Source organism: Mesoplodon bidens (assembly GCF_964165515.1).
Source record: "Mesoplodon bidens genome assembly, chromosome: 4".
Taxonomy (NCBI): Eukaryota; Metazoa; Chordata; class Mammalia; order Artiodactyla; family Ziphiidae; genus Mesoplodon; species Mesoplodon bidens.
In genome coordinates this window covers 64,260,552-64,544,764 of record NC_138160.1, presented here as the reverse complement: position 1 = coordinate 64,544,764, position 284,213 = coordinate 64,260,552, and the positions used below count along the sequence as shown (strand labels likewise).

Here is a 284,213-nt window from a genome sequence, read left to right as displayed (position 1 = left end):
CCTTTATTGTCCTTTTTAATTCCTGAAATTGGTAACTTGTGTCTTTTTTCTTTTTTCCTGATCGACCTGGCAAGAGGCAATATTAATCTCACTGATTTCAAATCTCATAGTCAACTTTTGGTTTCATAGATTTTCTTTATTTTTCTTTTCTCTTTCATTGATTTCTGCTGTTATGTTTATTTCCTTTATTCTTTTTTTTTGAAGTTTTAAAATTAATTTTCCAGTTTCTTGGAAACTGAGGTCTTTGATTTGAGATGTTTCTTCCTTTGTAATATAGGCATTTAGTAGTAGGAGTTTTCTTCAAAGTACTGTGTTAGCTGTATCCCACACATTTTGATATATTGTGTTTTAATTTTACTTCATTTCAAAATACTTTCTAATTTCCCTACATGGGTTTTTTCTTTCATCCTCGGATTACTTATGTTATTTAGTCTCCAAGTATCAGACTTTCTGGATACCTTTCTGTTATTGATTTCTAATTGAATCCCATTATCATCAAAGAACATACTTCATATAATTCAAATCATTTTAAGTTTATTGAGACTTGTTCTGTGGCCCAGAATATGGTTGGTCTGTCTTGGTAAGTGTTCAGTGTACATTTAAAATAAATGTGTATTCTGTAGCTGTTGGGTGAAATGCTCTACAAATGTGAATCACATCAAGTTGCCTGATATTATTGTTCAACTCTAAATCCTGGGGGGGGATTTAGAACATACTGATTTTCTGTCTACTTATTTTATTAATTATTAGGGGAAGAGCCCTGAAATCCCTCACTATAATTATGGATTTTTCTAGTTTTCCTTGCTGTTCTATCAGTTTTTGCTTTATGTGTTGTGAAGCTCTGCTGTTAGTTGCATAAACATTTAGAATTGTTCTATTATTTAGGTGAATTTATCTTTAATGAAATGAATATGAAAATTATTATGTCATTATGAAATGATTCACTTTCTAAATGACCCTCTTTTTTTCCTAGTAATATTCTTTGCTCTAACTGTACTCTGTCTGATGGTAATACAATCACTACAGCTTTCTTTCTTATAGCGTTAACATGGTTTATTTTTAAGAGAAAAAGTTATTCCAGTTCTACAAAAGTCTTCCAGGAAATTGAAGGGAAAATACTTCCCAGATCATTCTATAAAGACAGCATTACTCTGATACCCAAACTCAAGATGTTCCAAGAAAAGAAAACAATGGGCCAATAGCCTCATAAACATAGATGCAAAAATTCTTAATAAAATTCTACCTATTTTTGTTCCACAATATATAAAAAATATTATACATTATGACCAAATGAGGGCTTATCCCAGGAATGCTAGGCTGAATTAACATTGGAAAATCAAACAACATAATTCACCATTAGCTAAGACTAAGAAAGAAAAATTGTATGACCATTTCAATAGGTGCAACGAAAGCATTGGAAAAATTCAATACCCATTCCTAGGAATATAAGAGAAAACAACAACTTGATAGAAAGCATCAATAAAAAGCAGCACACTTAATGGGAAAGAACTGAATATTTTCTTCCTAAGATCGGGAATAAGGCAAGAATTTCTGCACTCACCACCTCTTCAACATTGTACTTGGGGGAGTTCTAGCCTGCACAATAAGGCAAGAAAAGTAAATAAAAGGCATCCAAATTGGAAAGGAAGAAATAAAACTGGCTTTATTTACAGGTGACATGATATATGGTCAAAATTCTATAGGACCTAAAAAAAGCTACTGGAACTCAAATGAGATCATCAAGACTACGTTATATAAAAATCAATATACAAAAGTAAATTGATTTGTATTATACTAGCAACAAACAATCTGAAATTGAAATTAAAAATACCAAATGCTTAGAGATGAGTTGATAAATAAATATACATTCATTTATTTATACAAATTGTACACTGAAAAGTACAAAATACACTGAGAGAAATTTAAGAAGACACAGATAAACAGAAAGATATATATCATGGGTTAGAAGACTCAATACTGTAAAAATGTCAATTTCCCCTCACATTGATCTATAGATTCAGTACAACCCAAATCAAAATCCCAGCAGGCTTGCTTAAGTAATTGACAAAGTGATTCTAAAATTTATATGGAAATGCAAAGGACCTAGAATAACTGAAACAACTTTAAAAGAGAAGAACAAAGTTGGAAAATTTACACTACGCTACCTGATTCCAATGTTTATTATAAAGCTACATTAACCCAGATAGTATAGAACTGATATAAATAGAGACAAACAGATCAATGAAACTGAATAGTGAGGTTTTTAAAAGTCACATGTGTCTCTATGGCCAAATGATCTTCAACAAAGACCAAGAGCAATTCAATGGGGAAAAGACTTTTCAGCTAATAATGCTGGAACATTTGGATATCCATATGTAAAAATCAATCAATCTATCTATCTCATACTGTATGTGAAAACACAAAACGGATCATATATCTAGCTATAAAACTTTAAACTTCTGGAAGAAAATAAGAAAAAATTATTTGCAACCTTAGGCTAGGCAAAGATTTCTTAGGTATGTTATTAAAGCACTATCCTTAAAAGAAAAAAAGTGATAAACTGGACCTTATCAAAATTAAGTACTTCTTTTCAAGACACTGTTAAGAAAGTGAAAACACTAGGCAAAAACAGAAGATGCACCCAAGCCCCAGCTTTGGGGCAGAGTCAGGGAAGAAGGGACTTGGGGTGTTTTGATGATGTGCTTTTTGTGATTGTTAATTTTATATTTGGCATGTGATTGGCAACATGGCTCTTCTGTGATGTGGAGTCATCTACAACTTCTAGGTTTGGATGTAGCAATGTGGAATAGAATGGATGTAGCAATGTGGAATAGAATGGATACAAATAAGGACTACTATTGTATTTTGGACCTATTATATGCCATCTCATCTGGGGCTTCTTGGGGATGGAGTAGTAAACAAAATTAACCCAGTCTGTTCTCTCCTGTAGTTTACAGTTCAGAGAGAATAAACTTTACAAACTTAGAAAACAAAAATCTAATTTTATTTTTTTTAAACTGGTGCTTCTGAAAGGAATGCCCTTTATATTTATTTATTTATTTATTTGGTTGTGCCAGGTCTTAGTTGCAGCAAGCAGGTTCCTTAGTTGTGGGAGGCAGTCTCCTAGTTGCGACTCGTGGGCTCCTTAGTTGTGGCATGCGAACTCTTAGTTGTGGCAGGCATGTGGGATCTAGTTCCCCAAGCAGGGATTGAACCTGGGCCCCGTGCATTAAGCGTGCAGAGCCTTAACCACTGCACCACCAGGGAAGTCCCCAAAAATCTAATTTTAATGGTAGTAACCAAGAAAAGGAAACCCAAATAACTGGGGGATCTAACTGATCATGAAGAGCACGATGGCTAAGAATGTGCGCTACTCAGATCTCCTGTGTGCAGAGCATAATTGACTGACAACCCCAGCTGCTGCCTCTCTGGATCTACCACCACATTTGGAACCGAGGTCATGTCCCTGCTGAACTGCAGCTAGCCAGTGACTGAGCACTGCAGAGATGCTAGAGCCAGCCTTCCTGCAGGACAAAGGACCTTTCTAATGGGCAATTCTGACTTGGGAACTCCCCATTTGCCTAGCCAAAACTTTCTTAGAAGAGTGCTGCAGTCTTTTTCTACCCAATTCTCCTTCCTTCTCCTCCTTCAATAGATGTCAGACGTGCATTGGAACCTGAGGCTTTCCCTGCTTACTCTTGCTTCCTCCTTTTTATCTTCCACAGGGATATCCTTTAATAAATCTCTTGCATGTCTAATCCTGTCTTGGCATCTGCTTCTTGGAGGACTCGAACTAACACAGAAGGTTTCCCTGTGAAAGTGCCATTTAAGCCAAGACCTAAGGGAGTAGAAGTTAGATGAAAATTTGAAGGAAGAAAGAGAACAGCCCTGAGTTAGACAGGAGCTTGGCACAGTGCCTGGCACATGGTTAGTAGTCGATAAACATCGCTTGACTAAATGGAATACAAGTGCTTTATGTAGGGCCAGTAATTATTCCTCATAAACAGTTTTACAAAGGGAGTTCTATTATTATCCCTATTATGACAAATGACAAAACTGTGGATAAGAACTGTAAAGTACCTAGCGCAAGGTCAGGCAGTCGCTGAAAAGCACAAACTAGGATACAAACTTACGTTTGTTTATTTCCAAGCCCGTTATTCTTAACTGCTTAAATATCAACTTATACTGGCTCCCCTCAGAGGATTTGAAAGTGGGCTTTGAAAAGAAAATGAATATAATATAATTTTTTAAAATTCGTAATCCGTCTAAAGGCCACTACCTCTTCTAAAAACAGGGCAAGAGACATCTTGAATGGAAAAAGATATTCCATGCAAATGGAAATCAAAAGAAAGCTGAAGGGCTTTCCTGGTGGACCAGTGGTTGAGAGTCTGCCTGCCGATGCAGGGGACATGGGTTCCTGCCCTGCTCTGGGAGGATCCCACATGCCGCAGAGCGGCTGGGCCCGTGAGCCATGGCTGCTGAGCCTGCGCGTCCAAAGCCTGTGTTCCGCAATGGGAGAGGCCACAACAGTGAGAGGCCCGCGTACCTCAAAACAAACAAACAAACAAACAAAAAACAAAACCTAGAAACAAATGACAATGAAAACACAATGACCCCAAACCTATGGGGTACAGCAAAAGCAGTTCTAAGAGGGAATTTTATAGCAATACAATCCTACCTTAAGAAACAAGAAACATCTCAAATAAACGACCTAATCTTACACCTAAAGCAATTAGAGAAAGAAGAACAAAAAACCCTAAAGTTAGCAGAAGGAAAGGAATCATAAAGATCAGATCAGAAATAAATGAAAAAGAAATGAAGGAAGCAATAGCAAAGATCAATAAAACTAAAAGCTGGTTCTTTGAGAAGATAAACAAAATAGGTAAACCATTAGCCTGACTCATCAATAAAAAAACGAAGAAGACTCAAATCAATAGAATTAGAAATGAAAGAGGAGAAGTAACTACTGACACTGCAGAAATACAAAGGATCATGAGAGATTACTAAAAGCAACTATATGCCAATAAAATGGACAACCTGGAAGAAATGGACAAATTCTTAGAAATGCACTTCCTTCTAAGACTGAACCAGGAAGAAATAGAAAATATGAACAGACCAATCACAAGCACTGAAATTGAAACTGATTAAAATCTTCCAATAAACAAAAGCCCAGGACCAGATGGTTTCACAGGTGAATTCTATCAAACATTTAGAGAAGAGCTATCACCTATCCTTCTCAAACTCTTCCAAAATATATCAGAGGGAGGAACACTCCCAAACTCATTCTATGAGGCCACCATCACCCTGATACCAAAACCAGACAAAGATGTCACAAAGAAAGGAAACTACAGGCCTATATCACTGATGAAAATGGATGCAGAAATCCTCAACAAAATACTAGCAAACAGAATCCAACAGCACATTAAAAGGATCATACACCATGACTAAGTGGGGTTTATCCCAGGAATGCAAGGCTTCTTCAATATATGCAAATCAATCAATGTGATACACCATAGTAACAGATTGAAGTAGAAAAACCATATGATCATCTCAATAGATGCAGAGAAAGCTTTCGACAAAATCCAACACCCATTTATGATAAAAAATCCCCCAGAAAGTAGGCATAGAGGGAACTTTCCTCAACATAATAAAGGCCATATATGAGAAACCCACAGCAAACATCATCCTCAATGGTGAAAAACTGAAAATATTTCCTCTAAGATCAGGAACAAGACAAGGTTGCCCACTCTCACCACTATTATTCAACATAACTTTGGAAGTTTTAGCCACAGCAATCAGAGAAGAAAAAGAAATAAAAGGAATCCAAATTGGAAAAGAAGAAGTAAAGCTGTCACTGTTTGCATATGACATGATACTATACATAGCAAATCCTAAACATGCTACCAGAAAACTACTAGAGCTAATCAATGAATTTGGTAAAATAGCAGGATACAAAATTAATGCACAGAAATCTCTTGCATTCCTATACACTAATGATTAAAAATCTGAAAGTGAAATTAAGAAAACACTCCCATTTACCATTGCAACAAAAAGAATAAAATATCTAGGAATAAACCTACCTAAGGAGACAAAAGACCTGTATGCAGAAAATTATAAGACACTGATGAAAGAAATTAAAGATGATGCAAACAGATGGAGAGATATAGCATGTTCTTGGATTGGAAGAATCAACATTGTGAAAATGACTCTACTACCCAAAGCAATCTACAGCTTCAATGCAATCCGTATCTAACTACCACTGGCATTTTTCACAGAACTAGAAAAAAAAAGTCACAATTTGTATGGAAACACAAAAGACCCCAAATAGCCAAAGCAATCTTGAGAACGAAAACCGAAGCTGGAGGAATCAGGCTCCCTGACTTCAGACTATACTACAAAGCTACAGTAATCAAGACAGTATGGTACTGGCACAAAAACAGAAATACAGATCAATGGAACAGGAAAAAAATCCCAGAGACAAACCCAAGCACATATGGTCACCTTATCTTTGATAAAGGAGGCAAGAATATACAGTGGAGAAAAGATAGCCTCTTCAATAAGTGGTGCTGGGAAAACTGGACAGGTACATGTAAAAGTATGAAATTAGAACACTCCCTAACACCATACACAAAAAGAAACTCAAAATGGATTAAAGACCTAAATGTAAGGCTAGACACCATCAAACTCTTAGAGGAAAACATAGGCAGAACACTCTATGACATCAATCACAGCAAGATCCTTTTGGACCCACCTCCTAGAGAAATGGAAATAAAAACAAAAATAAACAAATGGGACCTAATGAAACTTAAAATCTTTTGCACAGCAAAGGAAACCATAAACAAGACCAAAAGACAACCCTCAGAATGGGAGAAAATATTTGCAAATGAGGCAATTGACAAAGGATTAATCTTCAAAATTTATAAGCAGTTCATGCAGCTCAATATTAAAAAAACAAACAACCCAATCCAAAAATGGGCAGAAGACCTAAACAGACATTTCTCCAAAGAAGATATACAGATTGCCAACAGACACATGAAAGAATGTTCAACATCATTAATCATTAGAGAAATGTAAATCAAAACTACAATGAGATATCATCTCACACCGGTCAGAATGGCCATCATCAAAAAATCTAGAAACAATAAATGCTGGAGAGGGTGTGTAGAAAAGGGAACCCTCTTGCATTGTTGGTGGGAATGTAAATTGATACAGCCACTATGGAGAACAGTATGGAGGTTCCTTAAAAATCTAAAAATAGAACTACCATATGACCCAGCAATCCCACTACTGGGCATATACCCTGAAAAAACCTTAATTCAAGAAGGGACATGTACCAAAATGTTCATGGCAGCTCTATTTACAATAGCCAGGACATGGAAGCAACCTAAATGTCCATCAACAGATGAATGGATAAAGAAGATGTGGCACATATATACAATGGAATATTACTCAGCTATAAAAAGAAATGAAATTGAGTTATTTGTAGTGAGGTGGATGGACCTAGAGTCTGTCATACAGAGTGAAGAAAGTCAGAAAGAGAAAAACAAATACCATATGCTAACACATATATATGGAATCTAAAAAAAATAAAATAAAAAGGTCATGAAGAACCTAGGGGCATGATGGGAATAAAGATGCAGACCTGCTAGAGAATGGACTTGAGGATACAGGGAGGGCGAAGGGTAAGCTGGGACAAAGTGAGAGAGTGGCATGGACATGTATACACTACGAAACATAAAATAGATAGCTAGTGGCAAGCAGCAGCATAGCACAGGGAGATCAGCTCGGTGCTTTGTGACCACCTAGAGGGGTGGGATAGGGAGGGTGGGACGGAGGGAGTTGCAAGAGGGAAGAGATATGGGGACATACGTATATGTATAACTGATTCACTTTGTTATAAAGCAGAAACTAACACACCATTGTAAAGCAATTATACTCCAATATAGATGTTAAAAAAAAAAGAGAGACATCCTGAATTACCCTGGTGATGTGTATGAAAGTCATGAAGTAACTGGATAGGATTTCACTAATGGAGTCCATGTTGCACGCAGGGTTCAATAGTCAGAGAAACAGAAGTTTGAAAGAAATCCTAGGCAGTTCCTCTTAAAGTAATGCTACTTGGAGATACACAGATGTCTTTCTAATTAGGAAGGAGTGACTGAAACTAGAGGTACAGGATAGAGTTAGATGATTGTCATAGTTTTAAAACTCTTCAAACTTACCAACTTCTCACTAGCCAGTGTGATCTTCTACATGTCATGGGGACACTTTCAAAGTGGATTCTTTTGGGTGCAACTTGAGAACAAATACTGACTGTTGAATTTAATAGTATTCTTGGGAATTCAAAATACACTATTCCATCATTCTATCTTTAATGAATTTATTGTAGAACAATCTCAGCAAATGAGTATTAGAACTAAAATGAAGTTTAGCAATTATCCCTGCTCCTCATTTTATATGAGCTAATTAGAACCCCCCAAGCCCTTATTTTTTTCATTGACTCCACAGTCATTTTTAAAATAGCATCTGATTCTTCTAACCTGAGTCCTGAAATTATATGGATATATAGATTTTTCAACGTTATGTAAAGGTTAACAAATTCTAGGGACATGTAAAGGAGTAAAATCAGTATCACAAACACTTCTTTACATAATTCATCACTAAGGATTTGTTTCACATTTACTCCTTGATCTTGTTTCTTTCCCTCCTAGGAAGGTTTCACTCACTAACTCATTTGTTCATCCATTTAATCAGTCATTCAGTCAATCAACAAATATTTATTGAGTACCCATTATCTTCTGGATAAATAGTTACAATAAGAATGTCACTATTTGGGAGGTGGAGGGTAGTAGTAATGAAAAGCTGAATAGAAGAAACAGCTAATTAGAGAAGGAGCCACACTTCAAGACCAAACATGTAATATGTGAACAAGATTAAACCACAACAAGAGCTAGAAAAGTGTTATTAAGAAACAGGGTTTAATTCAAAAGAATCTTTCCTCAAAAGGAAAAGTAAAGACAAGGACTGGAAGAAAAGTGAGCTTATTGTCCAAAAAGGTAATTCTCATAAGTATCAGGATGTAATGCTTCAGTTTCTAAATTTTTCTATTTGCATTCCACCTAGCTTTATACCACACTCTCTTCTCTTGCAATTTCTTCTTAAGGAGCTCTAGTCAGAGAAGAATTTTTCAGGGAAATGTTAACCAGATGGCTTTTTCTAATCTTCCTTGGAAAAAAAATCAAAGTAGGGTTTGAAAGTAACACTGCCACCTACAAGTAAGTACTTTGAAAAGAAAAATGACTGAAATCCCAGTCATCTGGGTAGATGTCCAAGCTGCCAGAAATCTAAGAATAAAGCTTTGGAGTGGGGCTTCTGGTTTACAGAAAATAGAAATGTGATTAAAATAAAATAAGAAAAGAAAAATAACTTAAAAGTCTTGGCATCTTTCAAAAACAAAAAGTCTATTTGCCTATGTTTTTTGTCTCCATATTAGCTACATCTTTCAAGTCACGTGAGATCTTTGGCCAAGTAACTTTAAACATCTCCGCATCTCAGTTTCCTTATCTGCCTGGGGATATTATAAGAGCATCTGCGTCTTGGCTGTGAGGATTAGATTCTTAGTAATTACTAAGAATTGTTAAATTTCAACTCAGATACTTGTCCATTTCAGCTTTTCCTGAGTATCATCATGGTAGCCTTAACTACTACTAATGGCCGGGACTCCTTCCCTCCCACCACCACCTGCCCCAAAACAAAGTTACCAGACCCTTTTTTTTTTAGGTGAAACTGAGAATATGCATAGGATTGCTGAGTAAGAAGTACTTTCTGAGTCACCCTGCAACTTGAACACCTGGTTGCTACCGTAAAGAGAGAACCCTAAGCTGAACTTCAGCATTAATAAAATAAAGTAGGTCTATAAAAAATATCTAATGAATTGAAATTTTAGATTGTAGTTTTAGCAGTCACTGAATTCAGCAGGTAGCTCCAAATTCCAAACACATACCAGAGGTATGTGTCTTGACATTAAAATTACACTTACGAACTTTAGAAGCCAGCTTCTTTTAGGTATTGCAGTGTCAAAATCAGGGGAGCTTGATTCCCACAGACCACGACTTGATGTTTTTGAGGGATGCGTAGGTGGAAGTGAGGGAAAGGGGATAAAAAGGATGCCGAATACACCAAATTGTACCAACACACTACCCAGATGGTACCACTCTGATAAATAATCGATATTATTCATTAAATCAATCTGAATATCATCCAGCTCTTTATGTAGCCTCTAGAAAGTAGATGTATTTTAAAAGATAGATAAGAAATATAAGTGATGAAAGGAAGGAAAAGATACCTTCCAACTAAGGTTAAATTTAACTCAAAAATGAAATATATGAAGATAAAAATACAAAGATATGTTCAGCCATCTGTAGAATGACTTCCCCGGAAAAATTTTTGAAATATGCCAATACCAAGTGTTGATAAGGATGTCAAACAATGAGAAATCTTAAATACTTCTGGTATTTAACACCACTTTGTTTAAAACCACTTTGGAAAACACTGGCATTTCAAATAAGTTTGAATAAGTATATATTTTGAAATCCAGCAATTCCTCTCCTAAGTATATACTCTAAAGAAATTCTTATCCAGGAGACATGTACAATTATGTTAATACCAGCATTGTTTCAAATAGAAAAAAAAACCAACAACTGGTAACTCAAATATCTATTGACAAGAAACTGAGTGAATAAGTTGTAGTTTATTCATAAAATGAATACAGCAGTGAAAATAAATTGCAACTACATATGTCAACACGGATGAACTTCACAAATCTGAATGCTGAAGAAAAATAAAAAGAGCAAGTTGCAAGAGAAAAGAACTATATGATTCCATTTATACAAAGTTCAAAAACATGCAAAACTAAACAATTTGTTATTTAGTGATACATTCATATGTGGTAAAACTATAAAGAAAAGCAAGGGAATGATAAATACAAAATTCAGGGTACCAGATAACCATGGGGAAAGGGAGGAAAGAAGAGGGATGAAATAGTTGAAGGACAGAGCACAGGACATAGAATGGTAATATTCTATTTCTTAAACTAGGTGGTGGGTACCTGGGTGTTCACTTATTGTTATTAATAATAATACTTTATGTATTTGTTATATGTAATGACAAAATAAAATTCTTAAGTCAGAAATTATACATCATAAGAGATATTCGATTAATGTGAGATTTAAGTTTTACAAACATCCAAAATCCAGCCAAAGTAATCTGAACATAACCTCAGGGAGGTCTGATTGGATTGAAATATTATAAATATAATCAATTGTTCAGTAGACCTTTGGTCTTTTAATGATTTGTAATTCTTCTGTGGTAAGAACTTGAATTCTATATACATAAATTCTAGTTCCACAGAATTTCTGGCTACCGAATGAGTCTACCTAGGATGGCTTGGAATACACCTAAAAAATTAAGTTTATTGTTTTCTTCTTACCTTTATATTCATGGGGACACGTGAACTAATTTTTTTAAATTATTTTTTCTTTGTGGAAATGATCTCCACATAAAAGCCAACTTTTAGTGCTGGTTTGGAACTGTAGAAAAAGAGAAACAGCTTAATTAAAAAGTGGTTCCTGGGCTTCCCTGGTGGCGCAGTGGTTGAGAGTCCACCTGCCGATGCAGGGGACATGGGTTCGTGCCCTGGTCCAGGAAGATCCCACATGCTGAGGAGCGGCCGGGCCGTGAGCCATGGCCACTGAACCTGCGTGTCCAGAGCCTGTGCTCCGCAATGGGAGAGGCCACAACAGTGAGAGGCCCATGTACTACAAATAAAAAAAATAATAAAATAAAAATAAAATAAAATAAAAAGTGGTTCCTGGGACTTCCCTGGCAGTTCAGTGGTTAGTGCTCTGCACTTCCACTGCAGCGGGCACGGGTTCGATTTCTGGTCAGGGAACTAAGATCCCGCATGCCACGACATGGCCAAAAACTAAGAAGTTGTTCCTAACTAGAAAGTTTATCTTTTAAAAAAAGGATATGCTATTGAGAAATTTGTAATTTGAAGATTTCTGAAGGTGCCAAGATACGTACCCCAAGAATGAAGAGGGAAGAAATTATAGAAAGGAGATTATTGCATGACTGTATTTACACAGCAGTAACGCTCTTGACATACCAACTCAAACTCCCAGCAAGATCACTAATCTCAAGAATGTATTTATTAGGCCATCAGACAATGATATTAGCCAACTAATTTTCCTTGCTGTGATTTCATACTCTTTGTGGTTATAATTCGACTTCCTGTACTGCTTCCCTACAAAGAGAGGGTGGACATATCTACCAGCACTGTGCTGGATATTTTCCATTTGGCCTGCATATCTAGCCCACCCATCCCACCCTGCTTTCTGCCTGAAAGACTGACCTGTATGGACTCTACCACCGGGTTTCCTTGCCCACCAAGCTTCCTGTTGAGTTAGATCAACCCAGAGCCTCAGGAGATCAGAGGGAGGGAGAAAAGACAGGTTGGGTTTTTATTCCGCAGGCTTCTTCCTGTGGTGTCATTGTAGGTTGGCCATGTTCATAACTGAAGGTTTCCAGTAGCTTTTTTCACACAGCCTCCTCTGTCTCCAGGTTCCAATCATTGCTTCTTTCCCTCACTTCCTCAGGCTGTCAAAAAAGTCTGACCCCGTGGCGCTGCTTTTGCTCTCAGAATGCCTGGAAGAGTAATCATATACAGTCTACCCCCAGAAACAACAATCCTCCAACTAACCAGTCATGAGCACAGTGTCATGGTATGAGGATGGTGTGAAACATTTTTTTATTTTTTCCATTAAATAATCTCCATGCAGAGACAGCATCAGATGGGTTCCAGGGTCCCTTTTTGCTCTCATCTCATCTCGTCTTCCTTTTTTTTCCCTCTGCCATATCCCCAGGATCCTCTCCATCAGTCAACGCTCTCTGTGGTCAAGTCCATGGAAATTCCTGTCTCTAGTACAGTTCTAGGAGGGCAATTGGGAGACCTCTCAAACCTTCATTTTAATTGACTAAGGCCTTTTAGGGTCTTTAGAGTGTAGCATCTACAAAATAAACCACAAACACATTTTAAAAACAAGACTTTTGGGGGCTTCCCTGGTGGCACAGTGGTTGAGAGTCCGCCTGCCAATGCAGGGGACACGGGTTCGTGCTCCGGTCCGGGCAGATCCCACATGCCGCGGAGCGGATAGGCCCGTGAGCCATGGCCGCTGAGCCTGTGCGTCCGGAGCCTGTGCTCCGCAATGGGAGAGGCTACAACAGTGAGAGGCCCGCATACCGCAGAAAAAAAACAAGACTTTTTCCTGCAAATATTGCTCTCCTCTTATAGTACAACATGGGTATATTATTTTACTACAGACCTTCTGCTCACCTGTGTGAGAAAGCGAAAGATTCGGGGGAGAGGGCAGGGAAGATGAAGAAAGAATGGAGTGGTAGCTGGAGATGCAAGTCATGTCCAGAGAGCATTTCAGGAAATGAAAATAGCATGTTGAAGGCCCCAAAGCTGGGAAGCTGGAACATTTGTGGAACTAAAATAAGGCCAGTGTAACTGAAGCTTTGTTAGCAAGAGAGAGAATGGTTTGTGAGATAGAGCTGCGAATCAGAGAAAGCAGAACATCGTGGGTCACATTAAGGAGCTTGACCTTTATCCTAAGTAAAGAAAGTGTGGATGGTTTGCGGGAAACCTGAGGGAAGGCAAGTGAAGTAAATATTGTAAAAGTTTGGTTAAGAAAGATTGAGAAGCTGACCCATGTGATCTATTGTATATCACTCTATTTCTTGGCTTTCTTGCACTTAAAATTTTTTTTTAATTGAAGTATAGTTGATTTGCAATGTTGTGTTAGTTTCAAGTGTACAGCAACATGATTCAGTTGTGTATATATACTTATATATGTATATATACATATATATGTATAAATACACATATATATACACACATATATATATTCTTTTCCAGATTCTTTTCCCTTATAGGTTATTACAAAACACTGAGTATAGTTTGCTGTGCTATACAGTAGGTTTTTTTTTTTTTTTTTTTTGACTGCATTGGGTCTTCGTTGCTGTGCACGGGCTTTCTCTAGTTGTGGTGAGTGGGGGCTACACTTTGTTGCGGTGCATGTGCTTCTCATTGCAGTGGCTTCTCTTGTTGCAGATTGCGGGCTCTAGGCACATGGGCTTCAGTAGTTGTGGCATACGGGCTCAGTAGTTGTGACACACGGGCTTAGTTGCTCCGTGTTATGTGGGATCTTCCTGGACCAGGGCTCAAACCCCTGTCCCCTGTATTGGCAGGTGGATTCTTAACCACTGCACCACCAGGGAGGCCCTATTCAGTATGTTCTTGTTGTGTATCTATTTTATATGTAGTAGTGTGTATATGTTAATCCCAAACTCCTAATTTATCCCTCCCCCACTTTCACCTTAGGTAACCATAAGTTTGTTTTCTCTGTCTGTAGGTCTATTTCTGTTTTGTATTTAAGTTCATTTGTATCATTTTTTTTTAGATTCCACATATAAGCAATATCATATGATATTTTCTTTCTCTGTCTGGTTTACTTCATTTAATATGATAATGTCTAGGTCCATCCATGTTGCTGCAAATGGCATGATTTCATTCTTTTTATGGCTGAGTAGTATTCCATTGTGTGTATGTACCACGTCTTCTTTATCCATCCCTCTGTCAATGGACATTTAGGTTGGTTCTAAGTCTTAGCTATTGTAAATAGACTTGCACTTAAATTTCTAAAAATTTAAATTATCCATATAATACATAAATATGTTCTTTTTAATAAATTTATTTATTTTATTTATTTATTTTGTTTATTTTTTTGTGTGTGTGTGGTACGCAGGCCTCTCACTGTTGTGGCCTCTCCTGTTGCGGAGCACAGGCTCCGGACGCGCAGGCTCAGTGGCCATGGCTCACGGGCCCAGCTGTTCTGCGGCATATGGGATCTTCCCAGACTGGGGCACAAACCCGTGTCCCCTGCATCGGCAGGCAGACTCTCAACCACTGCGCCACCAGGGAAGCCCCATAAATATGTTCTTAAAGTAAAAATTTTCAACAATTTTATTTTTGGCTGCATTTGGTCTTTGTTGCTGCACACAGGCTTTCTTTAGTTGCGGTGAGCAGGGGCTACTCTTCGTTGTGGTGCGCAGGCTTCTCATTGCATTGGCTTCTCTTGTTGCAGAGCACGGGCTCTAGGCATGCGGGCTTCAGTAGTTGTGGCATGTGGGCTCAGCAGTTGTGGCTCGCAGGCTCTAGGGCGCAGGCTCAGTAGTTGTGGCACATAGGCTTATTTGTTCCACAGTATGTGGGATCTTCTCAGACCAGGGCTTGAACCTGTGTCCCTTGCATTGGCAGTCAGATTCTTAACCACTGCGCCACCAGGGAAGCCCCATAAATATGTTCTTAAAGTAAAAATTTTCAACAATACAGACTGAAAAGTTCCCCTGACTTATCATCCTTAATAATTCTTGAAACTTCCTCTCAGTTAACTATTATGTACTAGGAATGTTTACATCTACAACTAACAAGAAAAGCTGGCTATCAATGACCTAAGCTAATTGGAGTTTGTTTGATAGGCAGCTGTTAGCATTGGTTCAGTGATGTCAAGATGGCTGCCATAGCTCCAAGCATGGTATCTATAATTCACGAATCAGTGTGTGGCTATAGATAATTAATTTTCACCATTGTGTGGAATTCCATTGTACAAATATACTACACTGTATCCATTCTTCTGTTAACGGACGCTTGGGTTATTTCCAGTTTAGGGGGTTTTGTTTCATTTGTATTTTCTGGTTTTGCTATTAAAAACATGTGCTATTAATCATCTTATACAAGTCTTCTGGTGTACAAATTGCACAAATTTCTCTAGGCTATACCTAGGAGTAGAACTTCTGAGTAACAGAGTTTTCACATTTCAATTTTATTTTATTATGCCCTTTATATAAACGGTATCATGTAGTACATATTGTTCTGTATCTTTAATTTATTGCATAAGCTCAAAGATTTTGTCTATTTTTCTCACTACTCTATCCCCAGCACCATTCATTCATTTAATAAATATTTATTAAATACCTACTCTGTACCAGGCTCAAGTTGGAAAGATTTACTTGAGTTTTCCTCTGAAGTCCCTTCCCTCCCTATCTTCCATAAAGGCCCTCAGTTCTGATCCTTCAGTTTACAAGTTTACAAGTCGGTATTATCACAAGAATAGGACCACTGCTAGTCCACGGGGTGTTTTTATGCTAGTTGAAAAAAAGGCATATCCCTCCCACGGCACCCAATCACATGCCAGGGTTACCCACAGCCAGCACTGCGCGATGTTTGGTGAGCAGAGCTCAGCCTGAATTTCAGCCCCCTCACTCCCTCAGCAGATGCTCTTATGCAGGTACAACCTGTTCAACTGTACAGCACAGCCCTGCCCCAGAAAGCTAGCTAATAGATGCAAACTTCTCTTTAACTCTCTCTCAACCTGGCTATACTCAAAGATGTTCTTCCTTTACCTCTGTTATTCTCTCCTTTACCTATTGCACTAAACAGACTGGAGGAAGAGTCCATAATATTTGCCATGAAGAAAATATTTGCCATGAAGAAAAGCAGCACCAATCAGTTCTTTTAAATATAAGTTTTGTGGCTCAAAAAGCATTCTTTGTCGGTGAAACCAACCCAGATACCCAAGCCATAATGATTTGGCTTGGCTTGGATGGAGAACTGGTATATGAGCCAGAAATGATCTCTGTGGGCTAGGAATAAAATATACCAGGTTCCTCTGAAGTGGCTTCACCCAATTTCTGTCTAGTGGCCCAATTTCTGTGGATACAAAGTGACAGCAGACAAGCCAATCAAATTCTGTCTTTGAGAACTACACATGATAAATGAATAAAGAAAGGACAGATTATTCCAGTTTAATGAGCCCAAGAAATAATGAGAGATTTATGATTTTTAGTGATACTCAGAGTTGCACTAGGATGAAGGGAAATTTGGAGCCTGAGGCAACTTCCCTTGTATAAAACTTTCAACAGAGAATGAAATCTGTGTGACTCTTCCTAACACTAATTGGTCATTTCCCCCACAGTTAAGTATAAAATGTCTTATATCATTTTCTAAGTTCTGCTTTTCTCTCCAACCAGATGCTAACTTCCCCAAGACGACTTCCTTGTGAGTTCTTTAACCCCTGGCAGAATGCTGAACATGCACATAAGAAGAATTCAATAAATATTTGAGAGGCTGAATTACTTTTTAAAAAATTGTTAATAATTTAACCTAAAACATTTAAGTATCAAATAACATATAACCATTATAAAAAATGTAAACAGTGTAAGTTGGAGTTCATGTACTTTTTTTCTCCTTCATTCTCAACTATCTCTGCTTATCACTGTTAACAGTTTTTTATGTGTATTCCCAGACCTTTTTACATGCACAGACATATTCATTTGTAAGGTTTTTCCTTACATAAAAATGGAATCATATATTGTTCTGCAACTTGCTTTTTTAAATTAAACAATTTTTTGGTCTGTTCTTCATGTCACTGTGTGTGGTGTGTACCTCACTGTTTTGGATGGCCGCTTCCATGATGTCCCTTTCATAGGATGGATATGTTAATTTTTTAAATAACCATCTATAACTGAATATTTAGGTAGTCTCCAAGCACTCACTATTACGAATAATACTACAATGAACACCCTTGTACATATATTCTTGCACACTTTGGTGGTATTTTTGTAGGCTATAGACCCAGATGTGGAATTACAGGGGAAACTTATAGTGATGTTTTGAAAAGGACATTTAGTTAGGAAAGTCTAAATTCTAGGCTTGACTCTGCCACTTCTAATCTGTGTTACTCTGAGCAAGTCACTTCAACTCCCTGAGATTCTTTTATTTCATCTGTAAGAGAAGGAAAAACCTCAGTATGTTTCATAGGATTGCTGTGAAAATCAAATGACCAAACTAAAGCATCATGGTTGACTAATATTAGATTTCAGTTTAGTATTGGCAGACTAGGAGTATTTCTTCAGCCTTTTTGTAATCTGCTGAATCTCATTAGATGACTTGCCAATTTCTAGTAGTCGGCTGAAATGTTCCTCTTTTGAATATAGTATAGGGAACCAAGTAGAAGAGTAGTATTGAAATCAAATAGACAAATCATTGCATCCTGTGGAAATAGGTCTTGTTCTTTGAAAAGATGAATTCAGATCTCAGTTTTGATCATCCTTAGAAACGCATGAAAGTGACCCATAATAAACTCCAAAAACAGAAATACAAAGAAAGTGTCTTCTCTAGAATCCTATAAGGCAGCGGTCGCCAGCCTTTTTGGCACCAGGGACCAGTTTCATGGAAGACAGTTTTTCCACGGGGTGGGGAGGGAATGGTTCAGGCATTAATGCGAGTGACGGGGAGCCATGGGAGCGTAAATGAAGCTTTGCTCACTGGCCTGCCACTCACCTTCTGCTGTGCGGTCTGGTTCCTAACAGGGGGTTGGGGACCACTGCTACAAGGTCATAGGCAGAGAAGTCTTTGTAATCAAAAAATTCCATTATAAAATACCCTTACTGGCTAAAAAGTACTTATGCCACTCATTTTGTTATCAAAAACCTGAGCTTCAGTTCTGGTTTTACCATTAAGTTGTCTGTGAGTAAGAACCTACATTTTCCTCACTTGCAAAATGAAGGGGTTGGATTAGATCATCTTTAAGTTCCCTTTTACTGAAACAATAGTAAAAATTATAATAGTTACATGTATAAAGTGTTTACTGTATTAGAACCAGCACTGTTCTAATTGCTTTATATATGTTGATTCATTTAATCTTCACAGCAAACCTATGAGCCAGGTACTACTATTATCATTTCCATTTTACAGATGAGGAAACTGAGGGACAGAGAGGTTAGGTGACTTGCCTAAGGTTACACAGCTAGTGAGGGACAGAGGCAGGGCTTTGGGTCTAGGTTGTCAGGCCCCAGGGTTCATGCTCTGAACCTTTCATCCTGTGATTCTCTGATCTCCTCAAACCCTTGAATTCTTTGCTTTGTGTTGATATTTGAAAGAAACTTCTTTTCTAGGAGTTTCTTTCCACTTTGTTTTGTTTCAAAGCTTTATTGACATAAATTTATTTGGAGGTCCTTTTTCCTTTTTTGAGAAAAACTTAAAAATGAGTAACTTATATTAGTTTTCTACTGCTACATAACAAATTACCCCAAGATTTTGCAGCTTAAACAATAAACATTTATTATCTTACCTAATTTCTGCTTAGCGGTGTGATTCTGGGTCAGGGTCTCCCATGAGCTCATAGTCATGTCATTGGCAAGGGCTGCAGTCACATGAAGGGGCTGACAATCTGCTTCCAAGTTTGCTCATGGCTGTTGGTAGGAGATTTCAGTTTCTTTCCACATGGGCCTCTTCATCAGGCTGTTCATACAACTTGGTAGCCGGTTCCTTAGAGTGAGAAATCTGAGAGTGACAGAGACAGAGACAGACAGAGACAGAGAACCCAAGACAGAAGCTGAAGTCTTCTGTCCCAGCCACTGTCCTAATCTTAGAGGTGACATTCCATCACTTCTGCCATATCCATTTGCTGGAAGCAAGTCACCAAGTCCAACCCAAACTCAAGGGGAGGGAAAATAAGCTTCATCTCTTAAGGGGAAGAATATCAAAATATGTATAAATATATCTTTAAAACCACACTGAGTACAACAAAAACAAACGAACAGTGGTATACTCACTGCCCCAAACTGGGAATTATTACCTTATCAAAACATTTCCAACAAGAAAACATTAGAAATAAAATCTTTTTTGTTCCCATGCCCAGTCCCAATCCTTTTCCTATTCTCCAGATTCTAATCTCCAACAATTCTAAGATGATATGGTGTATCATTCCAGTCTTTTTATTCTTTTATATATATATATATATATATATAGGTCATGCTCCAAGAGGTCAGGGACCTTGTCCTGCTAGCACCTGACATAGAATAGGCACTCAGGGCATATTTGTTGACTAAATCAATGATTTCTAGCCCACAGCCTCAGTCTTCTACTCTCCACTCCTATACTTGACAGATATTTTGAAATGAAAAGCCTGTCACACTCCTCCCCAGCTTGAAAAATGCCATTGGCTCCTCCGTCTGTGGAATCAAGTCCACTCTTCTTAACACGCCTTAAAAGTTTCTGTGAAAACAACTTTCCCCTCCCCCTCAAAGCAAAACAAACACCACTTCTTCTAATAGAGGAAGCAGAAGAAGAAAAAGGCAAATCAGCTAATACTATTATAAGCTGATGGCCCTGGTAAAAGAAGTCCCAGAGGAAGAGTTCAGAATCCATAGATAAAGGAGGCTATGTAATTATTTATAGATTTCATCTTCGTTGTTGTTGGGTTTTTTTCTTCATGCTCTTTCTCTTTCATGAGAAAAGTTTTACCTATTGTTTAAAGGGAAGGGAATCTAACATTTCATTGAGCACTTAATGATATGCCAGGCATTTGGCTAAATGCTATATTTACTTTATCCCATCTAATAGAATTTTCTTCAAAAACCTAGAGTAGGTGTCACCTCTTCTTTCAAAAATAAAATGACTGAGGTCAAAAATGTCAAATACAGGGCTTCCCTGGTGGTGCAGTGGTTGAGAATCTGCTTGCCAATGCAGAGGACATGGGTTCGAGCCCTGGTCTGGGAAGATCCCACATGCCGCGGAGCAACTAGGCCTGTGAGCCACAAATACTGAGCCTGCATGTCTGGAGCCTTGCTCCGCAACAAGAGAGGCTGCGACAGTGAGAGGCCCGCCCACCGCGATGAAGAGTGGCCCCTGCTCGCCGCAACTAGAGAAAGCCCTCACACAGAAACGAAGACCCAACACACCCAAAAATAAATAAATAAATTTATTTTAAAAAAAATGTCAAATACACCAAGGAAAATTAAATGTGCTGGTGATTTCTACATTACAAGAAAGTACAAAAGACTTGTACAATACATATACTTCTTATCAGTTAATAATAGGTCGTGGGCCATCTGTGGTCACACATCTCATGTGTGATACTCTTGATGTGTCTTCCTCATAAACTCCTCTCCCATCTCTCTCTCTCTCTTCTTTCCCTCTCTTTCTCTTCTCTTCCTCTGGGCTTGCCTCTCTTTCCCTTGCGCTCTCTTAATCCCATTACCTTCTGGGTTTTTTGTTTTTCATTTTTCTCTCTGCCTACCTCTTAAGCCCATCAACAGCTTTATGGTTGCCTTCTAGGCCAAAAAGTTTACTGAAGGCTTGTCTAAGCTGAAGTGAAAGTAAACAGAAGGAAAGGCTTCCTTTAATTCCTGAGCTAGAATTGCAACAAAGTATAATGTTGTTTCAATACAATATGTGACCCAAAGAGATAAAGTTATATACTCTAGCCAGGCTTTCAACTTCCAATATGCAAGGGACAGTTGCCCACTGAGTTCTTGATGAGGTTCTCAATCATTACCGGTAATGCGAAGGTTCTCATGTTTCCATTTTGAAAAAAAAAAGAACCTGTAACCAGGAGATGTTAGCATTTAATCAATATGTAGAAGTTGTAGAGGGAAGTTTCCCTGAGATTTGAAAAGTAAGAATGGAAGCAGAAGAAAAATTTTCTTTAAAGGACAGACAGGATGCGGAAATCTGAAAATATCATCATGTGGAAAATTCAAGATGAGTCTGGTGGTCCTCAAATTCCACCCATTCATTAGGTCCTGAGAGTGTGGAGGCTGCTTTGGAAAACCAAAACTAGAGTATTAATAATGCAGGAGTTGTTATACTCCGTTCGAGTGTTTAAGTTGAGTTTGCCCTCCATTTTTATGCTTTCTGATTCTCCACTTTTAGGCAAACGAGAAGAAACCAAGAGGATCATTCCTTTGGCTCGATTTCAAGAAAAAGATATTCATTTACTTGCAAAACTTTTCAAGTGCTCTATGAATATCAGACTCCATATTTAAACAAATCAAATCTTAGTGAGCAAGCAGATGCTATAAATCATCAAAACAGCTCCCTCTTCCCCCACCTCCCAGGCAAACAAACAGGCATTAAAAGAAAATTAGCGTTGAAGAACGGAGGTAGTGGGTATGTGGTTTATAGCTTGTGGGTTGATGATCTGACAACATTTTAGCAGAGAACTTTGCTGACTGGCAAAAAGCAGTGAGTTGCTAAACACTGAGAGATTGTTATGAAGACTTAAGGGCGAAGATATTGTTTCCTGGAAAAGGGGGCAGTGTTTGAAGACTATTGCCCTAACACTTTCATGATTTGCATCTCATGTGGAGGTGTCTTTCCTTAAAAAAAAGCAATTAGATTCCGTCCAGGTACCACCCCCTCCTCTTCAACAGACTCTTACCACCCTGAATTAATAACATACCTTGTTGACTCGTTAAGTCTTGGTGTCATTTTGATGCACATATTATTACAGCAATACATACAAAGCTACAATATTCAATCTGCTTAAACGATGTTAAGGCTATACTTTGGAGATGAGAAACTTTGAATTATTCAGTTGATTCAGGAAATGAGTTTACTGGCCTATTGTACATTCATTGGAAGAATGAAAGAGAAAGAGAGAGAATCCCCTGAGGCTTAAATCTGAAGGGAACTCAGCTTTTCACTGTACTTTTAGAAGTAAAATAGTAATGGTACTCATAAGGGAGTTTTATAAATTGGCATGCCCAAAATTTCTTTTTTAGCTATGTGCACGTAACTGCGTAAGTGAATGCGCTGGACTGCATCAGGGACTAAAGAAAGCCACTTTGCTCTTTTTCTCCACTGCTCTTTCAAACCTCCTCTGTCAAATTATTCTTCTCCAACCTTGGATGAAATCTGAGGCAGAGATCCTAGTTTTTCTGGTCATGTTCATGTATTAAAAAGCTCAATATCATCTAATATTAAAATGTTATGGTCTCATTTGGTTCAAAGTTTTTATTTATGCCCCCATCCCCCATTCCCTCCATCCTCAGGCCTGAATCAAGCTTGCAAGCCCCAAATGGGAAAGGTCAGGGTGGGCTTGTGTGGAATGGGGGCAGGGGGGAGGGGGGAGGGGTGTTCTTTCTTCCTAGACCCACTGACTTCTACGCTTTCTAGGCTGCTCTTTGTGGCTTTTCTATGGTGTGATCAGTGGAGGAGGTGGATTCATGGACAAAGGCAATGTTCTCTGCCTGGTGCGGTGGACTTTCTGAGTTCTCACTACTGAGGACCTCCAACCTCCAGTTTCCTTTCACAGAAAATGATTTCAGACTGACGATTGCTTTCTCCACCACTTCCCACTCCAATCACCACATCTCAGCTTGAAGCTTTAGATGGCTCACGACCACCCTTTAGAAAGATTGTTTTGATGGAGTCTCTCTTTTTTTTCTGAATTACATTTTATTCATTTTTTTATACAGCCGGTTCTTATTACTTATCTATTTTATACATATTAGTGTATGTATGTCAATCCCAGTCTCCCAGTTCATCCCACCTCCCCACCCTCCACTTTCCCTCCTTGGTGTCCATACATTTGTTCTCTGGTGGAGTCTCTTTTAAGATGACCCAAATCCAGTTCTTTTTAATGTAATACACATGCAGCCCACAGGAAACCTGTAGATTAGCCTCCTCAGATCCTTATTTCTAATTGCATTAATCAGGGTTCTCCAGAGAAACAGAAACAGTATGCGATAGAGATAGAGATAGATGCAGATAAAGAAAATTTTTTACATTTTATAAAAACTTTATTATAAATGTTTAAAAACATACATGAAAGAAGAGGGAATAATAAAAAATGAACTGATGTATACATCTCCCAGTTTCCACAATCATCAACAAACTGTCAATTCTATCTTATCTATGCCCACAGCCACCAGCATCCCTGGCCTTCTACCCCAGAACTATTTTGAAGCAAATCCCAGATATCATATCATTTATCTGTAAATATTTCATTATATATCTCAAGAAGATACAGATTTTTTATAAAAAAACACGATCACAATTATTACACTTAAAAATTAACAAAAAAAGTTCTTGGGCTTCCCTGGTGGTACAGTGGCTGAGAATCTGCCTGCCAATGCAGGGGACATGGGTTTGAGCCCTGGTCTGGGAAGATCCCACACGCCAAGGAGCAACTAAGCCCGTGCATCACAACTACTGAGGCCTGTGCTCTAGAGCCCACAAGCCACAACTACTGAGCCCTAATGCTGCAACTACTGAAGCCCACGTGCTGCAACTACTGAAGCCCGCGCACCTAGAGCCCGTGCTCCACAACAAGAGAAGCCACCACAATGAGAGGCCCGTGCACCACAGCAAAGATCCAACGCAGCCAAAAATAAATGAATAAAATAAATAAATTTTTTTTAAAAGTTCTTAATACCACCAAATGCTGAGTCAGTATTCACATTTTCTCAATTTTCATGTATATTTTAAAATATCTTATTTGTTTATCTATTTATTTATTTATTTGGCTGCATTGGGTCTTAGTTGCTGCGCATGGGCTTTCTCTAGTTGTGGCGAGTGGGGGCTACTCCTCGTTGCGGTGCGCGGGCTTCTCATCGTGGTGGCTTCTCTTGTTGTGGAGCACGGGCTCTAGGTGTGCGGGCTTCAGTAGTTGCAGCACGTGGGCTTCAGTAGTTGCACAACTTGGAAGGCTACTTTAAGAAAATGAATATAAAAAATTAGGCCTTTAAGTTTTACAAAATCATGAGACCGTGTGAGCACATTGCCAGGGCCCTTTCTGGGAGTGAGGGGCTTCACATAAATCTGACTCAAGACTCAGTCTATTTATGAAAGTGTTAAATCTTTAAGGACTATTCTAGATTGTACAATGGTGAATTGGGTTCTACAATCAGATCGGCAGACCTATATTAGATCAATTCAGCTATCTACCAGATACTTCCTGCGTATTTTGGGAAAAGTTATTTAAATTCTCTAAGCCTCGATTTCCTATATTAGTAAACCCACTGCATACGATAGTTGCAAAGATGAAAATATGTAAGCGTGTAAGACATTTTAGCATAGCTCATAATTAGTGCTTAATAAGTGTTAGCTATTACTAGCTATTAGTATTAAAATCTGAAGTATCTGAACTCTGCCTTGTATTTGCCTTTTCAAAACTCACAGATCCTTAGTTCCTCACAACAAAATTCAAGGGATCATCTGTAAGGAAATAAAATCCAGAATATCCAAGTCTGAAGTTTCCTGCTGAGAAAGAGCAGCTGGACCCCTACTCTCCCCTGTGAAGTTCCCCTCCCGGTGGATCATCTTGTCACCATCCTACCTGGATGATAAGGAGCTGCTCCTCTTTGAACACACTGAGACCAGACTGGGTTGTGAAAAAGAATCGACTAAAATCTAAGGGATAGTTTAAAAAAAGAATAAATAAAAATAAAGTATATCCAAGGTAGACTCTGCTTTCTCACAGCTATCTCCCCATTCCACATGAGGCCTTAGAAAAAGAAATTTTGCTTGGATTCCTCCTAGCTTCCAATCTTCCTCATCATGGTAAATACCATACACGAGTACCCACCACATAGGTGTACAATCCCAGACACAGAACTAACATACAGTTAGGCAGGTTGCGCACTGCACAAAGATATCGCATCTTAGAAGGCACCATTCGCATTGTAGACATCACAGATTTCTATGTTTACCAAAATAATTTTCTGGTGAATGGCAGCTAAGTATCTTGTTACATAGTCAGTACATTGTGATACTTTTTATAATCATTGAAACTAGAATGCCTTGAGGAAGACTTGGGGAGGGGGTGCCTTTTCCACTTTGTACACATGTATGATGTGGGTGTGGAGGCCTTGACTGGGCATCTAGAATGTTTAAAGTCTAGAAAGAGGAAGAGAGATCCAGCTCCCAGGCTGTTACCCCAAACCTAGAGCCTGCTCTCTCAGTTCCCATTTCCTGTCTAAGGTCTTACCTCTTTCTCTAGCAGTTGACATAGAGAATTGCTCCACCCTTCAGCCAAGAGGTCTTTACTTTTGCAGAGCTTAATGAAATAACTAGATTCATATAATACAATAATCTACAACAATAAATACTCACATGGCAATAGAAAATGATTTCCTTATAAAGTTTCTAAGATACACACATGTAGAGTTGTTTATTTTAAGGCCATGTTAATTTCAGGAAGAACAAATTTCTGTTACCCAAATGGCTGAGGATGTACTAAATTGAATAATAGATTATATCTGCTGTTCCCTTTGACAGCTTCAGCTTTTATAATATCACATCTAAAACATGAGGAAAATATTACTAAGTTGATTTGGTTTTCAATGTAACACTCACGAGATATGATGTCATATTTCCTGAAACATCAATGAAAAGAGAACGTTTAGTTCTTCAAATGTGTTGGCCCAGTATAAATACAGCTATTTCCAACAACATCAGACCTAGCCATTTTTAGCCTTCCCACCCTTAGTATAAGTGTATTTCTTAAAACATGGTCCTTATTGCAATATTTTGTACTATGTTTAATTCTCAATATGTTCTGAGATTTAAGCTAAAACCAAGCTTTAATTCTAAATAAAAAAGAAAACAGTTTTTAAGGTGTATCTTTGTAACTGCAATATAGAATTTCCAAGTTAATTAAAAAATATTAGCTTGTTATTGTTTAAACTTTCTTAGTGTAAAATATATCATACCTTCACAATAGTGTATATGTGTTTATGTGCTGTTTAAAGAAGAATAATAAAAGAAGAGCTATGTACCTACTATCCATCTTAAGAAATAGAACATAACCAGTACCTTAGAAGTTTCCTTTCTACCTCTCCCTGGTAATGCTCCTTTCCCTGTCCACTGTAAGTAACCATATGTTGAAACTTTGTTAATCATTCCATGCTTCTATTAATTGTTTTATCATATACATGTATCCTTAAGCAATATATTGTCTAATTTTGCCTTATTTTACAATTGATGTAAATGAAATCATACATATATAGGCTTGTATGATTTGTTTTTCTGTTCAACATGTTTTTGAGTTTTATCATCTATTGATACACAAAGCTGCATTTCATTGAGTTTTGCTACTCTGTTAGTTATTCCTTTGTTATGAGTGGACCACAATTTAGTTATCAATTCTACTACTGATGGGTGTTTGGGCTGTTTCCCATTTTATTTTATTTTATTTTATTTTTGTCTTTTTATGAACAATGCTGCTGTGAGTTTTTTTTAATTCACATCTCCAATGTACATGTGCACGAGTTTCTTTAGAATATAAACCTAGAAGTGGAGAGTTTTAGTATTCATCAAAATAGATTAAGAAATCAAAGCAATGTCAAACCACAGTATTCAGAGAACATATGTTTGATGACGATGATGATAATCTCCTTGCTGAATAGTGACAAAATAGGAGAGCTCATGCTTTGCTTACTAGCTCTGGCTTCAGAACATTACTAAATATCACCAATCTCACAGAAAGAAATTCCAAGAAACTTAACTCAAGTCCCCAGGTTTTTCCTGATAGGAGACAAGAGCTAAGAGTATGGAAGTCTTAATGAAGGGGTTTATCAATTGATGGTAAAGGTTTGCCAAGTGATTCAGAACGAAGAACTGACTGCTATGGGGAAAAATATGGGCTGGATAGCAACAAGAAAGCCTGACTTCTAAGCTGCTTCTATCTATAGATGGCTGTGTGGTTTTTGAGCAAATCAGGTAATATCACTGATTCTCCGTTTTCATGTCCATAAAATATGAAGTTTAGATTCAATGACCTTTGGGTCACTTCCTGCTCTAATTCTGATTCAGTGATTTTAAGTTCTTTTGGAAACGACAGCTTTGCTCGCCCCCTAGTGGTGTCCTCTGGCCTTGCAACTGGAGAAACCGGTTTAAAATGGTGGTTATTGTCCCTCAAAAACTTCCTTGTACAGTGTATTTTAGGCATTATAATTAAAAGGCATGAAAATGAAAGGAAGCTTTTTGTGAAGTTATTAAACTTTTTGAAAACACACATTTAAATAAAAGGATTTTTTCATTGACAAGAATTAATATTTGGTTTTAACAATAATGTCCTTGAGCTGCACACTTATAATTTTTGCATTTATTTTAATAACTTTAAATACAAAATGAGAAAAAAAAGGTTCTGCCTTCTTCGTCCAAGATGTAAAAAGAAATTAATTAATACATTTCCCTTCTACTAAATTAATGCCATTAATCATTATTTAAGTACTGTAGATAAAAGACCAGAGAGTTCCTGAGGATTAAAGAAAAAAACTTACATAGTACCCTGCCCATAATAGGCATTCAATACAGGTTAAATGAGTGTGAATCTTCATCTGAAAAAAACCAACAACAACACTTTTTTTTCAGCTGGAGCCTGAGTTGTCTAGTGGATTGAAAGTAAAAGAGAATGGCATTGATCTACTTTGTAAAGCTCTTGGGAACAGACTGCTTAACCACTTTAAGAATGAGTTTCTCTATTTGCAAGGAGGAAATTAAATTCCTGATGCTTGTTGAAATGACAGGGACATCATAAAGATTAGTGAGTCGAATGTTGGTAAAGAATATCATATTCCTTATAGAGCAGTGTTGTGTAAAGACTCAGGTCAGTATCATCAGAAATTGGCTACAAGGGCACTATGAAATGCATTACCTGTCATTTTTGAAATAGAGTATAAAATCCCAACAAGAAAAATAGCCCTGCTCACAAAACTATAAAATGTCATTTTTCTTCAAAGAGAGGAAAATTAGAAAAACGAAGACTCTTACCTTTGAATTTAAACACCAAATCGATACATAAAAGAAAAGAATCAGGTTCTGAGTCCTGAATGTTTTTTGTTCTTTCAGCATTTTAATGAATAAATGAAAAATAAGTTTAATTATATAAAAATACTTTGACAGAAGTTTAGCTTTGTCTTTCTGTTGTTGTCTTTTCAACAGTGGCGCTGCCTTGGGAAATCTTTTCCTATGCTCTCTTACCTGTTCACCTGACTCATAGAGACAGCCCAACTGAGTGGGGGAAAAATGAGCTTCAAATCAGGGGAACTAAACTGTAGCTCTGGCTCTGCCTCTTAAAGTATAAGTGACCTTGGGCAAGCCCCTTGAGCTCTCTGAGATTTACTCTTTTCTATAAAATGGAGGTTTTGATAATAGCAGTAGCTCTGCCCCAGTGCCGTTCTGAGGATTAATTAAGAGTGTGTAAATTCTCTTTAGCGACTGCAAAATTATTTCCAAATGTTAATGACTGTTTTTCATATCTTTATTTATTATTATTATTATTATTATTATTATTATTATTGTCTATACAAACTTACCCATCTTGTCTTTATCAAGTCTTGATGATTTTACCCTCAAAACTCCAGCTCTTCCTCTATATTCCCACCTCTTCTGCCCTGGATTCCACTAGGACCTTTCTATTCACGGCCCCACCTCTCCCTAAACCCCGCCCTGGACTCTCCCCCAGCTCCAGTCAAACCAATCCACCACCAGGGTGAAATTTCTCACCTGAAAATATAGGCACACCGGGCTTCCCGGGTGGCGCAGTGGTTGAGAGTCTGCCTGCCGCAGGGGACACGGGTTCGTGCCCCGGTCCGGGAGGATCCCACATGCCGCGGAGCAGCTGGGCCCGTGAGCCATGGCCGCTGAGCCTGCGCGTCCGGATCACCCTTCTAGTGATCGGTATTCTTTCTGGCTCCTAATCCCCCTGCAGAATAAAATCTCAGTTCCTTCACCATCTAGGCCTGCCTACCTGTTCCTTGCATCTTCCTCTCGTCCTTTCCTGTACTTCACAGACTCATAATTCCATAATTGTCTCTTTTTCCTGTCTGCATGCATTTGCACATTTATTTCTCCTGCCTGAAACGTCCTCCTCCTCCCACTCAGCAACTCCAGTACAATTTTTCTGGGGAATCTTCTCACTGATTGCTAGCAAAATTCTACTTACTCTTCACACCTTAGTTCATACTCTCTCCCTTTCACATGCTCCCTTTGCACTATGTTGAGATCTTCAGAGTTTTAACTGGATTGCTGTCCCTCTTTCAGAATGTGGATTCTTAACAAAGGTCGATCATGTCTTTTCATGTTGCACAAAGCCTGCTCCTAGCAAACATTTAACTTTTTTTGTTGCATGAATGACTATTTTCTAGTATGCTTAGCCCTGGACTGATTTCATTTTATACATCTTATTTTTCTATTTTTACAAGTTTTAATCATTTCTGTATACCAGTTTGGCCTCCTTCCTTCACTCTCATGTAAGTATCAAAAGTTGTAACAACGTTATCTTGGGACAGCATTACTGTATCAAATACAACATTCTTGCTTAATTAGGGTATTTATAATTAGAAGGAACAGAGAATTACTCAAGCTAACTCAAGGGAATGGGTGAGGGTGAGGTTGTTTTTAAGACTCTGCAGGGAATCGTGGGGAATCCTAGGGGAGGCCTCAAGGGAAATGTGGTGTGTACAGAGCAGTTTCTCCCTCTCTTGTCACATCTTCAGGTCATTCTATACATGTTCTCTAGGCCTTCTTTCCCAGCTCCATCTGTTTTCAATTTCCTAATAGCTTGCCTCTGAATTTTGGCTACAGTTCAAGTCCCCGACATCCTTTCACCCTTTGCCCCACACTTCCTCTGTTTTCTCAAATTTCACATCCACAAGAGAGGACTGGAATTGACACAGCTCATCTCCTTGGGCCAAGCCACATTCATTCATTAAATATTTATGGAACACCTGATATATGCTAGGCACTCTTTTAGGTGCTGGGGTAAAAGTAGTGGAAGAGACAAATAAAAATGTCTGCTGCCACAGAGTTTACATTCTACTGGCCGCAGACAAGACCCTAAACTGGCTATCCCTAGACCAGATGCTACTTTTCAGCACCATCATGTGTGGTTGGCAGTGGAGAGAGGCAGGGTCATGTGGTAGAAAATGTGGTCACCTGGTCACCCAAAGTTGAGCAGGACAGAGTCCCTAAAAGGAGGTGTGTGCAGGCACAGAGACTTTGGTGCAATTTTAGTTTGAATCTTCTCTTTATTACTCATATTCCCTTACTTTATTTTCCTTCACATCTTAAATATCTCATATATGGTTTTAAAAGCATTCTTTTGATCCATTCAAGACCACCATGATATCTGAATACATTCTTACATATCCTAAATATGTGTAATACTGGAAGGGTTTGTAATGTTTTTTAACGCCTGAAGAGTGTAGCCCGAGAGAGGATGGGTAACTTTTTACTCTTGATTTAACTGTATCAGCTCACTTTGCAATTACTAGATGTTGTTATTCCCATTTATATCTATAGTTGGGGAAAAAAGAAACAACTTTAGAAGCCTTTAGGACCAAGCCCTAAACTCCATTAAAGTTCATCTTTCTTTGTGAGTCTACCTGTCTCTCTGGGACCACTATGTGCATGTGCACAGGTGTGTATGTGTGTGCACAAAAGTTTATGTGGCATAATATTCTCACTGCCTCTTGCTAGCACCATCTCTATCTCTTTGCTGTTCATCTCTTTCTCTCTCTCTCACACCTCTTTATCTTGTTCTCCTCCCTCTTCCCACGGACCCTGAGTCTGTTGTTTCTCTCAACTTAGGTAAAACAGAACTAAAGGCAATGTTTTCTGCTGGTGCCACCACTTCATTGGGCTGGGATTGGAGATGAGTACCTCAGGACTGGATTACCACTTGGTAGCAGCCATCAACAGGTGAGAAGTAATGACCCAGCCAAGGGCCTAAATTGGAAGACTTTTTACAGGAGTGAATAACTGCCACTAAGAGATGCCTTTTCACTCAAAACTTAGTTACTGAAATGCATAATGCATTATGTAAAATTCATAATGACAATAGACAAGAATTTTTTTTATTAGAAAGAGATCCCAATGTGTAAAAATGTCAAGGAAATCTAACATCCTTCAACAGGCAAGAACATTTCTTATTAACCTTTAACATAATTATAGCTAAGTACCCTGCTCTACAGTCCATTGCTTAAACTAACCCAGGTTCACTTAGGCCCATGCAGATTAAATTTGCCATAAATCTTCTTTTAGAATCAGAAGTCTGCAGGGATGTCCTGGTTCCAGAACTATAGACTGCAGAGCTACTTTTCATGAACAAATTCTCATAGGTAGTTTCCACCCTGCTTTTAAACCCTAAGTGGATCCGTAACTATTTGCTTACAATGTATAGAAAGAAAACATTCATTTAATTTTTCTTATTCTTATTCTTGTTTCAGGCTTTTTGTACGCGGGCCTCTCACTGTTGTGGCCTCTCCCGTTGCAGAGCACAGGCTCCAGATGCGCAGGCTCAGCGGCCATGGATCACAGGCCTAGCCGCTCCACGGCATGTGGGATCTTCCCAGACCGGAGCACAAACCCGTGTCCCTTGCATCGGCAGGCAGACTCTCAACCACTACGCCACCAGGGAATCCCCCCTGTTTCTGTCTTTGATCTCATCTTTTGAGCCTCATAGCAAGAGAGAGAGAGAGGGATGGAGGAAGGGAGAGAGAGGGAGGGAGGGGAGGGGGGAGGGAGGGAGGGGGAGAGAGGGAGAGAGAGAGAGAGAGAGAGAGAGAGAGAGAGAGAGAGAACAATGTTTAGCATAATCCAGACCTGAACGAAAATCCTAGGATTCCCTTTGTCAACAGCCAATTCTACAACTATTGACTAACTTCATCTGATTTCTCTCAGCCTCGTAATTGACTTTTTTACCTCCACTTAACATCTATGTATTATTAACTTGTTTCAAACAGCTTTAGTACAATTCCAAATTCTCTTTTAAAACTTGCTTCTTAGAGAAAGTGGTATCAGGCCTTCCCTCTCTTATTCTAAAACAGTTTTCAATATGTTAAAATAACCAGAGTTTTTAAACAATTAATTTGATTTTTCAACAAACATTTAGTGAGCCCCTACTGGGCTGGGTACTGGGAATAAAACAGACAACAATCCTTGCCCTCTTGGAGTTTACCTCCTACTGATGATAGGGGAGACAAACAAAGTAGCTAGCAATTATGTACTATCTTAAAAGGTGAAGCGCAGGTAAAAAAAATAAAGGAAGGCAGGGGGGGATAGGGAGTGAGAGTTGCAATAGTAAATAAAGCGGCCAGGTAGGCTGAGTCTTTTGAAACAGTTTCATGTTTTCTATTCTTAACTTTAAAAGCAAAGATATATCCATTTATAATCCTCCCACTATAAAAAGGTGAAATACTATTTTTAATTGCTTTTGAACTTATACACCGTTGGTTAAGTATTTTTATGTGGCTCTATCATCTGCCAGGAAAAACAAAATCCTACACCAGAGTTCATGGTTTGCTGGTTGTGTGCAGCTGCTTTAATTGATCGCTTTATAGCAGCATTCCACTTTCTGAAGTGAATAGCAATCTTGGGCATCAGAAAACCTGTCTCCAAGAGTTGAAGATCCTGTGAATAGAGAGTGCAGTACTCTAGAATATCTGGAACCAAAAGCCTCTGGCGAAGCCACCTGATTTTAGTCATTTCAGACGAATGCAGAAGAAGCTTATATGCATACACTTCAAATAACAGTACTAACCAACTATAAATATTTGGGGATTAGTATGGCATGCAATTGTCATTGTTTTCCCACAAATGAAGATGGGTTTAGATTCTCTGTCTTGCTTTGCCTGGATTCTCTTGAGCATCATTCTTACTGGCCAAATAGTCACACGGCATCAGTTCAGCTTACAGTCAGCCAAACCAGTGGGTCTTAACCTTGGCTGTGACTGGAATCGTCTTTTAAAATTACTAATGCATGGGCCCCTGAGTCCAATTAAATCAGGATCTCTGGTGGGTAAATATATGTATTTAATTCCAATTATACAAGAGATTCTAATGCATAATCTGGGCCAAGAACCTTTGCACCTAGACTATCAGTCCCTAGCAGCCTCCTACTCAGCACCTCTGAGGGTCTCCTAAGGTCATTAGAGATTTATTACCTCCATAGAGACCTCAGCTCTCACCCTCACTTGCTTTTTCTTTCAACTACTTTCCTCCCTTTCCTTTACTTCTTGTCCCCATTATTTCTGCTTCTGCCTCAGGCCTGCCAACAGTACCTGGTAAGGTTGTTTGGCCCTATTGGTGGCCAGAGGTGAGCTAGGTTTTCAGCTCTCTGATGCAAAACATACCGATCTAATTACCTGCAGATTGCCCACTCATCACTTCTGCAGCTGCTTCTGTGGTTCTCCAGGGCCTTTCCATCCCCTGCCAGCCTGGCTGCCCTCCATATCTGGTGCTCCACTCAGGGCTGGCCCCCAATGTGGAAAGTTTGGCGCTCAGGGTTCCCGTTGAATATGTACTATCACAGTGTCTTTGTATGCTCTCAGTGTGGCATAGAAGGCAGTTCATCATCTGGGCTGTGGCCTCTTTCCCACCTCACTCCCCTCCACTACCACCAGCACCTCTCCCACCCCTGCCCCACACACTTCCCCTTACATTATCACGTTTCCCTAGATATACCTGTTTGTTTGCTTGTTTGTTTAATCTAGAAACGCCCTTCCTCATTCTTCAGGCCCCTAACTCAATTGTTGCTTCCCTAAGAAGCCTTGTCTAACCACCTTGATTATAGTGTTGTTCACACTGTATCGTGACGGCTTATGTGTTTATGCTCCTGACTGCCCCTCTAGACTTGAGGCAGAGGCTGGATCTTTATCTTCCATATTTTAAAATACAGACTAGCTTCTTGGGAAATGTTGGGTAGAAGAAAGACTGAATAGACTCATAGACTGTGGATGGCAAACTATAGTGAGCCTGTGGGCCACATCTGGTCCATCGCCTGTTTTTGTAATTGCAGTTTTATTGAAAAACAGCCACATCTTTTGGTGTATGTATTGTATAAATATACCCATTTGTATGTATGTATAAAGTTTTATTGAAACATAGCCAAGCTCATACGTATTGTCTGTGGTTGCTTTAGTGCTGCAAGGGTGGACTTGAGCAGTTGCAAAAGAGACCATATGGTCCCCAGAGCCTAAAATATTTACTATCGGGCCTTTCACCAAAAAAAAAAAAAAAAAAATTTTGCTGACTCCTGATCTAAAAAACACCTGAGGGATCTCCTATTGCAGTGTTCCAAGTAAAAAGATAATGCAAACCATATAGGTAATTTAAATTTTCCTAGTAGCTACATTTAAAAAAGGAAAAGAAACAAGATAAAAATAATTTTAGTAATATGTTTTATTTAACCCCAAATACCAAAAATGTTATCATTTCAACATGTAATTAATATCAAAGTGATATAATGAGATATTTTACATTTTTATAGTACTAAGTCTTTGAAATCATAAAGATACTTTATATTTACAGACCATCTTAATTTGAAGTTGTGCTCAATAGCCACATCTATAGCTAATGACCAAATTATTGGACAATTCTAGGCCAAATCCATCAGTTTATAATTGAAGAAATTGGTCCAGAGAGGTTAAGGGTTTAAAGTCACATAGTGGAAGAATCAGGCACTAAACCTAGCTCTCGTTATTCCTAGGCAAGTGGTCCTTCCACAGCTTACTGCCTTTGGTCTTATTGTTTGTTTACTAGAAGAGCTATGATAAGGAGACCTGGTTTCTAATTCTGTACAAGCATCAATAAGTTGTGTGACTTTGGGATAGTTCTTAGCTTCCAGGATTTTCATTTCCTCATCTCTAAAAGCATAGGACTGAGTGATCTTTAAGTTCTAATGTTATGTGACAATCAAACATGTTGGTTTGAAAACCAGAATACACCACAGTCATTTTGCCCAAGAATTCTGTTCCTAAGAAGCTGTGTGTAGATATGAATTCAAGACCATGTAGGTTGTCACCATAACTTAAAGCTTTTAGGGGCCAGAATTTTAGATAATTCACCCATTCGAATTTACATGTCAGTAATCAGGAACAAGCCTAAAGCCTGATACCTTTGTCACAGAAGCTCTCACAGCATCAGTGTTATGTTCTCAAGAGATTTTGGAGATGATCCAAGAAGGCCACTGCTGAGCAGTGAAAAAGCAAAGAAGGGACTGGTGTTAGGGCCCATTCAGGGCAGCAGAAGGGTTTCCTTTCTCTGCTAACCAGCATCAGGGACTGTCACAAATGACAGGAGGGTAGGACAGTGAGGAAATTGATCTGGCATAATACCTATGGGAAATTAGGGGATAGAGAACTGTGACCATGATTAGATAATGAAATTTTAGTTTGCAATACCAAATTTTATAACAGAATCAGTAGTATTAAATTTGTAATCCAAATCACAGAAGAAACATACCAGTGTAGGAGAAAGGTTCAGAAATGGAAGTGGACAGGCACCAAAGAGAGCTGCATCTTATTTACAAGTTTGCCTAAGACCAATTGTGTTCACTTTTAAACTTATTCATATCTTGCCCCTCCTCCACGACAGAAAAACCTTTCTTTCCTTCCAGATACTGGAGAAGATTGCAGTAGAGGGCAAAAGCTATGTGCTTTGGAGTTGGTATGAACCCCAGATCCTCCTTTTAAAAATGATATGGCCTTGGCACAAGTTTGTGCCTTAGTTTCCTTCTCTGTAAAATGGGCATAATAGTACTTACCACATCAGACTGAATATTAAATGAGGCAATATGGAAAAAAGTTTTTAAAACAATGAGTATCACATATTAAGTACTCAATTAATCTTAGCTAGTATTCTCATTCTGAAAACAGCATTCAAGAAGCAGGAGAGGAACTACCAGTGTGTTATACCTGCAAGTGACTGTCGGTGATTCACAGATGCTGTACCACGTTTATGAGAATATTGGTGGTATATATTAAATTGTGTGCATGGAAAGCAGTGGAATCTGACTGTGTCATAGAATCCTCCATTATTAATGCTTCAAGATCAGTGACTGGGCAGCTGGACATGATGGTGTGGAGTTCCCCAGTGAATCTCACTTGGCATTTTGCTTTTATTACCTGCTAGGTAAGTTCTTCAGAATTCTAAAGCTGAGTTTTGCTTCTTTATGACAGTATTTCATTTTCATAAGCTTGTGCATTGCTAGCTGACTCTAGTTTGCTTTGGTTAATCTGCCTTCTTTCTGGGAAAAACAACATGAGAGTAGCTTCAAGTTTGCATCCTGGGTTGGGAAACTTGCCCTTCAGGACCAAGAGACTTTATAAAACAGTCCTTCAGCAGTTGTTCAGCCAGTGAAGAAGAGGTGGGTTCCCTTCCATGCTGACTCATTGATCACGTTCCCTGCAGAATGGATTCAACTCAGCATATTTGGAATTACTGGCCAGAGACCAAGGTGACAGCCCTGGGTGTTCTTTCCTGGGACATTTGTCAAGGAAAACTCAGTCCCTTAGATAGAATAGCAGGTTGGTTTTGAACCAATCATCAGCTACAGTAATTATCATCCCTATTTTACGAAACTGAAGGACAGTGAGGTTGAGTAATTTGCCCAAGATCACACAGCAAGTAAGAAGCAGAGCCTGAGATCAACCCGAGGCAGTCTGGCACTAGAGTCTGTGCCTTTATTTCCCTCTTCCCCCATCTACAACTTAGGAGGTGCCTTTTTATTTTTGACCAGTTTTTTCAATGGAACTGCAAAAATGTAGATTTTTTAAATTTTTTATTTATTTTACGTGTTGTTTTTTTGGCTGCGTTGGGTCTTCGTTGCTACACACGGGCTTTCTCTAGTTGCAGTGAGTGCAGGCTACTCTTCGTTGTGGTGTGTGGGCTTCTCATTGTGGTGGATTCTCTTGTTGTGGAGCATGGGCTCTAGGCTCACAGGCTTCAGTAGTTGTGGCACATGGGCTCAGTAGTTATGGCTCATGGGCTCTAGAGCACAAGCTCAGTTGTTGTGGTGTACGGGCTAGGTTGCTCCTCGGCATGTGGGATCTTCTGGGATCTTCCCGGACCAGGACTTGAACCCATGTCCCCTGCATTGGCAGGCGGATTCTTAACCATTGCGCCACCAGGGAAGTCCAAAATATGTAGATTTAAAAGTCTATTTTGTTTAATCGAAATGATTTACAGTAATTGATTTTGATACTAAGGCAATTTGCACTCTTTTAAGAACTTTTAATTTATTATTAGTTCCTTGCAAAAATTATTATAGAATTATAATATGTTTTATTTTGTGGCTAAACAATGAGACAGATGATAGGAAGTACACTCCTTCCGCCTCTTATCTTCATGTTGTCTTCCTATACATTCCTCAAAACCCAGGAGTTCATTACTTCCTCCTCTGCTACTCCTACAACTATACACATATCTATAATTGCACTCATCACATTGCATTGTAATTATTTGTGTTTCTCATTTATGGCCCCTGCTCAACTGGACAGGATCTATATTTTTCTTCATGTCTGAATTTGTGTAATAAAGTCAACCAAGAACAAATGTTCATTGAACTGTATCTGAGGAAAATGCTTATATTCAAATAGATTTCTTTTATGTGAAATGTCTTTTTCAGCTGATCAGGCAGATTTAATATAAGAGAAAGTTCTGGAGTTACATGATCACTGATACTCTTTTTTTAATTTTTAAAATAAATTTATTGATTTATTTTATTTATTTTTGGCTGCGTTGGGTCTTCATTGCTGCACACAGGCTTTCTCTAGTTGCAGTGAGCAGGGGCTACTCTTCGTTGCGGTGCGCAGGCTTCTCATTGCGGTGCTTCTCTTGTTGCGGAGCTTGGGCTCTAGGCATGCGGGCTTCAGTAGTTGTAGCACACGGGCTCAGTAGTTGTGGCTTAGTTGCTCTGTGGGATATGGGATCCTCCTGGACCAGGGATCGAACCCGTGTGCCCTGCACTGGCAGACAGTCTCCTAACCACTGTGCCACCAGGGAAGTCCATCACTGATACTCTTATAAAAAATTCTCTTATTTGAAATACTGAGTGTGAAAAAATATGGAATAACTTATCTGCATTCATTCTAGAGAACTGTAGTCTTCACATCATGGAATATTTGTAATCCATTCTTCCAACATTAATAACTCTGTGGCTATTCATGTTTATCTACCATTTATTCTAAAATCTTTTGGACTCAAAGTTTTTAAAAGTTACATGAAATCATTGTGATCTGATTTTTTTCTTATTATTTCCCTATTGTGTCTTAGGTATTATAATTAGAAAATGTATCCTTGCTTTTTAATTTTGTTTTCTACACGCTGTCATTTCTCGTTATTATTCTATGAAGCAAATGTCATTGTACACAGGATAAAATGTTTAGCAAATATACAAACACCAGATTTTAGCTGAAGAAACAAAGAGCACAGTGTTGCAGCTCAGTTATACATGTAGAAGCAAATACATTTATGTTACAGCTTAAATTTTCACTGTTTTTTTTACAAGAATAAAAGCAAAGTAATTATGTTGCATAATCTTTGATTAAAGTTAGTTGAAAACCAATATAACTCTAACATGTTATGTTGTAACTCACCTAGCAGTGAATTTTTTCAGCTTTTCAAACCCCCCCAATTTATGTAATTCCTGATGTTAAACATATTAGTTTAGCTTGAATTAAAGCAAAATTTAAGCTTATGCTGTCTACTGACTTAAGTTTATTATATTTTAAATTAAAATTTGGAGTGAGTTTATGCCATAATTAACTGTGATTTCATATGTTTAAATTATAAACATACTGGTGTTTATAATATTTTTATTACAAGCCGGATGGATCTTGGACCTCAGATTTCCTAAGGGGCTTTTAGGAACTTGTGGTAAATATTTATTAGAGGATATGAGCTTTCTTTTCTTACTTTAATCTTTCTTTTTAATTTCATTTAATGTTATTTTTTTGGCCATTCCATGTGGCCTGTGGGATTTTAGTTCCCAACCAGAGATTGAACCCAGGCTCTTGGCAGTGAGAGTGCTGAGTCCTAACCACCGGACCACCAGGGAATTCCCAATCTTTATTTTTTTAAAAAGAGATATTATTTAATTCATCTATATTTATTCTATATTTTCATATGATAATGCAGAGGGGACAGCGTGAATTTATGGAACTTAACTTCCAAATTCCAAAAGGCTTTTTATATTGTGAATGTTTGCCTATAATGAAAGTCTGTTGAACAAACTGAAACAATTAGAGAATCACAGGATACCAAAAGAACAATTTCCCCTCTTATACTACACTTACAACTAGTCTTGAAGATTTCTAAGAGTCAATCTAGAATCAAACTCTTTTTGCAAACATAGTACTGAATGACTTTTTCCTTCATGTGCACCATTTGATGTGTAAAAGGAAGCCGTAATTTTTGTGAAATCATCTTGCTTTTTAAAAATGTTTGTTTTTAAGTTTGTGGCTTGCCCAATTTTAAAACCATGAAGGGAAAACATTTTAATGGCCTACAACCTCACCAGCTTCACAAATTGAGATTTTATTACTTTGTGTGTCTGCATAAGGTTTGTTTTGTGTATTGCTAACTAGCCTGTAACATGAGAATTTTAATAACATCATAGTTTTCTCTATATTCAGCCAGTAACTAGGCATTTTAACTAGTATGGGGATGGACAAATGAAGGAAAAGTAATCATTAATCTCTGAAATGGCTGAATCTTTTAAATATCTCCCTTCACGAACAGTTTACACTCTTGCTGCTTTGCTCCTGATGGCAAAAAGCAATGCTAACTTTGCTCATTACCAGTATTTCCTTTTGTGCAAGTCCAAGTTGACTTTATTCAACTTATATTCAAGCCATTTTTGTTGATTTCTCTCTGGGGCTTAGAGTGCATTCAACAGACATGTGGACCTTTGATTTATTGGTCACAAATAAAACCTAAAAATCTTCCAAGAGGATAAAACTCATCTTTGTTTCAGCTTATGTTAGCAGGAAAAGTTGTTTTAACCCCACAGAGACTCTGAACCTTATTTTGAACTTATTGCCTGGTGCCTTTGAGCAGTGGGATCAATATTTTGAGGCATTTGTTCCAAGCCCCACAGTTCCAAATCAGTCTCAGCACATTGAACTAAACTCTATTTGACTTTAGCAATTCAAACCTCCAATATTTCTTTCAATACATGATTGAAAGTCAATCATATCTGCTCATAAATGTGTTTAGGTTTTGTTTAAGCACAGGTGTTTTATTCATTTTTAAAAGCCTTGAATTTTTAGGCTTATGAAAAGAGGATAAGCTCATTATAAAAAAATGTCCAAACATTACAAAATTACTGTAGAAAGTCAAGCTCTTGTGATATGGTGAGCCATTATTCACAGAGGAGTAGCAGTATTCCACAAGAATGTTTTCCTGTTTACTAGCATGTATTACTGTCCTGAGAGACCTTTTTTCAATAATTCATTGACAATTATATAGCTCTTGAAACATACTAATCATACAATACATACTATTTTGCACATCATATTTCTCATTAATATCTCTTGGATATCTTTACGTGTTAGTACTTACAAAGTCTACTTCATTCTTTTCTTTGGCTAAATGTCATCCCATTATACAAATGTACCATAGTTCATTTAAATAAATCCATAATTATGGGCACATGGGTTGTTTCCAGGTTGGTTTTGTTCATTTGTTTGTTTGATTGGTTGGTTTGGTTTGGTTTGCCATACCAATGTTGCAGTGAATATCCTTTCAAACATATCTGTGTACAGTTGGAACACCATTTTAAAGCATTAAAAAAAGGTAATGGCATAATACTGTTTTCATGTATGTATTTCATTCTTGTTAGCACTCCAGAGTATTGTTACCAGCATACCAAACTTGTAATAAATAACATTTCAAAAATTTAACTCGGTGGCTCTAGTTCTAAAGAATAAGTGCGTTTTTCTAGAATTTGAAAATATTGACCCATGAGTGACCTTCCAACACATTCTTTTATTATTCATTGAATGATAGTAATAATAATAACTTGAGCATTATATAACTTCAGTTTACAAAGCACCTTCATATAATTATCTCATTAATAATATATTAATATAATTATCTGACTTCACATCAGTGTGATGTGTGCAGTGCAAGTTTATAGGAAAAAATGGTGCTGACTTGGAATTTTTCACTGTCTGAAATAGTTATACAGAGTGTAAGTCCTCTGTTCTGTTAACTCAAGGAGTCAAGGCCACTGTCATGATAAGAGTGTTATATCATACTGGTACCTTAACATGAAAAAGCACTTATGTGACACTTCAATAACTGGTGTTGCAAATTTACTATCCAGTTTTCAGGCAATTTTTTTAAATTGTCTGATATCCAGAGATTAGACTCACCAGGCATTTATTAGCTAAATGCTCCAATAATTGCTACTCCAGAACCAAGTATTTAAAAGACATTTATGCAGCAGTTGTTAATGATGGAGGAGTCTCAGTGCCACTTTACCTCATTTGGAATTGGGAGAACTGAGAGTAATGGGAGAAAACAAAAGTCTGTAGAATGTAGCACCAAGAGGACAGTGCTTGCTAAAACCTTAGAAATTACTCTCTCCACCGATTATTATTTCTGTATTTTTATGACCCTTCTTTTACCCAGTGCCTATCATGGTAGGCTAGTAATAAATAGTGAAGCTTCTCTGATTTCCCACACTCTTGGTAGGAAGCAGGCTCCTGTGCAGGGAAAGGAAATCATTGTTATGTTGCCTCCAGTTTTGGGAAAGGAAGCAATCTTGAATGACTATTGTTGCAGTAGCTGCAAATTTATGTTGCCTCATTAGTGGATCTATCCCCACCCTGAGCTTAGCTGAGAATGCACTTCTGAACTTCCTCTCTTCCTACATCTATTGTAACATGCGCAGGACCACAAAATCAGCTTCCAGATCTGGAATCTTATGAGATGGTATCCACTTCAAGCCCTGCTTGTTGAATATGATAGCATTTCTAACCAACCATGATTCTACAGAGTGGCTACTGGGATTAACATATACATACTACTATATGTAAAATAGATAATCAACAAGGACCTACTATATAGCACAGGGAACTCTACTCAATATTCTGCAATAACCTATATGGGAAAAGAATCTGAAAGAGAATGGATATATGTATAGCTGAATCACTTGGCTGTACACCTGAAACTAACACAACATTGTAAATCAACTATATTCAATAAAAATTTTTTAAAAGTCACATTGCTGATAATACTTAGAAATTCTGGTGTTCTCATCAGCACCATTACAGGAAGTTGATCTGTCCCTATTTCATCTGTCCAATATTACTTTGTACTTTTCAAAGTATACTTGACTGTCAAGTCAAGCTGTTTTTTTCATTGTCCCATGTGTAATACCTAGTTCATTTCCATCTTTCTGGTCAACCTTATATTTTTTCTCTCTCCTACAAGTCCTTTTTCTCTCTTGCCTAATTGAATTCTAATTGAATTTGAAAACAAACCCACATGTCCTGATAAAGCCTTTCCTGTTATGACAGCCTTTCCTGATGTTTATATACAGGCAGAGAAACTCAACACCTTTCTGCACATTCTGTTTTTCCCTTCCCAACCTGTGGCTGAAATATCAAGTTTGTACCCTTGACATTCAAACTCTTAAAATAGTAACCTGTTTACTGGATTGCAATAATAGTATTAGGCACCAGAGTACAGTGTATGCCTTTCCCATTCTCCCACCTCTGGGCCTTCTCTCTGAACCTAGTAGGGAGATACACTGGTGAGCAAGGTTGGGTTTTAGTGCATACCTCTGGACCTATCAGAGGACTCCCATTGAAGTTCAGAGTCAGCGGCAGTTGATCAGATTCTTACTCACATAGTGTATGGGAATGGTGGAGAGTTTCAAACTGATCAATGGCAAATGCCCTACCATTCTTCTTACTTGACTAACAAATTCCTCTTATGTACACAAGAATGACCTTTTGGCCCTCATGGTGTTTTTACAGCAGGTACCTTTGGACACATTTCACTTACTCAGGATATTTCAAGCATGAGTATTCTATGGCTGGTTAAAATTTCACTAATACTTTCTCATTCAGAATAATATATTTTATGTGTAATAAATAAAAAATGTTTCCAATTCAGAAAATTTAAAAATACAAGAAGTATGGCATATCTGGAGGGTGAGCATTTCCTATGATAATTTTATCTCCTGTCTCCTGACTAGTCTTATGAACTACCTAATTTAAGATTTAAAATCCTGGACTTCCCTGGTGGCACAGTGATTAAGAATCTGCCTGCCAATGCAGGGGACACGGGTTCGAACCCTGGTCCAGAAGATCCCACATGCCATAGAGCAACTAAGCCCGTGCACCACAACTACTGAGCCTGCACTCTAGAGCCTGTGAGCAGGCTGGCTTTCTCTAGTTACGGCGAGCAGGGGCTACTATTCATTGAGCTGTGCGGGCTTCTCATTGCGGTGGCTTCTCTTGTTGCGGAGCACGGGCTCTAGGTGCATGGGTTTCAGTGGTTGTGGCGCGCAGGCTCTAGAGCGCAGGCTCAGTAGTTGTGCCACATAGGCTTAGTTCCTCCGCGGCATGTGGGATCTTCCCGGACCAGGGCTCGAACCCGTGTCCCCTGCACTGGCAGGCGGATTCTTAACCATTGCGCCACCAGGGAAGTCCCAAGGCTGAATTATTATGTAAAGAATAAGAGAAGCCTAGAAATCTAAAAATTATCTGGGGAAAAACTAAGTCTGACTTAGCCAAATCTAAGCCCTGACTGTTAATTTTCTTCACTAGATCACTCCGAATACAATCTGAATAAGGGAATAAACACTGTTACATTCAAACTTTCAATTATTGAAGTTTCAAGTCAAGCAATGAACATGTATATCCATGACTCATAGCAATGAATAAAATTCATTTGCAGGTATACGTGCCATCACACTCAAAGTGGGGGCTATACTTCTCAATGGGTGCCTCAGTGGGGTTTTTTTTTGGCGGTTAGGGCTGTGAAGTAAAATAATAGAACACACATATTCCTCCTGTGTGGAGGAATTGTTATGAATAATATCAAACTGTTCTCTTTCCACTTAAAAGAGAAGAACGTTTTCACATTTTTTCCTTTTGTTTGGTGCCTATCTATTGACCACATAGGGTTAGTGAATATTTACATAAATAGAACGACAGAACGTTAAAGGTCTTGTAATCTGCTAACACTTTTAATACATAAAGAAACAGGTTCCCACAAGTCACCTGCCCTGCTCAAATAGCTGTTTGTGGCAGAACCAGCCCAGAATGCAGATTGTCAACATCCTAATCTGGCCACTCACAGTTCTATAAATGCTTGATTTAGTTCCAATTAAATGGCAAAAGAGTATAGGGGTTAAGGGCAAAGGTTTGGAATTAGGCAGATTTGTGTTCAACTCCAGCTGGACTTCAGGCAAGCAACAAATAAATTCCTGCTGCGCTTCCGGTTCCTCTTCCATAAAGTGGGGGTGAATATCCACTCCATTAAAGTTATTGTGGGCCTAAAAAATATAAAATGTTCAGCACAGTGCTTGGCATGTAGTAGATGTCCAATAAATAAAAGCTATTATATAGTAGTTTTCTTTGAAAATCAACTGATAATTTAGTAATAGATGATGGTCAATAAGAATTTGAGAAGCATTTTGTAGGAAACCCTAAACCAAGAAAAGAACCTTTAAGTCAATCAGAAGAGGTAAAGCAGAGAATGAGGGGAATTACTTAACTGGAGTGGAAAGGAATACAACAGACAGTCCTAACAGTAAATGAATTGGTTTTCTTTTTTCTCCTCCGTCTTTACTAAGAAAACACGACCCTGAGTCCCACTTTTAAGTTATGCTTTTTTGATTAATAGGCTTTATTTTTTAACGTAGTTTATCTTTTGATTCACAGAGATTAATACTACTGGACCCACGGAAAAGTGGAACATAATTGAAAAGCATAAAGCACTATACAGATACAAGGTCATATTATTCTTATGAATAAATACTGAGAAGTGCCTGGTTACTAGTTAACACACCAGAAAGAGATGAATCAACAGAACTTGATCTACATAGGTTTTTAAAGAACATCAAGGGTTAAATGGTGCAACTGCTGGCAAACTTTCCCGGGGACTGATGGATTGCTTATCTGAATTCTATCCAAATGAAGAATTGCAGGCATAGCTGTGGAAACATACAGACAGCGAGTATTGCACCATGCTGGATAAACCAGTTGAATCTGTAATTAAATGGTAGGACCATTGAAAAACGTATAAAACAACCTACTGGGGAAAAGGCACCATAGCTTGTAAGGGAAATTCACATAGAAATATTATGAGGTCTTTAGAGAAATAAAGACTATTGTGCCAAAGGGAAAACTAGTGGGCAAAACTTATAAGACTTTCCCCAAATCCTTAAATGCAAAGACATTTCCTACTATTTAATAAGAAATTTTGATGAGGTCATCAGTGGATTGGCAGTACTTTAAAAATAAAATAAGGATAGAAACCTGGCTTAAAATGAGGAAACAGAGTGCATGAACATGTCTTAATGTAGAGAAGCATGAACAGCAGGATTTCAGAGATACCTCTGTGCTGAGGCAAACCTATTCAAAATTGTGTAGGTAATCTGGAAGACAATATCAGATTCATAGATGATAATGAGTTCCTTCAAGTAGAAAGTACCTATGAGAGCAATGGGAGAAATTATAGGAAAAATCTGAGAGTTTGGGTAAGTAGGCAGAAAGGTAGTGGCTCTCATTCCTGTACACTTCATGCTCAGGAGTGTTGACCCCCTTTATAGATGAGAGGGTCCCAGGGAGATGCTGTTAGTTAAGGGAATGCCATGGACTGGAGGAATGCTCCATGTAGCTGAAGCCTCAGTGTTCACTCCAGAGTAGGTGCTGGGTGAAGGATAGAGGTAGACCACTTTCTCTCTGGCTCCAAACTGTGGGATGTTCTGTCATTCCAGAGAAGCCTTCTTGTAGGAGTGGGAGGGGCAGAACAATGAAGAGAAATTTTCCCCTTAAGGAAAAATGTTTTGTGGACACTTAGCTAAAAACTGTAATAGGTACCCTAATGTACTCTTTTTATTTTTATTTTTTGGCCGCACTGCTTGGCATGTGAGATCTTAGTTCCCCAACCAGGGATCGAACCCATCCCCCTCCTGCAGCGGAAGCACGGAGTCTCAACCACTGGACCACCAGGGAAGTCCCTACACTAATGTACTCTTAAGGGCTCAGTTAACTCATGCAGTAAGCTTTGAGGTCAACTTTGACTGAGATGTCCAAAGGCCTTTGAAGTTTTGACATGAGCCTTTGTGCAAGGAAAGACATTCTTTAAAGGCTGGGAGTTTACTCTGGTACCTATGTGGTAAATCCAGGGTCAATGATAATCTGCAGACCAGTTCATGGATGGAAGAGACTACGATGGAGTAGTTCAGAAGAATTCGGAGATCACTGGGCAAAGTAGAAAAGATTTTGTATTTTTATGCTAGATTCTCTGTATTTGCTTTCCTTTTACACTTGATAAGATCACAGAGTTGGTATGGTATGCCTCTGTGTAAAACTCTCAAAGGTTTTGGATGCTTTAAAGGAAAGGAATGCATTTTAGAAACAACTTTGAAGTCAGCTTCTCTAATTCTTAGTCTAATGTTGCTTTTTCATGTATATAGTTCCTCTTATACAGCTGATTACAGAAGGAGTAGGAAGAATGCCATTAATTTTCATGCCAGTAAAAGAAATAAAAAACTGACAGCTGCCTTTCATACATAAAAATTGCATTTACTAAGCATTTGCAATGTACCTGTGTTTTATTCTTCATTTAATTATTATAGCAAACCCTTCAGGTATTGTTATTATACACATTTTAGGGACTGGAAAGTTGAGGCTCAGAGATATTCAATAATTTATCCAGGCTACCTGGCAGGGCCAAGAAGACTCAAAGTTAAGGTCTGTCTGATTCCAAAGTCCATATTCTTAATATCCATATGTATAAACTTGCTGATGTTTTTTAAGTCCATGTTTGATTATAATTTGTATTAACACAACAAAAGGAAGTTTAATTAAAATACTTTATCATCTTTAATCTATAATATTTTAATCTCTACTTTTAAAATCTTTTCATTTTATTCTACATGCAGCTTACCCTGTTAGTAAAGAATCCACCATTACAGATTATAAAAAATATTTTTCAACAAGGGACATGCCACTGAATGTCATGACTATTCATGTGCTGGCTCTAGTGCTTTCAGACAAATTTGTTTTGTGGTGCCCACTCTATTGCATTGAGTAGGTTGTAAATCTTGTTAAAACCAATAAAAATGTAATTTCAGAATGTTTTAAAAGCAATCTCTCATGTCACTGGATTCTCAAATGCTTTCTGTTTCTCCTTTCTTTTACATATAGTGCAAAAAAGATTCTGATAAAAATAATTTTATAGATAAGTATAATATTTTTCTAATTATAAAAAATAATACATGATGACTTGACAGAATTTAGAATATGTATAAAGGTATAAAGAAAAAAGTATCCAGGATTCCATTACCCACAGATAAAACATTATAAACATCTAATGTTCTTCCTTTAAATATATATGAGAACAAAATGTTAACTGTGGATTATTTTGGAAGGTGGTTGAAGAATTTCAAGTAATTTAAAATTATGTATATGTACATTTTAAAAATACTTCTATTTTATATATGTATATATTCATCTAAGATATTCATTGAAGTTTTCAAATATTCTCTAAAGTTAATTCCATTTCTCTATATGGTGACTATGAGATGTTATGACTATAAGCAAAAATTTGGCCAATTTGTCTAGATGAGAATTGAAAAAAATTAATGTGATTTATACATAATAGAAAATTTTAATTTTTGCATCTTTTAATTTTCCTGTTTACAAAGATAATATGTGGTCCTTGTATACAAATCAAATAACACATAAAAGTATTAAAAATAATTAACATTTGTTGAGTGCTTTCTATGTGCCAGGCACTGTTCTAAGGGTTTTGTTTATATTAACTCATTTAATCCTCACAATAACTCTATGAAGTAGGGACTATTATTTATTGTTTTTATTTTACAAATGAGAAAACTTAGGCATTGAGAAGCTAAGTAATTTGCTTGAAGTCTTGGTTTAGTAGGAAAACAATCATGCCAAACATCCTGGTTTTTATTTGTTCACTGAGTGTTTTAATGAGAAACAAAGATGATGAATTAGAACCTTGTCATGGACATATTATAGTTTCATTTTGGGAAATAAAATGATCAAGTTCCACGTGATGTTCTTATAGATGAAGAAGGTAAAGGGAGGGTGGATGCACACCTAGGAGAATCTGGAGCTGGCTGAGCCCTGGGTCTCAGGACAGGTAGTGGGTCACTGTCAAGGACATGTAGATGCTGAATGACAGAGCTGAGATTCAAACCCAGGTAGGATGTCCCCAGAGCCCACAATGAAACACTCCCTAAATTGCCTCTATAACGTATAAAAAAGAAAGGCATTAAGAAGAAAGCCAAAAACTCTGATTCCACGACTCAGGGACAACAACTGCCATCATTTTGGTAAACATATTTCCAGACCCTTTACGATGCAAAGCTTACCTGCAGCTGATCTAAGTTTTGGCAGACTGTTCTGTGATCCTCTTGGAACGTGAGACCGTGGGAAGCTTGTGAGGAACTGCTGCTGCAAAGCCATTTCTCACTTGTCTCCACATCTTTCTGGGAGGGTATCATGAGACCATTTCTCATCATCTCTTAGGTTCTGAACAGGTATGAGGTTTTCTGCCTTCCCCTCTGTAATGCAATTATGATGCTAACCACCCAGAATCAGATCAGACTTCACAGGTTAAGAGCACAGTTCCTGGGCTTCCCTGGTGGTGCAGTGGTTGAGAGTCCGCCTGCTGATGCAGGGGACACGGGTTCGTGCCCTGGTCCAGGAAGATCCCACATGCCCCGGAATGGCTGGGCCCGTGAGCCATGGCCGCTGAGCCTGTGCGTCTGGAGCCTGTGCTCCGCAACGGGAGAGGCCACAACAGTGAGAGGCCCGCATACCGCAAAAAAAAATTTTTTTGAATAAATAAATAAATAAGAATGACTTTAAAGGTCTTATATCCAACCTCTTACCTGATAAGAGTAACATCATCCCAACAATTGGTCATAAAGCCAGTTTATGCTGTAATAGACATAGTGAGGAAACAATAAGCCAATTATTCTCAGGGCACTCAATTCTATTGATAGAGATCTGATCATTTTTGCATTCTTTCTCATACTGAGCTAACAATTACCTTTTAATAAATTTTACCATTGACCCTTTACTACCTCATGTAGCACATATTCACACAGCTATTAACTATTGTTTGGGACAGACATGCTATGAAGTCAATCATCATGTCTCTCCTTGCTTTTGTCTTCAGCAAATTAAATATCTGCCTTCACCCACACCTCACATGGCCTTGTCTTGGTTCTCACCACCTTTGTTATCATACTATCTCATTAGCATCTTTCCTAAAATAAAATATCCAGATATTGTTGCATCAGTGAAGAGTATAATGAAATCACTGTTTCCAATAAAATATCTTATTTCAATTTCTTCTCTTTCTATAAATATATTTTTGAACTTACACAGTCTTCTTCAAAAAAGGATATGAGGGAGATAGGAAAATAAAATGTATATTAATGTCTTATTCTGTCCTCCTACTGTTAAGTTTTAACATATTTGTGTGTTTTAAATAATATTTTTAAATAATTTGGTTTGGTTTTATATTATGAAGGTAATGTGTTAATGGTAAAAAAAAAAATTCAAACAATACAAATAGTAATAGGGAAAAGTTTTTAAAAATCCCCCTAACTCTCAAACTTATAATCCCACTTCTTAAAGCACAATTTAGTTTACTGTATTCATCCAGAATTTTTATATATTGGGCATCTTTCCTTATCAGCACTATGGGTCTATCTCATTCTTTTTAATAGCTGCATAGTATTTTATTATATGGTTATACCATTTTTATTTATCAGTCCCCTTTGATGGACATAGGTGTTGTTTGCTCTCTTTTTTTTATTTTATAGCAATACAATAAATTTTTGCATGTGTTTCTTTGAATGCATGAGAAAGTATACCTGTAGGATAATTTCTTTAAAGTATTTAGAACTGCTATGTCAAAATTTATGTATGCCTTCAAGGGTATACCAATTTACACTCCTGCTAACAGTCTGTGGTAGTACAGTGGACTCCTGAACACCATGGGTTTAAACTGCACAGTCCACTTACATGTGGATTTTGTAATACTACATGATTGGTAGTTGGTTAAATGGGAGAGGTGGGGACTGGTGACTGTAAAGTTATACTCAGATTTTCGGATTTTCCACTGGGTGGAGGGACGGTGCCCTAATCCCCGTGTTGCTCAAGGCTTAACTGTACTTGTTTTTCCATGTGCCAAACTCTAAATAATTGTTAATCTAACGGCTGACAAGTAGAATATGATTTGGGCTGGATTCCTTCTGTTCGCCCCACCAGATATACCCTGCACTCGTCTCCCTGTTCTTTGCCCCAGGAAGACAACGTGTATAGACTACATCACTGTACTCCTGTGCCCTCTAGCTTCCTATATGTCAAGTTTAGGAAGGGGGCCACCAGTAGGAGATGGGGAGGGGGTAAGGGGAGAGGTATTTATTGGTGAAGTTGAGATGTTTATTTCCTGGGCTCCCTCCTTGTGGGGTCTCTGTGGGCTGGCTGTGACCCTTAAGCCAAGGACTCAGCTCCTGTCCACACAATCTTCTCTGTTTCATTTCTAGCCACTGCTTTCTATTCTTGTCCTTTCAGGTGTAGAAGGGTGGTCTGCCCTGCTAAGCCAGATATTGCCCTCTCTCTTATGGTTTTCCTACACCCTGTCCCACCTTTGTAAGTAGTATCTTTATTAAGCATGCCTTCAAGTACCCAATTTGAATATTCTGTTTCCTGCCAGTTCTCGTTCCTGAGAGCTCCACTTAGAGAGATTCCCCAGGATGTTCAGGAGGTATGTCTCAAGAGATGCAATGTGAACATAGACCTGAATGATAAGGAGGAGTGTGACTGTCTTAGGCATATGTGCTCCAGGTGGCAAAGGCCCTGAGTTTGGAACAAGCTTGTCATAGTTGAAGAGCAGCAGGAATAGCAGAGCGGCTTTGGGCCGAGTGGCAAATATATGGTTTGCTTGTCCAAGAGCCATTGCCTCTTCTTCCTTGCTGAGAGAGCTCTAATTTTGTTCAGGCACAATAGGAAGATTCAAGGGATGAACCGTCGTTTGTCTAAGCGAATCATGAAAATTCTGTTCCAACGCGTCAGTGATTGATTTAGGCATGTAACCCAGTTCTGGCCAATGAGACATGAGAGGGAATTTTCTGGGGTCCTCTTGAGAATTTTCCTCTCTGGTACAAACAGGCATAAAGGAGAAAATTCCTGTCTCTTTCTCTCCTTTTCTGCTTTGGATGCTTTTTGTGAGAATATGATGCCTGGAAATTCAATAGTCTTTTAACAACCATGAGACAAAGGGCCAGGTTTAAAAACCAACATATGAAGATAGAAGAGCGAAAGGTTGGAAAGAACCTGGACCCTAATGATACACTGGACCTTCCAAACCAACTTTAGGACCACCTAACTTCAGATTTCTTGTTAAGTAAATAAGCAAATAAAAGCCAACCTTAGCTTAAGTCACCATTAGGTGGGGTTTCTGATCCTTTGCAGTTGACACACCAACTCACACAGTAGCAACGGAGGTGGTGAGGAATGGTAACCAAGGTAAGAGAGGTGGGCAGTGGTCTGTCATGCAGTGTCTCTTAGGCCAAGGCGTGGAATTTGGATTTTATTCCAAGGGTAAGAGATTTTTGCAGATGACCCAGTCAATACAGGCATATAATATAGATCTATCTAGCTATCTGTCTATATCAATATACATATTTATCATGTATATGATAAGAATATTATTTATTATTAAAATAATAGATACTGGGGCTTCCCTGGTGGCGCAGTGGTTGAGAGTCCGCCTGCCGATGCAGGGGACACGGGTTCGTGCCCCGGTCTGGGAAGATCCCACATGCCGCAGAGCGGCTAGGCCCGTGAGCCATGGCTGCTGAGCCTGCGCATCCGGAGCCTGTGCTCTGCAAGGGGAGAGGCCACAACAGTGAGAGGCCCGCCTACCGCAAAAAAAAAAAAAAAAAAAAAAAAAAAAAAATAGATACTGACTAAAGATATATTTACCATTTCCATTTTAAATTTTAGAGAAATTACTATTTACAACCAGATAAAAAGAAATAAAAAGTCTCATGAGTACCTTACAAGCTAACTTGGCTGAAACTCCCAAATGTTGAGAATCTTTATTAATGTCTGACCTCTTATGCTTGGGAGACCCTTCAACACAGTTTCTAGGTATTGCTTCTGCCTGCTTTAGCCATGTCAGTCTTTACCAATTATGTTCTGCTTCAGAGAGCTTGCAGTTGTCACCTCAACCCCTTATCTCTCTTTGAAAGAGCCCCCAGTTTTTGCCTCAGCCTTGTCTCTTTGAAAAGAAGGCAGCTTCTTTTAAGCATGGCTGTCCTAAATACCTTGGATGGTGTTTTTCTCCTAGCTGGCACCAAAAACATCACAAAATAAGGTAGATCATTTAAAACATTTTCCTCATGGTTGTCCTGTTCCCCATTCAGCAGAAAGATTATTGGTTACCATGGCAATCAGCTTCCACAGCATTCCATTCTAAGGAACTGCACAGGTAGAGCGCAAGCTTTACTTTGCGTTCTTTACCCTAGCTCTCTGCAGATCTGCATATTTTTTCAGCCTGTACTCTGTAACTGCTGTTTAGAACAATCATCAACCAACCAAACAAACAACTTGGAGTTAAGCCAGATAATTTTTTCAAAGGCACCATATCCCCTTCTCTTCTGAATATTTTAAAGATTTACATAAACCGTTGTACAATGATTTTCTCACAGCACCAATTGAAAACTTTCTGGTATGTTCTTTCACAAGTCTGGGATTCTAATTGTATCTCTTTAACCATGTTTAGAAAACAAATAATGAATTTACAGTAAAAACCAGAGCAGGAGATAGTTCTATGAGATCACTGCCCATGGGCTTTATATCATAACTTTCCTAAGGATAATTCTCTGACTTCCCTTCCTCTACCACTCCCAAGCCCTCTGATAAAACAGTGCAGATACTCAGAAGGGTAAAAGTTGTCCTCAAGCCATTGCCTTGGAGGTGCCAAATGCTTAGACTTTCATCCCTGAGACTGTTAACTACCCTGTTTCTATTCAGAACCTTATTGATAATAGTAAAAGATGGTTTTAAACAGGCCAAACAAATTACTGGCACCCAGTACCTGCTACATTTATGGAGGAGATGGAATAACTTTGGAGCATCAACTGGATAAATTCTATTTCCCTACAACTTTAAAAAAAGCCTTTTCTTATTATTACATTTAATCTTTGCTAATTATTTAGTTTCTTCATAACTATGTCACATAAGTGAGGAATCTAGAGATTTCTGTGATATGGAGAGATATCTTTTAATCTATTATTTCTACCTATGACTTTATTTGAAGCAATAGTGGTATTTTGGTAATGAAAACGAGAGAACGTGGAAGGGGAGTTGCTATTATCTAATGTTAAGCAATTAAAAATAAAATCTGGCTTTAACCCTCTTTCATGGAAGATTTTTCTATCACCTAGATATCTTTTCATTGAAAAAAAACATTATCTCATGACCTATGTATGAACATCCCATTGAACAGCACCATCCCCTATTGAGGGCATGGAAGTAAACTCTGTAACTAAAACAGATGCCTCCACCCACAGATTCTAAAATCAGTGGGTATTCATAAACGTTGCCACAAATTTTCAGAGCATAGTGGGAAAAAGGAACTGTTAAAAATTTGAAACTCTACTAAAGTACTTTCTGCCTCTTCCGGTAAAAGAAAATATATTGCTTTCTAGGAAGCTCACTACTTTAAAAAACAAAACAATCAGGATGGGAAATTCATGGCTAGCATTTGGGTTACATCAGCTCAGTTTTAGGAGAGAAAATATTTACTTTTAGATGGAAAGCCATATAGAATTGTTCTCTGACTCCTCTCAAAATGGTACTGGAATTGTTTCAAGGGAGGAGAAAGACAATTTATATTATATTTTCTGAGCAGACATACCATGATACATAAAATGTTACAACGTTTTACTTATTCCTTTGGGTACATGAATGCATGTATTACCTTATATGCTAATCCCACATAAGTTAGAAAGAAAAATTGACCAATTATTGGTAGAATTTTCTAGATTAAGTGCAGAGGTTAAAATAAAAAATAATCACACAAACTTCGAGTAATTATATCACAGTGCACCCTGAGATTTATATAGAAAAAAAAAGTTGTTCTCAATTTTCGGTTGACAAAAAGAGCAGTTGAGGAGGGACCATGTAGGTTTGAAAAGCAGAAACGCTAATGATGGGTCAACATTGTAAAAGCAGGGAGGCAGATAACATACTGTTTTGACAGCTGAGTAAAGATGAGGGGAAAAAAGTTTGTAAACCAGAGGAAGTCATGATAAAAGGGTAGAATGAAGTGTTTGAAAATGGTAAATTGAGACCTTTAATTAACATGGATGGCAAGAGCACAAAAGAGAGAAAAGTGATTTAGTTTAGATAGGAAATGGCCTGTAGAGAAATTTGAGTAGAGGAATAATTTGTATTTTAATTTGCAAGGGCCAAGAGTTGACTTTATTTGAAGAATGATAGCTCTGTTGCTTTAATATTTTATACACACTTAAGAAGCTCCATTTGTCTGATATATAAATTAGTACAATTTCTATTAATATGATATATATATATATATATTAGACAAATTGGCAAGCAGGGGTTCGCTTTTGATCAACTTTTGTTATAACCTTAATAAAAACTAGTTTCAATATTTCAAACTATAAGCAAGATCATGATTTTATAATGTGAAGATAACAGAAAGCCTGATTTAGTTGCAACTTGGTCCTAATTCTTTTGGCTGGTGTTCTTTAGTCCTGGACTCCTAACTTGATCAAGAAAGCGTAAATGCAGAAAGAAGTAAAAACCAATGTTCCTTAATTAGGAATCATGTGAGTAGTTTAATACTAAAAACATTAAAAATACACATGATATAAATTCCATAGAGTTTTAGCTTCTTTTATTTAAACTGCACTGATATCCATTTACAGCTCTCCTAACAATCACTGAATAAGTTGGCAATCCTATGTCCTGAATTTCCCAGGTCACTTCAGATTCCAAATATTTTGTCTATTGTTAAATGATGTGTTTGGATTTTGGTCTGGAAAACATGGTCACTGAACTTATAGACTAACTCTGAAATAGCAATAGCCTTTGGCATTTTGTAGTAGCTCTGTTTCTGGGCCATGGTTATCATGTTAAATCAGATCAAATCAAAGTTCATTATTTGAGTTGACCTAATAATAAACTATGAAATAACGGAGACATTTTAAAAATTTTGTAGTAATTTGGAATTTGAAGAGCATTCATAGAATGATTCATTATAGATACAAACACAGACATAGCTAGTAAACCTATAGATAGATGGCTCCTCATCGTTGCCATATAGGAAATGAAATACAGCATACTTAAGAGATATTGTGTTATACGTTATACGGTCAAAACTAAGGAAGACAAAATTAGTCTAAGTGTGCTTGTATTCATACTTAAATAAAAAGGATTTGGTAGTCTTTCTTATTTTCAATTTCCATAGACTGAAACTCATATTCTTGATAAACCAGAACTGAGAGGGTACACTGGGATTTGCTATGTGTTGTACATGACGATAATTACAAGGGAACAAAGTCAAGATTGATTCATTATCCTATGCCAAAACATTGCTGTTTTGCAAATGAAAACGTTTAGATCATTTGATGCCCCCCACCCCATTATTATCCTTCATATCATTAAGATAGTGTTCATGGCTCCGCTCTTTATTCTTTAGTGATTTAGGTAGCCACTAAGAAAGAAAAAAAGTTTTAAAGACTACTAAGTCCAGAATGGCATTTAATAACTCTTTCGAAAATTAAGGTGGTTTTCCCCAAGTCTTGCTGGAAACATATCTACCACTGTGCTCAGTCTCTCCTCCCACATTTCCGTGCTAGTGGGGACTTGAGAAACCCGGGAAAGCTGCTGCAACAGGGGTGGGAGTGGGAGATAGGCTATCACCCGCTTGACACTTCGGCACTGTTGCTATGAATGATTCACTTGTGTTTGGCACATTTGTTGCAAGGAAATCTCCTCCTCCCGCCGCTCCTCTCGGCTGTCTCCTGCGCTTTGGCCTTTAAGGAGAAGCGAGAGCAGGTGGGCACAGAGGAGCTCGCCGAGTCCTCCTCCCCCTGCTCCTTCCCTAATTTAGCAGTACTTCCGGCCGCGTGACATCATCCCCCGCACCCCGGTGACGTGAACGGCGGGTGACGTGTGTGCGGAGAGGAGCGCGCTGACGTTGCTATTTAAAGGTCCTCCTGCGGGGAGGATGGAGACTCAGCGAGAGCACCCGGTGTGGGGCGCGGAGGAGGCTGTGGCGGCAGGGAGCGGGGCCAGGAGCCAGCAGAGGAGCAGAGCGCACGGCCCGCGCGCCGCCGACCACTAGGGGAGGGGGGAAAGGAAGGACGGACCGCCGGACCTGCCGCCCGGCCTAGCTCCCCACGAGGGCCGGCTCGGCCCGTGACCACCAGCGTCCCCGCCGCCCTCGCAGCTGCCGCCTCCTCCCGCTACCCTCAGGGCCCCGTCGGGCCCTCGGGACGGGTCAGCGCCCCAGTTCCTGGTGCCCGGCCGCGTCTCCGCGGCCGCCCCCTCCCGCGAGTAGGGGGAGGGACCGCACTGCTCCCGATTCTCCCCGCCCCCTCCCCCGCCCCTCGCAGCCAGCTCCGCTGCCGCGCTCGCCTCTTGCGGGCGGCGCTGACCTGGGAAGCGGCGCCCTCCGCTCTGTGAGCGGCCGGTGGAGGCGGAGGCAGCGGCGGGCTTTGGGCCGCCCGGCCAGCGCTGCTCTGCCGAGCAGGAGCTGGAGGCCGGCGAAGGCGGGCGGTGATGGAAGTGTGAGAAGGCGGCGGCGGGGCCCGGGGACTGTGAGGCGGCGTGTGGCGGCGGCGCGGAGCGGGAGAGGCGAGGAGCAGGGGTGGGGGCGCTGGAGCAGCGGCTGTTCTGCGGCTTCGAGCCCCTTTCCCCTGGTCCCGACGCGGGATTAGCCGCCCGCCTCGGCTCGGGCGGCCTCCCGTCGACCCTTCAGCCCCGTCCTTCGCCGCTGCTCGGCCCGCCCCGGAGCTGGGGGCAGGGTGCCGGGGGGCAGCGTGGGGCTTGGCTCTCTGATTCATTCATTCTCCGCCGCCGGAGCCTCGAACTTGCGGTGCTCCGAAGAGCGGAGGGAAGAGCGGCAGCAGCGAATGAAGGGCCGGGCGCGAGCCGGGCTCCATTGTGCTCGGCGGCGGGGGGCGGGCAGGGGCTGAGGGAGGTGGGATCCGGCCCTCTCCCCCTGCTCCCCGGCGTGCGCTGCGCCCCCAGCCTGCTGCCAGCCTGGAAATGGCTCTGTGTGTTCTCCTCGGGAGAATGAATCGATCCTGCCCAGCCTTCTCTTCCTCCTCCCCGCCTCCTCTCTGCTCCCAGTCTTAGGAGGGGGGAAAAAAATTAAAAGACAGATTCCAATGTGGAGTGCCGTGCACGTCGCGAGCCGCTGGGTTTGCACTTCGAAGAGATTTTTCTACATAGCTTTTTCTAATGTGAGCGCAGGGAAGCAGTGGCATTACTGCGTTTAGGATTTTTATTTTCTCGTAGGGATCTCTCAAGTGCACGTCGCATTGGGTTGCACGCTCCACCCCCAGGGACCTGGTGTGGTGGAGAAATTTGAACCCGCAGCCTTAGTAGCACCGAAAAGGCCGAGTTACCTGGGCTCTCCCTGAGTGTGGAGGAGGACAGGAGAGAAATGACCACTGAACTCATTTTTTATAGGACTCCGTGAAGCTGGATTCTGCATTTTCCGATTCATAGACTCATTTTGTGGAATAGCGTTGACCGCCGTCTCCTCCGCGCAGCATTTTAACTCTAATAAGCAAATGCCACCTCTGTTTGAACATTTTGGTATTTCCCAGAGAGAAATCATTTTACCTAAGGGAACTAACTGAATTTTCAGCATCACTGAAATACCTCCACAAAAGGATCTCGGAGGGTGGAAAAGCAACTGCGAAATAACGGACGGAGAAATTCCTTTGGAGTTATTCCGTAGCATAAGAGCAGAAACTTCGAACAAGTTTTCACTGGGCAAAATGGGGTAAGGATTTTGTGCTTAACCCCGCTTCGAGTCTGTTTATGTATGTGTGTTACTGAGCGGTGGTGGTGAATTGTCTGTGTTTTATGTTTTCAAACAAATTTGCCACCTTGCTAAGCTGGTCGTACTTTAAAAATATAGGTGTATTAACCTTTTAAGAAGTTATTTTTGTGGAGTAACACCGGAGGCCGTAATTAAGGAACATACGTCTATTTTTGTAACCAGAATGTAGCTTTATTAGTGGTATTTAAGAAGACCACACGTACTGCCCTTTCCTGGTCGAAGTGCCGCAGCAGTTTATAATCAAAGTCGTGTTGTCTTAGGTTTTGTTGCCGGTATCTTCCAAAAAGAAGTCCTGCGTTCTCTCAGTACTTTGAGAATAATCAGGTGCACAAAGGACAGTTGTAAAGTAATGAGTGGTTAGACTACTGTCCTTGAAAATGATCCAGTGTAAATTGTTGTCCTCACTGTGCCCTCCTTTTTGCCCTTGAATAGCCGAAGCTAAAATCTATAGAATTGCTCTATTGGGGCATTTAAAACGAAAATCTGAAAGTCTTAGGAGGAGTCCACAGTGCCCTGCATTTAGTTGAAGATCAGAGCCTGAATAGGAAACAGCTTTTTGTTGAAGGAACTTCTTCACTTTCTCTGTTTTTTTTTTTTTTTTTGCTTTTATGATCAAGTCTTCAGTTTGTGTTAACAATGTCAGATGTATACCTTCTTTCAGATCCAAAGTCAACCAAGAGTGCCATTTTCCAACCTTTTATTAACTTTTCACACAGTAACTCGATAAAATGCTAGTGACTCTTCCTAATTTAAGCCAGACTTCCATAATATATTAATGGAGTAATGATCTAGTTTCATTGACAGATTTTCAATGATTTTTTGTCAAAGAGGAACTTCTAGAATTTTCTCTCTATCTCTTTTTCGTAGTTGAATAAACACATCTAAAGTATAGTTAAGGGACAGAGATTGAAAGGACAGACACTGGAATTCGTTGTGACAGTTTAGGGGTGTGCACACCTAAACTTTCATTCTTAAAACGTTCAGAGGAAAGCCCTTACTGGTACTACCCTTTTTTGTTGGAATTAGAACTTGAAGTTCATTAACTTAAGTTTGAAGATGTAGAACGTACGTTGTAGGAGTCCATCAGGAACTGAGGAGAAAGAGCGATACTTGTTTTTAAAACTTAAATGACAAAGTGATGAGAATATATATAACTTGCATGATTTGGGATACTGCTAACAGCAATTAAAATACCTCATTCTATTTCTAGTGCTGCTATTAGTAGCTTGGTGATCTGAGGCAAATTGCTTGACCTTTGTGGACTCTTGTTTTTTTAATCTGTAAGATGAAGGTCTTAGGTGAGTTTAAAATTTTTTTCCAGCCTGTAAAAGTGAATTATTTCTTTTTCTCCTCCTCCAGTTTTCATAATTGCTGTTGGTTTCTTGAAGTAAATCTCTCAGATGGAGAGATTTTCTCTAAGCAGTTTTTAAGCATGTAAGCTGGAAAATAATGGCATTTGAAAAATGTTTTGGATGAATTGTACCAATTTTAATGAGAGAAAATACTGAAAAATACTACTATGCAAAACCTTTGAAATATGGCTTCCCTTGAGAGTCCGCAGCTCTTCTGTTTAAAACGTGTCAGAGAAGAAAAATCAAGTGGCAGTTTTTCGTGTTGAAGGCTGCAATCTCTCTAAGCTGTGGAGCGGTAGCATCATGAAAGAAAATTCATGGTTTTCCACAGCCTTTAAGCTGCATGAATGTCCATGGTTTTACCAAGGGAAGCTTGAGATTAACTTAATACGAAGGGGATTGGTCTTTAAAACATGAAAATAAGCTCCTGCACATAGCCCAGATTTTAGATACTTCAGTGTAATTAAATGTATTTATAAACTAATTTATTAGTCCTTAATAAAGTCTTAAAGGTGGACTGGAGAGGCAAAGGAGTGGATGTTTATGGAATAATTTTTCTGCAAGTCTGCATTTGGGGCTGCGACTCTCAGTAATAGTGACTTGTTTCATCTAAGTTGTCAAGAGAAGGCATTTGTGGAAGTTTCCACACTTAGTAGGTGTTTGTACCTAATAAGTGTTTGTGGAATAAGCACAGCCTCCTGCACCTGCTTAAAAGAAAAGGGAGCAGAGGTTTAAATGGCCTTTAAAGTTTTACCTAGGCAATCCTCAATTACCTTACTCTGACAGGCATCTGTATCTAAAATTTAATATTGTGGGTGAAGAGTTTCACGTTTGATGAATATATTTTTGACTAATGTTAGGTTATAATAAAAATTTATCTCTGCCTTAGTTTTGGATATAATTGCAAGTCTAGGGGCAAAATCAAAACAAAAGGAATGATTTTGAAAGAAAATGAGTGATTCGTTCAGGCAAAAAACAAATCTAAGGCTCCTGTGATAGTAGTTTATGAACTATGGTGGAAGTGAAAAAGAACAGCTGAAACTGACAGTTGGCAGGATCTGTCAAAGTATCTTGGATGCTGCCTGAGCTGTTTTTAATTACAGTGAAGGTGGTTGAAGTATTGGTTTGTGAAATAGGTGTATCAGAACCCCTAAAAATGAGAGCAGGTATGTAAGGTAAAGTCTAGGAAAACTTCCGGGCCCCAGCGAGGAGCCCTTGTTAGGTATGACCCCCCAGTCCTCCAAGTAGTATCTCCTAAGGAGAGCGGTGAGTCAGGAGCTATTCTGGAATGATTAGAGTAGGCAATAGAAATCCCATAACTTCAGTGAGGTATTTCATGCTACCTTTTTCCTTTTTTCCATGCTACCTTTTGTTTTACTTAGCTCATATTGGCAACTTAGTGATCTCAACAAGGGACTATTCCCTCCCCCCTCTCATTAAGAGTAGTTTTTAAAACGTGACTTTCCCTGCAAATGAGGTTGATAACGCTGTTTGTGATTTATCGCACCTGCCTGTGGGCGCCTCTGGAAACCCTCTTCTCCGCCTTTCCTCAGATAACTTCCTGAAGCATGGAAGTGGGTGCTGCCTCATTGCAACCTGAACCAAGTCGCTTCTTTGCTGGGAGAGGAAGCTGACACCTCTTTCTGCCCCATGCTACTGGGTGCTGCTCTCCGGGGACTTTAGCTAAAATGCAGAAATCTTGATCCAGCATGCACTGCAATCTGAATGGGCTTGGTTGCAAAGGCAACCACTCAATCATTTCTAACATCAGGAAAGTTAGATGGAAGTCTTAATTATTTGTTCCTTTTACCAGGTTTGAACCCCTATCATGTGGCATGTACAGCAGCTCAGTACTGCTGATAACAGAGACCAGTAACATGTGCTTCTTCCCTTAGGGAGTTTATAGCTTAGAAGTTGATCTAGGATAATTACCCGAAATGGAATTCATGGCAGTTAAGGGACTGACAAAAGTGTGTTTGTACTTAGTTGTAAACTCAGTTTAGTTTTAAGTGATTAAATGTCTCAGATGAAAAGGTGGTTAAAATCTCAGAAGGTCCAACATCCCTTCTGCAGTGTGATTGTTTGTTTTTCCAGACCTATGGTGTTTAGTTGAAATATTTATTTTTAGTTACTCCATTGCTTTGTTTTGTTATTTAAGATTAATCCAACTCACTGGATAGAAGAGTAGGGAAAATGAGTTCCAAATACTTAGGTGTTTCCTGATATAATTTTTAAATGACTGAGTATAAGGCATTTTAAGTAGCTTTATTTCTCAGTTAGGATCTGTTTAGTTGAGTGAAATGTGCAGTTTCTTGTTTGTGTTGCATATTTGTAATAACCCATGGCTTATACAGTAAAGTGACCCTATAGTTTACGAGATTCATTAGGTTTGTGGAATGATTGAGATCTTCCTAGAAATAAAGACTTCTCTGTTAAGGTTTGAAAAGCTGAGTGCTTTTTGAGCAACATAATGTTTCATGCTCATTAAGTATCTTCATTTCGAAAGAATCTCCATGTGATAAGCAGCATTTATATACATTACAGAAATTGAGATAAAATTTTCCAATCTTATTGAATGGGCATTGCAAGAGTAAGTAAAACTTTTTAAAGGCTAATCATTCAGTGGTCTTTAACATGTGTAATCATATAGAACTGAATCTTACTTTTAGGTTAAAAAGTCTTAATTTTCACAACATATCTCTGTATACTATAAAATTAGGACATCCATTATCACACTGTTAAAAGAGATTTATCAGTGAACTTGTGCTCTTAATTGCAGTTTGATTTTCCTTTCTTCATCCATCATAAGTCTAACACATTGGTTATTTCTGTGCTCCCTAATAAAATATCTGATTTTAAAAAAAAGATGAAATTGATGAGAATCAGTGCTGCTTGTTTTAAGCAACATTTTTTAGGGAAGCAGTTGAAATTAATCACATGTATATGTTACCTTTTTGTGTGCTTTGTCATTACCCTCCACTTGTATTTTATTTATTTCTCATCTTGTTTTTAAAAGTTTTTAAAAATCTCACTTCTCTGGTAGGTACAATTTAGAATTACTTTTACAGGTTCAAAACTAAATTACTTGTTTTTTTTGGCTGCGTTCGGTCTTTGTTGCTGCTTGCCAGCTTTCTCGGCGAGCAGGGGCTACTCTTCACTGCAGTGTGTGGGCTTCTCATCGCGGTGGCTTCTCTTGTCACAGAGCACGGGCTCCAGGCGTGCGAGCCTCAGCAGTTGCGTCTCATGGGCTCAGTAGTTGTGGCTCACGGGCTTAGTTGCTCCGTGGCACGTGTGATCTTCCTGGACCAGGGATCGAACCCGTGTCCTGGCAGGCAGATTCCCAACCACTGAGCCACCAGGGAAGTCCCTAAATTACTTTTTAGTGACCTTGCAAAAGAAAAGAAACAAACTATTCTTTCTCATGAGGTTTCCCCCCCACCATGATTAATTGTGAACCCAGTATGGCTCTTGTGTAGCTAAAAGAATTTTAGATATGTAAAACAAACATTTGACTTAGTTAAGATCTGAATTTCATTTACACATAATTATCTTTTTTAAGATAGGCTACTGGAAGAAGGCAAAGCGTCATTGTTTTCTTTTTTGTATCAGAAAATAAAATTATAAAATCCGAAAAATTAGCAGTCTAGCCAATACTTTCTCTTCATAGTACAGTTTACCTTTGCACTTTCTCTAGCTTTTGAAAAGTCACTTTAATCTTTTAACACCTAATATTAGCTTTTTAAAAAATTGCTTTGCTTTATGGACATTTTCTTTTGATGTTCTTCCATAAAACATGAAGCATTTCCGTGTTATCTTTGAAAAGAGTTGGCACCAGTTCCTCAAGGCAGAGCAGTTTTAAGAATTGAGGACTTTTTGTGAAATGACCAAACAAGAGTTAGACAGAAATTAAACACAAACAAAAAAGTGTGCTGAGGGATCACAGATACCAAACAGCTTTTATTCCTTTATTAGGTTGTTTTAAGTCATGTTTATGATGTCATGTCTATGGGCACATCTGGATCCATGTGTCCACATGCCTCAGAGTCCAGAGGGCTGTGGAGGAGAGTGTTCTTGACCCCCGCCCCACCCATAGAAGGGCTTGCTCCTCATTTGTCCCTGTCTTTAGTAGGAGGACGGAGATAGAGAGCCACAGCTCTGGTACGTATCTCTCTGAGTACCATACAGTGAGTTTCCTAACCACCTAGGTCGTAGCAGAGCACACACGTGCAGTGTAAGTTGAAAGGATCTGGGGAATTAGACCCCATTCTTAGTGTACAGAAAATGCTGATTCCTAGCAGTTGGGTATAAGTTGGATGTACCAATTATTTTTCTGATAAATTTTCTTGGTAAATTGTTGGATCCTTTAACTTTTACATTTAAGCATGCCTCAATCTTAAGTAGTGTTGCCTTCCTTCTGTTTCATTTAAGAAGTTTAAGACGGTTATTTTCAATAAGGCTTTTCTGTGAGTTGGAATTTTCTGCCCTAGTTACTTTCAGTTTCCCCCATTAGGCTCTTAGTAATGGTCACTACGAAATTATCTTAAGTGGATTTGACTATCAAAGAGCTCAAAGTACTCATATTAGAAAATTTCTGTCCGTGTTCCTTTGTGGAAGGTAAGTCTGTACGTGACTAAACTTAGGTAGGACAATTATTTTGAACCAACTGCAATATTTGAGTGTGCTTAGCTTATCCTTTTACGTTTCTGTGCTTTCTTTTTGCTTATCTTGTAAAACTGCTGTTTTCTGTCCTCTGTAGTTATGAATCTCTGTCATATGACTTTTAACATTAAAATTCATGTGCTTTGCTTAATCTCCCTGCCAGCTCCCAAGATGTTTACAGAATGAGGATTCCACCTACTCTTGTGTACTCTGTTTTGCCAGGGATCTGTATATATTCAGCTGAATGGGAAGACTCACAAATCACCCTTCAACTCATCTTCCTTGAGGTTCTGTTGATTAAAAAAAAAAGTTCTGGATCTTGCAGGCTGCCTTTTTTCCCTACTCAACTGAAAATGTATAGGATTTTGTCTATTTTTATTGTTGCTTTCATTTACTATTTTTTAACGCTAAATTGATATTTATTGCTACGCCTTTGTTAATGTGAGGGTAATGACATTAATGGCAATATTGCTACTTAGTTTTACTTGGTGGCATATTAGTATATGTGGAGTAATTAGTATATGATCTGTGGGTAAACTGTAGGCTAGTCATACGGTACAAAGCTAGCCTGAAAAATATTTTCAAAGATGGTGCAGTGGTCGATTAGAAACCAGGATGCAAAACTGTATATTCTCAACTATATAAAATACATCTGTACATGCATAAAAAGATTTGAAGGAAATTCATTAAAGTGCTACCATGTTTCCTTCTGGGACATACGATTGTGAAATTTTGTTGAGTCTTTCTGAATCTTTAAGTTTCTCTGTGATTAATATATTAAGTTTTAGAACTTCTCTTGGGTTTAAAGAGTGAAGGTATTAAAAAATACTAATATCTACAGTACAGAGTTATCAGGATCAGTCACTGTTCCTACATATACATAGATACTTGTGTGTTTGTATCAATTTTAGCTTGTTTATCTCAAATTTTATTTTTCTTTTCAAAATTGGCTAAAGTAATTACACCAATGATAGCAAAAATGGTTTCTTGTTTAAGTGTAAGGAGTAGTTCAGAATGTTAGTACTAATCCCCACGGTACGTGGACCTCTCACTGTTGTGGCCTCTCCTGTTGCGGAGCACAGGCTCCGGACATGCAGGCTCAGCGGCCATGGCTCACGGGCCCAGCCACTCCGCGGCATGTGGGATCTTCCCGGACCGGGGCACGAACCTGTGTCCCCTGCATCGGCAGGCGGACTCTTAACCACTGCGCCACCAGGGAAGCCCCTCCCCACTTTTTTTGGAGCCAGAGCTCAAAAGGAAAATGTGACTAGGGGAGGTCATGCAGGGGCAGAACATGTGCTAGATCTCCAGCTCCTTGGGGTTCCTACCATTAGCTCAGGGGATCCTAAATGGATGCTCACATATACAGAGACTCATTTATAGGGGGGTTTCTAACCCCTCATAGTTAAAAAAAAAATCTAATTTAATGTAAGCTTAGTGTCTTGATAGTGAGTTTTAACTAAATGGATGTTGTTTTCCTTTTCGATGGTACTGAAAGAAAGTGCATTCTAATTTTAGTGTAATCAGTGTTTGCTCAGTGCATTATATTTTAAATACATTGAAGTCTTTCTCATAAATGAATTGAAATGTTATTACATGTGTTTTGTATAGTTTCCAAAGTTGATTCTACAGTATAGATTCCATCAGTCAAAGCCCTGTTAACTGCTCTTGTAGTTACTGGACACATGAGCCTCAAGAATATGTGAGGAAGCAGGGTCTACTTCTCTGAAGACTTCAGACCAGAAAAAGAATGCTTAAGATGTTATCTTGAAACACTTTTCCTAGAGCTTAATGTTGGACCATGAGACCCACAAGTGGAAGGATCACTTGTGGCATACAGTACAATTTCTGAATCATCATGCAACAGCTGTAAGTTGTTTGATTCCCTAGAATTCGTAAGAGATAGCTGGGCCTTATTGTATCCAGATTTAAAATTGTTATTCTTTCTGAATCTTTTCCCCCAGAGGTCCCAAACTCTAATGCTATCATTGGCTGGGCAGAAAAATGTGTGAATATATAAGGTAGAAGGCAGTAAGGATTGGTGGGGACTGTGGGAAAGTGAAGAGAGCATGTCCTGCCTGAAGGCATTCATAGCCAGGGTTCTAAAAACCCTCTGGTGAAAGAAATACACCTGAAGCCCAGTCTCTTATTTATTTGGCACTTTTTGAGCTCCTACCATGTGTTAGTGACTGTGATACTTTGATCTAGGTTGGATACAGTAGGTTTGGAAATGCTTTAACTCTTGTCTCAAGAAGGAAGACCAGAGCATAGCCGGGTAGCGGCAGAAATTCACACTAGATTAGTGGTTCTCAAATTTGAATTTGCATCAGAATCACCTAGAGGGCTTGTTAAAAACACAGATTGCTGGACTTCAACCCACGTTTTTGATTCAGTAGGTCTGGGAGTGAGGCCCACAAATTTGCTGTTCCAATAACTTCTCAGGTGATGTTGATGTTGGTCCAAGGACCTTACTTAGAGAGTCATGGCGTTTGAAAAACGAAGCTTACGTATGAGAAACTTCTGTCCATTCAGAAGCCTCGATGATTCTTGAAGCTTTCTTTTCTCTGCTTGCAAATTGCAAAACATTATAAATTTGAACTAAAGGGGGAAACCCTGATTGAACCTTTTATCTACTGTTTATAAGCTAAAAGATCCAGGACAACTTGAAACTGATCTCTATCTCTTTAAACCTGATTACCTCCAGCAGTACTTACCAGTTAACGCCCCTTTCTTCAGAGTGACTTCTGCTTTCTAGCATTTCGGAATGTATTATTTTTAAACTACCTGACACTGCTTTGACTTCTGAAGTTTTTTTTGTGATTTTTTAAAATTTATTTTTATTTTTGGCGGCGTTGGGTCTTCCTTGCTGCGTGCGGGCTTTCCCTAGTTGCAGTGAGCAGGGGCTACTCTTCATTGCAGTGCGCAGGCTTCTCTTGTCGCAGAGCACGGGCTCTAGGCGCACGGGCTCAGTAGTTGTGGCTCGCGGGTTCTGGAGCGCAGGCTCAGTAGTTGTGGCGCACGGGCTTAGTTGCTCTGCGGCATGTGGGATCTTCCCGGACCAGGGCTCGAACCCATGTCCCCTGCACTGGCAGGTGGATTCTTAACCACCGTGCCATCAGGGAAGTCTGACTCCTGAAGTTTTTATGCTTTTGGAGGAAGTATGATTTCCTTCTAAGTTGTTTATCCTGTTTAGCTATCCTTAAGTTTGTCCACATGCTATCATATTAGTTTTCTGTTGCTGTGTGACAAATCACCGTAATTTTAGTGGCTTTAAAACAACACCCATTTATCTCAGCTTCTGTGAGTCAGGAATCCAGGCACCTTAACGGGGTCTTCTGCTCAGGGTATCACAAGGCAGCAGCAGTCAAGGTGGCAGCTGGGACTAGAGTCTTATCTGTGGATCACCATCTCCCTCAAAGCTCATGTGGTTGTTGGCTGAATTCATTTCCTTGCAGCTGTAGAACTCAAAGTGGCTGTGACTTCAAGGCCAACAGGAGGAGCCCCTCTCTGGTGCTTCATCTTCTTCTGAAGGACTCGCCTGAATAAGTCAGGGCCACCCAGGGTACCCTCCCTTTTGATTAGTTGAAAGTCAACTGATTAGTGACCTAATTACCTGTGTGACATCTCATCATATTCAACCCTTCTACCCATACTGAAGGTGAGAGTTTTATGCAGAAAATGCCCACCAGGGGGCAGTAATCTAGGGGCCATCTTAGAATTCTGCCTGCTGCACCACACCAAATACCTATGGATATTTTCTCATGCTCAAGTATCAGTATGTCCATTCCATTTTTTTTTTTTTTAACTTTTAAAAATCTGTAGTCCTCTGCATTCCTGATCCACTATGGACTGGTTACTCTTTAGTCGTATTATGTAGTCCTCATACTAGACTTTCCCTTAATTTTGGGGGGGGTAGGTGGGGAGGCATCATATCTCCTATTTCCTGGACACTGTTTGTTTTCTTCATTTATCCTTTTGTTTTACTGAATCTCCTTTTCCTGTAGTTACCTGAAAATGACTAGGTAGGAGATAACTTTTTTGAGACATATGTGAAAGTGCCCTCCCCCTCAATTGAGGCTAGATCTCTAGACAGGAAGTAATTTTCTCTCATTACTGTGAAGGCACTGATCTATTGTCTTCTAGTTTCCAGTGTTCCTGTTGAAGCCTGCTTGTTTCTGATGCCTATTCCTTCATGTGTTACTCTTACCCCACTTTGGAATGTTTTAGGATTTATTTTTTTTCTCTGCTGTTCAAAAATTTCATGATGATGTGGTGTAGCGCTTTTTGTTTGTATGTTGTTTTTTTTTTTAAGTTCTTTTGGTCACTGCTGGACCATATCAGCCTGTCAACTTCCCTAAGTTTGGGAGATTTTCTTCTATTTTTAAAAAATATCATTTCATACATTTTTTTCTCTTTATGACCTATGGTAACCTTCTTTTTGTCTTATCTACCAGTTTTTTTCTTTTTATTCTGCCTTCTAAGGAAATTTCCTTGACTTCATCTTCGAATACTTTTATTGGATTTTTAATTTTCACATAATTTTAAATTTCCAGGTCTTTCTCAATATGTCATCAATTTGAGGACACTTATAGTGTTTTGAAGTTTTGTTTTCTGTTCCCTAAATTTTCTTTTGTGTTCCTTTTTTGTTTGTTTAGTTTCTTCTTTCATGATGGAAACTTTCCTGGAATATCTGGTAATCCTGAGCTGTGTGTAAGAGTAAGATACTAAAAAGCCGGTTAGAAGCTCTCTGTGACCCAGTGAGTCCTGTCACTGGTGGGCTTCGTGTTAGGCATTTAAGTGGCGAACAGGCCATTTTCTTGGGTGATTTCCAGGTGTCAGTAAGTAGAGATCTGTTCTCTGAGATTGTAGGTCTTTTCTTTGAGACTGTTCACTCTAGAGAACAATCTTCCAATGTATATATACCTCTTGGCATTCTGAGAGCAAAGTATATACCATTATATACCCAGGAGACATATTACCTGCTGTAAACTGAAAACCATGAAGGGGAGGGTTTGCAGCCTTTCTCTTAATTCTTCATCCTTGTTTTCTGCTATTGGTAAAGGTAGTTGCTTGACTACGGAGGGTGGGAAGGTGGGAAGGGAGCTCTCATTGTTCTGTTACTTAAACTTTGGGTCAACTCCCCAACAGTCCCATACCTCACACCCTCTCCTGCAGTTCCTTTGCCTCTGAATTCTGGCCAGCAAGTTGTTCACTCTTTAGTTCCCTTTTTGCAGGCACCATACAGTTTCCTTGGCTTTGCCAAGTCACGTACTATTCCTTCTTCCAAAATACTTCTTTCAAAATTGTATTAAATTTACACAGTGGAGTCACTTCTGTTCTTTGGGTTTATGGGTTTATACCTTCTTTTTCCCTTCACTTTCATTTTAGTGTAGTTTCAGAAACGGAAGATATATGTGTGCAATTAATTTGCCATGTTTGACCCGAATCACTGAGCCTTAGCTTTTGAATTTATATAAGGCATCTTTCAGAATGTGTTGACACTGTTGATGGTTAATTGATTAGCATTTGGTGGATGATGAAGTGTTGACTTTCTAAAAATCCCTCTGACTTGACCGGAAAACTCAGTGCATGATGTAACCACATCTTAAAATTTAAAAGTTAAAGTTGATCATCAGCCCAAACCTCAGCAAAGCAGAGCACTTACTCTCTCAACTGTCAGGCAGCTAAGGTGTTGCTACAGTTTGTTCCTTAGCACTGTGCCTCTTGAGCACTTGTAACAAACATTAAGCACTTTATTTGTGTCATGAGTCACGCTAGGCGCTGGCAATACAAAGATGAGTAGACAGTCATTTAAACAAGAAATTACATTACTGTGACTTAAGTGCTGTAACAGAGATGTATGTTGTATTTGCCAGCACAGAGAAGGAAGTGCCCTCCTCTACCTGGGAAGGTCAGAGAAAGCTTCACATAGCCAGTTATGTTTGTTTGGAGCATTAAAGAACAAATAAGAGTTGATGAGGGCCAGGGGGGGCCAGTGAGGAGAGGGAAAATGTGTGAGGAGGTTGTTAGGGTATTTTGGGCAGGGGAGTGGCAAAGGTACAGCTTCAAAGGTGGCATATGCTAGTTAGAAAGTTTAAGGTAGTTTGGCATAACTCAGATATAATATAAAAGTGGATTTGGCTAGAAAGTTAGTCCAGGGCTAGATGATGGCTGTGTCATGTTAGAGGATTGTACTTTCTGTAGATTAGTGGTCTCCACATGTTTTTGTGGCACCCATATCAATGAAAGATGTTGAGCATACTCCTTCATATGTGTATATTTATAAGTTGCATGTCCTACTGTGTGTGTAAACACACATACATATATATTATAAAACATAAAAATAGAAATGAAAGAGGAGAAAATAACTTATTCCTGTACCCCGCTTTAGAGGCCATTGCTTTACATAGTGGTGAGCAAAGGAACAATTTTAAGCTGGTAGAGTTAACCATGCTTGTGTTTTAGATTAACTACTCAGGTTACAATATGGGACAAAGTTTTAGACTTGTGTATATGAGAGAGAAATGAGTGGGGGTCTTGGAGATCCTCAAATTTAATTGTGTAATAGGTTAATGGCAGCAGCTTAATCAAGAATAATGGCTTGAATTAAGGTAGAGTAGAACATGGGCTGAAGTCAGAAGAGATTTAAGTAGTACTATCTATAGGCATTGACAATGAACTCTGTTGATATATAGGGGTAAGGAGATTGGCTTGGTCAGCCATTAGTTGAGATAGGGAACAAGGAGAAAAGCAAGTTTGCAGTGAGGTGAGATGACAAACTGAGTAAAAATTGATGTATTTATGGCCAACTACGTGGGAATGTCTTATAGTTGGGTATCCAGGTCTGGAATTCAGGAAAAGAGAACTAGGCTGATGGTAGAGTTTTGGGAATCATTAGAATATATAAGTAGTGGTTGAAACTTTGAATGTGGATGAGCTCATTCAGGATATTTATAGAAAAGGGCAGATCAGGCCTCTCTGGGGGAATAGTCATTTAAGGGGCAGCAAAGAAGCTGAGAGAGCTGTCAGGCTAGAACAGTGAGAGAACGGTGTCAAAAAGCCAAGAAAGGGAGTTTCCAGAATTGAGTAGCCAGGATCAAATGTAGCAGAAACATCACATGAGGCAAAAAGTATCTATTAGGTTGGGTAAGTAGTGGTCCTTTAACGACCTTACCTTGAGAAGTTTGAGCAGCCTGGGATGGAAGCCAAATTGCCACCAGGTGATGGTACTAATGAAGGATGAGGAAGCAGGGACCGTAAGTGTAGGCTTCTCCTTTAAGACTAAGCTTCTCTGGAATAGAGTGTAGCTTCAGCAAGCTCTAGAGTTCAGCTTCAGCAGGCTCTAGAGTTCAAGAAATTGTTGTGGTTTTGTTTTCAAAATGGGACTAAGCATTCTTTTTAGGCCCTGAGAAAGGAGTCCATAGCTAGGGGTATTTAAAAATTAGAGTACAGAGGGATAATTACTGAGAAAGGAGATGGGAGAGAGTGCAGTCTGGAGCACAGGAGAAATAGGTAACCTTAAATAGGAGGCATATCTTCCTTGTAGACTGGAGCGATGTATGTATGGAAGGATATGATTGGGTTAAGTTTGTAGGTTAAAGGGCAGGAGACTGGGAGGGAGTTCCTTAGCTGGGGGACTCCATTTCCTCAATTCATTCCCTGATTCATGTAATAAATATTCTAAATGCCTGCTATGCCTCAGGCACTATTCTAAATATATGAGCTACATCTGTGAACAAAGAGCCTTGCCTTCATGGGCATGTATTCTAGCAAACGATGAAAGACAAGGCCATCTTCTGAGAGTGCAGAGCCGCGGTCCCCAACCTTTGTGGCACGGGGGACCGGTTTTGTGGAAGACAGTTTTTCCATGGGGTTGGGGGAGGGATATGGTTCGGACAGTAATGCGAGCGCTGGGGAACGACGGGGCGCGACAGATGAAGCTTCGCTCACTCATCCACCGCTCACCTCCTGCTGTGCGGCCCGGTTCCCAACAGGCCGTGGACCGGTACCATTCCACGGCCCGGGGGTTGCGGACCCCTGGTGTAGAGGATGAAGGTTGGTCAGAGCCTTGGGAAGAGAGGTGAAGAATAGGAGAGATTACCGGCCATGAACAGTGAGGAGCTTACAGGGCCCACCTGAGGTTAAAGCACAGGTTTTGGTGCTCCTGTTGTGGAAACAGTCTAAATCCAGGTTGCTCCTGTACCTGAGAATCAGAGAACCATGTCTTAGAAGGGCTTTCTTGGCCTCCATTCTGCTAAAAATGAAGCCCAAAAGAGGTATGTCCAATTTTGGTAGTGTTCTATTTAGAGTTATTTACATATGCCCCTTTTCCTTCTGTAGAGAACATTCTTATCTTAGGAAATCAACCTAGTAAGTATTAAGTTTGCCAGAATGGCACCAGTTTCTTAACATTTGAAGCCTTTTCTGTGGGAAGCATCCTGGAACCTAGTCCTGTGGCATGTCCTGGAGCTCTCCTGAGTTCTGGGGCTCCATTTAATATTTATCTCCCTATCCCTCACTTGTGCCCTGTACACACGCCACACACAACACACATGCACTCATGGGGAACCAGAGTGTAGAGGGGTCCTTTACTGAATTTTTTCTTCTGTCATACTGGGGAAAATCACAGAGGTTAATTGATTGGCGTAAACACTCGAACATTGCTCTGATGCCTATCGAGAACTCAGTATGGTATTACTATTTTGGAACCAGTTTTGCAACTTTAACTTACCCTGTCTTTCTTACTCTTGATAAATGTAAATATTCTTAGTCTTCTTGGATGGGTGGGCTTTGTTTTCTTTCTAGTCATTCAAAGTACCTGTATTCCTTGGCTAATTCTAATTTCACTATCATGAGAGCTTGGATAGCATTTTATTTTTTATGGGGACTTTCATGCTGGAGGAATAAGTCTTAACTAGCAAATTGAACAGCATTTTTCTTTTTTGTAGTAGTTAGAATCAGTTAAGAAACAGAGACTTTGAAGTGAAATAAATTTTACTTCAGCTTTTGTTCTATAAAGTTTAATTTCACCATCAAGCTCTAAATTGATGGAACTGGCACCATTTTTTAAAGTTTTTTTTTTTTTTAATTTAACCTCGAGAGATGGATTTAGGCTGCAGAAGCTCTAGCTGTGATATAGAATAGCATAGCATAATACAGGCAGAGCAGTTTAGAAATCAAATGAGGTCTCTTGAACCAGCCAGTGGCTGCATTTAAATTATTGATCCTCTTAGCTCTGTGATCTTGGGCAGGTTACTTAAGTTTTGTATGTCTCCGTTGCCTCATCTGTAAAATGGGGATAGAATTATGAAGGTTAAAAGATCAAATATAAACAAGTTGTTAAAACATGTGGCAATAGGAACTACTTAATAAATCACAGTTATTATAACTATAGTTTTTATACAATTACGTTTCTGGTATTAAAACTAAGTTTTGTGTTTTTTTGACTTCTAAATAAAGAACGTGAAAAAATTTTTTTAAGTTCTAGTGTTACTGAAAGCCAAAGATAAGATTTTAGACTTTATCACCTTCTAATAAAATACCCATTAAAAAACCCCTTCCTCCTATATTTTATATCCAAAGAACTTAAGCTGTTTAATGTTCTAATTTCATTGATTATCTTGAAATATCCTGATTTGGGGGGCCTTGATGGAACCATGAAAATATTCATTCTCAGTAAGGAAGTTGAGGTTTAAATATTATATGTGATAGGAATAATCACCTATTCTGTAATTAATTTTATAAGATGCACATACAACTATTTTTATGAAAACTCTTCTGTATAGTTAAGCCATCTTGTTGGTCATCTTAATAGGTCTACAGAAGATTATTTAAATATCTGATTAGGTCTTTCTTATTAGACATGTTCACCAATTACAAGAATCTTTAAAGTCAGATATTATTAAATTACTCAGATTAGAATTTAGTATAGGAAAAGTTAAGTAAAAAAACAAAAGAATAAAACATACTCATACTTATTACCTAAAAATATGTTTCTAAATTCTTATGATAGCATTAGTTTAGACCATAAGTGTCATGAGGGCAGGAACTGCCTTGTCTATTAATTCAAGTAACGTGTTTATTGAGTGTCCACCGTGCACCCAGCACTTTTTCAAGTGCTGGGAATATTGCAGGGAACATAATAGACAAAAATTCCAGTCCTCATGAGATCACATTTTAATGTAAATTGTATCTGCACTGCTTGGCACATGACAGGTGTTCAAGAATATGTTCCTCTACACCCTTTAGCTGCCCCAGAGGCTGAGTATAAAGGTGCAAATAGTCTCCTTTCCTAGCCAGTTACTGTTAGGGGCTACAAGTCAAGTTATGCTAGGGGGCTTCGTATGTCCCCTCCATGGGTCTGTCTGCAGAGGTCATGGGACCCTGGAGGACTGACTTTAAGCAGCAGAGTGAAATTTCAGTTCACATCAAAGTGTTGCATTTATGCAGTTGAAATACTTGTTTGACTCCAGAGGGCCTGTTTTTCCTCTTTTAGTAACTGAATGTTGGGTCTAACTTGAATGTAAGTTAAAAATTAAAGTAGTATATTAACTTTTTCAAGTAGAGTTTTCATGTAGATGGAGGAAAGAACCTTAGAGATATTCTGCCTGTTTTTTTTTAATTAATGTTTTGTTTCCCTTTGTTTTCAGATGCAGAAATAACCTTGTAAGTCGGTACCTATGTTATTTTTAAGTGAAGCAGGTGAGGGCTTTGCCCAAAGTCCCAATGTTAGATGGTAGAGCCTAGCCTTCTATTGCTTCGCCTTGTGTTCTTTCCTCTAGAAAGAAACATACACCACTCAGTGCTCCATCCATTAGTACAAGCCAACCTAAAAATCGGTTGTTTAACAAGTTTATACATTTCTTGTATTTTGAAATTTTGAAATCTCTCCCTTTTCTGAATCCTCTTAGCACTTTATGCCTCTCCTGTGGCATTTATCACTTTGTACTCTTACATAATTATCTTCTATTAGAAAAAAATTTTTTCTAGTTGAAACCTCTCTGAGAATAGGATGTGTATGTGGTTCCATTCCCCATAGCTCTTAATCGAATGCCTGGCATTCACTAGGTACTCAAATTATTAAACATGTACTCACAGAGATTATATTTTGGGTCTGGTAACCATGAAAACCCACAAGAATCTATTTAGCCTACAACAATTTAAGAAGCTCTTTGGTTTAGCCTCAAATCTAGGTTTGAATTCTGGCTTCATCCTCAACTTGGCTTTGTGATCTTCAATAGCTCACTTACATCTTTCTCTTCATCTGTAAAATGGAAATAGTATGTGCTCCATCCAGATTGAAGATTTAGGTAGTAAAATATATCCAAAGGATCTAGTGCTTGATGTACTAATAGCCACTCAGTAAATGGTAACTATTCCATTTTGAAATTTATTTTCTATTTATTATAAATGTGCAGATCTTAGTAATAGCTCTATTACTATGTGCAGGATTTATAATAACATAGAGGAAGTTCTGTGGTGAAAAGTTGACAATATTTTGGTGTGGTTATCAGATTGTAAAGTCTGGGGTTTTTGGCTTACTAGTTATTTATTTAGGATGTCTGATTTTGGGCTCTATGGACTGATTTACACTACGAAAACTTAAAAGCGGCTGATAAATAAACTAGAATGGCAATTTATTATTAAGTCATTAGAAATGCATCCTCTCCCATAGAAAAAAATGCCACAGTGGAACCCTTGCAATCAGGAGGTTGCTTGACAAGTAAAGGTAACTGATTGGATGTTTAGTGCTACAGTAGTCTCATGAATCAATCTTCACCTGCCACTGGGATTCTTGGGACCCCCTCACCCCCAGAGAGTGCTAGGGGCACTGCCTAATCGCCTCTCATGAATCGCCTGTTCTTACAAGTTATCTGCTTTTTTTTTTTTTTTTTTGCGGTATGCGGGCCTCTCACTGTTGTGGCCTCTCCTGTTGCGGAGCACAGGCTCCGGAGGCGCAGGCTCAGCGGCCATGGCTCACGGGCCCAGCTGCTCCACGGCACGTGGGATCTTCCCAGACCGGGGCACGAACCCGTGTCCCCTGCATCGGCAGGCGGACTCTCAACCACTGCACCACCAGGGAAGCCCAAGTTATCTGCTTTTGTGTTGCATATTCTTGAAGGAAAAAGCAAAACACTTGGAGGTTTCATACTTAGTCATTAGCCTGTCATTTCTGCCTGAGTTTACAGCCTCACTTTGGTTGGATTAGGGGAGCTTAGATAGACTCCTAAATTTTTTAAATTTAAATTTTGTATTAAGAGAAGTTTTAAGCGTACAAAAACCTAAAGAGATTTGTATAATTAACCCCTATGCATCCATCATCCAGCTTCAACAGTTATTACCATATGGCACATATTGTTTCATCTATACTGCCTGTCCCTCTCCACATTATTTTAAAGCAAATTCTAGAAATTATATAATTTTACCTGTAAATATTAAGTATGTATCACTAAGAAATAGGACTATTTTTTAAAAATATGTACAATGCTATCATCATACCAAAAAATCCCACTAATAATTTCTTAACATCTAATCAGTGATCAGAGCTCCCCAATTACCTCATCAGTCTTTTTAAATCATTGAGTTGTTCAAATCAGCTTCCAGACATGTTTCACACATTGCACTTGGTTGCTACATTTCTTGGGTTTCTTTTAATCTATAACAGCATCCTTCCTTTCTTGCTGTTTATTTATCAAATTTGTCATCTAGAATTTTACATATTCTGGATTTGGCAGGCAATATCCTCACGGTGTTGTTTAACTTGTTCCTCTGTTCTCCTATCTTTGGTAAACTTGTGGCTAGGTCTAGGCTTGATTGGATTCAGGTTTGAAATTTTTCCCCCAAGAATATGTCATAGGTGGTTGTGGTTTACTTCCTGTCTGTTGCATTATACCAGAAGGCACATAGCAGTGTCTTGGCAGTTCTCTTTTTGTATATGAACGTTGATCATGGGGCTCAGTATTATCAACTTGATCCATCAATTATATTTTTTCAGTGAAACCATTATATTTTGGTTATTTCTAATTTTATTCTCAAGGAGTACCTTGCTGTCAAACAATATTGCCTTTCTTCTAATTTGTTCTTCACATGCAGCCAGAATGATCTTTTAAGTGTTAGTTAGATCATGTACTACCCTGCTTAAAACTCTTCAGTAGTATCCCATTACTCATAAACTAACACCTGAACTTCCACCCATTCTGTGAAGATCTGCATAACCTGGGCTTGATCTGCCTTTCTACACCTCATGTTATGCCATTCTGTCCTTTGAGCAGAAGTATGCCTTTATTCATAGCATAGGCTCTTGTAGTAGACTGCCTGAGTGTGTGATCTTGGGCAAGTCATTTTAACTGCTCTGTGCCTCAGTTTCCCCATATTTTAAAGTCAGTGTTTTAAGAGTATATGCAGTAGGATTCTAATGATAAAGTAATACATATAAATCACTTAAAACAATGCCATACAAAATAATAAATACCAAATATTAACTGTTGGTTGGCGCTGGTGCTGGTGTTCTCTCTCTCTCTGTGTTGCAGCCACACTGTATTTTTCAGTTTCTGGAACTGCCAAACTCTTGCCAGCCTCAAGATCTATCTACATTGTTCTGATTATCTCTTGCTACATAACAAACCACTCAAAATTTAGTGGCCTAAAACAACAGTATCATTTATCTAGCTCACCAATAGCAAGTTGGGTAGAGCTTGGTGAGGACAGCTCATATCTGCTCTATGTGGCACTGTCTGGGGTGGCTCAACTGGGGGCTGCAAGATCTACTTGTAAATGGGTCATTCATATGGTTGGCAGGATAGTGTTGGCTCTTGACTGTGAACTCAGCCAGGGACCTTGGTTCTTCTCCGCAGGCTGTTTAGCTTTCCTTGCTGCATCATGGTCAAGTTTGAAGAGTGAGTGCCCTACAAGAACCAGGCTGAAAGCTGGATGGCCTATTACCACCTGGTCTCAGAAGTCATACAGCGTCACTCTGGCCTCATTGTTTTGGTCTAGCAATCACAAAGGTCCATTCAGATTTAAGGGAAGCGGACATAAACTCCACCTCCTGATAGGTGGATGACATGGTTCTAGAAGAGGGACAGGAGTTATTGTTGCAGCCATCTTTGGAAAATGCATTTTGTCACACACATGCTATTGTCTGAGCCTATGAAACACTATTATCACTCCGATTCCCACTCTTTAGCTAACTATCCCATCTAAATCTCTTCCTCCATTCCTGATGTGCACTCTCTTTCCCACAGCTCTCTATTTTCTTTGGCAATACAGATCACAGTTGGTAATTACCTCTTTAAGTCCATGAAGGTTAAGGCCTGTTATGTGCCTAGAATCCTTTGAAATGTTAAAATGTATTCTTTGTAACTTACAAATATAAGCATCATATATCACATTTTCATTAGCAATAGCATATTCCAAACTTTGTTGGAAGAAAGGAACAGAGATACAGAAACACCAGGAGTCAGTCCTTTAACTCCTCAGAGTTCATCTCCTACCGTTAGCTCAGGGTGAGGATGGGGTAGAGGAGAAACACATATATAAATTTTGTGAGGGAGAGGAGGTAGGAGGAGGAAGCAGTTTGAACGGCTGAATTCCTACTATTCTCCCTGTACTTTTAAACCTAAACCCACAAGTCTATTTTCTATTCCCCTATTCCTCTAGGATCCAGTTCATGGCAAAAGGCTTCTAGCTGGTCTGACAAAGAAATACTCACTACTCTCAGGGAGCAGCCAAATAGATGTACTTTATTCAAGAAAAGCTAACCCGACCCTCACTCAGAAACAGTGTTCTTTTACTTTTGGCACAGATCTAACAAGATTAGGTTCCAGGTTTCTCAGCCCCCAGGAGACTGGGTAGGAAAGAGAGAATAGACTTTTCGAAGTGAGATATAGATAACAGCAAGAAAAACAACTGTTGGTGCCTCAGATATTGTGGCCTGGGAATAGTTAGGTGGGGTAGAAATTTTTTACAAATCCGAAAGGCTTTTATTAGTTAATAAACATAGCATGCCAGTTGCTGAGTGTTAGAGACAGAAGGGTGAACAGACTCTTGGAGCTTGCAATCTGGGGATGGGAGTAGACTTTATGATTACTTTTACTTTTAACCTACATGTGTCTTTATATTTTAAATGATTTTTTAAATGATTTTCTTATAAACATCATATGGTTAGGTGTTCCTTTATATCCAGTATGACAATCTCTGCCTTTTAATTGGGGTGTTTAGACCATATACATTTAATATGATTATTGATATTATTTGGGTTTAAGTCTACCATCTTACTTGTTTGCAGTTCGTCCCATCTATTCTTTGTTCCCTTCTCTTCGTGCTCTTTTGCCTTGTTTTGGCATGCTTACTTGAGTATATTTTATAATTCCTTTTATTTACTATGTTGGCTTACTAACTATACCTCTAAATATGTTTTGTTGTTGTTTAGTGACTCTTTAGTGTTTATAGTATGTACTCATCACACTCTACCTTCAGGTGGTATTATATCTCTTCACATATAATAAGAACCTTACAATAGTATAGTGTTTGTGCTATTGTTATATATTTTACTTCTACTAATAACATAACCCTCAAAATAAATTGTTACTATTTTTACTTAATCAATTATGTTTTTAAAATTTATTTTATTAATCTATTTTTGGCTGCATTGGGTCTTCGTTGCTGTGCATGGGCTTTCTCTAGTTATGATGAGCAGGGCCTACTCTTCGTTGCAGTGCACGGGCTTCTCATTGCGGTGACTTCTCTTGCTGCAGAGCATGGGCTTTAGGTGCATGGGCTTCAGTAGTTGTGGCATGCAGGTTCTGTAGTTGTGGCTTGTGGGCTCTAGAGGACAGGCTCTGTAGTTGTGGTGCATGGACTTAGTTGCTCCGCAGCATGTGGAATCCTCATGGTTACATGAAAGTAACCATTAACTATTTTAAAGCATATAGCATTTAGCACATTCACAAGGTTATGTAAACATCGCCTCTGTCTAGTTCTAAGATATTTTCATCACCCTAAATTCACTTTCATTTTTTTTTTTTTTTTGCAGTACGTGTGCCTCTCACTGTTGTGGCCTCTCCCGTTGCGGAGCACAGGCTCCGGATGTGCAGGCTCAGCAGCCATGGCTCACAGGCCCAGCCGCTCCGTGGTATTTGGGATCTTCCCGGACCGGGGCACGAACCCATGTCCCCTGCATCAGCAGGCGGACTCTCAACCACTGTGCCACCAGGGAAGCCCTCACTTTCATTTTTGAAATATGTTTTTACTGGGCAGAGAATTCTTTTTTTTTTTTTTTGCGGTACGCAGGCCTCTCACTGCTGTGGCCTCTCCCGTTGCGGAGCACAGGCTCCGGATGCGCAGGCTCAGTGGCCATGGCTCACGGACCCAGCCGCTCCGCGGCATGTGGGATCTTCCCGGACCGGGGCACGAACCCGTGTCCCCTGCATTGGCAGGTGGACTCTCAACCACTGCGCCACCAGGGAAGCCCCAGAGAATTCTTGATGAGTTTTTCTTTTCATACTTTTAAGATGTTGTTTCACTGTCTTCTGGCTTGTGTTATGTCCAATGAGAAACCTGCTATCATTTTTCCTTTGTTCCTCTGTATGTAATGTGCCCCACAATCCTGAGATTGTGTTTAAGGTTTTCTCTTTATCATTGGTTTTAAGCAATTTAATTATGATGTCCCTTGGTGAAGTTTTTTTTCATGTTTCTTTGTGCTTCACATTTGTCAAGCTTTTTGGTTTTGTGGCTTTAGGATATTATCCAGTTTGTAAATTTTCCAACCGTAATTTCTTCAAATATTTTTTTCCATTCTTCCAATCTTTGAGAATTTCAATTGCATGTATATTAGGCTACTTGAAGTTGTTCCATATTAATTACATTGATACTCTATTTTTGTGTTTTTTTTCTCTGTGCTTTATTTTGAGTAGTTTCTATTTCTGTATCTTCAAATTAGTTTTCTTTCCTTTGGCAGTGTTTAATTTGCTGTTAATTTCATCCAGTATGTTTTTCATCTCCAGAAAACTGATTTGGGGCTTTTATATATCTTCAAGTCTCTCCCTAAAATGCTTATGCTTTCCTCTGCCTTCTTGAACATGTGGACTGTCATTATAATAACTATCTTAATGTCCTTGTCTACTAGTCCTATCATCTGTGTCGTTTCTGGGTCTGTTTCTGTTGACTGATTTTTCTGTTCTTTATGGATTTAATTCTCTGAGTGTTAGATATTTAGAATTTTAGTTTATTGAGTGCTGAATATTTTTGTATTTTAAATATTCTTGTAGAAGGGCCTAATGAAAGAAGCAGGATATTTTCTAATATTTATACAGAGATAATAACTTGTATAGTTATAACACTCATCTCAGAGGGAATGAGGAAGTAAAACATATTTGTTAGCATGACAATAACAAAGATTTATAACTTATGAGATTTTGAATCAGTCAGTGAGTAATTCAAAAATGAAGGAGAAAGAAACTTAAGTCTAGTTTTCATTGCCAGACAACATTCTCTTATTTGGGAGTAGTGAAAAGTCCTGGGCTTTGCAATTGGTCTTGGATTTGAATCCTAGAGATACCAGTACTGGCTGTGACCTTTGGCCAATTATTTAAACTATCCCCTCCCCCAAGTCCTTTTTTGTTTGTTTGTTTGTTTGTTTTTAATCTAACTTCTTTTATATCTTAGAGTTGTTTTGAGATGGAAATGAGAATTTATATAAGGTATTTACATGTAATAGGAATTCAACAAAATGTTACTTTCTTCCTCTACCTTTTCTCCTTTTAGCTGTTTCATTTTGCAACAGTGCTGCTTTTGAATCACATGTTGGTTTGAAATGGGAGAAAAATAGTCACTACTCAACTACTCTTGTTACTCTTGAACAATTATTGTAACTCTTCCCATGGCAAGAGTTATTCTTGAGCTTTAATTTTCATCAAATTACCCGCAGTTGAAAATACCCAGTTGGCAACTTGCCTAAAATTGCTTTAATACATTCAAATTTGCTTCTATTAAGATTTTATGCTATTTTTTCAGTTATTCTCTCCCTATTAAGTAAACATATTATTTGAGATATATGATGAGAAACTTATTTTTAACATAGTTTAGAATAAATTAATTCTGTAAATGGCAGAGGGTTAATAGATTTTAACTGAAGATTTGTACCGTCTATTAGTGTATTAGTTTCCTATGTCTGCTGTAACAAATTACCACAAAGTTGGTATTAAGATAACACACATTTATTCTCTTACAGTTCTAGATGTCAGAAGTCCAAAATCAGTGTCACAGGGGTGAAACCAAGGTGTCAGCAAGGCTGCAGTCCCTCAGGAAGCTCTAGGGGAGAATGGTCTTCTTGCCTTTTCCACTTTCTAGAGCTGCATTCCTTGTATTCATGGTTCATGGCCTCTTCTTCCATTTCAAAGCCATCAGTGTAGCATCTTCCAGTCTCCCTGACTCTTCTTTTGTCACATAAGCTTCTTCTTTACTTAAATCTCCCTCTGCCACCTTCTTATAAGGACAATTGTGGTTACATTTCGGGTCCACCAGCATAATCCAGAAGAATCTCTCCGCCTAAGGAGTCTTAATCACAGCTGCAAAATCCTGTTTACAAACAACGTAACATTCACAGGTTCTGGGTATTAAGAGCTGGATATCTTTGGGAGCAATTATTCAACCTTCCACAATTATTTAAAGAGGATATCAATAAATCCTATTTTTCAAATGGTATAATTTTTTTTTGCAACCCTACATTTAAAAGATCTATCAATTTACTGAAGTCTTCTGTTGCTCTCCCATTTTACATTGATTATTTACAATTTCACCTAGTGAAGTATGTTTTTTTCTATGTCCACGTCACAGATATTTAGTTGTGATGACTGATGAGAAAAAGATTGTTTAAAAGTATTTCCTAAAGTAGTTCATACAGCCCACTTTATAAAACTTGTTTTTATGTAATCTAACCTTTCTGACTGTGTGTGTGTGTGCGTGCATGTGTGTGTAGGAATTCTGTAATGGTTCAGACAGCTTTTACAGAAAGTATAAAGTACAACTAGTTAGGGAATTACATTTTTAAAACTAAAGGGAAACACTTTCCTGGAAAAACTTCTTTATCAGAGGTGAAGTGTTCAATAAAATGCTGGAAGAATTAAATTCTTAGATGTTTTCTGCCAGAAAGAAACCAAATCAAGACAGGAAAAACAACAAGGAGAAAGTAGAAAGTATCTTCACAAGTGTATAGCTCCTCTTTCATCAAAATATGCATATTATTCCTGTCATGTAATCCTTTTCAGAAATGCCCTGTGTGATGAAACCTAGTTAATGTCTGAAGCAGATATAAGATACATTGGAATTAGTAACTTCTAGTCTCAAAGACCAATGTTTTCACCTCAGACAGGCTAACACTATTATTGTTATTGTTGTTATTGTTATTATTGTATTTTGTTACAGAGGTGAAATCATTGTATCAAAATACAGATCAGAGGGTTATCTTCCCTTGCAGAAGGAAAGCTCAAGAACTATGGTAATTGGCATGACTAAAAGTAAGTTTTTGGATTCTTCCAAACCACACTATCATTCCAATAAAGTGTTATAATACAAATTATTTTCAAAATACAAGTAAAAGGTAAGTGGTGCCAGTGCACATACATATATCCCATGAAAACACTTAAGTACTCTTAACAGTGCTTAACATGCATAGTAGGCATAGTTGTCTAGCTATACTATCCCACTTCTGTCAACAAAATTTCAGTTCAAGGGCCAGGCAAGAGTTTGGCTACATCAGTGAACTCAGGTTTACCTGGCAAAAGAACTCTTTTCCCATCCAAGGAGTCAGTATAGGATAAAGATGTGGGCTCTGGAGCCAGGCCGTGTTTGTGTGCTGGCTCTACCATGTGTCATCTTGAGCAAATTACATACCCTCTCTATGCCCCAGGTTCCTCATCTGCAAAAGAGTGTTAATAGTAACTACCTCACACAGGTTGAGAGGATTAAATAACGCAGGCGTAGTGCTTATAACAGTGACCATATGGTAAGCTCTCAAAAATGTTAATTATAACCAAAGAATTTACCACGTATCCATTTTGTAAGTTTAAGCTTTTGCTTTCAGGCTTAAGAGCGCCATATTTGAATTTCTTAGTTTGAGTTATCCAATCTACGGATCTCTTCCTTTGGCACAAATGATGGAAGTTGTATGCTTATTGATTCATAAAAGGGAAATGGTTAAGATGTTATATCATTCCAACTGCAAAAGGTTAAAAACTCAACTTTTTTGTCACTATTACTTTTTAAAATTCAATAACTAGTGTTTAAGCTATTCAGTTTTTATTATATTAGTTCTGTAATCTTTCAGTTACTACAGAGAATTTCCAGTAATTTGTAAAATCAGGAACAAGGTAAAATAGGATGGTTAAAGATACAGTGTTGAAAAGAAATATGAGTGGATACAGCAGACACCTGAGATAAGATCAGTATTAGTGGAAAACAGAACATGGCTGAGCTTCTTGACAAATGAGTGAGAAGTGTGTTGAGTTGTAGTCTTGTTTCGGCATAACAGCAAGCAGACAAATTTTTCCCTAGCACTGTCATATGAAATACTGAATAATATGGGGATTCAAAGGGAGTTTGTTGTTAGTCTGTTAAGAGATTCAAGGGAGAACTTTAAATCTTAATTCAGTGAAGGCTTTCTTCTAAGGAATTGCGATAAGCAGAAATTTGCCTTCTGACTTTATCAATAATATAGGGGGAGGGAAAGATTAGTCTTGGAGAATTTATAATTGTTAGCAGGGTTTTTTTTAAAATCTTTATTCAATTATAATTGCTTTACAATGTTGTGTTAGTTTCTGCTGTACAACAAAGTGAATCAGCTATATGTATACCTATATTCCCATATCCCCTCCTTCTTGGGCCTCCCTCCCACCCTCCTCATCCCACCACTCTAGGTCGTCACAAAGCCCTGAGCTGATCTCCTTGTGCTATGCAGCAGCTTCTCACTAGCTACCTATTTTACACATGGTAGTGTATATATGTCAATGCTACTCTCTCAATTCATCCCACCCTCCCCTTCCCTTCCCATGTCCACAAGTTTGTTCTCTACGTCTGCATCTCTATTCCTGCCCGACCACTAGGTTTATCGGTACCATTTTTCTAGATGCCATATATATGTGTTAATATATGGTATTTGTTTTTTTTCTTTCTGACTTCACTCTGTATGACAGACTCTAGGTGCATCCACATCACTACAAATGACTCAACAAATACTTTTGATATTTCTACCAAAGTAAAAAATAGTAGAAAAGAATGAATGCATTTAGGATACTGGGGATAGGAAGGTGTTGATTTTTTTTTTAAGTGTTATGGCCTAGCTTATAAATTCATATAAACTTTGCATTTTTCTCCATAGTCTAGCCATATTTATTTTTGATATGATTTTTTATTACCGTGATGTAAAATTGTTGTAGGATGACATGCCATGCTCATGTGCTGTTTGTAGTACCCTTGCCGTTAAGACCACTGCTCTCTTCTTGAGAAATAAGGCTAACTTGTTTTTTCTCAAATGTCTCAAAAAGAGCATTCAATTGAGGCTCTAGAGCTCTTTTTCACATGATGAGAGGCTATGTTTGAGTAGGAAAGATTTAAGAGTAGATTTTACCACTTTGTCCAGAATCCAGGTTTTAGACTTTTATAGAAGAACTGAAGAGAACTGGTTCCTAAATGGTCACTGAATAGTTGGATGAGGCAACCTTAATCCAGGTTCTGTTATTATCCACTTAGATAGTGTGGAATGTCTGCGAAACACAAAGGCTTTATTAGAATTTATACTTTTCTATTTATCAGTTGGTTCAGCTAATATTTGTACTTAATGTTTAGTTAATCCATCATCATCTTCTATGCTTTGTTAGCTGGAGAACCAGTTAGGGAACTTTCTCCAGGTTTAGATGATTGGCTTTCTTAGAGTTGATATTTTACAGGATTTCTTAGGACGAGCTTGCTGGTTCACAATTAAAGGCACACAAATAGTTTTAGATTATTGTTGTATAGGATAACTCTAGGTATTGTTACACACCATAAAGAGAATTCTGAGGAGACCTAGTTGATGAAAAAACTTGCCTCAGTGGAGATTTGTGGATGATTTGTAGGAAGTATTCCACAGGCAAGAGTGTCTCCAAATCTCTGTTTGCCAGATGAATTCATTATCACTCAGGCTGTAATATTTTTAACTGTCATTCAGTTTTTTAAAAATTTAAGGCATATATTCAGTAAAGTGCACAAATCTAAAGCTCACTGGATGTTTACATAGCTATTTATTTGTGTAATCACGGAGATAACATTCCACTAACTGTTTTTTTAAAGCAAGGAAATACATTGCATTAAAATTGTTTGCTCAAATTTTTTTCTTATAAATATAGTACATGTTCACATATTGAAAAGTTGAGATAAGAAAAAATAAGTCATTTGTAATCCCACCACCACCAACTCTAAATGTCTTGGTATATAATCATTTATTCATTTATTTATTAAGTATTTTCTGGGTGCTTAATATGTGCCAGGTGTTTGAGTTGCTGGGAACACAGCCCTGATTAAAAATGGCAAAATCCTTGCCCTTAAGGAGACAACACTTTAGCTGGGGGAGAGGGATAATAAATAAGAAAATATGTTGTATGTCAGATGGTGATAAGTGCAGTGGGGAACAGTAAAAGAAGGGGGATAGGGAAGTCCTGGGAGAGGAGAGGAAGGGGCTACCGTCTTTATATAGGGCAACCAGGAAGGCCTCACTGTGAAAGTAACATTTGAGCAAACACCTGAAGGAGGCAAAGGAAGATTCTAGACAGATCTGAGGGGAAAGAGTGCTTCAGGCAAAGGCCCTGAGGTAGGGGGTGCTTGGCATTGTTTGAGAAACAAGGAGGGCCGTTGTGGCTGGGCAAAAAACAGTAAGCAAATGGCATTTTGTTCTTTTTCATGGCTGAGTAATATTCCATTGTATGTATGTGCCACATCTTCTTTATCCATTCCTCTGTTGATGGACACTTAGGTTGCTTCCATGTTCTGGCTATTGTAAATAGTGCTGCAGTGAACACTGGGGTGCATGTATCTTTTCGAATATTACTCAGCCATAAAAAAGAACAAAATAATGCCATTTGCAGCAACATGGATGGACCTAGAGATTGTCATATGGAGTGAAGTAAGTCAGACAGAGAAAGACAAATATCATATGATATCACTTATATGTGGAATCTAAAAAAAAAAGGGTATGAATGAACTTACGTACAAAACAGAAGTAGAGTCACAGATGTAGAAGACAAACTTATGGTTACCAGCGGGTAAGGGGGAGGAGGGATAAATTGGGAGATTGGGATTGACATATACATACTACTATGAATAAAGTAGATAACTAATAAGAACCTGCTGTATAGCACAGGGAACTCTACTCAATACTTTGTAATGGCCTATATGGGAAAAGAATCTAAAAAAAAGAAAGAGTGAATATATGTATAGGTATAACTGATTTACTTTGCTCTACACTTGAAACACAACATTGTAAATCAACTATACTCCAATAAAAATTAAAACAAAACAAAACAGTAAGCTACAGAAAGGTTGGAGAGGGAGCAGGGGTCCTATCCTATAGTGGTCTTTCCTCCTGAGAGGTGATTCCATGTGAGAATCACCTTGGAAGTGGGGCTGCCCACCAGACCAGTGATTCTAGGGCTTGGGGCCAGGTGTTTGTAATGCAGCCAGGGTTGAGAAACACTGATGGCAGGTCTTTAGACCATTTTAAGGACTTTGGCTTTTACTATGAGTGAGATGGGAAGCCATTGGAGGGTTTTGAGCAATGCTCCACCTGGTTTAGGTTTTATTACTTTAAAACGCGATATTATGAAATTTTTTAGACATACAAAAAAGTAGAAAATACAGTCTCCTATACCACCATTTTCCCACCCACTTCAGTAGCAACCTCATTTTGCCTTACTTGGTTTATCCTAACCTCTTGCCCCCTTTTTTTTTTCCTGGAGTATTTTAATACTAGCTTCAGTTTTTAGAAGGATCACTCTGGTTTCTGTGTTGGGAAAAGGCAAGGCAGGGAAAGGGCAGAATATAAGTATATCTTCTGTGGATTTTTTTTCTCTGAATACACAGTTGACCCTTGAACAACACGGGTTTGCGCTGCGGAGGTCCACTTATGCTTGGATTTTTTTTGCTAGATACATATCACGATACTGCACGATCTAAGGTTGGTTGAATCCAAGGATACAGAGAGCTGACTGTAAAGTTGTACTTGGGTTTTTGACTGCTCAGAGTATTGGTGCCCTTAACCCTCACGTTGTTCGGGATTCAACTGTAGATAAATTCTTAAACAAAAATTGAATTGTGCTGTGTTAACAGTTTTACATAAACTCTTTTCACTTACTATATTGGACACCTTATGTCACTGAATATTCTGGAACTTTGTTTTTTAATGGCTACATAGGATTCCGTTATGTGGATCTACCATGATTTATTTGATCTTACATCATTAGATGTTTTAATTTACAATCTTTGCTTATCATAAACAGAGTGGTGATACATCCCTATAGCTAAATCTCTGCATATATATATATTATTTCCTTAAGGTAAGTTCCTAGAATGGAATTGCTATGTCAAAGGATATGCACAGAAGTTTAAAGCTTTTGATATGCATTGTCAAAGTGTTTTCGGAAAGCCTTTACTAATTTATACCCCCACTAGGTGTTTCTGAAAGTGTCAGATTTCCTTAAACTCTAACATTGAATTTTTTCATTAAAAAAAAAAGATTTCCTGTTTTGACAGGTGAAAAAATGATAACTCGTGGTTTTAATTTGCAGTTCTTTGATTCCTAGTGAGCTTGAATTTCATTTCCATTTGCATTTTAAAAAAAATATGCTTATTATATCATTTTCTAGCTATGTGACTTTGGATAAGTCACTTAGGACCTATGCTTTTGTACTATGAAATGGGTGTTTTATACCTGCTTCACAGAGTTTTCATGAACACTAAATAAAAGCATTTTTTATCTCTAGGTTTTTAAACTTTTTGATCCACAGTAGAAGAAAAAAAAAGACATCCTACTTTGTGACAAGCATATGTAAATATGTAGCCAAAAGTTTCATGAAATGATACATATACCCTTACCAAGTGTGATACAGTCTGATGTTTTACATTCTCATTCATTGCTTAAAATGCCCATTAAGTTAATTATAACCCTCTGGGTTGTGACCCAGTGTTTGAAAAACACTCTCATAAGCTCTGGAGTACTATATCTTGTCAGGTGCTCTTTTATCTTTAGTGATTATCTCTTCCAGGTAGCTCAGAAATCAGCCTCCCTTTATCTCTACTAAATTCATTTTCAGAAAAGCTAAAGAGGAAACAAACAACGAAATCTAGCTTACTGTAGTGTTGAATCAAATTTTTGGTCAGTGAAAAATGTTAAATAACTTCACAGTCAGAAAATGTGTTTGTTTGGGCTTTTGTGATACCATAATGACTGAATTGTTAACACAGTTGTTGTGTAATAGATCTAATGCATTTGAGCAAAATGCCACATAATCACAGGGATTGATTGTATTTGCAAAACCCCAAATTGGGACACAGCATCTGATAGTTTTGCCTATAATTTTTGTTGCCTGAAAAGCCAACAAAAATGGAAACCATAAATCACATTTAGTTATATTTAATACAGCCTTTTTCAATGGAAAAATAAAATAGTATGAAAGCTAGGTAATCCTGAGATACTGGGAATGTGTGGCGACCATGCATAAAATACCAGATGCTGTTCATTGGTAGGACTTGTAGCTAAACTACTTGAGGACCACTCAGAAAAGAGATAAATCTAATTATTAGCTGTGACTAGAGGAAACTTGATAGGTGAAAGTGAGAATCACTTCCAAGCTTGAGGGCTGTTGGAATGAGAATTGCAGAGAGAAACAGAGTGGGAATGGACTGGTGGCGTTTACTATTTGGAAAGCATCCAGGAGTTTAATGTATTTGAGAAGAGAATTGTGTTGTTACTTTTGACCTCTAGTTTAACATTAAATATGTTTTATCTGTTAAAATTATTTTTTGATGCTAAGACAGAAAAATTTTTTCATGACTCTAAGTTAAAAGTTTGACTAATACACATTTACCATTCTCCTACTCGCCCCTCCACAAAGGAGAAAACTTTAAGGCATGTCGGAAACAATTTGGTACAAGAATATGAAAACTAAATTTTATACCAAAGAACTGTAATTTACCTTTGAAAAATAGCAGAATATATATGCTATATCTATACTATATTGATTTTTAAACATTAAATGTCATCAGATTTAGAAAAATAAGCAACTCTGCCTTTCTCTATGTTAGTGGGTGTTCACTTTAATTAAGATCACCTAAATTCTAACCTGTGGTTAGAATTGTATATATGAGATGTTTCCATGCATATAGTTTGAGTGATGACTTTGGATTCTGGTCTTTTCACTCTCTGCAGCTAAAATAGGGTTTTATTCTACCCTTGGGAATAAGGGTAGAACTCTTTTGGGCTCAAATGGCCCAGAAATATATGAAGACCTCCTTAGCCTCACTAGTAATCAGGGATGTGCAAATTCAGCAATGGTGAAATACCATTTCATGCCCATCAAGTTGGCATAAATTACTTGGACCTTACCAAGTGTTGGGAGGAAATAATATTAGACTATTAAAGTATAAACTGATACATGTGTTGTGAGAAGCAATACGGAAATATGCTATGATGCATACCCCGTGACCAGGAATTCAGCTTCTAGTATCTCTCTTGCATGTGTACACAAGTGAACATACAGGGGCATTGTTTGTAAGAGTGCAGAAATTGGAACAACCTATATGTCTATCAGTAAGGAAGTGGCTACAAAAATTGTCCAGTATTTTCCACTTGAAATACAGGATGAGTAATACGTGTAATTTTAAATTTACAGTTTCTAAAAGGTAAAATAAATTTTAATATATGTTGACAATACAGTTGACCCTTGAACAGTGCTGGGGTTAGGGGGACCAACCTCCCCCGCAGTCAAAAATCTGCTTATAACTTCTGATGCACCCAAAACCTAACTACTGATATCCTATTATTGACCAGTACTGTTACCAGTAACATTAATAGTTGGTTAACACATATTTTATATGCTATATATATTATATAGTGTATTCTTATAATACAATAAGCTAGACAAAATAAAACATCATTAAGAAAATCATAAGGAAGTGAAAATACATTTACAGTATTGTATTTATCAATATCATTAAGTATATATCATCTGTTTACAAGAGGAATCACCTGTCAGTACCTACATCGATATTGTCTTATATGATACAAAACAGTATAGATGTTACATATATTGCTAACAGTAGACATCAAAAGTGATAATGTGAAAAAGAAATTCATTTTTATTTACAGGTGTAACAATTCATGCATTGATAACGAAGAGGCAACAATGTGATGGCTTTATGGTAGCCTAGTGTTAATAATCAATACAATTGCTTCACAGTAGCCTAGCCTATACACTAATGAATGATTATAAAATTTTTATGGCATACAGTATTACAGTCATATTCATAATACAGTATTAGAAACATTGTTACTTTTTTTTTTTGGCCACGCTGAGTGGCATGCGGGATCTTAATTCCCCCACCAGGGATCGAACCCTCACCCCCTGCATTGGAAGCATGGAGTTTTAACCACCAGACCGCCGTTACTTTTTTTTTTTTTTTTTTTTGCGGTACGCGGGCCTCTCACTGTTGTGGCCTCTCCCATTATGGAGCACAGGCTCCGGACGCGCAGGCTCAGCGGCCATGGATCACAGGCCCAGCCGCTCCGCGGCATGTGGGATCTTCCCGGACTGGGGCACGAACCCGTGTCCCCTGCATCGGCAGGCGGACTCTCAACCACTGCGCCACCAGGGAAGCCCCATCACTTTTTTTTTAAACTGCTTACCTGTGATGATAGGCTGATACACAGTTTCTCCAATTATCAGAGAGAGGGGCATACTGTACGGTAATGTAATTCTTTGAAAGCAAAGTTAAAAAACAGAAAACTAATTTTTTTTTTTTTAGAAGATGTTGGGGGTAGGAGTTTATTAATTAATTAATTTATTTGTGCTGTGTTGGGTCTTCGTTTCTGTGCGAGGGCTTTCTCTAGTTGTGGCAAGCGGGGGCCACTCTTCATCGCGGTGCGCGGGCCTCTCACTATGGCGGCCTCTCTGGTTGTGGAGCACAGGCTCCAGACGCGCAGGCTCAGTAGTTGTGGCTCACGGGCCTAGTTGCTCTGCGGCATGTGGGATCCTCCCAGACCAGGGCTCGAACCCGTGTCCCCTGCAGTAGCAGGCAGATTCTCAACTACTGCACCACCAGGGAAGCCCTTATTATTAATTTTATATTAAATATTACTCACCTTATACCTATGTGAGGATAGACCAGCGTCTACATATATTTTATGCATTCATGACATACCTAACTTTTTCTTATTTTTTCAATTTTCCTAGGCTATGTGGTTTGTCTGCGAGTTTTTTCAAACTGTTGTGTAATCTGCAAAAAATTTTCTAATATCTTTATTGGAAAAAATCCGTGTGTAAGTAGACCTGCACAGTTCAAATCCATGTTCAAGGGTCAACTGTATATCCATAATATTTTTAACATATGTAAAGAGATTCAGATTTTACATTCTTTTTTCATGCTATCCACTGTGTATTTTGCACTTAGAGCACCTCTCAGTTTGGATGCTAAAATTTTTATCAAAAATACTTGATCTGAATTTAAATTTCATAAAAGTTACATTTGAAACAGTAGACTCACATATCCAAGTTGTTCCATACATGCTTAAAAGTATTTCAGTAACTGACTTACTTGAGTATCAAATAAACTAATTCACTTTCTCAATTGACCTAGCCACATTTCAGATGCTCAGTAGTCACCGTGTTGGATAGTACAGTTCTGATCATAGTGCCAACTTTTGCACAGCAGTTTAAAAAAAAAGATCTACATATGCATAAAATAAAATGTGGCTGATTTAGTCAGATTTCTCAGTGTTAATAAGAATTCTAGAGAAATGGTGTGCGGTTTTATTGTTTGTTTTGCACAATTAAAAATATTCATAGTAATACAGGGAATAATGTAACATCTATGCAACCACTATTCAAATGTAGCAAATGTTAATATTTTGCCAAAATACCTTTGGATCTTTCTCTTCAGTATTTTGCCAAAACACCTTTGGATCTTTCTCTTCAATCATAAGTTTATTTTTTAGAGTATTTGCTTGTTCAGATAGAATATGGATTGCATATTCACTTGGTTAGTTTGAACTAAGTGTAAAGGAAAAGAGTACCTAAGAGTATTATTGTTCCTTGAAGTATTGTTGGTATTAGAACTTAAATAATCTTTTAACATTTAATTCACTTAAAAAGTTTCTAGGAATTGGATGTCTACTAGAAAATTACTTATTTTGGAATTTTGGGGAATGTGCCATATATATTAACAAGAATTAAATTCTCATTAACAAGAGGCTATTTTCCTTAGATTTCCCTAGTGTATACTGTGAGTTCTCAGAATACAGCTTTATGTAGTGGAAATCAACTGGGAAAAGAAGAATGTTTAAAGTCTAGTGAAATTGAAAGTACAGTACTAATTTTAAATGTAACTGAGTTACCAGGAATATGTCCTCATATATTTTAAAACACCAAGTATTTTATCTGAAATAAATAGAGTTTTAAAAGGGGGAGTGGGGCAGAGATGATGTCACTTGGAAGTCAATACTCAAAGGACCTAGCAAGCCAGGTCCTTTGAGTACTGAAGATGTTGCTTAAATATATACATTGAGTGGGTTTACTTGCTCTTTCCTATGAATTTGAACATATTCCTTTGATCTTTTAAATGTAGCTACTGATTAAAGTGCCCAACGTAAATAAGTACTGTAATCCCTTTTAATAACTAGTGCTGTGCCTTAATGAAAGGACTGAGACTGAGGAAAAAAAAAAAAGAAAACTTAAAATGAAGGCTGTATATAAGGAGTATAAACAATGTTGTTACTGTTTGAAATACAGTTTTATAATTTAGTAATCTTAAACTCCAGATTGAAAATTTTAATTTATTTGATTATATTTTCTTCAGATATGCTAATTAAGTCAAATACCTGATGTCATGAAGATATTTCTGATGCACAATTGTTGATACAATGATTTTCTTAAAAAATCTTTCGTTTGAATGTGTAATTAACCAGTTCAAAGACCAAGGAATTCAGATCATACACTTTTTAAGAATTTTTCCAGAAAAGACGTTCTGTAGTTGTTGGTGTCACATTTTAAGTCTGTATACCTATGTTATAGCAATCTCCTTTACGATTTTGTTTTTTCTGTATAGTAACTTGGAAGTTTAAACAAACACCTGCTATGTTTTTGGTTCATCACTAGATGGCGCGCTTGTGGTACAACTATGTGTGGGGTAGCCATTAGTCGGATAAAGCTTTGCTTGCCTCAGAGGAAGCATGTGTTATTTGTTTGTTTTAAAGAAAATTCAAAATGGATAAGTAATCACCTGTTAAACACATAACATGGTAATAGAAATACATAGCTGATAATATGCAGTCATAATCTTTGAGCCGCATCAAAACAGCTGTTGTAGTCAGTAAGATTTTTGTTACAGGCGTGTGCTGGGAGAGTAGAGCTGGATGGTGGGATAGGGGAAGTAAACCAATTACCTGATAATCCAGTGGAATTACACTTTATATTATTAACTAGTACAGGACAGTTCTTTTTTTTTTTTTTTTTTTCTTACAGTATGCGGACCTCCCACTGTTGTGGCCTCTCCCGTTGCAGAGCACAGGCTCCAGACGTGCAGGCTCAGCGGCCATGGCTCACGGGCCTAGCCGCTCCGCGGCATGTGGGATCTTCCCAGACCGGGGCACGAACTCGTGTCCCCTGCATCAGCAGGCGGACTCTCAACCACTGCGCCACCAGGGAAGCCCCCGGGACAGTTCTTTTGAGGACATTCCAGTGCTTGAGCTCCAGCTTGTCTGAAGACATGCTGTGCCAGCTCATAATGGCACTGAGACTAAATTCTTCAGGCATTGCATTTGAGGTTAAATGGTCATTTGTGTCCATCCACTCCTTGTCTCAACCTTGCCCATGTCCTTTTGGCCTTAACACGTATTGTCCCGTTTCTCTTCCCACTTCAAACTCCAAAAACCAAGCTAAAGGTAGAATGTTTTTTGTCTTACTTCCTGTGTATTTACTTCTAATGAAGGAAGGAAGTGGACATACCTTCAGCACTTCCAGAGCCATAGTTGGACACATTTGGAATTTCTGCTCCTGTCTTACTTTCCCTTTATTCCTCTTTATGAATAATAAGAATGCTTTCAGATGATGTCCTGTTAAGTTAGTTGAGTTCCAAGCTATTAAAAATTGTCACTTATTCTATGGTTCTTTGGCAGTCTTCAAAAGTGGCCCCTAAAGCATTCTTCTCTCAGCATTAACTGTGATATAAGTGTAGCTTCCTACACTGTGGCACTTAAGAAAATCTTTTAGTACTAGAACAAGTTTTAAAAGTTAAATAGTACTTAAAGGTTTGTAAAGACAAGTACTAGTTTCCTATCTCATCTTGTCCTTCATCTAGCCCTGTCCCCCCAGGCAACTGCTATTACAAATTCCCATTTTTATTTCTCTTGGTAGTTGTCTGCATATCTCTAACACACTGTTATACTGCTGTTTCTTGATTAAAAGACTTGGATATTAAATCCTTATAGCAGAAAGTCAATTGATAATGAACTTTTATGATTTCCATGTTTCTTCCACCCATCTCAATCAGTTAGCCTTATAAATTTTTCCATTGATTACCTCTACAGTATTAAATGGGGCCCTAAAAATCTAATTGTATGTGGATCTGTGTACAAAGTTAGTGAATGACCAGTGTGTGCTAGCTAGCCAGGAGAACTGGAAGACCACCAATCACATTTTATTGGGGAGCACATTATTGCAGAATTTATTATATGTATACCTCTTTCCTCAATTATTATTTGTGTAATTTTTTTAAATGACAACTGCTTGGAACAACTAGGAAACTTGTTTTATCACATAAAAAGCCTAGAGGCTGAGTCATCGATTCAATGACATAATCAAGGAAACAGATTCCTGGTTTTTCCATCTGCTCTTGTTGACAGTGTTGGCTTTGTTCTCAGGTTAGCTGCCCTCAAGGTCCTAAGATGACTCTTCAGGTCCAAATGTCACTGCAAACACAACGTTATTTAAGAGACCGTCCCTTCTTATGTGTGTATCTTATTTATTTATTTATTTATTTATTTTTTGCGGTACACGGGCCTCTCACTGTTGTGGCCTCTCGCGTTGCGGAGCACAGGCTCCAGACGCGCAGGCTCAGTGGCCATGGCTCACGGGCCTAGCCGCTCCGCGGCATGTGGGATCCTCCCGGACCGGGGCACGAACCCGTGTCCCCTGCAGCGGCAGGCGCACTCTCAACCACTGCGCCACCAGGGAAGCCCTTATGTGTGTATCTTTTTGTGAGTGTACCCAGAAGCTTCCAGCAAACTTTCCCTGATTATCTCATGAGCCAGAACTGCTTCAGAGGTCCCTTCCTAAGCAGACTTCTGGCAAGGAGAATGGGATTGCATTGATGATCTTAGTGAAGCTCACAGTCATGTGGAGGAGGGTAGAGAACATGTGAGGTGTGTTAGGAAGGAGCCAGAAGGAATAGTTGGCAGATAGTCAGCCAGCAGTGTCTGTAGCAATGTCAAACTCTTAGTGGAAGGTATCATCTACCTTATACCTTTAACCTCTGCCAGGCTACTTTCTTTTGGAAAATTAAGTGGAAAGTCTGGCAATTGTTTGAAACCATAACTTTCTTCATATCCACTTTGCTATGTATGTAGTATCAGTACTTTTACAGAGTTTTAGCCCACAGTTAAGACCTTCAGAATTCTTCTTATACCAACTTCCTAGAATTATTTTACGAACCTTCTGGAAAACACTTCAGTAACCTTCTAACTGTAAGGTCATTTGAGCTACTCATTGCCTTGACTTTTTTTTTTTTTAATTTTTCTTTCTTTCTTTTTGGTTGCATTGGGTCTTCGTTGCTGCATGCGGGCTTTCTCTAGTTGCGGCGAGTGGAGGCTACTCTTCATTGTGGTGCACGGGCTTCTCATTGCAGTGGCTTCTCTTGTTGAGGAGCACAGGCTGTAGGCAGGCGGGCTTCAGTAGTTGTGGCACGTGGGCTCAGTAGTTGTGGCTCATGGGCTCTAGAGCACAGGCTCAGTAGTTGTGGCGCATGGGCTTAGTTGCTCCATGGCATGTGGAATCTTCCTGGAGCAGGTCTCGAACCCGTGTTCCCTGCATTGGCAGGCGGATTCTTAACCACTGCACCACCAGGGAAGTCCCGTCTTGACTATTGATGTAAGAAGTTACAAAGTAGATGATTCTCTAGGATTAAAGTGTGTGTGTGTCTGTCTCTGTGTGTTCTGTGTTTAGTTTTGTTTCTCTAAGCTAGTTTAAAGCATTTCATGCAAAAATCTATTTGCTTTCAAAATTGATTTTTAGATTAATGTTTAATTTCTTAGGAGAATTACTTTGTGTCATTATATCTGTTTAAGAAATAATACTGTAGTCATGACTAAGGCCTCAATTTTGTATTATGCCATATATATATATATATATATTCTAGTAACAGTAAGGTCAATAAAGATGGTAGAATATACAGATTGGCTTTCAGTGAGATGTGTTTACCTTAAAATTTATCTTTTGATTCTCATATTGTGGTTATAAATGTAAGTCCTATGAGATGTTACTGTGTTATGTGAAAAAGAATTCTAGGATCAGATCACTTTGCTGCATGCTGGGTTATTCAGGGTTAAATGGGTTTCTTTACTGCAGGACTTCTCAGAACCTTTAATATATTAACGGGCATTATAAATGTTTCAGAGTAGAACACGTAGGTGTTTGCAGAACTTATATAAGTATGGAACACTCAATTCTAGGACTTTGGTTCCATAGAACATACTTTGGAAAATGCTGGTATTTGATGCAGTTAGTTTTGTGTGAATTGTTATAAAGGAAGTAGTGTGTCTAACCTTTATTTATGAGCGCCATCCAGTTTATTTGAAAAAGTATTAGCACTTGAACACTTGGGATAATCAGTGTCAGATGCTTTTCAGATCCTTTAAGCTGCTTCTACAGCTTTTCTCTAAAATGAAGTTTTTCCACATGCTTAGTGTTGAAATGTACCTTAAACAGACTAGTGATAAGCTCTCTTGATGATTCCCAAAACTTTTCACTCCAGCCTGGTTTTCTCTACTGAGCTCCAAACTAACATTTTAAGTTCCCTTCCTGACAGTTTTACATGCAAACCCTGTAGGCATCAGAACTTGGTTAAAACTGAGCTCATCCTTTCCCTCACCATCCCCCCTGTTCCAGACTTTATTTTCTGTTTACCATACTGCCTAGTGGCACTGTCTTCTTTTCAGTCACCCAGACCAGAAACCCAGAAGACTCAGATTCCTCCATCCCCTACATCATGATTTCTTAACCTTGGCACTGTTGACATTTTTGGCTGGATAGTTTTTTGTTGTAGGAGGCTGTCCTGTGCATTGTAGATGTTCAGCAACACCCCTGGCTTCTTCCCACTAGAAGTCAGTAGCAATCTCCCTCCGTTGTGACCACCAAAAATGTCTCCAGACATTGTAAAATGTCCCCTGGGAGACGACTCACCCCTGTTTGATAAACCACTGCCCTACATCCAAACTGTTACTTTATCTTATTGATTCTACTTTCTAAATTTACCTTTAGCCCCTCCTCATGTCTTCATTCCACTCCCTAACCTCCTATTCTTTTTATTTTTTTAATACTTGGGATCCTTTGTAAGGTTCTGACTAGTGTCCCTATGTCCAGTGTTGTTTCCCTTCAACCCACCTTTTTCAGTGCTACTAAATTTATCTTTCTAAAATGCAAAGCTGTTCCTATTTACATCTCTCAGTAGTTTCCAGCGGGTACCCTCATGAACTGACTTCTCTATCTCTAGCCTCATTCTTCAAAGGCACACATACTCACTGAGGTTCTTGCTACACATGCCTAAGTACTATGCCCTCTAACCACTGTGCCATGGTTTCAGACTTAGGCATCAGTTTCTCCACAGTAGCCTTTACCCACTTATTTTCAGAGACTCTATCATGGTGAAGAGCATTTTATTTGTTTAACATATCTGTCTTCCCTCACCAGACTGAACCTTTCAAGGGCAAAGACCATCTCTCTCTGTTTTTACCATGTAGTAGATATTCCATAAAAGGGTGAATCATCTGCTTATATGCCCTGACAGGCGTAGTAACATCCTCGTTACTTCTAGGAATTCTCTTCCTTGTGTATCAGCTGTAAAATTATTTCCCTAGTCTTTATCATCCAGATGTTGATGGCTAGGCCTTTAACCACAGAGATCTTGAACTACAACTTTTTTTTTCTTTGAATGAACTATAACTTTCTTTAAGAAATCAGCTATTCAGAAAAGAATTGAAGAAAACAGCATATTTAGTTGATGTCAGACGTCATTTGCTTGTAAAATAGCTAGTTTACCCTAAAGGTTTTTATTTAGAATGGAATTAAATTGTGTGGAATAATTGTGCAACTCATTACACTGTGTGAATTAATGTGGTGTGGAAAATATTTATTGGACTCAAAACATCGCATTTCCATTGAATAAGGATTTGATGATTGGTCATATAAGGCTTGCAAAAGCAATATCGTTGTCTTAACAGTTTTACTTTTTTGGAAAATACATTTATTAGAACACATGCTTATAATTATCAGCCTACACTATCTAGAAATTTATCCCCTGTCAAATGAAAAAAATAGTATCAAGTCAATAGAGCCAAGAATGGCCCACTTCCCTTCCTTATGTGTCTTAAAAAATAGCATTTTGTGTGAATGAATTTCCCTGTGAATTGGAACTAGCTGCAGTCACTGAACTTTAATTAAAAGGTGAAAAAAAAGAAAAGCAGAGGTTGCAGGGCTTTTGGACGATAACCCAAATGTAGCACCAGCCTTACTGTGAAAGTCGAGGATTGAGGATGGGGAAAGGGAATGAACAGGGCCTACTCCTAATTTGGAAGGATTCTGCATCCTGGCATAGCGCCTTGCCAGATTATTAATAATTATTTGCTGAATGAACCCATGTATAATGGCAGTTAAGCCAGAAGTGATGACTTTCTGCTTCATTTTTTAGGGAGGGGCATAAAATGTATCACTCACTTCCTTTCAAAAGTGATTCTTTAATAAGAACAGTTGTTATGGTGGTTTCCAGAAATGAAACTGGGAAGAGCCCAGTTACATACAGGGAAGGTACCTCCCTTTCCTAATAGCTCTCTAAGGGCTAAAGTAAATCATAGGAGACATATGTGACACCCAGCCCATTATTATTAATCCGAAGAATCATTTTGCCAAAGACCAAAATTTGCCTTGCCTGTTTTCTAATTTCACTCTTTTCCATACTCTCTTTTCCCTTCTTTAAATTTAAAATTGGAAAACATTTTTAATTCTTTAAAATTAAAAAATTTAAACTTAATTAATTTTAACATTATATATATAATACCGGTTAAAAGTCTCTTTAGGACCTTAAGCTGATTTAGGAAAGAAAAGTGTTATGTAAATGAAAGAAACATTTGGACTCCAAAAAAGTTTTTGGTAAATGCTCTTTACAAGAGAATTCTTACTGAGAACTTGGAAAAATTTGCCTTATAATGCTTCTATCACATACAGATCATCTCATGCTTGTTTTTTCAGACTGTAAAAGAAATCTGTAATCATATTTTGAATATACATTTTTGATAAGTTTGGGTTCTTGAAATTATAATTTTAAAAACCTCATTTATCTTTAAGGCCTTACTTGATCTAAATAAAAGATACTGTGATGATGGGCTACTTTGTTTTCCTTATATTTTTCAGTATAGTAGAGATTATATTGAAAGTAAACTTTCCCAGTAAATTCTTTACCTGTTACCAGAATAATGTAGTTTTAAATGGGTAAAAACTTTTAACTTAGTGAGAGTCACATATAAGATACTTGTATTTAAACAGCATATCGTCAGTTCTAATTATTTGCAGTGGTTTTGTTCTATAAAGTCACCACAAACACTGAATTAATGAGTGTTGAACCATTGTCCAGAGGGAAACACAGGGTTAGATTCCTGTGAGCCTCTGGTCACAACATTTGCATCAGCCAATCAATAATAATCTTGTTTGATGTATGTTTCTATCTAAAGACACCCTATTTAATATATATTGTTGATTCATTACCATTGAACTCATGGCCAAAAGCACTGTAACTCATGCCTGAACAAAACTTATGTAACATTTTTTCTCCATGAGGCACGTCACAGTCTGCTTACATCTAGGAACAGACAGCACTCAGCACTGTGCTTGGGGGCCATTTGAAACAGTGAAAGCACCAACAAAAAGCACAAAAATGCAGACTTCATGGTGCTAAACAGATTGCAAAAAGAACACTTGTTTATAGTATGAGACCTGAGACACGAAGGCAGAGTGCTACCTTGATCAACCTCGGGTGGAAAGGTACATGTCAGGTCACTGGAAAAGACCAAGGAAGTACCTCAAGTATGGATTTTGGGGTTACAAATGCATTTTACTGAGTAGGCAAAATCACAGATACAGAATCTTCAAATAATAAGGATTGACTGTAATTGTTTTAAAGAATGTTATAATACTGAGTATTCAAATTTCAAAGAAAGTTTCTCTTATTTTCAAGGATGTGGGAATTTTGGGGTAAGTGGAATCATACAGTTTTCATGTTCTGTTGTCCAGTGGAATAAAAGTGGCTGCTTTCATCCTGTCATTTTGTTTTCTCCCCTACAGGGAACAACCCATCTTCAGCACTCGAGCTCATGTCTTCCAGATCGACCCAAACACAAAGAAGAACTGGGTACCCACCAGCAAGCACGCAGTTACTGTGTCTTATTTCTATGACAGCACAAGAAACGTGTATAGGATAATCAGTTTAGATGGCTCAAAGGTAAGTTACATTTACATTAAATAAACTTGCTGTTTTGCTTTATATAGTATACACTTCAGTTTTATTCAGATTTTTATCTTCATTAAAATAAAATATTTTCTTTTGAGCTTTAAAAACTTACCTTTTAAAAAACAAAATTGGGGCTTCCCTGGTGGCACAGTGGCTGAGTCCGCCTGCCGATACAGGGGACACGGGTTCGTGCCCCGGTCCGGGAGGATTCCACATGCCGCGGAGCGGCTGGGCCTGTGAGCCATGGCCGCTGAGCCTGTGCGTCCGGAGCCTGTGCTCCGCAACGGGAGAGACCACAACAGTGAGAGGCCCGCGTACTGCAAAAAAACAAACAAACAAAAAAAACACAAAAAAACCCAAAATTGATCATTTTTAGGGTAACAACTTTTTCATCCCCTAAATTACTTAGATTAACCACCTTATATATACATATTGAGTTACATACCAAAATATTCTACAAATTTGAAATCAGTTTATTTGATAAATATTCATTGCATATCTGTTGTGTCAGGCACTGTGTTAGGTGCTAGGAATATAGTTTTCAACAGGATGGACACAGTTTCTACTCTTGGAGCATGTTATCTAGTGAGGAACTAGACTTCTTTTCAGATATACTTCTTTTTTTTTTTTTTTTTTTTTTTTTTTTGTGGTACGTGGGCCTCTCACTGTTGTGGCCTCTCCCGTTGCGGAGCACAGGCTCTGGACGCACAGGCTCAGCGGCCATGGCTCACGGGCCTAGCCGCTCCGCGGCATGGCTCACGGGCCTAGCCGCTCCGCGGCATGTGGGATCTTCCCGGACCGGGGCACGAACCCGTATCCCCTGCATCGGCAGGCGGACTCTCAACCACTGCGCCACCAGGGAAGCCCCAGATGTACTTCTATAGTCTAGTAGGCAGTTCAAAAACCCCTAAATCATAGGAAGTCTTTCAATATTAAGTTCAGTATTCAATAATAAAGCTGACATCCATTATTCAGAAGAGAAGCGTATGGACAAGACCTGTTTTTATTTGTTAGGAGAGGCAGATAGTAAAATGTTTACTAGCATGGACTGCCTGGGTTTCTATCTCAATTCTACCATCTATGAAGTTTTTGATTTGGGGCAAATTATGTGTTTACTTCTCTGAGCTTCATTGTTCTCACCTCAGTAGTAGTTGTAAGGATTGAGTTAGTATCTACAAAGCACTTAGTTACCTCAGTGCCTGATGGAGTATACCCTTCAATAGGGGGGAAGTTCCATTTTTTCCTCAAGGAATTTTGAATAATACATGTAGATAATTCCTAGGAAATTTTCACAGTTCAGTGTAGAGTTAAGACCACAGACTCTGAAGCTGGACCATCTGGTTTGAATTTTTACTTTAATACTTACTAGCCATGTGACCTAGAGCAAGATATTTAATGTCTTCATGTCTCAGGTTTCTTCATCTGTAAAAAAGAACTAATGTAAATAACTACATCATTACACCGTGGGATTATTGTGAAGATTAAGTAAATTAATTTAGGCAAAAACACTTAAAGCGTGTATAGTAATCACTATACAAACACTTACTTGCTATTGTTATTATTCATATTATTCAGATTTTTTTTTTAAGATGTTGGGAGTAGGAGTTTATTAATTAATTTATTTATTTTTGCTGTGTTGGGTCTTCGTTTCTGTGCGAGGGCTTTCATTAGTTGCGGCAAGCGGGGGCCATTCTTCATCGCGGTGCACGGGCCTCTCACTATCGCAGCACGCCAGTCTCTCACTATTGTGGCCTCTCTTGTTGCGGAGCACAGGCTCCAGACACGCAGGCTCAGTAGTTGTGACTCACGGGCCTAGTTGCTCTGCGGCATGTGGGATCCTCCCAGACCAGGGCTCGAACCCGTGTCCCCTGCATTAGCAGGCAGATTCTCAACCACTGCACCACCAGGGAAGCCCCCAGCTTTTTATTATGTATTGCCTAGTGGTTTGGGGGAATAAAAGATAATTTAGTTTAATGCTGAACTTTCAGTCTGTTTTTTCTATGTGCTCATTCCTTATCTCCTTAACTGGATTATAGGACCCCAGGGGCTATTTGCACTTTGTCTTGTACATAAGTGACTAACATGTATTTATTTGAATAATCGATCCTCTTTTCATTTTTACTCAGGATTTATAGGACTTGGGAAATAGCAATAGTTCATTTCTCTGAAGCTTTATTTAATGAAGAATAATTTTGCCACATTTTATAACTGTTTAGTGAAATTAACAGATATTAATTATTATAATCTCAGACCCTAGAGTGTTAATTTGTTTCTTTTCCCTGACTTGAACCTTCAATTCTCTGTAATTTGTATTTCTCTCTTGACCCAAACCATGGATAAGATGTGGTTTTATTAGAGAGGGCAGTTAAATGATACATAAAAGTAAAGTAGGCCCAAGTCCATTGTGATTAAATAATCCTCATGTGTTTTTCTCCTGAAGCAGTATGAACTATTGCTTCTGTCATTTCCATTTTTGAATATACTTTGTAGCTTGTAATTATTAGGCTCTTATATAACTCTTGTGAAAAAGTTTTTTTGTTTCTTTTAATAAAATCTACTCTCTGTACTGGAGTTATATCTTCTATCACATTTTCCATTTTCTAGTTACTTTTCTAAACTGATGCTATTAACTATTGCAGTTTCCTGCAGGAGTAGTTTTTTGGTAAGCAGCAGTGGTTTATTTGATGCAGCTAAATGGGTGAGTTTCTTTTCCCCACCCTCACTTCTATTTCTGCACAACATGATGAGTTGGGAAAACCTTAGGTGCCCCTGATTAGAAAACATCCATTTGTTCTCACTTAAGGCCTTTTCTGTGCGTGTCAAGTTTGCTTGAAGGTTTTCTAATCCTGCTGCAGAGACATCAGTATGACCAAGGGCCAGGATCAGAGCACTATATGGTTGGTAATGACACAGCATTTCTACTTCTTTTCCTTGAAAAGACAAGAACTATGGGATTGAGAGACATATTTATTTTAAAGAACTAAAAATTTTTTAGAAATTGATTTATAGTAGCATTCTATTTTAAGAATTCTAATAAATAATTTTAAGTGCAGAATCATCTATTATTTTAAAGTTTTATTCACTGATTAAAGAATCCCAAAACAAGTCATATGGAGACAAGGAAAGGTTCAGAATGGGGATTAAAATGGAACTCTTAAACATAAAAGCAGAAAGAAGTTAGTCTGAAATAGCCAAACCAGAAGGTCAGTGACCAGCAGCTCATGAGTCACACCTTTTACATGCCTTATAAAGCCTGTGGTCGCCTCACCATGTGAGAGTTGTTAGAGTCAGCTGTAAGATGCCCATCTCTCCTTGGAAACACTCAGATCCCAGCTCACATGTACATGCACCCTCCTCAGGGAACACTCAAGGACCACCAAATCTAAACTAGTGCTGGCCAGCCCTTGCCTTCCTGCCTCTCAGTCTTGATCCCATCCTGGTCTATGGTCTTCACAGCACTTACCACTCTCTGAAATTTCATTGGTCAGCTACTTGTTTATTTGTTCAATGACTGACTCTTCTTGCTCTAGAATGTAATCCACAGTTATGTTGCTTCTCACTGTTGTATCTAAAGTTCCTAGAGTTGTGCTTGGCATTTAGTAAGTATTTGCACACGCGAAAAGTTGCATATCCAAACGAGTCCTTACCATTCATTAGTATATTCTTTCCCACTCAATCTTTCATTTGATGACAACCCTGCATGTTAGAGCAGTTGTTAGCTACATTTTACAGGATCTAAAATGACATGCCAGGAAAAACAGCTTTTGAACCAAAGGGTAAGGCAGTATATTAGTGTATAAATTTTGTTAGAGGTGAAAATGCTTATAGAGAATAAGGGCTCTCATGTAACAACAGATAACATGTCTACTGTCTGTGAGAGAAGGCAAGCCACCACTCTCTTACTGTCTACTTTAGTAGGACAAATGTCATGCATTCATTATAACTTCACCAATACCTGCATAGCTCATAAATATTTACGTTTATACTGTTGTTCATGAGGTGTACAGATTTAGCCTTGTTCTGGAAGGCTTGATTCTTATTCCACATTTAATAGTTCACCAAATAACTGCTTATGGGTTTGATAACGTATCTATTTTTTCTTTCTTTTTTTTTTTTTAAATGTTATTTATTTTTGGCTGTGTTGGGTCTTCGTTTCTGTGCGAGGGCTTTCTCTAGTTGCGGCAAGCAGGGGCCACTCTTCATCGCGGTGCGCGGGCCTCTCACTCTCGCGGCCTCTCGTTGCGGAGCACAGGCTCCAGACGCGCAGGCTCAGTCATTGTGGCTCACGGGCTTACTTGCTCCGCGGTATGTGGGATCTTCCCAGACCAGGGCTCGAACCTGTGTCCCCTGCATTGGCAGGCAGATTCTCAACCACTGCGCCACCAGGGAAGCCCGATAACGTATCTATTTTTATTATTACTGGGATCACTTTGTAATCTCAATCTCAGTTACAGAGTCATTAGACTACTTAACTAAAACTGATTCTACACCTTAACAGTACTGGCAGAGGGGATGAATGAACTGAAATTAATGTGTTAAAGAGTAGTTGAAGTTTATTAAAGTGATCAGCAAAGTTAATATTTAATAAAGTACTAAAAGACTAGTTCTCTAAGAAACTGTTATAAACAGAAGTGATAGTGATTCTCATTACCATGATTTTATACCACTTTATATGTAAAGAAGCAAAGTATATACTTAAGGGTTTGTTTTTCTCTTGAGTAAAGGAAAACTTACTAAAGGATTGAAAGTCTTTTCTGTATCACAGTATATTTCAGGTAAGTTGGCTTTAAGAAAATTCTTGTTGATGGATTTTAGAAAATAATGATCAAATAGAAAATTTGTTCTATCGCTGCCTTCATTTTCGAAAGATTCTTTGGAGAGGGGGACCTTACTTTTAAATAAACAACTATTAAAACCTCCTTGCTTCCGGTGAATATCATCCAAAATTCATAGATATTGATCTTAAATGTTCAAAGAGAAGACACTGACCACATTAAAAACTCTTTAAAAGTTTTTGCATCACAGGAAAACTTATTTTGCTTGTAAAGTATTGAAATTTATGGTAGAGTGCCATTATATTTATAGTTCTATTATTACCATATTGCCACAGTCACTTATAATGTTAAAAACTGTTTCTCGGGGCTTCCCTGGTGGCGCAGTGGTTGAGAGTCCGCCTGCCGATGCAGGGGACATGGGTTCGTTCCCCGGTCTGGGAAGATCCCACATGCCGCGGAGCGGCTGGGTCTGTGCGCCATGGCCGCTGAGCCTGCGCATCCGGAGCCTGTGCTCCGCAACGGGAGAGGCCACAGCAGTGAGAAGCCCGCGTACCGCAAAAAAAAAAAAAAAAAAAAAAAAAAACTGTTTCTCTAACTCTCTTTATATATTTAACATTGTGGCTCAGTAGGAGTCCTGAGTTTCTATGTATCTGAATAGTCCTGTACTTAAATGCCTATTTGCGAATTTTTGGCTGGTTACTCATACTTGTTTTATTTTTCAGGCAATAATTAACAGCACCATCACCCCAAACATGACATTTACTAAAACATCTCAGAAGTTTGGCCAGTGGGCTGATAGCAGGGCAAACACTGTTTATGGACTGGGGTTCTCCTCTGAGCATCATCTTTCGAAAGTAAGTTAAATCATAAGATCTGAGTGGAAATCTACATCTTCAAGTCAGACGTCTTAAATATATAATAGAAAATGGAGAGTATAAAATGTAGGAGAAATTTCTTTGATAATCATTTCAGAACGACTGTAGAGACAGCAGAGCAAGAAGTGAGAGATCAGTGGATCCCACTGTCGGTTGGAAACATTGTATACATTAAAAACAGTCACCATTGATTGAGGAGGGTTTTTGTGGTTAACTAGGTATGATAGGAAATAAAATGTGGGAATTATCACTTCAGAATGGACTTTGCTTGGGAGTTAGCATCCTTGGTTGATGTTCTGTAAGATAGGTAGACACCAAACGCTTCTGAATTGTGAAAACTCAAGCTGATAGTGATATTTCAGACATAATAGCAGGCACATATAAGTTACTGTTTAGGAAAGTGGTGCTTTGTCTGGGTGAGAATTACTCTGAGCTCTCTGATGCAACACAGAGTAAGATCTAAGAGACACCATGAGGAGTTCTCGGAACTGACCAAGTAAACTACTGTGGCTAGAACGGCTGATAAAATACAGAGCATCACCAGGCTAAATACTGGAAATAAAACAGTCTTCCTGCATATAAACAAAAGCCATGCAGTGTTCATACCAGCAGCATCTTGAGTTCTTGTGGATGTCACAAAGAAAGAGTTTATAAGGAAAAGGAAACAATCTCAGGATAACAAGATGATCAAGGAGATGAGGATTACTCACTTTTCCCTTCACATTTGATGCTCACCAGACCCAAAGAGTTATGCTTAAAACTTCTCTGTTTGAAGCATTCAGTTAAAAGAATAACCCTACATTTGAACCATATTTTATGTATGATTTGGTATACATAGGATCTGATGGCTTGAGAGTTGAAATAGCTCAAGTGCAGGGTAATCAGGCTCTTGTTAGATATACACCGTTAATACTTAGGTGAAACCTAAACTGTTCGTTATAGAAATCATTGAGATTCTTAAAAATTATTTCTTTTAAAAAATCTTACACTTTTGTGAATATTTATTGACTTGAAATTATAATTAGATAGTTCAGTAGTTAAAATAATCTTTCTTTTGTTTTAGTTGTAAACTTTCCTTAACACTGTTGTTTTCAAGTGCTTTTGTTATCTTTTTGATATAAATTAGAGTTGAAAGCTCAATTTTACAACTATTTTAACTTTTGTCTTGATTATAAGTCATTCTCTGTAAGATGATTAAAACAAACAAGTGTTAACTGATTTCATTTCTCTTACACCCATTATATTCTCTAAATATATTTCTTGAGCTGTGGTAAAGTTATAAGTTTTAGACTTAAAGTATTTCAACATAGCAGGGACACAGGCATCGAGTTAAGCATTGCCCCTCCATAAACAATCCCCTTAGGAAATTACACATTTATTCTAATATTTTTGCTGTTACTCAGAACCTTTTTGGAAATTTTCTTTTGAAATTGTCTATTAAAGCCTATAGCAAAAACAGTAAAACTATAATTATATTACACTTGCTGAATTTCTTGACAACAAAGAAACTAAATTGTGGATTAATTTCTCAAACCTGCATGAAATGATTTTTGAGCCTAAGTAATTTTGACTATATTAAGTTGTTGTTGTTTTTTTACTACATCTTTCAAGTTACTGGGCAAATAGCTAACATGGCAAAGAAATAGTTTATTAAATTCTGTCAATCATATTGTCTCCTCTTATCTGATCTTTTTTCTGAGAATACCTTTTATAGTTAAAGAATTTTATTTTTCCTCTTTAAAGTTAGCATATGTTTTTGACCAAACTGACTGATAGCGAATTCTAGTATTGTATTGTGAGGGTGGATTAACCATTGGGAAACAACTCAGTAGCTCCTGGAGCCAACTCTAGTTTGTTTATTCACTAGACTTGGCTCTAAGAGCTTATGATCAGTCTCTTCAGAATGTTTTGGTCCAAAGATCACAAAATCATGACTTATTTTCCAAGCTACCTTGAAGATTAATGTCGGTGCTTTGTAAACTATAAGGGACCCAAAGGAGTACATAATCTTTTACATAAGTGAAGCAAGCATGTAAATAGTCTGGCTTGTTTTGTCACTAAAATCATACATGAAATGAAACACTGTAAGAGTTTGGAGAAGGCTCTGAAGGCAATTCTAGGCAAGGTACTCTCAAAATGTGAGAGAGCAGCAGCATTGAAAGAAATTTGTGGTCTCCTAAGGTTGATGTATGAGAAAAATTCCAACTATGCTTGGATTGTTAGAGTGCTTATCAAGTTGTATTTTGTTATCATGGAAACCTAAACCTATAAAAATTAGCAACAGCATGGGTCTTTATGAAGTTGAGAAGAATTTTAAACATTAACTACTTTGGAATGCCAAATTAGTGTAAGAAAAACTTTGTGTATTATTTCAAATTACATAAAGAGAAATTAATTATGGTTTTGCTTTTATTTCAGTTCCAACAATGTGAATGAGACCTTTTTAGCTCTATATTCAGACTTTTTTTTTTTACAGTAATGAGATATTCTCTTTAATTAGATAAGTATAATAATACAGATTCAGTTTCCTGATCTACAAGTTGTAGGTGGGGGTAACAAGGTTTAAGAAGGAAAGTTGTAATAATGACAACTTTAATTTTGGCCCTCCTCCGTCTCCCTATTGGCAGGTCAGAGTATCATGAGCCTTTCCTTACAAAGCTGTCCTTCTCAAGATGGCAATGAAATCAGGGTTGGCTTATGGGGTTCGAAGAGGGACCTATAATTTCATATTTTTATTGCTAGCTATAACAGATGTTTTCAGTTGCACAAAGATTTTAGATTTTTTTAATTTGGTTATTTTGTAGCCTTGCCTTATTCTCTCTGAGAACAGTGGCAGACTAGTTTCCACTTCCAGTTCATAAATAGATACTGTTTGTGGCCATGACGTTTATTTGGTTACCATGGGTTCCTAAGAGTTAGCATTTCACATAAAGTAATTTTTTTAAATTGTTACCCATCTTAAAGACCTTTGTGGCGTCCTGATTTTCCTTTCTGCTGCTGTGCATTAGCTGTTTAGGAATCTTTGGAAATGAAGGTTTAGTAATGTCAGTTACTGACAGTAGTAAACGTTGCTGTTTGTACTGCTGCAAATACAATGCCTTACATAATACAAGAGTTTATATTCTAGAAAAAGTTAAAAGCTTGCTCCAGATACAGAGATGGTTAGGAGTGGACACTTAAGCGATTTAGTTTTCTCCATGAGAAACAAACATAGTATGCCCATCTTTACTGATTCCACTCCCAACCTGTACCCCACACCTTGGTCTTAGTAAAGTATATCTGAACAACCAAGGAGAGACAAAACTAAGCTAGCTGAAACCCAATTCTAACTTAGTTTTATCATGATCTTTTTTAATGAGATCTGTCAGAGTACTTTTTAGTGTGCAAATGTTTGATATTAGGTTTATTTGTCTGTCATTTTCATATGATGCATGTAATTGATTTGAGGGCTAAGTTGCTGTGTAAGAGTCAGTTATTCCATAAAATGGAAGACAACTAAGATAAAAGTGGGCATTAAGACCTATTTTTATTTGATTAATGTATATAGTCTTTCTACATTCAGTTTGCAGAAAAGTTTCAGGAATTTAAAGAAGCTGCTCGACTAGCCAAGGAGAAATCACAAGAAAAGATGGAACTTACCAGTACACCTTCACAGGTGGGTATCTAATTTCTATTCTTACTTATAAGCCTTGTTCATTTTAGATGGTATCCTTTATGCCAGAGATAAGTTTAGGAAAATAATGGCAAAATTAAGGTGATTGGATTCCAAAGTAGACATAGAAATGCACCCTTCAGTTAATCCATACTAGTGGAGAAAGGGTTTTTTTCCTATATACCAATGTGTACAAGAATCTCAGGGGGAAAAATCTGTTTAGTAATTAAAACTCAGTTTTTTAATGTGCATACAACTTAAAAACAATTGTATATAAAAAACATAGATTGCACTGTTGTTTGTATTCTGTGTTCTGTGATGGTCAGTCGGGTGCAGCCTCTCAAGAGAAGACATAGGAGAGGCTTGGGAAAACAAAAGTTTATTGTCCTCACAGGTCCTAGAAACAGGAGGCAGGACATACCTCTGGGGGGGCACCAGGGATGTCTCAGGGTGGTCAGAGGGCAGAAAGCAAGAGTACAGGGGAACACCAAGGCTAGAGCCTGTATTGGGGTTTCTGTTGGGAATGGCAGGGCAGGGTGAACAGTTTAGGACTGGCTAGTCTGAATGATTTCAGTGGGCTGTAAACTATAGAGTTAGTTCCTAGTTGCCTGTTACCGGGCTCCTTGGATGATTAAGGCAGAGGAATATTGTCTCCTGGGATGGAGGGGCCAGATAGAGGAGGTATGGCCTGGAGTGGTTAATTTGCATATCAAAGCCATGCTCCCACCTTAGCCCCCTGCTATCTCTAAGAATTGGCTAGACAGAAAGTTTTTTTAAGATGTCAAAACATCACAATATACAGAAAATAAAAATATATAAACAATATAGTTTGTTCCACCTGATTTTAAGGTGTGTTTAAATCTGACAGTTGGGACATTTTACATCTCAGCACTGAGACCCAAAGGTTGTAGGTTTTAAAAAAGTATCCCTTTTTGAGAAAAAAGGAAAAAGAAGAAAGAAAGAAGAAAAAAAAAAAAAAAAAAAAAAAAGTATCCCTTTTTGAGATTGGGATTGATACCATGTATAAAATGTATAACTAATGAGAACCTACTGTATAGCACAGGAAACTCTACTCAATGCTCTTTGGTGACCTAAATGAGCAGGAAATCCAAAAAAAGGGGATATATGTATACGTATAGCTGATTCACTTTGCTGTACAGTAGAAACTAACACAATATTGTAAAGCAACTATACTCCAATAAAAAATAAATAAAGAAAAAGAAAAGAAAAAGCATCCCTTTTTCCTTTAACAAATGAGTTAATACCTATTACTTGTCCATTGTAGTCTTTCTTCAGTTGGAAATTAATTACATCTCCAAATAAAATTCATTAAATAGTTACATTTCAGTACTTTCACAAAGGTTTTAATGTAATAATATCACTCATAGAAAGCCAGTAATTTTCAGCTTTTTAATAATAGACTTTTCTAAAGTTAATCTTTATTTCAATTGTCATCTTAAGAGTAAGGTTCAGCTTTATGCTGGGTTCTTCTCTAGAGTAATTGTTTGTTTTTGAAGTGTACTTAGGAGATTTTATAAAAGGTAGGATTGGATATTACCAATGTTTCTGTGGAATATGTCAGTAGTAGCTGATATACATAAAACTTTATTAAGTGAGTAAATAGTAACTGCCTTGGAATTCTGTGACTAGCCAAATGATTGGAACATTTTAGAGAATATTTTGCTCTTCACCTTCCGAACTCCCCACCCCTGGTACCCAACTCTATTTGGTAAACCCTACTGGTATAAATAGTTTTGAGTGTTTTCAGAGGAAAGAAGAGTTCTGTTGAGTATGCTTAAAGTACATATTTCCTCACAGACTAAAGGCGTACTCTGGATTGAAGCCAAAGCTCCATGATACCTCCTCTGTACTTGCAGTGACCTGGAATAACAAGAATGATCATTTTGAAACTTCCCTCGAATCTATCTCCCTAAGTGCTGTGATAATGTAGTGATGCTTTTAAGCATAAAAGCCTATTTAAAATTCAGTACCAGTACACGTTGGGAGCTCCAGTTCCTCAGGTGAATGATTCTAGTGTCACAGGAGGATGCTATAACACATTCAATAAGAGAATACTGAAAAAACTCCAGTAAAATTGTAATGGTTTACACTTTGCCCTTGTGCTTAGTTCCTGCTTCTCTAATCATAACTTGTTTTTGTTTACTTTGTCATAAAGTGTTACAAGTTGCTGCTAAGATACCTGCTTCTCTTTGGTGGAAGGAATGTCTTTAAGCCTTTACTTTCATCAAAGGAATATATCAAAGATGTTTGTATTTAGAAAGTGCTGTGAAATATAAAGAATAAAGAAATGTCTTAAGTTCATTAGTATTTGAGAGCCAAAATATACTGACCTTACTTTATCTTTTTAAAATATTTGAAGTCTGATTGTTAATTTACAGAGCCAGAGAAATAGGGGGAAAATTGTATTTTCATTTCTCCTTCCTCTCCTTTCTTTTTTTTTTTTTAATGACAGTCCCTTACAGAGGTCATTACTATTTCTGTTTTGACTCGAATTGTATGACCTTTGGCCACTCTGATTCTATTCAGCTAGAAAGCACAGCTTGATTCTCACTGGTTTAACCCAATCTACTAAATTAACACTCTGCCTGAAGACTAGAATGTTACTCAGGAATTCAGCAAAGGGGGTAGAGAGATTAAATGGGATAATTGATAATAGTAGACACTGAGTTGGTCATAGCTTTCGCTTTTATTCGAGGTGGTATAGCAGACCAGTTAGGCGCATGTATTTTCAAGTCAAACAAACTTAGACATAAATTCTTTTTCTGCCTCTATGTGATCTTGGAAAAATTGCTTAACCCAAGTCTGTTTATACATCTGCAGCATGAGTATTATATTACTTACCTTACAGGATTGTTGGGTGGAGTAAGTATGATAATGGCAATGTCATGTTGACACTGTCATATAATAATGGCAATAATGTAGACTCTAGAGCTTGGCTTTGATCTGGGCTCTAACCCTTTTTAGTTTTCTGAACTTAGGCATGTTAGTATTTTCTTTAGTCCATAAAATGGGAATAAGGATGATATTTTCTTACAAAGTTATTGTGAGAATTAAATAAGGATTACAAAGTGCTTAGCATATAGTAAAGGCTTAATAAATGTTAACAGCTGAGTTTCCAATGTGGCTGTAATGGTGAAGATGATGATGTAAAGCCTTGACATAGTTATTTAGAAAAATACAGATGCCTTAATTGAATAAAGCCTATATCAGAAGCCCCTGGAAGACATGTTAAAACACAAATTGCTGAGTCCCAACCTTAGCATTTCTGATTTAGAAGGGCTGAGATGGGACCTGAGAATTTGCATTTCTAACAGGTTTCCAAGAGATGTTGATGGCTGTTGATCTGGGGAATCAGACTTTAAGAAATAGTGCTGTAGACAAACCATTCCATCTCCCTAAAGACTTGTGATAAAAGGAGTTTGGCATTTAGAACAAAGTTGGCCAATTCCCTCTTAGACTCTTGAGCTAATGTTGTATACTTGATATAAATATATGGTCATATCAGTTAATCTTCATGTTGTCTTCATCAAGGTGGTAACATCTCTAGGAATACTTTGAATCACATATTAGTTGTCAGTTTCTTTTGCATCTCTCTTTAAATAACAGACATTAATTTAGAACTTTTCCTCTGTTGGAGATCTTATGTTCTCATGTTTCCATGGGAATATTTTAAACAGTCAATTTGATATAAAATCAAGAGAGATGATTGACTTTAAACTTGAAATTTCTTACATAGTTCATGGTTTTAAAAATACTGTATTTCAGTTAACTTGTTAGGCACTTGCCTCAGAATATGCATTGAAGAAAAAGGGGCTATATGATCATTTAATCCACATTTTTCTTCATTGGAGTTTAGAAAAAAAATAATTTTTAGCTGTCAGTTGACTAAGACTTTTAAATTGAGTAAAATCTATTTACTCCATCACTTGTTTGTAGCCAAACAAAAGTCATGGGCTTTTTTTTCCATTTAAGATATCAGGTTGTATAGCATTAAATATATTGTAGTAGCTATCTTGATTTATATTTAGTATGTCTAAACCTTTTCCTCAAGATTTTTTAGAATTCACTTTATAGAAAAAATGGATTATATGTGTGTGTGTGTGTTTTCAGAGAAAAATAAAGTTTATTTAGCTTTGTTATAAATACCATAATTTTTAAAATGTTCCTTTTAACAATAAATTATATTTACCCAATGGCACTGGTTTATTGTAAGTGATTATTAGGCTCTCTGTGACTAGCTATTTGATCCTATGAAAGTCAGTTGGTCTCTTTGGCCATGGTTCTTGAATCTGTAAGGTCAGAGGTTTGAACTATATCATTTCTAAGGACATTTCAAGTGCAATAAATCTCAAATGTTTTAGATTATCCTGCTATAAATGGATTTTTTGAAAAGTGGTCTGCAGTAGCCAACTGTTACTATCGTAAACTATATTATTTATATATCTAGCCCACAAATATACCATTAGAATTAGTGAATGCCTATACATTAATATGATGCCTTCTTAGTATCATATGACAAGTGTGGTTTTACTGAACCAAATACCACGAGAACAACTTTTACAACTTCAGGAAAGTTTCACTAGAGTTCTCTGGATATTTTTTTTGCTCTCCAAAGTAAGGACAGTGGAGATATGTGTCTTTAATCCTGTTACTTGCCCCAATGGAGTATTTATCTGTTTCTCTATTGGGTTTACCTACTAGTTATTGGCAGTGAAAATAGAGAGGGAGGGAATAGACATAATGGTGAACTTGACTGAACTTGGAGGAAATGTAAGAATTGAGGAAATAGTGAAGGCAAGGGAGAATGGTAAAGTAAGATATTAAGTTAGATGTTTCTGAAACTTCTATTCTTGGTTTGTAGCATGAACTTCAAAGGAGGATATCTACTTCAGAGAATTAATTTCAATCCTATTGGACATACAGGTGAATAGTGTGTAGTTAGAAATTTGGAATTGGAACAAATTACTCATGAACAAATGAGTAATAGTTAAAGATGTAGGTGAGAATGATATCATCCAGAAAAAAATAGGATGGAAAGACAGGAGAGACAAGGGTCAAAAATTGTCACTTAAAGATTGTCACTTAAAGGGACTTCCCTAGTGGCACAGTGGTTAAGAATCCGCTTGTCAATGCAGGGGACACGGGTTCAAGCCCTGGTCCGGGAGGATCCCACATGCCGCGGAACAACTACACCCGTGCACCACAGCCACTGAAGCCCATGCACCTAGAGCCTGTGCTCCGCAACAAGAGAAGCCACTGCAATGAGGAGCCTGTGCGCCACAATGAAAAATAGCACCCACTACCCGCATGCACTCCCCCAACAAAGACCCAACACAGCCAAAAATAAAAATTAATTAATTAATTAATTATAATTTAAAAAAAGATGGTCACTTAAGGAATTTGAGGGAGATATAGGGAAAAACACAGAAGTAGGAAATGAACCAGCAGAGAATGTTAGCACCGAAGTCAAGAGAAGAGCATTTTAAGTTGGAGACAATGACTTGGCAGTGCAGGGAGCAGAGTTCCACTAGGTTGAGACTTTAAGAGGACTTTCAACCTAACAAAGTGGAGTCCACTTGTAAATACAGGGACTGTTGGGAAGGAAGGGCAATGTGAAGCACTTTCTAGAATGAAAGGAGATAGTTAGTGACTTTAGGTTATTCTTGAGGCCAAAATGCTTAGTAATAAGAATAAGGTAACAAATATTTGGTTCTCTTGTATGAGGAGAAAAAGGGTTAGCGTGATAATCTCAGGAGGATATGGAGCTAAGAATTTTTTTTCTGGAATGTATGTGTGGGGGTGACTGGACTGTGTTCTTAAATGGAAGGAAGGAGTTAGAGAAGGAAAAAGAGATGAGAAGGAAGGGATCATTGATGGAGCATTGTGCAGAAGAGGGTAATATGAGAGGGAAGGGTGGAAACAAATTAGCTACTTGATTTGAGACAGGAGGGAAGGATAAAAACATTTAGATGCAGATAGGTGGGAGATCTAGGAAGTCTATGCCAATTTATTTCCATTTTTTCTGTGAAGGAGAGTTAGATCATTCTCTGAGAAGAAGGACAGTCAAAGAAAGAGAAAGCTTGAACAGAGGTTTGAGACTGCTGTTAGGTAAAGAAAAAGAAGAGTCAAGTGGGAATAAGTAAAACTAAGAATACTCATCACTTCAAGAGCATAATTGAAGTCAGAGCTCAAAATTATTTTCATGACACTAACCAGCATATTTAACGTATTTTCTCCCATAGCATTTGGTAGCTTGGGCACATGAGAATAGGGAATGATAATATGAATTAGAAATTGGCAAGATGGGTGTTGTGGAAGGTAAGGAAGCCCGGAAGTTGGGATTATGCTACTGAGAATATAATTAAGGTGATTGACTTTCTATTGCAGGCTGGGTATGGAGAGAAATAAAGCCAGGTTGAGCCTGACAACTAGCATAATAGCAGAGGGCCAAGAGGATGTAAGTCTTGATGAGGTTGAAGAGCAGGTGGAAAGGGAGTGGGACAGGTTGGGAGGATAGGAGGTTGTACAGCATAAGCCCTCTTATCTGTTGGAATCAAAACCAGTAGTTGATGAGTTAATCTAAAAAATCAGTTGAGAGGCCCACGCACCGCGGTGAAGAGTGGCCCCTGCTTGCCACAACTAGAGAAAGCCCTCTCACAGAAACGAAGACCCAACACAACAAAAAAATAAATTAAAAAAAAAGATCTTTAAAAAAAAGTCAGTTAATGTAAAGACTTTTTTTTAAAAAAAAGATTCTTTTACATTTATAAATTAAAATTCAATAATATTATGTTTCATTTGTTCACCAGTATTTTGATTTAAAGCTGAAGGCTTTTGTTTTATTATCAGTCTTTCTTACATAAATCATACCAATAATTGATTGTCTGCAATTTCCTGAGTTTTTTTTCTTTAAGTAGAGCTAACCCTTGACACCCCATCCTCCTTCTATGGCACATACACCTGAGAGTAGGCTGGTGACACCACCCTGAAGGCCTGGCCTGGAGTGAGGGCCAACATCATTTCTTTTCCATGTGATTCAAGATATTTCTGGAGCTTTTTGCTTTTTGCGAGAGGGCTTTCTTGCCACTTCATAAATGAGTAGAGAGAATTCTTAAGCACTTTCTGAATCTTACATCATTGCTCAGGTTCCTTTTTTATAGTGTGGTCACACGTGTTAGTTTTTGCTTCCTTGATACTCTCACATTTTAATATGCAAACTTTTTTTTCAATTTGACTGTTATTTTTCTTTTTCAGATTTTTTGTTTTGGTGTGGAGTGTGAGGGAAATTTCCCAGAAACAGTGAGACGTGTTTTATTTTCTCAAAATAAGGATGGAGAGATGATAGAAATTGATTAAATCTCAGTTTTTATTTATATTTTACACTTATTTTTTAATCAACTGTGATCAAAGAATATATTATTTGATAATCTTTTCCTTAAACATTTACCATAGAAGTAGCTAGCCATATTAGTTTAGGAATCTTTTTCTAAAGAGGAATTATCCTACTTTCTCAAAAGTTTGTAGTCTAACAGATATACCTCCATGCCTTTTATTTTAATGTTTGATTTAAAGATATAAAATGTAGGTTTTATGAAAGTTAGGGTTTTTAAGGAATCACTAAAGTGGAATGTTTAGGAAATTACACAAAATTTAAACTAAAAAACAACTAGATGTTTGGAATATGTTAAATAAAACTAGTTTCACAGTGCTATTTTTAGCATATGTAAAATTTCTAGAAGGTTTCACACAACACTTTTGGCTACCTGTGTGGCTACCTAATTGGAGTAGTTAGAAGGCAAAGGAGTTTCATTTCCCTTATGTACTGTTAGAACTATTTCTTGTTCTCTTGAGCAAATGTTAATTTTTTTAAACATCCTTAAAAATGAAACATGCTTTGGGCTTTTGTTTTCATTTTAGGTATAGTGTCTAGGGTAATTTCAATATGCCTTTTGTTAAATATAGCTAATATTCGAGCTTTCAGAAGAAAAGCTTGCCCTGTTGAGATGCTGGAATTGTTGCAACCTCTATCCCTTTCTTCCTTCTCTCCTTCTTAGCTTGTCTCTAAGAAGAGTCTACTTCAGTAGCATCAACAGTTATAGCCTCCCCAACACCCATGCCTCATAATCTTTCTTATTTCACCCCAGAAGGTAATAAGAACCAGAAATCACACTACTCCTCCTCTGGCTCTTTCTTTTAATCCTAATCTACTTTTGGCCCTCACACTCTTATCAACCAACAAATCCTTAGTTGCTAATACTGGTTATGCCCTTTCAGGTTAACAAGGTAATTTTTTCTGTTATCATTTCCACTGAATTAGGTCTTGGCCAACTTACTGTTTAGTTGATTGGACAGTCAACCTTGATTATTTTAGTTTGGCCTTTCTTGGAGAAAAAATTTCCCGATTTATTGAAACCAAATATGAATACCTCACGGTCTCTTACTGGCTGCTTAAACTTTTTCAAGCTAATTGACATGGTCCATAATTGATCTAGAGATAGTCATTTTGGATACTATTCCCTCAGTAGGATTTGACTTTGTTGCAAAACAAAATTTCATGTTTTCACAGTATACTACAAACTATTCATACACTATCAGTTAATAGAAACAGTAGATTCAGAGGAAAGATTTTTTTTTTTTTGCGATACACAGGCCTCTCACTGTTGTGGCCTCTCCCGTTGTGGAGCACAGGTTCTGGACACGCAGGCTCAGTGGCCATGGCTCATGGGCCCAGCCACTCCGCGGCATGTGGGATCTGCCCAGACCGGAGCACGAACCCGTGTCCCCTGCATCGGCAGGCGGATTCTCAACCACTGCACCACCAGGGAAGCCCCAGAGGAAAGATTTTAAAAGAATGAAATTAAAGGTCAAGCTAGAGGTTCCATTAATAATTGAAAAATAGTTAAGTGAGGATGTGGAATCAAGAAAATAAGTCTTTTGATCTTTGATAGCTTGTATAATTTATAGCACTATGGTACTATTAGTTAAAATATTTAAATGTAAAATAAAACACATACAGCAGTATAAAACCAGAAACCCCCAAAAAGGAAGCTGGTCTCACCACATTAATATCAATATTTTCCATATTTCTTTCTAGTGCTTCTTCACGTGCAATAATTTTTATGTAAAGTATATAAATTATCATAATCTAGGTATCTCCTTATATTGTCTTCTTTTTTCTAGTTATAAGCATTTTCCTATATTACACATATTCTTCTTATTTTTATTTGAGGAAATCTTATATTCTTTCAAGTTGACAAATTATGACTATCCCCAACTACTCCCCTATTGGACACTGATGTTATATTGTGAAGTTTTATTGGTCAGAGATTGCAAGGGGTCTGTCAAGCTGCTCTTTAACAATGTGGTGCTAGGACCTCCTCTGGTTACTAGGGTTATCAAATGACCCCTCATTCTGACTTCTAATATCAAATTTTGATAATCTGATGATGGCAGTCATAAGAGTAGGTATCAGAGTGACCTTTGTTTTAAATCCCATCTATTTTCCAGTGGGATAAACTAAATTTACCTTGATAGAAATAGGACAGGAAATATTGCAAAGAGAAATAATTTCATTATGAGTAGCAGGCAAGAAAAGCTGAAATACATTATATATAATGTGTTATAGAAATATTTCCAGTTACTTTTCTAAATGTCTCTTGGAATTGAAAGCTATGGCAGATCAAAAAAAATTGACTTGTTGAAGATTTCGTTCCCTTTCTCTTCCTACCCTCCCAAATAAAATATAAAATCTTCTTGCATTTTTGTCCCATCTTCTTTTTCTTCTCAAGTAATTAGTTGAATATCTTATTTTAACCAATTAATTGCTTATATAACCTAAAAGTTTTTCAGTTCTTTGAAACTGCATTTCTAAATTGTGTTATGTTTTCATTTTTAAATTGTACTGTTTCAGTTAGTTTTCTTGTGCATTGCTTCTTTAAAATTTTTTCTCCTTCAAATTTCATTTTTACGTCTTTGACTCCAATTTCAATTGAAATATATTTCATAAGTAAGCATACATCAGAGTCAGTTTTAACTTTTAGATGATCTTGTGTATTTTAACAAAAGTGTAACACATTTTTATCCCCACTCCTTTTTTTTTTTTTTTTCAAAGGAATCAGCAGGAGGGGATCTTCAGTCTCCTTTAACACCAGAAAGTATCAATGGGACAGATGATGAAAGAACACCTGATGTGACCCAGAACTCAGAGCCAAGGCCTGAACCGACTCAGAATGCATTGCCATTTTCACATAGGTACAGATTCAATTCAACCATCATGATTAAGTAAAATGTGTAGAAACTTAATTGGTTTCAGATAAATCTTGCAAAGTTACAACCCTGAGTGAAAATTACAGGTCAGACTTTTTTTTTTTAACTGTTAACCTCAGAAAAGTTTTAATAATTTATAGTTGCCTAGATGGACTGGAGTGGACATTTCCATTACCTTTGTAGAAAAAGGGCTACTGAGCTAATTATAGTACAAATTGTTTTTCAGTGAAACAACATATTATTGCAAATCTCTTTTACTTATTTCTTAACCCAGCCCCTAAAAGGCCCTCTTTGTTAACCTGGTTTCCATTTTCATGTATGTTCTTGAGGGTTATAAAAATTTTTTTAAAAAATAGGTTTCCTATTCTGAAATTAAGCTTTGCCAGTCTTAGAGGTGATCTCACTGTATTACTTCAAAGAAGAAGACAAGTTATTGGTGTAACTTCCAGCATGGACCTGTTAATGTTAATGTCAGGTTAATTTTTGCACACCAACTAACAGGAGATAAATCTTCACATGCTTCTGAATTTTAAAGAATTTGATACTTTAAAAAGATGCAATTTATCCTAAATATGTTCAAAACTAGTTACATTAATTATTGGCCATATTGTGGTATTTTTAGGATGTAAGGAGGTCTATGAAACTATAAATGTAAACAAATACCTCTCAGTCATTGTCTTAAAGTTAATTTTTATCCTTCTTTGGAAACTTTTGACCTAGATAATTTTAATTAAAATTCAGAAAAATGTTTTCCTTTGTTGTGCATCTCTTTGGACCAGTTCAAAAAGATCAAATTCTTTAGCATATTCAGAAGAATTGTGAAGTGAAATATTCCAAACTCTCTTTTTCATGAGAATTTTAATTTTGATTTTTTCTTATTTTTTTTTTATTTTTTTATTTTTTGCGGTAGGCGGGCCTCTCACTGTTGTGGCCTCTCCCCTTGCGGAGCACAGGCTCCGGACGCACAGGCTCAGCGGCCATGGCTCACGGGCCTAGCCGCTCTGCGGCATGTGGGATCTTCCCAGACCGGGGCACGAACCCGTGTCCCCTGCATCGGCAGGCGGACTCTCAACCACTGCGCCACCAGGGAAGCCCCTTAATTTTGATTTTATTGGTTGAATATTGGGGCACAGGACTAAACTTATTAGAGACTAACATTGAGGGACCTCATAGTCAGGCTGAGGAAGAAGAGGAATTTGTTAAGATTTTTTTTGGAATGAATGGGGAAAAACTCTTTTTTTCACTATGAGGCCATTCTAATTTGTTCCTAAAAATGGTAATAATTTTGCATAAAAGAGTTAGGCATATTTTAGAATTTTCATAGAGGTAATGCTTTAACTATTGCAGTATAAGTGTATTCTCTTTTCTATAGCTAAAAAATGACTGAACACGTGAACATTTTTGGTGCTTCCAATCTGAAGACCATATGTTTACATTGATTTGTAAACCATACTGGTTTTTAAAATACGCAGTTATTACTAAAGAGCAATGTGATTCATATGCAGTTTTAAAAATATTTGTGTTGAGGGAAGCAAAAATTTCTTTCCTATTATATTTAACACGTCCAATTAATAAATAGATGTAACTACACTGAACATAATTATAAACTTGATTTCTTTGGCTAACACTTAAACGAGACGTGCATTGGATACTCTAGCATTATGAAATAAGAACTTTTGTATTTATCATTTGTAAAAGCTATTTCTAGTTTACTTTATGCACCTCAAATTTTCTGAGTGTTTATTATTTTGCTAATCCTTAGTGTTTGGAGTTATTAACTGTGATTGGTCATCTATTGATTTTCTCTGTTTGTGGGAGTCAAATAGGAGTTTACTTTCTTTGATGTGAAGGTACAGCTTCTTTGACTACTGGAATATATAGATTAACCAAGGAGATATTTGAGTTCTGAAAATGAAATTTAACAGGTCAATTTAAGCTTTTAATTACGTTAAAGGCATTATATAATCTTACAGTTTTCTTATTATTTAAAAAACACTTTAGCATAGGATTTTAGAAGACTTATTCTCTGAACTTGTTTTTACATCAATCAGTATCAATGAATATTCGCCTAGTTACTTGATTGAAATTAAGATTTCTACCTGAGATAGAAAATTGAGTATTTTACAGCTAATGTTAGAACCTCAAAATAACAGAGGGGACCTCAGAGATGGTGTAATCTAGGATTTTTCAAACTGCAGTGGTTTGAAATCAACTTAGGTTTTTCATGGCATTCTGAAAAAAATGAAATATAAAATGAAATAAGAAACACCAGGATAAAACCCACATTAAGAGATGAAATTGTGTTTCAGTAACATACATATTTAAGTGTGGGCTGGATTATAGGGTAAAACGTCAAAGTTTGAAAGCATGGGCCTTTGACACATCCCAGAAGTTAGGTGATTTGTCCTAGGTCATACAGTTCATTAGTAACAGCTTTAGAACTACAGCTCAGCTCTTTTGACCCTACTATGTACTGCCAGTTAGTTAATAGTGCATTTTAGTCTAATCCCCAAAACAAGCACATTGTTGTGTCGGGAAGTTAATAACTGTTTCTATTTTGGGAGAACTATATAGAAATAAGGTCAGTGTTTCATTAATGAGAGACACAAAGAATATTAAAATAATTTCTATTCAAATCTGAAACTCACAAATGTTTAAACTTGATACACTATCCTTTTTTCCCATGGCAGAGAACATTTAAAATCTATGTTTTTAAGGCTTACTTATACTATTTATTTTTGTCTTTCTTCCTTAGTACTTATTTCAACAGAAAAGAATGAATAGGAAAAAGGATACTTTGCCAACATTCCTCTGTTCTGGTTGATACCGTTTTATTGCTAAATTAGGAGCAAAATCACTAGAATATCTGTGTGGTTTTTGTTTTTTCTTTTAAAGATGGAAGGATATAGGGAACAATGATTTAGTCAGTCAAGTTGATTGAGTTGATTGTAGTAATAGCTACTTAGCAAGCCAGCTTGTGCTCTTCTTAAAATTTAAATTTTATACCTAAATCTTATTAATTCATTAATTAACATACCAAAAGAAAACCCTGATTTTCATTTGGTCCTGAAAATTTAGTAATGTGTTTTCATTTGGTTTATTTACTCTCTGTAAACTTTATTTATTTTTTAAAAAGTATTACTTAACTTTAAATAGAAAAGCAAGATTTGTTTGTTAGTCTTTAAACTAACACAAATTTTCCCGTATATTTGAAAGAGATAATACTATAGTGAACTCCCATGAGCACGTCTCCCAGCTTCAACATTTAGGAAAAACTGGCCAGGCTTGTTTCTTTTCTAATGCTACCCACTCTTCCACTTTTGTATTATTTTTAGAGCAAATTCCAGACATATAATTTCATCCACAAATACTTTTTTAAAATTACTTTTGAGGGCTTCCCTGGTGGCGCAGTGGTTGAGAGTCCGCCTGCCGATGCAGGGGACACGGGTTCGTGCCCCGGTCTGGGAAGATCCCACATGCCGCAGAGCGGCTAGGCCCGTGAGCCATGGCTGCTGCGCCTGCGCATCCGGAGCCTGTGCTCTGCAAGGGGAGAGGCCACAACAGTGAGAGGCCCGCCTACCGCAAAAAAAAAAAAAAAAAAAAAAAAAAAAATTACTTTTGAACTTTTTAAAAACTTATTTACTAAGCTAGTACAACATTTTATATTCCATCTAACTCATTGGCATTATAGAGTTACCTTTATTTACTCTTTTCTTTGTTTTTGTAAAAATTACACTGCTGAACTAAATTTTAAAATGTATGGCCTTCTCAATGCTTAGTCAAGTGCTATATAGTACTGTGTTGTGTCCTTGTTATAAACTATGCAAAAACATTCTCATTGAATAAGTTTAGATAAATTAACACTTTTTTTAGTATATTTATTTAAATGCTTTTAAAAGTCTAGAGATGTATAAAATAGGAAGATTATGAGGCTGAAATGTTTACTAATTTCTTTGGGGAAATGGTAATAAATTTTATCTAAATTGCTATTTTTTCTTAAAAACTATTTTTTTAACCTAAATGATAATATCCTTTTGGGACTGAACAGGTGTACACTCCGACCCACTGAAGTGTTCAGGGCATCCTTTGAGACTGTAGTCTTAGATTAGCTATATGGTTGACCCTTGAACAACACAGGTTTGAACTGCGAGGGTCCACTCATGAGTGGATTTCTTTCGATAGTAAATATTACGGTATTACAGAATCCGTAGTTGGTTGAATCCGTGGATGTGGAACCACGGATACAGAGAACTACCTGTAAAGTTATGCACGGCTTTTTGTCTGCATGGAGGGTTGGCACCCCTAACTCCCTGCATTGTTCAAGGGTCATCTGTATACTAAAAAAAATATCTACTATATGCTTGATAGTATTTATATATATATGGAGGAAAGTCTTGTGCTCTCATTCCAGGAGGGATTTGCTTCATAGCATCAGCTGTCTGGAATTTACTTGTTATTTCTTAATAAATTCTAGGATTTTTAAAAAAGATTTAACACAATCTAAAATTCTCTTGGAAATAGTTAATTTTATAGTTTCCCAGTGCTGTTAGAATGTAATATGAAATATAATACTGAAAACTGAAACTTTTTATTTTGTTCATTGTGAATTTATGATCCTCAGATATATAGTGATATATTGATAAATAACTGCTGTTATCCTATTTTTGAGAGTTGAAAGCAGATATGTGTATACAGCAGTAGTTTGTGAAGCTATTTTTGTACTGATAAATTTTCAAAAGTTTGATTATCTTAATGGAGAATAAATAGGCTGTTTTGAGCACCAATTATATTTAAATTCTTCTAAAGTTTAGATAATGTATTCTCATGGTGCTGCTAGAATTTATGCATTTTGGGGGTTCTGCATGTATCTTCTATTCTGTTAAAGAGATTTTTTTTTCTGCCACTTTGTGTGTTTCCAACAGATATTCATTAAAGGATATGTGTAGAATCATCACTCCTTAGTATGTTGATTTTGCTTTAAAGCAGTATAACTACAATTTTACCATAGTTTGGGTGGGTTTATTCCATTTGTATTTAATAGATTAAGTTCTTCATTTATTATCAAAGTTTCCAAAAGCTACTACTTAAAACTGTGATTAGGGATTTTTGTAATCTCAAAAATTAAATTTCATTGGAAAATATACACACCATTTTAGTTATATGTTAAAAAAACAAGCAGTGTTTTATCTCGAATCAAATATATTTTGTATGTGCTTTGAAGATGATACAAACAGGAAAAAACTGAATGACTATTAAGAGCTCTGGGGTACTATATTCTCCACAGCTGTGCCATTTGTCTCTCTTTTTTATGGATAGTAAGCAAAACTTCTAAGATTATAGTTATGAAGTAAAATATAAATAATTTCTGTGGAAAACTCTTGTTTGAATAAAACTGTGTATAAAGCTGGGGGTTGATTTCACAAGAAGTGCCTTATCATTGATAAAGTTGCAGATGAAAAATTTAACTTGTAGGATTCCCCTTATTATTAGTTACAATTGACTTGAATATTGTTATTCCTCTACCATCGAACCTCAAAATTAGAATTCGTTTTTAAAAATTAATTTGAAGGCCAAGACAATTTGTGAGAAATCGCAACTGAACAATTTGGAGATGTCAGAATTTCCTGTACCATAAATGTGAACAGATAGCGTTTTGTAAGAGGTGCTGTGGTAATTTGGCAGTATATGTAGGTCTGCATTGTCTGGGAACTAAGAAGCAATTCATGTATTTTTTAATAAGACACAATAAAAAATACAGTTTAGTGACCAAGACCGTTTATTAGGTTTTTATGTATGTATACTTAAATTTCCTGTTTTAAGTTTTTTTTTTTTTTTTTGCGGTATGTGGGCCTCTCACTGTTGTGGCCTCTCCCTTTGAGGAGCACAGACTCCGGACGCGCAGGCTCAGCGGCCATGGCTCACGGGCCCAGCCGCTCCGCGGCATGTGGGATCTTCCCGGACCGGGGCACGAACCCGTATCCCCTGCCTCGGCAGGCGGACTCTCAACCGCTGCGCCACCAGGGAAGCCCTGTTTTAAGTTTTTAAGAACTAATTTTTATTCTATTTTAATGTCTTCTAAAAGATTTTGAAGAAAATATAAAAATTTGCTAATGCATTTTGTTGGGAATTATCACTTAATATGGATTATTTGCAAGAAGAAAAATACTATTCGTATGAGATAAGGACATTACTAACCCACCTTCAATAGGGATCGGTCCCTTGCCCTTCTTCTCTGCCTTACCATTGTAATTAATGGGAAGAATTTTCACCAGCCATCCCTAGTGATTGTTAATTTCTGTTTTCAGGATGATTGGCTTGAAGTTAGAGGTGTGATCATTCACAGTGGAACAGATTGATCTTAGGTTAATTATGACCTTTTCCCCATGGAGGGCTTCTAAAAATTCTTTTTTCCTCCATTTCTGTTCTTAGAAGACCATAGTGGGGCTTCCATTGGAAGGGAGGTGTGTGATAACAGTTCTGCTCTAGGACTTAAGGAAAAATAATCTTCCTTTGGATTTGGCTTTCTATCTTTCCTCTTACTAGACTAGTAAGGGACAAGATGAAGTAGTGAATGTAGGCAGAGGCCAAGCAAGTCACATAAATGTGTGAGGTTTGTGATGTATATGATGGTATGGAATTGTGAGGTCTGTGGTAAGGTGGAATGTACACGGTTCATCTGGAGATACTAAAGTTTTTAAAAAATAAGGCCAAACAGAGAGATGAGGATTAGATGACCCATCTGGTTTCTAGCTTAGACTTTCAAAAGAAATCTTTGTGATTTACATATGGTTTAGCCCAAGGTAAGGATTTTAAGCAAATTCCCAGCTAGTAATATCCGTTAGCATGATGCCTTATTAAATTCTTGGTGGTGGTATTTGGGAGGATATGATTTGCAGATTTGGAATCCTGGATATTTGCTCTTTGGTGACATATTACTCTGATAGGTGTTATTACTACTCTCAAACACAAAAATCTGACCATGTCACTTTTCTCCTTAAAATATTTCAGTGGCATGAAGTATGTAGACCAATCCATGATCATCAGATGAGGGTTCCCCAGCCTCATCACTTTGTGATTCTGTAGTAGTTACTTGCATTTGCTTGTAACTACTTACAACCAAGCAACCATGGTATTGCTCAGCTGCAAGTCTTTGCTCCCTCGTTTTTGCAATGTGTTCTCCCTTCTCTTTAGAGTGGCTGCGTACACCCCACACACACACACACACACTCCATACTTCCTTGCACCCCACCTCTGCCTCTAACTTGATCACCAACTGGTGAACCCTGGTATATCCTCATAAGGTCCAGCATCATCTCCTCCAGTAAGCTCTCTTTCATGTCCTCAGACTGAATTGTATCTCCTCTATTAAATCCCTTTTGCCTCTAAACCGACATATACAGGTTAACATTAGCTTTTCAGTCTCTCCTGGAACAAGGATTGTGCTTTATTCATTTGTATCACTGGTGCTTAGTACAGTAAACATTCATTAAACATATGAAGGAAACAATTTCCCTCACAGAAATTGAGTATATGCTCTGAATGCCTTTGGTGCGGTGCTTCAGTTAGCTAAAGTTACACCTACAGTTTCATAAGACCTTGAAGTTAAAATGTAAAACTAGTTATATTCTTTGAAAAGCAGTCACTCTTGTCAAACTTAAGACTTGAGTTTAACTGACTTAGTCTAATTTTCTTCAAAATTTTGTAGTTTGTGTAAAGAAATGTTAAAGATAGTGTTATTAATAAACTGTTATTAAGTACCTAATAATGTGAAAGATACTAAAATGTGCATTTTCAATGTAGTAGAATCATTTTTCATCCCTTTCTTGAGAATAATTTTTCTTATTTCAGAAGCAGTGCAGAGTAATTCAATGATGTATTTTCTGTGAAGTTAGGCAGTATTTATATTCTGTGTTTTTAAAACCAGTTAGAAACAAACTGTGTTTTTAAAAATATCATCTCTTATAAAGTTCAGCCCAAGTACTTACTATTTGACTCAAAGAAGTGAATTTAGGGACTACAGATTTTTTGAAACTGAGAATTGTACCATGTACATTTGGCAGAAGTAAAGATGGAGACCAACTCTTGCTTTGTGGGATAACACATTTCACAAGGAAATAAGCTGACAAGTAATTCATTGAAACGTATTGAAAGTAGTCCTGTTCCAGGGACTATCTTCCTTGTAGAGTATGTAAAATGTGAATACAACTAAACCATTGAAATACGTGTAAATTTTACTTTCATTTGTTTATCAGTTTGCCATTTTCCTTTAACAGTTTAGATTAGCCGTATATTCATTGTAGACAAAACAGTTAATCTTTTTGACGCTGGTCTAAATTGAAGTCTAAATGTTGATATTAGAACTTTGGAGATAGAAGGAACCTCCACGATTAATAGTGCAGCTACTTCATTTTACAGAAATGGAAGCAAGTCCAGGGAAGAGGTATTCAGCATCACTATTTGCTGATGGCTAGATAAGACCAGAAAGGACTCCAGAGTCAGTGGTCATTAGGGTCCATCCTGGTTGTGGCAGCTCTCCTTCTACTAAACTCCAAGAGGGTTTGTTTTCTGTATGACCTTTCCGATACTCGACGTCTCAGTTTTTAATCATTGTTGAACATATATTTTTTTTTTTTTTTTTTTTTTTTTTTTTTTTTTTTTTTTTTGTGGTATGCGGGCCTCTCACTGTTGTGGCCTCTCCCGTTGCGGAGCACAGGCTCCGGATGCGCAGGCCCAGCGGCCATGGCTCACGGGCCCAGCCGCTCCGCGGCATATGGGATCCTCCCAGACCGGGGCACGAACCCGTATCCCCTGCATCGGCAGGCGGACTCTCAACCACTGCGCCACCAGGGAGGCCCTGAACATATATTTAACACCACTTGCCAAATTCCCCTGCTAGAGTCTTAGCTTCCGGCTAAGCCTTGTTGAGTTGTATTGGTACAATATTAGAATTATATTGGTTATATTGGTACCAGTATTTCTTGGTAGCCCATATTGTTTCTAGTCATTTAGGCATGTAAGAGATAAGGAATAAATGTGTTGCATAAAAAAAATGTATATGCTCTTACTGTTACTGAGATGACAGAAAGGGGTAAATAAATTGGTGCAACTTGATCATTAGCATCAAAAACATACCATATACTAGGCAGGACTAAAAAAGATACTGAAATAAAGAATAATTAGTTTACCTTTTTAATTCTAATGGGGTCTACTTAGCTATTAATATTCCCATTATTATTGTTAATAACAGTTTTATTGAAATACAATTCACATACGAGACAATTCACCTGTTTAAAGTGTATAATTCAGTGATATTTGGTAAAACCAAAATTGTACAACAGAGTTTCTGCAACCATCACCACAGTCAACCTTAGAACACTTTCATTACCTCCCCCCCAATGCCTGTACCAGTTTGCCATCACTTCCCTATTTCCCTTCACACACTTCCTGCCTCCCCCAGTCCTAGGCAACCACTAATCTACTTTCTGTCTCTGCAGATTTGTCTGTTTTGGACATTGTGTATAAATGGAATCACATAATATGTGGTCTTTTACAACTAGTTTCTTAGGATGTGTTTTCAAGTTTTATCTATGTTGTAGAATGTGTCAATACTTCATTTCCTTTTATGGCTGAATAATATTCTATTAACCCACTCATCAGTTGATAAACATTTGGATTGTTTCCACTTTCTGGAAGTTCCACTATTGTTATGAATAATGCTGCTGTGAGCATTTGTGTACGAGTTTTTGTGTGGACATACGTTTTCAGTTCTCCACGTATATACCTAGTAGTGGAATTGCTAGGTCATATGGTAATTCTATGGTTAACCTTTGGGAGGAACTGCCAGACTGTTCTGCAAAGCAGCTGTACCATTTTAAATTCCCACCAGTGATATATAAGTGTTCCAGTTTCTCCACATCATCATCAACACGTTACTATCTCTTTTTTATTATAGCCATCTTCATAGGTGTGATGTGGTATCTCATTGTGGTTTTGATTTGTATTTCCTTGATGGCTAATGTTGACCATCTTTTCATTTACTTATTGTCCACTTGCATATCTTCTTTGGAGAAGTGGCTACTCAGCTCCTTTGCCCATTTTTAATTGGGTTGTTTGTCTCTTTGTTGTTGAGTTGTAATTACTTACATATTCTAGATGTTAACTCCTTATTGGATAAATGATTTGCAGATATTTTATCCAATTCTGTGGGTTGTCTTTTTCACTTTCTTGATGGTGTTCTTTGCAACACAAAAGCTGTTAATTTTAATTAAGTCCCATTTATCTTTTTTTTTTCTTTTGTTGCTTGTGCTTTTGGTGTCATATCTAAGAAACCATTGCCTAATCCATGGGCATAAAGATTTACACCTGTTTTCCTTGAGAGTCCTGTGATTTTAGCTCTTATGTTTAGATCTGGCCAATTTTGAGTATTTTTGTATATGATGTAGGATAGAGACCCAACGTTATTCTTTTGCATGTGGATATCCAGTTATCCCAGCATCATTTGATGAAAAGACTGTTCTTTTCCCATTGAGTTCTCTTGGCATCCTTGTCAAAAATCAGTTGACCATAAATTTTTATATCTGAACTCTCAGTTCTATCCCAATGATCTGTCCTCATGCCATTCTTCATTATTGTAGCTTTGTAGTAAGTTTTGAAATTGGGGATGTGAGTTCTCCAATTTTATCCTTCCTTTTTTAAGATTTAAGATTATTCTGACTGTTCTGAGTCCCTAGGATTTCCATGTGATTTTTGGATCAGCTTGTGAATTTCTGTAAAGAAATCAGTTGGGATTCTGATAGGAACTCCATTGAATCTATAGAAAAATTTGGATGGCCATCTTAATAATGTTAAGTCTGTCAATTCATGAACATGTGATGTTTTCCCACTTAGCTCTTCAGTTTCTTTCAACGGTGTTGTTTAGTTTTCAGAGTATAAGTTTTGCACTTCTTTTGTTAAATTTATTCCTAAGCATTCTTTTGTTTTGTTTCATTTTTTTTGTGTGTGTGTGGTACGCAGGCCTCTCACTGTTGTGGCCTCTCCCGTTGCGGAGCACAGGCTCCGGACGTGCAGGCTCAGTGGCCATAGCTGACGGGCCCAGCCACTCCGCGGCATGTGGGATCTTCCTGGACTGGGGCACGAACCCGTGTCCCCTGCATTGGCAGGCGGACTCTCAACCACTGCGCCACCAGGGAAGCCCCCGCTAAGCATTCTTTTTGATGCTGTTATTAGTGGAATTGTTTCTTAATCTTATTTTCTAATTGTCATGCTGTATCTAGAAATACAGTTGATTTTGTAGAGTGATATTGTGGCCTATAAACTTGCTAAACTCATTAGTCTTAATAGTTTTCTCGTAGCTTCCTTAAGATTTTCTATATACAAAATCATGTCATCTGCAAGTAGAGATAATTTTACTTCTTTCTTTCCATTCTTGATGTCTTTTATTTCATTTTCTTGACTAATTGCCCTGTCTAAAACCTTCAGTACAGTGCTGAATAGAAGTGAGAAGAGTGGACATCTTCTTCTTGTTCCTGATCTTAGGGGGAAAGCTTTCAGTCTTTCATTGTTAGGTATGCTATTAGTTGTGGCTTTTCGTAGACGCTCCTTATGATGTTGAGGAAGTTCCCCTATATTCCTAGTTTTTTAGTGTTTTTTCCATTAATATTTATTCTGATTGGTTTATGATTACCTCCCCTCAATTGGTAGCTTTAGGAAACTATGCTTTGACAAATGTAGCCATATGCTTTCCTTACATGGAATTGTTTTTAAAAGGTAATTTTTTTAAATTAATTTTTTATTGGAGTATAGTTGATTTACAATGTTGTGTTAGTTTCTGCTGTACAGCAAAGTGAGTCAGTTATACATATACATATATCCACTCTTTTTTAGATTCTATTCCCATATAGGTCATTACAGAGTAATGAATAGAGTTCCCTGTGCTATACAGTAGGTTCTTATTAGTTATCTATTTTATATACAGTAGTGTGTATATGTCCACCCCAATCTCCCAATTTATCCCTCCCCCGCTGCCCCCCTTGGTAACCATAAGTTTGTTTTCTGTATCTGTGACTCAGTTTCTGTTTTGTAAATAGGTTCATTTGTACCATTTTTGATAGTTTAAAGGAAAAAAAGAACTCGATTTGAGGGGAAGAATTTTCCTTATAAAACTGTCATTAATTTTTAAAAGCTTATCACCAGGCTTCAGTTTTCCTATCTAAAAATATGAAACCTTCCAGTTTTCTATCTTTTTATCTCCAGAATATGTGAAGCAGCTTTTATAGACAGTGGGAATGGTGGTCCATTTACTTCTTATCTGATTTTGTAAGTGATATAGTTGACTTTTTTCTTCATATTTTTTAATTAAGAGAAAACAACTGATTAAAATGCCCTTTTTTTTAAGAAGAGAAAGAATGTAAATAGTCTTTTAAAAATGATACTGGATAAATCATAGCATTATTTAAATGAATATAAAGCATGTCCTTATTAAATATGAATAGAAATACACATATTAAGTTATTCATTGCAAATAACTCTGATTTCTAGTGTAAATATTACTCTTGAAAAGGCTAATCCTGCATTTTTTCCTTATTGCATTATAGAAATGTTAGCTGATGATTATTTTAAATGATCAGTTACGTGATCAGTACTTGTTTTACGCCAGTAGTGTTCTACCTAGTTTACCATGAAGGAGTTGTGTTTCTGGATGCATATAGTCTAAAAGAGTTTTCAGCAGAGTTGTACATTAACCTTTAAGCAACATAAGCATGTTATAATCAGCCACAGGACATTTTAAAGCCTGCCTTTGCATACAAAGTAGAAAATTAAGTCACTAGGTAAATTTAGTCAGGTTTTTTTTACCAGGGGAACCACAGTTTTTTTTATTAATTTAAAATTTTTAACAATAAAATTTCTCCATGATACTTAATATAAAACCTTAGACACAGTTATGTAGAGAGATTTCCTTCATAGCTGCTTTGGCGTCTATAACATGAGGTTTATGGAAAAGCGTTTTAGCAAAAGTGACTTTAGAAAGTATATATGATCCTTCGGGTTAATAGTTTTTTGTAATTGGATCATTTCAGGGTATGCTTTACTCACAAGCTAACTTATTATTAAAGAGATGACCTGAAGCCTCTCTGGCTCTATGAAATAATAGATTGTTTTTTCTCTAGAGATATAGAGAATGAATATTAGTAATTTGTTAAATTACAGGAAGAAACACATCATTGGGTATTATCTGAGTGCACAAACACTGCTATTGTATAGTAGCCATACCTTTTCAACTTCTTTTAAAAGGTGTAGCTAAGCCATTCTGTCATTATTACATATTGTCAGAAAGTCTTAGTTTCCATAGCAAAGGAGATGTACTTTAGCTACAGGTCTCACAATCCACAGGACCTACTAGGTGTCAAGCCCTTAACTAGTACTAGACATATATCACATTTTGGTTTTTTGGAGAGAAATAGGTATCTTGGGCAGAAACAATAAAGAAGAAAAATCACATACCTAAATGAACTCATTTCCCTTTTCCCTGCTTCCCACTTTAAGAAAAATTTCTGTTTGAACGTTTTTTCTTTTTATGGAAAACCTGGACTCCTTACTTCCTTACATCCTTATACCTGCTGGATAGGGTACTTTTACTTTTTTTTGAAAGTCAAAAAAGATCAGTCCTCCAATTTGGATTTTTTTCCTACTGCGGAAGCAACCAGTTTTCCTTGGTAGATGACTTCTGTGACCACCTCTAGTTTTGGAACGTAGTGGAGTCACCATTTCCATGGAAGAAGAGGATCTGCAGTTTATCCTAATTGAAAAGATGCAAGTAGACCCTGACCAAGAGAGAGTAACTGACATGGAAGAAACATGACACTTTAAAAAAACCCAGTCTTCACAGATTTAACTTTGAAGAGCCAAAAGAATTAGTACCTATAAGGAAGATACTGAAATGTATCAGTTCCTCACTATGCCTAGATAGCATTTAAGATATCTCTGAGTAGCAGAAAAAAAAAATGACTTGGCATGGCATCTTGTGTTTCATTCCTTTGGCAAAATGCTATTATACTTGCTCCAGTTAATTTTCAGAAGTCTTAAAAGCCCTTGATGGAGAAAATTTTCTGTTTCTTAAAAATCAAAATAGCTATTATTCCTGATAAAGATAGTGAAAAAAAATAAGCAACCTAATTTTCCTGGACTTCAAAGTAGAAGTGGTTCATAGATGCTGTTTCTCTTAAGACTTTAATGTAGTTATTTTCCTACATGTAATCTGATACTCATTTCTTAGTCCATTTCTTTTGTCGTCATATGACAACACTTAACTCCCCACCTCACAGGGATGTTGTGAGGCAAGTTTTAAATGTTTCTAAGAAAAGTGTAGAATTTATAACTCGACTGTCTCTTTGTTGGTAGTTTCTACAATCATAATATTTTATTTTAAAATTTACAAGTGCTTTCCTATAGTTATAAATGGATATTAGGTTATTAAAATGGAAGTAAGATAATGAAGTTGTATTTGATTTATCACTGAGCATCCTTGTAAATAATTTAACTGAATGAAATGTTGCATTGATTTTTTTTTCAATGAAGAGCTTTTATACAAGTATAATTAAAGAAAAGCTAAAGTAAAAGTGTCTGTTTTCCCCTTTTATTTAGTTGAGATTTAATTACTCATATGTCTTAGAGAGATGAAAGGTAACCCAATTCATCAATTTCTAATGAATAGAAAATGAAAAATACAATGAAATAGATATAATTTAAGGGAAAAGTTATAGAGAGGTGCCCAGAATTTGGGTTTTGAGTAAAACTCTGTGTTATTAATTAGATAGAGGTGAAATTTTAGTAGCATTTTCATTAAAAATAGGATTAATATAGGAATAGAGATTTGATAAGCACTTGCTTCACATCACAGCAAAAAGGGTTATAAAGGAAATTTGCCTTATTAAGTAAAGGAAAAATGTTTAAATATTAGCTAAAATTCATGCCTAGAAAAAACTTATTAGCCTGCAGAATTTGATTTCATTTATACAATTTCATTTTCATAACATATTTTAGAAAGTAATTGTATAACATATTCTCTTCCAAATAAACCAGCCCGATTTTGCAAATCAAACTTAGATATAGTGTGTGAATTATGAGATAATGACTCCCAGAGTGAGGTTTTTTAAATTGCTATCAAATGTCTACTTTCTGCTGCTTTGTTTTCACTGTTTATAGTATCAAAAGACAATTCAAAGTGAATCTTTGGAGTCAGCCGTATAATCTGGCATTTGTAAACAAATAATTTAGAAAATCTTTTCTAAATTACCGTATTATTTAAATGTGTGTTTTATAACTTATTCTGTATGCTTTAAAAATGGGGATGGACATAGTCCTGGGTTAAGTGTGTTAGTATCAAGAAAGCATTTGAAACCAGAATACCATATTTTTTGAATGCCTCACTTTAAAAAAATTTAATGGCTTTAGATGAACTTTGTATGCTTCATTTTACCAGAGATCCTACTGCTCCCTACTGTCACACAAACCACAAAATTCACTCCCTCATGTTATTTAAATTATTAGTTTCTTTAACTTGTATAGGGAGGTGACTGTTGAGGGGCCTTTCTTTGGCTAACTTGGTTTATCCCTCTTTTCAACATTTTATAATTTGCCCTCATTTAAGCATTTTATACATATGTTCATATCAACTACCGATATGAATCATATACATTGGTTCATAGTGTATTCCTCTTTATCCAGTTTAATGCTGATATGTTTGAATACTGCAGGGAGAATAATATTTTGGAAATTCTAACCTCATAATAATGAGAAAAACACTGTGTATGCAGCTAGTTTGAGGATAATTATGAAATTATTCATAAATTTTATGTATAAGCATTAATAAAAATAAACTCCTTTAAGAATAATCCTGAACCTGGTTTCTCTTTCCCATACTGATTTTTTTAACATCAAAAACACTGAGAAGTTATTTTTTGATTAAAAAAAGTAGAGAGTGCTTTCTTTTCCCCTCAAATATGATAGCATCTAATATAGTATGTGTGTTCTTCTAACCAATCTATCATAGAAAAGAAAGCAAATATTAAAGTTGGTGAACATGTGCTTCAGAAATAATGAAGAAATATAACCACATTAGTCATTACCTTAACAGTATTCTTTTTCTGATGTTTAAAACTTAGAAGGGCTACCTTGTATCAGTGTCCATTTTATTATGGGAACAGTTTATAAAATACATCCTGAGCCTGACATAATTCTAGAGAGAATAATTTCCTGGGAGGAAATGTGAATAGTATAATGGTTTTGTGATTATTTTGTTGGTCTCTAAAAATAAAACATGCTCTTACCATCATATACCTCTCAAAATTAAAAAGGTGAACTTGGGTTCTTCTGGCTATGCCACCAGTAGTATTCTTTCAGGCAAATTACTTAATCACTCTGAGCTGGTTTCCTCATCTATTAAGTAAAAGCAGAGGGGTGGGGGTGAGTAATGATTTATAAGGTCCTTTCTCTTGATTATCTTGAAGTGATCCTGCCTTTAATCCAGGAAATAAGATATCCTCTTGCAGTGTTCTGTGGCTGGGTGTGAGATTTAGTACTGAGTTTATAATCATTAAGTACTTTGGTATGTTACTGTGCTACATAAAAAATTATACTACATAAGTCAAATTAGCCATCTCTGTCTTTAAGTAGAACATTAGGAAAAAGAAGTGTCTTATGCTTTTGCATTATGTGCACACATAGTTAAAATTAGTTAAATTCCTTCCAGATGACATTGTGGATTCAAAATGTGTGATCCATCAGTTATTACTTTTCAATGATAATAATTTTCGTTTAAAATTAGAGCGCTAGCACAGGAGATAGCATAGTATTGTAATGTCCTGGATTGGATTATTATAATGGGATGAATTTCTGAACTATAATACTACCTAATAACTAGACTTATAGATTGAAACCCATAATGACAAGTAAATCTTCTATACTTGGGAATGGATTTTAACAGTATCAAATCATAAACAGCAAACTGAAAGAAACTTGCTTTATGTAATGGCTCACTTTGAAACATGGTATTAACCAATGGAAAATGGTGAGGTCGGATATGCTGTCCTTTGAGAAAGTAAGATGTAAAAATTTAATAATATATTGCTACAGCTGGAAATAATAGTGTAGGCATTTAACACTTCAAATAGTGTTGTTTGATGTCTCATCTGTGAATCGTACCTCACAGTTCAATACAGTTTCTAAACTAATTTGTAGAAAGCATTATGCCCAAAAAGGCGAGGGGAGAGTAGTCCTTGCTTTTAATTCACTGAAGTTCAGTGATACCAACTGAGGGAAAAATCATCTTTGTGTTTCTTCTTCCTTTATTTTCTTCCTCAAGAGATCATCTTGTGTTTGTTTGCTTTTTAAAAAATTTTTATTGGAGTATAGTCAATTTACAATGTTGTGTTAGTTTCTGCTGTACAGCAAAGTGAATCAGTTATAAATATACATATATCCAGCCTTTTTTAGATTCTTTTCCCATATAGGTCATTACAGAGTATTGAGAAGAGTTCCCTTGTGCTATACAATAGGTTATTATTACTTATCCATTTTCACCTTATAATAGTCAGTTTATTTCAGTTCAGAACTCTGAATGCTAGGCTATGTGCACTATCCTTAGTGCTTCTAAAGATTAGGTGTTATGGTGTGTATGGAAGTCTATTTATTAAAGGGCCTTAGATGAGTATATACATATACTTTTTACTTTTTTTATAGTTTCATCTCTACTCATTTTATTTTACAATTGTCTCATGAGAAGAAGAACAGATACACTTTCTTCATTTTCCAGGAAAAAAAAATCTGAGGTGTAAGGAGGTTAGGGAATTTTTCTAAAATCTATAGATATCAGAATTAGATTTTGACTCTAACCCTCTGCTTCTCTGCCCCAGTCTTTTTCCAGTTTATCCTGAAGAAATTTTAAGCCCATGTGGAGACCAAAGTTGAAAAAGATGATAATTAACAAAATTCATTTGTTGTTTGACACAATAGTTTTTAAATATGTGGTTGAAATTCACCAGTAAGTGGTAGGTCTGTAGGCATTTAATTCCTTTGAGAATGTATTATATATTTTGGTTAAGTCAGCATGGTCATATTGATTTTAGAGTTATTTACATTGACGAGTATTTTAATAGTTTATCATGTGTGCTTGTATATGTGTATAGTCATAGTATTCTTGATTATATAGCTGCAAGCAAAGGAAAATCATTAGGGAATCTTAGATTTAGGTAATTTATATTAGTGTCATAGTAAACTTACACATTATACGCTTTCTTTGCTCTTTAGTCTATTGATCTAGTAATATAGTTAAGAATACAATCTGGGTGTTTACTAAGTAGCTGGCTAATGGTTTTAATGCTGCTTAGAGCTCACCTTTATGTTTCCAAAACCATCATGGCATGAACAAACATTTGGAACACTTGTCCTAAGAGTTCTCAGATTTGCATGTAAGGGTATGGCAACTTAATAGCATCTAGAGAGGGTCTCATAGCAAACGTCATTTCTTAGGAGGAGCAGCAAGTTGAAACTTGCAAATAGCTTCAGAGGTATTCTACAAAATATGGTCATAGGCCCCGAATAGTTCAAAATTAGATTCTAAATTTTATTAGAAGGTAAAGAGGTTAAAAATAGCTCTACTATACACCAGTAATTCTAAAGATGTGTCCAGAGGTGAGGAGCACCTGGAAAGCACAGTTCTCTTTGTGGAGTGTTTTTATATGTCTATATATATATACATATATAATCACATGGATTAGAAATCATTTAGCTAACCCATTATATATGTAAAACTTACCATGAGCCACATGCAAAAGCGTGGTCAAAATAAACATGACCAGCTGTTTCTGGAAGTTATCCATGTACAGGTCCTTTTTAATACTCATTCGTTCAAAATCATTTATTGAGCGTGTCTGTGTGCCAGGACAAAGGGACTGAGATTGCCCTCAAGGAGCTTTGTGAGGCAATAGAATATATATTTGGTGGTGATGATGCTGCTGCAGAGGTAGTGATTCATGGAGTACTCTGCAAGCCCCAAAGAGCCCCAGCTGTCTTCATAGCTACTTCAGTACTCTCTGATCTCATGCTTCCCTTTATACTCTTTTTGACATATTTGAGTGCCAGGTACTGTGAATACATCAGTGCACAAGGCAAACATCTCTGTTCTCATGGTGTTTAAGCTTAAGTGGGGGGAGCAAGAAAAAGAAATAAATGTATAATTACTGTTATGAAAAGTATCATGTAAGAGGAGATTAAAGGGAGAGGGAGAGGGCAGGTGGTAGTCTGTCTAGATCAGAAGAGGAGGCCTCCTTGAGGGATCACTTATCAGTCATCTTCCAGAGAATAGAAACCACCTAGAAGACTGGGGGAGGAGCACTCCAGGCAGAGGGAGGGGTGCCTGCCTTCGCCTTGAAGCCCTTGGGTGTTTAGTGCCCTCCTTATCTGAGGTCTTGGTAGTGACAACGGAAGGAATCTGTAGAGAAAAACTGGGATGGAAGAAAAGAGAGGGTTTTTTCACTCTGCAGCTCTGAGAGCAAGGAAATACGAAAAGATAAAGGTGTTTCTACTCCACGAGCTTGTAAACCATTTGAGAACAATAGCCATGATTATTTATCCTTAAATTCACATTGTCTGGTAGAGTGCTTGACACATAGTAGGTGTGCAAAAAACGTTTGTTGACTCAAGTGACTGATTAATTGTTCCTTATGTATTATAATTTTTTTTCTACAATTAAGGTAGAAATCCCTTTGAGGATGAGAAAAATATCATATACATCTATTTAGTGTTAAGTGGTATCAGTAAATGGAATCTAAAATAGGCTTGTCTTCCTTCTTGAATTCCTCTGTTCAGTTTTACAAAAATGCATCTGAAAGAGTATTTATACTCTCAAAAGATTAACATTTTTAAGTTGCCTATGAAGTTAGCTGCCACAAGTCATGTCATTTTAATATAATTCTTGAAAAAACTCAGCACGGAAGCTAGCTTTCCAGATCTATATTTGCATAGAGTTTCTCCTAAGTATTTTTTTTTCCAGCTTGAGATATAATTGCTGTATAACATTGTATAAGTTTAAGATGTACAATGTGTTGATTTGGTGCATTTATATATTGCAGATGATTGTGTTAGCTAACACCTGTGTCAGGTTACATAATTACCATTTCTTTTTTTTGTGGTGAGAACATTTAAGATCTACTCTTAGCAACTTTCAAGTATATAATACAGTATTATTAACTGTAATCACTTTGCTGTACATTAGATCCCCAGAACTTATGCATCTACTACCTGGAAGTTTGCACTCTTTGACCAACATCTCGATTCCTTTTCCCCAACCCCATCCCCTGGTAACTGCCATTGCGGTCTCTGTTTCTTGTGTTTAGCTTTTTTAGATTCCACATATAAGTGATAGAATATAACAGGGGTCCCCAACCCCCGGGCCTTGGACTACTACTGGTCTTCGGCCTTTTAGGAGCCCGGCCCCACAGCAGGAGGTGCGCAGTGGGCGGGTGAGCGGGCAAAGCTTCATCGGCTGCTCCCCGTCGCTCCCCATCGCGCCCCATCGCTTGCGTTTCCGCCTGAACCTTGGCTCGCATTACCATCTGAACCACCACCGCCCCCGCCCTCCACCCACCTTCCGTGGAAAAATCGTCTTCCATGAAACTGGTCCCTGGTGCCAAAAAGGTTGGGGACTGCTGGCATATAGTATTTGTCTTTCTCTGTCAGACTTACTTCACTTAGCATAAACGCCCTTAAGGCCCATCCAATGTTGTTGCAGCTGGCAGGAGGTACTTCCTTCTGGTGGCTGAATAATATTTCATTGTGTGTATACCACATCTTTATTCCTCTATTGATGGACACTTAGGTTGTTTCCATATTTTGGCTATTGTGAATAATGCTGCAGTGACCCTGGGATCATAAGCCTTTAACTTGTTTTTTATGAATCAGTAACAATCATAGAGATATAACTTAACTAATTGAAAGGCAAAAAAAAAATCAGTCATTGCAAGCTCATAAAATATTTACATAAGGACTTCACTAACATGGGCAAACTAATATATATGATAGAAGCTCCTCTGAAGCTTGGGATATGTAGTTATTTGGGGTTATTTTCCAAAGGCTGTTAATAAACCAAGTAAACCTCAAAGCATATTTTAGTGCTAAGAGCCTAGATTTAGTAGACTCTGCTCTCATTTGTAGAAAACAGCATAGCAAATAGTAATAGAAGGCCCTTAAAGTAATTATGCAGATATTCACATTTATATGTTTTATAAAATTATTTACTTTTACATGTAAATGTAAATAAAACAAGTCATCCATCTCTATAATATAAAGTCTTTTGATTTTGAGTTATTTAGTGATATGGATGTCTATTGTTTTCATATCCTCAAAAAGAAGTATAGAGATCCTGCTTTATTAGTCAATCCATACTTGTAACCATTCTCCATTTAAAAATATGTTTAGCAAATTTTGCTATGATGTCGAAGACCTTTGGAGCAATAACTTAAATCTGTTTAATCTCTTTAATCCAAACTTAATCTGTTTAAATTCGTATAATCTGATAATTATTTTTATTAATCCACATTCTAAGCTAGTTGGGAAATAGTCACCTGCATGGCATTCTCAACACCCTTACATATGATCGCGTATAGTCTATTGTGATAAATAATAGAGCGGAGGAGCACACGTGAGAAAAGCCTTCATGGTTTAGTTGGAAAAACCTTAAAGCAGGAGTCTCAATTCAAGTTTTAGCTCCGTTGCTACTATATAGAAGGTAGACAGCCCCCATCCGTTACAGCATTCGGATTCAATAGTCTGAGTTAGTTAATTCAGTTACTTAAGCTTGGTATAAATGAAGCCCACGTCACTGATCTTGACATCATATGTGATAGCTTCACGCAAACAAAAACTCTTTCCAAGTCACAGATTGCAGAAGAGGTGTTAGAGCAAAAGGGAAACTTAAATTTGTGGGATGGCTATGTTCAAATCTGTCACTGTTACTAGAAAAACAACACAAAGCACGTATCCTGCTGACAGTGATTTCAGTTGTATCATCTTTCTATTGCTAAAGTGGTGACTCTGGCAGAACTAATCTGCAGTTGGAGTACAGCCAGTCTTCATCAACTTGGCCAATAAAGTTGGTTCTTGGAGTTATTTTGGCTTCCATCCAGGCTGAGCAGACAGGCTTCAGAGGGAAAACCAAAAAAGCCTGTCTTGTTAATAGCCCATCAATCAGTAGTAGACTAAATTATTATTAATTCTGAGGTATATTCACTTATCATCTCCTCCTTTTTAAAGTTCGTTTGCATAATACTTCTGGTCAGGGCCTTTACCTTTGCATATTATTTACATAGCTCACATATACATTAAATAAATGAAGTTAGTAATGATGATCTGCCTCAACTAAAAAACAATGATAGTTGCAAGTAAAATTTTGTTCATTCTACAACTCAAACTTTTAAGTAATTTGAAGTTATGTCTTTTGACTCTGGCCTTACCCTTAAAAACAAATTTAAACTGAAATGCGAAAGTTCTCTGATTCTGAGTATTAAGTAATGGTCAATTAAATTATTAATTACAATTGGTTTCTAAAAAAGTGAAAAGTTTTCATGACAAGAAATTGGAAAACAGATTTTACTGTAAAATTATCCATATATTTCTACTCAATTTTAGCTTTTGCATAATCTCTGTTAATAGCATCTTTTCCATTCTGCTAGTACTGAGCGAGATTTCTATTTTATTTATTTTGTTTTTCCCCAACAATACTAAATATTGTGCTGAACAACTTTTAGCATGGATTTTCTTTAAGTGACCTACTTTGCAAGGAAACAGAGGCATCTTAGCCTCTAAAACTCAAATCAAATTATGGATGGACAGATAAAAATATTCATTTCTGTCTTGAATAAAGTATGATGATTATAATGCTATTACCCTGTAAATAAAAGAACAGCCTCAATATTAATTGATCTCACTCTTTGTACAAGATAGATGTATATTCATAAGAGATAAGAGGAACATAATTCTTAGTATGTAAGATTGTTTCCCTGAAGACATCTCCCCAATAGGATAATCGAACATCATTCTCTGAATAAATTTCCAAAGAAAGTTTTTAGTCACTGACCAGTTTTTATAAGAGGGAAACCAACACAATTATTGACTTGCCTGAAGGCAGTAGATGCACAATTCACAGTATCACCTTGAGTAAATTCTTTTCTTTTCTCATTTATGAACTAGCAGTAGGCCCACTAAATAGCTTTTTCTCCCTTCCCTTACATCCAGCATCCAACCCTCTCAAATTCACTGATGGTAGGGGAAGTATGATTTACATTAAAATATTTTAAACACCTATAAAGTAGTTTGAGCCTTTCACAAATAAATATCTTCGAGCAAGAAGTTGGTATCCACGCCTACTTTACTTTAAAGAGAATAGGCTGCTTTACGTTTTCAAAGGGAATCTCTTTAAAGGTTTTAGAGGTCGAAGAGGTGGGGAGTTGCAGTGAGAGAAAAAAGGGAAAATGAAATTGGGACCTCCCTGGTCCCTTCACCTTGTATATTCATTCCTTGACCACAGGTACTTTAAGGCACATGGCAGAGACCACAGACATTACTGTGCCAGGCAGGCCGTGTGCAGATGTTAGCAGATACTATAGTATGAAGCCATCTCCAGTGAAAGCTACTCTAGCACATAGATGTGCTTCCATTGCTGCTAGGAGCACAGTTATGGGTGGTAGGGGATTTCTAAGGGCCTCTTTTTAGTGGGTTTATGGGTCCCTCCATTTTAGTGAATAAAAACAGTCCTAGGGCTAGACTTTCTGTGTCCTCTAAAGTCAAATGGGAAACTCTGCATTGAATTGCATTATGTTTTTATGAGGTAAACATAGCATAGTTCAAATTCAGATTTCACCTTCTCTTCTCACCCCTCACAATCAGAAAAGCAACCTTACCACTTCATGAGAATCATTTTTGTTAACTTATTTTCTCACTCCTTCATATTAGCTTGATAAATTTATTCTGAGGTCTACACCAAAGGTTTAAACTTATAAATAATACATCTATTTTACCTAAGGGTGACAGCAGAAATCATGGAGTGCACACCTGATGTGGTTTCACTTGAATTTTATCTGCTTAAGTTATTTACATCACTAATCAAAAATATCTCCCTTAAAATATTTAATGTTAAATCTTTTTAGCTTTATAGCTTACTGAAGATTCTTTCTGGATTCTTTATTGCCTGTACATGTACAAAAGGCACTAACATCTGACGGTTAGGTGCTTTCTTCAAGGGTACTTTTATTTGGGCTGTTTATTCCTCAAAATTAATGAGGAGAGTTAGTATTAATCCTAATTTTACAGATGAGGAAGCTGAGACCCCGTGAGGTTAGATAACATGCCAGAAGTCCTATAACTAACAAATGGCTAGAGCCATGATTTGAACCATGTCAACAACAGAGTCCTGAGCCTGTGCCTTTTTTAAATTGAGATACAATTGACATATAACATTGTATTAGTTTTCAGTGTATCTGAGACTATACTTTTAATCACTGTTTCACAGTTGGTTCTTGCTTAATGTGTACTTTTAACAGAATTCTTCACAACTTAGAAATTTCTATCTATAGACTGATACAGACATGCATTATACATTTGGAAGTAATTTGCTTCAGATTAATTTCATAACTTCCTAGAAAAGTCAGTGGTATTTCAGTTTCTTTACCAGAACTAAGGAAAATTCTGTAGTTTATCTGATTCCAGATGCCTTTGATAAGACACACTATTATTTATATACTACAAGAAAAAACATTGTCAACTAAACTGACTATAACAGCTCTTTCAAGTATATTTAAACACAGATATTAATATATCTATGTAACACTTTTGTACATACGTAATATATGTAAAATAAATGGTTTAAGATGTTCCTATAATTTCATCATATTCAGAGTCCAACTCTTCAATTCACTTTCTGATTCTATAATTTATGTCCAGTTTTTCAACCCAGTATCATCTTTTGGGGCTGTCAGTAACATTAGTGATACAGTGTTGCTTTTAAAACGACTTTACTCTTATCTCTGAGATTTTCTTCCAAACCACTGTTTATTAAAAGCTTTAATACTTAAATTCCATTTCACTTCTAAAAACTGTGTTTCCCAATTATAACCATGTAATTTCCAGTTCACAACAAGGCTGTCTTTAAAACTTTATTGGCAAACATATCTTCATCTGTTTACCAGTAGCTATCACTTTCTATATTGTATGTTAATCCAGATACACCAGGCTCTGTGCAAAGATAATGGATTGTGAGGCAGGGAAGGAATCTGAGCTGGAAAGTTAAATTTGGGAGATTAACAAGGCAAACATTGAAAGCAATGGTCAGAGGAGGCAGCTTTTAGAAGCAGGTGCCAACAGGAGGGTAAGGAACAGAGCAAAGGGAACATCTGCTAAGAAGGCTCCAAGGATAAGCATAAAGATAAGGAAGTTGCCAGAATTCCAATCAGCTTTGAGAGGCACCTTGTTAAGCATTTAGGCAAATTGGGACTTTCAGCCATATCTAGTAGAAAAATTCTTAGTATACTAGGTTCTTTAAATACCGTTTATACACAATGCAAAATTACTGTTTTCATTTAAGAGGTATTTCTTTGCTCTAAAAGGATAGCTTACATTGTATTAAGAAAAACAAATTTCGATCCAAACTGTTGAAGAAGGCCTTAGTTTCTCAGTGGCACTAGCTTGGGGCCAATAGGCGGGCATGAGAGCACCTAGCCCAGAAGTGGCACACAAACAGGTTGAACGCCATGGTGGCTGCAACTGCATCCACAGGTGTGGAGAGGGAGTGAGGAGAGAAACCAACAGGCAGGTCCTGAGGCAAGGCAGTATTGTGGGGTGCTCACATCAGCCCTCTTACTTTCATAGTTAGGGAGTGACCTCACTACCAAGATTAATGTCAAGAAGTAAGCCTATTGCAACCTAATCTTAAATCCTCTTTTAAAAGCTTATCTGGATATTTTTCACAGTTCTACATAATTAACATGCTTATTAGGAAATATATATCAATACAAGGGGCTACCATTCCAGAGACTCTGATGGTGGATCCTGGTCCCTGGAGGCATGGGAGAGAGGCATCTTTCTTCAATGCTATAACTGACCATTCACATAGAGGATTCACTCCACAGGTTAAATAAGTGCATTGTTTGTGCATAAGATTCTTATTTTGTTAGACAGTCTATTTGTTAGATAGTACTTTTGAAGTACTTTTTCTTCTAGATTTTATGTAACTAATTTAATGAAGTTTACTACTTTCTTGCAGAACTCTGACATTAGATGAAGGAAAACAGTAAAATTCCAGTTTAAGGAACCTTTCAAATGATGTTTTTGGAGTGTTTTGAACTCCTTCATCTGACTTCTAGATCTCAAGCCAACAGGAAATCAGCTGGTCCTTTTTGAAGGGAAACTCTACCAAACAGTCACAAGAATAAAGAATTATTTTGCCCTTTACTCCAGCATTCAGACATGAGATCATAGTTGTATTTCAGTATATCTTCTGACTCACCAGTGTCTCCAGCTAAGCAATTTCTTTGCAAACAGTTAATGTGAAACTATCAAAACTGTACCTGTAAAAAAGGACCAAATTAGTAGCCAGAGAATCCCAATATTTTTTTTAAAAAACAAGTGTTCTGAAATGCAAAATGCTAACTTAAAATGTTGGTATCAGAATTAATCCCAAGGTATTCATTACCGCTAAAAATCAGGAACATGATACCTTAGAGTTGTAGACTAAAGCAAGGAACATTGTTTTTGCAAACTTGCGAAAGTGTGCCAAGTATTTAACATTATATATAAGGTCTGAACACGTCTGAGATAGCTCACGTGTGGAACTTCCTTCAGGGCACTCTAGAATTCATTATAAACTGAAATTGTGAAAGGTATTCTAATATACTGGATGGTGAAAGGAATATCTAAAGAAGCTGTAGAGAGAAAACAGGGCAGATTGACCAAAGTCAAAAACATTTTATTTCCAAAGTTGTGCTCTAGAAAGACAGATTATTAGAGGAGCAGCTCATTAAGTACAGGAAGCAAGAATGTTCTGAAAGATTCAGATTTACCAACAAAGATGAAATTTTAGTTGATATGGCAAAATAGCCGTAACAACACATATTTATTTACCTTGGAACCAAGTATAAAAAAATACAGAAACAAAAACTTAGCATTGAACTGCTCTGCTGTAGTATTCATTTCGGCACTGTTAAGTCTCCAATTGTTATAGTTTACTGTACTCTTGTGCAACATGCGTAAAAGTATTTGATATGACAGTTTTTTCAACGTTTGTTTTTTAGTGCAATCAGCAGTACTTTGGGCTCTGCAGAGGAAATAAGAAAAAGGTTAATGGGAATCCATTGATCAGCTTATCTGTGGCCAGACATCACTACTTAATACATTCGAGGTTCAAAACATGTTCAGGGATATGAAGTAAACAAGCTATAGTATATCAAAACTTTGTTCATCTTTTTCTGTCCTGTTCCAGAGGCATTGTTTTAATTTTTTCCTGCCCAAATCAATTTTAATTATACCTTGTCTATGTCCCATTCCTTTCCTTTGTGTATATCTCTGCCTTTCTAATCCTATTTCTCCTATCTACTTCTTATCACCATCTCCAGTTGCCCTCATCTCCTTCCTTTTAATTTTCAACTCTCTTATTATGTGTCACAGCTGTTCTGTTTCCTGCCCACCCAGTCTCTTCCTATGCCAACAAATACAGACATGAGTGGAGCAGCTTAGAGACCATTCTACCCATTTTAAGAAGACCTGACTTTCCAGAGCTCCTATTATTTGTAATCCTACAAGTCATAGAAAGAGTATCGAGGAGTGCTTCGATAGACTTTTTTTCTTTTACTTGTGTGATATTTTTATTTGAAGTATAATTTATGTATAGTAAAATTCACCTTTTCTACTGTACAGTTTTATGAGGTTTGACAAATTTGTACAGTTGTGTACACATCAACACAATCAAGGTAAAGAAGGGTTCAATCACCCCCCAAAATTCACTCCTGCTCTTTTGTAGTCAGCCTCTCCCCATTACCCCCAGCTCCTAGCAACCAGTGATCTGTTTTCTGTCGCTATAGTTTTGCCTTTTCCCTAATGTCATATAAATGGAATCATACATTAAAGAAAGAATGGAATCATACAGTATGTAGCCTTTTTTTTAAAGAAAAAAAACTGGGGTAAAATATATATAACATAAAATTTATCATCTTAACCATTTTTAAGTGTACAGTTCAATATTGTTAAGTATATTCATGTTGTTGTGGAACCAATCTATAGAACTCTTTCATCTTGCAAAACTGACGCATTATATACCCTTTAAACAAAAGTTCTCCATTCTTCTCTTCCCTCTAGCACCTGGAAGCTACCCTGCTACTTTTTGTCTCTACGAATCTGACTACTCTAGCTAACTTATATAGGTGGAATCATATAGTGTTTGTCTTTTTGTGACTAATTTATTTCACTTAGCATAATGTCCTCTGGGTTTCTCCATGTCGTAGTATGTATAAGAATTTCCTTCCTTTTTTTTTTTTTTTAAGTTTTTGTTTGTTTGATTTGGCTGTGTTGGGTCTTCATTGCTGTGCGCGGGCTTTCTCTAGTTGTGGCAAGCGAGAGCTACTCTTCATTGCAGTGTGTGGGCTTCTCATTGCAGTGGCTTCTCTTGTTGCAAAGTGCGGGCTCTAGGCACGTGGGCTTCAGTAGTTGCAGCACGCAGGCTCAGTAGCTGTGGTGCCCGAGCTTAGTTGCTCTGCGACATGTGGGATCTTCCTGGACCAGGGCTCGAACCTGTGTCCCCTGCATTGGCAGGTGGATTCTTAACCACTGTGCCCCCAGGGAAGCCCCAATTTCCTTCCATTTTAAGGCTCAGTAATACTCCACTGTATGTATGATGTACTTACCACATTTTGTTTATCCATGCATCAGTGGATTCTTGGGTTGCTTCTACCTTTTAACTATCTTGAATGATACTGCTATGAACATTGTTATGCAAATATATTTTAGATATTTACCAAGAAGTGGAATTACTGGATCATATGGTTATTCTATTCTCAATTTTTTGAGGGACTGCCATACCGTTTTCCACGGCAACTGCCCCATTCCCACCAACAGTGCACAAGGGTTCCAATTTCTTCATGTTCTCACCAACACTTGTTACTTTCTGTTTTTTTGACAGTAGCCATCCAAATGGGTGTAAGGTAGTATTTCATTTTGAATTTGATTTGCATTTCCCTAATGATTAGCAATGTTGAGCATCTTTTCAAGTGCTTACTGGCCGTTTGTGTATCTTCTTTGGAGAAATATTTATTCTAGTCCTTTGCCCATGTTTTGATCAGGCTGCTTGTTTTTTGTTGTTGAGTTGTAGGAATTCTTCATATATTCTGGATATATGATTTGCAAATATCTTTTCCAATTTGTGGGTTGCCTTTTAACTCTCTTGATTGTATCCTTTGATGCACAGAAGTTTTAAATTTTGCCATACTCCAGCTGTATCTATTTTTCTCTTTTATTACCTGTGCTTTCTTTGGTATATCCAAGAAATCATCATAAGTCCAATGTCATGAAGCTTTTCACATATGTTTTCTTCTTAAGGGTTTTATAGTTTTTGCTCCTATGCTTGATCCATTTTTAGTTAATTTTTGCATATGGTGTGAGACACAGAACTAAGTTCATTCTTTTGCATGTGGATATCCAGTTTTCCCAGCACCATTTGTTGAAAAAAACTGTCGTTTCCTCATTGAATGGCCATGGCAACCATGTATGTGAAAATCATTTGACCACATATGTGAGGGTTTATTTCTGGACTCTCTGTTCCTTTGGTCTATATGTCTGCCTTTATGTCAATACCACATTATTTTGATTACCGTAGCTTTATAATTCATTTGAAATCAGGAAATGTGAGACCTCTAACTTTGTTCTTCTTTTTCAAGATTGTTTTATCTGTTCAGAGTTTCTTGAGGTGCCATATGAATTTTAGGATGGATTTTTCTATTTCTCCGAAAAGCACTGTTGGGATTTTGATAGGGATTACATTGAATTTGTAGATCACTTTGGGTTGTATTGACATCTTCACAATATTAAATCTTCCAGTCCGTCTACATGGTATGTCTTTCTGTTTATTTGTGTCTTCTTTAATTTCATTCAGCAACATTTTATAGTTTTCATTGTACAAGTCTTTCACCTTCTTGGTTAAGTTTATTCCTAAGTAATTTATCCTATTTAATACTATTGTGAACAGAATTGTTTTCTTAATTTCCTTTGCAGATTGTTCCATGTATATAGAATCACAACTAGTTTTTGTGTGCTGATTTTTGTATCCTGCAACTTTGCTGAACTCATCTGTTAGTTCTAACAGCTTTTTTGTGGAATCTTTAGGGTTATCCACATATAAGATCATGTCATCTGCAACAGAGATAATTTCATTTCTTCCTTTCCAATTTAAATGCCTTTTATTTATTTTTCTTGCCTAATTCCTCTGGCTGGGACTTCCTGTATCATATTGAATTTAAAGTGGTGAAATAGTTATCCTTCTCTTGTTTCTGGTCTTAAAGGAAAAGGCTTCAGTCTTTCACCTTGGAGTCTGATACTAGCTATGTGCTTTTCTTACATGGCCTTTATTATGGTAGGTAGTTTCTTTCTATTCCTAGTTTATTGAGTGTTTTGAAAAATCACAAGAGGATGTTGAAATTGGTCAAGTGCCTTTTTTACATCAACTGAGATGATCACATGGTTTTTTTCCCCTTCATTCTGTTAATGTGGTATGCTATATTGATTTTTGCTTTGTTGATCCACTCTTGCATTCCAGAATCTCTTTTCATTTTTAAATAGTGTCTTTCAAAGAGAATGTTTCAATTTTTATAAAATCCCTTTTCTCAGTTTTTTAAAATGGATCATCCTTTTGGTGTTGTATCTAAGAAACCTTTGCCTAACTGAGGGAGACAAACATTTTCTCCTATGGTTTCTTCTAGAAGTTTATAGTTTTATATTTTGAGTTAATTTTTGTATTGAATATGAGATATGAGTCAAGATTCTTTGTTTTTCCTTTTGTATGTGGTTATCCAGTTGTTTCAGCACCATTTGTTTAGAAGACTATTCTTTCTCCTTTGGATTGTCTTAGACCCTTTATAACTATCTTCATTTTAATCATTTTCAGATATTTTCCTGTCTTTCCTCTCTCCCTTGGAGATCCAGGTTTTGCTCTTGTATCATAATCTTTCACCTGAAGATCTTTCTTTAATATTTCTTATAGTGTATGTCTGCTGTTAATGAATTCTCTCACCTGTTTTTTGTCTGAAAAACTCTTTATTTCACTTTCATTTAGAGAGGTATTTTTGTTGTGCGTAGAATTCTGAGCTGAGAATTCTTTCATGACTGTCACTCCATTGTCTTTTGAATTACTTAGTTTGTGATCAGAAACCTACTGTAATTGTTACTTTTGTTCTTCTATATGTTACATGTTTTTGAGTTTTTTGGATCTGAGGTTTAATGTCTTTTATTATTTTTTGAAAATTCTTAGGCAGATTCTCTTCAAAATATTTCTTCTCTTGGGGCTTCCCTGGTGGCGCAGTGGTTGAGAGTCCGCCTGCCGATGCAGGGGACACGGGTTCGTGCCCCGGTCCGAGAAGATCCCACATGCCGCGGAGCGGCTAGGCCCGTGAGCCATGGCTGCTGAGCCTGCGTGTTCAGAGCCTGTGCTCCGCAACAGGAGAGGCCACAACAGTGAGAGGCCCGTGTACAGCAAAAAAAAAAAAAAGAAAAAAGAAAAAAAAAATATATATATTTCTTCTGCCTTTTTCTCTCTTCTCCTTTTGGGATTCCAGCTACACATTTGTTGAACAGTTTGATATTACCCCACATCTTGAACACCTTGTTTCTTTTTTCATTCTTTTTTCTATTTGTGTTTCAGTTTGGCTAATTTCTATTTGGTTTCAAGTTCACTGAATTTTATGCAGCCATGTCACGTTTACTGATGAGCTTGTCAGAAGAATTCTTCATCTCTATTATCATGTTCTTTACTTCTAGCATTTCCATTTGACTCTTATAGTTTCCATCTCTGTTGAAATTCAACATCTGATGATACAGGGTGTCCTCCTTTTCCATTAAAACCTTTAGCATAGCTATTTTACATTCCTTGTTTGATAAATACTACATTGTGGTCATCTATGGGTGTGACTCCGTTGACTGCTTTCTCTCTTGGCAGTAGGTTTTTTCCCTTACTTTCTGGTATGTCTTATAATTTTTTATTGAATGCCAAAAGTAAGGCATTCAATAAAGATAAATAGTATTTACTCCTGGAGATGGGCCTGACTCTTCTGCTAGATTGTTAGTGTGAAGGTTAAGCTGGATTTGGAATTTGTTGTTGCTGTGGTTACCATGAGTACATCACAGGCTTTAAACATGTCTAGCATTACTATGTGCTTAGAGTTGGGTTTGGGTTGCTGGAAGGTTTTCTTACTGTTTCTACTCCACCCTCAGCTTTTGGTCTTTTCTATGTACCTTTGCCTCAGAGGGTGTCTGTCTCTTGATCTCCCCCCAGTAGAAGGCTGCTATCAGCTTGGTGGTAGGGGATAGGGTAGGTTTCTCTATTGTCCTTGTCCAGCCTCAATCTTGGGCAGGCCCTCTGTCCTGGGGTATCAGGGTGGGGTTCTCTCAGTGATCCTGTACCCCTCCAAGTAGCAGACATTCATCCTTGTAAATCTAACAGTCTTATGCAGGAGTTTCCTGCCCCGTCCCCCAGGGTTGGAGACCTCTAAGGGTCTAGGACCTCCAGTAGTCTAGGACTGTTTTTTGTTCTTTTCACAGGGTTAGAGAGTTTTATTCCCTACTTTTCCCGTAGCCATCATGGGTCTTCATCTGTGTCTGGGAGGGTGGGGGTAACAAGATTTTCTCCCCTTCTCCCAGTGATTTAAGGCTTTGTTTCCATAGAGGAAAAGAATACTGACCATGCTTTGTGGCTTTTCCACAGTGGTGGCCTCTTCCCTCACCCAAGGATCCCTGGAACTTCTGTCACTGTGGAGTTTGGGGCCCAGCACAGTGGTATGTGAATGCATTCTGGTTCACTGATATGGAAGCTCTCCAAACCTCATCCTTTTGGGTTTTTATGGAAGCTCCATTATGTAGACATAATTGATTAACTCATTGGCCATTAGTCATTGATTCAGTCTGCAGCCCCTCTTCCCTCCCTGGAAATCAGGGATTGGGACTGAAAGTTCCAACTCTGTTCTCATGGTTGGTTCCCTTAGCAGCCAGTCCCCCCATCTTTAGGGGTTTCCCCAAGTCACCTCATTAACATAAACTTACTTGTGGCTGAACAGGGCTTATTATGAATAACAAGACACATTTCACCTTTATGGCTCTGGATCAGTTTCAGGAACCAAGGACAAAAGACCAAATATTATAAAAAAGATGTTCCCATTGCTCTATTACTTAGGAAAGTCTAAGGGTTTGGGGAACTGTTGAACTAGGAACCATGGACAAAGACCAAAATGTATGTTTATTATAAATTGTAATATTACAGATATATAGTGGGTTTTTTTTTAAGTCATATGTAGTATTAATTTGTTTGCTAGGGCTGCCCTAACACACACCACAGTCTGGGTGACTTAAACAATAGACATTTATTTTCTGTAGGCTGGAAGTCTGAAGATCAAGGTGTTGATAGGGTTGTTTCTCCTGAGACCTCTCCTTGGCTTACAGATGCTTTCTTCCAGTGTCTTCACATGACCTTCCTCAGTGCAAGTCTGTGTTCTAATTCATCTTCTTATAAGGACACCAGTCATATTGGATCAGGGATCACTCTAATTACCCCATTTAACTTAATTACTTCTTTTAAGACCCTGTCTTCAAATATACTCATATCTTGAGGTACTGGGGGTTAGTATTTTAACACATTCATTCGTGAGCAGACACAATTCAGCCCATAATGCAAAGAATTGGGAAAAAAACCAGAAATGTAGAGATCATCTAGGACAGTACTGTCCAGTAGAACTTTCTGTGATGATGAAAAGTTCTGTATCTTTGCTGTCCAGTATGATAGCCACTAGTCATGTGTGGCTGTTGAGCATATGAAATGTGCCCAAAGGGACTGAGAAGCTGAATTTTTTACTTCAATTCTGAGCAACTTAAATGTAAATGGCCACATGCAGCTAGCGGCTAACATTTGGACAATACACAAATAATGACTGAAATAATTGTGATGTAGGCTGAGTTCTCAAATTCTTAATGGACTTTGCTACATACAGATTGTAAGATAAAACCTAGAAAAATAAAAAATAAAGCACTCTCATTTTTGTTCTTTTTCCTTTTATAAAGACGGTAATCTTACTTTATAATTGTGAAATTTTCAACAAATGGGTTTTAGAAATATTCAAAATCATTTTTTCTGCTCTTTAATTTTAAGAGGTTTGATATTTGCATGTATCAAGTGTTTAAATTAGTTCAGTAATATTTTTGTTGTCAGATTATAGAGTCCATTTAAATAAAACTAACATCTGTAGCAGAAAAAATTGGTAGATGGTTTAAAAATCTATAATTCAGTTAGGGCAGGTGAATTGGTGCATGGTTTACTCAGAAAATCTGAACCTGGAAAATCATTCCATAAAAGAAGAAATGGAAAGAGCTTTCTTTTTAAGGATAGAAATGGATTGTTAAATTAATAGCTTAACTTATCGTTTGATTTTGTCCTTTCATGGTTGATGAAGTTTTTTCTGTAAACTTTAGAAAATTTTTTAACTTTTCATTTAAAACTGATTTTAGACTTACAGAAAAATTGCAAAAACTGTACAGAGAATCCTTACATACCCTCATCCAGCTTGTCTTCACGTTAACATCTTACGTAACCATAATATAATTATCAAAATCAGGAAATTAACATTGATATAATGCTACTAACTAAACTACAGATCTCAGTTTTCACCAGTGTCCCTTTTCCGTTCTAGGAACCCATCCAGGATCCCACATTGCATTTAATTATTTCTTCTTAGTCTCCTCCATTCTGTTTCTCAAACTTACCTTTTTCTGACACTTTTGAATTGTGCCAATCAGTTATTTTGTAGAATATATATGATGTTTTTTCAAAATTTTAATGATGGCTATGCATTTTTGGGAAGAATGCCACAGAAATGATCTTGTTATGCTGATATGTCTTCTTACTGGTGATGAGCTCTAGAAATCTTCATGATTGAAATGATGCTTTCTTTTATACAATATATATTAAGATTACTATAAAATATCAATCCACCAAAACATTTGCTCTGTGATGCAAATGACTTTTTAAAACCCAAAATGCTGATTAAAGAAAGCTATTATCATCACTAGTTAATGGGATGAAGTTAGTAGAATTTCACTAATAGGAATAAACTGTTCAATAATGAGAAAGAGAAACCATCTTTTTCTTTCAAATGAGGTAATTCTTTCTTCATTGGAAAGTTAAGAAGGAATTATCAAGAGAGGGGTCTTCTCACCTAATGGAATTGTCTTTGTAATAGAAAATTATCTTGGTTGAGATACTTAACTCTGGGTAACTTATCAAGTAGAACATTAAATGAGGAAAAAGGTGATTGCTTTAGTTTTGTTCTATAAGTGACACTGGAATTCTATCAGAAGTTAAGTTTTTAGAACCAGTTTCTAGGTCTAGCCTATCATATGACCTGAATTCAATTTATTACAGCAAATTTTGTATTTGGGGCATTTAAAAATTCTGAATAAGATGACAACAATTTCAAAAGAAATACTGTATTACATGTTCCAGAACTTATTAACATTGAAGCATCCTCATATGTTTTATATTAAGGAATGAAATTGTACTTCAGGCTTTGACGCTCTTAAAAAATATAGTACGTTGTTAGGTTTTGTTTATAGATATTTTTCAAGATATAATGTTTATTCCTCAAAAGAGGATGGGTAGAATCTCTTCTGTAGGTACTTGTATCTGACATAAAGAAGGGAACTCTTCCCCATTAAGCCTTCTACTTTGGTAGCTTTTATATTTCTTTACTTGGTAGGTTTTATTCACTAGGAACATTTCAGTGAAATATTTGTGTTTTTATTCTTTTTGGGTTGTTTTTGAAACATTCATGGGTTATAAACCAAATAACAGAAGTGAGTGCTGCTGTCTCTTCAATGTAACAATATTCAGCATAATGGGCAGAATTTTCTTTTATTTTAGTTCAGCAATCAGCAAACATTGGGAGGCTGAACTGGCTACCCTCAAAGGAAATAATGCCAAACTCACTGCAGCCCTGTTGGAGTCCACTGCCAATGTGAAACAATGGAAACAGCAACTTGCTGCATATCAAGAGGAAGCAGAACGTCTGCACAAACGGGTAAGTTCAGGGCTGCTATCGGTAAGGATTTATGGCTAACAGATTTTCTTGATCAGAGGAAATTTACATGTAGATTCAGCACAGGAACATCTTATGGAGATTTTTGTTGGTTATCAAAACATATGTATGGTTTGTATTATATGTTTATTGGTTAAGAAAAATATTTTCTGCAGTTTAATGGGAATGAAGAATATACAGCTTTTGGAGTCCAAATACCTGATTTCAAATTCCTGTTGTGCCACTTATTAGCTGTCTGACCTTTGGTAAGTTGTTCCCCACTTTCTACTCAGTATTCTCGTCTATAAAATAGGAATAATAACATAGACTCTGTAATTCCTGTGAAAATTGAGATACTGAATTGACGTGTAATTCCAGAGTTAATGATAATGCTTTTATTATTTTATTTTATTGTTGTTTCTTAAAGAAACAACAGTAAATTTGAAAAATACAGGTAGAAAATTCTTTATAAAAGTTGGTAACAATACAAATATGGGGCAGTAAAAGAAAAATCAGACATCGCAATACCATTAATATCAGAAGACTAAACAATTACTTAATAAAGAATTATTTTATTCAAAGCATATGCATTCACCCAGTAGGAAGCAGATGCCACTAGTTTCTGTTTTTCAAACAGCTGCCAAAGAAGTGAACCCCATAGACAAGAGGAAATGGACTTAGAGCACAGTTTGAGGAATGTACTTAGTGGACCAGGATGACCAGGGAAGTAAGATAGAAGTTGAGTAGAGACAGGAGGGAGAGTAAGAACCCTGAGTAAACACCATTCTATCCTAAGTATAAAAGTCAACTCATGAGGGGGAAAGAGGGAAGTTGTTATTTAATGAATATAGTGTTTCCATTTTGCAAGATGAAAAGCTCTAGAGATCTGTTTCACAACAATGTGAATATACTTAACACTACTGAACTGTACATTTAAAAATGGTTAAGATGATAAATTTTTACTGTGTTTTTTATTGTTTTTTACCACAATAAAAAAAATTAACTTAGGACAACTGATTCATAATCCAAAAAACATTCATTGAGGAGCTATCCTTTTTATGTATTCCCTGCCCTTGAGGAATTTTTGCTTTAAGTAGTCAATTGAATTTTAAAGAATTTAAGAAACAAAGTATTTTTATTTACTCACATAATTATAATCTCCAGTACTCTTCTTTCCTTCCTGTAGGTCTGCATTTCCATCAGGTGCCATTTCCCTTCAGCCTGAGTAACCTCCTTTAGCATTTTTCATATATATTTATAAATATATATACATATATATTTTGTCTTTACTACAGGTTGTGTTTTCCTATTTCCTCACATGTCTAGTCATTTTTGGTTGTATATTGGATATGTTAAATGAGATGATGTTATAGAGCCCATAGATTCTGTTATCTTTCTCTGAATATTCAGTGTTGAATTTTGTTTCAGCGAGCAGCTAAATGACTTGTTTAGTCATCCCTTGGTATCTGAGGGGGATTGGTTCCAGGACCCCCCCACCCCCACCAACCACCTCCTGGATACCAATATCCACAAGTACTCAAGTCCCTTATATAAAATGGCATAGTACATTCGTCCCTTTGTATCCACAGGTTTCACAGCCACCGTGGGTATGGAGGGCTGACTGTACTTTGAAGTTTGGGAGGTATAGACTTATGCTTTACTAGTTGGTTTATTTCCGTTTTGTTCTTAATTCTAGGGTGAATCCTTGAGTCCTGGAAAATCTTTATTTCTAAGGCAAAACCCTTCTGGGGTTTCAGTGGGAAGCTTAAGGTGCTTTCTAAGACCTACTTTGGTGGGACTCTAACCTCAAAGTGTCTTCTCTGTGGTGAGCACTACCACGGCTTAGCTCTTTCAGCCTTCTAGCTTCTCTCCTATACCGCTGAACTCCTTGGATTCCTACTTTTACATGTTCAGTTCAGAAGTCAGCCAAAGATTTACGGACTTTCTATATGCTTTTTAGAGGTCATTTTTTCATACAGTTCCCTGAATTTCTAGTTGCTTAAGCTGTTCTGAGGCATCCCCAACTCCTCAGACTCCTTGAGAAAATAAGATCTCAGGTTTTTGCTTGAGTTCTAGTCAAGCAACTCAGCCAGACTGCACAGTGCCTTCAGGCAAAAAGATGTGTAAATGTGTATCTCACCCAGTATGATGCTTTCTTTCAGTCTTTTGCCCAATTTGGTCATTCACCAGGGCCTTCTAACAGTTGATGTTTACATTTTGCCCATGATTTGCAATTGTTATCTGAGGGAAAGGTAATCCAGTAAAAGCTACTCCATCATCATCAAAACTAGAACTCCTCATGAGGAATATACTACCTAATTGAGCAAAGAAAACTAATATATATTAAACAATAGAGAAATAATTCCCAAGATTTTTGAACAGATGTTCAGTGTTGTGGACCAGAGGTCAGGAGAGCCTTGAGCACTTGAGTAGATAGGAATGGCTTTCTAGAGAAGTGCATTCTGAGCTGAGAGTTGAGGGTTTGGTTAGTTTTGAATGGTTTTCAAAGGTAAGAGAAGACATTCTAGTTAAGTCAACAAGATGGATATGAGCATGGTTTGTTCTTAGGACAGGGAGATTTGCCTGCTTTTAGCTGAAAGTGCATAACTCGGTGTCTTGGGCAATGAGATGTTTAAGTAGTTTGTGGCTAGCTTATGGAGGACCTGAGAGTTTAGATTTGATGCTATGAAAAAGATGAGCCATTGAAAGGCTTTTAATGGGACAGTCACACAATGAAAGATGGATATTAGCAGTTTGCAGAAGAGATAAAAATAGACAAAGGATATAATTAGGTCCACTGGCAGGTCATTGTTTTTGTTTACACCTGGATGATAAGGGTCTGCACAAGGCTCTTAGAGCATGAATAGAAAGCAAGAAAGTGATATGAGAGGTAGAGTGACAGAATATGGGGGTTAATTCAATACTTGGAAAATGTGAGGGAGAGAGATTTGTTGTTTCCTTAGTAGTCTACAATTTATTATATTCTAGTCAATCAAAATGTATGAGATCCTGAAATGTGTAGAGAGCTTTGATAAGGTGTGTGTGTGTTTATGTTGACTTCTGTCTATTTTGACTGTTTTTGGATGGTATAACTTATAAGGATAATGCCGTTCTCTGCCCTCTCAAAAAATAGCAAGTGCACATTAGAAGTTATGTTGCTCTCTGGACCCTCAGTAAATTTGTATTGAGTAGAGAACTGTTCTCTTTTGCTCTAAGAACAAATTGATATGAAGATATTCTAGTATCAAATGATTTAAGTTGTATTTTAAACATATCTTTTCTTCCAGATTCCTTTACATTTTAGAAATGTCTTTGAAAACTTTTTCACTTCTGCAAGGCCAGTTTTCAGAACCCATATTTAATTTGAAGGCTACAGATGGAGGGCATATGGCTGATTTTGAATTTGTTTTCAGAAGAAATTTTTAAAGAAGATTTTTGTTACAGGGGTTCTCTACTGTCATTAATCACTTAATTTAAGTTTTCCTAACCTTTTCATGACCAAGTCTAATTATTTCCTTTGTTCTTTTTCCTTAGTCCTAAATTGATTTTTTTTTTAATTTTTAAATTTTATTTATTTTTGGCTGCGTTGGGTCTTCGTTGCTGCATGCAGGCCTCCTCTAGTTGCAGCAAGCGGGGGCTACTCTTTGTTGTGGTGCGCGGGCCTCTCATCGTGGTGGCTTCTCTTGTTGCGGAGCACGGGCTCTAGGCGCATGGGCTTCAGTAGTTGCAGCACACAGGCTCAGTAGTTGTGGCTCTCGGGCTCTAGAGTGCAGGCTCAGTAGTTGTGGCACAGGGGTTAGTTGCTCCATGGCATGTGGGATCTTCCCGGACCAGAGGTGGAACCCGTGTCCCCTGCATTGACAGGAGGATTCTTAACCACTGTGCCACCAGAGAAGTCCCCTAAATTGATATTTTTAAAGAATCAATTCTATTCATTCTACCCTGTCAATATTTCTCAAAATTAATTTTGATATATTGATTCAAAATTCATTAGTCACCTATCAGGGACTTATATGTCTTCAGCAAGAAATCCTTTGAAATTGTGTAATTTAATCTGTGTTCTCATTTAATTTTAGGTTACTGAGCTTGAATGTGTTAGTAGTCAAGCAAATGCAGTACATACCCATAAGACAGAATTAAACCAGACAATACAAGAATTGGAAGAGACGCTGAAAGTGAAGGAAGAGGTATTTGCTACTTCTCACTTGTCTGTAATCTCACTAAAATATGTGTAAAAACATTACAGTCTATGTCAGATTTAAAGGTACTTTATGCAGTAAGGTTGGGTTGTGGGGTGTTTTTAGGATGAAATTTTTCTTGAGTGATATTAAGCTTGTTCATATTTTTCCCATCCCTGTGTCTGTTATGAACTACAGTGAGGCAGTCAGACTGAGATACTGCCTCTTGCCTTCTGTAATGAGAATTGCATTCATACAAACAACAGAAAACCATTAGAAGTTAAATGAATTTTACAAGCTGTTCCTTTGTCTAGTTTCCAGTCAAAAGGTTTAATATCCCAGGAGAGAATAATATCCACAAAGCTTGAAGCAACCTTAAAATGTTCAGACTGCTGTTTCTAAGCAGTGCTGTACCAAAGCAACCAAGCTGATTTGTTGCTTAAGATTATGCTGTACTAGACAACATACCCATAAAGATGAATTTACCCCTTGAAATCAGTATAAAGGAATGTTTTTTAAGTCATCTTTTTTCTAAGGACTGGGACAATAATTTCAGGGAAAAATAAGGCCTTCTCTTTCCTTGATATAGTTAAAATATTGTTAAAGACATTGCTCTACTTTTTCTAGGAAATAGAAAGATTAAAACAAGAAATTGATAATGCCAGAGAACTACAAGAACAGAGGGACTCTTTGACTCAGAAACTACAGGTGAGCTATAATAAAATTTTTTATTCATTTCTGCATAAATGAGAGTCATCAATCATTCTTTCACTTAGTAATGACTTTTTTTCTGCATCTCCATTTTATAGGTTATTGGTCACTTTTCTTTTCCAGGACTTCTGATTCATGCCTGATCATTGATTTTTCAAAAATTACTTGATAACTTCATCTACATAGCTTATCATCATAGACGGTCATTTTATAAATTGTCTTTAGTAAATTATTTTAGAAATGTCTACTTTTTAACATAAAAAGCACTCTGAACTTAAAGAAAATTTCTCAGATGGATTATATTCAGTTTTGAAATTCTGCTCATGTTTTTTCACTCTGAACTAATGTATGAATTACAGCAGTAGTTGTGCCCTAATGGAAATCAAGGTAGTGTTCTTTTTCTTTCTTTGCCCTAACTAATTTTACTCACTTTTCTCTGCATAAATAGTATGCTTCCTGACTCTAATTCACATATACATATCCTTTGTCAGTGGTAATCAGCCTTGGTTGGGGAAGATTTCTCAAAATTACAACCAAAATCTCCTGCTGCCAGCTCAGGCATTTTTCTTATACCCCATGACCTCAAGAAGGGTTAGGACCACTTCAGGGCTTGGAGTAGTTATAAATGTATGTATAAAGTGATGAATTTGGGACAAAGGATGATAAGTAGGACCTGAAAGCCTAGGATTGGAAAGAGTACCTAGATTATTATAAGAATGACCAACATTTATTGAGTGCTTATTATGTACCAGATACTGTGCTTTACTTATATTATGCATTTAATCCATAGAACAGTCATATGAGGAAACTAAGGCTTGGATAAGTTAACTTGTCCAACCTACATTTAAATGAGCACATTCTGTAACAGAGACCCTTCATGAAACAAACAGTTTCTTTATATGAAATGAGATATTTCCTTCTTTCTCTCCCATCACTGACTTTCAGCAGTCTGCGAAAAATGAAGTTGCTTGTTTTGGTCTGCCCTATTAAACAGTGTTCCTATAATTAACCATTTGTGTAGATTAGTGGTTCTCAACTGGGGGTAGTTTTGTGCCCCAGGGGACATTCAGCAGTGTGTGGAGATATTTTTGATTTTCGCAGCTAGGGTATTTAGTAAATTGAAGCCAAGGTTGCTACTGAACATTGAATTATCCAGCCAAAATTTCAAGAGTGCCAAAGTTGAGAAAACCTTGGTGTAGAATTAAAATATGAAGCATGTAATCAGGGCTGGAAGAAATGGGGGAAATGCAGGCTAGTTTTGTCTTTTGTTTTGGTTTGGCTCCCATTGTTTAATTACTTGCTTTGATACAGGCAGTTACTAAGCACTTATATATATTAGCTCTAACTCTCACAGTAATAGGTGTGGTATCCCCATTTTCAAAGAGAAGGCCGCAGTTTAGAGGTGTTAACAAGTTTAATTAAAGCACTTAGAAAGTAGTGAAGCCTAGATTTGTTTTGAATCTAAAATCTCTGTTTTTTCTGCATTACCACACTGTTTCAGCAGCCAAGCATCCAAGCCATCCCTAACAATTCTTGGGAAATTTTTTTTCAGTTATGTATACATTTACATTGTCCCAGAGAAACCGAGAAATGATTTATTCATATCAAGCTTCTAAATGTATTTCATCATTGATTGAGCAGTAATTGAATCTTACAGTTGGCACCTAGAATTGTGACTGTTAATTTTTACCTGTTCTTTCACTGAATATCAGAAATACTTATCAAGACAGCCTACCTGGAATAGGACAGGGAAACTTTCAGAAAACCTAAGGGTGAATTCTAAAAGGCCAAGCCACAGAAATAACTTGTAATTTTTCCAATTTGAAGAAAGTTCCTCCTTTATAGCCTGGCCCCTCCCACCTAAACATCTGCTTGTCAAAAGTTCCAACGCTCTTGAACCTCCATTCATAAATTCAGTCCCCAAAATTGGGATCATTAAATATTTGGAATGGTAGAGGAACTTTGAAATTGCAGTGCATGGATTTGGATTGTAGGTATGGATATGGATAAAAAATTTGTAGTTATGGGTAAATTAAAAATAGTATGATATGATTTTTCCAATTTGCAAGTGTTTTTTCCCTCAAATGTCAATGTAACATATGCTCATTGTAAAAAATTTAGAAAAATGTAATTTAGCAGGGGAAAAAACCCCATAATCCCATCATCCTAAGGCAAAGTGTTTAGAGTTTTCTTCCCCTAGTGTTTCTTTGGATAACTTTTTCTTTATGTGAGACATATAGGTACCAATTTGTTGTCTTACTTTCCTAACTTAACATTATGTCATAAGCTGCATATGTTATATGGCTGTATAGTGTTCTCCTATATAGATATACCATAATTTTCTTCCAACATTCTTACAGGGATGGTTATTTGTTTTCCATGTTAGCTATAATAAATAATGTCATAATGAATCTTTTTACATAATCCTTGCCTTTCTCATTATTTCTTTAAGATGAGCTTTTTAAGAAGAATTACTAGTTGTCAATGTTTTTAAATTACTTATGCTGAGAAATTGATGTCAGGAACAGCAGGATACCCTCTGGATATTGGTCTCCTCCCATCTTTGCTTTCTGATAAGGAACAAAAGGGTAGCTTACTATTTTTTTTGTATTATCATTTTTTTGATTACGAGTCTTCCATATGCTTATTGTCATCTTTCTGTATCTTGAAGGCACCAAGTACATTTTCACCTTAGAGTACCTGGCGTATCCTTGCCTGGAGGTCTGAGCCCCCAGATCTTCAAATGCACTGGTTTCCAACGTAATTTACATCTTGGCTCACATGTTAATTTCTCTGATTTCCCAATTTAAGCACTACTTTGCAGGCCGCCACGCCCCCTCCCCCAGTACTCTTTATAATATTACCGTGTCTTATTTTCCTTGTAGCAGTTATTACCATATGAAAAGATCTTGTTTTTTTTTTTAATTTTTAAAATATCTATTTATTTATTTATTTATGGCTGCATCGGGTCGTAGTTGTGGCACGCAGGATCTTTCATTGTAACATGTGGGCTTCTCTGTAGTTGTGGTGCGCAGGCTCCAGAGTGCGCGGGCTCCAGAGCGCGTGGGCTCTGTAGTTGTGGCACGTGGCTCTCTAGTTGTGGTGCACAGGCTCAGTAGTTGCAGCCTGTGGGATCTTAGTTTCCTAACCAGGGATCAAACCCGCATCCCCTGCATTGGAAGGAGGATTCTCAACCACCAGGGAAGTCCCAATGATCTTGATTTTTAAATTTATTTTTAAACTTTTTATTTTGAAGAAATTTCACACTTACAGAAAAGTTGCATGAATAAGACAAAGATTTTTCATGTACCTTTCACCCACATCCCCCAGATGTTAACATCTTTGCCATATTTGTTTTATCATTATGGAACTCTCTCTGTATATATTCATATTTTTTTTCTAAATGTTTGAGAATAATTTCCAAATATGCTATCCCTTTGCTGCTAAACACTTTAATGTATATTTTCTTTTTTTTCATATTTAATTTTTAAATTAATTTTATTGGAGTGTAGTTGATTTACAATGTGTTAGTTTCTGCTGTACAGCAAAGTGAGTCAGTTATAATATACATATCCACTCTTTTTTAGATTATTTTCCGTATAGGTCATGACAGAGTACTGAGTAGAGTTCCATGTGCTATACAGTAGGCTCTTACTATCTATTTTGTAGAGAGTAGTGTGTATATGTCAATCCCAGCCTCCCAATTTATTGACCCCCTTTCCCCTTTGGTAACCATAAGTTTGTTTTCCACATCTGTGACTCTATTTCTGTTTTGTAAATAAGTTCATTTGTACCATTTTTTTAGATTCCACATATAAGCAATATCATATGATATTTGTCTTTCTCTGTCTGACTTCACTCAGTATGACAATCTCTTCAATGTGTTTTTTCTAAGAGTAGGACAGTCTCTTTGATAACCATCAAAATCAAGAAATTATCTAAAGACTTTATTCAAATTCCCATAATTGTCCTAATAGTCCTCTTTATAACAAAATTTTAAAAATTGTTTTTCTGGTCCAGGATTCATTCCAGGATCACAAGTTGTATTCAGTTGTCATGTCTATTTATTTTGTTGTTTAAATTGTCCCAGATTTGGCAAGTGGGAACCTTTTTAATCCTGCTTCTCTGTCCTTTGGATGTGACCCTATCATTTTTTAAAGAACTTCATGTTTTAGCTCAACTAGATATTCCTAGTTGTATTTATCAGCTTCAGCCTTGAAATTAGCTATTTCTTCAAAGAAAAATTTCTTTTAGCAAAGTTTGGCATTTAGAAACCAAGTTCTGGGCACAAGATACACCTTTTACTATTGAGATGTCATTGTTTCTAGGCCCTATTAATGATCAGGGCTAGAAGTACACACATAGCACATTATGTCCATTACAACAGCTATATTGAAAAAAACAAACCTGAAATCATACTCATACCTTCCACTGCAGTCCAGTACTATGGAGTTCATTTTAGCCTTCCCCATTTTCCTGTTAGTAATTCCTTTCCCCAATATTGTTATAAAGCAGAAACTAACACACCATTGTGAAGCAATTATACTCCAATAAAGATGTTAAATAAATAAAACACAAAAAAAGAAACCACAATATGTTTATTTGCTTGCTTAGTCCTTGAAAGCACAGAAAGTAGTTTCTAATTCATACCACTGCCAAAACAACAACAACAACAACAACAAAACCCTACTAACTAGAGATCAGTATTCTTTTTGTCCTTAGCCTGTGTTCAAAAGTTAGGTTAGTTCTTCCACTCCCCCTTTTCAATTGGCTAGTTATTCATTTGAAACACATTTATGTTCATTTGTATCTTATTATATTCCATTTTAGTTTTTTCTTCCCCATTCTTCTTTATTTTGTATTTGTATGCATTTACAGAGCATATGAAACATTAACATGGTTCTAAAAATCAGAACTATTCAGGACGATATCTTCAGGGACACGTCATCCTGTCCAATCCAGTCTACCCCCATACTTGCCCCCCATTCCCAGCTGCCCCCTGTGGTAAACAATCTCATTAGTTTCTGGTTTATCCTTTCTGTGTTTCTTTTTACACAAATGAACACATATGTCTCTTTCTTAATTTCCTCCCCTTTTTTTCCTATACAAATGATAACATACTCTAGATTGCTCTTCCGCACTTTGCTTTTTTTTAATCTAACGTATGTCCTGGAAATCACTCTATGTCCTGTCAGTTCATAGAGACCTTGTTCATTCTTTTTTTTTAGCTGTATAGTACTTCCTTTGCATGTGTGATAGTTTTTTCAACCACACTCCTCTATATGGGTATTTAGGTTGTTTCCAGTATTTTGCAACAGTACTACAATGAGTAATCTTGTGCATAGGTGTTTTGTTATTGTTGGAGGTATATCTTCAGGGTGGACTCTTAGAAGTGAGATTTCTAAGTGAGAAGATCATGTAGTCAAATTCCTCTCCATGATGAGTTGTGCCAGTTTTCCCTTGTATCATCAGTGTGAGAGAATGCATGTTTCTCCACAGCCTCACCAACAAAATGTGTTCTCTTACTTTTTTAACTTGTGGCAATGTATAATAGGTGTGAAATGCTAGTTTTAATTTGTGTATCCCATATTATGAGTGAGATTAAACATCTTTCATAAGCTTAAAGGCCATTTCGGTATCTTTTTGTACCTATGTAGATTGTGTATTCTTGTCTTTGCCCTTTTTTGATCATTCTTCCACAAATTTCAAGAGTTCTTTATATATCTGCAATTATATGTTACAAGTATTTTCTCCCAGTTTGTCAATGTTTTTGACTTTGCGTAAGATGGTGTTGTTGTTTTATGTAGTAGTCAAATATATCATTCTTTTCTTTCATTGCTCTAGCTATCAATCATAGTTAGATAGCTCTTTTCCAAACTCAAATCATATGGGAATCCATCCATATTTCCCTTTAGTACTTCTGTGGTTTCATTTTTTACATTCAGATCTCTGAGTCATTTGCGGGTTTTCCTTCTCTGTGTGGTGTGAGATATGGATCTAACTTTATCTTTTTCCAAATGTCTATCTACTTATCACTACCATTTATTTAAAACTTTATCCTTTTTTCCAGAGATTTGAGATATTCAATTTCCATGTGTGTTTTGGTGTATATCTGGACTTCCTATTCTATTCTACTAGTCACTCTTATCTATTCCTAGTACCACACTGCTTTAATTGTAGAGGCTTTACAGTATGTTTTAATATCTGATAAGGCCAATCAGTCCTCATAGCATTCCTTTTTCATTGTTTTTTTAGTATATTCTTATATGTTTATTTTTCCATACAAATTTTAGTATTAACATTAGTACCAATTTTAGTGTCAATGAAAAGTTTAGCTCTATAAAAAATTTCATTGGGATTGCTTAAAGTTTATAATGCTAGTTTAGCAGAAGTGTGGTTTCCATCCTATCCAAGAACAAGGGATGTCTTCTTATTTGTTCACATCTACTTTTGTGTTTTTCAGGAGCATTTTAGGGTTTTCATGTTGTGAATTTGGCATGTTTCTTGTTTATTTGTAAATATTTAATCTTCTTTTTTCCTATTGAAAATGGGGTTTTCTCTACTATCGTATCTTTTAATTGAATATTGTTTATATATTGGGTTGGCCAAAAAGTTCATTCGGGTTTTTCCGTAAGATGTTACAGAAAACCGGAATGAGCTTTTTGGACATCCCAATATATGGAAGCTGTTGAATTCTGTTTGCTAATTTTATATCCCTCTACGTTACTAAATTATTTCATTGTTTGAACTAGTTTTGTCATTTATTCCATTCATTCTCTAAGATTTCCTAGGTATACTAACATATAATCTGCAAATAGAAATAATTTTACTTCTTTTTTTCCAGTTCTTATGCCTCTGTTGATTTTTCCTGTTGAATTACACCTGTTAAAAATACAGGTACAGAGGTGGAGTCAAGATGGCCTACTAGAAGGACGCAGAATTCACGTCTCCTCACAACTAGGTCACCTACCAGGCACCAGTAGGGGACCACGGACACCTAAAGGGACAGGAGGAACCCCCAATGACCGGCTTGCAGGATCTTGGTTCCCAGGCCAGAGATCGGGCCCAAGCTCCTGTGGTGGGAGCTCCAAGTCCAAACTGCTGGACCAACAGAGAACCTCAGACCCCAGAGAATATCAGTTGGAGTGAGGCCTCCCAGAGGTCCACACCTCAGCACCAAGATCTGGCTCTTTCCAACTGATTGCAAACTCCAATGCTGGACATCTCAGACCAAACAACCAGTTAGACAGGAATACAGCACCACCCATCAAAAAAAAAACAAAAATGAAACGACAAAAGAAAATGTTACAGATGAAGGAGCAAGGTAAAAAACTACAAGACCAAATAAATGAAGACAAAATAGGCAACCTTCCTGAAAAAGAATTCAGAGTAATGATAGTAAAGATGATCCAAAATCTCGGAAACAGTATGGAAAAAATACAAGAAACATTTAACAAGGATCTAGAAGAACTAAAGAGCAAACAAACAGTGAAGAACAACACAAATACTGAAATTAAAAATACTCTGGAAGGAATCAATAACAGAATAACTAGGCAGAAGAATGGATAAGTGAGCTAGAAGATAAAATGGTAGAAATAACTGCCAGGGAGCAGAATAAAGAAAAAAGAATGAAAAGAATTGAGGACAGTCTCAGAGACTTCTGAAACAACATTAAACACACCAACATTCGAATTATAGGGGTCCCAGAAGAAGAAGAGAAAAAGAAAGGGTCTGGGAAAATATTTGAAGAGATTATAGTAGAAAACTTTCCTAACATGGGAAAGGAAATAGTCAATCAGGTCCAGGAAGCACAGAGAATACCATGCAGGATAAACCCAAAGAGAAACACACCGAGGCACATATTAATCAAACTATCAAAAATTAAATACAAAGAAAAAATATTAAAAGCAACAAGAGAAAAACAACAAATAACATACAAGGGAATCCCCATAAAGTTAACAGCTGATCTTTCAGCAGAAACTCTGCAAGCCAGAAGGGACTGGCAGGACATATTTAAAGTGATGAAGGGGAAAAACCTACAGCCAAGATTACTCTACCCAGCAAGGATCTCATTCAGAGTCGAAGGAGAAATTAACCTTTACAGATAAGCAAAAGCTAAGAGAATTCAGCACCACCAAACCAGCCTTACAACAAATGCTAAAGGAACTTCTCTAGGCAGGAAACACAACAGAAGGAAAAGACCTACAATAACAAACCCCCAAAATTAAGAAACTGGTAATAGGAACATACATATTGATAATTACCTTAAAAGTAAATGGATTGGGCTTCCCTGGTGGCGCAGTGGTTGGGAGTCCGCCTGCCGATGCGGGGGACACGGGTTCGTGCCCCGGTCCGGGAAGATCCCACATGCCACGGAGTGGCTAGGCCCGTGAGCCATGGCCACTGAGCCTGCGCGTCTGGAGCCTGTGCTCCGCAACGGGAGAGGCCACAGCAGTGAGAGGCCTGCGTACCGCAAAAAAAAAAAGTAAATGGATTAAATGCTCCAACCAAAAGACATAGACTGGCTGAATGGATACAAAAACAGGACCCATACATATGCTGTCTACAAGAGACCCACTTCAGACCTAGGGACACATACAGACTGAAAGTGAGGGGATGGAAAACGATATTCCATGCAAATGGAAATCAGAAGAAAGCTGGAGTAGCAATTCTCATATCAGAGAAAATAGACTTTAAAGACTATTACAGGAGACAACGAAGGACACTACATGATGATCAAGGGATCAATCCAAGAAGAAGATATAACAACTGTAAATATTTATGCACCCAACATAGGAACACCTCAATACATAAGGCAAATGCTAACAGCCATAAAAGGGGAATTCAACAGTAACACAATCATAGTAGGGGACTTTAACACCCCACTTTCACCAATGGACAGATCATCCAAAATGAAAGTAAATAAGGAAACACAAGCTTTAAGTGACACATGAAACAAGATGGGCTTAACTGATATTTATAGGACATTCCATCCCAAAACAACAGAATACACTTTCTTCTCAAGGGCTCATGGAACATTCTCCAGGATAGATCATATCTTGGGTCACAAATCAAGCCTTGGTAAATTTAAGAAAATTGAAATCGTGTCAAGTGTCTTTTCCAACTAAAACACTATGAGACTAGATATCAATTACAGGAAAAAACCTGTAAAAAATACAAACACATAGAGGCTAAACAATACACTGCTTAATAACCAAGAGATGACTAAGGAAATCAAAAAATTCCTAGAAAGAATGACAATGAAAACATGACGACCCAAAACCTATGGGATGCAGCAAAAGCAGTTCTAAGAGGGAAGTTTATAGCAATACAATCCTACCTCAATAAACAAGAAACATCTCAAATAAACAACCTAACCTTACACCTAAAGCAATTAGAGAAAGAACAAAAAAACCGAAAGTTAGCAGAAGGAAAGGAATCATAAAGATCAGATCAGAAATAAATGAAAAAGAAATGAAGGAAACGATAGCAAGATCAATAAAACTAAAAGCTGGTTCTTTGAGAAGATAAACAAAATGATAATCCATTATCCAGACTCATCAAGAAAGAAAGGGAGAAGACTCAAATCAATAGAATTAGAAATGAAAAAGGAGAAGTAACAACTGACACTGCAGAAATACAAAAGATCATGAGAGATTACTACAAGCAACTCTATGCCAATAAAATGGACAACCTGGAAGAAATGGACAAATTCTTAGAAATGCACAACCTGCCAAGACTGAATCAGGAAGAAATAGAAAATATGAATAGACCAATCACAAGCACTGAAATTGAAACTGTAATTAAAAATCTTCCAACAAACAAAAGCCCAGGACCAGATGGCTTCACAGGCGAATTCTATCAAACATTTAGAGAAGAGCTAACACCCATCCTTCTCAAACTCTTCCAAACAATATCAGAGGAAGGAACACTCCCAAACTCATTCTACAAGGCCACCATCACCTTGATGCCAAAATCAGGCAAGGATGTCACAAAGAAAGAAAACTACAGGCCAATATCACTGATGAACATAGATGCAAAAATCCTCAACAAAATACTAGCAAACAGAATCCAACAGCACATTAAAAGGATCATACACCATGATCAAGTGGGGTTTATTCCAGGAATGCAAGGATTCTTCAATATATGCAAATCAATCAATGTGATACACCATATTAACAAGTTGAAGGAGAAAAACCATATGATCATCTCAATAGATGCAGAGAAAGCTTTCGACAAAATTCAACACCCATTTATGATAAAAACCCTGCAGAAAGTAGGCATAGAGGGATCTTTCCTCAACATAATAAAGGCCATATATGACAGACCCACAGCCAACATCGTCCTCAATGGTGAAAAACTGAAACCATTTCCACTAAGATCAGGAACAAGACAAGGCTGCCCACTCTCACCACTCTTATTCAACCTAGTTTTGGAAGTTTTAGCCACAGCAATCAGAGAAGAAAAGGAATCCAAATTGGAAAAGAAGAAGTAAAGCTGTCACTGTTTGCAGATGACATGATACTATACATAGAGAATCCTAAAGATGCTACCAGAAAACTACTAGAGCTAATCAATGAATTTGGTAAAGGTGCAGGATACAAAATTAATGCACAGAAATCTCTTACACTCCTATACACTAATGATAAAAAATCGGAAATGAAATCAAGAAAACACTCCCATTTACCATTGCAACAAAAAGAATAAAATATCTAGGAATAAACCTACCTAAGGAGACAAAAGACCTGTATGCAGAAAATTATAAGACAGTGATGAAAGAAATTAAAGATGATACAAATAGATGGAGAGATATACCATGCTCCTGGATTGGAAGAATCAATATTGTGAAAATGACTCTACTACCCAAAGCAATCTACAGATTCAATGCAATCCCTATCAAACTACCACTGGCATTTTTCACAGAACTAGAACAAAAAATTTCAAAATTTGTTTGGAAAAACAAAAGACCCCGAATAGCCAAAGCAATCTTGAGAACGAAAAACGGAGCTGGAGGAATCAGGCTCCCTGACTTCAGACTTTACTACAAAGCTACAGTAATCAAGACAGTGTGGTACTGGCACAAAAACAGAAAGATAGATCAATGGAACAGGATAGAAAGCCCAGAGATAAACCCACGCACATATGGTCAACTTATCTTTGATAAAGGAGGCAGGAATGTACAGTGGAGAAAGGACAGCCTCTTCAATAAGTGGTGCTGGGAAAACTGGACAGGGACATGTAAAAGTATGAGATTAGATCATTCCCTAACACCATACACAAAAATAAGCTCAAAATGGATTAAAGACGTAAATGTAAGGCCAGAAACTATCAAACTCTTAGAGGAAAACATAGGCAGAACACTCTATGACATAAATCACAGCAAGATCCTTTTGGACCCACCTCCTAGAGAAATGGAAATAAAAACAAAGATAAACAAATGGGACCTAATGAAACTTCAAAGCTTTTGCACAGCAAAGGAAACCATAAACAAGACCAAAAGACAACCCTCAGAATGGGAGAAAATATTTGCAAATGAAGCAACTGACAAAGGATTAATCTCCAAAATTTATAAACAGCTCATGCAGCTCAATAACAAAAAAACAAACAACCCAATCCAAAAATGGGCAGAAGACTTAAATAGGCATTTCTCCAAAGAAGATATACAGACTGCCAACAAACACATGAAAGAATGCTCAACATCATTAATCATTAGAGAAATGCAAATCAAAACTACAATGAGATATCATCTCACACCAGTCAGAATGGCCATCATCAAGAAATCTAGAAACAATAAATGCTGGAGAGGGTGTGGAGAAAAGGGAACACTCTTGCACTGCTGGTGGGAATATGAATTGGTACAGCCACTATGGAGAACGGTATGGAGGTTCCTTAAAAAACTAAAAATAGAACTACCATATGACCCAGCAATCCCACTACTAGGCATATACCCTGAGAAAACCATAATTCAAAAAGAGACATGTACCAAAATGTTCATTGCAGCTCTATTCACAATAGCCCAGAGCTGGAAACAACCTAAGTGTCCGTCATCAGATGAATGATTAAAGAAGATGTGGCACAAATATACAATGGAATATTACTCAGCCATAAAAAGAAACAAAACTGAGCTATTTGTAATGAGGTGGATAGACCTAGAGTCTGTCATACAGAGTGAAGTAAGTCAGAAAGAGAAAGACAAATACTGTATGCTAACACATATATATGGAATTTAAAAAAAAATGTCATGAAGAACCTAGGGGTAAAACAGGAATAAAGACACAGACCTACTTGAGAATGGACTTGAGGATATGGGGAGGGGGAAGGGTAAGCTGTGACAAAGCGAAAGAGAGGCATGGACATATATACACTACCAAACGTAAGGTAAATAGCTAGTAGGAAGCAGCCGCAGAGCACAGGGAGATCAGCTCCGTGCTTTGTGACCGCCTGGAGGGGTGGGATGGGGAGGGTGGGAGGGAGGGAGATGCATGAGGGAAGGGATGTGGGAACAGATGTATATGTATGACTGATTCACTTTGTTATAAAGCAGAAACTAATAAAAAAAATTTTTAAAAAGAGAAGACTCATCAATAGAATTAGAAATGAAAAAGGAGAAATAACAACTGACATTGCAGAAAAAGAAAGGATCATGAGAGATTATTTCAAGCAACTCTATGCCAATAAAATGGACAACCTGGAAGAAATGTGCACATTCTTAGAAAAGCACAACTTCGGAGACTGAACCAGGAAGAAATAGAAAATATAAACAGACCAATCACAAGCACTGAAATTGAGACTGTGATTAAAAATCTTCCAACAAACAAAAGCACAAGACCAGATGGCTTCACAGGCGAATTCTATCAAACATTTTGAGAAGAGCTAACACTTATCCTTCTCAAACTCTTCCAAAATATATCAGAGGGAGGAACACTCCCAAACTCATTCTCTACGAGGCCACCATCACCCTGATACCAAAACCAGACAAAGATGTCACAAAGAAAAAAAACTACAGGCCTATATCACTGTTGAACATAGATGAAGAAATCCTCAACAAAATACTAGCAAACAGAATCCAACAGTACATTAAAAGGATCATATGCCACGTCAAGTGGGGTTTATCCCAGGAATGCAAGGATTCTTCAATATACGCAAATCAATCAATGTGATACACCATATTAAAAATTGAAGGAGAAAAACCATATGATCATCTCAATAGATGCAGAAAAAGCTTTTGACAAAATTCAACACCCATTTATGATAAAAACTCTCCAGAAAGTAGGCACAGAGTGAACCTACCTCAACATAATAAAGGCTACATATGATAAACCCATAGCCAACATCATTCTCAGTGGTGAAAAACTGAAACCATTTCCACTAAGTTCAGGAACAAGACAAGGTTGTCCACACTCACCACTATTATTCAACATAGTTTTGGAAGTTTTAGCCACAGCAATCAGTGAAGAAAAAGAAATAAAAGGAATCCAAATCGGGAAAGAAGTAAAACTGTCACTGTTTGCAGATGACATGATGTTATACATAGAGAATCCTAAAGATGCTACCAGAAAACTACTAGAGCTAATCAATGAATTTGTTAAAGTAGCAGGATACAAAATTAATGCACAGATATCTCTTGCATTTCTATACACTAATGATGAAAAATCTGAAAGAGAAATTAAGGAAACACTCCCATTTACCATTGCAACAAAGAGAATAAAATACCTAGGAATAAAGCTACCTAAGGAGACAAAAGACCTGTATGCAGAAAACTTATTATAAGACAGTGATGAAAGAAATTAAAGATGATACAAACAGGTGGAGAGATATAGTGTGTTCTTGGATTGGAAGAATCAACATTGTGAAAATGACTGTACTACCCAAAGCAATCTACAGATTCAACGCAACCCTGTCAAGCTACCACTGGCATTTTTCACAGAACTAGAACAAAAAATTTCACAATTTGTATGGAAACACAAAAGATCCCGAATAGCCAAAGCAATCTTGAGAACGAAAAACGGAGCTGGAGGAATCAGGCTCCCTGACTTCAGACTATACTACGAAGCTGCAGTAACCAAGGCAGTGTGGTACTGACACAGAAACAGAAATATAGATCAATGGAACAGGATAGAAATCCCAGAGATAAACACACTTACCTATGGTCACCTTATCTTTGATAAAGGAGGCAAGAATATACAGTGGAGAAAAGACAGCCTCTTCAATAAGTGGTGCTGGGAAAACTGGACAGCTACATGTAAAAGAATGAAATTAGAACACTCCATAACACCATACACAAAAATAAACTCAAAATGGATTAAAGACCTAGATGTAAGGCCAGAAACTATCAAACTCTTAGAGGAAAACATAGGCAGAACACTGTTTGACATAAATCACAGCAAGGTCCTTTTTGACCCACCTCCTAGAGAAATGGAAATAAAAACAAAAATAAACAAATGGGGCCTAATGAAACTTAAAAGCTTTTGCACAGCAAAGGAAACCATAAACCATAACCATAAACCATAAAGATGAAAAGACAACCCTCAGAATGGGAGAAAACATTTGCAAATGAAGCAGCTGACAAAGGATTAATCTCCAAAATTTACAAGCAGCTCATGCAGCTCAATATTAAAAAAACAAAAAACCCAATCCAAAAATGGGCAGAAGATCTACATAGGCATTTCTCCAAAAAAGATAGATTGCCAACAGACACGTGAAAGAATGCTCAAGATCATTAATCATTACAGAAATGTAAATCAAAACTACAATGAGATATCATCTCACACTGGTCAGAATGGCCATCATCAAAAAATCTAGAAACAATAAATGCTGGAGAGGGTGTGCAGAAAAGGGAACCCTCTTGCACTGTTGGTGGGAATGTAAATTGATACAGCCACTATGGAGAACAGAATGGCGGTTCTGTAAAAAACTAAAAATAGAACTACAGTACGATCCAGCAATCGCACTACTGGGCAGGTACCCCGAGGAAACCATAATTCAAAAAGAGTCATGTACCACAATGTTCACTGCAGCACTATTTACAATAGCCAGGACATGGAAACAGCCTAAGTATCCACCGACAGATGAATGGATAAAGAAGCTGTGGCACATATATAGAATGGCATATTACTCAGCCATAAAAAGAATCGAAATTCAGTTATTTGTAGTGAGGTGGATGGACCTAGAGTCTGTCATACAGAGTGAAGTACGTCAGAAAGAGAAAAACAAATAATGTATGCTAACATATATATATGGAATCTAAAAAGAAATGGTTCTGATGAACCTAGGGGCAGGACAGGAATAAAGACACAGAGAGAATTGACTTGAGGACACCGAGAGGGGGAAGGGTAAGGTAGGATGCAGTGAGAGAGTGGCATGGACATATATACACTACCAAATGTAAAATAGACAGCTAGTGGCAAGCAGCTGCACAGCACAGGGAAATCAGCTCTGTGCTTTGTGACCACCTAGAGTGGTGGGATAGGGAGGGTGGGAGGGAGGGAGATGCAAGAGGGAGGGGATATGGGGATATATGTATGCATATAGCTGATTCACTTTGTTTTACAGCAGAAACTAACACAACACTGTGAAGCAATTATACTCCAATAAAGATGTTTAAAAAAAAAAAAGATCTCATGCACTGAGGAGTAAACAAACAAACCAAAAATACAGGTACAGTGTTAAACAGTAGTGGAGGTGGCAGACTTATCTTGTTCCTGATCTTTGTGGAAATGCCTCTAATATTTTTCCATTAATTGAAATGCTGGCTTTAGCACTAAAATATACATATCTTACCATATTATGAAAATGGCTTATTCCTATTTTCTTGAGTGTTTTTACCATGGATGAGTGAATTTTGTTAATAGCTTCTTTAGTATCTAGATAATCATAGTTTTTCTCCCCAGATCAATTAATATGGTTTATTTTATTAATGGATTTTCTAAAACTGAACCACATTTGCATTCCTAGAATAAATACCACTTAGCTGTGGTATATCATTTTATTAATGTGGTACCAGATTTTTGTTCCCTATTATTTACAGTTTTTACATGATATTCATTTGTAATATTGGTCTGTAACTTTCTTCCTTTTTCAGGTGGGGGCTGAATTTATAAGAGTTAGGTATCAAGGCTATACTAGCTTCATAAGATAATTTGGAAGATTTTGTTTATTTTCTATGCTCTGGAATAATTTATGTCATATTGGAACTGTCTGGTCTTTGAAAGTTTAATAGAACTTCCCCTTGAAACCATCTGGACCTGGTGCTTTTTATGGAGTAATTCCATGATTACTCTCTATTTCTTCTGCAGATATTGGGCTGTTTAAGCTTTACATCTGGGTTTTCAAATATTCAGTGGGAACTTTTATAATTTCTTATTTTATATAGTTTTTTTTCTTTTCTTTCTTAAGTAATGATATGTCTATTTTAAGCTTTTTGCGAAAGGAGATTTTGACTTATTAATTAGTGTTACTCTTTTTCTGTCCTCTACCTAATGAATTTTTACTTTTACCTTTATTTCTGCCTTTTGTTTTGGTTTACTTTTTTATTCTTTTTCTAGCAGTTTGAGAAGGGAATTTAATTCCTTTATTTTCATTTTTATTTATTTGTGTTTAAGGCTATAGATTTTTCTCTGGTCATTGCTTTAATGTGTCCCATAGATTCTGACAGTGTTTCCATTATCATTATTTCTTGAAATTCTGTAATTTTGGTTTTATTTCTCTTTCACGCTAGAAGTCTTTAAAAGAACGTGTTTTAATTTGCTTGTGGAAGGGCCTTTTAGTTTTATGATTTAGTTACTTATTTCTAGTTTCACTGCATTGTGATCACAAGGGTTTGTTTTTGTAATTTCTGCTTTGCATAATTTACCGATTTTTTGTGTAATCTAGCATATGATCAATTTTATGAATGCTCTTTATTGATTTTGTAGTTTAAGGCCTTCTATATCCTTACCTTTTTTGTTATTGTTCCTCTTGATCTGTCCTATATTGAGAGTGGAATATTAAAAGCTCTTATCAGTGTATTTTTTTCTATGTCTCCTTAGACCTATACTGTAGTTTCTACTTTATAAAGGTGGCTACTGTGTTTCTTGGTACATAAACATAATTGTTATATCTTCATGGTGTGTTGTCACTTTTAGCATTAAAGGTGTCTTTCTTCGCCACTTTTTCTACCACTATTACAACCCCTGCCTGGTATACCTTTGCCCACATCATAATTTTTGGACTTTCTAGATGAATTTCCCAGTGGAAGGACCATTTGTTTTATGATTAGCTATCCCCAAAGTCCCTTTCTCTTCTTTTTACTCTCAGAAGTATGCCTTTCCAAGGTTGCCTTCTCGAGTGTCCTGTACACTGTGAATTTGCTTCTTGTAGGCTGCTCTGGTCTACCAGGACGTTTTGTTTTCCACCAGTATTTTGGCACTTTCAGTGGTCTTTCTCTTTCTTTGGATTATTAGAGTTCATTCTTAGGCCTTTCATTCTCCTCTTCCTTCTTCTGTGCATTTCCCCACAACCCTGCCTTGCCCTCTGCGAAGAGAGTAAGAACTTGAGAAATATCTTTGCTAGAAACTGGTGCTTATATCTCCTAATTATAGGTAACTTGAAGTTTGTATTGTTCTCTTTCTTCTAGTTGAAGTTGTGGAATTCATGTCATTTTATTTGTTGTTATTATTGGTTTACACAGTTTGGAAAGATGGTTGAAAGATTTCAGTGCACACAGTGATTTCCTCGGTTACACAGACGTCTGTTCTGTTGACTTCTTTGTTACCAGTATCTTCCTTCTAGAATGCATGCTCCATCAAAACAGGGCCTGTCTTTATTTTCTACTTTATCTTCAGTGCCTAGTATGTAGAAGACACTCAGTAAATAATTGTTGAATAACTTCTTCTTTTACCCATTTTTCTGTTGAATTATTAATATTTGTTTTGATGATTTATGTCATGTTATATATGAAGGTTAATAATCTAATAGAACAATAATTTATTTTACTTTTAAGAGTTTAAGGTGTGAATCAGATATCAATAGAGAATTTTTTGTAGCTTTTATTTAGATTAAATGATGCAAGATTTAAATTTATAACCTGACTTGGTCCCATTGATGGCGGTAATAATTGTTTACATTTTTTTAATCGCTGTAGTGTTGTAGACTCCATATCTAACAAATACAGAGCATTTGTATTTATATACTTTCAGTTACTGCCTTTTAAAGCACTCAAAAGGGATTTAGCAAATTCTGGCCTAGTGCTTTATCTTGGTGCCCCTGGCATATGCTCACATATCGGTAAAGGAGAAGGGGAAATAGTAGCACAAAAATGATAATAAGCAGAAGAATGAGTTGGGAGGGAGAATAAAAGTCAAGAAGAAGGGATGGAAAATATAGACAGAAGGTAGAAAACTGGGACATGCCACCATCAGGTTGCTTCATACTGATCCTGGGTTGTCTGTTCTTCCTCTGGGATCTTATTCTCTGCCTCAGAATAGACCAGCACCAACAGCATTGTATTGGATCCCTTTTGTTAGGGGCCTAGTGAAATTCCTCCATCAGAGAAATGGCTTAGAGCACAAGACTCCTGGAGAGAACAGCTCAATTTTAATAGCTGAGGGAATTTGGTGTTTTGCTTGCTTCCACTGAAAATGGTTGGATGTTTCATTGATTGGCAAGGAGAACAAGGAAGCCTTTCATTTTTAAGGATGGCTTTAGAGGGCAAACTGGGCAGTGCCTGGTGAAGTGGGTGTTTTCTAGTGAATGACATTTGGTCTATTTTTACAGTTGGAAACATTCTACAGTACTCTTAAGCTTATTGTTTAAGCAGGCAAGAGAGCATGCTGTGCAATCATGAGTGGAATTTTTACATTTGATCCCAGGGTCTGTTTTCTCCCCCATAGTTTAGAGCCTCCATGAACTTGGCTTCTGAATTTATAAATATTTTATTGGTTTCAGAATCTGCTCTCAGTTTACTTATCTTCACCTTGTAGATTATTCAAAGGAAAGATTAGAAACATACCTGGTTAACATCTAACAGTAAATACTTTAAGATTAGATTGGAATTCCGTAAATTCTTTCTTTATAAGTCATTATAACTGCTTTCTTCCTTTTTTTGTATTTTCCCAGGCTCTTCGACTCATCTGTGGTGTCCTTTTGCTTGAGCTTTGCTCTTAGTTAAACATGTGAATATTTCTTTGTGTTGAAAATGCTAAATCAATGGTTACATTCTTATATGTATTCAAGTCAATTTTCTAATTATTTTTCTCAAAAGTTTAATTTTGCTGGTATTATAGGACAAATACATTTTGGAAAGAAGTGCGCATAATCCCAACAACCAGAACTGTTTCCTATTTTCTGTGTGTACTTTAATTCCCATTGTTTGTCCTCGTGCATACAAATTTTTGCCTCGTTGCAGTGTGCTGCTTCGTGTTCTGTTATTTCCATTTAACGTTTACCAGATTGCCTTTCAATAATTTTTTAAAAACAGTATACTGTCCTTTGGGTATAATATAGTAACTTCTAAATAATTTTTAAGTATGCCAGGTTTTATTCTGTTTAAAAAGTTAAAATATTTTTGTTGTCATGAACTTTTACTTCCCTTTTGTCATTTTTTTCTTTCCTTAATCTGCAGTATATTGGAATTGTTGTATAATTCTCTTATGTGTACAGTTATTATATATCTTCACTACAGTTTTTAGCAGGTGAGCTATATTCTCTACCATATGCATTCATTTGATATTGAGGCGAAACAAAGAATAATTAACATATTCAGAGGATCCTAAAACCTTATTTGAGTCATTTTTCGTCTCTAAATCTTTCTCCAATATTTCCAATAAGGAGGAAAAATTAATTTCTCTCTTTTTCTCTGCCTGCTTTCATCTGAGATTGCTAACAATTGTGCCAGAGGAAAAGAACATGGGCAGAAATAGAAAAGAGACGCAGATAATCCACAAAATGGGTCTTCATCCGATCTCAGTATTTGAAGTGCCTAGACCAGTGTTGCCTGGCACAAAGCAAGCAGTCAGGAAATTTATGTTGGGGGCACAGATGTATTCATGAACAAACCAATCAATAAAACCACATGGATTTCTCAGATGGCAAAATCTAAAAACCTCCTTAAATTTTATTGAGACTCAGAAGGTCATCCTAATTATCAAACTTCATTAAACTACCACAATATTAGTCATAACAAGTTATATTGTTTGTTAAGTCTTAAACTGACACACATATATATATCACACTTTTGTTTCTAAAGGAAGTAGAAATTCGGAACAAAGACCTGGAGGGACAACTGTCTGACTTGGAGCAACGTCTGGAGAAAAGTCAGAATGAACAGGAAGCTTTTCGCAATAACCTGAAGACACTGTTAGAAATTCTTGATGGAAAAATCTTTGAACTAACAGAATTACGAGATAACTTGGCCAAGCTACTAGAACGCAGCTAAGGAAAGTTAAATTTCAGTGCCAATTGATTAAAAAATATACTGTCTCTCTTCATAGGACTGTTTGGGCTCTGCATCAAGATTGCACAAAAAAATTGAATATCCCTTGTCCAGGAGGAGGATCTTTTGAAAATTGGAATTGTATATTTCAGTGTAAATTTTAGAGTTGAGCTTGTAGCTAGTTGGGGAAAAAGAGATGAAAAACTTGAACTACAGATTACCTCCATGTATATTATTGGCCATAGTTAACTAGAAAGTTATAAACAGACACTTAATGCAATCTTTCTTTCTGATATTAGCCAATGGGAGAATTAACAAATGTCTGGGTCACATCCCCTTTTTGTGTTCAACACAGTGAAGGTTATCTGCTTTTTAAATTAATTTATTTATGATATCTAAAGCTGTGTTTTGTGCAAAAACTTAGTGATGAAAGCCCTGTCTTTTGTTGTAATCTGAATAATTTCTCAGGATATTTTTGCACTGCTGGCAGCAGTGCCATTACCAATTAATTCTTGCCAGGAGTGAGAGTGAGCTGCATCTTTAATTGAAACATACTTACTATAACTGGGTGTATAGAGTTCTTCCCTTTTTTTATACTGGAAGATATTTCACTCTGGTGACCACTCTGGTACACTCTGGTGTTCTCTAATCTTGTCTGCTGTATAGTTTACTTTTCCATATTGATTCCATGTATTTATGAGAAGATATTGTCTCCCATTTTATTACACATTTTAAAGCCAACTAAATGAAGGCAGCTGAGTCCCTCCAAAATTTTTCTTTTTAAATTTCTAATAAATTTGACACACAGTACTGAAATACAGCAGCCCGTCACTGGCGGTCTGGTCTAGCAATGTTAAGTATATTTACAGAATATGCAGTTACATTTATTTATATATTTTGCAAGAAATCTTTTCTGAATGATTAATGCATTTCAATTTACAAATAATAATGGTTGTTGGGAAACTGTTTATTATAGATCATTTTAAGGTGTATAGCTATTTTAAAGGCGATCCATTTCCATCAAGCAACCAATCAGAGGACTATTGGGATTGGAGCCGTGTACTCTGTCTGGGTCTTCACATCAACCACGTCTCTAGTCAATCCTCACAAGGCAATATTCTAAACTGTTAACTAGGCATTTCAAAACAGGAATTCAATTCAGCGGGCTCTTCTCAGTGAACAGGATTTAATGTTGTTTTGAGGTAATTTTAAAGGACTTTTAGCAAACATGCATTTCTTTATATATTTCTTTTAAGAAACTGTTTTAAAAGTAAGTCAAGTGCTGTCTAGTCTGCTTATGGAGTAGGAACTGCATCAAGAGTCCATATATTCTTGCTGTCCAATGCTTGTGATGTTGAGGAGGGTTCTTATTTAAAGTGTATGCTTGAGTATCTGACTCCATGGAGTTTACAAATGCACTGACTTTTTGTTTGTACCCCAAAACAGTTGAATTGTTAAGTACAGAATTAAGCTGGTTAATCAATTTGTAACCATTTTTTCACTCACAAACAGCTAATCAACACTAGACAATTTTGTTTTATATATATGTATGTGTATGTATGTATTTACATACATATTAATTTATATTAGAGTGAAAAATAAATGGTTTGTTTCTAAAGTTAGTTTCTAAAGTGAGTTTTCAGGTGTCTCTGAAAAGTTTATATCAGACACTTAATCATCTTGTATTATATGTGCTATAATATCATGTAAGTTACCTCCATCTATTTTAGGGTATTTGCCTCACCTGTTTATAATAGGGAGGATAATTTAGGTACACAAGCTCAGAGCTATTTCTCTGATAAATCAGGTAATAAAATTTATTTGATTGATGGAATTTTGAAGTATATGTGATTTTATCCATCAGTTTCTGAGTAACAGAGCACCAGATTTTAATTTAAATAGGGGATTTAACACTAGGGATCAGGAAATTTGGTTATGAAGAGTTAAAAATTCAAAAAAAAAATAGGGTAAGCTGTTGCAATGGTAAGTGAATTATTTTAATGATGTAATAAGATATTTTTAAATTTTGACATAGTTGTCATTTAATGGGAAAATAACTCACCAAAATGTCTCCACTTGAATTGTATTGATATATGAGACATCTGTAATTCAATATATACATATACTCATATGTATATACAGAAAATTATTTTTAATATTTTCCTATGGACATGAAATCTAAAATTGGAAATTTTGTGAGTTTTTTCCTTTCCGATAGAGTCTAATTTTTTCTTTTTTTAGTGATTCAACAATTTCTTGAGGGCTGCACCTTTAAATTCCCAGATTGTCATTAGATGTGTACAGTATATGGGAAAAGGTGGACACAAGTGCACATATAAATAAAATTTTCTTATTAAGACTATTTTAAACATTCATTTACAGTAGGAGAGTATCTAGAAATCATCATCTACAAGTCATAATTAGGTTGTGTGCCTACTGTAGTTTTCTTCATTTCTGTATTATATAAATAAAAGTTTGCATATTAAAATTTGATTTTTCCCAGAGACAAGTATTATATAATGTATATTTAGATCAAACTGTGGTAATATATTTATCAGAAAATAATGTTGGGGACTATAGCCTGAACATGTGGACTTGAAGTGACACAGAAAAGGAGAGCAGAGATTGATCCCATTGTGTGTAAGTTATTATATGATAACTATGAATTCTTGTACAAAAAAACAATTGAAAAAAAGAAAAACAAAAATACAGTTTTTATTTTGAAATACATTTGTTGTTCTCTGGAGAATGTATCTTTTTTTCCTTCAGTCTTTTACAGATACTTTTTAAAAAGCATTTAAGTGATGGCAGCATTTACTTAAATCTTACAGGTGCTACTGGATTTTGCATTAGTGTGTTATGTTGTGAAATCCTAACTTTGACATAAAAGGTTTTGTAAGTATTTCCCTGCCTGGAAAATTAGTTTTTGTTTCTCCTCTCTCTCTCTCTCTCTCTCTCTCCTCTCTTTCTCTCTGTCTTTTTTTTCCTCCCCCTTTCTTTCTGCAGATTAAAAAAAGTTCATGAAGTTGCATCCTTCCTGTCCCTAATAGAAGAACTCCAGCACCACCATAGATTTAAAGTTTTGCTGTCATTGAACTGTTGGGAAGCAGTTAGAGGAAAAACTTACACCTTTTTTTCAAGTGGAACTAAAAGAGACACTCAGTTAAACCACCACCACCTTTTAAAACTCATTTCTTTGCCTTGTTAAAATTAAATGTATTCTTTCACATGTGTGCTCCGGCCTCCCATGTTTTTACTTAACTCTGGAGTATGCAGCTCAGCTGCTGTCTCCTCGCAGACCTGATTTTCTGTCAGCTCTGGAATGCGAGGCAGGCTGTTTGGGAAAATGTGTTTGGTGGCAGTGGTTTCTTGTTTTTTAAAGAAATCCTTTTGTTTATTTGATATCAAATGATTTTAACATCCTGATATTCAGTGCTTGAAGCCATGAAATAGTCTTCATTGAACTTTTTTCTTCTGGATATTTAACATTGTTCCTTTATCATTCATGAAGTCAATTAATTTATATAAATCTTAAAGAGGAAAACTTTCAGGTAAGAAGTAGTTGAGAATGACACATTTAAAAAAATTTTCTCAAGTAGGATACTATGCTATAAGTATTGGTTGAGAAGATAATTTTCATGTGAGAAAATATTGTAAAAATTACTAGAAAAGGATCATTTTAGAATGGAAACAGATGTATCATTCACCTTACTCTAAATTGTGAAAGTGTATTTTTAACTAATATTCATGTTAAATTGGACCTTAAATTTTTATGGCAGTTTTTCTCTATGGGAAACCAATATATAGGTGTCACACAAGTAAGCATAGTTAATGAATTAAAAGAAATGAATGTTTTTCTCTTTTTGTTTATATATTGATATTACCTAGTAAAGTAGCTACAAGTTGCTAACAATTTTAACCAAGGAAAAACTCAGTCAGCACTACACTGCCAAGTGATTTCTGCTTAGTATATTAGATAAAAAAGAATTGAGTTATTTTTACTAAAAACAGGTGACCCAGGGAGAGAAATTGCATCTAGAATAGGGGAAAGGCCATAAGCTCCCAACAGATTTCTAGTCAATTCGTTGATCTCTTTAAGTACGCTTTTTATCTTTTAGATTAAAGGACACATTCCAAAGGCTACCAGAAGTGTATGTGGGTAAGGAGAGGATATTTTTTTGTGAAAACAAAGCCAGCAAAAAGAGTAGGAGCATGATGACTTCAGTTTTTATCTAAGACACATCAGGGTAGCCAGAGCCACATGAAGTTCTATTTCCTACCTTGCTGCTGCTTTTAACTAAACAAGTTGGGACTGCCCTAGTGAATTTCAAAGGCTTTCAGAAGATCCTGTCATTATTGCCTGTCAGGATTTATAACCTAATGTAAGACACCTAACATTCAGACCTCACCAGTCCATGGGATTCTGACCTACTTTTGTCAATTATTTTCACATCAGATCTGCCCAGGGACAGAAATGTTACTCTGTTTTCTCCTAATAAAACCAAATTAAGATGACAATGGGTGCCCCCGAAAATTAAGCCCATTTCTGTAATATAGAAAAATTTCTTTTGTGGGTATTTTTTCTAACTACATTCATGATTTTATCTTGTTATCCGTGTTTTATAACTATGTTACTATATAGGCATATATATGTGTGTGTATATATATATATAGTAAGTCATATCTATATGACTTGTGTATATGACGTATTTGATTGTTATACCTTAAGTGGAATGACTGTTTCAGAAAACAGGGCTAGAAAGCAGACATACTTGAAGTAAATGCTTTCTCAACAACTTCAGTATAAAATGGAATAGAAATGGGTATTTGTTGAATATCTGCTATGTGACAGGCACTGTACTGTTTGACATTTCATTTCTATGTATAGGGTCCCTGCCAGGGGTTTTCCTTTGGAGGGGGGATGAGGGGAAAAGGCTCAAATGATCATACCTGCTATGTTCCCACAGCAGTCAGTCTGGTCATCCAGTCCACTGTCAGAAGGTGGAGATCTTACTCATGTTGCTGGTACCGTTTTTCCCTTGAGCTTGCCTGTCTAGAATATCTCTGTTAGGACACTTCTTAACTATATATTTTATATTTGCTCTTCTTGAACTTCTTCCTTCAGGCTCCTTTGGTGTTTACAATGCTTGTCATCATTCAGTTGCAAGTCATACTTTGTTTGCAGGTGTTATATTTATGCAATATGTTTTACTCCCCAGTTTTTTTAAACTAACAGGCTTCAGATAATCCAAGGAAAGTAAGTTTCATATGCAGAATTTCAGTCTATAAAATTTAAGTAGCAAACTGTTTATAAAGGCCTTGGGAAGACAATTTATCTCTTAAGTTTCCTAATGAAATAAGTGGTAAACCTGTATAACTCATCCTCCAACACTTAATAATAGTTCAGCAGGATGTGGGTTTTGCAGTCACTACTAGGTAACTTTGTGGTCAACTGTGTTTCCACAGAAGTTAAGGCCTCTGTGACTGATCAGGCCATTAGATCATTCATAGAAGTGACTCATGGCCCTAGGTTCTTTAGGTGGGTGGTAGCCCTCAATTAAATGGAATCATATAATATTTGTCTTTTTGTATTTGGTGTATTTCACTTAGCATAATGTTTTCAAGGTTTATCCATGTTGTGGCTTATGTCAGAATTTCATTCCCTTTCAATGTTGAATATTCCATTGTATGGATATACCACATTTTGTTTATCCATTTATCTATTGATGGACATTTGGGTCATTTCCACGTTTTGGCTATTGTGAATAATTCTGCAGTGAACATTCATATACAAATATTTGAGTCCTGCTTTCATTTCTTTGAATATATACCTAGGAGTGGAATTGCTGGATCATATGGTAATTCTATGTTTAACTTTTTAAGGAAGGGTTGGGTTTGAATTGAATTAATTAAAAAGACTCATAGAGCAAGGTGCCTTCTCATTGGGAAATCACAGTTGTGGGGTTAGTATTTTGTTAATAGGCCTGTAAGTGATCCATTGGCCTCTTAAGTCATGCCTTCTATTGTCTTACCTAAAATATTTGTTGAGCACATGGTATATCCCAGGAATAGAGACACAAGAGAAAAGCTCATACTTCAATGCAGGACACAGACAGTTTACAGTGCATAAGTACTCTGATCAAGAGGACTAGCATGAGGGAGCCCAGAGGGAAGAAGAGTCAAGAAATCTTTTCCAGGGCTTCCCTGGTGGCGCAGTGGTTGAGAGTCCGCCTGCCGATGCAGGGGACACGGGTTCGTGCCCCGGTCTGGGAAGATCCCACATGCCGCGGAGCGGCTGGGCCCGTGAGCCATGGCTGCTGAGCCTGCGCATCCGGAGCCTGTGCTCTGCAAGGGGAGAGGCCACAACAGTGAGAGGCCCGCCTACCGCAAAAAAAAAAAAAAAAAAAAAAAAAAAAAAAAAAAAAAAGAAATCTTTTCCAGAAGAGATGATACCTAGCTGAGTTTGGGTGGGGGAATAAGAGCTAGCTAGTTGAAGGGGTGTGAGAGAATTGTAGAGAATGTGTCGTGTGCAAAGGCTTAGAGGGATGAAAGCACTGAGACATTTAGAAGGTTAGAATGGGTTAATGCACTGACATACAGGGTGTTAGGGAAACGTATATGGCAAAAGATGGTGATGGAGGAGTAGGCGAAGGGTAGATCAGGGAAGACTTTGTAAGTCATATGAAAGATTTGGGATTTATTCTGAAGAAAATCTAGAGATATTGAAGGATTTTTGTTGTTGTTAAGAAGTGATATAGTGTTAAAATATATGGTTTAAATGTCTAGTTAGTTCTGCAAATCATAGTAGTCTCTGTTGAGAAGCTGCTTTATGGTGGTTGTACTGGGATGGAAAAGGTGAAATGAATTCAGAGAGTATTGCGAGGTAGAATGAGTAGGGCTTCTTGGTGGAATCAGTAGATGGCAAAGAAAAGAGAAGAACGTAGGATGATTCCTAGATCTCTTGAGTTAGACAGCCAGGTGTTACCATCCCATTTACTCAGATAGTGAATTCAACATGGGGAAAGGGTTAGTTTTGGTGGCGGCAAGACAAAGCAAGATGAATGATGGGTTAGATCTGTTTTGAGTTTAAGATGCCTATGGAATATCCAAGTAGAAATGTAGTTCTAGTTGGAGCTTAGGAGAAAAATATGAGCTGGAGATAGATATTTGGGAATTGTCGGCATATGTGTTGATAATTGTAATTGAGAGCATGAGAAATGGGGAGATTACAAAATGAAAATGTCACTTTGAGCCAGGTACAGGACAAGAGCTTGTGAAAGAGACAGAAGGAATGACCGACAGCAGTGAGTAGACAGAGTGAGGGACTCGTGGAAGCACAGAGTAGCCAGATTTCACACGCAAATAAATAAATCAACAAATCAACTCATGTCTTGAGGCAATGATATTCCAGCTGTGTTCTGTTGAGACCATTAATATTTGATAAATACATTTGAACGTAAAAATTAAAAGCCAACAAACTCAGATGCGCAGTTTATAACATTTTAAAATACTGAAATCCAGCAAACATCAGTACCAGGTTAACTCTTTTTGTGCAGATGCCAGAATAAAGCCATCTCTGGTAAACTGAAGAGCGCCTTGGTATTTCAAGGTGAGCTGTTAAAGAACTGCTACCATTTCTTAATGTGAATCAGGACTTTTTCAATACTGTGCAACTGAAACAAAATACGGAAATAGGGTCTACGTAAGATAATGTCTGTCTTCTGTAAACCCAGTCTCAAATGCTGTTTATGAAAATAACTTCACTTTTCTTATTGACTTATTAAATTAAATGTTACATACCATTTTTTCTGTTAATATATTGGTTTTCCAGGTGGCTGTCATTTCTAAAAGGTTACAGGGGTGGGGGTCACTGTTTCCTAGTAGAACTTGGCTTATTATCTTTCTGTGGCTCAGCTGCCTCACCTCAAAGTCAAGTTCTAGACGCTTAAGTGTATTACATGTACCTTTTTAAATGTGTTATTTTGATACTAAATTCACCACTAGGACCAGATGGCATTTGTGTTTGCATTGCTATAGAAAGTTTTGAGAGTTAATATTTCTGTTATCTTAAATGATCCTTACTCTTTTTTTTCATACTGATTCATAAACAGATAACTGTATGCAAATTATCTCTGGTAGAAATTATCTCAAACAAGGACAACAACCACAAAATACTCTCTGTATTTGGTTTTAGAATGCTGTGTGGTATATTTGATTTTTATTTCTAGTTTAAGTTAAAATTAGCTTGAATTCCTTGAGTAGACACGGCTTGCACTACTTGGGCAACAAATTAGAGCATGTTAGACATTCCAGGAAGAAAAGAGGAGCTACTGGTTTTCAAATTTGGCTCCAACTAATCCATAAAACTTGCAAATCACTTGTGAATTGTCAAATAAACTCTAACTTTTCAACCACCTTTGTTCATATTTTTCTTATGTAGTGATTAATCTTGGTCTCCTTTGGCAGAGCCCTTATTTTAGAATATATTCTGTGCATTAAAATCCCATGTTCTATATAATAGTCTAAAACGGAATGTCACCGTCTATGGCACGTGGCCATCTCACAACAGCTCACAACAAATTTTCACAGCAATGTCATGACCTAAGTGTTATTGTTATCCCCATTTTATAGATTTTGTAGAGTCTGAGATTCAGCACGATTAAGTGATGGGCCAAGTAAGAGGCAGAAGGAAGAGTAGAACACAGGTGCTCTGCCCGCTAATCGTGTTCCCTTCCCACTCCGTCGTGTCTGAACTATGAACGGCAGACCTTTTGTAAGAAGGCAGGTACAAAACTTTATCAACTCACGATATTTAACAATCTGTCACTTAATGAGAAAAATCGTTTTCCATTTCACAAAGGTATTATGTCTTTGAATGCTTATCTCCCTGCTTCTCTCCTTTTTTAGAAAAAAAAACCCTTTATTTTCATTTTAATTATGCAAGTGGTTCATATATGCTTTCCTTTTTCAAATGTCTTTAAAAGTACAGATAAAGCAAAAGTCACCCTTGATCTTTCAGTTCCAGCCCTAGAAATTACTAGTGTAATCTATTCCATGTATGTCCCTCCAGGATTTTTATATGCATTTATGTACAACATATACGTGCTTATAGAAATAACTAGTTGTTTGGAGGGGAGGGAGTACATAAGTTTCATCAAATGGTATGTCTTGTTATAAATTTGCTATTTTTTTTACCTAATCTCTTGGGAAGATCTGTCCAAGTTGGTACACATAGACCTACCTCATGCTTTTTAGCTTCTTCAGAGTATTACATTTTATGGGTGGATGATGGTTTATTTAAGCATTTCCATATTTTTTTCTTACTTTTTGTTCTACCCCCTTCTTTCTGACCTTGATGCTACTTTTTCAAGTATTAGGGATATTCAAGTTGACTAATACTCAGTTAATCAAATCAAATGTTCCATAGTCCCTCTCGTGTCTCCGGGGAGTCAGAATGAACTCTGGATAAATAACTTTTCCTAAAAACTAAAACTCCAAAAAATTTTTAACCGGTCTTGATGAAAATCTTTCTAAATGACACTACACACAGCAACCAGCAGCATGCTTTGGATGTAGTCATCAGTAAATGTGCTGCATGACTGAACACGCTTACTGTCTTAGAAAAGAGAAGATGCTTAGTGTAAATGTTTACCTTTGCTTAGAGACTTGGTCCACCAACCACTGTACAGGGCCACCATCTGGGGATGCCTGGAGGACCCCCAAGGCAGTGTAGGAAGTTTAAAACCCAAAATGCTGTGCTTTATAGCCTTCAAAGTGGGGAAGAAGGACATAGGTTTCAAAAGGAAAGGAGAAATAAGGAGATGCTTAAACTGTGGTGTATCCAGCTACTGTCTCCCTCTTATGCCAGGAGCCTTTTGTCACCTTATTGGTGGCTTTGCTTCTGGTCCATCCCCTGCCATTTGGCTGTTCATTCAGTGAAAGATTTTTTGAGCACCTGCAGTGTCACAAGGGACTGTGCTGGGCCCTGGAAATACAAAGATGATAAGACAGAGTCCCTACCCTCAAGAAGCTTATACTGTAGTGAAGGAAGAAGCATGTATGTTAGCCAGTAAGTGCAATAAGACATTAACCTTATCGTGAAAGGAGGCATAGCTGCTGGGGAATATACAGAGAGGGGAGATAGTCAGTGTCATTGAGGAGGTGGCATTTGAATGTAAAAGATGAATAGCAGTCCACTTTGAAGATCAGGTGAACGGATGGAGAGCCGAGGAGAAAGTCTCATCACAAGAACAGAGAGATGTGCTCAAATTCAGTTTAATGCCCAGTGGCTTAGCTTGGAGCATCAGAGCAGACAACGGTGGACAGATTCCAGATGGGATCTTGTCTTGTGTTCTCGGCAGTTCTGACTCTTCCTAAAGGGAGTGGAAAGCCACTGAAACCTCAGGGGAAGGAAGTAATGGGACTGGATTTACATTTTAGAAAAAGTAAGTCACTCTGGCCACAGTATCAAGAATGAATTCAAGACTATGTGAGGTGATGGAGGTGTTAACTAACCCTATCCTGGTGATCATTTCACAACATATACATGTATCCAATCATCACGTTGTACACCTTAAACTCACACAATGTTACATGTCAATTATATCTCAGTAAAGCTGGGGAAAAGAATGGGTTAAAGAAAGGTTCTGCAAGACCAGATTCAGGGTTCAGGGTGGCTTTTTCCCCCCCAATTGTAGCAATCCAGGTAAGAGACAAAAAAAGGAAGTGATGCAAAAACAGCTGAACTAAATATGAGATGTTCAAGAGATATGTATTGGGGTGATATTTTGACATTTTTAGTTTCTCTTTCTTTCCTGACATTTATTGTTCCTTTCCCTCCCCTGCACTCTCAGCAGTTCAGGCAACAGCAAAAACATCCTCTTCCCTGGCCCTCAGGATTGGGTTGTTACTATAGTAATGAGAGAGTCAACTCCCTACTTTTGAATTTCTCCCCTCAAATGAGGTTTTTTTAAAAAGACCCTCCCTCCTCATGTCAAGGAAGAGGAATGGAAGGGAAACAAGACAGTGAGAGGGCGGCAAGTATCACCAAGAAGGAGCCCCGAGCACTGGCCCTCCCGCCCACACTGCCTGAGATGAGAGTTTGGGGGACAAATAAATGAGTCCCCAGAGAGGGTGGAGGATCCAAGTGCAGAAGACAGCTCTGCCTCAGTTTCCAAGTTTTGCCTGGAAGTTACCTGGGGGTCCAGGGTGGCATAGGAAGCAGCTGAGAAGTTCCCCTGCCTCACCCTCTCTAGCAGGCACAGAAGCCACTGGCAAAGGAGCCAGTGAATCGGGACAGAGGGTCACCTGCGTGGATCCGGCACCAACGACCAGATGGACATCTCAGTGGATGCTGGTACAGAAACATGCCAGTGACGAGGGCCAGAGGGAACCCAGCCATGTAAGCAAATGCAGCATCAACAGAAGTGGATAAAGAGCAAGGACCCATACTCTCCAAGCCCCCCCCCCAAGCACTTGATACGAGGTGAAACTTAATTGTAACTGCAGGGAGGAGGTGGTAGAAGGGAAACTCTGATTGGCTGCGTTTATGTTGAATTGACAAAAACCATGTTTCTGCTGCTATGCAGAATGTATTTTAGAAGAAAATTATATTCTTTGCACACTCTACTTGTGGCCTGGGAAAATGTATCCACTAGCAGTAGACATTGCAGGACTTGGTAACTGTCGAGGACTTCTAGGTTTCCAGATTGGGTTTGAAGAAAGATAAATTCCATTTGGATCTGGTGAGTTTGAGGTACTTCTCCAGAAGCCTCATGGATCTGAAGCTTGGGAGAGAAGTGTAGGCTGAAGAAATGAATTTGAAAGTTACCAGAAAACAGGCTATTGGTGAAGCCATGAGTAGATGAAATCAAACAGAGGGTGAGGATTACAGAACCGGAGCCGTGGAAAGCCCTGACATGTAAAAGGGTGTGCAGAGAAGATGGAATTAGAAAAGAGCCCATGAGGAAAGGTCCAAAGTAAACTAGAGAAGAACTAGCAGGTGACACCAGATAATCCAATTGATAGCTCTCATTTAATTTTATACTAAATAGGATCCAGCTCCAGGATAGTTCATGTATACAAACTAAAATTCTTTGTGACATCTCTTCTCCTTATTATCCAGGAAATGATCTTCCTCATGTCCAAACTCAAGGCCACATTCTGGTTGCCTGAGGATGCCGGGATTCCGACTATGAGGGCCTAATTTGTGTTAAAATGGTGAAGGCTTACTTATTTCCATAGTGTTCCTGCAAGGTAGATCATAGTTCATGTACACGGAGAGCATTTTTGCATGTTATGCCAAGGAGCTGTCAGGACTTTTTTTTTTCACTATCTTACCCAATTCCCCTTTTAAGAAAAGAGCTCTCACAAATTATTTTCAGAGATTAAGACTAAAAAAATTTGTCCTTTTGACCTGTGCTCCTTATTTCTAGGCATTGACCACTACATACATCCATTATTCCCTTATCACCCTGGCTGCTAGGAAGCTCAAGACCAGATTTTGGGCTTAATTGCTGTAGGGTTCCTCAGATAGGTGTTCTTAGAATTCTACGTTTTTTTCTTCCTTTTGGCCCTTATTTATTTGTTCCTGTTCCTGTTTTTTTGATCAGTAGTTTGGTTTTGTTATACTGGCCTGATGGTACTCATATATATATATATATTGGCGGGGTGCTGCATTGGGTCTTCATTGCTGCACAGGCTTTTCTCTAGTTGTGGCGAACAGGGGCTACTCTTCGTTGTGGTGCGCAGCCTTCTCATTGCGGTGGCTTCTCTTGTTGCAGAGCATGGGCTCTAGGCTTGCGGGCTTCAGTAGTTGCAGTGCATGGGCTCAGTAGTTGTGGCTCGCAGGCTCTAGAACGCAGGCTCAGTAGTTGTGGTGCACGGGGTTAGTTGCTCCGCAGCATGTGGGGTCTTCCCGGACCAGGGGTGGAACCTGTGTCCCCTGAATTGGCAGGCTGATTCTTAACCACTGCACCACCAGGGAAGTCCCGGTACTTATATTTTTATAGTAAGCTACTTCAAATCTTTTTTTTTGAGTTTGGCAAGAATTAGAATAGCTACAAAAAAATAAAGGATATGTCATAATTTTGCAGGGTTTTTTTAACCTGTGCGTCTAAGGCTAACCATTGGTCTATGTTAGTCACTGTCTTCATTTATTAGTTGCAAAGTTCCTTCTGTTGAATAATTCAGAGAATCTTTTTTTTTCTCTACAGTCAACCCATATATTAGCAATAGCAAAACTTAAACATGTGATTGCTTGATGTTATAGAGCATTTAAGAAAACAAGGTAACCCCAGTGAAGTGATAAAATTAGCTTTCCTCTTTTGTCTGTTAGCTCTGCTTATCTGTCATGGCACGTTGGTTAGAATAGTGGCCAGTAATCTTATGTCATTGATATAAATTTTTTTTCTCCATATCTCATGTCAGAGCTGATAACAAGCTTCTTGCTCTGACTATTGAACTATCATGAGGAAAAACTCAACAACAATAAATAATAACATATGTACTGTGCTAGGTTCATAACTGTGGGCATGCTTTCATTTGTCACGTCTTTTGGACTACTGCATCTTTTTTAGGTGTCAGGATCTACTTTTACCATCACCAGTGAGGAAGATACAAGGCTTTCCTCCAAGGTGAAGACTGAAGGATTGAAAGAGACTTTGTCAAGGCAAAATTTTTCCCCAAGAGTCCTGCCAAAGATTGGCCCCTGGGGAGGGTGCAGCCTCCTTCAGAGAGTGTAGAACACACCATGTAATTCTCCTTTTCCTCCACTGGCTACTAAGTTAACCTTTAAGCCACATGTGCCAGGTTAGAACGCAGTCACCAATCACCATTGCTTTAATTCTCCCAACTTAGATGGCGCTTAGCCACCTGAACTGAAAGTTGGATGAAACTCTCCTTTGAATAAGGCTCATCACAGGACTTAATGTAGCCTGCTTCCTCAGCCAATGCCTGCTAAATACCAAGCTTGGACCCCAACAAAGAGAAAAACAGGTCCAAACTCTCCTTTTGGCTAATGATTTGATTGTCAAACCAAGATGTCTCGAACCTATAATTCTAGTTTTAATTGACTGCATTCTGTTTGAAAGAGCAATAGCTTCAGGGGAGGAGAGTAAGAACTTTAATTAACCACAGAGTGTGTATTGGGCCCTGGACATGTCATGTCATTTGGTCCTTAAAACAGCCCTGGGAAGGGCAGTAGTGGCTCTGCTTCACAGAGTAGCACCCAGGGACCCCAGGAAACCAGTGGTCACCCAACGCCATATAACTAGCAAAGAGTGGAATCTAGTTTGAACTCAGATGGGCTTAACTCCTTTTTTTCTCTAAGAGGCATGTTTTTCTTTGCCAACCTCAACCATGAGAGAAAAAGAGGCAGAAAGATAATCTAAAAAATGCAGTGACTGCTCACTTAAGAGGCTGTAACAAGATTGGATCTTGGTGGCTATTGCTAGAGGCTCCAGGGCAGCGTCCTTAGGAAGATTCCTAAATTGCTGACCGTGACTCATTCAGTCCTTTCTGTTGCCTGATTTTATCATCTGATCCCGAGACTGTGCTGTAACTTTGGGGTGAAAAAACAAAGCTAAGAATCCATACAGTATTCTCAACTCCCATCTAATGCCTTGATTCCTGAGGTGCCTACTTTATACATAATGGGGGAAATGCATACAATGCAGTGACTGAACAACACTCCAAATACAGCTTCCCACTTGTGCCAGGATAGACTAATTCATATGGACTTACAGGAGCCTCAGGGACAGGATTTTGGAAAATCAGGCCTTGGGGTGCTGGAAGCTTAGTACTCTTACTACAGAGCACTGCTGTTCCTGTCTCCTCATCCCCCTGGAAAGAGTCCCGGGGTTGCTGGAGTCGGGGTCAAATGAGGGGTCAGTAGTAACAAAGGTGATGACACCCCCTCATTCCTCCACCTAAAGAACCTTCTCAGCCTTTCCCCAGACATGTTCTCTAGTAAAGAACTCCTTCCACTTCAGCCTTGCTGGGATCCACAGATTTCAAAATGAAGATTTTGGTCCTGCCTTGTCTAAACACTGAGACAGTTTTTGTTGCAGACTGGGAGCTGGCAGCAGCTCTTCGGAGCCAGGATATGTAGAATTCCTTAAAGACATGCAGCACGGAGCAGCATGAAAACCTGAGAAATGCGTTTGAGGATCAACTTAATCTTCCAGCTCTGAAACCAACTACGTGATGATGGGGACTTTTGTTTTCTTTGCAGAGCCTAGGCTCCCTTTGAAAAAACTGACAAATTTGTAAATGTGGGAAAGATAACACTTTTCAATAAGCTGTTATTTCTCCCTCTTTATTATTTGGGTCAAAGAATTTTTTGAATTTCATTCCAATTCTTTTCACTTTGTGTATCAAGAAAAACAGTCATAGCAAGAAAGACTTGACCAATATATTCTTTTCATATCACAGATTCTCTTCTCAAAGTTTTTTTTTCTGGGGGGAATGAAAGTAATTTTATTTGTTGTTGGGTTATGGTCAAGTACTTGCAAATGACATGTTTTTTTCCATGAAATAGGCACTTTCTGATCTACCTGATTACACTACTTAAAATGTTATGCATCCAGTGGCGTCCCATCTACAATGATTTGTTGTTACTGCTAAAGATGATTTTACAAATATCCCTCCAAGTGACAACAGAAAGCAGACATGAACTGATTTTTTAAATTAGAATTTTGTTCGCCTTATGTTTTGGATTAAGAAAGAGATGTGGTCAGTTAATGGTTTTATTCCATTTTTATTGCAAACAAGAATGAAAAAGAGAAAAGAATATTTCCACACTGGATTCCCCTTGAATGAATTCAAGCAAAGTTCATTACTAGTGGTTTTGCATCTGGCAAAGGTGTAAAATTGTGCCCATAGAGGTGTTGATTTGCTCCAATTCAGCAGGGCCCAGCTCTTTGGTGGGCAGTGCTGGCCTGGGAGAAGTGGCCTTCTCTGCACATCTGTTAAGTCCCAGGGGCTTCTAGGGTTTGGTCAGAAGCTCATGCTGAAAACGATCTTTTTCCCCACCAGATTCTAGGTAGAAAAGGTATGTCATCCATTCATCTGTTGATGGACACTTAGGTTGCTTCCATGTCCTGGCTATTGTAAATAGAGCTGCAATGAACATTTTGGTACATGACTCTTTTTTGAATTATGGTTTTCTCAGGGTATATGCCCAGTAGTGGGATTGCTGGGTCGTATGGTAGTTCTATTTTTAGTTTTTTAAGGAACCTTGGGAATAAAGATGCAGACCTACTAGAGAATGGACTTGAGGATATAGGGAGGGGGAAGGGTAAGCTGGAACGAAGTGAGAGAGTGGCACGGACATATATACACTACCAAACGTAAAACAGATAGCTAGTGGGAAGCAGCCACATAGCACAGGGAGATCAACTCGGTGCTTTGTGATCACCTAGAGGGGTGGGATAGGGAGGGTGGGAGGATGACGCAAGAGGGAAGAGATATGAGAACATATGTATATGTATAACTGATTCACTTTGTTATACCGCAGAAACTAACACACTATTTTAAAGCAATTATATTCCAATAAAGATGTTAAAAAAAAAAGGTATGTCATCCACTATAAATGATGACTGGATCATTTCAGAGTCTGACAATATGAGCCACGTCTTAGGACTATGCACTTCTTCCTGACATTTCCTTCCATGAACAATTGCACACAATTCCACACACTTGTGTTTGCCATTCAGTGTTCTTCACACACGTGGGACCTGCAACTCTGCTTTTGACAGGCTCCTCATCTCCCCAGGCCCCCGTTTCCTCCTCTGCAAGTGAGGGAAATGGCCTATAACTCCTTCCAACCTCTTCCATCTCTAGAATATTCAATACATTAAGAGGACAGGGTTAAGAATCATTGCTTTGAAAGAAACTCTTAAGATTTCTATCATCTGAGGGCAAAGGTGAGCCTGCAAGTCATTTATTGTCTCAAAAAATTAAGACCTTTCTTTAAACATAGACCTACCCTATGATCCAGCCATTCTACTCCTAGCTACTTACTCAAGAGAAATAAAAACATGTCTTCACAAAGACTTGTACAGGAAGCTTTATTCCCCAAAACCACAAACTGGAAACAACCCAAATGCCCATTAATAGATGAAAGAATAAACAAAATGTTGTACATCCATACAATGGATTACTGTTGAGCAATAAAAAGGAAGAAAATGATATATGCAATAACATAAATGAATCCCATTATGCTGAATGAAGGAAGCCAGACACAAGACTACATACTGTATATTCTGGTTATGTAAAACTCTGGAGAATGCAAACTAATCTATTACAGTTACACAAGGCAGGTCAGTGCTTGCTTGTGGACTGCAAAAGGGCACAAGGGATCTTTTTGTGGATGGAAATGTTCTGTATTTTGATTGTGACGGTAGTTTCACAGGTGGATGCAACTGTCAAAGCTCATCAAAATGTGCACTTTAAATGAATACAACTTATGTAAATTGTTTCTCAAAGTTATCAGGGAAAATTTTTTTTTAAGCTCTTGACTGTTCAATCTGAGACATCAAGAAAATACATAATAGGTAGCAGATAAAGTTTTGAGGGGCCATGATATCAAAAAAGGATTGATAAACCCAAAATATTCTTAAACATTCTGGAAAGCCCTTTAGTTTCTGGGCAGCATGTATGAATTTGTAGGAAAATAATTTATCTTCTGATTTCAGGTAAAGCCCAGAACAAAGAACTGCCTTGGGAGCTAAGCAAGGTATGTTGCTCCACAAACAAAGGCAAGTACATGGTGGTGGGCAGCTTCCTGTCTTTGCAGCAAGTCAGGCTCCTTCATACCGATTTCTTCCTTCACTCTGCTGGAGGTGGTATTTACGGGCCTACTCAGGGGTGGATTCCATTCTACTTTATGAATGTCTATTCAGAAAAACTAGAAAGCTGTCGGGCATATTCTTCCTTTATAGGCCACATGGGGTGACCGATTTTAGTTGGCACCACTTGTAGAATCACAGGATGTGAGATTTGGAAGGAACCTCAGAGATTCTCCTGCCCAACTTCCCAAAGGAGGAAGCTGAGGCCCAGAGAGGGTAAGTGACTGGCCTAAGAACACAAAGCACAAGCAGGACTAAAAATCACTGCTCTCCGGGAGTCTCTCCACTTTAATACACTGGCTCATCACTTACTGAAAAAGTACAACTCTAGCCAGATCCTAAATCCAAGCTTAATTAGCCTGCTGCACCTTTATTTTTTTTTAATTTTTAAAATTTTTTTATTTTTTTAATGAAAGCTGTAAAATGGTTGGATTCTAGCTGAGAGAAAAGCAGCAAATTCCCAGTTCTGGCCTACTGTGAGGAAATATAAGGATCAAACCTCAGCACGGGAATGAATGTGAGGCATTTATGATTCTTGTAGAACTTGGCAGCAATTACAAAAGCCTGTTCCATGGTGGAAATGACCATGTTAAATTTCCATTCTTATTTGCATTTGCAAAAATAGAATAAAATTATTTCTTGGGTAGAAGCATTCTCTGTGACTGGGAAGTGTTCTTGTTCGTTGCTGCTCCTTTTACTCTTCATATATTTCCCCTTGATGGCTGTTGAAATAGCAGATATTTCATACAGAGAGAACATTCATCACAGCAGATTCTTGATTGAAGTTGAGTCAGATTCTGCCGTGAAGCAGCCACTGCCAGGGAGTAAATTAGTCCTCTCTGGAAGTTCCACCACCACCCAGTCTAATATGGCTTTAATTTCCAAACTACAGTTTGGCAGGGCCAGGTCTCAGCACTGTCCCCAACCTCCTCCTCTTGCATCTGACCCCTCGGCGCCTGGGTTTCATGGGGCCGAGACATCCCCTCGGGGGTCGTGATGTTGCTTCCCAGTGGTATCTGGATGGCACCTGCCAGCTGGTGCTGGTGCAGGGGAGACAAAGATGATAGCTGTGTAATTTAGCAGTGGCCTTGGCCCTTTGGTTGGCCGGTGTGCTGGTAACATGTTTTGCTCTTCCCGCAGACTCCCCAGAAGGTCTGTTGTGGAGTTTGGTAGAATGACTGGGACAGTAACTTCTGGAAGAAGACTTCGGATTGTTGGAATCACCCCAAGCTTAGGACGCAACATCGGCGGCCCCTGCTTCTATGAGGGGGCTCCTGGATCACCAAGCGACGGCACGTCCTGGAGGTGTCGGCAGTGCTGGGGCCCACCCTTCCCCATGGTGGTGTTTTCTGGGTCACTCTGTCTTGTGCTGAGGGCCATGCTGTGCCGTGGCTGCGGGACACACCTTTCGTGTGTGGGCACCTTGGATGGGCGGGTCTAACCCTGTACCCAGTGCATCCCTCCACTGAGCATCGTGAGGGACGGACTCCCTCACATTGCCGACACCTGTGCATCCACAAGGGCATTTGTCAGCGCTGAATTCCCTGTTGAGCAAGTGGATAATAAAGGTACTGACCTTAATGGTCTAATCAAACCAGTGTAGTAGTGACACAAGAAATCATTGAAAAACTGTGGGCAAAGAGCTGAAACTTTCTCTAGAAAGTTCATTAATGACCAGAATAGATTATGTAATCTACATACAATCATGGAGAATTGAGATGGGTACTTGAAAAAAAAACACCAACAAAAAAAAACATATTCTTCCCACCTCCTCTAATCCTTTGAATTTAAATCATTCCCATCATTGAGGTCAAAGGTGTCTGGGCCACCTGAAGTACAGAATTAATTTTCTCCTCCATTTTCTTTTGATTTATTAATTATAAATGTAGTCTTTTGTTTACCTAAGAGACAGGAATACAATTGCTATTTCAAGTCATTTTTACTTTCTATTTACTGTTTTTTTATCAGCACACAAGCATGTTCTAGTGTCTCTTAACTTTAAAAAAATAATCCGCCCTTAATCCTTAGAGCTATCAGTTGATTTCTCCCCTCTTCACTGAAAAACTTCTGAAAGGATTGTGGGCTCATGAATTATCTCCATTTCTTATCTTTCCATTTGTTCTTCAGACGTCTCCACTCTGGCTTCTGCCCACACTGCTCTGCCAAAAGTGCTCTCTCCAAGGTAACCAGTATCCTCTATGTCGTCCATTCCGGGGAGCATTTCTGAGTCCGAATCTTCCTGGAATGCACCTTGGAGGACCATCTGAGAATCCTTCTACTGCACATGGAAGAAAAACCAACTCACATTGTGGCAAACAAAGCAGTAAGTTTATAGTATGGTTTCTTTAATAATTTTCTCCCCTCTACTTCTCCCTTCTTTCTGGCATTAATCAGATATTAGATTAGTTGAATTGATCCTCTATCTTTTCTATCTCCTTAGCTGTTTATTCAGCTCTAAGAGTTCCTTGCCTATCTTTTAAACCTTGTATTGCATGTGTAATGTCAGCTGTCAGAGTTTTTCTCAGTATCATCCCTTGTTCTCAGATGATTCCTTTTTATTGCAACACATTCTTGTTTCATGGATGTAGTATTTTGCCTTACTTTTCTGGCAAAATTAATTTTAAATTTTCCTACTACTTCCTGAATTGTCTGTTTTCTGAGTTACCTTGTTTGTTTTGGTCTCTGTCTATTGTGTGGGGACTTTCCGAAAATGTCTGTGACTCAGAGCAGTCTGTTCATATTCTACAGGGAGACCCTGGGAGCTCTAGGGGACCAAGAGGGTGGAGCTGGTGGACTGGTGGCTTTGGGGGTAGGTTGATTGGGTGGGAGACCAGCTTTGTCATTTGGTAAATCTCCATCTCTTCTCACACCCAAATATTACCAGGTGCTGGTCTTTTGTCTGGGGTGATTTAGTTTCTCCGGAAAGGGATCTCCAGACTCCTCGGGGTGGGGGTGGGGGGTACAGATGCCTGGCCAAGAGCCATGTCAGAACCAGGCAGGAGGAGGCCAGGGGCCTTGTGATTCTGAAGGTAGATTGTAACTCGATCCTACAGTGTTCAGCATTACCTCTGCCCTCCTCTCGGACTAATATTTGAGTCTAGATCTTCTCTGGCTCACTTTTTCCAGGGAATGAACTTCTAGACTCTTGCTGTGGGAAAGGAGGGTCTGGAAGGTGGGGGAAGGGAAGGTCTCTTGCTCCTGTTTGAGACTCCCACCACTCTCCCTCTTTTCACCTGATACCTCCTCCCCACCTTTCACAGAACACAGTGACCCCAGCGGCGCCAGACCCCTCAGGATTCGGCTGGCTCCTCAAGTGTCTCACTGCACGCTCTCAGGTCAGCTCCCTCCGCTTGCTTAAGCCGTTTACCTCCCATACATCTTTCAAAGGCTGCACATTTTTTGTCCATAATTTTCTCCTCTTTTGTTCTTTATTCCTTTACTGTCATGTTAGGGCTTTAGGAGGGAGTATCAATTAAGGCATGTTTAAGCCACCATATTTAACTGGAAGAATGTTGGCATCCTTTATAACTTCAGATTATATTTTGATTCTTTAGGTCTGCCTTTCCACAGAAAGTCAGAAAACAGAAATTCTGACCTTTTCAGCTACAGCCAGTTCTTTCTACAAAGAGTAAACATGAAGGTAAGGATTTTTGTTGTTAATTTAAAATGTTGCCTGTTACGTAATATTCATTTTGTGTCATGTAAGTGAAATTATGTTCTACTGAAGAAGGAAATGTATATGGTTATTGCTGCTTTTTCAAATTATCCAGGAGCATCTATTCTACTCTCAGATGTCCTTGCTTCTAAGTTACTCAAAACTTTGTAGTTCTTTGTGAAGGATTTTTGTATCAGATCTTCCGAGTAATAATAGCTAACATTCATATATGTGCCAGGCACCCTTCTGTGCACTAATTTAACCCGTACAACCACCATATGAACTTGATACCATTATTTGTCTCTCTCTTTGGAACACAAAACTGAAGCACAGAGAGTAATATGTCCAAATTCACATGGCTAGTGTCTCAAGAGTCCTTGCTCTTCACCACTATGCCATGCTCTGTTGCAAAATCTTTTTCTTCTATCTGATGAAATTTCTAAAGATTTTCCCACCTACTTCCCCAGAGGAAACTTACAATATGAAAACACCTAGAGATAAGAGTTTGAAACACACACACATGCACACACACAAAGAGCCAATTAAAAGAAGCTGTGTAGACCGGAAGTCTGAGATGAGTTGGTTTTTCCGTTGGGGCACTAAATTTGTCTCTGATTTACTGTCAACTAATTTTAAAAAGTGAAATGTTAGATTATATGGTTCTCATTGTTTTGTAGAGCAAGCATGCACATTATTTTGCAGAGAAAAAAGGTTTTGGCAACTGAATTCTAGAAGCAATTTCTACAATGCTAATAAAAGAACTCTAGGGTTTTTAAAAAGCTTTTTATTGGAAATGTAATACATAGTCAGAAAAATACAAAAACATAAACACACAGCTTACTGAATTATTATAAAGCGAACCCCCGTCTCACCACTACCCTGGTCAGGAAAGAAAAGCTTAGCCCCACAGAAGCCCTCTGTATGCTCCTTTCTGGTCATGAAGCTGCTCTCCCCAAACGTACCATTATCATGACTTTCGTGCCAATCATCTTTTTTTCTTTCTTTTAGTTTTACCACCTAAATAATATCCTAAATACTATAGTTGAGTTTTGCATATTTTTTAAAAACTTTGACTGGAATCATGTATTAGATATTTTTGCTTTTTGCTTGACTTTATGTCAGTGAAATTCATCCAAATTATTTTGTGTAGCTGTATTCATTTTTATTCTATAGTACTCCATTGTCTGACTATACCACATTTTAGGGATATACCACAATTGTCCATTCATCAGCTGATGGACCCTTGGGTTGTTTGGTTGTTGGCCATTAGGAAGAATGCTGCTATAAGCATTCTTGCATATGTCTTCTGATTCAAGAATACACACATTTCAACTGGGTCACTTGGTGACTATATTTTATGTCTCTTCCCATCATGTTCCATCTATACATGTCTATATCCAAATTTCCCCACTTCATAAACATACCAGTCATAGTGGAACACAGCCCACCCTAATGACCTTATTTTAACTTGATTGCCTCTGTAAAGACCCTATCTCCAAAAAAGGACACATACTGAGGGTCAGGACTTCAACATATGAATTTTGAGGGACACAACGAAGTTGGTCATACTAAAACAAGGAACAATTCTAGAAAGAGGACAGTTTGTGCATAGGCCCTAAGGTAAGAGAGAGATGATACACAATGCTAGAGCTCAGTAAGCCATGAGGCTGATAGGAAGGGCCAAATCACGTTCAGCCTTATAGTCCGTAGGAAGGAGATTTGGGATTTTATTCTAAGTGCGATGGAAAGTAACCAGAGGGTCTTATGCAGTGGAGAGACATGATCTCACCACTTTTGAGTAGAGGATTAGTTGTAAGGAGACAAGAGTGGCAGTGAAAGATCAGTCAGGAGGCTACTGCAGTACCCTCCTTGAGAGATGAGTGTGGTCTGGACCAGTGTAGGGGTTAGGGACAGAAAAAGCAGTGGATGTATGCCAGATGTAAAATGGAGTTAGGGTTGATAGGACTCGTTGGATATGGAGGATGAGGGTGAGAAGGGCAGCAAGGATAACTTCCAGGTTCTGAATCCCAGAACTGGATTAATTAAAAAAAAGAAGAGGGCTTCCCTGGTGGCGCAGTGGTTGAGAGTCCGCCTGCCGATGCAGGGGACACGGGTTCGTGCCCCGGTCCGGGAAGATCCCACATGCCGTGGAGTGGCTGGGCCCGTGAGCCATGGCCGCTGAGCCTGCGCGTCCGGAGCCTGTGCTCCGCAACAACGGGAGAGGCCACAACAGTGAGAGGCCCGCGTACTGCAAAAAAAAAAAAAAAAAAAAAAAAAAAAGAAGAATAAATAAATAAAGAAAAGATGAAACTGAGAAGGACTGGGTCCAGGTTTTAATAGAGTAGGAGTCAAGGGAACCATTTTGGACATGTTACACTTGGAATTGCATGAAGCATCCAAATGAAGAGCTCACAGGGCAGTTGAATACATACAGATCCAGTGTTCTGAGAAGAGGTGTAGGCCAGATAAAATTGGGAATCATTATGACACAAATGTCATTTAGAACCATGGGGAAAGGTGAGACTAAGAAGATTGAGAAAAGGGTTATGAAGAAAGTCTAGAAATATTGCTTACATATAGTGCAGTCAAAGAATTGCTGGAGTTGGGGAGATAATATTCTATGTGTTACCTTCTGATGATTCACCTTAATGCAATACCAAAGCTTAGACAACGTTAGAGAAACTCATAACTGACATGTAAAAACCTTTCAGCAAGTTCTGGGTCACAGTGAATTTATTGTTGCATCTTCTGATGGTTGTTGGAAGAGTTAACCTTCTGTTTCAAAAACTTGGCCCTGACCCACACACTTGCCAGGGTAGGCCATCCTATTTCTGACCAGAGGTGGGTCACAAAGTGGCCTGTAGGTAAGACCAGGAATTTTTAAATTGAGATTTGAGCCACTGGAACACTTGAACTTTTACTTAAAGATTCCAGAGGTTTGGGTCTTTAAGCATGAAAAAGATCATTTTGGCCTAAAACATTTATGGGATGTTTTTGCCAACTGGACTACTTCCACCATAGAGCCATAGTGTGGCTTTTGCATAATGTAATTTTGAATAAGATTATATTGCAAAATGCCCACGTTGGCTACTTTCCCTCATCTCACTCCTCTCTCAAGTCAATAATGTGAATTTACTGTTCTAGCTTAAATAGATATTTACACACTGTAGAATATCTGCAAAATAAAATAATTCATAGTAGTGCTTTTTTTTTTTTTTTTTTTTTTTGCAGTACGCGGGCCTCTCACTGTTGTGACCTCTCCCGTTGCGGAGCACAGGCTCTGGACGTGCAGGCTCAGCGGCCATGGCTCACGGGCCCAGCCGCTCCGCGGCATGTGGGATCTTCCCGGACTGGGGCATGAACCCGTGTCCCCTGCATCGGCAGGTGGACTCTCAACCACTGCGCCACCAGGGAAGCCCCAGAGTAGTGCTTCTTATTCTAAATCTTTCATTAAGTAGTTTTAGGAATAACTGTGATTGATTCCTGCTAGATTTCATTTTCTTTCCATTGGAAAATGGTTACAAAGGTTTCTTTGAAGTTTGCCAATCTATCATCTTCAATTACACAAAACATCTGTTGGTGGAGGAAGTTCAATGCCCTTGAGAATGAGTAACTTTTTAATTGTTCTTGGTGGTAAACTATTCTGACAGAAATTGGCCAGTGGCTTTAGTTGCTTAAGGCTTTTCCTCAAAAACCATTATCATCATACTCATAGACTTGCTATAACTTGATAAAAGGACTTTTAAATATTATTTCAATATAAAAGGCCTCCAGATAACCACAGAGATAGACTAAGACATTTATTCAGGGTTGAAACAATTCAAACTGGCTGCAGTCACCGGGAATTTTCTAGCTCTAGAAGCACACGAATACAGATAAGTTGCTGAGGCCAAGAGAACACCCCAGCATCTGCAACTCTGAGACATCACTGGAAGTGAGACAAATAATGGTCTAGGAGTTTTTATGTGGGGATATATATGTCCCCATGACACTCCTTGCAGGAACTATGCTCTGGGGAACAAAGTTCCTAAATCCACAGAGCATAATAGCACTATGTTACACCTAAAGCACTTCAAAGGCATCTGCTATATAACTCATTCATGTCTTAAAATAAGTTGCCTCTGAAGAGATTTGAACTTAATAGCATTTTTTGGACTGACTTTGAATATTATCTGAAGTCACATCTTGATGTCTTTGAAACTTTTTCTTCTTCTTGAAGATGTGTAGTGATCCAGCGTTTCTCTAGCACATCTCAACACAGGAGACTCGGGCCTAGTTTTAGCCTAGAACGAGGTGCTCTTCTCCAGACCATCTGAAGTGGACGCTGAGCACCACGTGCATCTTACAGCGTTAGGGTTAAGAGAAAGTTGAAGACGCGGTGGGAGATAACTGGGCGGGGCAGTGTTTAAAGCAAAGCCTGCCAAGCCAGTAGTTGTCACCCCAGACACGTTTAATACCTAACCCTTCTCTTGTGCCTCGTATGAATTGTGAAGATTAAATCAGATTCTGACTCTTCCTTTCATGTCTTGTTTTCCTTTCAATGTTCTGATTAAGAATGGTGACACACAAGGAAGGCCAGACACCTACTGCCTTTGTGCTTTCCCAATGAACGTACTTGATGGAATTTAGATTATGATGAAATAAGAACAGCATTTTAGAAACATGTGCAGGTGCATGAGCTGAGCATGAAAATGTAGATACTAGAGGTAGACTTAGGAGACCAAAGTTGGCCCACAGAAAGCCTTGTGGCATTGGTGCACGATTTCCTTAACCAGCATGGAGCCAGGAAGCCCAGGACTCTACAGCAAGGCCTGCCCATTGGAATTGGTGACAGGGAAGAAAGATGCTTAATGGCCTGAGTCTATGAAGTCCTCCACAGCAACAGGAAGAGCAGGTGGAAGAGGCAGGAATGAGGGAAAGTAGGAAGTGGCTGACATTAGAGGATGGACCCGCTTGAACTCTGCAGAATTAATGGGCCAGCAGTCTGTTAGAGGTTAAGGTGACAAATAGTTGAGTTCAGAGAATGACGAGAGCACAAAACTGGTGAGCTCTTGTGAACAAGCAAGATTATTAGTAGAGAGATCTGGAGAAAATGTTAGCAGTGAGGAAGAACTAAGTTTCTGGTGAGCAACAAAGTTGTGGGTCGTTGTGGGAAAGGGATCCACTTGGCACTGGGACAGAGCACTTGGGAAATGTGCTTAAGCTTCCGTAACTGTCAGAATGCGATGGTCTGTTGGTGGGTTTGCACCAAAGAATTTTAAACCTCTTCCACACAGCTTCCTGTAGCAAAGAAATGAAGTTTCAACCAGTTTACAGAACTCAGCAAGGTCAGGATGAACGACGGAATCACAAAGGACTAAGGAACTCCACAGGGCCTAGATTTCCAGGAGAGGTTTTCGCCTGTCTTGGTAAGTCACCCAGGAAGCCCATTCCAAACCAGCCACAGCATGATTTTCACAAGGGTGGACTAGGATGTACTGTGTCGAGAGTTGAATTAATGTATTAACTAACTCATTTTGAGGCAGAAGGTGATTCTATCAGTTTGGCTAAAGCACTTCTATTAAGTCCATTCTCTAAACTCTCACAGAAAAACTATCTAGTAATCAAAGCCCTCTGTTTAGTTTCAGATATATTTATGGAGGGAATACATGGAAGTAAGGCCCTTCCTTGGGAGAAATGTCTCCCTTAATCTCCCCCAATTTAGATGATCACAAGTTGACTGCTAAAATGAAAGGCATTTAAGGACTTTCCAACGTTGGAGGTCAACATTTCTAAACCATATTTTGTTACAAACAGTGGTCGGGAAGAGGCACAAGTACAGGGGTGGAGAGTCTGAATCCTGTTCATCATGTTGTAACAAATGCACAACTTGCTATGCTCCTTCTTATTAGAAATGAAGTGACATTATATACCACCATTGCTATTTTAAACAAACAAAATGAGCTTAACTCAATAAATATCTTTTATTAAAGAAAAAAAGGAATATTGTTAAGCACCAAAACTGTATGTTGTTATATTGCATGTACAAGAAGAGAAAGGTGATTGCAATACTTAGTGTACAAGTACTTTGAAGTCGTGGGTGTAAAAAACATGAAATACAAAGCGATACAATAATTACAATGCAGAAAGTTGCACTAAAGAGCAAAAGGCAACAGTCAAAACCATTATTGGAGATTTCATAGTATTGCTCTAAATGCTTGCTTAGTTTTTTTTCTTTGTACTTTTAATACTTTAGAATGTTAACTGAGCATATTTAAGAAGTATTGTAAAATTTGCAGGAGCTGTCACTTACATTTTGCACACTGTCCATTTAGTGTAACGATGTTAAAGCCATCCTGAAAAGCCAAGCACAGTGTGCTAGTGTTTTGCTTAATATTGCACAAAGCTAGTAAGTGGTGAATTGGTTTGCCATTAAAATTTTCATTTAACCAGAAAGGCTAAAAGAACATATCAGTTTCATTCGCCCTAATGGGCTTTTATTCATGCAAAAGGATCTGTAGCCTTCGATTTTTCATAAATTATACATTATGGTTTCATACTTTGCAAGACATATAGTACAAGAAATTCAATGGAACAGTGGGGATTCTGTCCAAGTCAAAGAAGTCAAAAGTCACTTGCATGGGTTGTATTGTCTACCCTTCTTTGGTCACAAATGAAGGGAAAATGTCATCTTGTGATTATGAAGAATTCTTAAAACCAATATAATTAGTACTGGGAAAAGCTGGAATAACCTGTTGCACTCTTTGATAGTTAACCACAGAACATGCAAATTAAAAAAAAAAATTCCCTTGTTAAAATTGAACTCTTTAACCAACACCCACACCTTTAGTATACATCTCAAATCACTTACCACAGACTTTCCTTAACTCACCAGTTGGAGCCTCTCTTAGTCATACCTGACCAAAAAACCCAAAACTTTCTCTTAACCCTCAAAACAAATGACTGCTTTGAGATTCAGTATAAGATAACATTGATAAAATATTTAATATATCGGCCTCAGAAGTATTTTCTGTACATGCACCTTACAGTGGCATAATAAATGTGTTTGGAGAAGGGGAGAGACATATGAATTTGGATTTCCATCAATTAAGTCCCTCAAATACCAAGCTGTACATTTACTGTGGGTAAAACAGAAAATTTTAGAATGAACATATCTTTGAAATAATTCAATGGGAAAACATTTATAACAGACAGACACACACACACACACACACACATGGAATCCAGACTCCCTCTTGCCTTTAAAAATCCTTTACATAGATGATAGTTTAGGCAGCAATATAAACTCATTTTGTAGGAAAAACTTTTAAATTAGACTATATTTATAGGATAAAAAATACCATTGCTTCATTTTACAAAGCAATTAAGCAGAGACTTTAATGTGCTTTAAATAAAGAGCACTTTGCAGCAAAGTTCAGAAATAACTACTGAGTTGTTCAGTAGCACTAAATGAACACAACATGCTCCAATAGTAAGGTGCTTCTACTTTCTTACCTCTCTTCCATCTAAAAATCAATCTTGTGGTCAATCCTCTAAGCATAGTTGTTCTTCTATGCTAAGCAATAAATGGGAAATAAAATCTATTTAAAATGCACATTTTATATTATTTAAATTCAGTGCAAGAATTAGGTAAAACTTGTTCAGGTTTCTGCTTTCACTATCAAACGGATGCATGTTAACAATGCATCTGCCACAGTTTTTAAATGTTTTACAGCTGTTCAAAAAGACTTTTTACAAATAACCTGGTATAAGTATATGAAATTTCAACTCCCTGATAAGGCCTTTAGGGACCCATTAGCACTTTACAGGTTGGTATCTGATGTTAAGTACATAATAATTAAATTATAAAGGTTAAAAAGACAAGCTTGTATTTAGTGAAAGAAAAGCTTTCCTTATGCACACACGCTATGAACGCAATTTAAAAATGGAGTCTTAGGGAATGTATAAATTTAAACTGTATTAATGGTATACTGGTCCCATTCCAAACAGAGAGGGTACTGCCCATTGATTTCTGTCCCACTGATACCAGAGTTTTAATTCTTAGTGTCTGCTATGGCCAAAGTATGCTTTACAATCTAACACATCACATTTTATGACATAGAGACCTCATGCCACATGTTAACAAATATTGCTACATAGTTCAGCTTTGTAGAAACAAGGCTCCCCCCAACCCCATTATATAGAGTAGAAAATTTTCTGTGGGTTTGCATAATGAGAAAAGCCTCCATATTCTCACTGTGGAAATACTACACCTGATCAACTGTTACAGCTGTGCATTTTACAGAAATGTTTCAGTTCCACAATGAAGAACTAAAGAATGATTGTTTTTATACTGCTCACAAACTCAATAAGCCTATGAAATATACATGAAGTGAGCAATTCTCATCTTTTAAAATTCCTCTTTAGCCAGGTATTTCTTCCTCATACTGCTACCCTACAGTACCACCAGGATTTTAAATCATTAGGAATACCTTTTCTATACAGGCCACATTGATTATATATACATAATTTTAGTTGTATTAGTAGAATATTCAAAATTGACATTCAAGTGAGCAGTAACATTAACCACCAAACATCCAAGTCATCATCTACTTGTTTCCCTATTTTAAGTATACTGCAGTTGAGACTAGATTGGTAAATTAACTGCTAAATTGATTCAGCATAAGCAAGCAGCTGTTTGTAGATTCTTGATACAGAAATGATACATTAACAGAAATATAACTGTCAAGTATTTTAAACCATATAAGTAGTACAGGCAAATTTGGAACTGGAAACATGATCATATATAAGTACCATCATAACAATATATACAAATTTTATACTAAGGACAAAGATGCTCATTTTATTAGGGGCAAGGATAAGAAGGAAACCATGCTTATATAATTTTTGTTGGGCTCTCAAACTGCTTTTTAATTAACATGTGGATTCAACTGGACACATGGACTGTAGTTATCTGAAATTCTAATATTTGTGAGAACTCCAAAGGTTGATGACCTATAGTAACATGTAATTTTGTGGAAGGAGGAACCTGAATCCAGAGGAAGGGAAGTGGATGTGTTGGAGAGAAAGTTGCTACCAGAGAATGAGCATAGGGGTTGCTAATGAGGCTCTACAAGTGTGAGGACAACCATCAAGGAGTGCTATGGTGGGGTATGCTTCTAGCTGCGGATGCACTCCTGAAGGACTCATGCAGATCTGAACACCCTGCATTCTTTGCTAGAGACTTATTACAACATGGCTCAGGAAAACAGATTATAGGACCCTTTTAAAAGTGAGCATTGTCTCTTAATGGAATCCTAGCTATAACACTAAGTGGGTAGCAATTTCCTCTAGACATATTAAGGTTCCAGTGCTTCTGCTGTCAATAATGACATTAAGATCCTCCTGTATTTTTCTAAATGTCAATAAATGAAACAAAACCGTTATGAACAAGCATCCAAAGGCATAAAATCGATACATGATTTAAGATTTGCAAATTTGCTTTAAAAATTTTTTTCAAATATATCAATCAATCATTCTTTAGGTTAAAAGGCATGTTTCAATGCGTTGCTGAAGGTGTGTTACAAAAATCTACAACCCATCCCCACTGTAATCAGGGGATTGAGATTAACTTTATATTAGATCTGTATTTCTAATATTCTCAGACAAGGTGTAAGAATGATGCTAGAATAGAGCCAATATATTGTGAAAATGCTCATATTCTCATCAATAAACATAGTCAATATTTAAGCAGATTTTGTTTTATAAAACCTGTTGCCAGAAAATTTTCTCCATAATTATTTTAAAGGAAATAACATTTTCAAGTAACAAAGGTGTGAGCATTTTTTCCTTCAGGATCACTAATTCAGATACATTTGAGGGCTTTTACTTCAGGACTGCTTTCTGGGTCTAGGCCAGAGAATTGCCCCATAAGAAATAAAGTTCATTTTGGTATGTCAGCCATTCATATAATGGCCAAGACCTGTCTTGCACAGAATTACACTCTACAGAGGACTGTAAACTGGGTCCAACATATCTACCTTCATTCAAGCCCACAACAGGCTTGCTGAGAATTCGTATCGGCTCCACGCATTCTTCAGGACTCCATTACAGCAAAATCAGCACCTAGAGCTACATACATATGTTTAAGAATTTAGTGACGATAACAAAGGCTCTCTCCCAAAATTCAGCTCCAAGCATGTGAAGATAGTGAAATACCAGCCAAAGAGGCTTTTCTGCCTGTCTACTTTCTGTACATTTGTAGAGCACGTTTTTTTTTTTTTTCCATTGTGGAGCATAAAAATAAAAACAAATGGTGCATGTTAAAAAAGACTTAAGATCTGCATCCCTACTATTGAATCCTGATTTTTGATTCTCAATAGGAAAGTCATGTTGAGTTATAGTAATCAAGCAATAGTTCAAACAAAAAGACTAAAAATAATTTGAAATATCAAATTACAAAGTATTGCTTCTCATAAACAATGCTGCACATAAAATTCAAACTATTGTAAGTTCACAGTTATGAAGGGCTGTTTAAAAGCATGGAAATTTTTACTCTGAAACCTTACAAATTGTAAGTGTGTGGGCTTCTAAAAACAGGCCATGTTAAATGCCTCACGTTGTGGTAAACACATTTATAGGTGTATCTCCATGGTTATGTATCTTTTCAGATGTTGTGGAACATCTTTATGAAAATTCCTTTGGAGATGAGTAATGTGGGAATTATCAGTGCATTTCCATCTGATTTCTTCCAATTCCTGCCCTATAGCTATCATGATTAACTTCTTTTTCAGAATGTCACACTATTTAAGCTGAGATGGAAGAAGCTCTGTATTTTGGGCAGATGACTATTCAGTGCACTGAACGATGGATTTCAAAGCAATCTCAACGCAGCTCACAGTAGATCTGTCAACCCAGTGTTCTTCCAACTCATAGCGACTCCTAGCTTTACTGGCCACTACAAGGATGTTAATGGGTAGACAGGTGGGGAAGGTGCTTAAAACACAGGAATCTTCACAAGGCCTTTTCTCCGTTGCAGTCAGGAACATTGCACATCTAAAACTCATGTTAACCACCATCTGTTGGAATGACTGGAAAAGTGATAACTTGCCAATTGTGCTTCCTTTTTCACACCACTGAGCCAATATACTTTGGATCTAATGGAATCCAATTGTGGAACCACATGTTTACAATTTTGTAAGAGCCGATGTTCAACTGTAGGTATTTTTTTCATTCTGTTGAGTCACCTGTTTACAAACAAAGTAATACTGTATGTTAAAAAGGACAGCCTATTAAAGACAGTATGTATATATATTCTCTCACACCTTTCACAAAATCCAGTATGAACATTGATGGTTTTTTCTTTCAAATGACCTTTTTATATATAGATGATGTATAAAAAACATCTTACAAAAGGATATGTTTGTGTATTCTTAAAAAAAAAGTAAAACAAAATTTGAACATGGATTTTGATCACTGTTAAAAGGTTATATGTCAAGATGACTATAGTTAACACTGCTGTGTGATATACAGGAAAGTAGCTAAGAGAGTAAATCCTAAAGAGTTCTCATCACAGGAGAATATTTTTTCTTTTCTCTCCTTTTTCTTTCTTTTCTTTAAGATGGATGTTGGCTGAACCTACTGTGGTAATCATTTTCACAATATATATAAATCAAACCATCATGCTGTATGCCTTAAACTTATACAGTGATGTAACGCCAATTATTCTCAATAAAGCTGGGAAAAAGAGTTTTTTAAAAAGGTTGTATGTTAGATTCACTTTCACTTTTCTTCCTTTTACTCTTAACATTTTATGTCAAAACTATACACTAAAAAGATAAATACAATCTAAAATCTTTGCCTCAAAAACTGTCAGTATAATAAGAACTATCAAATGGCAAGTTTAAAGTACACCAGAGAGAGTTGTCATTATAATTGAGATTTAGAGGACAGAGCTAGTACTGTCTTCAAATGGATGACTTTACCAGGACTTTGTAAAATTCAAAATAGTTGTGTTTGAGATCCATGCACTGACCCACAGCACAGGAGAAACATATATATGGCCTACTTGTCAGATAAAAGCTGACATGTGGCTTTTGAGCACTTGAAATATGTCTAGCGTGACTGAGAAAGTGATTTGAATTTGACTTAAATTAAAATCTAAAACTCTGTAAAAAATACTTTTCCATTAAGCACAACTTGGTTGTTTTGGTATGACTATTCAATTTAACCAATGAATACTTGGCATGCAAATTGAGATGGGGCTACTAGTAAGTGTAAAATACTCACTGGATTTTGAAGACTCAGTACCCACCCCCCCAAAAAAAAGTAAACTACATTGTGGAATTTGATATTAACAAGATACTCTTTTGGATATGTCATTTAGTAAAATATTACTAGAATCAATTTCACCCATCACTTTTAACTTTTTTAATGTGGCTCACATTATATTTCTATTGGACACCATCATTATAGTTACTCATGAGTTTAAGAAGGACCCCACAGGAAACAAGTTAGAAATAATAAAAAGTCTATACAATTATATATATTCCCTTATGTTTAGAAATCCCCTTCAAAGACACTATTACCTAAGGCTAGGTCTGAGATGAGTTTTTAGAGGAGGATGAGGCTGAACATGTCCAGGATCGTCAGTTTTTATTTCATGAAGTTTTAAGAAATTAGTTCTTCAAAAACAAGTATGTAATTACATTAATTATTTTGAATCTATAAGAAAGAAACCAATTAATAGGAAATACAAATTACAGCCTTTTTAGCCATCTGTAGAAAAGTGTCTAAAAGTTCAGAGCCTTTAAAAATGACTTCCTAGGGACTTCCCTGGTGGTTCAGTGGATAAGACTCCACGCTCCCAGTGCAGGGGGCCCGGGCTCAACCCCTGGTCAGGGAACTAGATCCCACATGCCACAACTAAGACCCAGCATAGCCAAATAAATAAATAAATAAATAAAATATTTTTAAGAAAAAGTCTCCCTAAGACCACACACAGGCAGTGATATATAGCTCTTTATCAATGGCTGCTCAACTGGTAGGGATCACAACTAGCCTGTGGTTTGCTTCTGGTGTAGGATACATTTAGTCTTTAGTGACTTTGCCACTATCCCAGTTCATGCATCTTCTGGCAGTATTTCATTGTTCCTCTCAACATTATACTACATACACCAGCCATGAACAATCAGCCAAAAAAAGGGAAGGTTTTAGGCGATTTTCAGAGTTGTATTCATTATGGATATATTAACACCTGACATAAGGTTAAATTAGCAGCCAAAAGCTGTAAGTAACATCCCAGCTACTTGAATATACGAAATGCATGCTTATGTGAAGGTCCAGCACTGGGATTACCTAATCAATGCCAACATGGTAGCTTCTGGCATAGGTTTAGGGGTTTACTGAGAAGCTACATGCTGAAGGGGACAAGGCTAGATGTAGCAAGCACTGTGAAGTGGGACACAATCTACAGTCATCCAGTGTGGGAAAGATTCCCAGTCAGGCACACCTGAGTCTCTAGACACACTCACACACTTGAGTGGACACATTTACATTCCTCTACAAAGCATGGTGTACATATGTACAAGCACAAATAGTTTGAAATTATTTGGGGATCCAAAAACAATAAGTGGCCGATAATTAAGGCCTCTACAACTAACAGGAAAAAAGGGTGCCAGCAGTCGTAAGACCCATGGCCATGGCAGACAGTGTTACTATCAAATGTTGGTTAGAGCACATTAAAGTTAACACCCAACCACTTATCAAGATTTTTCATGCTTTTTGTTAAGCTACAGTGCAGATGCTAGTGGGGAGGGGTGGAGTCGGGGAGTGTGGAATCGGCACATTTTCCTGATGGACCCATGCCCAAAAGGGTAAAAACTGCTTTTAGTAATATTTTGATATATCCAAAATAGTATCTTCCAACATTTAATCAATATTTTAAAAACTAATGACACAGTTTCTGGGTTTTATCTTTTTGTAATACGTCTTTAAAATCCAGATGTATGCCTACATATATATCAGTTCTACTCTTTCAGAATCTTTGGGAGTGAAGGCCATGAATATGCATTTTTAATAAGCTCCCCCTAGTAGTTCTTAAGATCAGGCACAGTGATTCTTCCTTTACCTACTCCCACCTACTTCCCCCTTTTGTAAAGCCTATAGAAACATATTCCATCAAGAGAGCATAATGATTTATAGAATATATTTGCATACTTTATATTTTTCACAAATAATATTTCAGTTATGGTCATCAGCAATTTGATATACTATTTGATTTACAGCATGGGTTATCTTTACCAATTCTATGTATGTAGCATAATTTGTGCCACATAACTATATAAATTAGCTTATTAAAGCATAGTGGGGGACAACTCTGTATTACCTTGGGAGAATGCCAAAGGTGTACCAATTCCCACAGGGTACTCAATAAGATATGCATATTATGTCAGCTGCCATTTTATATATTATGTCAGCTGCCATTTTATCTAGACAATGCAGTAATTACAGTAAGCCCTAAATGATAAACTTTAAAGGCTTAGAAAGCTAAATAATCCGACAATGCAATGACTTTTCTAGATTCCCTTGTGGGCAGCTAACAAAACATCAAAATTCAATACGCATAACAGTTTGCAACTGAAATACCTAAGTCAGAAAAAGCCTTTTCTGTTTTTTTAAAGCTAGAATAAGACTGTCACTTTACTAGAATAAGATATCCTTTTTACTTGGGATATAGCTTGTACTGAAGAAATTTTTAATGAGCAGGATATAAAAGAACACAGCATTTACAAAGGAACATCTCTGTACTTTTTTTGTTACGTTTCCAGAAACTACAGAAGTAAAACCTGAAGTTATGATCCAGGCTATAACTGAGCTGTATAATAAATAATGAACCTCAGATTCAATGAAATATAACAGGCCTCATCATCCAATACAAAAGCTGTATTACTGAACACTACTGAAGAAAAGTAAGACCATTTACTTGTTAGTTTTCCCAGTCTGTGCAAGGCAAAGCCTCCTCTTCATCCTCTGACTCAGGGGACGCTTCTTTGATTCTTCTAAGAGCTTCATGGATGCTCCGTGTTAGAGGGTCCGTGTCGGGCAGAAGTGTGAAGGATTCTCTCAAGACTTCCTTCTGTACCTTCTTCAATTTTACCCCCTTCCTTATTTGTGCCAAGATATTATTATCATCTTCATCAGGAAAAGGAGGCAGAGTTCGCTGTTCAACCTTTCTCAGATGAAAACTACCGCGCTTCAGGGAAGCTAGCACCTCATCCATGGGTGAGCTCACTTTAGAAAATGAAAGAGAACAATTACGATTGCACTTCGAGCCAGGAAGTGTATAACCTCCAGACTTTAGGACTGTGATAGCCCAGGATGCTAAAAACACATCTGCAGAAGGGACCATGAAGCATGGACACAACAGGGCCAGAACACAGGGGATACTAATTATGCTTGTTTAAAAAAAAAAAAAAATCCCAAGACCCAAATTCCATGTCAGGCATTACTGGTATTCCTATCATTTCCCATGTGAGAGAAGTGAGCAGCCTGGGGGCTGGGGGGTGATCTTTAGTATTATTACGGGTGAGACTCCTAAAGAGTTTCCATAATGCAAAAGCCCAATCTAAATTTGGACAGTGACTGGACTGCACATTTAATTTTAAAAAATTAAATTCTGGTTCATTATGGTGACACTGTGTGTGTGTGTGTGTTTTTTAATAACTGCTTTACAAATGAAATTCTACTTGGGCTATGGTAAGAAATATTTTATAGGATGGTCTCTCAGATTAAAATGTAATATACAAATAAAATGTTCTCTCCATGAATGCTAAAGCTCCTAAGGGCCAAAATTATTTGCTGTTTCAAAAACATCTTTATTAAGGCATATCTGACATGCAATAAATTATACATATTACTCCCTATTCTTCTTTGCTTCTTTATAAAAGATATGCCAGGGTCCTCAATAAATATGTAGCCAAATGTTACATGGTTTTGCCAATGTTCTCCTGACCAGATAGCTTCCCTTTTCTTGTATTTCTGAGATTTAAAATCATATTGTAACACAAAAGGAGCCACATAATACATGTTACCAAACAGATCAAGCCAAAAGATATAATTTAAAAAGCATCCCTAAGAGCTCAAGCAGGTCAATATTTGTGTCTGTACACATTTGCAAACATGGGTTGGTAAGAATTCTGCCATGCTGAGACCCTGAAAACCTGTTTGCTATCAAATAATGTCCAAAAATAAAATGTTTAAAGCTTTGTAATGTCCTAGGAAATAAACAGTCCTTTAACTACATGCCTCAGTCAACAGATGAACTCAAAAATCTTTTTTTAACTCACCTCTCTTCCTCTGCAAACCTTCAGCAGTCTTTTTGAGCTTCTTCCTGGCACTGACGAGCTGGCTGCTGTCGAAGAGGTGTGCTGAGGGGGCACTAGCTGACTCTGGGATCCTCTTCTCGTTCCCCTCCACTCTAGGCAGACCTTCCTCCAGTGTCTCTGGGGCGCCGTCCTTACCGACAGGCAGAGGCGGTGGCGGTGGGGGAGGAGGAGGTGGCGGGGGAGGTGCCGGAGGAAGAGGTGGGGGGAGTGGATCTGCTGTGGCAGAACCTGGTTTAGGGTCAATCTTATTCAGAAGTGGAGGAGATGCGGTGGGAGGCAGTTCAGAGGTAACACCACCGGGAGGTAACGAAGTAGCTTCAAGTTGTGCTGATGAATTGTCTTCAAGCTGTGTGAGGCTTTGGGCTTCTGTTGTCTGTGATGACCCGAGCTTGCCCCTTCCTTCCTCCACTCCCTCACTTTTTTCTTCTACCGGTAGCGCTCCTGGCAGAGGGTCGCACTGGTCTTCACAGGACACGGGACTGGCTGCACTTCTTCTTCTTGCGTGAGCCAGTCGCAATCTGGTTGATTTAAGTATGACCTGGCCTGGGTATCTCTAAGAAATCAGAAGTTATTATAACTGGTTACATTACAATTTATGAACAAATGGCTGTTTATTTTCTCCCTCCAATGCAAGATTTTATTTTAGAGCTTTTGTGATTTTTCAGGGAAAATATACTGAAAACCAAAATACCAAAATGTAATACCTTACAAATAATTATCACCAAATTCTTTATTATTTGCTTATCATCAAATCCTTCTCCCCTCTTATCCACTTAAGAGGTCAACCGTTCAGAATTACCACATGATTAAAGAAAGATCCTTAGTGAATAAAAGTACTAATTTAAATGGAAAAATAGTAGCAGTGTAAAATACAAAACAAATGATGTCAAACATATATATGCTATTGGTATGCAGAAAGCTAAAAAACTATTAGATTCTTACATGTATTTTCAAACGCTTACAGATAAAAAATTAAAACATTAATGTTCTTCAAAGAGTAACATGGCATTTTTTAAAGCTCTGAAAACAAAATACGCATTTTATGATAGAATAGAAGGAGAATGAATAAAATTTTTTGGAGTACTGATACACAGAACTCTCATTCTTTTACTATGGTAAAACCTAGCATTAATGCATTTGGCAGACAACATTTTCTTAACACAAAGCTTATCCATGTGTTAAGGACCCCATTCCCACCCACCCCCACTCTTTCACCTGATCAAAAGCTCCCTTCACCTATAAGGAGACCCCTCAGAATAAAGAGTAGAAGTAAGGCTCTTGAGTGCTGCTAAGAAGCAGAACTACCTAGTTTAAGAACATTCCAAGGAAATGCTTAGCTGCTGTGATATCAGTGTCCAGAGTCATGGATAAGCCTGGCAAGAGAACTGCTGAAGCATTTCTCACGTATGTTGATCCACCCTCTAATTCTGCCATTGGTCAGATTATTACCACAGGGTTGATGTACACAGAATTAATAACAAGTTGATGCTTAAAATGGATAGTCAGTTGTGAACTAACTTTATTAAATTCAAGAGGAATCCAGGCTTCCCAGAGGCCCTGACCATTCCTCTTCTATCACCGAAGTGGTAAGCCAAGGACTGCCATAACTAAAATTGTTTTCTAGATAATAGAGGGAAAATCAAGTTTTTCTCATAAAAGAAATCTTACAATAGGAGTATATATGTAGCTCTGTTTAAAAAGTAATGAAAAATAATAAATTGACCATACTTTTACTACCTGTTTAAAGGTTCGAAGTCTATCCAGTGTTCTTTGTCTTTCTTGGCTAACCCAGGCACTTTTTCTTTCCTCTTCATCATGTAATTTTTCTCTTTTCTGGTAAAAAAAAAAAAGTAATTCCATTACGATGTGTCCCATTATATTTTATCATTAATAGAAAAAAAGAGAGTTCTCCCAATATGTAAGCTAGATTACTCCAAAGAATGATGTATTAAACAATGTTTTGTGGCATGAAACACTATCAGTTTTAACTGAAATTATACTGTTGTTTCACTTTCTGCATGACCTACCAATTAAAAGATGTTTACTCTGTAAAGTAAATATTTTCTCTGAACTGAAAAATGTTTCATCTTTGGGGTTCTGGCTTGAACAATTTAATTATGCAATACTTGTAACTGCTATGTTCTGCTAACTCAAATAGTTGACCTTAAAAACAAAAAACAACCACTTGGTTGGTAATTTAGATATTATATATGGGTTAAGCCTGATGTTCTGCAGATAATGTCTACTATTACTGAACCTGTTCCTCTTGCCACAAATCTAAGTGTGTGTTTTAATACCTCATTCAATTTTTTTCCTTCCCATTCCCCAATCCCAAACCTCTTTGATTTTGTATTCCTAAACTGGATTAACAGTATCACCACCCACCCAATGTTGGCCAAGTTAAACATGAATTGCTCTTTCTAAAGGAAAGAAAGTGGAATTCTTGGCAGGAGGATAAAGAGTGGGAGTAGTGCTTTTGACAACCTCACTACTGAGGGTCACGTGACAGACAGGTGGTTACCAATTAGGGAATGCATTGAACAGTGCCACGATGGCCAACCACGTCCCCAGAGAGATGTAACTATCACATACAATGCAGATTGGTTCCACTTTCTATCTCTTGGTGAGGTGGGTTGAATCCTTTGTATATAAATCAGCCCATGGAACTCATGGTCGGGGTGCAGGGGGGTGCCAAGGGTGAGTGAAGATTAATATTCTTCCATCTCTTCTTATGGCAGGTCAAGAAGACCTTTTCCCTTTAGAGAGCTCTCACTTGGGGAGTCAAGAGAATTGCAAAGGCCATTTATTAGTAGATAAAAAGTCACGTATCTCTCAGTAACAGTCCCAGATTGCTATATATAATCCTAAAGGTTTCCAGATGGGAAATTAAAGAAGATATGACCTGAGCTCTTCATTAAAAGAAATAAAGGTCCCATGTAGATTCTGTCCTTTATAGAGGAAAGCCCAGAATGGCTCAAGGACACAGTGAGGCAAGAACTTATCCCAACTCCTCACCCCTACTGCATACTCAGTTCCATTCACATAGCTGAGCCAACAAAAGGAAGGAACTGAAAAACTCTCATATTTACATCTGGTAACCACCTGGAATTGGGAGTGAGCTTGTACTTTCTCACACCGGGATACATGCCATGGGATACTCAGGGACAAAGGGTCTTCTAAGGCCTATCAAGTAGCACTGGCTCAGAGATGAAGAGATTTTTCTATACCTCTCTATACATTATCTAATGAATATAGTGCTTAGTACTTGAGGAAGAAATTAGTTGTCTAAGAGATATTCAGCATTTTCAAACTGTGAATCTGCATTTCTAAACATAATATACAAATAGCTGAATGTGAAGTTCAGAAATAAAACTGATCAATCATTTTGCTGGTCTGTCAGCTGGTATAACCAGAGTCAGATCATACTGTTATCTAAATGGAAAGAGAAAGTTTCAGACATGTTCAGGCATGAACTGATGGGTTTGTATGGACTTTTCATAGAGCACAGTATTGTATTTAAGAGCCTAGTGAGTAACAGGCCTGTGAATATCACCTCTCCCCCTCTGGCTAGCTTGGGGAAAGTTATTTAACGAAGATAATTTACCCTTTTGTGCCGGCCGGGGCGGGGGAGGTGGAGGGTGGGTAGGGAATACTTACTAGATGGTGCTAGATGGTGACACAAGGGGCTTTGAGTTTCTGCTAACATGGTTTAACAAGCTGGTGCTAGCTGTATGCATATGTTCATCTAGTGAAAATTAAAACTTATGAGCTGTACACTTGTGTGTGTGATAAAGGTGGTTTAAAACCAGATTTGATCTAAGCCAACTTTCATTTTCCTCTAGCTTTGCATGTTAAGAAGAATTGATGATTAATGGATTCATTCTCCTACAGTGAGGTATTCCACCCAAAGTCGGTAGTAGGCAAAATTATAAGGCAGATGACATTCATCTTTGAGATTCCCCCAAATATCAATTTCCTCTTTTTACTCATCTTTGCCACATAAAACTCTTGGAGAAAGGATTTGATACTCATTCATTCTAAAAGGCTAATTAGTTCCTCCATCCATAAAAATATTGGCATTTTATCAGAATCCAAACCTTCATGCAATAAGGCACGCATTCTAAGTGTTGGAGTTTAATCGCAAGCTGACAGAGCAGGTGCAGATGATGAGAGTAGGAGGCATTCCTATTCATCTAACTCTTAAGCTGGCCCACAGTCTGACTTTCCTTACAAAGCAGTTCCTGGCCCATGAAAACAGTACTGAACAATAAAAATACAATAAATTTGCTGTTGATTTAAGATGAATCTTACAGTTTACGGGTAGTTTGGCTACTACACGTGTTTAAATTCGTGTTTAAATTCAAGACTTTTAGCTAATATGTGCCGAAATGAGCTTGAAGGATAACATCAAAACCCCTATGGCAGCTAACATCATTCTTAATCACAACAAATTAGAAGCTTTCTTAAGACCAAGAAAAGACAAAGAAGTCTCCTCCCACCACTCTTTTTCAACACCCTACTGAAAATCCTAGCTAACACAATAAGAAGAGCAAATAAAAGGTATACAGACTGCTACAAAAGAACTAAACTGCCTTTATTTGCATAAGACCTGATTGTCTATGTAGAAAATCTCAAAGAACCACCAAAAAAGCTAGTACAACTAATGCACAATTATAACAAGATTGCAAGGTACAGGGTTGGCATATAAAAGCCAACTGCTTTCTAATGTAACAGCAATGAAACACTGGAATTATGAACCTTTTATATTACCCCTACAAAACTATTTACATTACCACACCCCAAAAAGAAGATAGATAAATTTAGGTATAAATCTAATAAAATGTGAACAAGATCAATGAGGCAAGCTGTAACTCTTAGAAAAGAAATCAAAGAAAAACTAAATAAAGAGATATTCCTTGTTCGTGTATAGGAAGACTCAATACTATTAACATATCAATTATTGAGAGGGCAGACAGCAGAAGCAAGAAGAACTATAATCCTGCAGCCTGTGGAACGAAAACCACACTCACAGAAGATACACAAGATGAAAAGGCAGAGGGCTATGTACCACATGAAGGAACAAGAAAACCCCGGAAAATCAACTAAATGAAGTGGAGACAGGCAACCTCCCAGAAAAAGAATTCAGAATAATGATAGTGAAGATGATCCAGGACCTCGGAAAAAGAATGGAAGCAAAGATCGAGAAGATGCCACAAACGTTTAACGAAGACCTAGAAGAATTAAAGAACAAACAGAGAATAAAAAAACTGAAATGAAAAATACACTAGAAGGAATCAATAGCAGAGTAACTGAGGGAGAACGGATAAGTGACCTGGGAGACAGAATGGTGGAATTCACTGCTGTGGAACAGAATAAAGAAAAAAGAATGAAAAGAAATGAAGACAGCCTAACAGATCTCTGGGACAACATTTAAATGCACCAACATTCTCATTATAGGGGTCCCAGAAGGAGAGAGAGAGAAATAACCCAAGAAAATAGTTGAAGAGATCATAGTCGAAAACTTCCCTAACATGGGAAAGGAAACAGCCACCCAAGTCCAGGAAGCACAATGAGTCCCAGGCAGGATAAATCCAAGGAGAAACATGCCAAGACACACAGTAATCAAACTGACAAAAATTAAAGACAAAGAAAAATTATTAAAAGAAACAAGGGGAAAACAACAAATAACATACAAGGGAATCCCATAAGCTTAACAGCTGATTTCTCAGAACTCTACAGGCCAGAGGGAGTGGCATGATATATTTAAAGTGATGAAAGGGAAGAACCTACAACCAAGATTACTCTACCCAGAAAAGATCTCATTCAGATTTGATGGAGAAATCAAAAGCTTTATAGACAAGCAAAAGCTAAGAGAATCTAGCACCACCAAACCAGCTCTACAAAAAATGCTAAAGGAACTTCTCTAAGTGGAAAACACAAGAAAAGGACCTATAAAACGAACCCAGAACAATTAAGAAAATGGTAATATGAACATACGTATCGATAATTACCTTAAATGTGACTGGATTAAATGCTCCCACCAAAAGACATAGGCTGGCTGAATGGATACAAAGACAAGACCCATATATATGCTGTCCACAAGAGACCCATTTCAGACCTAGGGACACATACAGACTGAAAGTGAGGGGATGGAAAAAGATATTCCATGCAAATGGAAATTAAAAGAAAGCTGGAGCAGCAATACTCATATCAGAAAAAATAGACTTTAAAATAAAGACTATTACAAGAGACAAGGAAGGACACTACATAATGATCAAGGGATCAATCCAAGAAGAAGATATAACAATTATAAATATATATGCACCCAACATAGGAACACCTCAATACATAAGGAAAATGCTAACAGCTATAAAAGAGGAAATCAACAGTAACACAATAATAGTGGGGGACTTTAACACCTCACTTACACCAATGGACAGATCACCCAGACAGAAACTTAATAAGGAAACACAAGCTTTAAATGACACAATAGACCAGATAGATTTAATTGATATTTATAGTACATTCCATCTGATAACAGATTACACTTTCTTCTCAAGTGTACACAGAACACTCTCCAGGACAGATCACATCTTGGGTCACAAATCAAGCCTCAGTAAATTTAAGAAAACTGAAATCATATCAAGCATCGTTTCCAACCACAATGCAATGAGATTAGAAATAAATTACAGGGAAAAAACCGTAAAAAATACAAACACATGGAGGCTAAACAATACGTTACTAAATAACCAAGAGATCACTGAAGAAATCAAACAGGAAATCAAAAAATACCTAGGGACAAATGACAATGAAAACACAATGATCCAAAACCTATGGGATGCAGCAAAAGCAGTTCTAAGAGGAAAGTTTATAGCAATACAATCCTACCTTAAGAAACAAGAAAAATCTCAAACAATCTAACCTTACACCTAAAGGAACTAGAGAAAGAAGAACAAACAAACCCAAAGTTAGTAAAAGGAAAGAAATCATAAAGATCAGAGCAGAAATAAATGAAATAGAAACATAGAAAACAACAGCAAAGATCAATAAAACTAAAAGCTGGTTCTTTGAGAAGATAAATAAAATTGATAAGCCTTTAGCCAGACTCATCAAGAAAAAGAGAGGACTCAAATCAATAAAATTAGAAATGAAAAGGAGAAGTTACAACAGACACCACAGAAATACAAAGCATCCTCAGAGACTACTACAAGCAACTCTATGCCAACAAAATGGACAACCTGGAAGAAATGGACAAATTCTTAGAAAGGTATAACCTTCCAAGACTGAACAAGGAAGAAATAGAAAATATGAACAGACCAATCAAAACCAATGAAATTGAAACTGTGATTAAAAATCTTCCAACAAACAAAAGTCCAGGACCAGATGGCTTCACAAGTGAATTCTATCAAATATTTAGAGAAGAGCTAACACCCATCCTTCTCAAACTCTTCCAAAAAATTGCAGAGGAAGGAATACTCCCAAACTCATTCTACGAGGCCACCATCACCCTAATACCAAAACCAGACAAAGATACAAAAAAAGAAAATTACAGACCAATATCACTAATGAATATAGATACAAAAGTGCTCAACAAAATACTAGCAAACAGAATCCAACAACAAATTAAAAGGATCATACACCATGATCAAGTGGGATTTATCCCTGGGATGCAAGGATTCTCCAATATATACAAGTCAATCAATGTGATACACCATATTAATAAATGGAAGAATAAAAAGCATATGATCATCTCAACAGATGCAGAAAAAGCTTTTGACAAAACTCAACACCCTTTTATGATAAAAACTCTCCAAAAAGTGGGCATAGAGGGAACCTACCTCAACATAATAAAGGCCATATATGACAAACCCACAGCAAACATCATTCTCAATGGTGAAAAACAAAGCATTTCCTCTAAGATCAGCAATGAGACAAGGATGTCCACTCTCACCACTATTATTCAACATAGTTTTGGAAGTCCTAGCCACGGCAATCAGAGAAGAAAAAGAAATAAAAGGAATACAAACTGGAAAAGAAGAAGTAAAACTGTCACTGTTTGCAGATGACATGATACTATACATAGAGAATCCTAAAGATGCCACCAGAAAACTACTAGAGCTAATCAATGAATTTGGTATAAATTCGCAGGACACAAAATTAATGCACTGAAATCTCTTGCATTTCTATATGCTAACAAAAAAAGATCAGAAAGAGTAATTAAGGAAACAATCCCATTCACCACTGCAACAAAAAGAATAAAATACCTAGGAATAAACCAACCTAAGAAGGTAAAAGACCTGTACTCAGGAAACTATAAGACACTGATGAAAGAAATCAAAGATGACACAAACAGATGGAGAGACATATCATGTTCGTGGATTGGAAGAATCAATATTGTGAAAATGACTACACTACCAAAAGCAATCTACAGATTCAGTGCAATCCCTATCAAATTACCAATGGCACTTTTTACAGAAATAGAACAAAAAAATCTTAAAATCTATGGAGACACAAAAGACCCCAATAGCCAAAGCAATCTTGAGGGGAGAAAATGGAGCTGGAGAAATCAGACTCCCTGACTTCAGACTATACTACAAAGCTACAGTAATCGAGACAATATGGTACTGGCACAAAAACAGATATATAGATCAATGGAACAGGACAGAAAGCCCAATGATAAACCCATGCACCTATGGTCAACTAATCTATGACAAAGGAGGCAAGGATATACAATGGAGAAAAGACAGCCTCTTCAATAAGTGGTGCTGGGAAAACTGGACAGCTACATGTAAAAGAATGAAATTAGAACACTCTCTGACAACATACATAAAAATAAACTCAAACTGGATTAAAGACCTAAATGTAAGGCCAGACAGCCTCAAACTCTTAGAGGAAAACATAGGCAGAACACTCTATGACATCAATCACAGCAAGATCCTTTTTGATCCACCGCCTAGAGAAATGGAAATAAAAACAAAAATAAACAAATGGGACCTAATGAAACTTCAAAGCTTTTGCATAGCAAAGGAAACCATAAACAAGACCAAAAGACAACCCTCAGAATGGGAGAAAATATTTGCAAATGAAGCAAACTGACAAAGGATTAATCTCCAAAATTTACAAGCAGCTCATGCAGCTCAATATTAAAAAAATGAACAACCCAATCCAAACATGCGCAGAAGACCTAAACAGACATTTCTCCAAAGAAGATATACAGATTGCCAACAGACACATGAAAGAATGCTCAACATTGCTAATCATTAGAGAAATGCAAATCAAAACTACAATGAGATATCATCTCACACCGGTCAGAATGGCCATCATCAAAAAATCTACAAACAATAAATGCTGGAGAGGGTGTGCAGAAAAGGGAACCCTCTTGCACTGTTGCTGGGAATGTAAATTGATACAGCCACTATGGAGAACAGTATGGATATTCCTTAAAAAACTAAAAACAGAACTACCATACGACCCAGCAATCCCACTACTGGGCATATACCCTGAGCAAACCATAATTCAAAAAGAGTCATGTACCAAAATGTTCATTGCAGCTCTATTTACAACAGCCAGGACATGGAAGCAACCTAAGTGTCCATTGACAGATGAATGGATAAAGAAGATGTGGCACATATCTACAATGCAATATTACTCAGCCATAAAAAGGAACAAAACTGAGTTATTTGTAGTGAGGTGGATGGACCTAGAGACTGTCATACAGAGTGAAGTAAGTCAGAAAGAGAAAAACAAATACTGTATGCTAACACATATATATGGAATCCAAAAAAAAAAAAAAACAGTCATGAAGAACTTAGGGGCAAGATGGGAATAAAGATGCAGATCTGCTAGAGAATGGAGTTGAGGATATGGTGAGGGGGAAGGGTAAGCTGGGACAAAGTGAGAGAGCGGCATGGACATATATACACTACCAAATGTAAAACAGATAGCTAGTGGGAAGTAGCCACATAGCACAGGGAGATCAGGTAGGTGGTTTGTGACCACCTAGAGGGGTGGGATAGGGAGGGTGGGAGGGAGGGAGACACAAGAGGGAAGAGATATGGGAACATATGTGTATGTGTAACTGATTCACTTTGTTATAAAGCAGAAACTAACACACCATTGTAAAGCAATTATACTCCAATAAAGATGTTAAAAAAAAAAAGAAGTTGTGGTACATATATACAAGGGACTATTACTCAACCATAAAAAGGAACGAAATTGGGTCATATGTAGAGATGCGGATGTACCTAGAGACTGTCATACAGAGTGTGGTAAGTCAGAAAGAGAAAAACAAATATCGTATATTAACACATGTATGCGGAATCTAGAAAAATGGTACAGATGAACCAGTTTGCAAGGCAGAAATAGAGACACAGGTGTAGAGAACAAATGTATGGACACCAAGGGGGGAAAGCGGCACAGGGGGGGATGAATTGGGAGATTGGGATTGACATATATACATGAATATGTATAAAATAGATGACTTATAAGAACCTGCTGTATTAAAAAATAATAATAATAATATTAAAACAAACAAAAAATACACTCTGCTCTTCGAGATAATGTCAAAGAATGAAAAGGCAAGCCACAGATTAGGAGCAAGTATTTGCAACAGACATATCTGAAAGGGGCTGTTATCCACAGTAAGAAAACAAATAATCTAATTAAAAATGAAAAAAATATCTAACACTTACTAAGAAGAGGTACAGATGGTAGATAAGCCTTGTGAGACCATGCCCAACATCTTACACCATTAGGGAACTGCAAACTAAAACAACTATGAGGTACCACTACACACTTATTAGAATGGCTATATTCCAAAACACTTACAACATTAAATGGAGGATGTGGAGCAAAAGGAACTCTAAATTCATTGCTAGTGAGAATGTAAAATGGTACAGCCACTTTGGAAAACAGTTTGGCAGTTTCCTACAAGGTAAGCATACTCTTCCCATAAGATCCAGCAATCATGCTCTTTGCTATTTACCCAAAAGAGCTGAAAACTTAATGTGCACACAAAAACCTTCCCACATTATCAGCTTTATTCTTAAAATGTCAAAACTTGGAAGCAAGATGTCTTCACCAGGTGAATGGACAAATAAACTGTGGTATATCCAGACAATGGAATATTGTTCAGTGCTAAGAAATAATCTACTATGCCATGCAAATACAAAGAGGAACCTTAAGTGCAAATTACAAGTTACATAAGCCAGTATGAAACAGCTACATATATGGTTCCAATTAAACGTTAGGGGGAAAGGCAAAACAAAAGATCAGTGGTTGCCATGAGTTTGTGGAGAAAGGGATATGAAAAGGTGGAGAACAGGGAATCTTTAGGGCAGTGAAAATATTCTGTATGATACTATAATGGTGAATTCATGTCATTATATATTTGGCAAAACCAATAGAATGTACAGAACTAAGGATGAACTGTGGACTTTGGGTGGTAATGATGTGCCAATGTTGGTTCAGACCGTAACAAATATACCACTCTTGTGTGGTACTGCACTGGTAGAGGCAGCTGTGCTATAAGGAAGTATATATACACAATTGGGCCTCTGAACCTGTGGGTTCCACATCCTTGGATTCAAACAACCTCGGATTGAAAATGCTCAGGGGGCAAAAAAACCACAGAAGGTTCCAAAAAGCAAAACTCGAAGAATTTGCCTACTGGCAACTACTTACATAGCATTTACATTATATAAGGTATTATATGTAATCTAGAGATGAAGAATATAGGAGGATGTGCACAAGTTACATGCAAGTACTATGCTGTTTTATATAAGGGACTGGAGCATCCACAGATTTTGGTGGGGAGGTTGGGGGAGTTGGAAGGGCAGGTGTCCTGGAACCAATTTCCCCATGGACACTGAGGAATGGCTGTACAGTGACTTAATGCTAACATCTAGCTATAACATTTTCTTATTCTCTACAGATTTTATTCACTTTGAGATACAAAAAATTCAAAGTTTTATTCTAAGTCTTCCAGAGTGCAAACTTACTAGTTGTACTGTGTGGTGGGTTCTATATTCATCTTCACTCCGAAGGCGCTGTTGGAATTTTTCGTTGTGTTTTGCAATACAAATTTCCTATAAATACATGAAATATGTTTTACTATAAGTGAAACTTGAAAGACTCAAAATCTAATTCAATTTGATAAATTAAATTTTAATCTTAACATATACCTACACAGCAAAATATCAAGTAACCCACCTCTGGTTTCTCACCCAGAATATCGAAGCAGCATAAGCCAAATAATTAGGATCTTAAAAGACTTTTATTAAACTACTTAACATCTGTAGAATTCCTGATTTCTCCCTTTTTTTGGAAGGGAAGGAATGGGGCATGGTGGAGTGGAAGGGGGGTGTACCTAGATAATCTCAAAAGTCTCTTTCAAATCTGAAGACTGTGGCCAGAAGATTCTAAGTATTATTGTACTCTTTAAACTAGTCTGAGCAAAAAAGGACACATAACTCTTGACTTAAACTCTGTTTCTTAAGTGCTTTCTGATGAATTAAAGAACATGATTTTGCCCGGATTGGTTTAAACAATATCATGAAATCTGAATCTTCTGATCATAGACTTCAGAGCTAAAAAGAGACCTTAAAGACTAGAAAGTACAATAATAGTATGCTACAGATTTACATGAAAATAATATTAAGAGATATGTGCTCTTTACACATACCCTGTCATCTGGCAACTTCCTAGTGGCACCATGCTAAGTCTTCATTTTCTCTGGGTCCTTCTGGAGAAGTCCTCCAGATAAACATTAATTTCTAACACTCTCAAAGCTATACCAAAAGATTACTCTTATAACCTCATTAAGTCACACATGAATAACCTTTCAGGCCAGGAAGCTGTATTTTATTTTATTTATTTACTTATTTATTTATTTGCGGTACGCGGGCCTCTCACTGTTGTGGCCTCTCCCATTGCGGAGCACAGGCTCAGCAGCCATGGCTCACGGGCCCAGCCACTCTGCTGCATGTGGGATCTTCCCGGGCCGGGGCACGAACCCGTGTCCTCTGCATCGGCAGGTGGACTCTCAACCACTGTGCCACCAGGGAAGCCCAGGAAGCTGTATTTTAAAGCAGGTCTTTTATCTCCTTCCTATCTTTACCCACACTGCTTTGACTCTACTGCCTAGTAAGTATTGATCACAGATTGAACCTGTCCAAGGCAGTCTCCAAGGGGGAAAAGTGGCATGATACAGTGATATAATGGCTCAGGCTTCCAAGTCACACAGACCTAAGATAGTATCCTACTTTGACCTATACTAGCTGCTTTTCCTTAGGTAATTTATTTAACGACTGGAAGCCTTAGTTCCCTTGGTTATAAAATGAGGATACAAGTCTACAATTCCTTATCAAGAACAGAACTCAGATGTGTTTCAAAATTAATTTTTTTTTTAATTTTAGAAAGGTGGTATGTTGCATATACCATCTATTGCCCAGTAACTCCAGCAGGATCTTGACACAACACCTCATATGTCAAGATCCTGCTGGAGTGATGTTTTTGCAGTGAAACAGATGAACAGTCAAAGTAAGTTCGACAAAGAAATGTTCAGGTCTGGGTTTGCCACCAAATCAAGTATCAGAATGCTTTTTGGCTACTGGGAGAATAAAAGAAGATAACATACATAAAGAACAATGTTATTTCTAGTATTCTTCTTGAAAAGTTTAATCACAAAGCATATACCTCAAGTCCTCATGGCACAGCCAGAGACCGTCTTTGTTCTTTCAAGAGGAGAAGCAGGGCATGATTTACTTATAGCCAGAGAACTACCCCTGGGTATGAAATTCTATTGTGGGTGCCAGATTAACCACGGAGCCTGTGACCCTGGGGATGCTGACATGCAGACCACAAGGAAGGTAGGGTGCTGTTACAAAGAGAGTCATTCTGATCTTTGGTAAAGTATGATTGATCTTTCTTCTCAGAACAGTGTTTCTTAGTTCCTCTCTTTCCAGCCTTCTTTTGTCATTCCTCCTTCCCCCTGCCATTCTGTCACCTAAGCCATTGGATTTGGGGGTCTGGGGGCAGGGAAAGGGGAGGACAGGGGGTAAGACCATTCAGAGACCCTTGGCTGTGTGCTGTAATAGGTCACAGCAGATCAGAGGCTGCGGTGTAAATGGGCAGAATCTACAGGGCTGAGTTTCCCTACCTCAGATTTAGTTTAATATAAGAATGAAGAGTGAAGAATATAGATTAAATTGGTATACATTTTTATATATAACTAACAATTTCCTTGAAGACTGAGGTAAGAACAAGTCAACTTAATTGTAGAGCATCCCTGGCCTCCTTAAAATAAAAAGGAGCTGGGAATTGCATTACATGGAATCCTGTAGTCATGATCAGAGTCACCTTTGGGTGGCTGAGGCAAATAGCATATCACCACTGGCTGTTCTAATGTGTTTAAGAGGGTAATGCTCAGACAACCATATAATGTCAATATAATGGCCCAAGTATTGAGAAGATATAACTCTTACTCAGTTTTAAAAGGTATGTGTATTAGTGACAAATTGGGTTAGAATTATTGGATATGGGTCAAAGATTAAGTAATGGAATAAAAGCAAGATGTAAAATTAAGGTTATATTCAATAAATATGTAACCTATTTTACCTTTTTATTTCTGAGGTATGCTTTCTTGGCTGAAACCCGTCCACGTCTTGCCTCCAGCTGGCGTGCTTTCTGCTGAAGTTTCTGTAGCTCTTCTCTCTGTAAATGCACAGACACTGCCATCTCTTCCTTCTCCAGCATGGCCTCCATGCTTTCATAAGTGTCATAGTATACCACTTCATCTCTCTTTTCTGTTACAAAACAGCAACAAGGGGTGGTGGTTAAGAGCATGGGCTATGGAGCCAGACAGAACAGGGCTCTGATCCACCCACTGATTCTATAACCTCAGGCAAAGCCATTACCCCTTTGTAAAATAGTGATTAGGAAATACAGCTCTTAGGGGGAATGTGTGTGCCAGGGTCTGGCACATAGTTAAGCGCTCAATGTAAAATGCCAAGAACCTTGTCTCCCAATAAAAAATTTGAGAATAGAGATTCTGGCTGAAGCAACAAAGCAAGTTACTTACAAAATAAGTAGGAAGGAATAACATAGTTGCACTGCTACATCTACTAAATCACTTGTTTGACTTTACATTAAGTTTTCTTAGCCTCAACAGAAGAAATAAAACTGGTGTCCACGTACATTTTCCCTATATATGCAAACAAATACATGGGGAAATTCCATCATTCATTCAAATGTGTTTTTGTGGACTTATGTACTAGACACACATCATACCCGATATAAGTCTTTTGATGCTTTCCAGTTGTGCTGTCAACAGTAACTCTTCACACTTTAAGATTTCAAACTGCACTTCATACAACTGAAGTTGCAGATCATAATAATCAGCTTCTAATTGATCCAACTGAGCAATGGCTTCTGTACCGCCCTGCAAACTCTGCATCTGCATTGAAAACAAAAATAAGAACATATCTAGTTTGAGAGAACAAGAAATTAAGCTATGATTAGAAATGAATACTAACTAATCAGACAGGATAAATCCATGAAGCAACTGAACACCAGCAGACAGTGTGGGATCAGAGGCTCGTGTACAGATAATTTAAGAACCTACTAAAATTTGTGTATAAAGCTGTGTGTACATGTATATTTTTCTCTGAGTACAGTGTTCCTAGCTTTCAAATTCATAAAGGGACAAGAGTCTGTGACTTAAAAGAGGTGAGAATGACGATAATCAAGACTCGGTTAAAAAGGAATAGTACTTACTCCTAAGTGTGGTTAAAAACTTTTTAAGTCAAATGTAGTTTTGCTTGCCTGGGTGATATTTAATGTTTCAGCGTTACTTTAGAAATTGTTTAGTGTTTAGCATTATACCATGGCAAATACCACTACCACATCAGGAAGACGTTTTTGTTTTTAAAATAACCTAAGGAGATGTGACATATCAACATTTTTTTTAAAGAACACAAGTCTCCCCATAATTTAAACCACAGAGTAGTACTGTACTATAAGGCAAGGGATTGGTTTGGGATGGGCTTAATAAATCACATTTGGTCTGTTTCTCATGAGTCATGTGGTCATGTTAAATTAATGCTAATAAAACTAGTGCAGTCATCACCACAGATATATATAAAAAGCACAATGCATATATTGTATCACTCAACAGGCATAAACCTGGCAAGAATGACTAACGGACAGCTTTACCAAATCCTTTGAAGAATTCAAACACAATCGAGAACATTCAAAAACAGACTATTAAGGTACCATTAAGGATAACCCCAGGGAAAATGACCCCACAGATAAACATGCCAGACTCCCTGGCCCATTTCAGCCTCACCCTTCCTCTACCATAGGAGACCAATTCCAGTAAGAAATGTTCTTGCAATAGCACAGAGTTATAAATCTTACCTCAGCAGCCCTTTTAGGCACCCTATGTTGTCATTACAATTCATCCCAGTTAGAATAAAGCTAGTCAATCGATGAAGACAGTGGCACTCTATTTCAGTCAATAAAATGCTAGCATTTCAAGTTTTAAAGTTCAAGACCTTAAGAAAATTCCAGATACCTAGTAACATAAAGGAGAAAGCTAACTAGAAAAGAAGATTAGAGTGGAAATGCTTCAGGTGAAGGAGAGATGGAGCTGAAATCTGTGAAGAGATTCTGAATAGTCTGGAAAAGTTCAGAACAAGTTCTAATTTTTCCTTTAACAATAGTAGCAAATCAGAAAATGTAAGGGAAAAATAAATCCATTAACAGATCTAAATCCATAATTTAAATTCCATTAACAAAAAGATCTTTCTAGATCGTACCCTTAAAATATTATAGATTGCCTCATACACTATTTTTTAAACAAGAGTTAGACATGCATATGCACATTCATAGAATATATTTTACATAAAGCTGTATTAATAAAAGCAGTGATGGCATTTTGTTCTTCTCTAGAGAATATACAACTTTCAAAAATACATACTCAATGTGTTTAGAAGACAATGTGGTCAAGCCACAGAATGGGAGCAAATATTTGCAAATCATATATTTGATAAGACTTGTATCTGGAATATGTAAAGAACTCTTTCAATTCAGTGATTTTAAAAACCCAATTTTAGGGAGTTTCCTGGCAGTCCAGTGGATCCCGCAAGCCTAGGAGCACAGCTCCCCCACACACAAAAAATTTTTTTAATGGGCAAATGACCTGAATAGACACTTCTCCAAAGAAGATATATAAGTGGCCAATAAGCACATGGAAAGATACTGGACATAAATGCCATCAGAGAAAGGCAAATCAAAGCCACGAGATACCACTTCACACCCACCAGGATGGCTATAATAAAAAAGACAGTGTTTAGTGATAACGTAAAGAAAGATGTGGAGAAATTCTATCCTTTGTACACTACTGGTGGGAATGTAAACGGTACAGCTGCTTCGGAAAACAGTCTGACAGTTCCTCAACAGGTTAAATAGCATTTCACGCCAAGATAAATGAAAACCTTGCACATGGATGTTCATAGCAGCTTTATTCGTAAAGCTCCAAAGGTAGAAAGAACCCAAAAGTTCATCAACTGATGAATGCACAAAATGTGGTGTATTATTTGGCCAAAAAAAGTAAATTAAGTAATGATGCATGCTACAATACGGATGCACCTTGAAAACATTACACTACGTGGGGGAAAAAAGCATTAAAAAAAAATCACATCTTTTATGATTCCATTTATATGAAATGTCCAGAATAGCAAATCTACAGAGACAGAAAATAGTTGCCTAGGTGTGGGGAGGACCGAAGGGGAGACAGGAAATGAGTGCTCCTTTTTCTTTTAACAGTTGCTGCCTACAGTCATGCTGGCATGCTGTGAAAATGCCATAACTCTAACTCTTCTATCAGAGGCCCCATTGTGAAAGTTATCATCATCTCGTGGAGGTAGTGCAAAATTAACAACTGCCTGTAGAGTCAGAAAAATTTAAGTCTTATACCAAAAAAAAAGTCAAATAGCACATCTTACTTAAAAAATTTTTTAAATATATTTTTCTCATGGCTTTTGTTACCTCTTCTTTTAGTGCATGTTTCCTCTGTTCCAAACAGATCTCTTTAGCTCTCATCATCTGCAGAGTCTCCTTAGAAACTGCATACTGGAGTTTTTCCATACGTTCAGCGGCTGCTGCCCATGATGCTTTACCAAATTTCTTCTGATCTGCTCGCATTCGATCATACACAGCTATTTTGATAAGTTTTAAAAAGACATTGAGACATTAAGACATGAAACAACTTGATACTGAAGAATTGAAAGTCTTAGATTCCACTGATCACACACTCAAAGATAAACACACAAATCCTACCCTCATGATAAACTACCTATAACAGCTCTAAAATATAATTCAACAGTATCTTAGATTCTCTCTAATGTCTCCAATAAGAATTTTAAATAATCATTCTCAGAAATGACTTTCTGAAGATGAAACTGAGTTTTCAGGTTAATTTTTTAACTTACTTAAAAAAATACTCCTTTCACATTGTCCAGTGTTATTAAATTTCTAAGTTTCTATAAAACTTTATTCTGTGACGGTTTATACTTTTTCCTAGGTATGTTAGTTGAAATCAGAACCATAACTATTAAAGGGTATTTAAAAATTATTTAAATTCATGTACTTTTGAGTTCTCCAAACGTATTTTAACGATATGACGTAGGATGAAGTAAATCCTAGACATTAGCATGGAGCTGATTCTGCTAAGGTTAGTGCTGGAGCAGAATCAGTTAGTGCTGGGCTTAACTAACTAAGCCCCAAAGAAGACACCCAACTTCTCCTTGCCACCACACAAAAAAAGGAGGAACTTTTTAGTTCGCCACAATAGAGGCCTCATTCAAGAAACATTTCTTGACAATCAAACACCTAGTATCTTCCAGTTAAAGGAGTTTATCACTGATAATAGCATGGTGCTGGCTCATCCTGGGTCCTTATACAAATGAACCCAACCATCCTTATGACCCTTATGCCTAATAGGTCAGACATGCTTTAACTACCGTAAAAGAGTCAGGCAATCTGATTATGCAGTACCTAATGTAGTCTTTAGATCAGTGTACATTCTCTAGTAGTTTCTTTAATACATTCAGAGGTAAGTGATTAATACTTTTGTAATGCTACTATATCATAACCCTCTTTGCAAGAAGTATCTCAGTAACATTTGCCTCAATTTTAAATTTTTTACAATAATATGAGTACATACTTGAAAATTAAAACTGTACAGAGAGGCTGATAATGGAAAAGAGCAGTTTCTCATGCTCAGCTCTCCCCCCACCCTTAGTCCCAATGCCTAAATGCAACCAACTTGGAACCTGCTCCTAGGTAGTTACCTCCATTCAAGAACGTTACCATTTCTTGATTTAGTCTTAAAAATCTGTTGAGTTCTTACGACAAATGAGCAATCTACTTACTCAGAATCTCCTCTCAATATAGTTCTTTTGGTTTCTCTGGTTTTTCTTTGGCCTTTAAATGCTAACATATTTGAATATTGATCTGATCCTTTATTTTAGGGTTTCTAACAAATAATAACTACTTCTGTTGCTTACATATCAAATGAGTCTGCCATTTTAAATCTCTATCTTTTAAAAATGTATGATAATATTTATGCAACCATAAGATCAATACAGTAGTGTACTTACTGTAGGGGAAAAAATAACAGCAGGGGGTTTGGAGTTAGACAGCTTGGAGTTAAATTCCCACTTCTACCCATCAACATGTAACTTTCAGAAGAAATTTAACTGTTCTTGGGCTAAATTCCCTTGAATGATAAACATAAGGAAATACAGTACCTCCTCGGAAGACTTGTGGAAATTAAATGAGAGAATAGATATTTAAATGTTTCTCTCACTTCACATGGCAATATTAATCAAATACATGGTCTGTTTTGTTTCTTCTCTCCCTCATGCACATGCGACCACAATCACTCATATTTATACGATGTTGTGTTAATTTCAAAGTGCTTTTTCCAAGTGTTCTATTTATCTGCCCAGCAATCCTATTAGAATAGGCATGGTATGCATTATCAACATCTTCAACATAGATATGTGAAACTTGGTGACTTAAGACCAAGGTTACACACCTATAAAAGGAGAGTTATATTAGTACCCAAGTTGCTTAAATACCTAGTCTGCTGCTTCTATCATTTTTACCTGAACTTGTAATCACAGCATATAGTCAAACATTCTGCATAATCAAAAATAGTCTGGAGGGGCTTCCCTGGTGGCGCAGTGGTTGAGAGTCCGCCTGCTGATGCAGGGGACACGGGTTCGTGCCCCGGTCTGGAAAGACCCCACATGCCGCGGAGCGGCTGGGCCCGTGAGCCATGGCCATTGAGCCTGCGCGTCCGGAGCCTGTGCTCCACAACAGGAGAGGCCACAACAGTGAGAGGCCCACATACCGCAAAAAAAAAAAAAAAAAAAAAAAAAGTCTGGAGCCTTATCTCTTGCTTCCCACTTAAGGACTGTGTCTGTGGAACAGTTCCCTGTCCTAATTCAGTCTCAGGTTGTTACCTACCATAAGAGCTAGTCAATACTTTGTCTTCCAACATCTTTAGATAGAATGTATTCTTCTGCCTAATTGCTGCTCACTTCACCTGGAGTTATTTTCCAACAGCTCAGGAATATGAAGATAATGTAGAAAATTATGAATACAGAATGCTCGGAATACCCCTAGAACAATACTGCAACATCTCTAGAACAGATTCTTGGGCTTCCCTGGTGGCGCAGTGGTTGAGAGTCCACCTGCCGATGCAGGGGACACGGGTTCGTGCCCCAGGCCGGGAATATCCCACATGCCGCGGAGCGGCTGGGCCCGTGAGCCATGGCCGCTGAGCCTGCGCGACCGGAGCCTGTGCTCTGCAACGGGAGAGGCCACAACAGTGAGAGGCCCGCGTACCGCAAACAAAACAAAACAAAACCAAAAAAAAACCAGATCCTTCTCTCCTTCTGCTGGCAAGAATAAAGATTCTTGCTAAGATGACTGATAACATTAACAGGATAACAACCATGTAATAACACCCCATGGTGATCATTATATGTAAAAAGCTCTGAAGGTAACAGTCCTGGTGTTTACAAGGAATTATGTTAAATTTGTTTAAAAAACTTTAATGTTCTAACATACATATACCTGTCAGAAAAGGGCCCATTTAAGATGTTTTTAAAAGCTAAGCAGTAAAATTGGGCTACACCTGGCTTTGCATAAGGAAGGAAATAAAGGCCTATTTTACTCCTCTTCTAATATATAGAGAATACAAGGAGATGTTATCTAGATCAATAGGGGGAAAACAGCCCAATAGAAAAATAGGCACAAGACAGTAACTGGGACAAAAGGAAGGATATGCAAATACCAATTATTACATGAAAACAAGAAAGATGAACACTCAGTAATAACCAAAGAAATGCAAATTTTAAAAACATGGTACTACTTTTCATCTATTAAACTGTTTTTTTTAAATGACAATGCCAAATTATGGTGAGGAATCAAGGAAAGTATTCTCATTCAGCACAATTGCTTCAAGTGAAACTTTTAAGGAAACATGGATTTGCTGAAAGAATAACCTGAATAACTACTTTAATGCCAGGTATACAAATAGAGAGATTATTAAAATAATGAATAATTTAAACTGCTTCTCAGGGAGTGGTGGAACGATTTCTGTGGCCTCCTATGGAAGGGAGTTGGAAGGAACGGACCTTGCCAGACAGACCTTGCCAGATGTATCTCTTCATTTGGCTTGATTTGTATCCTTTATAAATTGTAATGGTAAGTATGTGTTTTCCTGAGTTCTGCGAGTCACTGTAGTGACTAAATTTGTAGTGACAAATTTAGGAACCGCAAATTTGTAGCCAGTTGGTAAGACGTACAGATGGCCTAAGGACACCCCAAATTTGCAAGTAGTGTCTGAAGGGCAGGGAGTCTTGCTGGTGACTGGGCCTTTAAGCTATGACGTCTGTAACTGTGAACGATTATTGACAGAATTGAATTATGCTATACTAATACCCATCACTTTTAATTTTTTTAAAGGTGGGCTATATGTAAACACATATGCCTAGAAAAGACTGAAAGGATATACCTTAAAGGATATACCTTAACTTGTTAATAGTGGTCTTCTTCTTTTTTTTTTTTTTTTTTTTTTGCGGTACGCGGGCCTCTCACCACTGTGGCCTCTCCCGTTGCGGAGCACAGGCTCCGGACGCGCAGGCTCAGCAGCCATGGCTCACGGGCCCAGCCGCTCCGCAGCATGTGGGATCCTCCCGGACCGGAGCACGAACCCGTGTTCCCTGCATCGGCAGGCGGACTCTCAACCACTGCGCCACCAGGGAAGCCCAATAGTGGTCTTCTTTAACTGCTAGGATTATGAGTGGTCTTTAATTCTTTTCTATATAAGTATTTCGAACATAAAATACTTAAACCACTCATTTTTGAAAATACCTCCATCCATTTTGAAAATACCTAACAAAAAGAATTCTACTGGGAAACTCACCTTTTTGAGCTTTAGCTGTTATTTCAAAATATTTGACAGTAAGATCCTGAATGGACAGCACAGCCATATGAGCTTTCCGCTGCCAATCAGCATCTTCCTTTTGTAGACTTTCAATCCTTCGGGGACCCAGGTAATCATTCTCTATAGAAATCTGTAGAGAGAAAAAAGAAAAATGGAGAAGATCCTTTCTTTCTCTCTTTTAACATTTACTGAACATTTATATATCAGGCATTGTGCTTGGTACTAAAAGAAAGAATACTTGTTTTTCCCTGCTCTGCAGTAGAAGCTATCAATTTACAAAACAATTAAATTAACAATAATGTTGAAGACAGCTGATGCAGAAATTGTTCCCCCTTCCTCCTCTATCTTCTTCTTCATCATTCCCTCTTCTATATATAAATAAAGGACATATAATAAAATGTTTAAGACTGATTATTTTCAAGTGCTGCGATGAGAAATTTATTTCCTCCTTTATGATAATTATATTTTCAGGTTAAGAATTATTTGTGCCAATAAAATGCTTATTTAATCATTGGCGTAAATAAATAAAATAAGATTGACAATATATAAAAATCAGCCTATCTGCCTACTGAAGGACTCTGGATATAAGTAACAGAAAAACTGGCTATGTATTATTTATAAGAGTCACAACTAAAACAAAAGGACAAAGGAAAGTTGAAAATCAAATGATGGACAGAGGTATGCCAGGTGAATGTCACAGAAGTAACAATATCAATATTAAAGTATAGAAAAGTGCTAAACCGGTATGTTAATATGGAAGAAAGGTACAGTCCAGGAAGAACAGCAATAGACCCTCTGTACTGCTTTACCACATACTGAGAGAGAGACTTAAAACTTAAACAATAACACCATATTAGGATGATGGGGAAAAAATATTATAGAGAAAAATGTTAACCCACCCCTGGCACACTTAAAAAAAATTGATCAAGTTATCATACACCACTAAAAAATTATAATGAATTTCAAAAGTAGAAATAATGCAGGTCATAGTCTCTAAACAGTACAATAAATAGAAATCACAGGAACAGTCTAAAACAGTTGATTTAGTCTTGAAGCAACAATATACTGCTCCTTAAGCAAATGAAGTCTTCCAGAAAGAGGGAAAAACATATGAGCACTCACTGTAGTGCTCAGCACACACAGAACAATTAATTAGCAATGTTAAGGGGACAGTGGCAAGGTAGAGGAAGAGGTCAAGAATGATCCTAGGGTTACTGGGAAAAAATATGTACATGGAATTGCCAAGGATTTCATTTTGCATACTAATTTTAACTTTGCAAGTCATGTCCAGAGATATAAGCTTGGGTACCCTTGACACACTAGAAGACATTTAAAGCAACGAGAGTGAGTGAGTTCATGTAAGGAATTGTAATAATATAAGTAGCAAGATTCAATGGAGGAGAACTCAAACACTATCAAACACTACTTAGGGGTCAAGTAGATACACAACCAGTACCCACGGACCTAACAGCATGAACTTGGCAACAACAGCTCTGGAGTACAGGCAAATTCCTTTTGCCTATTAATTCCCACCATATCTTCAGACCTCAGTTCAATTACTGGTTCATGGATGTCGTCCCTGACTCACCATTATAGGCAGTATAAGCTCTTCAATCTAAAAAACAGCCTTCAATCTTAAGTCTTATCACAATCATACTTTATATTATTTTATATCACCTGCTTTCTGCTCTGAATGTTCCATGAGGGCAGAGAATGCACAAGTGGTTTTTATCTCTGCTTGCTTGCTTTTCACTAGCACACTGCCGGGCATGAATTAGGTAATCTACAATATTTCCTGAATGAGTGAATAAAAATTCACTTCCATACATGTTTTTAATGAGGAGAGAAATGTAGACACATGTATAATACTCTTTTGAGAAATTTGTGTGAGTGAATAGAGGGGAAAAGGGTGGAGAAGAGGATAAGGCTTAAGGGTAGGCACTCTTGCTTTATTTTAATGGGAGATCACAGAGCAGGTTGAGAGGGAGAACCTATGTCTTCCCCTGTGAAGAAAGAACCCAGTTATGAAAAGAATCTGAAAAAGAATTATGTATATGTATAACTGAATCACTTTGCTGTACACATGAAAGTAACAGAACATTGTAAATCAACTATACTCCAAAATAATATAAAAATTAAAAAAAGAAAGAAAGAATCCAGTTAAAAATAAATTGGTAGAGAAGACGGGAGAAGACACAAGATAGCTCTTTTTAGATGGTAGGGTGACAAACCATTTATCGTAGGAAGACTCATTAAGCAAATATTAAAAACAATACTAACCAGGGTTAGTGAAGTCACGGTGAAACAGGCACACATAATATACTGCTGGTGGAACTATAAATTGATTAAAACCTTTTCTGGAAAGTATTTTATGATACCATAATCTTTGAACACATTTAGCTGTTTAGATCAGGACAAACTTTACTGAGGCCCATAAATTGCAGAGGGCTTTGAAGGAGGGGTAGGATTTTGAGTTACATGGGGAGCATATGGGAAAAGAGAACCACCCAAAAGGGATGCTGTTGGTAAGAATTAACCTGTACAAAAGCCTTGAGGCAAGTAAGTTCAATGCATGGTAAAGGACAGAGAGCAGTCCAGCCTAGCTGGAGTTTAGGCAAAACAGATGAAGGTAGTGGGAGATAACACTAGAGAAGTAGGTTAGATCACTATGAGGAGGCTGAGGAGTTTGTACTGCATATGACAGGCAACTGGAAACCACTGAGGGATTCTCAGCAATAGTTAAGTGGCATAGTTAGACTTCAGTTTACATTTAAGGTTTTAGAAAACTTGTTTTCTGTAATAAAACCATCAAGGTTTTGTGCTTTCATTTGTTGTGATTACCTTTGATTTTTAAAACAAGTTAAAAAGCAAAAGATTAGTGTTCACAAGTATGAAAAAGAAATTTAATAAATTGATATTATGATAAATTTAATAAATTGTAGCAAAAATTTAAATTCTTACTCGGCACGTTATGATGGAAGTCCTTTTCAATGACATGATTAAACTTCGTATGTTTATTACACCTAAGACCATAAGCTAGGTTAGCTAAGTTTTTTCCCTGACTTCCCCAGAGATCTGGTTCTCTCCATTGAGATCAGACACACCAGCACTAGAAGAGCAATGTCCTCTTTCTCAGAGGTCAGCTCCACAGGACCTATCCTTTAATAATTACCACCTCTTCCCTTTGTAACCCCCGATCCTAGGAGTGGTGGCTGCTTTTGCAATTAACTCTGATATCTTAAGAGTTGCCTTCTTATCTACCTTGTTAACAACTTTATACCTGGTTCTTAAAATTCCCTCTGTTGAAATAACTGATTTGATCTTCTGGTCAGACCAACAGACACAACTGTGGAATAGAAATGTAATAACCAGAACAGGCAGTGCTCAAAATTCAAAAATCTTAACTCAGATCATGAAGATAGAAACCCTTTTCACTTGCATAGTTAAACACTGTACAGAAATGAGAAACCTTGCATTATGGATTTTTGAAGAGAAAAAATAATATAAAAAATCTGGTGGTAATTATTTGGCAATAACTTGTTCTTTGTTGTTAGATTATTTTTACCTTAATTGTACAGGTATATTCAAATATACAGAAAACAAACATGCTATGCTTTTTAAATGCTGGTTTTTTAACTGACTTCTGAAACTCAGTAGCTAATGCTGTAGCCAACTGTTTAAAAACATGATTACAGTTTACTGTACCTAAGACATTAAGCTAGGATACTGAGTTCTCTTCCTAACTTGGCAATTTGAAGATGTACAGCATTGGTCAGCTGGATCATGTGCTAATAACAATGACACCTCTGTTTTCAACTTTAGGGCTAGAAAGAAAACAGTGTCTGTTTTTAAGATGGAAAAAAATGTGTTAGTTTAGGTAGCTAGGATAGTGAGACTAGTTTATAAACACGAATTTCTTGGCAAGGAATTACTTATTATAAAGTACATCACTAGCTTGGATACTGGGTTTTATATGAGAAGCTGTGGTGTTACTTCTGTCTATTGCTGAGATTGTAAGTTAAAAAAAAACTCCAATTCTTAGGTGAAACAAATGCCAAGATAAACTTGTGAATATACTGATGTAGTAGAGACCTTAATGTGAATTTTCCAGGCCCAGGAGTCATCTGAAGGTGACTCTTGATTAAGAGAATGACGTGATTAGACTTGGCATCATCTATTACATGCATTTTTACATTCAAAGCAAATATTAAGTGTACTATTCCCACGAAAGAGTGTGAAATGAGACATTTTTTGAAGGTAAGAGACATCTAAAGACAAGGAAACCAAAGGAAAAAATAGTTCAGGTAAGAGGTAAGTACCTTAATGTATAGTGGTAGCACTATATATTTCATAGTGTACGTGGTAGAGTATATAGTGGTCCAATGGTGTAAAAATTGCACCCTGAACAAAACCAGGGGGTTTGCCAAGCCATGCATACTGCTGCATATGTCCATTTGTCTGCTGGAATAAGGGTGGAGGTGGGTGACTTTTTCTATTTCACACAAAGACACCTATAGATTTGCCTGGTCCTGGGGAAGGGTGGAGGAAGAAGAGCACGTTCAAGTTTCAACTAGAAGACAGCTGAATTGCAAAATTACATGACTGGCTACAAAGGGGAGGGAAAAGCTGAGGGTGTCTTCTAGTTTCTAGCTTATGTACTTTCAGCAAATCATTAGAAATAAGTTGGACAACGTGTCTGAAGTGCTTATAGTTAATCCAGGAAGACTATCAGTAGGTCAACTCGCTAACCCTGACTCATTAAGACACTGGGCCTAAAAATCTAGATGATCATCTAGTTTATTTATTTTTATTTATTTATTTAAGCTTTTTTTTTTATTTGATCACGCCACGCAGCTTGCAGGATCTTAGTTCCCCAACTAGGGATTGAACCTGGGCCCCGGCAGTGAAAGTCCTAACCACTGGACCACCAGGGAATTTCCCAAGGATCACATAGTTTAAATCTCATTTTATGGATGAAAAAACTGGGGCCCAGAGAGAATGTAACTGAATTTAGTGTGCTCCATCCCTTAGCTGTTTCAAATTTTATTAGACATGTGGTTCTCAAACTTCATATCAGAATTACCGGGAAGACTTGTTAAAACAAAGATTGCTGAGCTTCTCCCTAGAGTTTCAGCAAAGGAGATCTGAGGTGAGGCCTAAGAATCTGTATTTCTAACAAGGCTCTAGGTGATACTGAATTTCCTCGTCTGGGGGTCACATTTTAAGAACCAGCGTATTAGAGTCTGGGAGCTTCCGAAAGGGGTGTGTATTTTAAAGAGGCTAAAGAATAAAGGTCAAATTCCCCAGGATGAGATAACATTCTAGCCCCTGACCATCATTCCTCTCCTACAAATCCTTAGACAGAGGCGTATCAAACAATTCACACCCTATGGTATAACTAAAAGAGCAGGCTTTGCAGTCAAACATGTGTTTCAATCCCAGCCATGCCACTTATTGGCCTCCACTCATGGTGCTGGGTTGGTGATTCAGTAATGTTTGAGTAACTTATTGTGACTAAAAACCCTAGTATTATGCCTGTTCACTATACCATTCCTGTTTTTATATATCTATCTGGAATATTCTCAATTCCAATCTCCAATACAGACATACGTACTCACTTCCTACTGAATTCTTATTCTTCAGTGGTGAAGCTTGATCATCCCCCTTTTTCCGTATATCTTCAGGCAATGGTGATCACCTCATTTTGCGTCTCTACATAAACTTGTACATACTGCTCATTTTTCTTTTAAAAAATCATCTGAGTTATAATTTACATACAACAAAATGTACCTGTTTTAAGTGTAAATTTTGACAAATATATATACCTGTGATACAGGCACCATAATCAAGATTTAAAGCACATCAATCTCCCCAAAGGATTCTGTTACATCTGCTTCCTCTCAGTGGATCTCCCCACCCCCACCCCAGGCAACAGCTGTTTAGGACAATCTTCTAGAATTCCATGTAACTGGAGGCACAGTTTGTCTGGCATCTTTTGCTCAGCACAATTTTTTATAAGCTATTTAATCAGGATTTAATTTACATACACTGTGTTCAAGTAAATCCATCTAAAGTGTTCAATTTGATGAGTTTTGATTGCTGTATACACCCAAGAAACAACCATCACAATCATGATACAAAACATTTCCGTCACCTCCAAAATATTCTCGTACTACTTTGCCATCCATACCTTCTCGCACTGCTTTGCCATCCATACCTTCACACATATACAGGAGGGTATATACATACCCTCCTGTATATGGCTTCAACTTAGCATGACTTTGACATGTGTCTGTGTTGTTGTGTCTATCAATGGTTAATTCCTTTGCTTTGCTGAATATTATTCTACTATGTGGAAATATCACATTTTGTTTATCCATTCACCTGTCGATGGTTATTTGGGTTGTCCCAGTTTGGGGCTACCAGGAATACAGTTGACACGAACACTGGTATGTAAGTCTTTTTTGTGAACAGATGTTTTCGTTTCTCTTGTATAAGTAACTAAGAGACAAACAGCTGAGTTGTAAGGTATTGTACAGTTGACCCTTGAACAACATGGATTTGAACTGCATGAGTCCACTTACATGCAGATTTTTTTCCCCATAAATATTACAGTGCTACAAGATCTGCTGTTGGTTGAATCCACGGATGGGGAACCACGATCTGGAAAGCCACTTTGGGACTTAAGCATCTGAAAATTTTGGTATCACTGGCGGGTCCTGGAACCACACCCAAGGGTTGTTCAAAGATCAACCATATATGTTTAACTTTTGAAGAAAGTGCCCAACTGTTTTCCAAAGTGGTTGTACCACTTTACAATTCTGTTAGCAATGCATGAAAAGTCCAGTTACTCTACACCCTCACTAGCCCTTGGAGGGCCAGAATTTTTTCATTATACTCACTTCAATGGGTGTGTAACAGTATCTCACTGTGGTACCAATTTGGATCTCCTAGATGAGTATGTTGAGCATCTTCACATGTGATTATTAGCCATTTCTTTGTGTCTTTTAAAATATTTAGCTCATACTGAAAATTTTGGGGTTTTGTCTTACTGAGTTGTACAGTTCCTTTTTCAGATGTATTACAAGTTATTTTCTCTCAGTGTGTGGCCTCCTCATTTTCTTAATCTTTAAAATAGCAAAAGTATTTAATTTTAATGAAGTCCAATTTTATCTTTTTTTTTTTTTAGCTGAAGTTTTCTGCATCCTATCTAAAAAACCTTTGCCTTTCCTTCTGAAAGACTGTAAAAACTTCCTAGTTTTGTTATAAAAGTTTTATACTATGAGCTTTATGTTTGGGTCTAAGATGTATTTCAAATTAATTTTTGTGTATGGTATAAGATAAGGAAGGCTGGACTTCATTATTTCTATACGGGTATCCACTTCTAGCACCATTTGTTGATAAGACTATTCTTTCCCCCCACTGAATTGCCTTGTCACCTTTGTAGAAAACTAATTGACTATATAACCACAGGTTTATTTCTGGATTCTGTTTAGTTCCATTCATTTACACGTCTATCCTGTACTATCACCACAATGTCTGGATTTCTCTAGCTATTTTATAATTGGCTGGTTAGTTTAAAAAAAAAAACACCCTACTGGAATATTAATTTGAATCTATAGATCAGTTGAGAACTGACATCTAAACATTACTGATTATTGTTAATAGATTATCTTCCAATCTATTAACATGGTCTATCTCCCATTTATTTAGGTATGCTTTAATTTTTCTCAGCAAAGTCTTATAATTTTTCAGTATATAGTCCTTTCATATATTTTATAAAATTTATCCCTAAACATTTCATGTTCAGAGATACTAATGTAAAAGGCATTTAAAAAATTTTGATTTTAACTTCATTTCTGGAAGATAGAAAATGCAATTGAATCTTTAATACTGACCTTGTAACTAAACTTACAGATTATTTCCAGTAGCTTTTTTAGATTCTTAATTTTTTTTACATGTGTGATCACATGATCTACAAATAAAGAAAGCTTTACTTTTTTTCTAATTTATATACGCCCTTTTTTTTTTTTTTTGCTTTATTGAACTGGCGACAAACTCCAGAGAAATACTGAATAAAAGCTGCGGGAGCAGACAATCTTACCTAGTTACCAATCTTAGTGGGGGAAGAATTCAGTCATTCACCATCATGTATGATGTTAGATAGGCTTTCCATACATACCCTTTATCAGCTCAAAGAAGTTCCCTTCTCTTCCTAGGTTGCTGAGATTTTACCATGGATGGGCAATGAACTTTTTATCAAGTGCATTTCTGCACCCAGACATGTTGATTTTTTTCCTTTATCAATAATATGGTGAGTTACATTGATTAGTTTTTGTAATGTTAAACCAATCTTGCCTTTCTAAGATAAACCCTAATCACAGTATATTATTGAATCCTATTTTTCAATATTATGTTAAGGATTATTGCATCTACATTCATGAGGGATATTTATCTGTAGTTTTCTTTTTTTCTATAATGTCGTTTGATTTGGATAATGCTGGCCTCAAAAATGAGTTGGGAAGTGTTCCCTCTTTTAAATCCTCCAATGATCCTTTACCTGGCCCTGGAGTTTTCTTTGTGAGAAGGTTTTAAATTATGAATTCAACTTTATTAATATAGAGCTACCAAATGTTTTCTATTTTTTCTTGACTCTATTTTGACAATTTGTATTTCTCTAAGAAGTGTATCCATTTCATCTACGTTGTAGAATTTTTTGGCACAAATTTGTTCATTCTCTTACTAGCTCATCATCATAGTTGATGGGGCATTTGAGGGGCAATGCAGTAAAATACGATTTTTACCTTTGAAAATGTTAACAGTTTAAGAAATATGTTGTCTGTTCCTCCTCACCTATACTCTGCTTCCCAGGGGAAAAAAATGGAGTAATAAGTGACACTAGTGGGCAATACAGCCTGACAAGAAGGTTCAATCCATTTGCTAATGTTAATACTCAATACAAACCATGATATAATACGAAAGCAAAAATTCACATAGATTCTGATAATCAGCGTTAAGCTGTATATAGATTATCTCAGCTAAACACTGCAGCTTAGTTTAGAAGTAGATGGGGCCTCCATGTATATCATCCAGTTCATCCCTAGCCTTCCAATCAAGTTTTCAATGGACAAATATCTATAGTTCATTTTTTAAAATTGGAGGAAACTGTAGTGTCTAAAAATTCTTAGTTACTAGTTACCATTTTACCCAAAATGCCAAGTTTATGATAAAACTGACTTAACAACCCAGTATTTTTCAAAAGTATTAATAAAGGAGAGTGTGTCAATTATGTGACAGTCTGTGTTGCTCCATATCTTGACTCATTAGTAAAGGGAAAAAGACAGACATGCTTTACCTTGTAATAATTTTTCAAATATTATACTACTCATTCTTGCCCCAAGCATAAAGTTTTCAGAATAAGTGGCAATTTCCCAGATATAAATTTCATAAATAATGTTCCAAATTCACGCATTAATGCACAAGAAGTTTAATATCCTAGTTCAGCAATATTTCCATGTGAATTAAACACAGCAACACTGATTTGAGGTCAGCTATAAAACCAAACCCTTAACACTTGCCTCAAAAAAAGAAATATATATTTTACACACAAAAGTCAAATGTCATGAATTTTAAAGCTGTATCATTAATGCCTTGTAACTTTCAAAACAAGGTCTTCCCAAAACAAACGTTCTCAAAACTCCTATTAAAGAAGTCTAAGACTAGATAATACCCAAAACATTAAAAGGGAGACAGGAGTAGATGGAGAGGGGAAAAAAAGCACAGGAAAGGGGGAAAGATGGGAATCTCAATGTATTTACAAATTTTCTAGGCTTTTCTCAGCCCTGGCTACTCAGCAAAGTCACCTTTTCAGATGCTTTTAAAATGAGGTGTTCAGGCTCTATGTATCACAAAACTACCAAACTAGACTCTCTGGGGACAATGGATCAGATATCTACATTTATAAAAACTCCTCTAATAATTAAAATGTATAGCCAGCCACGCTGAGAACTATGAAACAGGCAGGTTACTATTTAGATTAAAAAAAAAATACCTTGATCTGCTGTCTTCGTAGCATGGCAAGTTCTCGCATGTCTCGGAATGGCTGTAGTAAATACTGATAGAGTTCAGTTGTGGCTTCTGCAAGGCTGCTGTAGGCTTCATCCTCCATCTGATACAAGTCCAGAAGCTCTACCATGCTCTCTGTATTCTTGTGCTTATCCAAGAGCTGTGGAACAAGAAAATTTCACTACAAAGAAATCCAACTGTAATAGCCTATAAAACTTGCAAACTCCCTGTCATCTCAGGACCTTGGAACTCTGAAATGCAGAATTAAAGAGAATGAGGAGCACTAATTGCTTTCATCACTTATCTCTATGCCTTAGGTGTCTTACTACAAGACCATATCCTAAAACACCCTTTTCTAACTACTGTCACCATATTATTCCTGTTCTCTGCATTTTCTGGAATTCCATACTACCTGCCTACCCTTAACTCTTAAAATTTTTCTATAAACCTGAAAGTGATAAAACAGTCTATTAACTTTTAAATGATAGCAAACCTATTTAAAGACATAGTTTTACATTTCACTGTATGCATGCTTTTTATTTTTTTAATAAAACCAAGAATCATTAAAAATAAATCCGTAATATCCAATTAACACTGATTTTCCTTTCCTCCCTGTTAAGCCCTACTGTTTTAAGGTGATCAGACCAATCAAACAATATCTTTCTGCTTTGTTAACAAGTAGTTTTCGGTAGGTTGGTTTTGCTTGTTGTTTGTTTGTTTGTTTTACAACTTTATTGGAGCATAATTGCTTCACAATGGTGTGTTAGTTTCTGCTTTATAACAAAGTGAATCAGTTATACATATACATATGTTCCCATATCCCTTCCCTCTTGCATCTCCCTCCCTCCCACCCACCCCTCCAGGCGATCACAAAGCACCCATCTGATCTCCCTGTGCTATGCGGCTGCTTCCCACTAGCTATCTACCTTACGTTTGGTAGTGTATATATGTCCATGCCTCTCTCTCGCTTTGTCACAGCTTACCCTTCCCCCTCCCCATATCCTCAAGTCCATTCGCAAGTAGGTCTGTGTCTTTATTCCTGTTTTACCCCTAGGTTCTTCATGACATTTTTTTTTCTTAAATTCCATATACATGTGTTAGCATATGGTATTTGTCTTTCTCTTTCTGACTTACTTCACTCTGTATGACAGACTCTAGGTCTATCCACATCACTACAAATAGCTCAATTTCGTTTCTTTTTATGGCTGAGTAATATTCCATTGTATATACGTGCCACATCTTCTTTATCCATTCATCCGATGATGGACACTTAGGTTGTTTCCATCTATTGTAAATAGAGCTATTGTAAATAGAGCTGCAATGAACATTTTGGTATATGACTCTTTTTGAATTATGTTGTTTGTTTTTAATAGAGGTCCACTAGAAGACAGAGAATCAATTCAAACATCAGGGATTTTTTTTTTTTTTTCTTGCAGTACGCGGGCCTCTCACTGTTGTGGCCTCTCCCGTTGCGGAGCACAGGCTCCGGACGCGCAGGCTCAGCAGCCATGGCTCATGGGCCCAGCCGCTCCGCGGCATGTGGGATCTTCCCAGACCGGGGCACGAACCCGTGTCCCCTGCATTGGCAGGCGGACTCTCAACCACTGCGCCACCAGGGAAGCCCAAACATCAGGGATTTTAACAACAGATAACACATAAATAATTTACAGATGCAGACAGAAGGCCAGACCAAGTGGGATCTTGCTTTACGCCAAAAGTAAAGAGATGCCATAAAAGGACTGTTGTTGTTTTGTTTTTCCTTCAAAAACCTCTCTGGTTCCAGGGAAGCATTAGGGAATAAATACTTTCCTAAGTAAGGGAATCTTGACTTTTATTCTGAAGGATAAAAAGGGGTAAACTAGGCAAAGTGTAAAGGGAAGACTGGGTCAGAAAGACAGAAGGGCATATCCCTGGATACCATAAAAAATAAGGTTTACAAACTGGAGTAAACAGAGAAAGGGAACATAATGAAAGACAATTCTGGAGACACTAACATACATGGTAAACCTGAGTTATACTACAGTGGTGAGAAGGGGCACCAGAGTGGATGCAGATAGATCAGTTCATAATCTCCTGTGTCAGTCCATGTAAGCCTAGATGGGAGGAAGAGAAAAGCAAAGATTTAAGAAATGCTTTGGAGATAAAATTAACAGGACTTGATGAAAGACTGGATTTTCTCTTTACCCTAAGGTCTTTGGTATTCATTGACACAAAGAACACAGGAATAGAAACAGGTTTTTAGAGGCAAAAATTACGGATTCAGAGACACTGTGTCCAAAGTGTTTTTTAGATATCCATGAGGAGAGGTCATGAAGGGAATGCAAAATGTCCAAGATAAACCTTGTCTTTAAGAAGTCTACAGTCTAACTAGGGAAACGAACAAACAGACATGTAAGTAAAATACTGATTGTAGAAGACAATCACGGTTCATAGTGGGCTAAAGCAGCTGAAAAAGATGTTCTAAAGCTAGGATTTGAACTGGGTCTCGAAGGATGGGAAGTGCTAGACAGGTGAAGAAGAGCAACCCAGTCTGGAGAAATCACATGAGTAAAAAGTGTCACACATTTGAATCCGGGATGGGAGAACGGGGGTGGCAGACTGCCGTGCTCCCTGGGGTAGAGGGTACACATTAGTGAGCAGGACATCACATTAAGTCTGTAAATGCAGCACATTCTAATAAGCAGTGAAACCAATGATGAAGTAGAAAAAAAGAATGATGCATTTGATCAGTGGGACCTGTTTGATTTTTAGTTTACAAAGTTAAACTTATCTAAATAACCGTATTAAAGTCATGGTCATTTAGTACCTGGTTACTTGAAGTATGGTCTGGGATCAGCATCATCTGATTACTTGTTAGAAATATAGAACCTCAGAGCCCACTCCAGACCCCCAGAATCAGAATGAGTGATGAGTATGCAAAGTTTCAGAAGCACTGCTTCAGTAAACGCCATATATGGCCACATTAACTACAACATGAGGCAAAAGTCTCTGTAAATTTACAAATTATGTAGTCCATTTTCAAACTGAATTTTCAAACTGAAAACTGTAGAATTACGGTATGTAACATTTTTTTTCCTGGATCTAAAATCATTTTCCCCCCCTCACTCTTCCTCTTACTATTTAAGTATTATTTTATTTTAGCTCAATTACCACTATTCAGACTAAAATTAAGCCAAAACTCCCATTTCTCATAGTTCAGTTCCCCATTAAAGCATTTTTAGCTAATCTAAAAAACAAAGTTACTACTGAAGCCAACCTCAGAACGAAAAAAAGTTACTACTGAAGCCAACCCCAGAACGATCTTCATCTTTAGAAGACAGGTACAGGGACTTTCCCTGGTGGTGCAGTGGTTAAGATTCCGCCTGCCAATGCAGGGGACACAGGTTCAATCCCCGGTCCAGGAAGATCCCACATGCCACGGAGCAACTAAGCCCGTATGCTACAACTACTGAGCCTACGCTCTAGAGCCCATGAGCCACAACTACTGAAGCCCGTGTGCTGCAACTACTGAAGCCCGCATGCTGCAACTACTGAAGCCCCAGCACCTAGAGCCCATGCTCCGCAACAAGCCACCGCAATGAGAAGCCCGTGCACTGCAACCAAGAGTAGCCTCTGCTCACCACAACTAGAGAGAAAGCCCACATGCAGCAACAAAGACCCAAAGTGGCCCAAAAAAACAAAAAAACAAAAAGAAAAAGAAAATCCTGTTTAAAAAAAAAAAAAAAAAGAAGACGGGTACAAAGGGACAAAGTCAGCCTGGCCTTACCTCCAGGCCTGGCCAGGATCTTAGCTCTAACACATGGGCCATTCAAGGAAACTGGATGTTTAAAAGCAATAACCCACCCCCAACCCCTGGCAAATACATTAAATAAATAAATAAATAAGAATAAACAAAAAACTAAAAAACAAACAAAAAATAAAAGCGATGGCCATTAAAATCATCAAATTAACTCCCTTCAATCTGATGTGTTTACTTTTTTTAAAATTAGAATTTAGCCTTTTACTACTACAAAGAAACAGTGAAATGATCATGAAGACATTCCAGTTCTTTTGACAGAATTCTATCTACTAATTTAAAAACTAGCAATTGAGAATCCCAATTTAGAATAAACTGAAAAATCACAAGAGAAATAGAATTCAGCAAGGTGTTATAATTTACATGCAGAAACCAACAGCCCCTTTCATATTAAATACAAAACAACCAGCCAGGATTCCATCTGCAACAAAACAGAAAAATACCTAGGAATAAACTTAAACCTTTTAAGAGCCATGTAAATAAAATGTTAAGGTACAAAAAAAGTAAGTAAATAAATGGAGGAGTAAAAATAAAAATATCAATTCTCACTAATCTATAAATTTCACATGGTAATAAAACAACTTCTTCACACTTTCATGGCATAAGAAAAGGCCAATTTTAAAGTTCACATGGAGGGGGTGCCTTCAAGATGGTGGCGTATAAGATGTGGAGATCACCTTCCTCCCCACAAACACATCAAAACTACATCTACATGTGGAACAACTCCTACAGAACACCAACTGAATGCTGCCAGAAGACCTGACTTCCCAAAAGACACCCTCAGGTGACCTACCCACAGAGGCGGGACCAAATCCAAAGCTAAACCGCAGGAGCTAAGTGAACAAAGAAGAGAAAGGGAAATTTCTCCAAGCAGCCTCAGGAGCAGCGAATTAAATCTCCACAATCAACCTGATGTACCCTGCATCTGTGGAATACCTGAACAGACAACAAATCATCCCAAAATTTAGGCGGTGGACTTTGGGAGCAACTGTAGACTTGGGGTTTGCTTTCTGCATCTAATTTGTTTCTGGTTATATGTTTATCTTAGTTTAGTATTTACAGCTTATTATCATTGGTAGATTTGTTTACTGATTTGGTTGCTCTCTTCCTTTTTTAATTTATATATATATATATATATATATATATATATAAAATTTTCTTTTTTCTCTTTTTGTGAGTGTGTATGTGTATGCTTCTTTGTGTGATTTTCTCTGTATAGCTTTGCTTTTGCCATTTGTCCTAGGGTTATGACCATCCATTGTTTCTTTTTAGTATAGTTTTTAGCGCTTGTTATCATCGGTGGATTTGTTTTTTGGTTTAGTTGCTCTCTTCCGTTCTTTTCTTTTTTCTATTACTTTTTTTTAAAATAATTTTTTGTTTTAATGACTTTATTTTATTTAATTAATTAATGAAATTTCTTTCTTTCTTTTTTTGTCTCCCTTTTCTTCTGAGCCGTGTGGCTGACAGGGTCTTGGTGCTCTGGCCAGGTGGCAGGCCTGAGCCTCTGAGGTGGGAGAGCCAAGTTCAGGATTATGGTCCACCAGAGACCTCCCGGCCGCACATAATATCAAACAGTGAAAGCTCTCCCAGAGATCTCCATCTCAACGCTAAGACCCAGCTCCACTCAACAACCAGCAAGCTACAGTGCTGGACAACCTATGCCAAACAACTAGCAAGACAGGAACACAACCCCATCCATTAGCATAGAGGCTGCCTAAAATCATAACAAGTTCACAGACACCCCAAGACACACCACCGGACGTGGTCTTGCCCACCAGAAAGACAACATCCAGCCTCATCCACCAGAACACAGGTACCAGTCCCCTACACCAGGAAGTCTACACAACCCACTGAACCAACCTTACCCTCTGGGAGCAGACACCAAAATCAATGGGAACTACAAACCTGCAGCCTGGGAAACAGAGACCCCAACACAGTAAGTTAAGCAAAATGAGAAAACAGAGAAATACACAGATGAAGGAGCAAGGTAAAAACCCACCAGAACAAACAAATGAAGAGGAAATAGGCAGTCTACCTGAAAAACAATTCAGAGTAATGACAGTAATGACCCAAAATCTTGGAAATAGAATGGAGAAAACATAAGAAATGTTTAACAAGGGCCTAGAAGAACTAAAGAGCAAACAATGATGAACAACACAATAAATGAAATTAAAAATTTTCTCTAAAAGGAATCAACAGCAGAATAACTGAGGCAGGAGAACGGATAAGTAACCTGGAAGATAAAATAGTAAAATAACTACCGCAGAACAAAATAAAGAGAAAAGAATGAAAAGAATTGAGGCCAATCTCAGAGACCGGTGGGAAAACATTAAACGCACCAACATTCGAGTTACTGGGGTCCCAAAAAGAGGAAGAGAAAAAGAAAGGGACTGAGAAAATATTTGAAGAGGTTTTAGTTAAAAACTTCCCTAATATGGGTAAGGAAATAATCAAGTCCAAGAAGCGCAGAGTCCCATACAGGATAAACCCAAGGAGAAACATGCCAAGACACATATTAATCAAACTATCAAAAATTAAATACAAAGAAAAATATTAAAAGCAGCAAGGGAAAAGCAATAATTAACACACAAGGGAATCCCCAAAAGGTTAACAGCTGATCTTTCAGCAGAAACTCTGCAAGCCCAAAGGGAGTGGCAGGACATGTTTAAAGTGATGAAAGGGAAAAACCCACAGCCAAGAATACTCTACCCAGCAAGGATCTCATTCAGATTCGATGGACAAATTAAAACCTTTACAGATAAGCAAAAGCTAAGAGAATTCAGCACCACCAACCCAGCTCCACAACAAACGCTAAAGGAACTTCTCTAGGCAGGAAACACAACAGAAGGAAAAGACTTACAATAACAAACCCAAAACAATTAAGAAAACGGTAATAGAAACATACATACCTATAATTACCTTAAATGTAAATGGGTTAAATGCTCCAACCAAAAGACACAGACTGGCTGACTGGAAACAAAAACAAGACCCATACATATGCTGTCTACAAGAGACCCACTTCAGACCTAAGGACCCATACCGACTGAAAGTGAGGGGATGGAAAAAGATACTCCATGCAAATGAAAATCAAAAGAAAGCTGGAGTAGCAATTCTCTTATCAGACAAAATAGACTTTAAAGACTAATACAAGAGACAAAGGAGGACACTACATAATGATCAAGGGATCAATCCAAGAAATATAAGAATCGTAAAGATTTATGCAGCCAACATAGGAGCACCTCGATACATAAGACAAATGCTAACAGCCAAAAAAGGGGAAATCGACAGTAACACAATAGTAGGAGACTTTAACACACCACTTTCACCAATGGACAGATCATCCAAAATGAAAATAAATGAGGAAACACAAGCTTTAAATGATACATGAAACAAGATGGACTTAACTGATATTTATAGGACATTCTGTCCAAAAACAGCATATCACACTTTCCTCTCAAGTGCTCACGGAACATTCTCCAGGATAGATCATATCTTGGGTCACAAATCAAGCCTTGGTAAATTTAAGAAAATTGAAATCGCGTCAAGTATCTTTTCCGACCAAAACGCTATGAGACTAGTTATCAATTACAGGAAAAAATCTGTAAAAACTACAAACACATGGAGGCTAAACAATACACTACTTAATAACCAAGAGATGACTGAGGAAATCAAAAAATTCCTAGAAAGAACTGACAATGAAAACACGACAACCCAAAACCTAGGGGATGCAGCAAAAGCAGTTCTAAGAGGGAAGTTTATAGCAATACAATCCTACCCCAACAAACAAGAAACATCTCAAATAAACAACCTAACCTTACACCTAAAGCAAGTAGAGGAAAGAAGAACCAAAAAGAACCCCCAAAATTAGCAGAAGAAAAGAAATCATAAAGATGAGATCAGAAATAAATGAAAAAGAAATGAAGGAAACGATAGCAAAGATCAACAAAAGTAAAAGCTGGTTCTTTGAGAAGATAAACAAAATTGATAAAACATTAGCCAGACTGATCAAGAAAAAAAGCGAGAAGACTCAAATCAATAGAAATAAAAAAGGAGAAATAACAACTGACACTTCAGAAATACAAAGGATCATGAGAGATTACTACAAGTAACTCTATGCCAATAAAATGGACAACCTGGAAGAAATGGACAAATTCTTAGAAATGCACCTTCTGAGACTGAACCAGGAAGAAACAGAAAATATAAACAGACCAATCACAAGCACTGAAATTGAAACTGTCATTAAAAATCTTCCAACAAACAAAAGCCCAGGACCAGATGGCTTCACAGGCAAATTCTAGCATTTAGAGAAGAGCTAATGGCTATCCTTCTCAAAACTCTTCCAAAGTATAGCAGAGGGAAGAACACTCCCAAACTCATTCTACAAGGCCACCATACCCTGATACCAAAACCAGACAAAGATGTCACAAAGAAAGAAAACTACAGGCCAATATCATTGATGAACATAGATGCAAAAATGCTCAACAAAACAGTAGCAAACAGAATCCAACATCACATTAAAAGGATCATACACCATGATCAAGTGGGGTTTATTCCAGGAATGCAAGGATTCTTCAATATACTCAAATCAATCAATGCGATACACCATATTAACAAACTGAAGGAGAAAAACCATACGATCATCTCAATAGATGCAGAAAAAGCTTTCGACAAAATTCAACACCCATTTATGATAAAAACCCTCCAGAAAGTAGACATAGAGGGAACTTACCTCAACATAAAAAAGGCCATATATGACAAACCCAGAGCCAACACCATTCTCAGTGGTGAAAAACTGAAACCATCAGGAACAAGAGAAGGTTGCCCATTCTCACCACTCTTATTCAACATAGTTCTGGAAGTTTTAGCCACAGCAATCAGAGAAGAAAAAGAAACAAAAGGAATCCAAATCGGAAAAGAAGAAGTAAAGCTGTCACTGTTTGCAGATGACATGATACCATACGTAGAGAATCCTAAAGACGCTACCAGAAAACTACTAGAGCTAATCAATGCATTTGGTAAAATAGCAGGATACAAAATTAATGCACAGAAATCTCTTGCATTCTTATACATTAGTGATGAAAAATCTGAAAGAGAAATTAAGGAAACACTCCCATTTACCACTGCAACAAAAGAATTCAAAAATCTAGGAATTAACCTACCTAAGGAGACAAAAGACCTGTATGCAGAAAACTATAAGACACTGATGAAAGAAATTGAAGATGATACGAACAGATGGAGAGATATACCATGTTCTTGGGTTGGAAAATCACTTGGGTTGTGAAAATGACTATACTACCCAAAGCAATCTACAGATTCAATGCAATCCCTATCAAACAACCAATGGCATTTTTCACAGAACTAGAACAAAAAAATTCACAATTTGTATGGAAACACAAAAGACCCCAAATAGCCAAAGCAATCTTGAGAAAGAATAATGGAGCTGCAGCAATCAGGCTCCCTGACTTCAGACTATACTACAAAGCGACAGTAATTAAGACAGTATGGTACTGGAACAAAACCAGAAATATAGATCTGTGGAACAGGACAGAAAGCCCAGAGATAAACCCACACACATATGATCACCTTATCTTTGATAAAGGAGGCAAAAATATACAATGGAGAAAAGACAGCCTCTTCCAATAGGTGGTGCTGGGAAAACTGGACAGCTACATGTAAAAGAATGAAATTAGAACACTTCCTAACACCATACACAAAAATAAACTCAAAATGGATTAAAGACCTAAATGTAAGGCCAGATACTATAAAACTCTTAGAGGAAAATATAAGCAGAACACTCTATGACATAAATCACAGCAAGACCCTTTTTGACCCACCTCCTAGAGAAACGGAAATAAAAACAAAAATAAACAAATGGGACCTAAAGAAACTTAAAAGCTTTTGCACAGTTAACCATAAACAAGACAAAAAGACAACCCTCAGAATGGGAGAAAATATGTGCAAATGAAGCAACTGACAAAGGATTAATCTCCAAAATATACAAGCAGCTCATGCAGCTCAGTATCAAAAAAACAAACAACCCAATCCAAATGGGCAGAAGACCTAAACAGACATTTCTCCAAAGAAGATATACAGATTGCTAACAAACACATGAAAGGATGCTCAACATCACTAATCATTAGAGAAATGCAAATCAAAACTACAATGAAGTATCACCTCACACCAGTCAGAATGGTCATCATCAAAAAATCTACAAATAGTAAATGCTGGAGAGGTTGTGGAGAAAAGGGAACCCTTTTGCACTGTTGCTGGGAATGTAAATTGATACAGCCACTATGGAGAACAGCATGGAGTTTCCTCAAAAAACTATAAATACAACTACCATACAACCTAGCAATCCCACTACTGGGCATATACCCTGAGAAAACCATAATTCAAAAAGAGTCATGTACCACAATGTTCATTGCAGCTCTATTTACAATAGCCAGGACATGGAAGCAACCTAAGTGTCCATAATCAGATGAATGGATAAAGAAGATGTGGCACATATCTACAATGCAATATTACTCAGCCATAAAAAGGAACAAAACTGAGTTATTTGTAGTGAGGTGGATGGACCTAGAGACTGTCATACAGAGTGAAGTAAGTCAGAAAGAGAAAAACAAATACTGTATACTAACACATATATGTATTCTAAAATAAAAAGTTCTGAAGAACCTAAGGGCAGACAGGAATAAAGACGCAGACATAGAGAATGGACATGAGGACACGGGGAGGGGGGAAGGTAAGCTGGGACAAAGTGAGAGTGGCATGGACATATATACACTACCAAATGTAAAAATAGATAGCTAGTGGGAAGCAGCCGCATAGTACAGGGTGATCAGCTCGGTGCTTTGTGTCCACCTGGAGGCGTGGGATAGGGAGGGTGGGAGCGAGATGTAAGAGGGAGGGGATATGGGGATGTATGTATATGTATAGCTGATTCACTTTGTTATACCAGTGAATAGCAGAAACTAACACACCATTGTAAAGCAATTATTCTCCAATAAAGATGTTAAAAAATAAATAAATAAAGTTTACATGGAAAAATAAGAGAATAAAATAGCAAAAAAAATAATTTTTTTTTTTTGGCTGTGCTGTTAGGCACGTGGGATCTCAGTTCTCCAACCAGGGATCGAACCCATGCCCCCTGCATTGGAAGCATGGAGTGTTAACCACTGTACCACCAGGGAAGTCCCCCCACCCAATTTTTTTATAAAGAGTAATTGTGGAGAAAGGCAATGGCCTACCAGGTAGTATAAATATTTGATATAAGCACCAAGTACAATGAAGTAGTAAAGAGTTCAGATATATGAACGTTTACTGCACAATAAGCATGAATCATTCAAGAAATGTTTGTGATAATTGTCATTTAGCCAGGAATAAAAAAAAGTTGGATTCCCACCTTATTCCTTACACCAAAATAAACTACAGCAGTGTCAACAATTTAAATGCAAAGAACAAAATCATCTGGCTACAGACAAAAAAACTAAATCAAGAAACAAATAACAATGGGAAAAATATTTGCAATATAGACAATTTCCAAGATCAAAACAAACCAAACAACAAATAGGTAAAAAATGGAATGAATGAGTTCACAGAAATTACTACTCCTGAACAAATGAAGACTCATTCATACCTCAAAATCAATCACAAACTGAAACTTTTCATGGATAAGATCAAAAGGTTTTGAAAATACAGCCTTGTGTTTAAAAGGATAGAGAAAAAAATAGCAACCTCCTCCTTTTGTTTGCAAAAGTGTAAATTGATACATCCTCTACAGAAAGCAATTTCAACAAAATGCATATTTCTCTTTGATCCAGCAATTCCTCTTACAGAATTTTATCCTGTAGATATACATGCACATGTGGGAAAAGATATGCTATTTCAACAGCCAAAGATCAGGAAAAACCTATATATCAAACCAAATCGATTCAATGGAGCATTAGCTAGCAACTGGAAGAAATACTGTTTATTAAGAGAAAAAAAACCCAAGATATATATAACATGCTACCATTTGAGTTGTTTAAAGGCGGAAAATAGGACATATATCTACTCTATGTCTTTGTACCTGTAATTGAACCTGCAAGACACACAAGAAACTTAAGGGTGACTGCCTCTGAGGTGCCTCTGAAGAGATGAGGAGATGAGGGAAGGAGTTGGGTTTACATTCCACTTTTCAATCGTGACCTATCAAGTAAATACACTCTTTTTTTAAAAGGAAAGTCTTATACTCTATTTCTTCTTCACTTTCCCACCCCAAAAGTATCCTGGCTTACACATCAAAAAAGGAAAATTAAATTATCCCCTTTGTCACAATATCCAAAACTACACATATAACTTTTACTAAAGTATGAGAAATATGAAAATGATACACGCTTCTCTTCCTTTGCTCACCTACTTATTATTCATAAGTACTAAGTCATGTGTTAAGTCATCTATTTTAAGCTACAATTGAAAAGGAGGATTATGAAAGTAATAGCAGCTGTGTGAATAATCAATTTCTAATCATGACACTCTTCTCAAGTCCCAGAAATCAGTTCTAACTCGTGGCAAAGGTGCTCACCTCCACCATGGCTTAACACCAAGGCTGCAGCACATCAGAAATAAAATAACCAGATTAAGGAAGAACAGGACAAGAAAATGGGGGGTGGGGGTGAGGTGAGTGTATAATAGCAGCAAAACAATGGTAATCTTGTTTTTTTGGGGTTTTTTTTTGGGGGGGGGTTGCAGTACGCGGGCCTCTCACTGTTGTGGCCTCTCCTGTTGCAGAGCACAGGCTCCGGACGCACAGGCTCAGCGGCCATGGCTCACGGGCCCAGCCGCTCCGTGGCATGTGGGATCTTCCCGGACCGGGGCACAAACCCGTGTCCCCTGCATCGGCAGGCGGACTCTCAACCACTGCGCCACCAGGGAAGCCCCCAAAACAATGGTAATCTTTACAATGAATTATAAACTTTTTTTTTTTGGCCACGCCTTGCAGCTTGTGGGATCTTAGTCCCCCAGAGATCGAACCCGAACCCTCAGCAGTGAAAGCACAGAGTCCTAGCCACTGGACCTCCAGGGAATTCCCTAAACTATCTTTTTATAGTTTTAATAAAGGCAATAATTCTCTCCTTGCAAGAAAATGTTTTCACAGAAGCCCTTTATTTTTTATTCCACTTGAAAATGGAACATTTACGTTGATTTTCTACCGAGTCCTAGGAATAGCAAAACTGTTAAAAGAATGAGAAAAAACCCAACATGGTAGCAACGTCTCTCAATAATAAATTTCCCCGAGCCATTTACAAGCACTCAAATGACAGGATTCATCAGTAAGACAATCCTTAAATACTAAGCTTCTTTGAGCTCTCCTTACAGAGACACTAAAGTAAATAAAACGCACCAGTTTAGATACTATTTTGTACCAACACAAAAACATCAAGTCACTATATGCTTGTTAATTAAATCATAATAGGACTCTACACAGACATGCAACCACAAGAAAGAAAATCAGTTATTCTATTCAAATATTAACATTTATTTATTTCCCAAACGCCTTTGATCAACAGAGCAGTACTTCTGCAAAGCTATTATGAACCAACTAAACTTAATACTCCTGCAGAGAAGCTCAAGGCATCTCACCTAACACTGCTAATTTATTAATTTGTCTTCTTTGCTATAAAGTTTCATGTTTTTCTAACATTCGATTACCTAAAAACCAATTATAGCTTCAATTGGCAATCTATTTTAATCTAAGGATCTGAAAATAATCTTAAAGGAAATGTATTTTAAAATGTCAAAAGATGCAATTTACTAAGCATTAGACTGTTTAGTCTAAACCATTTCCTATCATCTCTGATAAAAGAATTCAACTGTAAAATATAATCACAACCTGTTATAGTAACGTATTTAATTTTCTATTTTGCTAACCAAAGCTGACTAAATCCAGGGACTAAATAAACTGAACTGTGGCTACTTGCAAGTTATGAACTGTGAAATGGAAAAGGTGTATAAATAATACACACAAAAAAAGAGTACAAAGAAATTGGAAAGCGAGTCAGCTTGCTTAGGATTAAGGATGTTTGGGATGTACAGGGAAGGCCTGAATTTAAAATGGAGAAAATGCTGTTTGCTAATTTGAGAAGATTCATTGATGGACACAAATGAAGTCAGAATGCAGATGGATCTGGGAATACAACATGCCTGCAAAGGATGATTTCAGAAGGGCTCAACTGCACCCGATACAATATAGAGATGCTCACTACAGGATGCAGAGGAAAGGAGGACAGGTGGGAACAGAGGCTGAAAGTAAAGAGCTGATTTGTTTCCAAATCTGACACATCTCTAATGCAATTTTAGAAAGTTATTTTGCTCTACTGATTCACTTAAAAGAAATGAAGCAGAATTATATAAAGCATTAATTAAATATATTAGCCTAATAAGTAGAACACTTCTCCCTTACCCTTCTTTCCAGCTTTCCTAATGGACACCTTTTCTGCCTCCCCTGATCTAACCTGGTAAAAACTAAGCTTTTAACCTACACTGATTTTTGAAACAAAGCTCTGCTTATTGCAAAATTTCTCTAGGGCAAGGACCCACAACTTTCATCAGGTTGTTAAAGGAGATAGTGACAACAGCTTTTAAATAATTTCTTTCAAGACTCCCCATAACCACTGCAATGGAGAAAGAACAAAACTACCTTGTGCCATTTACTCCCTTCCCTAGTCCTATTCAACCTGGCTTCTAACCCAGTGAAAAGTTACAAATACAGGAGAGAAAAAGAATGCACCTCCTGTGCTTAACTGTGGAGTCCTCATCCTGTACTGTCCCAATCAGAGTTAGTTCTAGAGTCCTCTTTCTGACTTCAGGATTATAGGACTGCCACTATCCTTGAAGATCCTAGAATAATTTCTGAAGTCCTAGGTATAAAATTTAGAAGCTAAACTCTCTCCTGAGCAGAGTTTCATAACTTTCTTCCCACTTTAATGTGTCAAACCCCATAGAGTGCCTCATTTTTTTCCCTTAAGTAAGATGTTTAGGGACTTCCCCGGTGGTCCAGTGATTAAAGACTCTGCTTCCACTGCACAGGGTGCGGGTTCGATACCTAGTCTGGGAACTAAGATCCCACATGCCTCGCAGTACAGCCAGGAAAAAAAAAAAAAAAGAAGATGTTTAGGACTTCCCTGGTGGTGCAGTGGTTAAGAATCTGCCTGCCAATGCAGGGGACATGGGTTCGATCCCTGGTCCAGGAAGATCCCACATGCCACGGAGCAACTAAGCCCACGAGCCACAACTACTGAAGCCCTCACACCTAGAACCCGTGCTCTGCAGCAAGAGAAGCCAACGCAATGAGAAGCCCGCGCACCACAACGAAGAGTAGCCCCCGCTCGCAGTAACTAGAGAAAGCCCGCGCCCAGCAACAAAGACCCAACACAGCCAAAAAAAAAAACAAAAAAAAAAGATGTTTAAGAAGCAACATAAAAATCTGCAAATAATATCATCATTAATTATTAAGACATGCAAACAATCATCTGTTTGTGGAAAAGGGTGACTCAAGACTAGCAATGAGGTGCTCAGATGGGAGAGGCCTGTACCAGCAATGAAATTGGATCTGTGGCCCTAGGAACTGCCCTTAGGTCTAGGTGACTTGTTTCCCCAACTGTCAAGTAAGGACCAATGCCACACACATTTTCCACATTCACAAAGCACTGCTCAACTCTGTTCTTGTTTGAATCATTTTTGTTATTTCTATGTTAATCACTGATTGTCAACAACTATTAATGCTGAAATCCAATTTTACAAAGTGTAAGGGCTACTGATAGTAATGACCCATTCTGATATTTTAAAAATTGGTTTTCAGATTCTTCACTTCATAGGTGAGTGGCAAATTTGATTTCATTTTACTCCTGGGGAGGAGACACCTTTAATTAAAATGTTAGGTACATGTATACATGTCATACACAGAAAACCAGCTTTATAACATATCAAAAAACATCTACCGAGCACCTGCTGTGTACAGAAACACGGGGGAATTCAGGCATTAGAAAAAAGTAACAACAAAACCCATCTCTGTCTCCTGGTTAAATGCATTTTAAAGGGTAGAAGGGGTCCATAAGGAGAAAAACCAGGGCAGCAGTTATGGATGATATGAACCGTATGTAACATAAGGCCTCTCTGATCTCTGAATTTCTGACAGCAAGTCCTCTGGTTTCTGATAGTGGTCAAAAATGACTTTCTTCAGGAAGGGCACCTGACCTGGCCCTGGAAAGAAGGGTGGAACTTAGACAAAAGAATGACAACATGGGTGGGGTGGGTGTCCTATACAATGGAGCATGGTGTACAGTGAGTTCAGTGAACAACGGGTAAAAGAGCTTGACTAGAATAATGAAAGGTTCATGTAGAGCAGAGAAAGAGATAAGAGACTGACAAGCTAACCAAAATATGCATGACTCTGAATGTCAGGAATTTGGAATCTGTTCACACGACAATGGTAAGCAATGGAAGAGTTTGGTTTGGTGTGTGTATGTTACAGCTAAAGAGTTGGGTATGAAGATGTGCAAAGTAATGCTTTAAAATAGTTTGGGGGACTTCCCTGGTGGTCCAGTGGTTAAAACTTTGCCTTCCAATGCAGGGGGTGCAGGTTCGATCCCTGGTCCGGGAGCTAGGATCCCACATGCCACGGGGCCAAAAAACCAAAACGTAAAACAGAAGCAACATTGTAACAAATTCAATAAAGACTTTAAAAATGGTCCACACCATAAAATAGTTTGGGAGCAAGGTATACAAAGGCTACAATGCAAGGAAAACACTGAAGGAGAGCTAAGGATGAAATAGTGAGATGAAATAGTCCATCCATCCAAACTATTCAAAATATTGAATAGTTTCAATATTTTCATCCTTGAAATAGTCCAAGGATGAAATAGTGAGATTAAACTAAAGTGGGTGTAGGAGCAACATGAGAAAGCAGTAACCAATGCATGAATGACTCCATAGCTCTTCAGTTCTAAAATTCATATTTAACATTTCTGAATCAGTATGCATTTACAAATCAGTATGTACATATAACACAGTGATGTAGGTATAACTATTATGCCATTTTACAAAGAACCAGAGGCAAAGAAACAGAACTTGCCTGAAGTTAGGTAGCTGGTGAAAGACAGAAGTGAATCCTCCACAGCTTAACTCAAGCTCTTAACCCCTACCTTATTTGTCCCTACGCATAACCAGTCTATCACCTTTCCCTTACGTGAATGATACCAATCTTCTGGGTCTAGGAAGACTGAAAATATGATGAAATATATATACAATGGAATAATACTCAGCCATTTAAAAAAATGAAATTTTGCCATTTGCAACGACATGGATGGACCTGGAGGGTATTATGCTTAGTAAAACAACTCAGAAAAGACAAATACAGTATGATAGCACATATATATGGAGTCTAAAAAATAAAACAAAGGAATGAACATAAAAAAAAAGAAACAGACTCAGAGATATAGAGAACTAGTGGTTACCAGTGGGGAGAGGGAAGGGGGATGGGAAATAGAGGTAAGGGGATTAAAAGGGACAAAGTATTATGTATAAAGTAAATAAGCTACAAGGATATACTGTACAGCAAAGGGAACATAGCTAATATTTGACAGTAAATTTTTGTTTTATATATAAATTTATTTATTTATTTTTGGCTGCATTGGGTCTTCGTTGCTGTGCGTGGGCTTTCTCTAGTTGTAGTGAGCGGGGGCTTCTGTTGTTGCGGAGCACAGGCTCTAGGTGCGTGGGCTTCAATAGTTGTGGCACACAGGCTCAGTAGCTGTGGCTTGCAGGCTCTAGAGCACAGGCTCAGTAGTTGTGGCACATGGGCTTAGCTGCTCCACGGCCTGTGGGATCTTCTCGGACCAGGGATTGAACCTATGTCCCCTGCACTGGCAGGCGGATTCTTAACCACTGTGCCACCAGGGAAGTCCTACAGTAACTTTAGATGGAGTGTAATCTACAAAAATTTTGAATCACTATGTTGTACACCTGAAACTAATATTGAAAATCAATTATACCTCAATAAAAACAAATAAATAAGTTTTTTTTCTTTCAAGTTTTAGGTCGCATAAGACTCAACATATAGAGTAAAACCTGCTCAAGAGCCAACTCCAAGACCCTCCAGGGAGCCAGAGACCTTTTAACACACTACAAAAATCAAGCACCTCGAAAGGCTTCACTGTGAGCTGGCACATAATTTCCTTTTACCAAAATAATGCATGTTCAGCTATTGCTAAAGTTAATTCTTGTCCCTTTCTCTCTTAATCCTCCATTTCTTTTTTTTTATTTTTATTTTATATTGGAGTATGGTTGATTAACAATGTTGTGTTAGTTTTGGGTGTACAGCAAAGTGATTCAGTTATACATATAGTACATGTATCTATTCTTTAAATTCTTTTTCCATTTAGGTTATTGCAGAGTATTGAGCAGAGTTCCCTGTGCTATACAGTAGATCTTTGTTGGTTATCTATGTTAAATATAGCAGTGTGTACATGTCAATCCCAAACTCCCTTTCTCTAACCCTACTTGTCATAACCTTTCATTTTCATTTGGCAACCCCAATACCCAAATTCACATCACCTAATATAAAAGGGGAAAAAAAGGAGGCAGGATTTCCAACTGAAAATAAATCAAGAGAGTTAACATCCTTAACTGCCTTCCTCCTCTGCCTAGCCAGAAAAATAAGATAATTATTTAGTATAGTTATGAGGGGAAGGGGAGTACAATATTAACTATTCAAAGTTATGTACCAATTGTTTGAAATGGGAATAAATAGCATGAGAAACGAGGTAGATTTCAGGTCTTACCTTAAAATACACCAAATTCCCTATTTCTACTGTGGGGGGAAAAAGTATCAGGAAGTGTTTAGAGGAGAAAATAAATTTTCTTGAAAGTAAGCTATTATCACACCATATAAACCAACTCACCCTTAGCTAGCTTAATATTGAACAGAACTTACAACAGATATCTAAACATCAGTGTAACATTTATTCTTCCTGTGGTTACAGGAAAATTATTTTTATGAGTCTGTATAAGAAAGGCATATGCATTCTGTCTCACATTAGCGTTTTATGTATCATACATGCACAAATTTAAATTCACCTCCTCTGGGATTACAATGTTCTCCAATGACAGACAACATTGTTGATTACAGTATATGTACATAACCAAGGTTTTCCAAAAACAGTCATCAGCCAAACACTGTTAATGTTTCTGTCCAATGATGAGACATTAACCATGTATTTCAATTTGACAAAGGCCCAAAAAAAGTCATCAGCCAGACACTGTTAATGTTTCTGTCCAATGATGAGACATTAACCATGTATTTCAATTTGACAAAGGCTAAGTTTATCAGTTAGCCTTATTCCCTTTCTACAGGGGGGAAGATAGTCTATTGGTTAAGAAAACCAGCTGGAATCAGGCATGGATTTGAATCTGGTTCTCTTACACAGATATGTTATCTTAGGCAAGTTTATCTAATCTCTTTGAACCTGTTTCCTCTATTGTAAAATCCCTACCTGTTAGGTTGATATGAAGATTAACATTAATAAGAGTTAACATTTATCAAGTGTTTACTGAGTAAATGGCACTGTTCTAAGTACCTTACATAAAAGCTACTTTTAAGTCACTCTGAGGCAGCAGTATTATTCTCCTCACTTTACAAATGAGGAAGCTAATGCACTGAGAGAATTCGGTGGGCCCAAATACATAAAGCTATTAAGTGGAGGAGCCAGGACTCAGACTCACTTGAACCCAACCTCTTAACTCCTATCAACATGCTAACTTAATGTATCAATATTTAAATACCTCTGTACAGTGCTTGACCCACAGGTAGCAATCAATAAAAATTAGTTATTGTGATCATTAAAAACTAAAGCCTCAGGACTCTCCTGGTCGCACTGTGGTTGAGAATCTGCCTGCCAACGCAGGGGACACGGGTTCGAGCCCTGGTCCGGGAAGATCCCACATGCCGCGGAGCAACCAAGACCGTGTGCCACAATTACTGACCCTGCGTGCTCAACTACTGAGCACATGTGCTGCAACTACTGAAGCCCACCCACCTAGAGCCCGTGCTCCACAACGAGAAGCCACCAGAATGAGAAGCCCATAGAGTGCAACGAAGAGTAGCCCCTGCTCGCCGCAACTAGAGAAAGCCCGTGCACAGCAACGAAAACCCAATGCAGCCAAACAAATAAATTAACTAATGAATCAATTAAAAAAAAAAAAAACTAGAGCCTCACATACATCTCTACATATTGGTTGCCCCAGTTATTACCCTGTTAAGAGTCAGTAAAGACGGGACAGACTCAGATAGCAAGGTGAAGAGGAAGAATGGCTTTCAGAAATAATTTTAGTAATTAAACGTTGGTTTTGTAAGTGTAACTTTAGCAAGTTATCAAAAACGTGATGGGAAAGCAGTTTTAACAATAAAGTCCATAGGGAAAAGCACACACACAAAAAAACCCCTCAAGTAATGGTAATGAACAAAGTGAGGACCAGAAAACGAATACAAAAAACAGGCAGAAACACCACTCCTGCCTGCTTCAGTGCCCTCGTGTACTCAAAAAGGAATCAGAGCTTTTTCAAAGCCTGAAGAAACTCTAGCAACATCAGAAGTGCTATGTCTTAGACAGTCACCTTACTGCAGAGGGACCCAAACCTGGATACAAGCACATAAAACAAGTGGCTCAGGTCCCAACAGTTGCCACACTGTGCTTGTAAACTGCCCTGTATCCTTATGGAAAAGAGGACTGTAATTTCATTCTGCAAACATGAAATTAACGCCCACAGAGGGTAAGTGACAGCATAAGGTCAAGCAACTAGTATCACCATTAGGACAAAAACACAGATTTTCCTGAGCCATGTTCAATAAATTTTCTTTCCACTAAGCACTAATTAAGATAGTGTAGTGAGACATTCTTAAAAAGTACCCTACCTCAGCTAAATGTTAGCAGCAGGATGACTTGGTAACCAATTTTAGTTAAAATTTTTTTCCTGAAGGAAATGACCATTCTTGTTTATCACTGTATTCTCCCCGTACCTATATTACTTCATTGCACTAATAATATTTGTTGAATAAACTAAGCCCCAAGCCATCACCCTCACTGTAACCTTACAAGTTACACTAAAGCCCCAAATCATTAAATGAACTTCATTTATCCTTAAGACCACTCTCTATAAAATATCTAGCTCACAAGGCCTATTTTTATTTCATAGCCTATTATACAAAATCTTCACTATAGTCTGAAAAGTCTATTATATGCAATTATAACTATATAAAATTTAAAATTCAAGGACAAGCATAAGGGCAATTCCCCACACATAAGAAAACAACTCAAAACTTTCTAGTTTTTTGCTGAATGAATCCTTCTCTGCTCCTATGCAGTTTTAGTAACTTAGATACTCTGTGTTAAGGCTACTTGGTATTAACAGTCCCCTACAAGAAGCTTGAAAAGCCAAATGAACTTCACCACCTCTATCAAAAAACAAACAGCACCAAGAACTATTGTTCAGTCTTCACTGCCTACGTCTCTTACCCATACAACCAACTTAATTTTTCTCCTATGACAACTAAGGAAACTGGGTAGATTCAGAGGGAGCAGATCCTGGCCTATTAATAAGTAGTAAAAAGAGCCACAGGGAAATTTCCCATTACAAAAATATAAGCACACATACATCTAACCACCAATGGAAAGCCACCCTGTGCTTTCAAGTACCACTTCCAACAATATTCTACAATCAATAAAAGGCCAAATAAAGCAATAATGGAGAACAGTGAGACTAAAGTTACATGTTAAGATTTTGGGAATGACGATTGCTAATTCAACCACCACAACTGTTATGTCTGACAAACCAAACCTCCCACTCACCTTCTCCCTTCAACACATACACACATACATACACACACACACACACACACACACACACACACACGATAGTACTCACATTACGAGACTATCTGTCCAAGTTGGTCTTGTTTTAGCAAGGAGGAAACATGTCTGTGAAATATCTGGTGGGCCAGGAATCATGTGAGGTTAAATGGTAAGCAGAGAAACCACCACATAAATTATTTATCAGGAAAGCTGCCATCCTGCCACCGGCCTCCATGTTTCTGTTTTACAGAAACACTAACTGAGAAACATATTCAACTTTTATTCTACACCTACCTTTTTTTTTTCAGTAATATGACAAATGGCCAAAAGTTTATTGGGACATACATAGGATTGAAGAAAGAGATAAATATCTAAGTCATTATTTTAACAGTTTCCAGCTGTTAAAATAACATTGTTGTCTTTCATCACAACTGTTGTCTTTCATCACAACTTTCAAGAATCCCACAAAATTCATTTAGCTTCATTATTTCTTAACTGTTTTACAGTAAAAGAGCAGTTTGCACCATGTTTATGGAAATATCCAGGCAGAACAGCTCTCTCCTCTGCAGCTAAGTACATTACGTCCTTCCCGAGACTGCTTCTACTATTTATACCTAATCATGGGTTGTGGCTCACTGGCCCAAAGACCAGCATCCTAGGACTCCTAAACGACTGTCATTTCTCTAATGTATACACAGATCTTCCTTGACTTACACTGGGCTTACTGCCCGATAAACCCATCGTAAGTTGAAAGTATGGTAAGTCAGAACTGCATTTAATACACCTAACCCACTGAACATTATAGCTTAGGCTAGCCTACCTTAAATATGCTCAGAACACTCCCATTAGCCTACACTTGGGTAAAAATCATCTAACAAAAGCTTATTTTATAATAAAGTGTTAAATATCTCATGTAATTGATTGAATACTGTACTGAAAGTGAAAACAGCAAGGTTGTATGGGCACAGAACGGTTCTTTACCTTAGCGATCCTGTGGCTGACTGGGAGCTGCAGCGTGCTGCCCAGTGTTACAAGAGTAAGGTACCCAGGAAAAGATCAAAATTTGAAATACGGCTCCTACTGAATGTGTATCACTTTCACATCACCTTAAAGCTGAACCACCTTAAGTCGGGGACTGCTGTAGTTGGGGCTTCAGTAGTGCTCTGGAGTTTTATAGCTAATCTTAGTTTTCCAGGAAATTAGTAAAGTCATAATTGGGAAGAGGGGTGATAAGTAAACAATCTTCATAGAGCTCCTTGCTCCTTCTCTTAAACAACTCAAGTCAGGAGTTGTTTATAGTCATTTTAAAATACAAAGGAAAACAGTGATTGGGCACTCTTGTCTAACATAAACCCATCCTTGCACCCTAGGCAACCTACTTCTAAAACACAACGGGTAGACTATGCCCTACACTATGCCTATCATGATTAATTTGAAGTAAAACAAACAAGTTACCTTAACTTATAAGTTCATTATTGACCTGACTAGATTTTAAATTACTGATGCCACCCTCCCATTCTCAGGAGCGGAGACTGACATCCTTTCTAATGTCATCAGGGAAACAAGGCATGTGTAGAAAAGGCCTATGTCTGGATTAGGACAAATCAAGTTTGAATCTCTGAGTTTAGTCACTTCTCAGCAGTTTAAAATTGGCCAAATCTCAACTTCTGCTTCAGTAAAATATGTATAAAACGCCACTTGTCTCAAAAGACAGAGTGGAGGATGAAAGGGGATAGCTAATGTGAAGCGCCCCAATACCTAAGTAGTGCCAATATTTACACTGCCTTGAAGCAACACTTTCTGGAAGCCTCCTTTATAAGTGCCAAACACATTGTTAGGTACTTTTTCATGTCTTAAGTCTTCGGAAGTCCTTTAAACATTTTCCCCATTTCTCTGTTTTAAAGAGGTTAAATAACTAAACAGGTCACAGAAGTGATGAGTACTAATTCAAGCCCAGGTTTTTCTGACTGCAGAGTATGATCTGTCTACTGTGTGCCTTACATGGCTACTTTTGAAAACACATGCTTCTCTCAGTGGTTTCAACTGGAAAAGTTAGAATTGAGCAGTTTTATAAACATCATAAATTCCAAAGTGAACAATGATTTTTAGATTTTAATCAAGCCTACCATCATAGTTAAGGTTTACTAGCTAAAGGACCACAATCATTTCAATAGTTGTCCTTATACTGAAACCATTATTTACAAAATCCACGTCATCAAAGGTAAACCACGGTATGGCTTGTAATATGATACTTAGCTTTAACCAACAACCAAGGCTACTGTTGAAACCATTCCAAGAGGTCTTGGTGGCACTTGATTCATTCAGGGATTTAGTGCTTGCTATATAAATAGCACTACTTACAGTAAATCCTTGTAAAAGTCCAAGACAAGGCTACCATGCAATAAATTTCACATTTCATTTGTACTCAAGATTAAAGCCCTAAGTAGTATACAATCTACAATTCTTATGTCATATAAAAATAATTTCATTAATATTGTATAAATTGTACCACCTCACAAACTAGTCAATTGACCAAATTTGTAAACCATTAACAAAAACTTCTGGCAGAAAACTTACGGTTTAATTCTTCAATACTCCACAAGACAGATAGATATAGGACTACTTCTTATAACCCCATATTAATTCATAAGTATATTCCAAAAATTAAATTCCAATAGAGGTTATGTCCTAAGCTTACAAAGCAGATAATTTATAATTGTGGTTTTAAGGCTCTTTTTGAAGAACACCTTTAAGCCTTTCCCTCCAAAACTGTGACTATGCCTATGCATATACAGGTGCCCATGCATTATACTTAAGGTACTCCATTAAAGTCCATCTATAGCTCCCCTCAATTTATAGGAAATTCACCAACCCCAGATAACAACTCCTTATTTAGGAAGTTATGTACAGTATTTACAGTTTTAAGAGACTTTTCTCCTAGTTTTTAAACAGTATGGTCCCTTGAAGAATTCACATTTAACAGCTCAAAATTTTTATTTACTCACAACTTTACATTAAAATGACACTTCTAAATTTTTTAAATTCCTGCAACACTAAAAACCACCAACAACAAAAAACTGGTGTCCTTTGTCCACTATTATTAAGAGTGCTCACAAGATGTGTGGCCCTGAACTAGGGGTGGCAAAGAAGAGAATTCCATGATACTGTCAAGGCTGGTGACCTTGAGAAGTTTACAGTCTCGTTGTACAGTCTATTAAAAAAAAAACCCTCCTTCCACAATCTACTGACCATTTTGCACAAATAGGTGTGGTCTCTAAACTGAAACCTTTAAATGGATAGGAAAAGGAAGACTGTAGAAAAAAGAACCGGAAAACAGATTCAGAGAAATTAAAGGAAAAACATGACCAAAGGATCAAATTTTCCAGCAACACATACCTAAGAATATGTTTAATTTACCACATATACCTAGTTTTTAAAAACCTAAAGCCAATTCCACAAGAATTGTGGAACTAGGAATTAAAAAAAAAAAGATTTAGACATAATTACTAACTCAATAGAATTGATAAAACAAAAATGACACAACTTATACAACGACTTTACCGAAAGAAAATGGTACTGCAAACTATTAAGACAGCAAAAAATTTAAGCAGATGGGGAAGAAAAAAATATATGGCAGCTATGCTATACACTCCCACTGTCACGCCCATGGCAGACATCACTAATTAATCATGCAATCCTTTCCCCCTACTGAGCTTAATTTCTTCCAAAAAAACCTTCCAGTAGAAATCAGGGTGGGCATTATAACTGAACCTATTTGTTGTCCTTGATAGCTATTTTTCAAATACTGTTCAACTAAGCGAAGAACCAAAAATTTATGTATTTAAAGTTCAATGAATTTATAATCGACTTCATTTAGAGTTTTTCCCAAAACAAAATACTCTTTAAAAGTTTAAATTTTCTCTGTTGAAGAGAATAAAACATTATGGTCAATATAACCTTAATCAGGAAAAATACTCTTTTTCAAAAAAAGTACATGAGTTCTAGAAAACTGTAATAAATTATATTTTTCAGCAGCCTTCGTTTTTGACCCAGTTTGAATGAAATAACCAGAAAGAATTATTTTTTCTGAGTATCAGTAAAGTTAAAAGCAGACATACCTACATCATTCAGGGATTAAAAAAGAGAAAGTTTTTAAAAAAAGATAATATATACCTGTAAAATGAATAAGCAAAAGAAGCACTAACTTTGTTCTTGCAGTTTAAAAGAAATACCGGTCACTATTAAAACTCTAAAGAGAATGTGACCATTTTAAGATTTGTCACTTCCTTCCAGAAACGATTTAAGGTAGAACACAGACTCCAGAAGTGAGACGATAAAAAGGGAAATAAAAATAGATTCCTGGAACTACAGGATCATACTATGATGGGTGATGTTTAGCATAAAGTAAACTAACAGAAGTCAAAACCTGGATTCACTCTAAGTTTTAAGAGAGCACTGTGGGATAAGTGATAAAGTATTATTTCCTAAATCCTGAAGTCTAGCAAAGACTTCATAATATTCTATGAAGAAACCAGAAGGCTCCAGCTTCCTAGCACTAATAGGATTCAAGTAGTACATAAACATAGGCAAGGCTGACAGATGACAACACAATGTCAGCAATATAAACACGATAAAAGGGGGCATTTCCCCACCCCAACTCCAACCTCAATTGATACTAATACTAAAAATAATAAATTGCTTTGAGAACGAGAGTACTTCTTTAGTTTTTTCAGCAGAAGCTGGTAAGTACACATGACCTCAAATTATACGTATCTTTTCCACATCATAGAGCTCCCTGTGTATAACCAAACCTTTTCCCATTGTTTCCTGTTATTTTAAAGATTCGTTTGAAAAAGTGTTTGCACTACTTTTACTTCTCAAGTCCAAAAGCAAAATGAACATTCCTGCCCAAGGCCTTTTTTCTCCCTAAAACAAGAGTGAAACATGAGCCCTCTTTAAAGACTTGCTATATTCCTAGAGTGTGTATAAAACCTTTCAAAGTCCATTTGCATCCAATTGTCAGTTGGGGCTTTTTCATTTGGACAGGCCACTCACCTGGAGGAAAATGATTTCCAAATTTGCCTAAGTTGCCAAATCACATATGGAGACAAAAAACTGACTGTTTTTGCTCCATAAGACAAACCATTTTGAATAAATGAACATGACGCCAGGAAAGTAAGGTTAATAATCTGGGTAATTATTGCTGGAAACAACTTCAGGGACAAAGAGAAACGCTCATTTAGCTGATACTTATGGGACAGCTTTCTGCTAAATGGCTTTAATCTTATTACCAGTACTTAGTAGCAAACAGAGGACTTTATAGAACCTATGTGATAAGTGGGAGGCGGAAATCTAAAGACTTATCAAAGTTCCTTCAGAGAGCAAATTAAGGAAAGCCACGGTTTTCCCCACTACCGAAAGGAATAAAGGGGGAGATAGGTCAGGAACCATTCCTTTTCCCTTGTCTAGCTAGAAACACAAGCGCCCCAAAAGTGCACAGCCTAGACCGAGGCTCCAGCCTCCGGCAGTGAGGAGGAATCAACAGCGATGAGTGGAGCCCAGACTACGTTCTTACCTCCTGGATGCGCTTCCTGGCCCGCTGAAGCACTTCTTCGTAGCCCTTCTGCCGCAGCTCGCTAAGGCTTTCGTAATACTCCTCCGGGTCATCGGTCTCGGTGAAGAGTACCTGGGACAGGATCTTCCAGCCACAGGTGTCCAGGCCGTGACCCAGGTAAACCTGCAGCTGGTAACACAACGTGTCGATCTCCTGCTCGGTCATCTCCGGGGCGCCCCCGAACAGCACCGTCCACATGCCCGAGGGCTCCTCGGGGAACACAGGCAGGCACGGCTCCAGCTGCGAGTTCACGGAGCACAGCTGCTGGTGCACCGCGCGCAGATCCTGAAAGGAGAAGAGCCCGGCCCAGCTGCACTCCTCGGCCGGGGACTCCAGCTCGGCGGCGGGCTGCGGCTGCTCAGCGTCCGAGAGCGTCAGCGCCGCCGGGTTCGCCTCGTCCTCCCTCACCATTTCCAGCACCTCGATCTCCTCGGTGACCGTCCCGCAGGCGCTCACTACCCGCACCGACGACACCGGCGCCTCCTTGGGAGCCGGCGGGGCTGCCGCAGCGGCGGCCCCCCCCACATCCCTGCCTCCAGATGTCCTCCGGACCGGGCTGGAGTTGGCCCGCACTAGGCTCCGGAGAGGGCTCTCCGCCCCTTTGCCGGCCGAACTCCGCAGCAGTGAGTCCCCCCGAAGGCTGCACGCGCTCCGCGGAGAGCCTCCCTCCGCCCAGGTCAGGCGCCTCCGGGACCCGGGGCTCCTGCCCAGAGTCGCGGAGGCAGTGGTCTCGGGGCGACCCTTGCCCGCCGGGCTGCCCGGCCCCCGGGTCCCGTCGGACGCGGGTGCGCCAGGCTCAGCGCCCCCTCGCGCCCCCGCCTGCTCCCGGGTGCCGCTCCTCTGCCTCTGGGCCGTCCGGTTGTGGCAGGTTATGGCAAACTTGCCCTCAATCTCGTTCCAGGCTACGATGAAGACGAACTTGTGCTTCTCGCGCTCGTCGAACACATGGGGCCGCACAGCCACCCAGTCCGACTCGAGCGTCTCCTCGAGCGCGAACGACATGGTGGCTCCGGCGCCAGGCCGCGGGGAAGGCGCCGCCGGCCCTGCCCGCCCGAGGACTCACCGGCTGACTGCACCGCGCCCCCAGCTCACCCTCGCCGGGAGCCTTCAGCCATCTTAGCGCGCCGGCCGGCTCTCCCCGCTCGCTCCCCCGTCTCTTCGCACTCGCAACCGCCGCGCTCCTTTGTGGTGCGGTTCGCGGGAAAGACAATACGCGTCGCAAGAGCAGGTAGTTCACATGGTCACGTGCGGCCGGATCTGTTTACAAGCCCTGCGCTGCGGCAGCGCCTCGCGCCCGCCCGGGCCCCAGAGCGAGGCCGCGGTGCTGCGTCTGCGGCGCTCCGGAGGTGAGGCGCGGGTTGCCTGGCGCCGGGCAGGCGGGTAGGTGGTCGGGACCGGGGGCTTGTGAGCCTCCGCCGCTCGCCCGGGCCGATCTCCCCGCCCCTCCTCCTCTTCTTCCCGACCCACTAGAGCCGGCGTGACGGAGGAACGCGTCTCCTAAACTCTGCGCCTCAGTATCGCCACAATGTTGCCATTCGGCTGCTGACGTCGCGGCTCCACGAGGGACGTAAACACGGGCACGTGCCGCACGCTGGTGACGCGGCGGCGGAGGCGCGCACACCCTGCTCGCGCGCGTCGGCCCCGCCCCTCTGCGTCTCCCGCCCCCGCCCGCTCGCGGCCGCGCGCCTGAGTCTTCTCTTCCTCCGACTCAGCCTCCTTCTCCGGCGGTCTGGAGCCGGTGACCCGCATGCAGAGAGAGAGGCAGGTGTACCCTGCGGGACAGGTGGCCTCCGAACCCAGGAAAAGAGGAACGAAGGTGGAGGAGCTGAGAATTTTTGAACTCCAGTCATTCAAAGGGACCCTCAGGTGTAAATTTTCCTCCATTCGCCCGGAGGGGTAACTCCTATATTGAGAAAGAAGTAGTCCGTAACGTTATGTGAACTATGTGCTAAACTTCATTGGGATCCCCTAGACTATTGGGTTCTCTCCTAGCACCCTTGCGATACAGTTTAAGATATGAAAGGAAGATGTCTGAAGACAACCCAGTAGAACTCCAAAACAAAATAAAATTAAATGAAAATTCAGTCATGTCCCAATAGTATGAATGTTTACATCTCAGTTCATCAGTGTTTTATTGCTTCAGGATTCATCATT

The 284,213-nt window shown here is 37.7% G+C and overlaps 2 protein-coding genes across 4 annotated transcripts; one reads left to right on the top strand and one right to left on the bottom strand.

Annotated features, from left to right (window-relative positions):
- Positions 1 to 57,417: 57,417 nt before the first annotated feature.
- Positions 57,418 to 187,033, top strand: HOMER1 (homer scaffold protein 1). Of its 2 annotated transcripts, none has more exons than XR_014015744.1 (9): positions 57,418 to 58,981; positions 102,897 to 103,053; positions 108,560 to 108,691; positions 112,275 to 112,367; positions 122,497 to 122,636; positions 158,857 to 159,013; positions 163,087 to 163,197; positions 163,823 to 163,896; positions 184,124 to 184,175. XR_014015744.1 is itself a non-coding variant. In XM_081233034.1 (9 exons), the coding sequence occupies exons 1-9, from the start codon at positions 58,977 to 58,979 to the stop codon at positions 184,310 to 184,312; spliced, it is 1,065 nt and encodes a 354-aa protein (XP_081089160.1). In that variant the 5' UTR covers positions 57,418 to 58,976; the 3' UTR covers positions 184,313 to 187,033. The 2 variants fall into 2 exon arrangements, 1 of the variants encoding a protein (XP_081089160.1); XM_081233034.1 differs by having other exon boundaries at positions 163,816 to 163,896; positions 184,124 to 187,033.
- Positions 187,034 to 211,763: 24,730 nt separating this feature from the next.
- JMY (junction mediating and regulatory protein, p53 cofactor) lies at positions 211,764 to 283,155 on the bottom strand. Of its 2 annotated transcripts, none has more exons than XM_081231296.1 (11): positions 282,021 to 283,155; positions 254,751 to 254,924; positions 244,679 to 244,829; positions 240,226 to 240,395; positions 237,466 to 237,631; positions 236,794 to 236,981; positions 234,177 to 234,263; positions 223,906 to 224,010; positions 222,139 to 222,730; positions 220,776 to 221,083; positions 211,764 to 217,038 (listed from the first exon to the last, which is right to left on the bottom strand). In XM_081231296.1, the coding sequence occupies exons 1-10, from the start codon at positions 283,059 to 283,061 to the stop codon at positions 220,779 to 220,781; spliced, it is 2,979 nt and encodes a 992-aa protein (XP_081087422.1). In that variant the 5' UTR covers positions 283,062 to 283,155; the 3' UTR covers positions 211,764 to 217,038; positions 220,776 to 220,778. The 2 variants fall into 2 exon arrangements, with proteins under 2 accessions (XP_081087422.1, XP_081087423.1); XM_081231297.1 differs by having other exon boundaries at positions 223,915 to 224,010.
- Positions 283,156 to 284,213: the final 1,058 nt, after the last annotated feature.

Excerpts from the sequence above, each read along its gene's own strand:
- HOMER1 (XM_081233034.1), top strand. Across the intron at positions 108,692-112,274 it reads CTGAGCATCATCTTTCGAAA|TTTGCAGAAAAGTTTCAGGA; the intron begins GTAAGTTAAATC and ends TTCTACATTCAG. Across the intron at positions 163,198-163,815 it reads CGCTGAAAGTGAAGGAAGAG|GAAATAGAAAGATTAAAACA; the intron begins GTATTTGCTACT and ends TACTTTTTCTAG.
- JMY (XM_081231296.1), bottom strand. The coding sequence starts at position 283,061 with ATGTCGTTCGCGCTCGAGGAGACGCTCGAGTCGGACTGGGTGGCTGTG. Across the intron at positions 254,925-282,020 it reads CCAGGAAGCGCATCCAGGAG|CTCTTGGATAAGCACAAGAA; the intron begins GTAAGAACGTAG and ends CTTGTTCCACAG. Across the intron at positions 222,731-223,905 it reads CCTTTAAACAGGTAGTAAAA|AGATACCCAGGCCAGGTCAT; the intron begins GTATGGTCAATT and ends CTGATTTCTTAG.